Source organism: Gopherus flavomarginatus, chromosome 5, assembly GCF_025201925.1.
Source record: "Gopherus flavomarginatus isolate rGopFla2 chromosome 5, rGopFla2.mat.asm, whole genome shotgun sequence".
Taxonomy (NCBI): domain Eukaryota; kingdom Metazoa; phylum Chordata; order Testudines; family Testudinidae; genus Gopherus; species Gopherus flavomarginatus.
The window spans coordinates 97,106,749-97,391,392 of record NC_066621.1 but is presented as its reverse complement, the minus strand read 5'-3'; the positions used below and the strand labels follow the sequence as shown (position 1 = coordinate 97,391,392).

At 45.0% G+C, this 284,644-nt stretch overlaps 2 protein-coding genes across 8 annotated transcripts; both read left to right on the top strand.

Moving 5' to 3' along the window:
- The first annotated feature begins 15,003 nt into the window (after positions 1 to 15,003).
- MGA (MAX dimerization protein MGA) lies at positions 15,004 to 116,397 on the top strand. Of its 6 annotated transcripts, none has more exons than XM_050954919.1 (26): positions 15,004 to 16,327; positions 33,953 to 35,102; positions 43,828 to 44,755; positions 45,126 to 45,213; positions 45,402 to 45,497; positions 57,360 to 57,491; positions 58,147 to 58,245; positions 59,204 to 59,853; positions 61,878 to 62,238; positions 63,535 to 63,758; positions 64,731 to 64,877; positions 65,319 to 65,391; positions 66,869 to 67,389; positions 69,414 to 69,711; positions 77,700 to 78,335; positions 79,001 to 79,300; positions 80,313 to 82,033; positions 98,146 to 98,223; positions 101,710 to 101,834; positions 103,117 to 103,168; positions 104,452 to 104,634; positions 106,532 to 106,643; positions 108,698 to 108,931; positions 109,424 to 109,603; positions 110,126 to 110,278; positions 111,701 to 116,397. In XM_050954919.1, exons 2-26 carry the CDS (start codon positions 34,039 to 34,041, stop codon positions 113,008 to 113,010), a joined length of 9,765 nt encoding a protein of 3,254 aa, XP_050810876.1. In that variant the 5' UTR covers positions 15,004 to 16,327; positions 33,953 to 34,038; the 3' UTR covers positions 113,011 to 116,397. The 6 variants fall into 6 exon arrangements, with proteins under 6 accessions (XP_050810876.1, XP_050810880.1, XP_050810881.1 ...); XM_050954922.1 differs by lacking the exon at positions 15,004 to 16,327 and adding an exon at positions 16,358 to 16,521; XM_050954921.1 differs by lacking the exon at positions 15,004 to 16,327 and adding an exon at positions 27,858 to 28,116.
- Positions 116,398 to 149,134: 32,737 nt separating this feature from the next.
- On the top strand, positions 149,135 to 282,937 carry MAPKBP1 (mitogen-activated protein kinase binding protein 1). Of its 2 annotated transcripts, XM_050954936.1 has the most exons (32): positions 149,135 to 149,718; positions 152,002 to 152,363; positions 194,307 to 194,398; positions 233,476 to 233,538; positions 234,341 to 234,398; positions 237,741 to 237,911; positions 240,947 to 241,084; positions 241,950 to 242,132; positions 242,890 to 242,907; positions 243,437 to 243,597; positions 246,232 to 246,421; positions 247,109 to 247,255; positions 248,208 to 248,392; positions 248,518 to 248,609; positions 249,019 to 249,144; positions 251,028 to 251,098; positions 251,544 to 251,665; positions 252,630 to 252,705; positions 257,200 to 257,311; positions 257,937 to 258,000; positions 260,131 to 260,256; positions 266,315 to 266,463; positions 267,013 to 267,062; positions 268,163 to 268,399; positions 269,904 to 270,073; positions 271,694 to 271,839; positions 272,336 to 272,515; positions 275,011 to 275,089; positions 276,608 to 276,918; positions 278,000 to 278,878; positions 281,928 to 282,013; positions 282,630 to 282,937. In XM_050954936.1, the coding sequence occupies exons 2-32, from the start codon at positions 152,247 to 152,249 to the stop codon at positions 282,921 to 282,923; spliced, it is 4,893 nt and encodes a 1,630-aa protein (XP_050810893.1). In that variant the 5' UTR covers positions 149,135 to 149,718; positions 152,002 to 152,246; the 3' UTR covers positions 282,924 to 282,937. The 2 variants fall into 2 exon arrangements, with proteins under 2 accessions (XP_050810893.1, XP_050810892.1); XM_050954935.1 differs by lacking the exon at positions 242,890 to 242,907 and having other exon boundaries at positions 278,000 to 279,028.
- Positions 282,938 to 284,644: the final 1,707 nt, after the last annotated feature.

The window sequence follows — 284,644 nt, the reverse complement described above, 5'->3', positions numbered from 1 at the left end:
CTGAGAGAAGAATTTGATTCATTAAGTGAAATATTTTCCAGCTTCAAATATATCTATTGATGAAGTCTACGTGGAACATTACTAAAGTTTCCTGGGACTGTTGCACTGCCAGTGGGCCACGTTTTCTGTTGGCACAAATGGGCAGAACTCCATTTCCACAAGCAGAGAATTTGGTTCAAAGTTTTCTCTTTTTTTCCTAATTAAATATACGTCGGCAAACATTCCTAGTCTGTTGAATTCTGCAATTTTGAAGTCAGTGAGGCTGCATTACTGTAACTGAGGAAAATAATCTGGCCTACAGAGACTTCTCAGGGCGTATGGTACTTGCACTAGAGAATCATTATGTTATTGAAGCATGACTTATATAATAGGATCTTTTACAGCCGGCTGATTCTCCTGTCACACTACTGTAAATAAGGAGTAGCTCCACTGACGTCACAAGCGATACAATGGTGTAAAACCAACATATGTGAGAGGGGAAATCAAGCCCATAATCTACCATTCAAATAGACTTCCGTGAAATCACAATCTGACTTCTCTTGTATGAAGAGACCTGTAAGGATCGAATCAGCCTCATGCTTTTTCACCTAATCAAACTTCATTTAGTATCACTGAGGCCTGATTTTGATATCACATCAGTGTCAATCAGTAGTAATTCCATTCTGTCTCACGTACGCATATTCAGCAGAGCAACATTCTATAGATGCAGTTGCAGGTCCATAAGCCATTTCAAGGCTGCCTCTGTGACACTGATGATATCCTCCCTTTCACCTTTGAATCCTTATTTGGGGCATTACATTATGACGTGTTTGATGATTTGGAAGTTCTCACCGCAGTCACACGAAGGAGAGTCTTTGATTTTCCACTTGTGCACAAAGTAGCCACATGTTCCATGGTTTGTCTGGATGAGGTTCAGTGTGGTCCAAAGTCTACATGGCAGGTTGAAACTTGGAGAGTGGCTTGTTGGGCCTGTGATAATGTGCTTGCTTGGAATCGTGGATGAGGTTCTGATACTTTGCCATTCCCTGGCCAGATCCAGAGACATGAGGTGGTCGCATGGATTCCATAGTGGTTTTCATGATTTTAGGTGTTGTTGGGGTATGTTGTCCATAACCTGCCAATGGGAAGTTCCAGGTAGCCTTTGTTGGTCCCAGGGGCTACTACCCCTGAATGGATCTTTAATGGCTCCCTGTGGAGTAGATTACTGAAAAAGGTCAGCAGTAATTAACTTGCATTGAGTAATTAACTTAATACTGAGAAGGAATTACACAAGCAGTAAAGGGTTACATTAAGCACATAACTCCTATGTTAGACATTAAAGAACTATACATTAAGAGCTATACATTCCTCTTAGTGAGTCTCTCTTTCACAAACAGGTCCTGTCCTAGCCTCACACAGTTCCTGCTTGGCAAACAGAGAAGGTGGTTACCAAGTCTATGGACAACTTCTTCCCTCTGGGTCTGGTCTCCTCAGCCCTCTGGTCTGTCTCGGATTCCCTTGAGGCAAGGCCTTGGCTGCCTGGAAACCCCTCTGGCTCATAGTGCTACTTGAGCCCACAGAGCAGCGTTTTGGTTACTCTGTCTAGCTGCTTCTTCAAGTGTCAATTAAGGAATCTCTCCCTTTTCTCTCTCTGCCAGTAATTTACTTTGCTTGATTTTATACTTTTTTCCTCAAAGGAGTCACATGTCTCAAAAACATGCCCAGTGGGCATGTAGTTATTAACTTTAGCTGATTCGTATTTTGGAAGGGGCTGGGGTGTGGTATTGAACAAAGACCATACCACATTTCCTCACTCATCAATCATTCACTTTGGCTCTCTGCATGGTGTCCTTGCTGTAGGGTCACTATAACCAGGTCAGCCTGTGCTCGGTGCTGGAACTTTATACATGTGTTATAAATGTATTGATAGGTTCAATATCGATTGCACATGCAGGCTTTGCCAGTCTTTTGTCAAATCTGCTTCTGCTTAAAGGGACCCTGCTCCTAGGGTCCTCTGCAGTTCTTCAGCCAGGTTTAAGTCATGTCAAGTTATGCTCACACATTCATTCAGCACAGCCACACCAATTTGGCACCATCCCAACAGTCTTCAGCATGTTTAAGTTCTTGTGCTGTGGCTATAGCTTGATGGATAGCTGGAGACAGTAGAGATGTTGATCTTAAAGTTCCCATGATGATTCGCGTGGTCTGATTCAGCTGTATTGCAGCGTCTCATCCACATTGGTGCACTGTACTCTGCAACTGAGAACACCAGGCCCACGGCCGATGTTTGTAGCAGCAGGGCAATTGATCCCCAGCTTGTTCTCGCTAATTTTTGGATCCTATTGATGCGAGTCTTCGCTTTGGAGGCTGCTTTCTTGAGGTGGTCGTGAAAGGTGAGTGTGTGGTCAAGAATGACACCAAGATATGTTGGCTTTGGGTCATAATGCACAGTTTCAATAATTAGAGTGTTTTATGTGATTCTGTTGTCAATTTGCTCTGATTTTCTTGGATTTGGTCTCAGCTGCCATGTTTAAAAATACTCCTCCATGATCTTAAGGTCAGATGTCAGAGTCATGTCAAGTTCTTTAAAGTTATGGGTGTGAATTGCAAGTGCCAAATTATCAGCATATGCAAACTTCTGCACTATCAGTTATATCACTCATGTAAACACTGCAAAATGTCCAAGTGACTACAGAGCCTTGTGGTTACCCATTATTCAAAAAGAGTGTGGCTTGCTGGTTTGACCTCTGAGGTATGTATGCATTGCTCTGCTGCTAAGCATGATGCTCAGCAGCCAGAGAGTGCACAGGCAGGGGATCACTTTGGCCAGTTTTAGTAGCAATCCATCCAAGCAGACTGTGTTGTAAGCTGCTGACGGATGAAAGTGGTTTAATTCCAGTGAAGTAAATGGAATTACATCACTGTAAAACTGGTGTGAGTTCAAAATCAGACCTTGAATGGGATCCACGAAGGAACTTAGGGCTGCAAGGCTGAGTACCACAGTGCATAGCTTTCATGCACCTAGGAAACCACAGGAGCAACACTGTGATCCACAGAGTGAGTTAGGCACCTAGGCTTCTTATACAATGAATAGGGAGAAGTAGGCACCTAAGAATGTGATTCGTAAAGTCAGAACATTAGGCGGAGAGCAGCCTAAGCTAGCCAGTGGGAGATACCGACCAGAGGTCTGTGTCCTAAGCCCCACCCTTCTCCTAAAGGTAGCCTAAGCCTGGGCTGCACAGAGGCACCTCTGCTCGTGATCCATGAATTGTGGAAGGATGGGCGCTTGACCACCTAAGCCGCATACAGGACCTGAAACAAAAGAGGCAGCAGCAGCACTCCTTTATATTTTTTAGCTTAGTGGCTAACTAGGCTATAGAGTCATTCTAACTCTTTTTTCTGGCTCAGGTAATATTTAAGTTTTCCATTGTTTAATTAAAGTAGAACAACATCAATAGGAGAGATTGAGGGGGCTCTCATATCAGACTATTCCATAGCCTAGTGATGAGAACATTCACCTTAGAGGTGGTAGGGCCTTGTTCAAATCCCTTCTCCTCCTCAGAAGGAGGGGAGACTTGAAGCACATCCTCGATGAGTACCTTATCCACTTGGCTAAAGGTTCTAAGGGTGCTTCTCCCTCCCACAGCTGTTTTGTGTGAACTTGCCTGAGGGGCCCGATTTGGTAGGCATATTCAGAGACTGCCTACTGGGTTGGGCAGCCAAACATCTATCTTTCCCTGTTTGTGACTTGCTTAGGCAAGAGAGGTGTCCAGGAGCCTAGAGCAACGTTGCAGCGTGCATGCACAGAGGAAAACACTAAGGGTATGTCTATGCTACAGTGACACAGCTGCAGCACTGCAGCTGTGCCACTGTAGTGTAGATACTTCCTACATTGATGGAAAGTTTTTTTCTGTTGATGTAGATAATTCAATTCTCTGAGAGAAGCTAGGTTGATGGAAGAATACTTCTGTTGACCTAGTTGGGTCTACACTGCATCTACAGTGTGAGTTTGTCAACCTAACTACATCCCTGGTCTACACCTAAAACTTAAGTCTACCTAGTACATTGCTCAAGGCTATGAAAAATTTCAGACCCTGTGAAATGTAGTTAGATTGACCTAACCCCCATTGTGGACACAGCTAGGTAAATGGAAGAATTTGTCCATCAACCTAGCTACCATCTCTCGGTGAGGCGGATTACCTGCAGCAATGGAAATATCCCATCCATCGATTTAGGAAGTATCTACACTACAGCAGCACAGCTGAAGCACCATAGCTGTGCCGCTGTGGTGTAGACATACCTTTAGACGTCTACAGAATTTGGCAGCAATTGAGCAGGAATTTTGTGGATCACAGTGGTGCCTAAAAAATGGGACTTAGAAGCCTAAATCTCTTCATGGAACCCACCTCTTATGTCTAGCCTGTTGCTAGATTCATTTTTATTGGCATCAGAAAATCTGCACATTGGAGTGTCCCCCACTAACTCAGCTTTCATTTAAAAATACGGTGATGGTTTTTACTCAGTAAACCTCTTGTCAATTATCACAGCAACAAAGCATCACCAGGCACGTGACTTTACTATGAAAAAAGGTGTGTCCTTACCTTGTGGTAGCTAATATGTGGTAACTAACATGAGACATAATCTTGATGAAGACAATGCAGTTTATGAATTTCACATGAGTTAACAGGTAAAAGTAAATCCTTCACGCCCCCCAGAGTCTTTACCTTAACCTGCTAATGTATGAAAGCTACAAACTGCCTTGTCTTCAGTAGTTTACATCCAGTGAGCTAACATGAGGTAAAAACACATCATTTTTTATAGTGAAGATGCACCCAAAGAGTAAACAGCATGATACTAGTTTTATTCCTGAGATGGTTACAGGCACAGTCAATCCTGCTGGGATTTTGAACCCATGGTTACAGAGGTCATAGGGGGTTCAAAACTGAGACTTAAACCTGCTCTGCCATAAACTCTGGCATAACTTTAAAGTATTTATCCACAAAGAACACATACTTACAGTGGCTGAAATTTAATTTTAAAACATTCTGGGCCATATTCTGTCTTTTGTTAGGAACATAGGAATTGTCATAACAGATACTTCAGAGGAGGGTGCAAGAAACCTTGTAATCGACAATTATGGCATAATATGCCCAGAGGGGAAGTTTCCTCCTAATCCCAGGCTGTTAGTGGTTGGTTTATGCCCTGAAGAAAAAGGGTTTATTTAAATGTTTATCCCCTCATAGAATCACAGAATATCAGGGTTGGAAGGACCCTCAGGAGGTCATCTAGCCCAACCCCCTGCTCAAAGGAGGACCAATCCCCAACTAAATCATCCCAGCCAGGGCTTTGCCAAGCCTGACCTTAAAAACCTCTCATATACCTGAAGTCAGTAGGGTGGCACTGATTTCACTGAGAACAGAATTTGGCCTCCAGTTTTCAAATCTTTCACATTTCATTATTTACATTCCTCACAAATATGCCTGTAAAAGAATTCAAATTTAGGCCTTTTAAAAAATAGATGTTAATTTAATGGTCCATAGATATAGAGGCAAAATCTTTCACAACATTTGCCAGAGGTTGTTTTGCTTTTGAACCTGCCTTCAGGCTTGTTTTTGTCCTTCCAGTCTTTCTATCCCTAAAATCCCATTTAATAATTTCTGTGTAATCTGAACACCTTCCCCTGGGCCATGCTCTCCTCTGTTACATAAACTGTAACCCTGTTACTTCAGTGAGGAAGCACCAGTATAAGTGAGGGGAAAAAATGGCTTTCATTGGGCCTTATCCAATGCCTATTAAAGTAAATGGAAAGATTCCCATTGACTTCAGTGGGCTTTCAAATCAGGCCCTTTAAGCTGTTATGATGGGAGGCTGTTCAAGACCAGATGGAGTATTCATCATTGTGACTGATCAAATAACTTTCCCATACTAATCTAATTGTACTGTTTTGTCTATACAGATCGCCCACTTCTTGGTTCAACATAGTAGAGTGCATGCTGTCCAAGCCAGTTTTACCATCTGAATGCTTTAATCTGTATAATAAGTTTGTTTGAGACTAGTAGTAATAACAACACTGTTAACATAGATAGATTTTCACAAGGTTAATTGTGAAGAAGCTGTAATAATCTGTTGTTAGAGAGAAAACCCTGTTCTCCGTATTCATGGCATGTTCAATCAAGGAGATTTCCAATGGCATTAATTTGAATTCTGCTCTCAGTTACTCTATGGCCTTCTATGGAGCTACAGGGTGTAACAGAGAGCAGAATTTGCCATTCTGTTTTGCATTAACTCTTTTGCATGCAAAGCCTAGAGACAGCCATATATAAACTATTAAAGGACTCATTTATATGGTCAGCACCGAAATAGGGAAGCAAAAGCAGTAATTACCAAACACATTCTACAACTGTCACTTTTTATTCTTTGCAGCTTTTGCTGGTTATTTGTCTTTCAGGATGTTTGTAGGTGGATGAGGTAATATCTTTTATTGGACCATCTTCTACTGGTGAAAGAGACAAGTATTCAAACTCCACAGAGCTCTTCTTCAGGTCTTTGTGGTGCTCAAAAATGTGTCTCTTTGACCCCAACAGAGGTTGGCCAAATAAAAGATATTACCTCACTCACCTTGTCTCCTTCCTATCTTGGGACCAACACGGCTACAGCAACACTACAAACATCTGAGCCCCTCACAACTGTTAATTTATCTCCACATCACCCCTGTGGGTATATGATGCAAGGCTCCAGACCTCTTATTATTTTAAAATATGAATATTATAGAATTAAAAATATTTGCTGTAAAATAATTTGTCACAAATCTGAGAAATCAGCACACACAAAAAAAGCATTTACAGCAATTATTTCTAGCAACAAGCCAGCAGTTTTTGACTTCAAGTAGAGGTCATCTAGGAGCCTGAAAATAATATACACTGAAATGTATGTAGGCAATTTTAGTGCAAAAAGAAGCTAACAGATGCAAATATAAATACTTCTATATTATTTTACTGATAGTTCCTTCAAACTAGCTCTCCAGTGTGTCTGCTCATTGCCTTTGGAAGAATAGCAAAGTGTGAGGGAAATATTTACATTTGTGCCTGTTTTGCTGTCCTTAAACAATGAAATGCTGTCTCTGTGCGCCTTTGACAAAGAAAGAGCTCACTGTGAGGGTCAGAAATCTCAGGCTCTGCTGAAATTCTGTTCAACACACATCCCGGCTGCAAACAAAGACTGGTTCATCCAAATGTACCAGTCTGCATAAGGTGCTACAGGAAGCATGTGTCACCAGAGGAATGTTCAAAGAGCCATTCTCTTGGGTTGCTACCAACATGCCAGTAAAGTTAGTTAACTGCCTCCAAGCTTCTATAAATGGACTGCAAAGGTTTTTCTGAAAAATTACGTATACACCAACAAAGAGAGTGCTCAGAGGCAGAAGCAGCCATAGCTGTAAAAAAGAGAAGCTGCCAGCCAGGCACTGTGAATGCCCCCAGTGGCATGCATGTGGTATTTACAACAGCAACGAGAGTTGCTAGTGGGAGAGGCAAAGAGCTGCATGCTGGAAGCCTGCACAATCATTCAAGGCAATTACAATCTAGGACTCAGGAGCCAGGGTTTAAAAAAAAAAAAAATCCCATTTGGAGCCATCCATTTTATGTCAGCATCTTTCATGCATTACAAGACACCACCACATATAATCCTAAACAAATATTCAGATGCTTTTCATGAGTTCCTGAATGGTGGGAGGATGAGGTACAGACCAAAAAATACAGGGCAGCTGAGAAAGAAGATGCCTGTAGGCCAGATATTCACAGACAAAATCTCTCACCGATACCGATGTAATTCTACCCATTTCACTGGAGATGCACTAATATAACTGAGAGGTCACTTTGCCCTTGTAACCGTCCGGCGTTGGGGTTCGGCCCTCTCAGGCGCAGCTGGGAGCCAGGGCGCCTCACTACAGACGGCAAAGTAGGTAAGGGTTCAGACCCCTCAGCAGGGGTAGGGCCAACGAATAGTCTCTAAGCCCAGGCCCTGGGTCTGGGCGGGGCACTAAGCAGTTCAGGGGTCAGCTCCCTCAGCAGGGGGCTGAGCAGCAGTTCAATGAGGAAGTCTATAAAGCCCAAGCCCTTGCTCAGGGCAGGGCAACAAACAGGTACAGGGCTCAGGCCCTTAGGCAGGGGCTGAGCAACAGTTCAAACAGTAAGTCTATAAAGAAGGCCTCCTCAGGCCAGGGAGAGGGGGAGTCTGCCGCCCTTGGAAGGGTGGCAGGGGGAATGCAGGCCCTCCTACTCCATTGCGTTCCAGCCTGGGGCCCTAGCAGCGGCCAAGACTCGCTGGTGTCAGTGGGGATCCTGGCCACAACACACTGACATTGGTTCAGGCTCCTTGGGAGCCAAACCAGAGTCGGCTACCCCGGGCCACTTTCGACCTCCCCCTCTCTGGGTACCTGTGTCTCACTGGCTTCTTCCGGTGGGTCCCAGACCATGGGTTCCTCAGGATACCGAGCACAGGGAAGCTCAGGCAGATCCTCAGGATACCGGGCACGGGGCAAGCTCAGCCAGTCCTCCTCAGGATACCGGACACGGGAAAGCTCAGGCAGCTCCTCAGGATACCGGGCACGGGGCAGGCTCAGGCAGCTCCTCAGGATACCGGGCACGGGAAAGCTCAGGCAGCTCCTCAGGATACCGGGCACGGGGCAGGCTCAGGCAGCTCCTCAGGATACCAGGCACGGAGCAGGCTCAGGCAGCTCCTCAGGATACCGGGCAGGAGCTCGGCCAGCCGTGTCTGGTCTCTTCAGAGGCCAGCCTCCAAGTGAGCGCCAGGGCTGTGCCTTTATACTTCCTGTCCCGCCCCTTGACTTCCGGGGGGCGGGAACGGGTGTCAGTGGCTCCGCTCACGTTGGAGGCTGCAGGAGCTTGGCCCTCTCAGGCGCATCTGGGAGCCAGGGCGCCTCACTACAGCCGTTTCTCTTTTCTCAATAGACAAAGCGGTATATTTGCCCATCTGTTTGTGCGGCACAGTGTGCATAGGAATGTGCACAGCTCTTAGAACAGTGCTTGTCAGGGAACTGCTGGTGGCGGTGTGGTGAAGCCGAGGAAAACTTACATATTGCTTTTTGGAGTGCGTGGTCTATGTATCGAAAATAATGGTAAAGCAATTTTTAAAATACGGCAACAGTGAGGCAGATTTAACTTAAAGGGCATCTGGTGTGAAAGCGGAATGGTTGGCTTGGAATTCCTCCAGACTATGAGGCATTGAAAGTCGTTGCAATATTTTACTGGTTAGGCAATTTTTCATTGATCTCAGATTTAGCCAGTTCTCTCCATGTCACCATGGAATTATAATCTCCCTGCAGGTAACATGCCTGCAAGCAAACATGAATTTTTATAGAGTTGCGTTATTATTTATTTTGATAGGGAAAGAATGTTTCACCCACAAATGTAAGATCCATCATTTATGTTAACTAAAGGGTAGTATGATGGGATATCTGTGGTATATTATCCCTCTCTATTGCTATTCAGACAGCAACAGAATATTTGGCTGATGCCCCTTCTACTGGAAAAAGGACAGGAGATTGGGATTGGAAGGTCCTGTGGAAGTTGGGGAATGTCAGTTGGAGAACAGGGGGAAAACTGATCTGTGGGGGAAAGTGCTAAATGCAACTGAAAAGGGGAAAAGACAAGCCCTATGGAGATGTAAAGCGTCCCTTTGGGAATGGGATGACTGGCAAAAAATAGGGGGCACTGCTTAGAGATTTGTTTTATTGTTGCCTCAGGGAACAGTCAGGTTTAGTCAAATAATAAGGGAGGATTGTGCCTGTTAGGGCAGGGGTGGGGAACCTTTTTTTCTATCTGGGGCCACTGACCCATGGAAAAAATCAGTTGCGGGCCACACAGAGCCCCACAGGGGAGCGGGCATGGAGGGTCGGGGCTTCCCCTAGGCTCTGGGATTGGGGCAGGGGATTGGAGTGTGGGAGGGGGTGAGGACTCTGGCTGGGGATGCAGGCTCTGGAGTGGGGCAGGGGATGAAGGGTTTGGGGTGCAGGAGGGGGCTCTGGGCTGGGGGTTGGGGTGTGGGGTCTGGGAGGGAGTTAGGGTATGGGAGGGGGTTCTGACCGGGGGCCAGGTGTTTGGGGTGCGGGCTCCAGCTGGGCTGCACTTACCTCAGACAGTTCCCAGTCAGTAGTGCTAAGGCAGGCTCCCTCTCTGCCGGGGCTCCGCGCTACTCGCAGAAGCTCTCGCCATGTCCAGCCCCTAGGTGGAGGGGACGGGTGCTGCTGCGTGACGCATGCTGCCTGCACCCACAGGCATCGCCCCCACAGCTCCCATTTGCTACAGTTCCCGACTAATGGGAGCTGCGGACCCAGTGCTGGCAGCGGGGGTAGTGCAGGACTTCCCTGATCGCTCTCGTGCCTAGCGGCTGCAGGGACATACCAGTCATTTCCGGGAGCTGACCTGACTTTTAATGGCCTGGCAACCCTGTGCTCACGGCTCCAGCCCTGCCAGGGGGCACCGACACTCGGAGCTTCCAGCCTGTGGCATGAAGAGTTGCTGGATGAAATGACTCAGTGGGCTGGATCTGGCCTGTGGGCTGTAGGTTCCCCACCCATTAGGGACTCCGACAGCAGGAGTTCTGTTGTGTTATGCCACCACAGAGGGAGTTTCCAGAGGATTTGTGCTTCAGGTAGGCACAGGCCCTCCAGGAACAAGCCAGTACAAAGGGGCAGTGAACCCACTAATCCCCTCCCTCTTGGTAGTGCTACCTGTGGTCCTCTCTGTGGGCAGCCAGCTCCACTTTTGACCAGTGTATGAGGGACCAAGTAGTTCTGTCTCCCCTTCGCCTTCTATAGGGTGGCTAGCACCACAGGGAACACTAGCTGGGGACAATCCCTGTGCTCAGGAGAGTTCAGGAACTGATGTTGTCCCTGACCCCTGTGCTAGGGTTGGGGGAGAGGGTAGTTTGGGCAACCATGCTAGACCACGTGAGTTAATTTCTACAAAAGCAGAAAAAGCTGGAGTTTATATTGGGATCCTCAAGTCAGGCAAAAGAGGATTTGCAATGTCACAGCAATGAGAGACATCTTTCTCACACATCACTAGTGCCTGGGACCATCTCTACCAGCTGGTCAGGGAAACCATAGGATAAAAGAGCATTGACAGCCTTGCGGACTCCCACGGAGAATGCTCTGGGGAACTATGGATTGTTGAGTCTATGTACAACACAACAAAACCCTTTTGTGTGTAAGGTAGGAACCCCAAATAGTTGTTAGAGGGTTCTCATGTTTGATTAATTATGTATTAATTTCTAATGTAGTTTTGTCCTACTTTTCCCTTTACTGTCACATGTGTACAGTTCTTTGTTCAAAAAAGAAGAGAATGGGACACGAGGTCTTCTTTTTTGTCCCATTGTCCTATCAACCTTCCTGGTCCCCCACTAAAACCCTTTCCATGACAACCCCCCTCGTTTCCTAGCACTTTGCTTTGAAAATCTGATCAGCCTATAGAGGGAAGGTTGGTTGTGAGGGACAGGGGTGGGAATGGGCAGTGAAGGGGTTGATGAGGACTGTGGGCTTTGGTACAGGCTTATTTTGGGCATCACTCTCGCTTCAATCTATCTGAAGCTCAAAAGCTTGTCTCTCACCAGCGGAAATATCTTTTATTGGTCCAATAAAAGATATGACCTCATTCACCTTGTCTCTCCAATATCCAGGGACCAACATGGCTCCAACACTGCAAACATCAATTTATCTATAAATTTCTAGAATTGAGGTTCCCAGGACTGAATGCAGTTTTCTAGGAACCTTTTCACCAGAGCAGTATAAAGACCTTCCCTTCTCTGAGATGGGATTCTTCTGCCTTTACAAACCAAAACCATGTTGCCTTCTTTTGCAGCCATATTGTATTGCAAGCTCATTTCTAATATGTTGTCCATGATTGACCCTAATTTCTTTCAGCATTGCTGCTTTCCGAGTGTCTCCTTCTCAATAAATATTTGTGACTTATTTTATTCCCCCTGTATGTCTTAGCTTGCATTTGTCCAGTTGAAATATTTCTGTCCATAATTCTAACCTTTTTAGGTCCCTTTGTATTACTTCTCTTATTTCTGGTGTTTGCAGGTCCTCCCAATTTAGTATCATCTGCAAATTTAATACATATGCTATTTCCTCCATTCTTCTTGATAACTAAAGAATTTGTTAATTAAAATTGGATCTAACATCTCTCTCTTGTGAAACTGAGCCCCATTTACATTACAGATGCAATTGTGTCAAGGAGCTGGTTAAAACATGGTTATCTCTTAACCTGGTTACAAACAAGGTTTCAATTTACAGTGTAGATCTAGTTAAACCCTCTAAAAATTTAGCCTTCAAAACTTTCCAACCAGGCTAAAGCCCACCAAGGAGCCTCCAGGATGGCAGCCTGATTGCAAAAGCCAGTGAAGGTCCAATCTACACTATAACTTTCAACCATGTTTAGAAGTGGTTTATGTGAAAGCTCTGTTGTAGCCACATTCCCTGAAACAGTTGTTTTTCTGGTGTAGACCTAGGGACATTTTTTCTATAATGCCTATGTAATTTAGGAGCCTAAGGCCACATCTATACTGCAAAATGTGGTTGATGCTGTTGCATCAGTGTACAGCTGCTAAAGTTTGTATATCACTTGGGTGTATGCATACTTGGCTGCTTGTGTCAACACTGTGCTAACACTGGGGGTAGGTATGCCAGTGTGCCATGCTACACAATCTGGCACACCTTTTGGGAAATTTTTACAATGTGTTGTAGAATAGAAATTACTTGCCCCAAGATTTCTGGGAGCTAGGGGTCAAGTTCCCAGCATGGAACTTTCTCCATCCCATAATGCCAACCATATCCCACAATTTTTGCACTTTAAAAAAAAATTTCACAAAATCACGTGGCACTTTTTGGTGTCTGACAGAAGCATGGAGCACAAAGAGCTCTGCGTTATTCTCATGAACATGGCAAATACAGGATGCATGAATATCCTGTATTTTCAGACCCACAGGAAGTGCCACAATAGCCAGGGACACGAGAATGTCTTCAAAGACAGTTTACTGAGGGACATAGCAGAAAAAAATGTCAAGGTTGCTGCTGGTGTTAGAGCAGCTGCAGATGGTGGAGCGCCGCCTCTGGTCCTGAGAAATGAGTAGCCGACTTGTCACATGATCACATCATAATGCAGGTTTGGGATGACAAGCAGTGGTTGCAGAACTTTTGGATGCAAAAGGCCACATACCTGGATCTGTGTGCTTGCCTCAGCCCTCCAGCACAGGGACACCAGAATGAGAGCTACATTGACAGCGGAGAAGCAAGTGGTGGTTGCACTGTGGAAACTTGCAATGCTGGTTTGCTACCAGTCAGTGGGAAATCCACAGTGGGGGCTGTTATTATGCAAGTGTGTAGGGCCATTGTCTCCAGCTACACAGGACTGTGACTCAGCTATGTGCAATATATAGTGGATGGATCTGCAGCAATGGGATTTCTGAACTGAGGAGGGGCAACAGACAGCATGCATATCCCTATTGGCACCTGCCCACCCTGCCACCACGTACATCAACAGAGAGGTCTACTTTTCTATGGTTATGCAAGCATTGGGGGATCACTGTAGATGCTTCACCAATATCAGTGTGGGCTGGTCAGGGAAAGTACATGCTGTTTACATCTTTAAGCACATAGTCTTGTTCAGAAAGCTGTAAACTGGGGTATTCTTTTCTGACTGGCAGATTACCATTGGTGATCTTCAAATGGGAGAGCCCACCCCTTGCTCTTTTGGCTCATGAAGCCATACAACGGCTACCTTGACAGCATGAAGAAAAGATTCAACTACTGGCTCAGCTGGTGCAGAATGACAATTGAATGTGCTTTTGGTAGACTGAAGGGATGCTGCCAAGGTTTACTCACAAGATTAGATCTCATTGAGAAAAATATCAAGGCCCTACCAAATTCACGGCCATGAAAAACGTGTCACTAACTGTGAAATCTGGTCTCCCCCTGTGAAATTTAGTCTTTTGTGTGCTTTTACCCATACTATACAGATTTCATGGGGGAGACCAGCGTTTCTCAAATGAGGGTCCTGACCCAGGAAGGAGTTTGCAGGGGGTTATTTTAGGAGGGTCACAGTGTTGCCCCCTTTACTTCTGTGTTGCCTTCAGAGCTAGGCGGCTGGAGAGCGGTGGCTGTTGGCCAAGTGCCCAGCTGTGAAGGCAGCGCCCCACCAGCAGCAGCACAGAAGCGTGACAATACCATACCATGCCATCCTTACTTCTGCACTGCTGCCTTCAGAGCTAGGCAGCCAGAGTGGTGGCTGCTGACTGAAAGTCCAGTTCTGCAGGCAACAGCACAGAAGTAAGGGTGGCAACACCATATCATGCCATCCTTACTTCTGCACTGCTGCTGATGGCAGCTCTGCCTTCAGAGCTGGGCTCCCAGCCAGCAGCCACCGCTCTCCAGCTGCCCAGCTCTGAAGGCAGTTCCACCGCCAGCAGCAGTGCAGAAGTAGGGCTAGCAGTACAGCAACTCCCCTACAATAACTTTGCAACTCCCCCCCACAACTCCTTTTTGGGTCAGAATCCCTACAATTATAACACCTTGAAATTTCAGATTTAAATAGCTGAAATCATGAAATTTATGATTTTTAAAATCCTCTGACCATGAAATTGACCAAACTGGACCATGAATTTGGTAGGGCCCTAGTTATAGCTACATTTTGTGTCCTGCATAATATCTGTGAGGCAAAGTGGGAAAAGCTGCCTCAAAGGTGGATGGCAGAGGTTCAGCAGTTCTCTACTGACTTTAAACAACCAGACACAAGGACCATTACAAGAGCCAGTCTATTTACCTGCTGTGTCGGCAGGTTCGGCCGACCACAGCTTGCCGTCCCAGGCCAATGAGGGTGGCAGGAAGTGGCGTGGGTGAGGGATGTGCTGGCCGCGGCTTCCTGCCACCCCCATTGGCCTGGGATGGCGAACCGTGGCCAGTGGAAGTCACCATCAGCCAAACCTGCCCACATGGCAGGTAAACAAACTGGCCCGGCCCGCCAGGGTGCTTCCCCTGGCGATCCGCATGCCAGAGGTTGCTGACCCCTGGGCTAGACTGTGGTGGAGTTGCAAACAGACCCTACCGAGCTCATGGCATGGCTGGAGTCCCTGCTCATGTCTTCTCCCTCTCTCCTTCTCCTCACAGTTCTTGGCAGAGATCTCTGTCTCAGACTCCTCCAAGGAATCCAGAGGTGTCCATGGGGTGCTGGTTTTAAAAAGTTAAGAGATTCCTCAGAAATATCACATATCTGATAAATGTATGTGAGCTACAACATAAAGCTGTCATTCTCTTGCAAAGCCCCAGCTAGTCTGCTTTGTGGTAGTCTATCCACTACTCAGCAACAGCAGCCTGATTCCTTACTTCCTTAACCTGGTTTCTGCAATTGATAGTGAGGTCCCGGATCAGACTGCAGGTCTTCTGGAATGTTCATCCCCCTATTCTGTAAAGCAGCACCTCGAATTCAGGTGCCATAGATCTTCATGGAAGTGCCAGCCCAGGGGACGTGTCTGAGACACCAGGAGACTCCTCTGTCATCTGCGGCTTTAGCAGGGGTGTCATGCCCATTCCTGGGGTGCAGTGCAGAGGTTGGACTTTTGGGGGTGAGCGGCGCTGGGGCAGATCCAGGGGGCTCACGCTCCAGAGAAGGGCAGAGTGGGTAGTTACTATGCCAGGCACAGGGAGAGGCTGAGAGGGGGATGACTTGAGGCATTCAGGTATCTGGCACATGAGGACACCTGCTCCGCAGGCGGGCTTGGCCCACAGCTTCAGCAGCTCCCTCCCAGCTCCTCTCACACACAGCCTCGACCACGTGACAGGGCTGGGCCATTATTTGGGACAGAGCATGCCGGGGAAGGAGAGAATCACGTGAGAGCTACAGAGAACCAATGAGGAACGAGTTCTGTTTGGCCCACGCGAGAACAGCGTGTTTCCCTCGCGCAGGGGAGGGGCAGGAAGGGCGTGGTCAAGAGAAGGAACGGAAACTACGTGTACTGGTCACACAGCCAATCAGGAGGGCACTTGTGCGGCCGTCGCGAGGCCCGCTTGCTTTGCCTGCTTTCTGGGGGCTGTGTCGCCTTAGTGCGCGCGCCAAACATCGCCTGCTTCCAGGCTGTTGCCTCGCGCCGGAAGGCTCAGGTCCCACGGTGTGGGGGCGGGCCCACCAGGCGAGGGGGGTGATAGCACGTGACAAGGCCGACAGCCAATGAGAGCAGAAGCTGCGCGTGGCACGCGAAGGCCTCAGGAGCTGTGAGCTGGGCTCGTGGGTTGCGGTGTGGCCCTGCGCCGCGTGGAACTGGCGGCGGGAAGCAGGTAGGAACTCGGAACGCGCGATGGGATCCGCCCGGCATTTTCGCCCCCATTTTGAAGTTTTATTCGAGGAGGTGGCGTGAGGTAGGGGTGTCACGTGAGCTGAGCGGCCCAATCACACGGGATCGCTCTGGCCTGCGCCTGCCAGCGGCGGCTCGGCCTCCCATTCTCGGGGGCGCTTTTGAGGCGAGAGCGAGGTGGGCTACTCCCCAGGCAGTGGTAGGGGGCGCGGTGAGGGAGTGGCGGTTCCCGCGCAGGCTGAGCCCCTCCTCAGCCCCCGGGAAACGGCTACGGCGAGCACGCGAACAGCAGGCGCAGGGCGGGCGTGAGAGCGATCACGTGACCGAGCCCCGCTGCTGAGGGGGCGGAAGGGAGTTCGGGGCAGAGTCGAAAGTCAGACCGTAGCCGCACCGCCGGCTGCATCTGGGCACCGGCGCGGGGAGCGCGGCCTGACCTAGTCCCGCTTCGGGAGGCCGCTGCGATTCTCCGCTGGCTGCGCAAGGAGCTATCACCCTTTTAGTGATCCTAAGCGCGGGGGGAGTCTGAAGGGTTTGTGCTGCGGCGAGGCCGGTACCTCGCCAGTTGCCGCCCTGCTGCTGTCGATATCCCCCGTCGAGCAGATGGGACCTCGAGTTTATAGCCTCCCCGAGAAGCGCAGGGCTCCCTGCTCCGCGCGGGCTAGGTGGCTGGGGGAGTGCGAAGCGCTGAGGCTCCACCTCCACGGGGTTCGGGGCTGCGGATGAGAGGGGCAAGTCGAGGATCTAGGGTGCTTCGGGCTTCAAACCAGTCCCTTTGGCTTATCTCGGTCATAGTCTGAGCTATACAGATCTCCTTAGGGCTCCAGCAGCACCGGAGGCCCAACAGGTGAAACCACAGCAGTGTGTCAGTGTGCAGAGCCTCCATGGTCAACAGCGAACGCCCCCCTCGGAAATCTGTCCTGAAGATTACCGTGCTGGCATGCTCCTGCTGCAAACTGAAACCACACGCGCGTCAGGGAGCAAGAACATTTCTAGTCTCAGGCATAACAGGGCCACATCTTCTCTTGTAGGTTGTATGTGTATGTGGCATCTTGTAACCGGGCTCTTCATTAAGATGGTGATTCTTGCTCTTTTCATTTGTGTTAATGAAACACTTTTCTTCTTACATTTATTGTTGAGCTATAGCCACTATTTCCGTCCTTTTGTTGCATGGATTTTTTTTATCTTGCATATTCTATTTAATACTTTGCAGCTCCATGTGTCACACATTCTAGTATATTCTTTGCTCCTTTATTTTCATAGGTTAGGTTATGGCAGCATAAAGTGCAGAATATGTTGATATATTTCAAAAATCTAATTTCACATTGTGAGAGTGCACCCTTGGATGTACAGTCCTGATCAGAGATATTTCTTTAATTTTGTCTCCCTTGGGAATTAAGATATATTTTATTATTGGGGATTATTAGAAGCAATACTTACTAGCAGTGTTACCAGTATTCAATGTATCAGACTCCACAGTTCATGTGAGCCCTACGATGCTTGGGGTGGGGAGGGAGAATGGCAAGGCGATCTAGGTTCTGTAGTTGACAGTGAGGATCCAAAGTTGGTGGAGCATTGTTGGACCTATACTGTGGGATAAAATCCAACAAGGGGGATTTTTCTTTCAGAAGGTGATCAGTGATTGGAATTCTCAGTCTCAGAGGTATTGGCACATTCTTCCTTATTAGGGTTCCTAGAGAAGGTGGATGGGTCTAGATATTAAACCATTGTGACTGTTTAAAAGACATGTTCTGGGTTAAATTGGTAGTCAGATTTGGGGTTGAAGGGTGGGTGGTTTTTTGTTTTTTCGTTGTTATGTGACTGTTAGCAAGAATCTTGTCATGATGATAGGGGTGCTCTTCCATTTTCCAATAAATTGGAAAATTAGAGCGGGACAATTTGCCACAGTCAGATTATGTATCCCAAATACTTATATTCATGTGGATTTTTTTTAAATTGCAGTCCTTTCCATTTTCTTTATTTCTGTGAGTTGAGGAAGGGGTAGCAATGGGATGGGAGTAAGAAGGATGATGGAGGTTTGGGATAAGAAGAAAGTAGCAAGAGTGATAATAGGAGGGAATAATCTGAAAAGGAACAGAGACGAAAAAGAGGATGCAGAAAATCGGGGGTAGATACATGAAAGGGACCTAAATAAAATTGTGTCCACTAGAAAAGTATCATTTGTCCATCACAAGAACCGCTACCTCCAGGAAAGCTCATTTTGGAAATGGGAGGGCTAGAGAAGTAGGGAAAAGATTACTAACCTAATTTGAGTTAAGAATACAACAGAAGGTAGGAGAGCATGCCCCTTATAAAATTGTACTCTTTTTTTTTTTTTTAAATTGATGGAATACTGTCCCACTTTGACACGCTTTTATAGTATTAGTACTTTTTTCCTTCTGTAACTCTTTCCATCCAATGATCTCGAAATGTTTTGCAAACATTACACCTCATTATCTCAAGTTTAAGGTGAGAAAACAGACATGGAAATAAAGTAATTTGCCTACGGTTATGCATAATGAGTCTGTGACAGAGGTGGAAATAGAATCCAGATCTCCTGACTTGGTGCACTAGTCAAAAGATCATCCTTCCCATTTTTCTCACCCATTAAAAAGTCAGGGTAACTCTCCCTCCAGCTAAAAAGTGGTAGCCATAGGGCTTGTCTATTCTGTTTATTTAGTTGGCTCAAGGTGGTTGCTAGACATTAACAACCTGGAGAGAGAATACTTGGTTCTGAATTCAAATGAACCTTCTCCCTTGTCTGTGTCTTATCTCACTTGTTTTTGTTATTGTCTCTTTCACTCCTGGCTTATTCTCTTTTATGCCTCTGGAGGAGTGCCCCCTGCAGAGAACTCCTGCACATAGTACATTTTTGGCATGCTTGTAATAAGAGAGTGAAACTGATGAAACTGCATGGTTCTTGTCTGTTTCATTTTCCATCTGCCACAGTTGCTATGACAGGAAGCACAACATTACCTTTCCCTGCTTTATTCCCCTGTTCTATAACTTTCAGAATGGAGAGGGTGAGGAGTGGTTAAAAATATAGCAGACTTATGGTGACTCCCTGAATAGAGAGTGTACGAATGACTTTGTATTATTTTCAGCAAATATTATCATAAGGATATATCTATTAAAAAATACAATTAAAAGAGCAGTCTATTTATCTATGTACTTAAAAATAATCACCACCATTTTGAGTGAAAACTAACTTCTTACAATTTTTTCCACTTGTTTGTGCACATTGGTTTGTTGTAAGACCTAATCCTGCAATGCCCAGGTAGATACCTGAACTGCTGTGGGGCTTTATGCAGGTATGCTTGCACATTGTAAATTGAAGGACTGGGGCTATAGAGTGGTTTCTTATTTTTAAAGAGAGGACTGAATGGCTCAGAGTACAGAGCCTTGTCACATCTAGGTCAGTATACAGATAATGCCTGAAGTGGTAGAGACTGAAAGATATTACTCATCAGACCACTAAATGGAAGTGAGTGTGGAATAAGTTGGTGAGTTCATTTTAGTCTCCATGAGGCAGGTGTCCACTACTGATCTGTAAGTAGCGGGGAAATATTTAACGAACATGGAGACTACACTACTTTCTTAGAGAGTTGGTCCTTCCATTGTAAGTTTGAGGTAAAATAACAGGGCAGCATGAGAAAGTTTAAATTGCCACTGCCATATTGTAGTTGGTCTGAGGCTACAAAGATGATTTTTCACTTCAGGGCAATTAATCTCATACTTTTAAGTGAATTTAGGACTTGTGAAAAATGACCCTATTCTTTTTTCTTCCCCTGAAGAAATCCCTGTTACTACACAGCAAGAATGAAGGACTTGGGCTTTCTCCTGCAAAACCGACTGACCCTTCCCTCTAAATTGCTTTTCTGTACAGTTGATTGCACAACTATAACTTCTATATAAAATATTTTCTGAAACCTCTTGCTTGCCTAAAAGACTTTCTAGTTAATTTAGATTTAAATTACACCTTTTGCGGTTACATTAATTTGACTGAGTTTATAATCTGGTGATTTCCTGCTCTAATTTCTATACAATAATCAGTTACTTATGCCAGTTTCTGATATGATTCGCCAGATAACAATGATAGGCCAAGATGTGTGCCGAGTTACATCTTTATAACCCAATCAAAGTCCATGTGGCTTTGTGAGCATAACCAAAGGATGAATTTAGATCAGTTTATGTTGCAAATATATCTCCAAACATTAGTGAATAGAATGTGTTACTTACTCCTTTACATAACACAACCATGGGTCACCCAATGAAATTAACAGGCAGCACATTTAAAACAAAAATAAGTACTTCTTTAGACAATGCATAGTTAACCTGTGGAACTCCTTGTCAGGGGATGTTGTGAAGGCCAAAACCATAACAGTCAAAAAAGAACTAGATGAGTTAATAGAGGATAGGTCCATCAATGGCTATTAGCCAAGATGGTCAGGGATGTAACCCCATGCTCTGTGTCCCTGGCCTATGTTTGCCAAAAGTTTCAGTGGGCGACCCGATGGATTGCTTGATGATTGCCTGTTCCATTCATTCCCTTTGAAATACTTGGCATTAGCCACTGTTGGAAGACAGGATACTGCTCTAGATGGGCCATTGGTCTGACCCAGTGTGGCCATTCTTACGATGTTAATATATCTGGATTCCAAAGGTTCCAGAGGTGACAAAATTTACTTGCAATACGTTGTTTGTTGTTACAGGTTCTCCAAAGTGGCAAAAGATTATCTGACTCAAATAGCTACATTAGTTAATTTTTTTTAGTGCTTATATAGGATGGAACACTCTTAGGGTATATCTACACTACGGGATTATTCCGATTTTACATAAACCGGTTTTGTAAAACAGATTATATAAAGTCGAGTGCACGTGGCCACACTAAGTACATTAATTCAGTGATGTGCGTCCATGTACCGAGGCTAGCATCAATTTCTGGAGTGTTGCACTGTGGGTAGCTATCCCATAGTTCCTGCAGTCTCCCCCTCCCATTGGAATTCTGGGTTGAGATCCCAATGCATGATGGTGCAAAAACAGTGTCGCGGGTGATTTTGGGTAAATGTCGTCACTCAATCTTTCCTCCGTGAAAGCAACGGCAGACAATCATTTTGCACCCTTTTTCCCTGGATTGCCCTGGCAGACGCCATAGCATGGCAACCATGGAGCCTGTTTTGCCTTTTGTCATTGTCACCGTATGTGTACTGGATGCTGCTGACAGAGGCGGTACTGCAGTGCTACACAGCAGCATTCATTGGCTTTTGCAAGGTAGCAGAGATGGTTACCATCCCTATTGTACCATCTGCCATCATAAATTGGCGATGAGATGACAGTTATCAATCATTTTGTACTGTCTGCTGCTGTCATGGGTGCTCCTGGCTGGCCTCGCTGAGGACAAAAATGGGAATGACTCCCTGGGTCATTCCCTTCTTTATGTTTTGTCTAAAAATAGTCAGTCGTGCCTAGAATATGGGGCAAATCTGCTAGAGAGCCAGAGAGTACAGCCGCTCCAGGTCAAAGCACCAGAGGTCCCGCAGAAATGATGAGCTGCATGCCCTTCTAGGGGGTGCCCCTGCAACAGCCCCACCCGTTGCTTCCCTCCTCCCACACCCCTCCTGGGCTACCGTGGCAGTGTCCCTCCATTTGTGTGATGAGGTAATAAAGAATGCAGGAATAAGAAACACTGACTTTTTAGCGAGATGATAAAATGAGGGGGAGGCAGCCTCCAGTTGCTATGATAGTCCAAGGAGTACAGAATCTTTTCTTTAGACACGAAAGGGGGGTGGGAGGGAGCTGATGGAGCTCAGGCTCCAGTTGCTATGATGAGGACGGTTACCCAGCATTTTGCACCGTCTGCCGGGAGTGACAGGGAGTCATTCCCATTTTTACCCAGGCGCCCCTGGCCGACCTCACCGAGGCCAGCCAGGAGCACTCACGAGCTGATGACGGTTTTCCACCATTTTGTACTGTCTGCCATTAGGAAAGGAAGGGGAGGAGATGCTGCTGTTCAGCGTTGCAGCACCGCGTCTACCAGCAGCATGCAGTAGACATAGGGTGACATTGAAAAATGGCAAGAAACGATTTTTTTCCCTTTTCTTTCATGGGGGGGAGGGGTGGTAAATTGATGAGATAAACCCTGAACTACCCGGGACAATGTTTTTGACTCTACAGGCACTGGGAGCTCAGCCAAGAATGCAAATGCTTTTCGGAGACTGCGGGGACTGTGGGATAGCTGGAGTCCTCAGTCCGCCCTCCCTCCCTCCATGAGCGTCCATTTGATTCTTTGGCTTTCCGTTACGCTTGTCACGCAGCACTGTGCTGAGTCCCTGCTGTGGCCTCTGTCTGTCATAGCCTGGAGATTTTTTCAAATGCTTTGTCATTTTGTCTTCTGTAACGGAGCTCTGATAGAACAGATTTGTCTCCTCATACAGCGATCGGATCCAGTATCTCCCGTATGGTCAATGCTGGAGCTCTTTTTGGATTTGGGGCTGCATGGCCACCTGTGCTGATCAGAGCTCCTCTCTGGGCAAACAGGAAATGAAATTCAAAAGTTCGCTGGGCTTTTCCTGTTTACCTGGCCAGTACATCCGAGTTCAGATTGCTTTCCAGAGCAGTCACAATGGTGCACTGTTGGATACCGCCCGAAGGCCAATACTGTCGATTTGTGGCCACACTAACCCTAATCCGACATGGCAATACCGATTTCAGTGCTACTCCTCTCGTCGGGGAGGAGTACAGAAACCGGTTTAAAGAGCCCTTTATATCGATATAAAGGGCCTCGTTGTATGGACGGGTGCAGGGTTAAATCGGTTTAACGCTGCTAAATTCGGTATAAACACGTAGTGTAGACCAGGCCTTAGTTCTTGTCTGCATTAAAGAGATCAATATACTGTAATGCACCTCAAATCCACTTTTTGAATTCACACAGGAGTGCTTCATTTGATTATCAGCCAGTATTGCAGTGTGGATTGCCAACTATGGGCTTGTCTACATCAGAAAGTTGCAGCGCTGGTGAGGGAGTTACAGCACTGCAACTTAGGAGGTGTACACATCTGCAGGGCACCACCAGCGCTGCAACTCCCTGTTTGCAGCGCTGGCCGTACTCCCGTTTTGTCTCGGGTGTAGAGGATCTAGCGCTGGTGATCCAGCGCTGGTAATCAAGTATAGACGCTTACCAGCGCTTTTCTTGACCTCCGTGGAATAAGCAGGTATCCCAGCATACCTGAGGAAGCCTCTGGTAATCAAGCTGGTCTCCTTCCCCGGCTTGCTCTCGCGTTCCCCGAACCCCGAGCAAGCAGGTCTCCTTCCCTGAGGTTTGCTGGGTGGTTCCGGGAACGCGAGAGCAAACCGGGAAAGGAGACCAGCTTCCCCGCGGTTTGCTCTCGCGTTCCCCGAACCCCGAGCAAGCAGGTCTCCTTCCCTGAGGTTTGCTGGGTGGTTCCGGGAACGCGAGAGCAAACCGGGGAAGGAGACCAGCTTCGCCGCGGTTTGCTCTCGCGTTCCCGGAACCACCCAGCAAACCGCAGGGAAGGAGACCTGCTTGTTCGGGGAACGCGAGAGCAAACCGCGGCGAAGCTGGTCTCCTTTCCCGGGTTTGCTCTCGCGTTCCCCGAACCACCCAGCAAACCGCAGGGAAGGAGACCTGCTTGTTCGGGGGTTCGGGGAACGAGAGAGCAAACCGGGAAAGGAGACCAGCTTAGCCGCGGTTTGCTCTCGCGTTCCCCGAACCTCCCTTGAAGCCGCCCAACAGCGCTGCAGTGTGGCCACATCTAACACCACTTGCAGCGCTGGTTGCTGTAAGTGTGGCCACTCTGCAGCGCTGGCCCTATACAGCTGTACTAATACAGCTGTAACAACCAGCGCTGCAAAATTTTAGATGTAGACATGGCCTAAGACTCCAGTTCATGCTCTTCTTTTTGCATTAAAGCAGGCCTGCACAACTTGTAAAGCGGTGACGACCATATTACTCCAAAGAAAACAGCTGAGGGCCGAACCTCTGCCCCCCCCCCCCCCCCGGCCCTGCCGATTTCCCCTCCCCCAGTGCCACCAAGCCCCCCCCCCCCCAAACAAACACGCCCCCCAGCGCCACCCAGTGCCCCTGAAATACTCTCCACCTCCCCAGGACCAGCCGCCCCGTAGAAACAAACCCTCCTTCCCCAGCGCTGCCCCACTGAAACAACGGTATTGAACCTTGGTAATATGTTATAGTGGGCCCCTAAGATAGTAAAAGTAAGGTAAAAGAAAAATGTCTTTTTGCTAGAAGTAGAATAAGATCTTCCCCCAACTTTGTAATCAGTTGCCCTGTTGAATGAATGAGGTGTGAATGAGGAAGGTATTGAAGGCAGGCACCTCCAGACAGCTACAACCCTTGGAGAAGGCATGGGAGCCAGACCAGGTCAGCCACTGACTCCTCGCTTGCCTCCTCAGCCCCCCATCGCCCCGCCTCGCCTCCTCACCCCCTGCCACTGCCCGCCTACTCAGCCCCCCCGCCGCTGACTCACCTGCCCCCCCGCCCACTGCCTGCCTGCTCGCCTCCTCAGCCCCCCACCTTCCCTGCCTCTTCAGCCCCCCTCCCTCACCCATCACTTGCCTGTCACCCCATGCGGGCCGCACAATGAGCCCACACGGGCTGCATGCGGCCCCGTGGCCACATGTTGTGCAGGCCTGCATTAAAGTCTTCTTTTCTATATAAAGAAACGTGTTTTTCCTCCAATTCTAACTTTTGAGGTCATGCTTTATAAGTATGGCACAATAGGTCATGTACTGCATTAAAGGCTTGTTTTGTTTAATAAAAATGTATGTAGTGTTTTGTTAATTAAACTTCAATTACCATCTTAATACGGCTTGATACAAATCATGAGCACAAAGTTAATTATCTAGCAAATAAGCAATATATCATTTGCCATTTTTAATATACTAATGCACAATTAATAAGAATCAAAATATTAAAGCTATATAAATTGTTTAAATAGTTGTAAATCAACATATTTAAATAGTTATATTAACCAGTGAGAAGACACCTTTCTTTAGCAGATAACTGAAGAACAAATGGAAAAGTTGATCAAAATCCATGATTTAAATGCATGATTTACAACTGAATATAGCTTTATACTAGATTGGATACATCTTTTTGCTATCTGGGAGGGTACACTATAACTGCATACATTTATTTATGCAAATTATATAGCTTCAAAGAAAACAGAATAAACCCAAGGGAGAAAACAATAAAGAGGAAAATGAGTGAAAAACAAAAGAATGCAAAAGAATTAAAATCAAGAGGAGGCAGTTTTAAACGTATATATGGTTTAAATAAATGTCTTGTACATTAAGGCTACTGGAATACTTGCTTGACTTTCCAGGTTTCCATCCTACTTCCACTTGATATTTGGAAAACAACCACTGATGCATTTCACTGCTTTCTAGATGAAACTAGTCTTCTGTGCAAAGAAGTTCTAGTAACTTCTCAGAATATTGTTTGAAGCCTTTCTAAAGATGGTGGAACCAGATCCATGCTAAATAAATAACAGCAGCCCCTTGTGATTTGCATGATTCTTGTAATGTTAGAAACAAACAAATCCAGCATATTTTTCTGGTGAAGATGTGTTAGTAATTTAGTATTGTAGAACAAGGGAAGCTCCATTTTAGCAGTAGAACCAATATTTCACATTGACTTTTTGCAGTGATATTAGGTACTTAAATGGTTCTTTTGTACAGTAGTGATAGATTTAATCATAGACTGTCAGGGTTGGAAGGGACCTCAGAAGGTCATCTGCTCGGAGCAGGACTAATCCCCAGACAGATTTTTGCCCTAGATCCCTAAATGGCCCCCTCAAGGATTGAACTCACAAGCCTGGGTTTAGCAGGCCAATGCTCAAACCACTGAGTTAATCTTCAGTGTATTGCCTCCTAGTATTTTACTTTCAAGTGTTACTTTACCGTTCCTGGCTTTTTTATCTAAAAGAGCAAAGGGGAAATACTTTGCTCTGGGGAGAATGATAGACTATCCATGTTTTTAAATCTGATGCACATGTGTCTATTGTGCCTGAAAAAATGGCTTGGTTTGTGCAGTTTCTTTATTCTGTGATGATCTTGGAATCAATACTATGAGAGATTATCCCAAATGCATAGGAATAAGCTTCTGTTGCCTAGAAACAGTCATGGGAGGTCTGGCCTTCCCTAATGTTACATTAGGCCTGCTAACTATTGGTATTGAAAATTGGATTTCAGTGGCAAAAGGAAAATAATGCTAACAAAACTGAAATAGATGCTTTGATAACATTACTTATTATGATTAGTCATGTATTCAAGTCAAATTTCTAGGTTGTTGGTGCTTTGGTAGCTTGACATTGAACTATCAGTTAGGTCTTCTTGACTTTTTTTGGCACCTTATAATAAATAACTGTTTCTCTCATGCTACGCGCATAGTGTTTTTAAGGTTAAATGACCAGGTTGATGCTCCTTTTTTTAGGGCTGTTCAAATTATATCTGCAAACCTGCAGAACAAAATATATCAAGGTGTATTTTATTTATCCCAGCTTTTAATGCTAAGAATTTTTTTTCAGACATTAAACAGGTTTTCACCTATTAGAATTCTCCTTTGCTGGGTTTATACTCAGAAGGACTTGGCTTGTTCTTGATCACAAAATTTTATATTGGTTTCTTCTAGCTGCCCAAGCACCTCCTCCCTGGAGGTGGCCTAGGAGAATTTTTAGATACATAATATAAGGAATTGTGACTGGAATTTTAATGCCTACAGTGTGTAATGTGCAATTGTGTGTCCTGCAAATACAAATAAAATACAAAAGTAGCCATTGTGAGAAGCAGTATTTGCCATCAGATTAGAAGTTAATCACTAATGATTTTTAGTTTAAAACGTTTTACAGGATCTTTGTTAGAAAAGGATGCTCTTGGGCACGCAGCCTAGGCTATGCTGGCTCCTTGCCCCTTTTTAAATATAATTTGTAAGAGAAGTGATCCCTAGATGAAATATGTTGTTGGAGGGCTCTACAAAACAGCCTAACACAAATGTGTATTGACCTGTAGAGGAGCAGTGTTTCAGTACACAGGGAAGGGCAGACCTTACAATGCTTGATGGTTGGCTGGTGCATGTTTGCCTGACTTCACAGTAGTTTTGTGGGAGTAAATGCTCAGGAGGCGAGTGGGGCGCCCAGCGGGCTGAGCTCTACAAGGGACACAGTCGGAGTTTGACTGCCCCGGAGGCTTAGAGCCCGTGTACGGAGAGGAGCCAGCGCTCGTGTAAACCTAGCAGAGCCCCGTTTGCAGAGGCAGCCCGTGGGCGCGGCCCCTCGCTGTCGGAGCGCGCCTAGGGGTGGAGGGGGCCGACCTGCGGCCGCTCTCTACTGGGGCGAGCAGCCAGCTCCGGGGCCTCGAGTGAGCGCGATGGCTCCAGCAGCAGGGGCGGCGGACAGTGCCGCTGCGGGGGGACTGGAGCCGGCCGCGGCTTCGATGGCAGCGTTTCCCCGGGGACGGCGCAGCGCGTGCGGGGACCGTACAGGGGCTTCTCTTCGAGAATCTTCCCCTTTTCTCGCCTGTGGGCGGCGTAGGCCCGGGCCCAATGTCGGGGAGGACCCCGACCATGGCACGTGACGGCAAGGCGGCCACGCGGGAGGGAGGGGGGAGTGCGAGCCAGCAGTGCGCCTGCGCGCAGTGCAGCGTCGTTACGTCATGCGGATGCGCACGCACGTTCCCCCCAGCTGGTCGACACACGGTCCGTGTGAAGAGAAGGGAGGGGGGAGCCCTCCCCTGCGCACGGTAACTGCGGGGAACTGGCGGGGGTGGGGGTGCCAGGACCGGGACTGCCGGACCCCGCCTTGGAGGTGGTGCGCGCAGGTCCGCCTGCCCCTCATGCACCTCCTGCTGGCGGCGTCAGCTGCGAAAATTAACACCAGGCACAGCCACGAGGCTGCAGGCCCCGTGCGCGGGCATCTCCCCGAGACCCCAGTAACAGCGCGAAGCGCCGGCCCGGTGCTGTAGCAGGCACGTGGCGCGGCTCCTCGCATCGTATCCTCTTTGGTGCGGGCCGGGCGGGAGGCGGAGGCTGCCAGGCGCGAAGCGCCTTCGAGTGACTGGGGGCGGGCCAGGCCCTGCGCGCCAGCACTGGGGCTGGCCCTAGCAGCTCTCTCGGCCCACTGCTGCGGCCTCAGCTGTAGCGCAGCACGATGCACCTCCCATCCCGTGCCCGCCCGCCCCTCTGTCCCCAGTGGGCAGGGCCTCCAGGCCCGGTGACGGGGTTAATCGACGGCGGCTGTAGGGGTTTGCGCGGGGTGTCCGCCGGGCCCCGCTTGTCTGTTGGGCTCGAGTGAGGCGGAGTCTACGGGGCTTCCCGGTCTCGAAAAAAAACTCGGGCTAGGGCCGCTGCTTCTTCACTGGCCGCGGCGACTCTTGGTAGAAGCCGATGAGCGCCCACCCGCCGGGAAAACCAGCCTTGTCGCCCCGAGGTCTCCCGGCATCCAGTCTCCGCCCCAGAAAGCAGCGTCTGTTCAGCCGGCACCCGGCCGAGAAGCCACCTGCTCCCGCCGAGTTCCGTGCGGGGTCGGCACCTGCTGCGCCAGTCCTGCCAGCCGGGGGCTCGCAGAGCGAGGTGCTGCCGAATGCGCCGGGCTGCGGCGCGGCGCCGCCCGACACAGCCACCTTGCGGCAGCCAGCCACAAGTGTTCCCGCTGACTTCAACAGCAGCGCTCTGCGCGCATCGCCTGCTGTCATTGGGCTCATCTCCCTGGCTCTCATTGGCAGTTGGAGAGAAATACTCTCAGCTCCTGCCATTACTGGGCCTGTGACGTCAGCTCGTAGCCAGTCTCCCACTGTCATTTGCTTTTGTGGACACTGGGAGGGATTTGTGATTGAGCATGCAGATAAAATGCACAGTATTATGAATGTGTTGTGAGAAGTGTCCTAAAATAGTGGCATGGATTGAACATGTGTACAATGTGCATATATAAGGAATTCTGGATCTTAGCACCTGTTGTCTGTTTTGTAGACTAGTAAATTGTTTATTTGGCATGTGAATTTCAAATACTTGGCTTTAAGACTTTGCACTTCTCTAGTATCTTCCGTATAAGAATCTTAGCCCAGTTTACAGTGGCCCCTGTCCTTTTTTGTGTGTTCACAATGTCAGCCTTCACAGATCTTATTGCAGAATTAGGGCCAAATTTTCACAACACAGCTTCTCAAAACTTGAAAAGCAATTTGGTTTTGTGTTCAAGCCCCAGAAAGGATCTGGAAATTTTGTAATACATGTAAAATGCCTATACTATCCATTCTTCACCCCCACAACTTTCAAAAACCCAACATAAAACCACAAGAACTTGAAACTTAAGTATCTGAAAACATACCCAGGATGAAAATGTATCCTCAAACTTAAATGTAACTTTGTTACTGCTGCATGCTAACACACACAAATAAAACAGACTTCTCTTATGAAGAAGAATATGAACAGTTTGGAGTTGACTGTCTTTTTTTTTTCTAGCTCTGCTTTTTCACATTATCAGCATGGGCATGCTGGTGGTGATCTATGAAAAGTCTGGGGACCTTGCAGTTTGGGAAAGTCACCATAGGTGAAATCTCCTGTTTTCATTTAGTAGATTGTGTAGGAGAAATGGAAATTATAGTCCAGTAGTACAGCAATTTAGGTTTTGTGTATATAATTAACTAAATATGTATGGGTGGAGAAGGGGAGATTGCTAAATCAGAAACTGAGAATAGTTTTGAATATTTTCTGATAAATAAGAATAACATATGTTGGAACTAGTACACTTAGTTCTCTCCTTTTTTTAGTGTAGTTGAAACTTATTTTCTTGTAGTTTGTTAATCCTTTTTGAAACACAGGCATAGCCATCCCAATTAATGAGAAATTTCCCATTATATTGCAAATGGACAAGTCTTGCTCCCCCTTGTACAAGTTCATCAGTCTTCAAAAACAGTGGAATTCATTCAGTTTCATGCACTTACTGTGAATTGAGGTCAGCTGCTGGTTATTCTTGCCTGGAGATTGCATCCCTGCATTCATTGGCGTGAGGTTTATTGAAGAGTCAGGACATGCTGAGTTGCTCTGAATTATGAAGTTCCTCTAGCTGAAACACCAGGAGTTGATCTGTTATATGGAATGATATAACTTTTCTGACCTTTGCCACACTTGAAATCAGATCATAAATAACAGTTATCGGTGTTCCACAGTTAAAGAAACTGCTCTTAAATATCTAATTCATATAAAGTATGTTTGGATTTGGGACAAGTATCTGGCAGAGACATCACTTTCCCCAAGTGACCTAGTGCTACTGACCTCAACTCCACTCCCTTATTCTGGTTCCTTCAGACTATGCATGTACATAACGAATGAATTTTGTGTTAGTATTGTATTTTACCACACTGCATTTCTTACATATTTAATATGAGGGTGAAAAACTCTGATATTTAGTGTGGACTATGAAAGTTGCAAATATATGTTCTCCAGAATATGAAAAGCAGATGAGCTGAACTAAAAGTAAAGGAATGACACCATACCAAGATGAAGTTCAGGTTTTGTTCCTTAATAAAGTTTAAAAAACTCCATTGGTATCTACAAAGTGATGATAGGGTGGAATTGACCATACAAATTGACAAGCTCACTTGTGGATTTTCAATTTTTTTAAAAAAATCTTTTTTAAAGTGATACACCATTTGCGTAGTGGGGGAGTAGAAAGACAATGAATATGCAGATAGGGTCTCTTACATATATATAAAACTGTGGGAGTAATTACAGCATGATTGGAGTCCTTATTTTCATTATTTGCATAACTATCTCATAATCTTACAGTGACACTATTATAGGCAGAACTGATAGCACTGCCTTATAGTTGAGGTTGCCTGACACTTGCCACCATAAGACCCCTGTTTTTAGTTGCTTGTAACTTTGCCACTCTTCAGTAGTTTTGGCTGAAAATTTCCGTGCTGGTTGCCTGCTTTGACTGAATTTTTGTGGAAGGTTTCAGCAAAAATGGTTCTGCCATTTCCAAGAATGAGATTGGGGAAAATGTTGGGGTTTTCCATGGTTTTTTTAAATCTTTTATTGAGAAGACCTAGCACCCCATCTCTCTCTGCTTTGGAGCAGAGACTTGAGGTTTGGTCATGGGCTTGCCTTTGTGAAGGAATGTACCTTTTCCTGTTTTTGTGTGGAAAAAATATCCAAATTTGGCAAAGTTATAACCCTTCCCAATCTCAGTTTGCATATACTTAATGGTGTCAGGAAGAAGTTAAAATTTAGCTAGCAGAAAAGACAGAAACTGCTGAGAAGCAAGGACATAGTTTCTGTCAATACATGATAACTTAGTTCAGCTTATCGGTAAGAACAATGCTGACCACCTTCAAGGCCCCTGGATATCTGTAAGCACTCATCCCTACCCCTGCCCACCCCTCACCCCACCTATTTGCCCCAAAAGTAGTCACAAATAATTGATGTAATCACGATGGGTCTAATATGTATGTATTGTTCCTACTGTTATCTTTGTTAAAAGTCCTCTTTTTGTTTGTAACAGTGTCTATCTCTATGTACAAATAAATTAATACAAAAATTATATAATTGGCCACTATGGCACCATATTTTAAAGCTGCTTGTCAATCTTACCGGTACCATAAATAAATCCCTTTCAGTATTGTCTGTGCTTGCCTAATTCTTGGGGAAAATAATATTTTTGCCTCATAGTAGCAACATGTTAGAATTTGGCAGCTAAGTTCTCTGAAGATTCTGTTTACACTAGGTGTACTCCTGGCTGCTGTGGACTTCTGTGGCAATGGGTGCTAAATGAGAGTAGGTAGACTCTCTCATTCTCTCAGTATCCTTTTTGCTGGAACTCAGGCTTTCATCTTGACTTGAAAAGAAGAGGAGGAGTATCTGAACCAGTAGGGCAAAAGGAGTAGATTGAGCTGGGTGTTAGTGAAGAGGAGAGAGTGAGATCAGACAAGGAGCTGAGGAGAGGGAGGCAAAAGGACAGAGCAAGAAGGGGTCAAGTGTGGATGATCAGGGAAGAAGGATTTGTCACCACTAGGCCAAACTCTGCCTCAGAACCTAGAGTGAAACCCAAGATTCCTGTCATTCACCATTCCTCTGTCATTTTCAAATATATGTGCAACACACTGGCAAAGTGTGTCTCATCCCCCTTTAGTGGCTGTTCTACCCAGAGGATGTTAACCTACTGTTATCTATTCACCACTAGTGGCAGAGGTCTGTGTGGTGAATCTAACTGTTCCCAACTGGCTGCTAATCCATGTGTGGGAGTCAGTATGATTCTACATAACGATATTTCTGTTCTGTTGTTTTTTTTGTTTGGTTTTTTAAAATCATAGTTTTTTGTATGTAATTTCCTATATTAAAAGAACATTAATGTTGCAAGATCAAGCACTCAGATTAGGAAATGTCACGTTTAAGGTTGCCTTTGTGACCTTAATTTGCCCCCCTTGTGCATATGCATTATGGTACAATCTTTAGTTACATGAACAAATAGTTTGTTGTTTTTTTTAATAGGATGCCACCTCATTCAGTGCATAAGATAGATGTTGCTCGCCTAATGAGTAGATACCCAATGTTTTGTTTTATCTTTGTCAGTATGTGTATCCATGCTTTATTTATTGCATGCTATTTTAATTCCACAATCTTGAGTCGTCATTCATTCTGACACAACAATGCCTTATTGACTGCACACTTTTCCAACCCTGCTCTGAAGACCAAATTTTTTATTTTGTCATTGGCTTTTCTGTGGCGCTTATCACAGTAGTGTGTGATTTCACAAACACTGAATTTTTTTTCAGAACACTCTCTTGTGAGGTGAGGGATGATATTATCCCCACTTTGCAGATGGAGAATTGAGGCACACAGAGAGTAAGATCTAAAGTGTCTACTAATTTTGGATGGTCAATTTGAGATTATTAGAGCCTGATATTTGAGAATAGTTAGCACTAAAACCACTTTATATAGTCAAAATACTGCTCCCATTGACTTTGGTTGCAGCTGTGAGTGCTCAGCACTTCTGCAAATCCGACAGAACAGGGCCTCACGTTGAGCTCCTAGAAAAGGAGAAACTGACCATCCTTGAAACAGTCTGATTTAAATTACTTGTCTAGCATTACATAGCAACTCCCTTGTAGAGGTCGGTGTAGAATCCCCTTCTCCAGAGTAGCTTTCAACTATCTTTGCCAAGAGACCATTCTTTTTCTTCCTGCAGTTCCCTGCGTCATTCACTCCACATATTTCAACTTCTGCAAGAAACTGAGGCTAGAGTCTTACAGACAACTGTCTCCTTCACTGCATAACCCTGATTAATCCCAGGAGTACAGTCCATCCTGTGCATTGCATGAGACTTTGGGTCCTGTGGAAAAAAATAGTGTAAGATCATGTAATTAACAGCTATACATATGCAAAAGAGAAGCAAATTAGTTTCCCATGCAACATTAATTCTGACATTTAGGTGCTTGACTTTGCAACCTTTACATCCTTTTAATGTAGTTTTATGTGTGTAAATATAAAAAAATGTTTCTGTAGTGACCCAGTTACTTCAAATAAAGGGAGGAGTATATTGCATTTGATTGATGCTAACTGGGTCTACTTGTTTGTTTCCAGGATGGTGAACACAGGGGAAAGGCTGTCAGAACTGTTTCAAATTTGCAGTTAATTTGAAAGAATTTACAGACGTGCCTGTTATCATAATGGAGAAACAACAGATTGTGTTGGGTAACCGGGACAGTGGGACAGTGTCTGGTGCAGCACCTGCTTTTTTTGTCATCTTGAAACAGCAGCAGGGAAATGGTAAAGCTGATCAAGGAATTCTAGTAGCAAACCGGGATGCCTGTACTCTTACCAGTAGTGTGTCAACTCCAGTAAAATCCAAAGTAAAGACTTGCCTTCCAGCTGATTGTACCTCAGGTAGCATCACTGTCACCCTGGACAACAACAGCATGTGGAATGAGTTCTACCATCGCAGCACAGAGATGATTCTGACCAAACAGGGGAGGCGTATGTTCCCATACTGTCGGTACTGGATTACAGGCCTAGATTCCAATCTGAAATACATCCTAGTCATGGATATCTCTCCTGTGGACAATCACCGCTATAAATGGAATGGTCGCTGGTGGGAGCCTAGTGGGAAGGCAGAACCCCATGTTCTGGGACGGGTATTTATTCATCCAGAATCACCCTCCACTGGTCAGTACTGGATGCACCAGCCGGTATCCTTCTACAAACTCAAGCTTACCAACAATACTCTGGACCAAGAAGGTCACATCATATTGCATTCTATGCACCGCTATCTGCCGCGCCTTCACCTGGTACCTGCAGACAAAGCCACAGAGGTTATCCAGCTGAATGGTCCTGATGTACACACCTTCACCTTCCCACAGACAGAGTTCTTTGCAGTGACAGCCTATCAGAACATCCAGATTACCCAGCTAAAGATAGATTACAACCCTTTTGCTAAAGGATTCAGAGATGATGGACTGAACAGTAGACCTCAGCGTGATGTGAAGCAAAATAGTAGCTCAGAGCATGAAGGAGGTAGTGTTTCCAGCTCTCCCAGCAATCGTGGCCGACATACTGAAACCGATGGATTAGAGTCACAGCAGAGAGATCGAGATTCTTCATTTAGTGCTCAGAATCCATCAGACATTGATTTGGAGAAAGAATCCTTTAATGCAGAACGGGACTTCCTGGATTTCCTGGATGCAGACCTGCCTGTTAGTGATATGCCCAGGTTAAAACAAGAGGTATCTGAAAGGTAGGAGTACATTTCAATTTTTGTCTATTGGGGGCTGGGTTGGGCTGGACTCCCAGTAAAATGTCAAATGGTGTGTTTTTTGGCAGTGGGGGTGGGAGGGAAGATGGATTTACAACCAGAGTTTGGTTGAAGTGATGTTTCAGAACACTTTGGGTTTACAGAAGGTCTTTTTTTCTCATACATGGACATCCTTCTGCTGGACTGCTGCAGTCCTGCACTTTGACTCATTTACTGTGACTATTGAGAGAGAAGCTGGGGGATCACTGTTCCCCACAACAAATACATTTAGAGGGTGAAAATTTCATCTCATGAACTGCAAGGAACTTTAAATAGATCTGATTACTGAAAATCTGAGCCTACAGATCTTCCATTTAGGGCAGTTTGAGGCACTTGTGTGCTGAATCTACTCTTCTTCCAACTCCCATAAAGCATGTGTATTCATCGGTCTTACCTAGCGTACCACCCTCTGACACCTTCCACTGGCTTCTCTCAGCAATGTAGCAAAGCAGTTTAGCCCATACTGCCAGATGACCTGTACCAAGTGAATCTCTGTGTTCTTAACAGTTCCCATTATATGTGCGTGTGTTAGTACAGCCTAGTGAAGTACAGCTTTTTGCTGTATCTTTCACTGGTTTCCCTAAGTAATGCAGCAGAACGGTCTACACATACTGTCAGTCTGCCTGTGTCAGCATATTATTGACATAGCTGGCACCTGCAAGATGAAATATACCTGATTTTCTCTCCTCCCAGATTTCTTGGCATATATGCCAGAGGCTGGGCTGCCACCTTACTGGGATTGCTGCCAGTTCTCTGCCTATCAGTGCAGCAGAGAGTAGCTAATAGCTCATATCACTAGTTCACCAGTGAAATTAAATAAAATAACTGTATTTCTATAGTGAAAGATCACTATTAAGGAAAAAATTGTCCCACATGTGGCATAGCTGTAAAGCCACTGCAGCAGCACCTACTACACACAGTGCCTTTTGTAACCAGAAGAGATTCCCAAACATCAGTGCTCCTTCCATAATTTCAGCTTTAGCAGAAGATGTTCCTCAGTCCCTTCAAGGTGGTCGTTGATCTGGGCAGCAACGAATAACTGTAGAAGTGATAGTTTTCTAACCCCATAAGGCCACCTGAACCCTGCAGCAGTAATACCTCATGAGAATGTTGGAATCACGCGAGGACCAAGGGGATTATTACTATCTTTATTTTGCAACTTCTTCTAGCTTTAAGGCAGGACAAATAAGAGTTTCTCCTAAATTTCTCATGTATTCATGAACAGAAGGCAGAAGTCTCCTAAGGAGAACCTCTAGGTCAAGAGACCTGTATCCCAACTAATTCTTTAAAGTAAGAGAACTCTAATTTTTAAAAGCACCTGTGACCAAACTGGGAAGGTGTTGGTCTAATGTGTTCCTTATTGTCATGTTTTTGTTGCTTTATTTTCAATATCACCTTTCAGAAATTCAGATTTTAAAAAAAAATAAACTAATCTTGTGAAAAGTATTCTCAAAAGTGATCCCTCCTCTTTAGCCTGGGCCACTATCAGTCCCAAAAGATTTTGTTTAGAACTTGGAGCAGGTGTCTTTGGAAAAATGTTATAAGTTTATAAGACGCCCCAATCTTGCAGCTGGACACATGTAGGCACAAGGGGCTTTACTGAGTTCTTTCTTTTTTGGGGTTGGAGGAATGTCCTGCATAATTTTAGGGAAAACTACTTTATCTTGTCTAAATGGCTACCCCCAAAAAAAAAAACCTAAGAAATTTAAGGTCCCTAAAACCAACAAGATCTTTCTTATGGTTCTGTCATTCTTGCTCTTTACAACTTGACAAAAATTAGTTAGTGATTTGGAGATATTCTCAAAGGATTTGTTCAAAATGAACAATTTGCTTCCTCAATCGGGGATGATAAAAAAAAAACCTTGTATCAAATGTACAGATGAACAAAAAGCAGTTCTTCCAAATATCTTGTTTTTTGGAGTCAGGAATTTTTTTTTCAGCTCTGTAGGACAAAGATCGACACAGGTACTCCTTCAATGACAGATCATGTAAATTTGTTGACTTAGGACACCTTAACTCTTAAGAGAAAATCAAACACTTTCCTTTCTTTCAGAACAGTTGTCATCTCAGACCCAAAACATACTAAAAATTCCTACAAAAGGGGATACTGTACTAGACTATACAGTGTTTTCCTCTTTTATCCTCTGTGCTAGTACATTTCTATTAAAAACTAAACACGCTATATATATATATAATATTTTTGTAACCATAGTCCTAGTGCTACTCTCAGAACGTTGTCCAGGTATTTTCTTTAAGTTTTAGTATCCACCTTCTACACAGGAATGACAGTCTCCGTTCACTCTCTCACTTCTGGAACCAAAATTTAGAACTAGAAATATTCCATAACTCATTCAAGAAATGGCTCCACTATCTTTTTTTATGCTCTATAGGTATCAAGAATCTTGCATTGCCTTTTCCATTAAATCTGTTCATCATTCTCATGACCTGCAGTTAAGGGGAAACACTGTCTATCAATCACTGTCAATCATTTTTTGTAGTTTATTGTTGGCTGTGCAGAAATGGCATGTGTTATGGCTGTTAGGACTTTGTGTGTGTGTAATAATATATATTCCAAGATGTTGCATTTCTTAAAAGGCATAATTTTAACTCAAACTAATTAATGGATTTCCTTGTAAATTTTCAAAAAATTCCTCAGTACTTAAAAAAGTGAGTGATTTGGGAAGGAAAGGGTATGTATTTTTTTTAATACATAACAGAGGTTGAATATTTTCTTTTAAGTGTGAAATGTAATTCAGTCTTAACTATGGTGCCATGATGAACACCTTCATAATTTCTCTTATTGACTAGACTATAGAAGGAGTATCATATTTTGCTAAATTTAATGGAGTCTTAGTTTCACAATCAAAGAAGTACACTGTAAGGAAGGATCTATTTTACAACATTGTAACTAGCTATTAATTCCACATTTTTTAAAACTTCTTGTTTCTCAGGCCTTGTCTACACGAGAAAGTTGTAGTGACTTAATTAAATCTGCTTAGAAACGGATTCAATTAAATCAGTGCAACACCCCTCTTATGGATGCTCTTATTTTGTTTTAAGAATGCCTTACTGCGATTTAAGTTGTTGATCCCATATCAACATAAGCTAAACCGATATAAGGTATACTTAAACTGATATAGTATACCGCAGGATGTTACCACTGATTTACTTAAATCAGTTTCAAAAGCTTTCTTTCTTGCCACTTCCCTGTTCAAGGTCGGTGACTTTATAGCTTTCTTCCAAAACTCATGATCATATGCCAGGCTGTTGTGCAGATTGGTCTCTCTGAGGTCCGTTGATATCCAGCCCACATACCAAGTCCCTGATCTCCCCCTTGGTTGTCCTCTGTCCACAGTCATTCCAAAAGCCATTTTACTGATATATCTCTCAGGTATCTGCTTCATATGACCATTCTAAGGTAGCCCAGCCTCCCTCAATTGGAGCACCCGCGTTAGGCTCCTTACAACCACTTTTTTTTTTTAAACACATCTTGACCACCTCAACATTTTTGTTTTTGAGGTGGGGAGCATACTGATTTCCTTTTTTGTGGCTAGCCTGGTATCTGTTTTGTATGTTAAGATGGATCTAAATCAGTTTGTAAAGCGATTTAGTATAAATAAGGCTTTGGTTTTCAAATCAGTCTCTCACTGGTGATACATTGTAAAATGTTTTAAGTCTATTCAGATACCATCAGTACACTTTTAACTTTAATTGCTGTGTGATATATTAAAAAAATCACAAGAAGAAAGTATTTGCAGACATTTTTGTTTCTGAGAAGAATTGGAATGCTATTTTAGAAGGTTACCCTAATGAACCATCCTTATGGAGAATTTTGATCATGTTTTTGAAGTTCATTTATTGCTGCATTTCATGTTTGCACAAGAATTCTCTCATTCTTCCAAGGCATTGGGAGTCTCAAATATGTGTCCCGTACATTTCTTTATGTCAATGGTCTCCAAACTATGGGGCATGCCCCCCTAGGGAAGGAATGGAGGAATGTTCAGGCTGGGGGCACATTGCAGCCCAGGCCAGTCCCCACAGGTGGCGGAGAGGGAACACCACCCCGCTGTGCTCTGGCCTCATCCCCAGTTGCAGCCTCTGACCCCTGTGCTCTGTTCCCGACCCTGCTGCCTCCTGGCCCAGCTCTGGTGAGCGGGGGAGCATGGAGAAGGCCGGGAGGTGGGAGTGAGTGACCCTGAAAAGTTTGGGGACCACTGCTTTGATTTGATATTGTATCTATATGATTATAATTTAAATTTATTATAATGAGTAAAAAATTTAGTTATATCAAGGGTGTTTCAGGAAGGAGAATTTTACTCAATTAAAAGTGGTGTATATTCAGATCTCCATGAATGAAGTGCTCAAGACTTGAAAAATAACAGCAACTAACTAAAGTACTAAGCCTATGAGCCCAGATGCCACCATACCTCCCCTTCCCCAAAAAAACCCTCCCCCCAAAATCATGGCCATGAATTTTAAAGAAATAAAGCAATAATGTAGGGGTATTTTACTGTGCATAACTATTGCCAGTCAACTTCTCATCTAACAAACTTCAAAATGTAATTTACTCTGTGTCTTGCGTTTTTGATGTACTGTCTCTCTGCTTTGTGGCTTTACTGCCCTCTGCCATTCCTATTTTGGATTATGTTGTATCTCTTTTTGCATTGTTCAGAAAGTGTGTTTTTGCTTCTCTCTCCTTCCATCCCCTTAAATCTTTTCCTCTGTTTCTCTGCATTTTGGGGTTTTTTTTAATACTTTAGATTTTTCTGACTTTCCTTGTCCACAAATATCTCTCTTTTAAAAAATGTAATCCTTCCATTTTATTCTTTCCTCTCTCTCTCTCCTTCCCTAAAAAGAGAGAGGTTTATCTAATTCAGTTTATGTAACTCATAGTGTTTATGGACAATAGCTACTGCTAAATATATTAAGGAACAGTTGACTATTAATTTTCCTTTTCAGTGGATTTACCATCCCAATTAAAGTTTAGCATTGTGCTCTTTCCCATATTAGTATGGGAAACCTGAAAATCTACTAGACCAGAGGTTCTCAAACTTGGTCCACAAGCTCCATTCAGGTGGTCTGCAGATAGTTCCTTCTAAGGTTTGTGCCTGGGCAGCTGCACATGAAGGAATAAAGGGCTGCCCACCTAATTAGTGGAGCCGGGCAAGCGTGGCTCCTAATTAGGTGCCTGGATCCTGGAGAAGATGCACATGCAAGGGGAGGTGATGGCCTTGGGGAAGATAGGGGGTAGGTGGGAGGGGACAGTGGGATGAGAAGAGTGGATAGGGGGAAATTGGGATGTGCAGGACTGTGGGGGCCAGAGAAAGAGGCGACTTTCTCCATCTCCAGGGCTGTGGCTGACAGGGAGAGAACCCCCTCTTTCCTAGCCCCAGCTTGGGGGCTGCTGCAGCGGGGGAGAAAGGGAGAGACTCCCCCTTCCTAGCCCAGCTCGGCGGCTGCCACGGTTGGGGAGAGGCTACTGATATTAAAATATGAGTTGTGTGCTTTTATTTGTAGAACAAAAAAAGTTAATTATTACGTTTTTATATAGCACTTTTATCCAAAGTGCTTTACAATAGTTAGTAACGGTACCAACAACTTTTTGAAAGATCATTAAGTGGTCCGCCAAGACCCTCAGCAATTTTCAAGTGGTCCTTGGGGGGAAAAAAAAAGTTTAAGAACCACTGTACTAGACTTTAAAATTCCTGGTAAAGTAGCATGTCATGAGGCTCACTTAAAGTGGGACATTGTCTGAATACAGAAAACAATACTGTCTTGTGGTCAGCTGATATATATACACACACACACACCTGGTATTGGATAATCTCAAACTGTTGAGCAAATCTGGAAGCCAGTTTCTCTAGTAGTTCCACAATACTAGTTGCTAGATTGTCAGCAACTGAAGCAGTTTTCTGTGATCCCAAAAAGATGGTAAGAGGGCAAACTTGCATGGTCCAGCTTCTTAACAGAAACCTTTGATTCTTCTGATAGCCATATGTATGTTAGATATTGATTTAATCGATTTTACAAAGTAAGGAACAAATTGAAATTATTTAAATGTTGTAAGAAGTTTATCTTGCTCCACCCTGCTAAATAAAGACTTTTGAGTCATTTGAACTTAAGACAATTGATCATATGCTTATTGCTGGTTTGATGCCTCCACTATAGCAGAGCTCCTCTAATCCTGCTCCAGTTTTCTATGATCCCTGCCCCACAGAGTTTACAATCTAATGACACTCTAGCAAGTAGTATTGTGGAACTACTAGAGAAACTGGCTTCCAGATTCTCCTGATGAAGTGAGGCTGAGTACTTCACTCTTAGTGTTTTCTAGTCAGTTAGCTAAAAAGGGTATGGTTGTGTTTGTTTTGTTCCGTTCCATCTTATATCTAAGAATCTTAACGCAGAAGGTCAGATGAATCCTTTTCTGCCTAGAAAGCCCACAGATTTTTATCTTGTCCTTGATGTTGAGGGGTTATTGGGTGAAACTTTAGGTCACCTACCGATAGATAGGGCCCTACCAAATTCATGGCCATGAAAAACACATCATTGACCATGAAATCTGGTCTTCTCCCATGAAATTCGGTCTTTTGTGTGCTTTTACTCTATACCATACATTTCATAGGGGAGACCAGTGTTTCTCAAATTGGGGGTTCTGACCCAAAAGGGAGTTGCAGGGGAGTCACAATATTATTTTAGGGTGGTTGTGGTATTGCCACCATTACTTCTGCGCTGCCTTCAGAACTCGGCGGCTGGAAAGCGGCAGCTGTTGGCCAGGCGCCCAGCTCTGAAGGAAGCGCCCCGCTAGCAGTAGCGCAGAGTAAGGGTAGCAGTACTATACCATGCCACCCTTTACATTTGCTGGTGAGAGCTCTGCCTTCAGAGCTGGGCTCCTGGCCAGTTGCTGCTGCACTCCAGCTGCCCAGCTTTGAAGGCAGTGCTGCCGCCAGCATCAGTGCAGAAGTAAGAGTGGCAGTACTACAACCCCTCCGCCCCACGGTAACCTTGTGACACACACTCCCAACTCCTTTTTGGGTTAGGACCCCTAAAATTACAACACCATGAAATTTCAGATTTAAATAGCTGAAATCTTGAAATTTATTATTTTAAAAATCCTATGGCCATGAAATTGACCAAAATGGACAGTGAATTTGGTAGGGCCCTACTATATGCTTGCTTCTGAAATTCCAGCTATCATTCTCTGATCTGTAGTGAAGGGGTGGGGAACCCACTTCTATCTCCACATTATATTTTTCAGGTGCATTGCTTCTCCATGGCTGGCTGCCAAATTTTGATAGCGTTAGCAAAACTGAAGGGAAGCAACCAATATTTACCTCCCAGAACAGCCTATTTATAAGAGTGAAATTGCATCTGCAGTTGGAGTTCTCTAATGTCTGGCCAAGTTTTGTTTTCACTGATACCATTTCAACTCCGACTAAGTCAGTTGACATCAGTGGAGTTACTCTGAAATTACACTGGAGTAATTGAGAGCAGAATCTGGCTCAGTGGCTTCCATATGTGTGGGGAGATTTCGTATGGGACATGTTAGAATACCAGTTATTTTTAAATATGATTCTGATATGAGAGAAGAGAGTCCTGCTACCTAAAATAAGAAATCATCATATTCTCTGGAGCCTATATGAGGAAAAAACATGAGATGGCATAATAATGTTTCTTGAATGCAAATTATTACCCTAAAAATGAAAGCTTGTTCTAACTAGCAGCAGTTGCTTTCAAGTCACTGTCAAGCTCAGCTGACCTCAGTGTTGTTCCAAAGTCCCTTCTGAAAGAGGGCTGAGAATTTTATAGGGGGCAATGTCCTGTGTGACAAAGTTCCTCCTCTACCTTGGTGGGTACTGCTCTTATTAGCGGATTTGCTCGCCTCACAGATTTAACCTGTGGGTCAGGAAACAGCACAGAGACCTTCCCCTCTGGTAGAAGCCACAGTGCAGTTCAGTTCCTCCTGTGTTTGATGAGGAGTTGGGAGGTTTGGGGGGAACCTGGACCTGCTCTCTACTCCAAGTTCCAGCCGAGGGCCCTGTGGGCTGCAGCTGTCTAGAGTGCCTCCTGGTACAGTTGCACGACAGCTGTAACTCCCTAGGCTACTTCCCATGGCCTCCTCCCAACACCTTCTTTGGCCTCACTACCAGACCTTCCTCCTGGTGTCTGATAATGCTTGTACTTCTCAGTCCTCCAGCAGTATGCTACTTACTGTCAGCTTCTTGCATGCTTCTTGCTCCCAGTTCCACAAACACACACTTACTTTCTCTCCTCTGTCTCCCTTTGGCCTGACTGGAGTGAGCCCTTTTATAGCATCAGAGGGGCCTTAATTAGAGTCAGGTGCTTAACACCTCACTTGACTCTTAGCAGGTTAATTGGAGTCAGGTGTTGTCATTAGCCTGAAGCAGCCCCTGCTCTGTCAGTCAGGGAACAGAAAACTGCTTATCCAATGGCCAGTATGTCTTCCTTGTACTACTTTGTTATGCCCAACTGTCCTGGGTCTATCACACTTGCTAAAGTAGTATCTTCCTACTGTGATAATCATTTATTGTGCAGTACTGAGGAATCTGTTTTAGGGAAGGAAAATGCAATTGATATGACAAGATATCTTCTGATTTTTGAATTTTGTATCTTTCATCTGTGTGGTAAAGTTCTTCTTTATTTTCTCCAGTCCCATCGCTAGCAGTTATGAAAGCAGCTCCCGGGTAGCATCCCCGTTGGACCCAAATGGACACTTCAATGTAGTCATTAAAGAGGAGCCAATAGATGACTATGATTATGGATCAAGTGTGTGCATCGAAGGAATAACTGTGAAGCAGGAAGACACAGATGAGGAAACAGATGAATATTCCAATAGCGATGATGATCCCATACTAGAGAAACAACTGAGAAAACACAGTGAGATGGACAGAAAAGATGCAGGAATCAGGCCCACCAAACGAATGCTGGCCAACCCTTCAGGTGTTGCCAAAGCCAAAATGTTAAAATTGGATAGTGGGAAGATGCCTGTAGTCTATTTAGAGCCCTGTGCAGTCACCAAGAGCACGGTAAAGATCTCTGAGCTGCCACAGACCATGCTTTCCTCTTGTAAGAAGGATAAATCCCCAGTGAGTGCAATATTGGACTCCTTTCCTGTTTGTTTTGAAAATCATAAGGACTCTTGCTTAGACACAGTCATGGAAACTGAGGAAGTAGCTGTGAAAAAACAGTTATCTGGAAACAAAGTGCCACAGAAGTACTGTTCCATCAAAGAGTCACCATGGACCATATCTAAATCATCTAGTTTCAAGTTTGGGAGCTCTACAGGAGGCCCCTTTTCAGCCAAAGATGTTGCTGGAAGAAAAAAAGCAGGTGTACTAAGGAATCCCATGTCCCAGAAGGGTTCTGGTACTAATCAAAATCCTATGTCATCAGGCCCAAGTAGAAGAGGAAGGCCACGAAAGCTAAAGATCTCCAAGGCTGGACGACCCCCTAAAAACATAGGGAAGAATGTAATGACAAACAAGAATGCCTCCCTGGGATCAGGGAGTATCCTTCCAGATGTTAAGCCAGATCTTGAGGATGTGGATGGAGTCCTCTTTGTGTCCTTTGCATCCAAGGTAAATCACTCTTTCTTCCATGTCCTCAATAAAACTTAATATGCTCAAAAAGAGCAGTGGCTTAACTTAGCTTCTCAGTGGTCACAAGCTGAAAATAATACATTTCTCCTTTGGAATCCCTGAAAAAGTTATTTTAAAAATTTGTAGTTGTAGCACTGTCTGCGTTTGCTGCCTTCATAGCACTCTTGGTTCTCACTGGCTCAGAGAGAATGAGTGATTGGGATCTGGAGTTTGGTGCATAGTTATGTAAAGCATTATTATTAGGCCAGTCTAATAGCCATATCATTAAAACAGGTTATCTAGCTTGTGTCAAGATGAACATTTGAGTTTAAAGCATTTTACATTTATGTGAGGCTCTTTTTGCATGTAGGAAGCTCTTGACATTCACACTGTTGATAGAGTTGGAGGAGAAGAATCACAGAATCTGCAGACTTCCTTACTAGCTACAAGCGATCCAGGTAACACTCAACTTTTTTTTTTTTTTTTTTTTTTAAAAGATGGGTGGAATTTGTGTGGTTTGGCCTTGATAAAAGAAGTTGTAAGGACACAGTGGGAGATAATTATTTAAATAAACAGTGTATCAGAATTTTGCATAGCATGTGCTGTCTCATTGCATACACAATAATACCTTTCATTCTCTGAGCAGGTTGTCGAGCAAGAATACGCTTGTTGGAGAAAGAACTCTTGGAAGATCTGAAGTCCTTGAGGCATAAGCAAGTGATACATCCTAGTCTCCAGGAAGGTATATGTGTAAAGCTCTCTGGAGCAGGAATTGTTTCCTACTGTGTTTTAATACTGTGCCTACCACAGTGGGGACCTGAGTTTGGCTGGTTCTTCAAGTATGTTTCACTGTGGATCCCACTGTAGGTGCCCATGTGAATGGAATCAGAGACTTTTGAACAGAAGTGTCTGATGTGGCCACTGATGCTTCCTTTTGTGTCTGTGTGAGGGCATAAATGGCAGAGGTGCAGCTGCCCTCCTTCAGTTTCCCTTTGCTGCCTGGGGTAGTGAGATTCATTTATTCCAAAACCAGAAGGGAGCAGTCAGTGATGGAGCACTTCAGCCAGAGAACAGTATTCAATTTCCTCAAAGACCACATACTGACACCCTATAGAAAAACATACGGTTACTAGCCCCAGCAGAGACAGAGGACATTATCTTACTCCTAGAGTTAACAGCCAGAGTAATCACAAAGAAAGAGGCCCAAGTGCTCCAGGGGATGCCCATTTCCCAACTCTTTGGCTAACCCACTTCCTTCTTAGAGGCTGTATTACAAGTGGAAAATATTGCCATTCAAACTCTCCATGGCACCAAATATCTTCATGAAGTGTCCAAAGGTAGTAGTAGCACATCTTAGAAGGAAAGACACATCTTAGAAGGAAAGACATTCATGAATACCCTTACCTGGATGATCAGTCGGGATAGGGGTCGGGGGGGGGCGGGGCGCAGATCTCAGCAGGACATGGCAGCAAGCCTGAAATAAGTCGTCTTTATTCTCTCAGCAAGGCCTCTTGGTGAACTACAAAAAATCATCTTATCCCATCACAGACTGAGTTCATAAGAGTATTGAACAACTCGGGTTAGCAAGAGCATACCTTCCAAAGGACAGGTTCCTGTCGATGCAGTTGCTATTACTTAGGTTAGAATTATTCCTGATTGCAATGGTATGGATGTGTCTGGGTCTGCTAGGCCCTATGTAGCAAGCACGTATGTGTTGCTGCTTGCCAGACTTCACCAGTAGTCCCCTCAACTCTGGCTCTGGTGAATCTATTTCCCAGCAATGCACCAGATGAACAAGAAGATTGCAATTTCATCATGTCATCTCGGAACTGAGATAGTGGAAGGAACCCAAAAAAGTGCATGGAAGGGTACTGTTCTTTGCTCCCTCCCTGATCATGACTTTAACCACAGATGTATCAGGGACAGGTTGGAGAGTCCACCTGAGCTGTCTACAAATACAAGGGACCTGATTCCTGAAGACGTGGGACGCTATGTCAGTGTCCTGGAGCTCAGTCCTCAGGCTATCCTGCATGGTCTTCCTATCTCTTCTTCAAAACTATACTGTGCAGATCTTGGCAGATTACATGTATGTGATGCACTGTGTAAACAACCAAGGGAGTGCACATTTGGCCTCCCATCTGTCTGGAAACTGTTAAGCACTGGACAGGGTCACACCAACAAATGATAAACCATTCATTCTTCACCTCTTGGGTGTCATCAACAACCTGGCAGGTAATCTGTTTACCACATGAGTGATCACTGCGGAGGTCTTTTATAGAGCTGATATTCCTTTGTTGGGGGACCCCTATGATAAGCTTGTTTGCCACCAACATCAAGTGCCAGATGATTTGTTCCAGACCAGGCACAAGCCTGGGGTCGCTACTGCATGCTTTCTTTCTGCAGTGATCCCAAGAACTTCTGTATCCCAGGGTAACACTCAAAATCAAACAATACACAGCTATCGTTTTGTTGCCTGTAAAGGTCTGGTGCTGGGGCTCGTCCCTCTCAGGCGCAGCGGGTAGCCAGGGCGCCTCCCTACAGGCAGCAGTCCATGCAGGGCCCAGACCCATCAGCAGGGGCTGAGCTGACACAGGGTCTATAAGCCCGGCCCTGGAGCAGGGGCGGGGCAACAAGCCGTTCAGGCTCAGGGCCCTTCAGCAAGGGCTGAGTAAGTACAGAGTCTATAAGCAGTTCAGGCTCAGACCTTTCAGCAGGGCTGAGCAACACAGTACATAAGCCCAGCCCTTGGGTGGGGCAGGGCAGTAAGCAGGTCACAACTCAGGCCTTCCAGCAGGGCTGAGCGAATACAAAGTCTACAGCCCAGGCCCTTGGGTAGGGCGGGGCAACAAGCAGTTAGGCTCAGGCCTTTCAGCAGGGGCTGAGCAACAAGTTAACAGTATGTAAGCCCAGGCCCTTGGGCAGAGTGGGGCAGCACGCAGTTTAAGCTCAGGCCTTTCAGCAGGGGGCTGAGCAACAAGTGAACGGTAGCAGTCTGTAAAGCCCAAGCCCTGGCTCAGCGGAGCAACAAACCCAGGTAAGGGTCAGACCCTCAAGCAGGGGCTGAACACCGAGTTAAACGGCACAAGAGGCTTCCTCAGGCCAGGGGGAGGGGGAGTCTGCCACCCTTGGAGAGGTGGCAGGGGGGACGCAGGCCCTCCCTCTCCACTGCGTCCCAGCCCGGGGCCCTAGCAGCGGCAAGGGTTCGCTGCAGTCAGTGGGGAATCCTGTCCGCAACACACTGACATTGGTTCAGGGTCCCCTGGAGCCAGACCGGCGTCAGCTTCCCCCGGGCCACTTCCAGTCTCCCCCTCTCTAGGTACCTGTCCTTCGCCGGCGGGTCCCAGACCATGGGTTCCTCAGGATACCGGGCATAGGGAAGGTCAGGCAGCTACTCCGGATACCGAGCGTAGGGAAGCTCAGGCAGCTTCTCCAGATACTGAGCAGGGGGAAGCTCAGGCAGCTCCTCAGGATACCGGGCACGGGGAAGTTCAGGCCAGCGTTCCTCCGGGCATGAAGCAGGTCAGGCCAGCGCTCCTCCAGGTAGTGTGCACGGGGCAGGCTGGGCCCGGCGGGAGCTCGGGCACCAGCGTCTGTCCTCTCTGGCATTCCGGGGGGCGGGGACAGGCTGCGCTGGCTCTGCCCACGGAGGCATCTGTTCTGGCTCGTCCCTCTCAGGCGCGGCGGGGAGCCAGGGCGCCTCCCTACACACACAGCCCCTCAAGACTGGCTCCCAGGCAACGGGGCCAGGCTCGTCCATACCTCCCAGGCGAGAAAGGAAGTCCGCGTTGGCGTGGTCCTTCCCAGCCCTGTGGCAGACGGTGAGGGCATGTGGCTGCAGGGCCAAGTACCACCACTGGAGTTGCATGTTGTGGTCCTTCATGCGGCACAACCATTGAAGGGCGGAGTGGTCAGTGACCAAGGTGAACGGGGCCCCAAGGAGGTAGTAACGCAGGGCGTCACAGGCCCACTTCGCCGCGAGGGCTTCCTTTTTGACCACTGCATAGTTTTTCTCTCTGGGGAACAGCTTCCGGCTGATGTAGAGGACCGGATGCTCCTCCCCATCCACCTCCTGTGAGAGGACAGCTCCAAGTCCTACCTCTGACACGTCTGTCTGCAGGATGAATGGTCGATTGAAGTCAGGGCTAAATAAGACCGGCTTACTGCAGAGGCTTGCCTTAAGTGACTGGAACACCTCGTCACATTCGGGGGTCCAGCGTACTTGTCGCGGGCTGTCCTTGGTGAGGAGTCTCATCACGGGGGCGGCCATCGCTGCGAACGGGGGAATGAACCATCGATGATATCCCACCAGCCCCAAAAACCGGCGGACTTGGCGTTTCGTGGTTGGCGGTGGACAGGCTGCGATGGCCTGAACCTTGTTCACGAGAGGTTTCACTTGCCCATTTCCGATGGTATACCCCAAATAGGTGGTCTCACGCCAGCTGATGCAGCACTTCTTAGGGTTGGCCGTTAACCCGGCCACCCGCAGGGACCTTAGGACTGCGGCGACCTTTTCTAGGTGGGTTTTCCAGTGCCGACTGTAGATGACTACATCATCTAGATAGGCTGCAGCGTAGTCCTGATGCGGTTGGAGGAGGCGGTCCATCAAACGCTGAAACGTGGCGGGTGCCCCATAAAGGCTGAAAGGCATCCGCGTGAATTGGTATAGGCCGGTCGGAGTGGCGAACGCGGTCTTTTCCCTGGAGGCTGGTTCCAGGGGGATCTGCCAATATCCCTTGCTTAAATCCAGGGTGGTGATATAGCAGGCCTCTCCTAACCGGGCCAGCAGCTCATCTATTCGAGGCATGGGATAGGCGTCGACTTGGAGATGGCGTTAATGCGCCTAAAGTCAATACAAAACCATTGGAAGCCATTGGGCTTTGGCACCAGGACGACTGGGCTATGCCACTCGCTTTGCGAAGGTTCGATCTCTCCTAAGTCTAGCATAGCCCGCACTTCCTCGTCAATGATCCACTTCCGGTGATACGGCAGGGGCCTGATCACGGCCCGGATCACCACCACCGGCTCAGTCTGAATTTGATGATATACCAGGGAGGTATATCCCGGCTGGGCCGTAAAGGTATGGGGGAATGCTGGAAGGAGGCAGCGGGTTTGCTCGAGCTGTTCTTCCGTCAGCGTCTCCCCAAGCTGGGGTCCCTCAGGGTCTTCAGTAGGGTTTACCTGGGGCCTGAGATCGGGTTCCGGTGGATAGGGATTGATCAACAGACTTCTTGTTCCCGCCAGGGCTTGAGGAGGTTGACGCGGTACCGCTGGACCTTTTTCCGCCGGTTAGGCTGACGAATCTCATAAGTAACAAGGCCCACCTTTCGAACCACCTAATAAGGGCCCTGCCATCAAGCCAGGATCTTGGACTCACTGGAGGGGAGGAGGAGTAAGACCCGGTCTCCAGGTTGAAAGTCGCGGGTTCGCACATCCCGGTTGTATGTCTGGGCCTGCGTTTCTTGGGCGGCTTTCAAGTTTGCTCGCGCCAGGGTCCCAGCCTGTTTAAGACGTTCCTGGAGCTGGATCACATATTTTAGGAGACCCTAGGTGGGTGATGGGGTTTGCTCCCAGGTTTCCCTCATCAGGTCCAAGAGGCCCCGGGGTCGGCGGCCATACAATAGTTCAAAAGGCGAGAACTTGATTGATGACTGGGGGACCTCTCATACCGCCAAGAGCAAGGGCAAGAGTAGCTGGTCCCATCGGCGGAGGCCCTCCGGGGGGAATTTCCGCAACATGTCCTTCAGGGTTCGATTGAACCTCTCGACCAACCCTTCAGTTTGGAGATGATACACCGATGTCCGCAGCTGCTTGATCCCCAGGAGTCCACACACCTGCTGCAACAGCCGCGAGGTGAAGTTGGTCCCCTAGTCCATGAGGATCTCCTGGAGCAAGCTGACACGGGCGAAGACCTTCACCAGTTCGCCTGCAATGGTGCAGGCGGTGATGTTACAGAGCGGAATCGCTTCGGGGAACCAGGTGGCATAGTCCAGCATCACTAGGATGTACTGGAACCCCGCAACACTCTTGAGGAGGGGTCCCACCAGACCCATGGCCACACGCTCGAAAGGGGTCTCGATTAGTGGCATCGGGACCAGTGGCGCCTTGGGAGTTCTTGCCGGGGCGGTCAACTGGCAATCCGGGCAGGAGTTACAATAGCCCTTTACCTCCCAGTGTATACCCGGCCAAAAGAAGCGTTCCAGTATTCTGGCTAGGGTCTTCTCGGGACCCAGATGCCCGGCAACCAGGACATCATGGGCCAGTTTCATGACCGCCCGTCGATTACATCGGGGCACGAGGAGTTGAGTCCAGGGCTCCCTGGTGTGCGGGTCCCTCTCAACCCGATACAGGTGGTCTTGTCGCAATTCAAAGTGCGGCCACTGGGCTGCCCGACCCGGATCGAGGATGGTCCCATTCACCGCGGCCAGCTGCTCATATGCCCCGCGAAGGGTGGGGTCAGCTCTTTGATCCCGGCAGAAGTCCGTGGGGGCCGAGGGATCCCCCACCTTCCCCGGGAAGCATCCTCCCCATCCTTTATCTCGACGGGAGGGTAAGGTGTTTCCTGCTCGTCCTCTTCAGTTTCTGGGGCCTCCCGCTCATCTTCCCCCGTTTCTGGGCTCTCCCCCTCGAAGGCTGGTACGGGGCCCGGGCCACCTCCAGTATGTTGGCGTAGGAAGGCCGGAAACTCGGGCCAGTCCCAGCGCAGGATCACCAGATATGCCAGCCTGGGTGCGAGCCCTACTACCATCTGTCGGGTAACCCCGTCTATCGTCAGTTGGGCCCGAGCGCTGGGGTAAGGCCGTATGTCGCCGTGGATGCATTGCAGGTGGATTTCCCCCAGGCATGCATCCGCCTGGGGACCTAAGTGTTTGCGGATCAATGTCCGTCCGCAGCCTGAGTTGAGGGCCACGGTTGGGTACCCCTCAGCAACCACGGGCACAGTAATCTTGGCTGTCCGTGGGCGACGAGCACAAGCCTCCCCAGAACAGACTTGGCCAAAGGTGCACTTCAGTCGGGGGCAGTCCCGCTGGAGATGTCCTTCTCGTCACAGGAGAAACCGGGCCCCAGGTCGATTCGTTCCCATTGGGGCCAGGTCCTGGGAGAGTCCCTAGGAGGGCTCCAGCGCATCTTCTGGGGTGCGGGATTCGGGGCTTAGGCCGGCCGCATGGGTGGTGCTGCAGCCTGGGTGGGTATCGTCTTCTTCTCAGGGTTTGGGCGTTCCGTCCCTGGTGGGGTTGCTCGACCAGCTGGGCCCACTGGTGCTTCCGCCGCTAGGAAGTCCTCCATCAGGGTGACAGCGGCGGTCAGTGTTGCCGGTCTATGACGGAGGACCCAGGCCCTTCCTCGCTACGGAAGGATATGGGTGAATTGCTCCAGGATCACCTGCTCTGCTAGCTCCTCTGTCGTTCGATGTTCGGGCTGCAACCACTGCCGGCAGGCCTCCCAGAGTTCCTGGGCCACCATATGAGGCTGGGCCCCGGTGGGGTATGTCAGGCTCCTGAACCGCTGACGGAAAGTCTCCAGACTCACATCGAGGGCGTCCAGGATAGCGGATTTCACATGACTATAGTCCTGGGCGGCCTCGGCAGACAGGCCTCGGTAGACCGCCTGAGCCGTTCCTGTCAGATATGGGGCCAGGATGGAGACCCATTAGTCCGGGCTCCACCCCGCGACGACCGCCACCCACTTGAAGGTGACGAGGAAGGCCTCGAGGTCGTTGCCGGGATCCATCTTTGTCAGCGGGATCGGTGGGCTGGGGCACGGGGCCCCATCGGTGCCTCCCGACTGGGTCCCTCCTTGTGGGGCATGCTCCGCTGCGAGCTGTTGGAGGCATTGCAGCTGGAACTCCTGATGCTGCTTGACCAGGTCCTGGATCAGCTGGTACTGTTGAGTCCCCAGCTGCTTGAGGAGCTGCTGCTGCTGGAGCTGGGCGGCCTGCTGCTCCTCTTGCTGCCGCGACTGAGCCGCTTGCTGCCACTCCTGGTTCTCGGTCAGAAGGGCAACAAGTTGTGACATATCCATCTCGGGGGAGGGAGCTCTCTCTCCCACAGCCCCCCTCTCACCGGAGTTAAGAGTCCATGCCCACATAGTGGGTGGAACTCCCCACTTCTGGTACCACGTGTAAGGGTCCGGTGCTGGGGCTCGTCCCACTCAGGCGCAGCGGGTAGCCAGGGCGCCTCCCTACAGGCAGCAGTCCATGCAGGGCCCAGACCCGTCAGCAGGGGCTGAGCTGACACGGGGTCTATAAGCCCAGCCCTGGAGCAGAGGCGGGGCAACAAGCCGTTCAGGCTTAGGGCCCTTCAGCAAGGGCTGAGTAAGTACAGAGTCTATAAGCAGTTCGGACTCAGACCTTTCAGCAGGGCTGAGCAACACAGTACATAAGCCCAGCCCTTGGGTGGGGCAGGGCAGTAAGCAGCTCACAGCTCAGGCCTTCCAGCAGGGCTGAGCGAATACAAAGTCTACAGCCCAGGCCCTTGGGTAGGGCGGGGCAGCACGCAGTTCAAGCTCAGGCCTTTCAGCAGGGGCTGAGCAACAAGTGAACGGTAGCAGTCTGTAAAGCCCAAGCCCTGGCTCAGCGGGGCAACAAACCCAGGTAAGGGTCAGACCCTCAAGCAGGGGCTGAACACCGAGTTAAACAGCACAAGAGGCTTCCTCAGGCCAGGGGAAGGGGGAGTCTGCCATCCTTGGAGAGGTGGCAGGGGGGACGCAGGCCCTCCCACTCCACTGCGTCCCAGCCCAGGGCCCTAACAGCGGCAAGGGTTCGCTGCAGTCAGTGGGGAATCCTGTCCGCAACACACTGACATTGGTTCAGGGTCCCCTGGAGCCAGACTGGGGTCGGCTTCCCCCGGGCCACTTCCAGTCTCCCCCTTTCTAGGTATCTGTCCTTCGCCGACGTCGTCCGGCGGGTCCCAGACCATGGGTTCCTCAGGATACCAGGCGTAGGGAAGCTCCAGCCGCTCCTCGGGATACCGGACGTAGGGAAGCTCCGGCCACTCCTCGGGATACCGGGCGTAGGGAAGCTCAGGCAGCTCCTCTGGATACCGAGCGTAGGGAAGCTCAGGCAGCTTTTCCGGATACCGGGCACGGGGAAGCTCAGGCAGCTCCTCGGGATACTGGGCACGGGGAAGCTCAGGCCAGCGTTCCTTCGGGTAGTGAGCACGGGGCAGGCGGGAACTCGGGCACCAGCGTCTGTCCTCTCTGGCAGTCTGCGGCCAACTGAGCGCTGAGTCCGGGCTTTTATACTTCCTGTCCCGCCCCTTGACTTCCGGGGGGCGGGGACAGGTGGCGGTGGCTCCGCCCACGGAGGCACCTGTTCTGGCTCGTCCCTCTCAGGCGCGGCTGGGAGCCAGGGCGCCTCAGTACATTGCCCTAATAGCTGAGATGGTTTTGATTGACATACCTCTTACAAATATCCATTCTGTTACCTATCCAGCTCCCAGATTGGCCAGATCTGATCTCACAGCACCATGGCCAGATACTCCATCCAGACCCGAAGTCATTGCATCTGACAGTGTGGTTGTTGCCTGGCTGAGTATTACAGACCAAGGCTGCTCCCTACAGTTACAGGAAATCCTGATATAAAGCAGGAAGAGACTGCCCAGGAAGACTTACTCATCTCAACTGAGGAACCTCTCTGTATGGGCAGCCCAGCATAACCTGGACCTGGTCCAGGCCTCAGTACTAATGATCCTTGACTATCTATTGCACTTAAACAGACTAGCCTTTCATTCAGTTCTGTTAAGATCCACCTTGCATCATTTTCAGCTTGCCATTTACCTGAATTATTTTGCTTGGTCTTTTCTTACTGAACATTATCAAAGTTTTTCAGAAGGCTATTACATACCTACCAACCAGTCTCAGAACCTACTCCTGCCTGGGACTTCAACATAGTCCTCCTTAGATTTATGAAGCCTCTCTTAGACCTCTTCCAGAATGTTCCCTATACTTCCTCACTCCAAAGACAGGCGTCGTAGTGACTATCATTTTGGCTAGAGGAGTGAGTTAGTGCCAGCCACTTATGGCTGAACCTTCCTATACAACATTCCATAGGGATATTGTGGTGCCAAAACTTCACCCAAAATTCATCCCCAAGGTGGTCTTAGAATTTAATCTAAACCAATCTTCTTTCCAAAACCACATTCCACACTGGAAGAAGAGAAGCTGCATATGCTGGATGTGTCCAAACTGTTCGTATGGTCTCCCAGTGTATTTCTGTCAATAGCCAGGCATTCTAAAGGTCAGGCCACCTCTTCACAGAGACTAAGAAATAGATAACACAGTGCAGCTCACTGTGTTACCAGGTGGCTGATGTACTTCTCCCATCCAACATTAAGGCTCCCTCCACCAGATTACAAGCAACATCTTTCTCCTGCTTCAGGAATGTGTTGATATCTGAAATCTGCAAAGCAGCAATGTGGACCCCACACCTTGTCAATCATTTTACTTTGGGCTTAGCAGCGAGGTCTGATGCCAAGCTTGGGAGATCAATTCTTCAGTTACATATATTATTGGATACAGCTGAAATGCCTTATTCCCACCATCCTGAAAGGATATTGCTTGCTGGTCACCTATAGTGGGATCCACTCATACATACTTCAAGATGAGAGAAAGGTTACTTACCCTACTGCAACTGTGGTTCTTTGAGACGTTGTAGTCAGTGTGGATCTCATGACCCATCCTTCATCCCTGCTTTTTGGAATCCTCAGCTGTTACTGGCTTTAGGTTGTGAGGGAACTCAGGGAAGGTGGTGGCCATTGCCTTTTATGCTTTTACACAGGCATGCAACAAGGCACAGGCACACACGTGGCCCTGAAGTACACTGCTATTCAAAGGACTCAGATAGTGTGATTGTGGTACACGTGCAACTGCAGTGGGGTCCACACTTGACTACAACATCTCAAAGAACTATAGTTACTGTAGGGAGAGTAACTCTTCTTTCTCTCGGTATTACCTCAATCCCACCAATGAATAATCTTCAGGATTAATGCAGACTGTCAGTTTCATGAATGTGAGGAAATGAATGTTACACATGAAATAAAGAAAAGATCTTGCTTGGGATTCCTTAATTTGGAGGCTTGAAGAAAACTCTCTGTTCTGTTTTGTTGTTGTTTTTGTTTTTAAATTCATCTCGTCATTTTAATTTTGACATGAATTGATGTATTCTGGGATGAGATGGGGACTTTTCCCCAAACTTGTTCAGTCTGGGGCTTCTCAGAAAAAAAATTCCACAGCACAATATGTACACTTTCAAATTTAAATAATCATGCATATACGAAATATAACTTTTATTACCTAGATCCTAAATTGTTCAGCTGTACGTTTCCAGATGAACCATTTTATTGATCAACTTGTTCACTTAGTATCCCCCTTCTGCTGCTTAAATTGAGAGAGAGGGAATATTATGGTTGGTATACCTTTATTTTATCCCAAACATTGCAAGCTTCCTCAAAGGAAAAGCACATGGGGAATGGAAGGGGATAAGAGTCTAGAAATTCCTTTGTACCTAGTAGCTTGCTCTGTTGACTTATTCTATACAATTGTTACTTCTTTCACTTTGTTTTTCTGCTCAGTTACTAAGGCCTGGTCTACACTGGGGTGGATCGTTATAAGCTACACAGCTTCAGCTACGTGAATAACATAGCTGAAGTTGACGTACATAGATCTACTGCAGTAAGTCGATGGCTGACGCTCTCCCATTGATTCCGCCTGACTCTCCTGCCCTGGTGGAGTACTGGAGTCGACGGGAGAGCACTCAGCAGTCGATTTATCGCATCTAGACTAAATGTGATAAATCAACCCCCGCTGGATTGAGCGCTGCCCCTCGATACAGCGGATAATGTAGACAAGCACTAAGAAAGTTTATTTTTGTACAGTGCTTCTCAAAGTAACAGTATTCCATAATACTTTACAAAAGAATGAGAATTCCATGAATAAGATACTGATTGTGCAGTGACTGAATATGTAAAAACAATAACCATAATCGTTAATTCCATTGTATAGAACTTTTTCTTCCAAAAAACATGTTAGTGTGTGTAAGTAAATTGATATAAAATAAATACGGTATTCAGGAACCACTTCACCCACTACAGCTGTTCAGTGGTGGACAACGACAGTAGGTAACAGTTTTAAAATGAGAAATAAAGAATACTGTGTCCAATTAAAAATTGAGCAATATTTTACACCCAGCTTTTGGATATTAGCACCTGTTTTTGAGATAAGGAAAGTTGCCCAGGAGAACAGAGGTTAACCCTTTCTTCTTTTTCAAAAAGTGCAATGGGATCTTTACATTCTATCCAGGACAGAGAAATGGAAGTGATTTTTCCTTTTTGTCTCATCCCAAGCATATTTTAATAGGGTAGTATGATCTCAGATACTGTAGTATGTAAATTGCATAGGAGTTGAAGTCTGGTGGGAAACTGGAACCCCTGGCCATTCTTTTTTCTGTTTTCAAATCTGTTAAAACACGGAATGAATGCAAACTTTTATACAAGTAATAAAAAATTACTTTAGAAGTTGAGAAATGTATCTTCTTAAAAGATTTGCTGCTTCTTTTTGCTAACATAGTTTGCATGGCTGTGTGATTTTCACTGGTATTTGTTTCTTGCAGTGGGACTGAAGTTGAACTCTGTGGACCCAACAATGAGCATTGACCTGAAATATTTGGGTGTGCAGCTCCCGCTTTCCTACTCAAAAAATTACTCTTTGTGGAACTACCCAAGAGTCGTTCCTGGCTGTTCGGGTAGGTAAACAGTGCTTTCAGAATACATTATTTATTCCTTCAGCATTATTGTTGAGGGTTGGAAGGGGTGGGGTTAGTTGTGTATGTGGAGTAGGTGTTTTAAATAAAGTTGAATATCAGTGACGAGAAGGTAATGCATAGGAATTTTTTGTTTTAATGAGGAATCTTTATATGAAAGCCATGTATCATAAACTTGCTGTTAAATTACTATGTACTTCTTGAACAAGGGGTCTGCTGTGTGACTGTCAGGCTCTGATATTCAGTAATGGCATTGGCATGCAGCTGTACACCTACCTAGTGCACGCACACATGTATGTGTATAAAATTGGGTTTTCCCTAATGGACGCATATAGCCATGAGCGCAAAGAAAATTTCCAGGTTGCATGTATGCGTGGAGTCATTTGTGTATACAGTATTGATGGTATTTCATATAGACCTAACCGCTGAAATTGAGGCCCCAAATGCCCATTCTAAGCCTTTTTTTTCCTGTTACTTTGCTTTAGGGTGCGGTAGTCAGTCAGTTAGACTTCCATGTTATTAGGGGGCTGAGTTAGAAGTGGTGTTGTTCCACGTGTAGAGGATCGTTATTCATTCATGTGTAATGTTGTTTTTGCACCTGGGTTGATAAGGTGAGCCTGGCTTGTTTTCTTTCCAGATTCTGGGTTTCCCTTTGTTTCCAGGACAGGGAAAACGAATGATTTCACCAAGATCAAGGGCTGGCGAGGGAAGTTTCATGGTGCTTCTAGAAATGAAGGTAAGAGGTAGAAAAGAGTGTTTCCTTGTGATGAATGTGGTCCTTTTTCTGTCATAGAAACAGATCCTTTCAGTTTACTTACTGCTTTATTTTAATTATTAGTGAAATTTTTGGAGCAGAAATGGTCATGAGTAAAGAACCCCTGGTTATTGTGATTTCATTGGTACAGATTTCAAAGGTCTGAATGGGATTTTGTGGGAGGGGAGAGATTTTATTTTTCCATTGTTATTTATTCTACTTTAAAATAGGATAGAAGTGTGTTTTTGTTTTTTTTTAATTTTATACAGATGACTGCTGAGAAAAGGCAAAAGCTAACTGAAATAGGTTTGTTATTACTGATCCATTTTGGACTCTATATAAGCAACCCTTGTTTGGAGAAGTGTGGGAACTCTTTATCTTCAGTACTGCTTTAGACTGTCTTTTGGGGGATGAATGGGCAATTTTTTTTAGTATAGTTAAAATTTTAATGGGAGTAGATACTTCATACGTTGAGGGAAACCCAACCTTTGCCTAACAGGAAGCTGCTTTTGGCAACTTGCCAGGATCCAGACAGCTACACTGAATTTAAATAAACTGTAGTTAGACTGCAACCACTTTAATCTTTTTTAATGCAAAGGTGTAGCTTGGGCTACATGTCCTAGTTTGTAGTGCTCCAGATAGGTCTTCATAGTTGCCCATTCAGAGTGAGATGGAACACTGCACCCTGAGACTTGTAACTTCTATGAGCCACCCATCCATATCAAAGATTCCAGTGGCTGCTAGGTGCATTGCTGAACTGAGTGACCATATTTGGCATGCGTGCTGTGCTACGATCACTCATTTCATACCCAAATGTTGTATAGAAGTTTTGGAAAGGTAAAGAAATTACTGTTCTCTGTTGACTCTACTTATTAGGAGAACTGGCTGTGTACTTTCTCTGGAGTTATTTCCTGTGTATTTGGATTCCATATTTATTCAGGTAGTGGTTCAGAGGGCTCTTTGAAGAATCGCTCTGCTTTCTGTAGCGACAAGCTGGATGAATACCTGGAAAATGAAGGGAAGCTGATGGAAACAAGCATGGGATTCTCTTCTAGCACTTCCACTTCTCCTGTGGTTTATCAGCTTCCAACCAAGAGCACTAGCTATGTACGAACACTAGACAGTGTTCTAAAGAAGCAGTCCACCAGCACTCCATCCACCTCTTATACTTTCAAGCCTCTCTCTGTGTCTTCTGCCTCTAGGAAGATGAAAACTCAGAATAAACAGACAGCTTCAAAGACCCGAGTAAAACCATCCTACAAACCCATTCTTCCTTCACCTGTTGTATTAAAGCAGAAACACAGCTTTTCAGTCCCAGGGGAGAAGGTCACTAAGTCTCTGCCAAGTAGCAACATGGCTAATCAGGTGGATAATTTTATGGTGCCAGCTCTAGATGAAAACATGTTGCCAAAGCAGATCAGTCTGCGTCAGGCACACCAGCAACAACAGGCTACTCGCCCACCAGGTTTGTCTAAGTCTCAGGTGAAGTTGATGGACTTAGAGGACTGTGCATTGTGGGATGGAAAACCGCGGACCTACATCACAGAAGAACGAGCAGACATATCCCTGGCAACTCTGCTCACTGCTCAGGTAAGCTACTGTAATTGCCTCTCTTCTTTTCCCTATCATACCTACTACTTCTGCACTCCAGTGCTTCGTAGCAAAGGTTTAACAAAGAGATAACGATACTAATAAAAATATACAGGGTGAGGGATCACTTTTTCTTACCAATTAGATGTATTGCTCTATAGAAAAAGTCAAGAAAATGTTTTCTTAATTTGTCTATCTGTACCAGGGAATTTAGACAGTTGGAAATAATACAGTTGAGCTTCTGACTCTATTCACTGACTTGTACTGTAAAGGAGGAAGGGGTTTGCCATTTCAGAAGAACAGTTACCCAGCAAAAGTGTATAGTTCTATTGGCAGTCCCCACCCTCATCCACACTATTAACTTCTTGTCTTGGCCTCATGTTTCTATTGTAGCAATAGCTATAGTTTGAATTAAAAATTGTTGATACAATATAATTTTCTTAATCAGGACTCCCCAGTGAAGACGCTTTTGTCCTCTTCAAGAAGAATTTCTAACCCAGGGAAGCCATCTCTTTTTGTTAAATAGTATTTCTGCTATTCTGGGACCTACATTGCCAATAATGGTGTTGGATTTGCCAATGGCATTGGCAAGAGGCACTACCCACCTGGGATAGAGTGAAAGCCTACAGTCTGCCCAGTAGAAGTGACAGTTGCAAGACACCTAGCATGGGAAAAGATACATATAAAAGAAAGAAAAGAAGTTAATGTTGCTCTAGGAATCATAACTTTTGTACATCTTGGAATTTTAAGTGTGCAAACAATGTTATATAAACATAGAATTTTGATATGTATTTTAATATAGTCTGTTAATTTTGTTAACCATGAACCATAAAACATACAGGTACATGGTAACTTGGCATTTCCTGATTTTTTTTTTTAACTTTGCACAAAATTGACATTGCTTTAATGTAATTAATTGAAAATAAGTCCTGCTTATGTCAATTCCTAGGTGTATTATTAATAGGGCCCTACCAAGTTCATGGCCATGAAAAATGCTGCATGGACTGTGAAATCTGGTCTCCCGTGAAATCTGGTATTTTGTATTTTTTTATCCTATACTATATAGATTTCATGGGGGAGACTAATGTTTCTCAAATTCGGGGTCATGACCCAAAAGGGATTTGCAGGGGGGTCACAAGTTTATTTGAGAGGGGTCACAGTATTGCCACTCTTACTTCTGCGCTGCTTCCTTCAGAGCTGAGTGGCTAGAGAGTGGTGGTTGCTGACTGAGGGCCCCGCTCTGCAGGTAGCAGTGCAGAAGTAACAGTGGCAATACCATACCATGCCATCCTTACTTCTGTGCTGCTACTGGCAGTGGCTCTGCCTTCAGAGCTGAGCTCCTGGCCAGCAGCCATCGCTCTCCAGCTGCCCAGCTGTGCAGGCCAGATCCACTGCCAGCAGCAGCGCAGAAGTAAGCATAGCAGTACCTCAATCCTCCCTACAATAATCTTGTGACCCTTTCCCCTCCCCCCCACAACTCATTTTTTGGATCAGGACCCCTACAATTACAATACTGTGAAATCTTAGCTTTAAATAGCTGAAATCATGAAATTTATTATTTTTAAAGTCATATGACAGTGAAATTGACCAAAATGGACCATTAATTTGGTAGTGCCCTAATCATTAAGTATGAATCTTAGCTCTTCTGCTTCCCGGATTACCCACTATAGAACATCAGGTCACATGACCTCACAGCAACTTTTAGTGCAGCTGTCCTCTGTCCTGTCATTCAATGTAAATTTCAAATTTTTCTGCGCAGGGCAAGTCTGCAGCTTCCTTACAGTTGGTCTTCTGATGGCAGCTTGCTCAAAGGCAGAACCAGACTTGTCAAACAGGGCGGGATGGGCCCGACCATCTCCTTTAAGACACCATTCTTTGTCCTGTCATTCAGTTTCAAATGCAAATTCTGTACCTCATGTAAATTGTGTGGTGGCATTGATTATGTATGCAGATCATGTATGCATGCATGTTTTTTATCTCAGTAGAATTTCAAATGTATATGTATATATTTTTTTAAACTTTAGGCTTCTCTTAAAAATAAACCAATCCACAAAATAATCAGAAGGCGAGCACCACCTTGCAACAATGATTTCTGCCGTCTGGGTTGTATCTGTGCTAGTCTAGCACTGGAAAAGCGTCAGCCTACCCATTGTCGCAGGCCTGACTGTATGTTTGGCTGCACTTGCTTGAAAAGAAGAGTGTTACTAGTAAAGGGAGGATCCAAACACAAGAAAATCCTGAAGAAAGCTGTGCGTGGAAGCCTTATAGTCTATGGGCCACAAGGGGAAGATCAGCAGGAAGAGGAGGATTTGGAAGAAGAGGGTGATGGGCAGGAAGATGAGCTGAAACAGAAAGATAGGAGGAGGAGAAAGAAGGTGGAATACAGTGAGTATTACTAATGGCAGAGTGATCACTCAAAGCAATTTCAAAGCCATGTGCTTTTTCATGAGATTTTTATGCTGAATTTATAGCAAGCACATTGCTGAATCAAGAAAGTAGGGTGAGTTCTAAGAGATTTCTGTACATGCAACTTCCACGTACTTTGCCAGAAACTAACTAGAAGCAAATCTGGTTTCTTACTTTATTGATATTTTAGAAATCTGCCATTCATTTAACTTCATGGTTGACATTTTTGGAACTTTTTATGTGTTTATGATTTGTAATATAGCCAGGTATCATTCAAGGTACTTGTAAAAAGTCTGTCATTTGATTATCTTCCTAAATCAGTTCAAAGGCCCAGGAGGTGAATCACAACAGGTTGATCATTATGTAATTTGGGACTTCAGTATTATTCACTCCCTTGTTTGCTTTGCCCCATATTTCATTAATCCCTCTCACAACAACTGAACATCTAGGGCCATATCTTCAGCTGATGTTAATTGTCTTAGCTTCATTGAAGTTAGTGGAGCTATGCTGACTTCTATACCAGCTGAGGGGCTGGCCCCTAATGTGTACTCGGGGAAATAAGATGACATCTGTCAGTAATATTTTTTAAAACAGCTTATTTTTGCACTGAAAATGTCTAGTCTAATGCTACAGTAATTACAGAAATATCCAATCAAGTCTAAGCACTCCTACCTAGTTAACCACTCACATTCCCAGGAAATAGCACTAGTTATCTTTCTGGGCTCAAACTCTAGGCAAGAGTGACTGGTGCTTGAAAGAGAGGTTGAAATTGATGTGGACTATACTTTGTTCCTACTCTAAAATATTGATGGCATTCTCTCATCATTTTCCAGTCAGTTTGATTTATAGAATGAATATGATTCTCACACTGCAGAGAAACATCATAAAGTCTTGGGTGTCTTGATTTTATTACACAACACCATAGAAAATTGCACAATGTGTAGAACTACTTCCTTTGTTTTTGTTTAATACTTAAGCAGTGACAGCATTCTTTCCTACTTTTGGCATTTGGTAAATTAAGATGAAGTTTAATGTAATTTTTACCTTGGTTCCTTTCCCCTTCTCCGTGGTGTGGACAAGCACCAGTCACTCTTGCCTAGAGTTTGAGCCCAGAAAGATAACTAGTGCTATTTCCTGGGAATGTGAGTGGTTAACTAGGTAGGCAGTGCTTAGACTTGATTGGATATTTCTGTAATTACTGTAGCATTAGACTAGACATTTTCAGTGCAAAAATAAGCTGTTTTAAAAAACATTTTTTCTTCTTTCATTTTTCAGCTATCTGTGATACAGAGCCAGAGCAGCCTATTAGGAACTGTCCATTGTGGATAAAAGTAGAAGGAGAGATAGATCCAGAACCAATTTACATCCCAACGCCATCTGTCATTGAACCAATGAAACCTTTGGTGCTGCCTACCCCAGAGGTCTTGCCTTCCAGTAAGAACAAATCTTCCAATGGAGTCAAACCAGGGAGAGTGTACACTCCCAAACCCAACCCAGTGGTAAGTGAGGAAAGGAAGATGCTCTATTTTCAAAACCTCTTTTTGTGTTAAGAAAGCAAACCAGCCTTCACCTAAAAATCTGGACGAATCAGTATCTAAAGTAGTTTAATATGAGATTTGAGTCCGTAATTGGATACTTTTGTAAATAGAATTTTGATGAGGTGGGATTGATTTTTTTTTTCTTCCCAATTTTAAAAATCAGTTTCAGTCTTTCATGAACACATTATTGCATCAGTACAAGTATGGATGAAAGGGATTGAGAATTTCTAGCAACCTTTTGTGTAAAATCACAATAATGCATGCTATTTTGCAAAATATAGAACATACCATTTTCTTAAATACTTGAGCTACTCAACATAGCTTATCATAGACTATCAGGGTTGGAAGGGACCTCAGGAGGTTATCTAGTCCAACCCCCTGCTCAAAGCAGGACCAATCCCCAGACAGATTTTTGCCCTAGATCCCTATAATGGCCCCCTCAAGGATTGAACTCATAACCCTGGTTTTAGCAGGCCAATGCTCAAACCACTGAGCTAATGGATTTTTTGTATTAGACCATGAAGACATTTTGATTTCCAGTGCCAAAGCATTGAAAAGTCTGCTTTGTGTTTTAGCCCATGAAAATGTGAAAAGTAAAACCTTCCACAGGGATATTGGTAGAGAAGTATCTGGAGATGTAACCAGAATTCAGCAGGTTGCCTCAAAGCAAAATATCTCTGTTTATCATCTACCAGGTTAAGCAGAATAGTTGTCTTTGCACCTAGATTTTTTACTTAAAACTTAATTCAGAAGTAAAACCTAGATGGAGGTCATCTGGTACTAGGAAGGAAACTGCACCTTCGACAGCAGGAGCGCCTCTTGCTATTTTTTCTGTTTATTGTAGCACTGCTGGAGGTAAAGGATACCAGACTATGTAGCTGTTTCACAGCTCTGATATATATCTTGAGTGAAGTGGTTCTGTTTGAATTGCAGATTCGGGATGAGGACAAGGATCCTGTTTACTTGTACTTTGAGAGGATGATGACTTGTGCCCGGGTCCGAGCGTATGAATGCAAAAGGGAGGAAAAAAAGCAACAGAAGGACCCGTACATCTGTAATTCAAATAATCGTACCGGAAAGGTGAGATGTCATCTTTTGTCCACAAACTCCTCTATTGACCATTTCATGCATTAAGATGTTGAACAATATTTTCATAAACACCTAAGTTGTTTTTGAAGACGGGACTTAGGCTCCTAAGTCACGTAAATGTTTTTGAAAAATTTATCCACACATTCAATATGAAATTGTCTTATCTGAAACCTTCCTGCAGCCAGATGTAGGATTATGTGTAGTGCTTTAAATGTCCATTCATTCATAGTGCCATCATGAGATTGGAACTGTATTTTTGGAAATGCTAGTGGATATGTTTCTTTACTATGTTGAGCTCTGGACACTAGAGTGGTGAACTAGTTTATTTTAAAACATGTTTTAATGTTGAAGAAAACGTGATGTCACATTTAAAGTAAAATTTTTCTCTTTCTTCGCCTCCCCGCCCCAACTTATTCTCTCTTCTTCTCCCAGGAGCATGATCCTGAGCACCAGACCCTTAAAAAAGAACTTTGTGAGATGGAGAAAGACACTGATAAATCAGGAGGTAAGATTTGAGTTTTGAGCTAAACTTAACTGCTTGCTACCTGTGAGTTTCTGGTAAAAAATATTGTAGATATTGATGAAACCAAGGGCAGCCATGCAGGGAGAGTCCAAGAAGGTGATATGCCTAGAACTTTCATAAGGCAATCTGAGACCTATTTAACCAGGTATGGTACCTTTAAATGGTGTACCAAAGTACTCTATTTGTAATTTTCAACACTTCAGGTCTTGTGTTATTACAGTTATTAATAAAATTATCTTATTATGTTTTTGATTCAGTCTTCTGATTTGTCAGGAATTGTGTACAAGTGCAGTGGAAAGCAAAACAGGTTAAATGTCTAGACCAAGTGCTGCTCTAAAATTTAAAATGGCAGTTATGATGATGGCTTGGTTAGTAGTACAAGGCTTTGTTGCACAGTAGATTTGTGTTCACAAGTGACCGTAAGATGCTTGGGGTTTTTTATTACCACACTCTTGTTACAGAAGGCTCTGATACCCACGTTACTCTGTCAGGCTTGTGGAGTCCTTTGTAGAATTTTCCAGCTAGAGTTATATGGGACAAGGGAGTGCCTTCACCATTATGCTTGGCACTGTTTTGCAGTAACCTCCATTAGTTTGAATTGAAAGGTTAAGATAAACTGACTTTTCTCAGTGCATAATATAAAACTGAATTTGACACTTCCAGTCCATAAAGAAATAGATTAAATAAGCGTCTGGAATAATATCTTGCATTTATACGTTATCTTTCAACTCAAGTGTCCCATAGGGTGCTACGAGCTTTAAAAATGTTATACAGTCTAAAGAGAACACATCATCCACCACTGAATAAGCCTCCTTTGACATGAAATCTGGCAACTATTTACAGTTAAGGATGGAAAGTGGAAAAAATACATCCATTTGAAAATGCCAGTGAATTTGGGTAGGCAGAAATTAATTACCAGATTTAAATGTGACCAGGACACAGGGCTCAACATCCTTACCATTTTCAGAAAGTGCCATTGAATCGCTAATGACAGCAAAAGGTCAAGCCTCTGTTTTATGTTTCCTACAAAAGACAACACTGTGCTTGCTCCCTAATGCCATTATGGGACATTGGTTCTTTTCTGACTCTCAGGGGAAAGTACCACCTACTGAATCACCAACACCACTCTCTGCTGCATGTTGGTGTTCCTTGGAGTCCTTGCCTCCCTGTGCTGAACTGACCCAGCCTTGTTTAGCTTGTGAGATGTGATGGGATTGCAATACAAGGTGGTATGGCTGCATGAAATGAACCATAAGGAGGTTGGAGTTGTTAGTTCTCCATTGAGATTTTATCGGTTTTTGTATCACTGTGAAGTAGAGAGTGGTGCTCTGAGCTATTATTTGACTTCTGTTTCCCTGCTGCTAATACAAGGGTGGAGGTGGGGAGAATAAAACTATATTGAATGTCCAGGTATTAAAATTCCATAGTATTGCAGAAACCTATTTCAATTCTTTCTCAGAGGAAAGCTGGTGGTCTTCCCGTAGTGAGGGGGAATCCTCCTCCGCCTCCTATGTTCGTCACACTACTCCAGGTGGGCCAGCCAAACTTATCGAAATTATCTCTGACTGCAACTGGGAGGAGGATCGCAATAAGATCTTAAGCATCCTATCACAACACATCAACAGTAACATGCCACAGTCCCTCAAAGTGGGTAGCTTCATTATTGAGTTGGCTTCAGAGCACAAGTCCCGGGATGAGAAGAACCCTCCCATCTATTCCTCCAGAGTGAAAATCTCAATGCCTTCCTGCCAGGACAAGGGTGAGAAGCCTGAGATGCCTGTCTTGGAGATTCCTGATAGTTCAGTGCCATCATGCAAAATATCAGAAAACATAAAGTTCTTGCGGGCAGATACCTTGGACAAACTACGGGAGACGTTGCAGGGGGAAAAAGGCTTGCCTTTTTATACAGGGCTTTCTCCTGCGGGAAAGTTGGTCGCCTACAAACGCAAAGCTAATTTGAGCCCCTCAGGCTTGATTCAGGTGGGTCCTTCTGCCTTTACTGTGGAGATTAGATTCCATTTCTTCCACTGTTCCTGAACTCCTTCATGGTACAAGAACTTACTGACTGCCTGGCCCTTTGTCTATCAAATAGACTTTCATACTGTTTGGGAGATGTTGCAGTTAAGTCCTCAGTCAGTTACACAGGCTTGTCACTTTCAGGAGTTAGTCAGTAGTAACATTCTGTACGCAGATTAGAAATCTGAAGCATAGTCATTTAGATTGTCCTGTTGCTTGTTCTGGGGGTTGGATAGCCAAGGTGCAAAACTTTATCAGGGTCTTTCTGATTCTGTGTTTGGAAAACTTACAACAGATGCATTTGGATCTGTCTTTAATAAATGGGTGCCCAGAGCCACAGAAGAAACAAACTTAGAGAAAGATGCACGCTGGGGAAGATCTTTAAAAGGAGACTGAACAAACTTAATTGCTTTGTGCTATAACTTATCATCCTTATCTGTCTGCTTATCCCTTTCAGACCAGGTTTTTGATCTTGAAGCGATGTCATAGTCCTGAATCTGAAATCAGTTGGTTTCTTGGAAATTATTAGAATCAGAAATTCAGCATTATGAATTAACTGTAGGATCAAGTAGGAGGGGGTAAACTCTGAAGCCAGGTGAAGCCTCTTGTTAAATACCGATATCTTTGATAGAGAAAGCAGTGAGAACATGTTAGGAAAAGCATGTGAATGAAAAAAGAGCAAACTGTTTGCATGAAGTTATACAAATACAGTGTCAGCATAAGGAGAAGCCGGACAAATATATACATTTTTAACTTGACTAATTAATTCATCAGCAAAAACAGTCTTGGTTTGAGCGTTGGCCTGCTAAACCCGGGGTTGTGAGTTCAATCCTTGAGGGGGCCACTTAGGGATCTGAGGCAAAAATCAGTACTTGGTCCTGCTAGTGAAGTTAGGGGGCTGGACTTGATGACCTTTCAAGGTCCCTTCCAGTTCTATGAGATAGGAATATCTCCAATTATTATTATTATAAGACTTTCAAGAGTGACTAGTGATCTTGGGTACTTCCATTTTTGGGACACCTTAAGTAGGCCTGATTTTCAGAAGATGAATGTTCATCTCTCTGGAAATCAGTCCCCTCTAATGTATCTCAAGTTGAGCATCGAAAATAAGCAGTCCATTTTTTTTTTAAAAATTGACTTTAGTCAGTAGGGTCTCTTTGAGATTTATTGTGGAAGCTTAGAGGGTGCTGTTGACGTCATGAAAATTAGAATAGTTTAATATAGCCAGAAAATAAACAATAAAGCTCTACAGCTTAGAGTTTGACACAGTGCAGTGACCACAGGTGTGTAGTCCATTCTTCTTGAAGATGGAGTAGAACATCTGTCTCCCAAACAACCACTCTTGTAGCCCTTCCTTTTAACTCCTGTGCAATGGGAGGGAGAAGCTGAGTTGGAGCTAGCCCCTTATTCAAATGGGACCAAGTAGTGTCTTACATCCTATTACAATAACAAATAATAGCAAGAGTAATAATGAAAAATATTGCCAAAGTAAATTGTTTTGCAGTCTCTCTTCAAAGACTTGTCTCAATGTGCATGGCACTGTAAGTATTCTTTCTTCTGCGTCTCCGGACAGCCACCAAGGATAATTAGTTTAGTTAAGAGTGATACATTCAAAGCTTCATCCTCACATAGTTTGAATATTCATCTTTAGTCAAGACTGACACACAAGTCGAAATGCAGGAAAGCTATGTGCCAGCTTCATTCTACTTCATTTCAGTATCTTTAGACTCTATGGTTCTTTGTGAATATCCTTCCTCTTAGAGTCTGAATGGCATCCAAAATCTGTGGGTTATAAAGAGATGTGAAATAATTGCTTGGAGTTATCCTGAGCAGAAAGCAGATTAATAATGCCCATTCTGAATTTGCAATGTTACTCTGAAAAGCACTTTTGGAAATCCCATGGAATGAAACACCTTGTTTAAAGGTGGTAAATTAGCAAGTTTTTTTTTTTTTTCCTTCACAGAATTTCCCTTTTCCACTTCTTTCAGGTTAATGGTAAAAGTTATCCTCAGGCCAAACTCCTTTTGGGACTGATGGGGGCATTACATCCAGCCAATCGGCTAGCTGCTTATATCACAGGCAGGCTGCGACCCACAGTACTTGATCTCTCAACCCTCAGTACTGTGATCTCCAAGGTAGCATCCAATGCTAAGGCAGCTGCTTCCGGGACACCATCAGTCCAGGTGCCCACCACATCAACTCCCCAAACTACATCCTCCATCAGCACTACTTCAACCCCCACTGTGACGACTCTGAAAGCTCATGTCCCAGCACAGAGACAGATAGGTAGGTTGGAACTTACTTACTGTATTTTAAGTTGCCTGAAGCATAAAATAGAGAATGAGTGTACAGCATTGCTGTTGATTTCTGTCCAACAGCGCACACTGTCTTTGGCTCTTAAAGTTGCCTACCTAAACTGCCTCTGCAATAAATAACCTCTTTACCTAAAACAGTAAATTTTATCTTAGGTTAGAATTATGTTTGCAAAGATTGAAAATGTGCTGTGGTAGGATTGATTAAATAAAAAAGTCAGGACAAAGGAGATTGAATGGAAAAGCACTAATTGAGTGTTTAAAGTTGGATTTTTGTTCTTACTGGGTGTTTCTGATTTGAACCTTTTTATCTTTATCATCTGCCTTTGTTGGTGAGAATTTCTTAAACCCAGGGGTTAAAAGAATTAGAATGAGTCTAGTCTGTGGTTCTTCACTTGTATTTTTATTTTTCTGTGGTATTACACTTTATTTTTCTGTGGTATTACACTTGAAGTTCAGGTGTCAGGTCAGTGTAATGTATGAAAAGAGCAAAGACACATGAAGAGACACAATGAAAAACAAGATGTTCAAAATCTGGAGTAAGAGAACAAAATGTGAGCAGCCATATCACACTGGTCTCTAATCTCATTAGGTTTCACGAGCTAAGCAGGGTTGGTCCTAGTCAGTTCTTGGATGGGAGACTTTTCAAAGTGTAAACAAAAGTTTCTTCGAGTAGTGTCCCTATGGATGCTCCACTGTGGGTGTGCTTGCCTCCTTGCACTGCTAATCGGAGGATTTCAGTAGCAATCTCCATTAGACCCACACATGTGCAGTCTTTCCTTGTGCCCTGCCATGAGGCTAGCCAGCATGCGTGGGCTATCCTGCCCTGAGTTCCTTCTCAATTGCCCTGGCTAGAGATGGAGCCATTTGTGACCATTAGCTTCTTTAACATTTCTGCAGTTTGTCTCCCCAGTCTTAAGTGTAGTTTTTTTTCCTCTTTATTTTTTCTTCCTGAAAAAAAAATACTTTATTTCCCCCTGTTTTTTGTTGGAGACCCTTACCCCAGCAGGGTATGCCCAGTTCACCGGGCTTCGGGAAGTGCCTCTCCTGCAAAGAAGCCATCCCTGTAGCAGACAAGCACTCCCCGGCGCATATGCTGCCTCTGGGAAGGCCACATTCCACAGAAGTGTGGTGTCTGTCAGACCCGTGTCTCGAATGCTCAGGAAGCTGAGACAAAAGATCATCTTCATGGAGGCAGCCCTCAGACTCCCTCCTCACTCCCCCAGACCCGCACCGAGAGTCACCTGGCATATGTGAGTCTTCCCCACAGCTCTCAACATCCAAGGACTGTGGGTCGAAGAAATCAGCTGCAACCCGCTCTTGTAATTCATCAGAAAAAAAGAGTGAGAAGTCCCCAGAGTAAGCCCCAAAAGGGACGCTAGGTATCATCGATACCATCTCTCCTTAGATAATCCCAGCCTGGTACTCATGGCTCGTGAAGATCTGGAATGGCAGGTACCATTAACATGCTTAAGGCACGGACACTGGGTCAGTGGTATAGACAAAGAAAGGTAGGAGCCAGCACTCCAGTAAGAAGACGCTGCCAGTATATGCTGTACCATTGGCGCTGTCATCAACACCACGTCCAGCACTAACATGGTACAGGCAAGATCCCAGACTCCCTCATTACCACCAGCGGCACCAGTTTGGTCAGAACCACTGGAATTCCGGCATTCGAGAGACCTCCAGTATCTGATGTACCGGTGGGACTGTTCTTAATGTTTCCTCTGAATACTGTGTGGGTGCCTCAGTTTGTGGCCGACACTCCGTCTCCTGGCATGTAATGGCCCGGGCCCTTCCGCTTTGCAAGGGAATTCTAAAGGTGTGGGAGAACAAAGAGGTCAGGTGACCTCCTGGCCCGGGAAAGGAACTCGGCACAGGAGAAGGGGCTGGAGGGGGTTTCATTTTGGAGCTGGCTGGGGACGAGGAGTGAGTGCAGATGTGGGTGTCTGGCTCGCTGCCCCCAGGATGGACCCCACTGAGGGGTCCTTCTCTGTACCTATAAGCTCTGTTTTAGACCATGTTCCTGTCATCTAATAAACGTGTTTTACTGGCTGGCTAAGAGTCACGTCTGACTGCAAAGTGGGGGCGCAGGACCCTTTGGCTTCCCCAGGACGCTGCCTGGGCGGACTCACTGTGGGAAGTGCACAGAGGGTCAGTGGATGCTGAATGCTCCAAGGTCAGACCCAGGAAGATGGAAGCCATGTGAGCTTCTTGCCCTGAAGACAGTCTGCTCACAGAGAGGAGACTTCACCAGAGTCCTGACTGGCTTTTTAGAGAGCAGTTCCAGAGCATCGCCCGGGGACTCTGTAACAACTGGAATCTCTTCTTCTTGGCACTGTGTGATCTTGGCACTGAGTCTTCTCCTAGTCAGGGAGCTTTCACTGCTGCTTGTCACACACTTCTGCTCTCTGGTGTGGACTCAGACAGTGAGCCAGAGAAGACCATTTCCCACTGTTCCTCTCGTGCTCCCTATGGTGCCCACTATCAAGAGGCCCCCTGAGCATACCCCCAGATGGCCCCACCACCACTACCTTGGTACACTAACCATAGGCACTACCACCAGGCTCCATTCCACCTCCTTAGCTGGTGGCTTCCAGCTTTTCCAGGACTTGGCAGAGAAAGTTACAGATTCTCTGCAGATACGCTTGGAGGAAGTCAAGGACACCCGTTACAAACTAGTTGACACACTACACTCATCCTCTAAAATAGCCCACCCCATTAATGAAGCTCTCCTGGACTCTGCAAAAAACGTATGGCAGACCCCAGCATTGGTGATGCCTACTTCTAAGCAGGGTGATAAAAAAATATTATGTCCTGGTTAAGGAGACAGAATTTCTTTTCTCCCACCCTCCCCCCAATTCCATCATCATGGACGCTGTAAACTCTTGGGGCCATCACCACCAATGAGGTCCACTCCCTACGACAAGGATTGGAATGCCTGGACTTCTTTGGGAGGAAAGCCTATTCCTTGGCCACCCTACAGTTTCAAATCGCTCATTATCAAGCCATCCCTGTCAACTATTCGAAACGTAGCAACTTTATCGATCAGCTTCCCAAGTCAGAGAAATTCTGTCTCCCTAACCAGGACGTAATATTTTTTATCAGCCCGCTTACAATCCTATCATCCAGGAGGGACAGGTAGTAACCAAAACAGCACTACAGTCTGCCCTCGATGCATCTGATACAGTGGCCCTGTCCATCTCCATAGCAGTGGTTATGCAACGTGCGTCATGGTTACACCTTTTGGACTTCTCTAAAGAAGTTGCAGTTGAACACCTTCCCTTTGAAGGCACCAAGCTCTTTGCGGTGAAGATGGACTTCTCTCTTCCTACCTTTAAAGATTCTAGGGCCACTCTCTGCTCGTTAGGGATCTACATGCCTGAACAAGAGAGAAAATTCAGTCCACAGCCTCACACAAACCAGGCAACTCCCAGTACACAAGTCAGTGCTATTACAGACCTCAGAGGAAGAAATCTAGGTTCCCCAGGTGTGAACAATCTGGCCCACAGCCTTCCACGTCACAACCATTCACCTCCAAACACCAGTTTTGATGTGTTAGTCAAGGAATCAATGGACCACTTCCCCACAACAGCTGACCAACGTTTTGTACCCATTTGGCTTGTCTTGCAATGTTCTTCAGCACCTGGGAACATGTAACATCGCATAAATGGGTCCTGGAAATTGTTCACGATGGGTATTCCATCTACTTTACCTCCCTCCCTATTCCACAACATCCTACCCTGTGGTCCTTTTCAGCGACCCTTCTCATAAGAGTTAACTGTGATAAGATAGATTGTCTCCTCCGGTTAGGAGACCTAGAAACCAGTACCTCAACGTCTGCAAGCCAAAGGTTTTTACTCTCGCTATTTTCTAATACCCAAGAGGAAGGGAGGTTGGAGACCCATACTAGACCTCAGAGCACTCAACAAGTTTGTCAAAGCTCAAAAATTCAAGATGGTGACTCTAACTATGATTATTCCAGCTGTGGAACAGAGAGACTAGTTTTTGGCCCTTGACCTTCAGGACACCTACTTCCATATTGCAGTCCTACTGTCCCACAGACTGTTACTCAGATTTACCCTGGGACAAGACCCCTAACAGTACAGAGTACTCTTCATTTGGGCTATCACTGGCTAAAGAGTATTCTCCGAGGTCCTCTCAGTAGTGTCCATGCACCTATGCTCCCAAGGGATCACGATTTGCCCCTACCTAGACAATTGTCTCCTCAGAGCCCGGTCCTTCCAAGAGGCTCACCAAGTCACCGAATCCACAATAGACTTGTTCATGGAACTGGGTCTACAGATCAATGACCAGAAGTCAACCCTCACTCCAGTGCAGCGCCTGGAATTCATAGGCACCAACCTCAACTTGTTACAGGCCAGAGTGTCCTGCTTCAACACAGATTCCTCTCTTTGGCCACACTCAGACCATTCAAAACAACCCACAAACATCAGCGAGACGCTGCCTACGACTTTTGGGGCATATGGCAGTGGTCACAGTGGTAATACCACATGCCAGGCTTCGTATGTGATGTCTCCAGATGTGGTTTGACTCGATTTACAGACCAAACGGAGACAGACTAGACAAACCCCTGTCACGACCCACCTGGATCAAAAGTTCCTTGGACTGGTACTTACCTGCAAAAATGTTTGCCAAGAGATCCCCTGTTCACAAACCTCACCCCCATCCCCTGTCGTTCTTCACCATCAATGCTTCCATCATAGGATGGGGTGCACATCTAAATGACCTCACAATACAAGGCAAATGGTCATCCATGGAGATATCCCTCCACATCAACCTCCTTGAGCTCAGGGTGGTCAGGAATGCCTGTGCCCGTTTCCTCCTCCTGTTCAAGGTATCGCACACAGGAATCCTTCCTCCCTGTGGGCAGAAGCAGTAAGAGTATGGAATTGGTGCATCTCCCATGACATTACATTATCAAAGGCTTACCTTCAGGGCACACACAACTCGATAGCGGACAGTCTCAGTTGCATGTGCTCACACGACCACGGATGAGAGAGAAATCCAGCAGTACTCTAAGACCTATTCAGGTGTCGGGGGACACCGACCACAGACCTGTTTGCCATTCACCTGAACAAGAAAATGTTCGTGTTACTGCTCCAGAGTAGGGATAGGCAACACTACCTGGGTGATGCTCTCCTTCCCTGGGACAGGGACCTTCTCTGTGCCTTTCCTCTGTTTCCCTTGCTGTCAAAAGTCCTATTAAAAATAAAAAGAGAAGGAGCACATGTCATACTGATCACTCCCGCTTGGCCAAGATAGACTTGGTACCCTTACCTGTCACAACTCGTGACTGGCTCACTGATCTCTCTCCATGCCACTCCGTACCTCCTCTCACAGAACAGAGGATGCACTCTATATCCCAACCTGGGATTCTTTGCCTCAGGGCATGGCTCCTTTCATGGCTCCAGTGCATAGAGAGCTCCTGCTCGAAGGAGGTACAAGAGGCATTGCTACACAGTAGAAAGTCCTCAACATACCGTACTTACCTGCAAAAATGGTCCAGGATCCAGATTTGGTGTACATCCCAAAAAATCTCCCCAACATCTGCAGCTCTTCCAAAGATCTGAGACTACGTACTGACTCAAAAAATTATTGGGACTATCTCTCAGTTCTCTTCAGGTCCACCTAGTGCAGGAGTGGGCAAACGTTTTGGCCTGAGGGCCATATCAGGGTTCCGAAACTGTATGGAGGGCTGGTGTAGTGTATTAAATTGCTCCCCGTAGGAATGTGCTACTTATGGTATACTTCTTACAGCTGCCAGTCCTGGTGCTCTGAGCTGCATGGTGTGGTGGTTGTGGTGGTGGTGGGTTTGGATAAGGGACAGGAGGTCCCAGGGGCGAGACAGGGAACAGGTGCGGTTGGATAGGCATCGGAGTCCCAGAGGGCCTGTCAGGGGGCAGGGGGGTGGATAGGAGGCAGGCAGTCAGGGGACAGGGGCGGAGGGGTAGTATTCTTTTGGAACCAAGGTTAAGCTCAGGCCAAATACAAAATTCATCCCTAAGGTAACCTTCCAGCGCCACATAAACAAGTTGATTCACCTTCCAATTTTTTACTCCAAGCCTCACTGTGACAACAGGGAGGTTATGTTGCATGCACTAAATATCAGGAGGGCCCTAGCCTTTTACCAGGCTAGGACAGTTATTTGGTTTGCAACATGACCTCTCCAGATAGTATCCACACACACTCCATGAGATCGGTGGTCTTATCTGTTCCCTTCTTCAAGAATGTCTGTATCTCAGAAATATGTAAAGTGGTGAGATGGGCGTCCGTCCATACCTTCGCAGAACACTATGTGATCACTGAGGACTCCACCTCCGATGCCATCTTCGGCTCCACGGGACTGCCATTTTTAACTGACCCAACTCCAAAGTCCCAGCTCTCCAGTAGGAATATTGCTCAAGAGTCACTTACAGTGGAGCACCCGTAGGTACACTACTTGAAGAAGAAGTTACTCACCTTGTGCGGTAACAACGGTTCTTCAAGATGCGTGTCCCTATGGTTGCTCCACAACCCACCCTCCTCCCCTCTACTTCATAATTCTTGTCTATGACTTTGAGGTAGAGAAGGAACTGAGGAGGGTTAATCTGCATGTGGTGGTTAGCCTCGTGGCAGAGCATAAGGATAAGCAATGCATGTGCAGGTCAAATGGACATTGCTACCAAAGTTCTCCGATCAGCAGCACAGGGGGTCAAGCACACCTTCTGTGGAGCACCCATAGCGACACACATCTTGAAGAACGACCGTTACTGCACAAGGTGAGTAACTACTTCTTCTGAAAGATGTGTGTGGCACTCTTTTATCTGAGTCAGTACTGAAATGGAACCCCAGCATGGCATGAAGGGATATTGTGCTGTAAGAAGTGCTATCTTTTGGGTAAGATGTGAAATCTAGGAGCGTGACAACTTGGTCATTAACAGTTCCAAGAAGCTCTGGGCAAGAGAAGGGGGTGTTAATTTGTGTTATGGCAAAATTCCGATTTGTGGTTAGTTGTGTTCTTGCTGCCTAAATACACTGCAGGGTGAACTGGTTGCGCTGTTTTCTCCTTCCTGTAGTAAACATTTGCATTGTATTTCTATGCAGTTTTGAAGAGGTGGCTACATTTCAATGGTGGGTGAAGTAATTTTTCTAATGTGTAAAAACTGTTTTGGCATCCTTCTGGACTAAAGGTGCTACATGCATATAAGATTATGATATTTTTAATTAAGAGTTAGGCTTGCCTTGTGGTAATCCTCTGTGCTGTCACACTAGATGTTCAGATTCTGTTCCCCAACTGATAAGGGTCTTGGTGCTGTGGAGTCAGCATTCTGAGCCTTGGAGAGCAAAGGATGAGGGGAGGGAATGTCTCAATAGTGACTCCCTCTGCTTGCCTGAACATTGTGTCAAAGGGGAGTCCCATCCAGTCGTCAGCTGGAAGGGTGGTGATTGCAAGTGAAGGACATGGCAAACCCTAGCCCAACTTAGAAATAAGTGGCTGGCGTAACAAGTGGATGCAGTGGTAAGGGGATGGAGACCAAGACACAGTGAAAGGAGGAAGACCTCGCAGTGAAGCTTTTATGGGAAGATTTTAAGAATTAGAGAATCCTGTATGAGCCAGTTATTTCCTGTTCCTTTTTTCATGTAATGAAATTGTAATTCTCTATTTGTAGTGTCACAATAAAGATCGTAATGTCATAGAGCCTGGTTCTTTTGCATGGCTAGGAAGAAATGCAACAGACAGTTGTAAATCTTGAATAAAACATAAATTTTTAATAATGTAAAGCCTGTTCATGACAACAATAAAGTGAATGGCCATGTTTTGAAATGTTTCAGTTCATATACAAGATGCTCTTTAACAACATTGAGGCTTTAGTTTTTGTTAAATTGACTATTGCAGCACCTGATGCATGGCAAAGAGGGAACGTGTTGAGATTTTGACCTGCAAGTTTTTATTTGCAGCTGCTCGACCCTCACCTGGTGGTGTGTTCACACAGTTTGTGATGAGTAAAGTTGGAGCTCTGCAGCAGAAGATTCCTGGAGTTAGCACACCCCAACCCCTGACAGGGCCACAGAAGTTCAATGTCAGGCCTACACCTATAATGGTCGTCACTCCAGTGGTTCCTTCAAGGCCATCTCCAGTTTACTGCACTGTCTCTCCTCCCATCACTACAACTACCACCACCTCTCCAGTTGCTTTAGAGAGTGTTACCACTGTGGCATCATCTCCTGTGACCACTACTGGCCATACAAGAGCTAATGAATCTACCCACTCTCCTCCTGGCATTGCCATTACTGGTGCTTCTGAAACATCTGAAACCAGCGCCTGTACTACTATCTCACCCACTACCCCTACAGCCACTGTGAACATAACAAAAGCAAGTGGAATGACTACACCAGTAGCGACCATATCATTTCCTAAATCTGTAGTAACTACAACAACCATTAAGCATCCTGTTCCTACCACCACCTCATCCCCAGTTGTGGTGATAACAACTGCAGTCACATCCATGGTGACCACTCCACCCTCATCTGTTGGTTCTGTTCCTATTATACTCTCTGGAATTAATACAAGTCCATCACTGAATCCAAGACCAGGTAAGGTTCAGGCAGTACTGGCTAATTGTTGCCCGAAACACCGGTTGCATCAGAATTGGAATAAGTCTGCAACTGTACAGTTCCATCAGAGAGAAAATAGTGGGACGAGGCAGCTCAGCGGAGTGGGGTATGGAGCCTTCATTTCTTAAGTTTTTGCTTTGAATTCAGGTCAGGCTGTTAGTAAACAGAAACTGTAGCCATGTGATGATTGTTTGCTGGGTAATATGAAATGAGTTGGTGGTTTCAGTCCTTTTCCTAGCTGATAAACATCTTATCACAAAACCACCACTACAGCAGTTGACTCTGATTGGTATACTCATTGTAATCTTGGTAAAAAGGCCAAGAACTAGGCACGGAAGCAGATAATTACCCTCTCAGTCCATGAGTCTTCCGTGTGGTTGAGGAGATTATTGATAGATTAGAGTGGAGAAGATTGTACTGCTCTGGTCCATGCTATATGTGTTTTGTGGATAAATGGAGGATGTTGAAATTACATATTATAAAATAGTTTTTTAAAGGGATATTGTTAGTTTAAGAATGACACTTCTGTCTGAAAACATCTTAGCTATTTTCGTACAAGTAAAGCCAAATGATTTATGTGATTGTTTCTGTCAAGGAGTATTATGAATCCTATTGTGAATCCTATTTTTGTACTAACTTTTCAGAAGATGGTGGTTCTCAAACTACAACTGCAAGCCCCCAAGGGCTGTCTTCTGGAACAGAGAAGCGTGGGGGACCCCGGTTACTGCTGATTCCAGTGCATCAAGGTTCTCCTGCTTTACGACCCCTCCATAATGTGCAGCTTGCTCAGGGACATAGGATGATCCTGCAGCCTCTCAGGAGCCCCGGTGGGGTAAACCTATTTAGACATCCCAATGGACAGATCATCCAGCTTGTTCCACTGCATCAGCTCCGAGCTGCTGGCACTCAATCCAACATTCAGCCAGTCATGTTCCGCAATCCAGGTACAAAGTCTTGGCCATTCTTTCCTGATTCTTCAGTGTATTGTTTGGGGAGTAAATCTTGTAGCAGATGGACTTTCCTTTGTCATGTGCCCCTTTCTCCACTGAAAGTCAAAGTAATTGCATAGAACTAGTACAGGACACTAGGATTATTTGTGTTTTGAGATTTCACTACCACACTGCCAAGAAAAAAATGCCCATAATGTGTCTTGCTTGTGTAGGTTGGGAGAGGAGAGTATAATCATTCAGATATGATGTGATATAGGATGAAATATCACTTGTCTTAAACTGAAAAAGTGTTGTCAGTACTTCCTTTACCAAAAATGTAGGAATTTTGAGCACTAGCTAAAGACTTTTTTATGTCTAGCAAAGGGTCAATATACTATCTCCAGCATTATATTAAGGAAATCAGATTGATCGCTTTGGTGAGTACAGATCTGACCATTTGCCGCTAGCCAAAATTGTTTTGACAAAGAATGGCTTTTTAGATTAAATGAAAAAAATTGTTAAAAACTAATTTTTCATCAAATTTCAGAACTGTTCATTTTGTTTTGGTGAGGAAAATTACACTATTTTACATTTTAAATAAGAGAAAGAGGGACAAGTAAAGAAAAAAGTGAGTGTTCCCACCACCACCAAAATGAAATGAAATATTTTAAATTTGAATTGTTTTGAAATTTTCTGACAAAATTTGTAAAGGAAAGAAAGTTAGTTTATTTTGAATTGTTTTTATGAAAACTTTTACTCACCAGGTCCAATAACCACCTTTTCAATACATTGATGAAACTTGTGCATTAACTGCCAAAATATGGAAGAACGTGTCATGTGTGGAAATCTTATGGTAGCATACCTCTTATACAGCACTAGTTATTTTATTGAAATTCTGTGGTTTAGTACTTCATTATATTATAATCCTTGGAAAAAGATCTGTCTGCTTCAATTTATATAATATCAAATACTAAAATCTGGAGGAGTGATTCTAGGAAATATTGATTGTGGTTCATCTCTCTCATAGGCTCTGTTGTAGGAATCCGGTTCCCTGGGCCCTCTAAACCTCCTGAGACACCTGTATCACTTATGTCCTCCACTTCTGTTACTTCGGTTTCCCCTGCCAAAAACCCAGCAGTACAAACAGTTGGATACAAGTCTGCACCTACAGCTAATTTGGTCACTCAAGCATCATCCATCCTTCCATCAGTACCCAGTTTTGTGTCACAAGCAGGCACCCTGACTCTGAGGATCTCTCCTCCAGGAGCAAGCAGCATTGTAGGTCAGGCAGGCTCTGAATCTAAAATAATGTGTAACTCAGGTGGTCAACCAACTAATGCTGCCAATCTCATACCCCTTCAGTCTGGCAGTTTTGCCTTGCTTCAGCTCCCAGGGCAGAAGTCTGTCCCAAACTCTATTCTTCATCATGTTGCATCCCTCCAGATAAAGAAAGATTCCCAGAATGTAAGCCAAAAGGATGAGTCTAGTCCTACTAAGCAGCAGGAGCCTGAAAAGGCTTCACATTCAGAAGATGTAGAAGTCATGGAGTCAGAGGTAACAGTGTCAGATAGCAAACAAGAGGAAAATGAGTTGCCATCAGATCAGTCAAATGGTACTGAGGAGTCTGCAGCTGATGTGATCCTATCTGACAGAAACTTCACTGCCTCAGAGATGGCTGAGAAGGATCCAGAGATGCTGGAGGATTATGCAGATGACATTCCCAGCTTCCAGCACGATGTTTCTGCCGATGTCATATCATCAGATCACTCATACATCAGTGAGAAGCCAATCAGTGAGAAAATCAAAGTGATCACTGAAAAGAAAGAGGACTCTGTACATTCTGAAGAAGTATTGGAGGAAGTTTCAGATAACTCAGGGACTATTTCAGAATTACTAGGTCAAGCAGTAGTTGCTCCTGCAAATACTGCATATCCAGAGAGTCCCAGGGAGCAGGAAGAGATGGCACTGTTAAAGAGCCATGTAGAGGAGTACACAAGCACTGTAGAAGCAGAGAGTCCAGATACTGAACGGGAGGGAAATGCACAGCCACAGAAAAAAGAGGAAGAGAAGGTGAATGCTGCACAGTCAAAGAGTCCTCAGGAAAAGCAAGAGATTTATGCACAGCTGGAAGGCAAAGACAAGCAGCAGGAAGGGACTCAACCACTTGAGAACCAAAAAGTGCTCCAGGAGAGCACTGCACAGCCTGATATCAAAAGGAAGGAATGTGAGGATGTTATAGAGACAGAGAACATAATAGAGGAACAGGAAAATAAATCTGATATCATTTATACCAAGGAACATGGTAATAATTCAGGGGAGATGCGTGTGGAAAGTACAGATGAGTGTAAAAAAAATCTAGATATTCAGGAAAAACTTAATACTCCTAACGAAGAACAAGGCACCACTGGTTTTCAGAAAGCAAGTGAAAATGCTAAGGATAACTCAATTCACGTCAGCAGTTCTTGGAACACAATATCTAGTAAGACAACTGATTTAGACAACAAAAGTAACACCGAGAGAGAGAACAAAGTTGAGAAATCTGTTAAAGGTTATTTCCTGACCCCAGAACAGAGATCACAGGAACCCAAACACCACAAAAAGGGTTATACTCCTGCTGTTGATATTACCATTGATGATGTGGAAGAGGAGGAGGAAGATGATGATGAAAAAACTGATGATTCTGCTGATGAGATGCTGGATGGAGCTTCTGATTTCCAGAGTGAAGAGGAAGTGGATGTGGAAAAATTGGTGAGTATCTATCTCTTTTTAAAACTAAAAATTCTCTATTTTTTAAAGATAAATGACTTAAAAATTCAACAAACTACTCATGTGTCCAGGCACAATAGGCGCCTAGAAGGCTTACTGGTAGTTAATGTACTGGTCTTCTGTAACTTCAGAAGACCTGTATACGGGTCTCAGGTGAGAATATTATTGGTTTCATTCTAGTTATGCAAACTCCTGATACAACTTGGCACTATTAGTGGCATTTCTTCTATTTGAAAAATTCACAGGACTGGAAATAGAGTTGTCTGTTTCAAGATAAGGATTGGGATGAATTGGCAGAGCTCTGGTACAAATATTGCTCATTGCTAGGACCCTACCAAATTTTGATCAGTTTCATGGCCAGAGGATTAAAAAATTTGTCAATTTAGCATTTTCAGATGTTTACATCTGAAATTTCACAGTGTTGTAATGACGGGGGGGTCTTGACCCAAAAGGAGGTCATGGGGAGTTGCAATGCTGTTGTGGGGGGGGTCATGGAATTGCCACCCTCTTTCTGTGCTGCTGAAGGCAGCAGCCACGGCACTTCCAGCAGCCAGGGCAGATTCCCAGAGGTGGAGGTGGGTTTGATCTCCCCTGTGCTGCTGGGAGCCTTCAGAGCTGGCAGCAGCCACAGAGCTTCCTACAGCTGGCGGGAGGTACCTGAAGGTGGGTCTGATCTCCCCCCGAGAGCAGCCTTGCAGAGGAAGAGGAAGTCCTGTCCCTCCCCAGCCCAGCAAACTAGCAGCTGGAGCCTGGTGAATGGTCGGAGCCCCTCGCCGGGGCACTTCCAGCCCTTCTCCCAGTCTCTAAAAGCTAGATTTCACAGGGGAGGTCTGATTTTACAGTCCATGTCATGTTTTTCATGTCCAGGAATTTAGTAGGGCCATACTCATTGCCGCCTTGCAGTATATAGGTTCAGGTGAATTCTATTTGTCACCTTACAACAGGGGTCAGCAACCTTTCAGAAGTGGTGTGCAGAGTCTTCATTTATTCACTGTAACTTAAGGATTCATGTGCCAATAATGCATTTTAACATTTTTAGAAGATATCTTTCTGTAAATTTATAATATATAACTAAACTATTATTGTATGTAAAGTAAATAAGGTTTTTAAAATGTTTAAGAAGCTTCATTTAAAATTAAATTAAATGCAAAGTCCCCCGGACCGGTGGCGAGGACCTGGGCAGTGTGAGTGCCACTGAAAATCAGCTCTAGTGCCACCTTCGGTATGCGTGCCATAGGTTGCCTACCCCTGCCTTAGAACATAAGAAATTTTAGTATAGTGAAAAAAACATTTGGCCCAACATGCTTTGAATTCCATTTTAATTTCGTCTTCCTGCCTTTCCACCATATCCCTTGGTCCATTCTAGAAACAAGTATTAGATGTCTTTTGAACTCCTCCTTTAGTGTTGTCTTCCCTAGTATGTTATTTCGTGTCTATGAAAGAGTTCTGCCCAAGTTCCCCAGTTGTTTAGATGGCTTAGTACTTTTGTACTCTTGCTAGGTTATAAATAGTATCTGTCAATTTTATCAAACCTTTTAAAATAATTTTTTGTCTTACTGTGAGAAGAATACAAACTCCTTTTACATCTCTTCATTATTTGATTTGTCACACATATTATCTTTCATTTGTGTTGTCCTACACTAAATCTTGTAATACCCTCCCTGTGGAACAGTGCTCAATACTGCATTATAGTGTTCCTGAGGTGGTCTTACAAGTGCACTATACTGTAACAGCATTCCTCAAACTGTTAATACAGCCTAGTATCCTTTTGTACCGCTGCTGTGCACTGGAATTTGATTTTAGTGATTTGCCAATGGTCTCGTCAATTGACAGTAGAGGACTTTCCTGATTGCTAAACTCAATGGGTGTTTCATTTAGCATGTGTCACCTAAACTATCCAGATTCATTAGAGTTTAATTTTAATTTTTTTCTCCTTTCTCATTTTGCCTCCAAGTTTAGTTTATTGTACAGAGCTGGAGATCTTGTTTTCAGCTTTCATTCATATTACTTGCATATATATTAAAATATCCCTAAAACCAAACCTGACATTGTTTTTCAGAGATGTACTGATATATAAAGTGGGTATGTGGAGGAGTGGGTATTTTTGCTTATTTTGATTTTATTTTTTCTTGTGTTTGGGGGGAAGTTGTGAGGGAATTAAAACCAAAAAAGAGCTAGTATCCGGGTATTTAGCTTCATTGTGATACAGTTGTGCTATATCACTTTCCAAAGTCTTTTTTACTGTTTTGTTATGATGTGACCGCCATCACTCCATAATTGAGGTTACAACTGAGTTTTAAATATAAGCCTGATTTTTGTGTTTTTTTTCCCCAAAGAACACTGCAGCAAAGTAATATCTGCTTCCAGATTTGTGTGTTAGGTCTGGGGGCAATTCTATAAAATTTGGAATGACTTGGGCAGTGAGTTCTTAGATCATGGTACCCAAGACACAGAACTCTTAAACACAGTTTCAGAAGCCTTCCATTAAAAATAACCTTTTTATTATTTAAAAAAAAAAGAGAGAGAGAAATAAAACTGTTTACTGGACTCCCCTAGCTGATATCTGGTAGTCATAACCAGGTTTTAGTCTATTATTGTCAAATTACACAAGCTCTTAACATTTTTCATTAGTTATCTTGCTCGAGACTGTCTGCTCCAGTAAGCTTAGTTTAGCATGGTAAATGCCTGTTGAGAACTAAACTTATTAAACTGTAAATAAATAAATAAATATAAATATCTAACCTTTTTTCTTACTCTGTGAGGTCTACTTCTGTAATCTGGTCACTAGGGAGGAACAAAGGGAATGGTTTCTGTCAAAGGCTGAGAGCAAGTCTACGCTACAGAGCTACATCGGTGCAGCTGTGTCACTGTAGCGCATCTGGTGAAGAAGAGCTATGCCAATGGGAGAGCGCTCTCCTGTCAGTATAATTACTCCACTTCAGCGAGAAACATAAGCTATGTCAGCAGGAGATGCTCTCCCGCCAGCATTGCTCCAGTGCGGATAGCATGAAACTTGCATCGCTTAGGGGGCTTTTTCACACCCGAGCAACATAAGTTAGATCAATTTAACTATTAGTGTAGACCTGCCCTCTCAGAAGGAGTCCAAGAAACCTCATAGGGGTCTTTTGAGGTTTCCTCCTTACTATTGAACTAAGGAGGTGATCAGGAAAATGCCTGTGTGCAAAGCCCATATCCGGTCCTCCCCTCCCTGCAGAACTCTTGAGGACCTCTAGTTAAGTCCACCTATAGTTCATCAATGGGGAACCTTGCTGCTGCAAGCCACAAGAGGTATGCCGGGTGGAGAAGGAAGGGAAGTGTTAGTGCTTCCCCTCTGCTTTCTCATCTTATATATCTAAACTTGCACTGGAGTGCCCACTCTGTATCTGGACCACTGCAACTGACAGCTCCCCATGCTCTTCAGTAAAGTCACTTGCTCCACCATATCTTCGTACACCGTTGCCTTCCAGAGATCCATTCTTCTCCTATGAGCCCCACACCAGGCACCTAGTGGTTTGTAGTTGTGGGAGTGCTCAGGAGTAATTCATAAGGGATTTGCTAGAATTTTCTTCCCTTCACCATCCTAGGAAGACGCTGTAGATCCCAGCAGCGTGATTCCCCTCTGACAGACCGTAGGTTTGGTGAATGAGACAGGGAGGAGAGAGTGTTTTTTTTGCCACATTTTCTTGCACCAGTGAGGTGATCCTGTGTGTTCCCCTTGCCACCCTACATCTCTTTGCTAATAATCGCCCCTCCAGGTATGAATCTCAGGTGAGGATCAAGGAGGAAACAGTTTTCTGGCTAGAATTCATGGGAGGGAGGCCATATGGATATAGAGGAAACGAAAGTTCTTTGAGTGTGTGTTAATGTGGATCCCAACATGGGAGCGCATGTACCTCATGTGCAAAATCAGTGTCTTTTGAATAGTAGTGTCTGTCAGGGCCATGCATGTGCTCTCTGCTTCCTGTGCCCATACAAGTGCATAAAGCATGGAGTGGCTGTGACCCTGCCTCAGTCCTTTCGTGCTATCTATGGCAGCAAAGTGGAACCTGGCTCCCTAGTTTCTTTACTCTGGCTAAAACTCTTAATGCTTTTTTCAGCATCTTCAGAACTCTTCTGATCTACTGATATACAACCACCTTGAACCTCCTCAACTTATCTGGACTGATTACTGATGGTCAGATATCGCCCCCATCCCCATACACCCCTTCAAAAGAGCTCCTCAACATGGCTGATTGAAACTCGCGTGCTTCAAGTCCTGTCTGTCCTGTGATGGACAAATTCCTTTGAAAGATGGACAAAGCAAGTATCTCTTCTGTTTAGAAGAGGCCATTATACCAAGTAAATGTTACGTATGCCTATCTTTCTCTGCAAGAACACATAAGTAATGTAACTCATGGTTGAAGCTTCATCTCTTGGAATGATCTATGAAGGTCTCTTCAGATCCTATGAACGCAGGCTGCAGAGTCCTAGCAGGACAAACTAACTTCATGCTGTACCCTGTCTAATGGGCAGGCTACCCCAAAGACCAACACAGAAGATGGCACTGAGAAAAGATATGGCATTAACACTGACACTCCACTGGCATTGCAAACATGGTGCTAAAGCTAATACTGAAGTTAGACTGTGCCAAACACGGGTAATGAGTCCAGGCGGAACTCTGGCCCTTCACACAGGGACAGACCATGTAAAGCCTCTGAAGACAAATCCACCAAGACCTTCATAGAGAGCTGGTGATATGGAGCAGCCTGTGGTGCAGAGGAAGACTCCTCTAGCACTGACCCCAGATCTGGTATGGCATCCCTCTGTATCATTGCTTCTAGAAGAAGAGCCAGGACTATCTTCAACACTGAGGCACCTACCAGCACCGATACAGACTTCAGTAGTGTCTCTAGGGGAGGTCTTACTCCTCTTCTTCATCACCAGGGCATATGTTCTCACCATCTTAGCAGAAATACTCTCATTTGTGATCAATGTCGTGTAGAGGCCTGCCAGCCCTCCCTACACGATTTGATCACCATCCTTACAGCAACAGCATTGGACTAGTCAATACCATGCTAGCCAGCTGTCTTGCTAAGGCATGTCACTGTGGCCACATGTTGGGCTTACTGGGTCTGTAATCTCAAACTGCTAGGAGCAGCTCTCCCATTTAAGAAATGTCACTTTCCCCATCAGCTTCTCTGGTCAGATCACCTATGCTGGACAGGGAGGACCACCAGGAAGAACCAGACATGGGGGTGAGCCACACCAGCATTCCGCTTCACCACCAAAGGAATTCTCATCATTGTTGGCTGATGAAGCTGTGTACTTGGCACCAATACTGGCACTGGATGACTACAAGTCATTCCAGGAGCTCCTTATGAGAACAACAGAAACTCTGTCATATCTGAGAAATGTCATGAGTTGATCAATATTTTGACAATTGCTGGTCTGTTTAGAATCACTTGTCCCGTAAATCAGAGACTGTTTGGACTCTGTTAAAGCCTCCTGGCAGACATCAACCGCTATGCCACCTATGGTAAAATGAGTAGAAAAATGGTACCCTTGAACTAGCTTTGAGTTCTTCTATGCTCAGCCCAAGTCTGGGCTCCTTGGTTGTGTTGGTAGTACAGGAAAAATCTAAATTGAACAAGAGTACCTCTAAGGACAGGGAACTCAAAAGATTAACCTATTTGGAAGGAAATCTTATTCCTCTGTCTCCCTATAACTTTAAGAGGCAAATTGCCAGGTCCTACTGGCCAAGTATGACTCTTTAACCTGGGAAAGGGTGACATCTTTTTAATTTAAGTTCACACATGACAACAGGGAGGAGTTCAAATACTCATACCTTCTTGTCAACTGTTTGAAATAGGCCACCTTGTTTACATTGGCCTCATTAACATTACAAAAGTGATTTCAACTCCTTCTTGTCAGCTGTTGAGAATTGCTTACTTCCAACTTAAATAGAATTGGCTTGTTAGCACTGACCCCCCCCCCCCCACACACACACACTTGGTAAGGCAACTCCCATCTTTTCATATGTTGTGTAGTTATACCTCCCTACTGTATGTTCCACTCCATGCATCTGATGAAGTGGGTTTTAGCTCATGAAAGCTTATGCCCAAATAAATGTGTTAGTCTTTAAAGTGCCACAAGGACTTCTCATTGTTTTAGAGAAATAATTAAGGATGGTACGTTCGTGGCCAAGATCTTACAGGCGGCAGTGGTTGCCTTTCACACTGCAGCCAGATCCATGACCCACAGCAGTAAACATGCACAGAGTATTATCTTCAAGTATTGGGCATACATAGGGAGTTGATCAAGGACCTAGATTTGAAGGCATGGAGTTAATTGAGCAAGCAAACTGATAGCACTGTGCTCCTTAAAAGAAACTGAAGCCACCCCATGGTCCCTAAAGTTTTACAAGCCAGGCTTGTGCCACAAACTGTACCATCCTTAATCCCAGTCAAGACAAGAGACATCATCCTACCTGCTTTCCTTTTGGGCAGTGACACATACAAACCATTTTTCTAACAAGTCAACAAATTTAACAGGACTGTCATGTAAAATCCAGTCCAGAGAGTATGACCTTTGAAAGTTGCTTCACCCTGTTACACTGAGCTTGGTCTGCCATAACATTGGACAGATGAATGAGATTATTTAGAGATCATCAACCAGGGCTGCTCCATCCGGTTCCACTCTTTACCTCAGTGGTTCTCAAACTTTTGTACTGGTGACCCCTTCTGCATAGAAAGCCTCTGAGTGTGACCCCTCCTTATAAATTAAAAACAGGTTTTTTTATATATATTTAACATCATTATAAATGCTGGAGGCAAAGCGAGGTTTGGGATGGAGGCTGGCAACCTGCGACCCCCCCATGTAAGAACCTTGTGACCTGCTGAGGGGTCCCAACTCTCAGTTTGAGAACCTCTGCTTTACCCCCTACCCAGCTCCCTTCTCCATCCCCCTTCAGGGACTCTTCTGACAAGACCATCTTGCAAGACTGACTTTATTGCTTCATTTAGTAAGCATAGAGGAGTTGCCATCAGACGTCAGGGGAAGGTGCTTCTTTTCCCAGTATTTCCACATCCCGAAGAAACAAAAGGGTCTTCATCCTGTCCTAAGAAGTTTCAACAAATACACACTCCATCTCAGTTTCAGATTACTAACATTTTGCCTCCATCATTCAATTTCTCTAAGTTTGTGGCTCTTACTTAAAGGATGCATGTTTTCGTATAGCTATTCATCCAGCCCTCAGGAGGTACCTCAGATTCATGGTGGGGCCCCCTCATTACCAGTACAGGGTTCTATGCTTCAGTCTCTCCCTAGTACTAAAGCTGTTTACAAAATGCTTGACACTAGTGGCAGCACATTTAAGGAGAAAAGGAATCCGCATCTATCTGTACATGGATGACTAATGAGATTCAGATCCCAGCAGCAGAGTACATCCTCTCCCTGTTCTCCCAACAAAGATTTCTAGTGAATTACAAGAAATCGTCTAACATCATTGCAGAAGATAGAGTTCCTAGGACTCCTGGTCAGTGAGAGCTTACCTGCCAGAGAACAGGTTCTGGTACCTTCAGTTGATAGTAAAGGACCTAAACTCAAATGCAAAAACTGTGCGCACATCTGGGACTACTAAGCCATATGTTGGTATGCACACACTTGATGCTGCTTGCTAGATTTCACCAATGGCTCTATCTTTTCACATCCCACAGTATCCAGATTACTCAGAGTTTTCCTGTATACTTACCTACCTCTTAGAGCTCTGGCTCCTACTTGGGATCAGCATCATTCTCTTTAAATTCATGGAGCCACTGATTGTTTGATAACGTCACTTTAGATGGTTACGATGGTTTTCCTGGTAGCTGTCTCCTCAGCACAGAATATCAGTGAGCTCCAAGCCCTTATGGCCAGACCTCCTCATGCATCTTTTCTTAGGAATAAGATAGTCTTGAGATCACACCTTGACTTTGACTTTAAGGTGATCTCACAGTTATACCTAAATCCAATCAATCAAACCCACCAATGGCGTTCTTGAAACAACACTCAGTGCTGAGAGAGAAGAAACTACCTAGTGTGGACATTTCCAGAGCCTTGCTCTGTTATTGTTCGAATGATAAAATAGGAGCTGGTGCACCTCCTTCCCGCTATCCAGAGTGGACACTGCCTGCTAGTCATTTACAGGGGGACACCCATCCAAACTTATTGGAGAAAGAGAGAACAGTTCCTAGTACAATAATGAGTTCTTTGAGATGATGTCATCAATGCGGATTCCACAATCTGCCCATCATCCCTGCTTTTTTGAGTCCTCTGCTAACATGCATCTTAAATTGTGAAGGAACTGAAGGAGGGTCAGACACCCTGTGCTTTGTGCCTTTGCATGGGAGCACAATGAGGCACAAGGTGCATGCATAGTCCCAGCAGACACTACTATACAAAATACTCCACTCTTGTGCATATGAAGTACTAGTGTCAGTGGGATCCAGATTAATTACAGCATCTCAGAGAACCACAGTTACAATAGGGTATGTAACTGTTCTCTTGCTGGGGGCATGGATGGGCTGCCAGGAGCAGGAGGATCCATGTAATTAGAGTGTGCTTAGTAAAAGGTTTGAAGTGTTTAGAGGGGCAGAGGGAGTACTAATGCTTCCCTCACTTCCTCACCACCTTCCCTTGCAGTTCTGAGCTTCTCTTCTGGTCCTTGCACTCCCTCCTTCCCCCACATATCCTGCCTTTCAAGCTCTGAGGCCTCTCTTTTTTGCGGGGGGGGGGGGGGTGTCCGCTGGGGCGGATGGCGTTAGAAGTATCTTCAACAAGCTCTTTTGAGCCCTTGACAAGACTCACTAAAGGATTGATACGCTTATCCAGATGGAACCCTTCTCTTGTGCAACTCCTAATGCTCACAGATAATAAACTACCCTCCTGAAGTCCTTAGAAGGTGTGCATTAGTGAGGCCTCCTTTCTGCAGATGTCAGGAAAAGGGGAAGGAAGGCCTCCCATCCCCAAGCTTCCTTTGCTGACTAGTTCTCTGGAACGACTATTATTTTTCTTTAAGGAAAGTTTCGTACACAATGTATTGAAGGGAAGTTGAGGTTGCAGGCACATTCACATGAGTGGTTTGCAGGAATATTACCTTTCAAGAATGTTAATAAACCTCAAATACTGGATATCTATGAAATGCAGAGTTAAAGTTGCACTTCATGAACAAGGTACCCGAACTACCTTAACTGTACTCCTATAGCAACATCTTGGAAAAAAATCATATAAATTTACTAGTTTATGTGTGCATAATGAAGACCTTTCATTTTTATCAGAGGCCACAAAAACTAGAATCCCAGTTTAGTTGCATAGTTGTTGGATCAGGGTGGATTTGATTTAAATCAAATTGTTTTAAATTATGATTTAAAGGAAGACTCGATTTAATCATGGATTTCTACATAAAAGTGCATTCTTGTTGGTTGTTGTAACCTCAGTACGTATTCTTCGCAACTTAGAGATGTAGGTTTCATTTTTAGAAAGTACACACTATACATTTTTAAGTGAGTTATTTTTGAAAACTTTTCAGATTAGTTTTACAACTGTATCAGAAAATGAATGATTGTTTTGGTTATTTCATTTACCAAAGGTTATTGAAGCAGATAGTTCACCTCCCAAAGACTTCATAAATATCTCCAATTCAACAGGTTAATCATTAATATTTGGAGGATTTTCTTGCCATGCTGTATTAGGAGGAGAACGTCACCAGACAGACATTTAAATTGTTTTATTTAACTAAAACAACAACGTTACATATTCTGGATTTTTCTTCAACAGCAAATATATAATATTTTAACAAAACAAGCATGTGAATTTTTGAGTTTAGTTAAACAGTCAAGTTTTTTTTAAATCAGGTTTGTTTTTGTTAAAATTGTTTTTAACTAAAATAAATTAAATATTTAAAAAAAATTAAATCAACTACGTCAGCCAGATCAACACGAGAAACTTAAAATATTGGCTTCTGCAGCTAACTCAGTCGTCTTCATCTTCATTTCCCTGTTTGTTCATAATCTGGGAAAGAGAAACAAGCTTTCCTGCCTTTTCAGGTCCCAAACGATTTCTCAGTTTGGAATGAATTAGTCCAGAGAAAGAAAATATTCTTTCTACCCCGGCAGATGTTAAAAGTGAGATTATCATTTCAACAGTCTCTGAATCCAAGTGCTTAAGTGACTTCCACCAGTTCACTGATGTGACTTTCTTTAAAACAGCATCAGCAAACATATATTTCTTGAATGGTTCACCCTTAGCTCTGAAGTTTATTATAGCTAACATTATGGAAGGATGATTGCTGGATGTCCATGTCACAGCCAACTCCTCTTCTTCAACAGTTAAGATTTGACCCTGGTACCGAGTATTGAGAATATTTGCAAGATAATGAGTTAGAGATAGTGCTTGTCCTATTTGGTTTTTTAATGCTTGTAATTTAACTCTGTCATTGCATATTTCTCTTTTTAAGATCTCACTCAGTTCTCCCAAATTTCTACAGCATCAGCAATAAAACAGCTGTTTATCTGCATTTTGTTCAAGGCTACAGAAACAGGCTTCAGGGTACTCAGCATGCATTCAACATTTCTTTTAAGTCCAATGTTGAGAACTTTGGCTGTGACAGTGCCATCTATTTTTTCACAATTTTGTTCACAAACTGTCATCAGATTAGGCTACTTTTTGATATCATGCTCAAAACAGTCCACTACTGAGTTCCATCGCACGTCTTGTGGGAGAGTTAGCTTGGTTCCTCCCACTTTTTTCAGAGCAGCTGCTGCAAAGTGGTTGTTATGGAAGTATTTTTCAATTTCAGCAGCATTAGCCTTTATTTCTGGAACACTGAAGTCTTTGGCTAGGAGGTGCATCAAATGAGCACTGCAACCCTATGTTATTAGCTTGGGACTCTCTCTTCTAAATAATTTCATCTCATCTAGGATACATTTACAGCATTGTCTGTGTCCAAGCTGCGTACTAGACATCTGAATTTTTTCCACAGTTTGTTATAGCTTTTACTGCTAGTTCTTGTATGTATTCTGCTGTGTGAGCATTTCCTGATGTATCAGTTGTTTCTGTAAGGAAGACATTCCCTTCTTCTGTTGTCACACAAGCACATACAACAGGATCATTGTGGACATCGCTCCACCCATCAAGACTCAGGTTAACAATTTTACCTTCTAGACCTTTTGCACACTGCTCAATTTCTATTTCATACACTTTATCCAGCAATTTGCAGCGACATCTGCTCTGTTGGGTGGACTGTATCCTGGTCTTAATGACTGAACCATGTTAATGAAGTGTGGGTTCTCAATCGCGTGGAATGGAGAGTTTGTTGCATAAACAAACCAGGCAATTTTTTTGTTAATTATCTCTTTTTGTAATTTGCTGGTTCTTATCACAAACGTATCTGTGGTTGTTTCTGGATGATGGAGATATTTTTTTCTTTTTGCTACAGGTGATATTACTGTGGCTATGTGACATACATGTTGTGACTGAAACACTATCAATGGCAGATAACTCTGAAACCATAGAAAATTATGGTGATCTTGAAGGTGGATAGTCTTCAGAATCCTGTATGTTGAGGATGGATTCTCCTAAACAAAATAAGTCAATGCAGTTATTTAATAATTATTACCATACTGCTGATTTAGTATAACTCATTGCATTCGCTGACACTCAGTGCTACTTCAAAGGTGAAATTGTAAAAGGAAGATTTGCCTATTTCAGCTATTTATTTTTTATAACAACTGCATCCAAAATCATAGTACCATAGAGTAACAACTATATTTTTTGCTCAAACATGAGAATTCAAGACTAATCCAGAAGGAAGACAGGCAGTCCTTAAGAAAGAAGTATGAAATAAAAAAAGTTTACCAACCTGAAGATCCTGCATGTTCAGACATGTTCCTTTCATCATCTTCAACGCAGCTTCCTCCTGAGAAGGAACACTTCTCATGATGATGTTTCATTTGGGCAACCAGGCCTTGCATTTGTTCGTTGCACTATTTGCATTTTGCATGCATGCCTGTCTTACCTACAGGTAGAGGAACTTCATTAAAATATTCCCAGGCTGGGTCTCTTTTACAGCCTGCTGCCATTCTAGGTTTTCCCTTCTAGCGAGAGAATGGTTTGATGGATCTCAAATCAATGAGAAAAAAGACCTCAAAGCTTCTGGAATATGCTGCTAAAACAGTTTCAGTTTTGTTTCTACTGCCTGTCCCTCCCTTCTCACATTTATCTCCAGTCTTCTTCTCCTTGTCCAGATCTATTCCACCCCCAACAATCTTCTATTCATTGAACTTTTTGAAACTTTGCACTTTTAGAGAGAGGTAAGGGATTGACTCTGTGTTCACAAATTTGCAGCGGGACAATAGGGTTGAGGTCTGTTATTGTTCACCTCTATATATTCTGTGCGAAAGGGGTCACCAGTACAAAAGTTTGAGAACCACTGGAGTAAAGAGTGGAACTGGATGGGATAGCTGTGGGGGATGATCTCTAGATAAGCTCATTCATTTGTCCAAATTCATGGCTCATTTTGGTCAATTTTACGGTCATAGGATTTTAAAAATCGTAAATTTTATGATTTCACCTATTTAAATCTGGAATTTTGTGGTGTTGTAATTGTAGGGGTCCTGACCAAAAACGAGTTGGGGGAGGGGCAGGTTTGCAAGGTTATTGTAGGGGGGTTGTGGTACTGCTACCCCTACTTTTGTGCTACTGCTGGCAGCGGCACTGCCTTCAGAGCTGGGCCGCTGGAGAGTGGCAGCTGCTGGCCAGGAGCCCAGCTTTGAAGGCAGAACCACCACTAGCAGCAGCACAGAAGTGAGGATGGCATGGTATGGTATTGCTACCCTTACTTCTGTGCTGCTGCCTGCAGAGCTGGGCCATCACTGAAAACAGCCTAGCTCCATCCTCTTTGGAACCCCTCTTCAGGTAGTTGAAGGCTGCTGTCAAATCCCCCCTCATTCTTCTGTTCTGCAGAGTAAATAACCCCAGTTCCCTCAGCCTCTCCTCAGTAGTCATGTGCCTCAGCCCCCTAATAATTTTTGTTGCCCTCTGCTGTACTCTCTCCAATTTGTAGTGGGGGGACCAAAACTGGACTCCAGGTATGGCCTCACCAGCAATACTCCAGTGGCCCCACCAGTGCCAAATAGAGGGGAATAATCACTTCTCTCGAGCTACTGGCAGTGTTCCTACTAATACAGCCCAATAGGCCATTGACCTTCTTGGCAACGAGGGCACACTGCTGACTTATATCCATCTTCTCATCCACTGTAATCCCCAGGTCCTTTTCTACAGAACTGCTGCTTAGCCGATCGGATCCCAGCTTGTAGCCATGCATGGGATTCTTCCATCCTAAATGCAGGCCTCTTCACTTATCCCTGTTGAACCTCATTGGATTTCTTTTGGCCCAGTCCTCCAATTTGTCTAGGTCACTCTGGACTCTATCTCTACCCTCCAGCATATCTACCTCTCTCCCCAGCTTAGTGTCATCTGCAAACTTGCTGACGGTGCAATTAATCCCATCATCCAGATCATTGATAAAGATGTTGAACAAAATCAGCCAGCCACAGGACCGACTCCTGGGGCTCTCCGCTTGATGCTGGCTGCCAACTAGACATCAAGCCGCTGATCACTACCCATTGAGCCCAACAATCTAGCTAGCTTTTTATCCACTGTATAGTCCGTTTAGCCAATCCATGCTTTTTTAACTTGCTGGCAAGAATACTGTGAGAGACCATATCAAAAGCTTTGTTAAAGTCAAGATATATCACATCCATCTCTTTCCCCATATCCACAGAGCCAATCAGGTTGAATCAATCAGCAGCTGCCACTCTTTAGCTACCCAGCGTTGAAGGCAGCAGTGGAGAAGTAAAGGTGGCATGGTATGGCATTGCCACCCTTACTTCGGCACTGCCATCAGAGCTGGGCACCCGGCCAACAACTACTGTTCTCTGCCTGCCCAGCTCTGAAGGCAGTGCAGAAGTAAGGATGGCAATACCATGACCCCACCCCCAATAACCATGTGACCTCCCTGCAACTCCCATTTGGGTCAGGACCCCCAATTTGAGAAATGCTGGTCTCCCCCATGAAATCTGTATAGTATAGGATAAAAGCACACAAAAAAACAGATTTCATGGGGGGAGACCAGATTTCACGGCCTGTGGCAAGTTTTTCATGGCCATGAATTTGGTAGGGCCCCATTTATGGCCATGCACACACACGTTACAAATAGCATACTGAAAGCATTCATTTTCCGCTATTCAGTAAAAGCCCAGTCCTGCCAGATGCTGAGTACCCCGCTCCTCATGGAAAGATACTTAGGACTTCATAGAATATGGGCATATTATTTCATGTAGCATCCAGTTATCTAAGTGTCATCAACACAGTGTGTTTCCATATATAAACTTCATATGCTCAGATCAAGCTGTCAGAACACGTACATGAAAAGAGCAAAAGTTATTGATAGATAATCACACATGGTAGGGGAGAATCAGTGTATGGAACCATTGTGTTACATAGTGCATGTTTTTGCAGAGACAAATAGTGCTAAGATGATAAGGAAGGGTAGAATTAAAGTAGTTGAATTCTTTTTAACTTTCTTGAAAAGTAGCATGCAGTCAGCCCACTAGTATGTGTCTACACTCCTCACTCACTTTCATGTTTTATTGGTTGTAGGTTTTCTGTGGGATAGGAGGCGCTACTGTTTTGGATCCTTGCTATAACTTTCACTGTGTCTGTGGGGGAAAAATGCAAAACATAATCAGGGTATTCTGTTTATTTTACTCTGTTCCAACTTGAAAAACTTCAGTCTATGACTACACTTTCTTTTTGTTCTTAGACTGAGTGTACTTGTCTCTTAAAATTCTAAAGTGAGAGGCAAAAGCAGGTAAAACTGGTCTGTTTCCCTCTCTCTCCTCCATACTCTCTCAAGTGTTCTCCCTCAACAATCTAACCCCTCTCTCTACTCTTCTTTTTATTGTCTCCCTCTCAAATGAGAGAGCTGTCGTGTAGTCCTTCCCTATCTCCACCATCAGAACCCTCAACAGTCAGTGGCTCTCAGGGTGCTCCTGTTCTGTTGCTTTTAGTGTGGAGCAGCTTTTAGGCTTCATGCCAGGGAATCTCTGTTCAGCTTCTTCTCCATATGACTCAGGTAGGAGGATGTAGCAGCAAAGTAAGGAGGGCAGAAAATGGGATGAGGGATGGAGGTTCCCATGGTGATGGTGCTATTGTATGCTGTAACTAAGTATACCTAAGAATTCCTATCTGATTGTACTTCCTAGTAGCCACAGAGACTTGTTCTTCTCTGATGCAGTACCCCAGACACTCCTCTTTTTTTTTTTTTTCTCTCTCTCTTTGGGGAAACTGGTCAGTCCTGGTTGTTTAAAACACATTAGAACTGGCCAGTGCTTTGCCTGTTAAACCTGTTTTGTATTCATTTCCCCTCTAATTTCATGATTCTTTACTGTAACCATTAATCTGCCAATGTACATTAATCAGATGATTGTTGAAAAACAGTACATGAGCTGAACTTTCATTATATGTCACCTCATTAATATCTGTTAAGACTGTCATTGAACCATTCTGGCTATCCTTAATCAAACTGCAAATTGAGATTTTCTTGCGCCACATTCTGTAAGATGTATCCCTGCTACAAAGGTTAAGTTTCCTGTTCTGGTTTTCTTGATCCTCGCATCCCTTTTTGAAGACATTTCCCTACAGCATAACAGTTGTGCCTAAATGCATCCTTGCTGCTTCCTTTGGAGAATCCATCTGTCTCCTTGCCATCTAGAATCACAATGATGTTCTTTATGTAGAAATTGGGAAAGCTGTAGAAAATATTTTAGTAGCCAGGAGGGTGGTCAGTTTGGTTTCACCATACATGTCAGGAGAAGGGATGTGGGAGTAGAGTGCCATCTATAGCATTAATTGCAGTTCCATTATAGGAAAAAAGTCCCCCCTCCCCCCTGACTTGTTTATACCTAAATTATTTTAGATCTTTGTTGCATGTGCAAAAAATATCAGTTCACTACCAGTGTATCTTTTAATAACTGTATATGTTAAACAGGGTTAGTTTTCTCTTTTCTTTTCTGCAGCCCAGGGTCTCCCACAGTTCTGTTCCGGATGGGCTGTGCCTCCTCTCTGAAGATACCATAGGTGGTTCAGCACTGTTGGTAAGCTATGGCACTTAACAATATCTTCTTGAGAAGCCCATCAGAAATTCTTTATCTGGCAAGTGGACAAAGTTGGTGGTTCAGTGTCTCCTAACCCCATTTTTTTAACTGTAATGTTTATTCATTTTTCACGCAGTAGTGAGTTCATTTCAATATAAATCTCCTCTCCCTAGCTGAGGAATCACTGGAGTATTGAGGCTCTAACTCTGTGGTCCTCGCAGTTGAGTACTTCTATAAAGGTCACTTTGTGGGCTCCACCAGAGCATCAGAGAAACCCTGCAGGTATTGAGCCAAGTTTAAGGGGGTGACTACAGCTTTTCAAAAGCATCAGAGGCTGCTACCAGCCAACCCTTGTTCTGTCGGGCACAGGGTTTTGATACTGTGGCTCATCTGGAGATTAGCTTTTGACCAGTTGGGTGTCTCCTCCTTCGGTTTCTCGCCCCATTGTCTCGCACTCTGTCTCTGTGGAGTCAGGTTATTCCCTCTGCATGGCTTGAGGTGCTCCTTCTTCACAGCATGGCTCTATGGCCAGGTCACTATAGTTTTCTCCCTCCAGGATATCAAAGTCCCACTGGATGAATTGTCTCAGGCAGTCTTCTGAGCCACTGCCCAAACTGTGTCACTTCCCCAGAGGTTGATGGGGACCCCGGGCCTATCCTCTACTCTGGATTGCAGCCCAGGGGGACCCTATCTCTAGCATCCATAGTCTACCCAGTGTCAGATCATGTTGCTGTTTCCCTGGGCTCCTTCCTACTTTCTTCTCTATTTTCTGGCCTCCCTCTGGGTTACCATTGAAACTTCCTCTGCTCCCTTCAGCTCCTTCACCCTCACCCTGGTTCTTGCCAGAGTCTGTATTCCCAGGCAGGATCCCAGGGTTTACTGTGCCCTAGAACTCCTCCTGGTCTCTTGCCAACTCCCCTCCTCTCTAGGGAGTGACTGCAGAGTTCCTTCCTGCAGCCCTTGTTGCTCTCTGCTTCCTTGTACTAAGTTATGTACTGTTATGAGGTGGACACCCCGTCACAATCTTGTTACATTCATTACATGTTTAGGACCCCAAAATTGCTGCAGGTAAGACAGTAAAATAGTGTGCTGGTTGGTATACTAGGCATTGAGAACATAATCCCAGAGGGAATCCAAGCTCCGTCTACAAGGTTCCTAATGGCATTGTGAGTAGAAAGCAACTGAGAAAATATGCAGAGCACCATCTTAGTCTTCATAGAATATATTTATCAAACTCTATAAAATAGGTTTTCGGTCTTCTGTGGAGGGCATCCATTGGTCGGAGGGTGTTGCATATTGTGATCTTCTGTTCAGATACATTTTGTACTGGAGGGGAGATACGGGGATTCGGTTTCTTCTGGTTGTTTCCCCCCTCCCCCTTCTTTCCTCCCTACTCCAAACTTTGACTACTTGGTGCTTCCCATGTGGGAGAAGCTGGGCTGCAGAAGGGGGAAAAAATTGTTAATAACGTCCTTTCTACCCTCAATGTCTCCTACAGTTCGATCCTCCTTGGTACAATAATGACCCATTGAGAGTTTTTTATTCAACTTTGGGACAACTCTTGTGATGAGACTGCATAAGAGGGCGTGTCCAAGTACCATAACCTAGAAATAGTGCTGAACAGCCTCTGGTGTCTGCAGAAAGGAGGCAAAGCCCATGCATCACAGAACTGTGGGAGATGCTGCTAGTAGAAGGGAAATTATCAGCTAAGAAATCTTTATTTTTCCTTGTATAAATTGAATCACTTTTTAAATCCACATAATCAGAGGTTTCACTGACAAAAATTCTATGATTGACAATTAGAAGTATTACACTGCAAGCATCAAGGGGTGTGTTATTAATAAATGATGATGTGGTTGCTTTCTGCTGCTGCATCTCAAGTTTGCTGATTAAATGCACAGTTTAGCTTCATCCATGGCCAATTGCCAATATCTTGAGATTTAGTACAACATTTTAATGTTCTTTCCTTCCTATTAGTAGCAAGAATTTCTTAAAGCAGATGTATAGCTCTGCATATTCTGATTAATAAGAAGTGAATAATAAGTAGCAAGATGGTGACGTAAAAAGTGAGAACTAATTATTACAGGCCTCGCTTTTCTATTGTAATAAGTGCTCGTTACCTCTTTTATTCCATCTGTGGACTGCTATTTTTTGTGGTTGAATGTCTGCCTTGGTTTCAGGTAAGTATACAGTTCACAGAAGAGAGGAAGCAGCTCAGCATAAAGAAGGAAAGGGCAGACAGAAGGAAAGAGACAGAAGAGAAGAGCAGGAAGAGAGAGTGAGCTAGGGGTGGTTCAGTGCATTTGAGTGAAATAAAATTTAGACTGGAGGCATAATTATAGTTTATCTCATTAAGAGAAAGAGTGTTATAGTGTATAAGTAGACTATTGATCATAAATACAAAAAATAAACACTTTTTTTTTGTATTTTGCAAATTGTTTGTTTTTATATGTCACTAATTACGTGGCTGCCACATCAAACTTCACTATTCCAGCCCTTTAACCATTGGGCCAAAGATTTTCATCTCTGCAGCTGGTGTTCTCAGGTTTTTTTTTTTTAAGATCACTGAGGAAATTTGGAGATGACCATATTATTGAGAGTATTTTTTAAAATCACATCGTCCATGGGGATTGTCATTATTAAAAACAGCTGTAGGAAAACATTTTAAAGTGAACCTAATTGATTTTTCAGTGGGTCTTAATCACCTTAGACACTTAGGTGCTTTGGGAACTTTTATCTACAACATTCTTGGCAGATGAAGGGTGACCTTGCTATGCATTTACTTCCACAGTCCTTCAGTAGTGAGCTTCTCTGTGCCTGACAGCACCATCAGACTTCCATGTCTTTTAATTTTCATCCTAGCACATTTTAAAGGGACACTGGCAATTTGAATTTTTTAAATAGACAAATTTCAAAAAATTCAAGTTTTCTGACAAAGCACCTTTTAAATAGTGTGTTGTTTAAAAACATTATTATGTCTTTTTCTTCTCCTCAGTGTTTGATATTTATTTTGGAGGGTCTTCCAGTATGTACCAGACATAGTTGGAGCCCACCCATATTCCCACCCTCCTTATTTTCTTAATGTGCCTGCTTGCTAACTGTTTGGTTTCATTTTTACTGCCTCTGTCACTGGTTAAACATCCTCTTTCCTGGCATGGAGAAGACCATGGGCACAAGCTGCTTCTGCAGCAGTGTACGAGATTGGTGATAATATGCTAGTGGCATGAGAAAGAGCAGTGGATCATCGATTAGTAAAACTGACTATGCATTAAGTGCTGTTAAATTCACAAAGTAAACAGACTTTTTACTACAGTGTCTCTCTAATCTCTGCCAGTTACAATAATCTTTGGTATTTGCAACAATCTTCAAAACTTTGTTTCCTAATGTTATATTGCAATCTATCTTGAGTTTGGAGTGAAACAAAATGTTTGGCGTGAGCTAAGGTGCAGACTTCATGCTCGCTTTTTAAAAAATTAACTATTTCAGAATGACTGTGAGTACAGTGAGAATGATGAGCCTGTGGACATTGAGACCGTGGAGGAGCTTTCAGAGAAGATTAACATTGCTCGTCTGAAGGCCACAGCTTCCACTATCGGATCTTCCAAACAGAAGTAAGCATCTTTTGTACCAACCAAGAGAACTAAAGTTCTGTTTTACCAGTGAATTGGCATGAAAATGAACTGGTTAAACAAGAGGTTTTAAGAAATTGTGGGACTCCACATTGACTGACTCGGGTCCATTCTGTCAGATCTTATTGAAGAATTGTGGCTTCTCTGTTTGTTTTTCATTTTAATCAATATGGCCATTAGGATATCTGTCTTATGAGCACTTTATCTTAACAGGGCCAATGGTTTGTCTAATTAGTTACTGAAAATAAGCAGAAATGTCTGAGATTGTTAGTTTGTTTTTTTGCAGTCCCCTTTTCTGCTGATCCTCTGCCCTCACTAACAGATATACTGCTGTAGCTGAGGGATTGCCCGTTAGTTTCAGGCTGTGGCATTTTGTTGTCTTAGGCTCCATTCCTATAGAAAGAACAGAGCAAGGCATTGTTGACTTCGTTGACAGACCAGCACCTTAGTGAACAAACTGTTTTATCTACTTTTAAAATCCACCTTGGTTTGTTCATTCTTTGTTGCGGCTGTTACTTTTAAATGCAGGGCACAGACCAAAAAAAGCTCATTTATGGTGTATAAAGGTGGCCTCAGATGTTTTCCTTTATTTCTTCTGGTTTGCTAGATTAGAAATATCAGACCCTGAATTCCCTCTTGTTTGCTGAAAGATTTTGGCAAGATCTTTGAAGAACCTGGATGGTGGTATCACGCATCTCAAAACATTTCCTTTCCTCCTTTGAGAGGTACGGCTTATGTTTCAGCCTCAGACAGTGATGTGACCATTCTCCTAAACATTGCCAAAATCTTTCAGTAAAAACGGGGAAGTGAAGATATGATTTTACTAAATGTGAATATTTCTAATGTTTAAAAAAATCTTAAGAGTAGATATTTGGGGTCTATATTTTTATGTCATAAGATAGTAGTAATAAGCCAGAAATACTGTTTTTTGCTCTATAGGCCACCTGTAGCCTACGCATTACTGAGATTGCTATTGGCAGATTTTATTATCTTTGTTGACACATGGAGAAGTATAAGCTTGCCATTTTGCCCTACAAGGTAATTTTACAGTTTTGAAACAGATTTGTCTAAAGTCTGTAGTGTCCAGAATGGAGCCCACTCTTGGAGCAGCACTGGCAGCAGTATACCACCTCCATCTAGTTGCAAGGAAAATTCATTTCCGGGGATAAGCATGGATAATTCTAAGGCTGTTGAGAATGTAGTTAATGAGAATAGAGTACATGAAATGAGCAACATTGGGAAAAACTTCATGCATCTCTTCCAGGCACCGTATTCATAAACCTTCGGATGAGAAGGTGACAGACAAGTCTGCTAAGGTATATATTTATTCTTCTTTTTCCTCTTAGTGTCAGACTGGGTAGGAGCCTAATTCCAAAGCCCATTCATTTTAAAAGAGAGCCTGCCATTGACTTCAATGACCTTTGGGTCAGGGCTTAAATTTGAACAGTAAGAAATAACTGCCTTCACTGCCAATGCACCTTATTAACTCTTAAGATGTCTTAGATTTCCTGTTTGTGGCACATTGTAATTTGCAGTGAAAATGCATACATGTATCAAATGGAAAATTATGGCTTTTGTGTCTGGGAATGGAGTATAGGGCTTATAAACACAACTGCTGCTTGTCAAAAGGAAACTGGATTGCTAGAAATGATAGCTTAGTTTAAATGGCCTACCCTTGGGCAAAATTGTGATCTCACAAAGATCTTTTGATCCAAAGACCATCGAACTCAAAAAGAGTCTTTTCATAGACTCAAAATCACCTCAAAAATTTAGACTAACTTCCTATTGCTTGAAGAGGCCTGTAAGGAGTACAGTACTGCTTCACAGGTTAAAATAATAGAATACATACTGCACCTGTCAGAGTAACAAAATAACAGACCTACCAGCCTAAAGTGGGGAGAGGAGTAATTCATGCCTGAGCATGATGGATATCTGCCTTTGTGGCAGCTGATTTAATCAGAGACTGCTTTGTGATACATTTTTAATGTAGTTGTAATCATAGAATGAAGTGATTAGTATCTTAAATTTAATTTGCTTATTAACTTCCCACCACAATCTTATCTAAAGTGCCTTCTTGTCCCCTTCCCTCCATATTCACTCACCTAAATATGAATGAAATTGGCTTAACTGTAAGGAAAATTAATGTGTTTTGTTTGACGGTTTTCAAGGTTTACTGTTTTTTTGAGAGGTTAGACAAAGGTTAGGTTTTGGGGAGAGGAGGTTACAAGTGTGTTTTATAATATTAAAGTCAAGCCTTGTACTGCAGTCTGTCTTATGTGAAGATATATAATGTATCCATACATGAAAAGCTGTTATCTTCTGAATGCCTTTGAATGGAAAGGTTGCTGGATCTTCACCTTCATTGGTGACTCTGATATTCTGGCCCTCTATCATTATATTCCACATATCCTGTAGTGTTTTATGCTTTCAAGAATCCAGATTTCATTAAGATCTTGTAGCTAAACATCGGAGTTTTATTCAGTAGTGATGTGACTTACATAGAAATGTGTCTTAATGACTCTGTAAATCAGGCTTGCATTTTTTTTCCTCTTGAGTTAGTTTTTGATTTGAAATAGTCACATGGTTTCTTTTCCAACAGAAACCCCAATTCTGGAACAGAAAACAGAAGAATGAGGCAGAGGCCTTTGCTCATTACCGCCAAACACACACAGCAAATGAACGCCGACGTCGCAATGAAATGAGAGATCTTTTTGAAAAGCTGAAAAGAGCTCTGGGACTGCATAGCCTTCCGAAGGTCTCCAAGTGCTACATCCTCAAACAGGTAGGCATTTTACAGCCCAAGGTCATCTGGAGAAAAATTCCTTTATTGTGGGGCAAAACTGACATCAGGTCTTTGAAAAACGGTATAGTGATATGAAAAATATTTTAGTGGTGAGAGTAGAAATTCTGTTCTCCTGAGTGCAATTATTTCACAATGGGGAGAAATGGGTTAATTCAAGACCAAAATTTTAGGGTTGTGAATTTAACTCTGGAAAGTAACTGGCAGTGTGCCTTGGCAATTTTAAATTGTACAACCAGACAGACAGTTTTGATCTGTAATGAAGATAAATCTCCCTAATGTGAGAAGAGAGAGCCCTTGGTGAAATATTTTATTTCAGCATAGCAATTAGATACAAAACTGTAAAAGAAAGGAAGCAAACCGCACATAATGAAGAGTCATAAATAATTATGCTCATCTGTACATTGCATTCCTTGGGCTGTGTCAGTTACCTGCTAGACATAGATTTATGGAAAATAGATCCTGTCAAACTCACTTGATATTTTTTTTTGATGTTTTGGTTGATAGAGTGTTGTTGTAATATATGTACGCTTCTGTGAAGGCATTTGATTTGGTACTACATGACATTTTGATTAAAAAAAATGAGAGAGATGTAAAATGAACATGGCATACATTAAATGAATTAAAAGCTGGTTAACTGATAGGAATCAAAATGTAATTGTAAGTAGGGACTCATCATCAAATGGCAGTGTTTCTAGGGGGGTCCTGCGGGAATGGGTTCTTAGCCCTGTGTTGTTTAACATTTTTATTAATGATCTGGAAGAAAACACAAAATCATCACTGATGAAGATTGCAGGTAAGACAAAAATTGGGGAGTGGCAAATAATGAAAAGGACATGTCACTGCTACAGAGTGATCTGGATCACTCGGCAAACTGGGCGCAAGCAAACAATATGCAGTATGATAGTGCTAAATGTAAATGTTTACATCTAGTAACAAAGAATGTAGGCCATACTTACAGGATGGGGAACTCTGTCCTGGGAAGCAGTGACTGGAAAAGATTTGGAAGTCATGATAGACAATCTGCTGAACATTAGCTCCCAGCGTGATACTGTGGCCCAAAAAGCTAATGTAATCTTTGGATGCATAAATGGGAAGTCTGAAATAGGGTAGCGAGGTTATTTTACCTCTGTATTTGGCACCAGCAAAAGTGCTGCTGGAATAGTATGTCCAGTTCTGGTGTCCACAGTTCAAGAAGGATGTTGATAAATTGGACAGGGTTCAGAGAGGAGCCAGGAAAATGATTAAAGGGTTAGTAAATGTGCTTTATAATGATAGACTGAAGAAAGCTCAGTCCATTTAATTTAACAAAGGAAGGGTTAAGGAGTGACTTGATGAGTGTAAAGTACCTGCACGGTACAAATATTTAATATTGGGTTCTTCAGTCTAGCAGAGAAATGTATATCATGATCCAATCACTGGAAGGTGGAGTAAAACAAATTCAGACTGGAAATACAGTATAAATTTTAACAGCGAGAGTAATTAAACACTGGAACAATTTACCAAGAAACTTGATGGATTCTCCATCACTGACAATTTTTACATCAAGAGTGGGTGTTTTCTGAAATACATGATCTAGGAATTATTTTGGGGCAGTTCGGTAGCTTTTGTTATACAGGTTAGACTAGATATGACACTAGATGTGCATAAACATGAAGTGGAAGAAACCAAGATTCATCCTATTTCAGTTGCATTCAGAGAAACATTACAACGTGGTGACTGAACTTTCTTCTTTTGTCTCCTGGTTTCTTAAAATAATGATGGAAAATGTCTGTAGGAAGGCTTTCAAAATGCCTTTTTGACTGGGAAAGGAGAACTACTTATTTCTGCCTTGTATGCATTAGCTTGATCTCTAAACTGGTATTCTGACATGCTTTAGGCCTACGAAGAGATCCAGGGGTTGACTGATCAGGCAGATAAACTGATTGGGCAGAAGAACTTACTGACTCGCAAACAAGACATTCTGATCCGTAAAGTATCCACACTTTCAGGTGAGGTAGTTTATGGGGACATAGTGGTTGGAATAGTGAAAGAAAGTACTTGAGGGAGTGGGGTGGCCATTAGTGGATATATACAGAGGTGGTAGAATGTGCGGATATGAGATTTAGGGTCAGCTCCTCAAAGGTACATAGGTGCCTAACTCCCATTAAATACCTTTGAGAATCTGGCCCATAGATTCTAAGAAAGAAGAAGGCTGATTTGGGGACTGGGATGTATTTGTGATAATAAAAGGTACAGTATCATAAACATAGAAAAGGAAATATTTATTTCTTCAAGCAGTAAGGGCCAAAGATTCTAAAGTGGATCTTCAGCTCATATGCAGCTTTGAGGACAGAATTCAAACCTGTCAATCACTGGCTCAGGGAAACAACCCTCCTGCTGAAGAGACCCGCTACTTTTGTTTCACCTCCACAGGTAAAGGAAGTGTGGACGTACCTTCGTGCTGCAGAGCTTTAGGATCTTAGTATCCAGTGCACCGGGGATATCCAGAGAGAAGAATATTTCACTTTCTCCAGAAATAGAGTTTTGTCCAAAGAGCCTTTCTCCTATATCCTCAACAGCAACACAGGGCTTCAACTTTGGACATCAGTCTGGTGCTAATTCCTTTCATGACATCCTTTCAACCTTCCAAAGGATCTGTCTCTATACTGTCACTCTGTCTGCTGGCTTTTATGGTACCAGCTGCATCAGCCAGATGGGATATGGAATTGGCACTATCCTGAGAATACAAGTATTGCATATTCCATGCTGTCAAATTGATTCTCAGGATGATCCTGATTTTCATCTAGGCATGTAAAGTCAACTTCATATTTCATAAGTTATGAGTGATAGGACTAAAGTCTTTCTGTCCCAAACCATTGTGCCTCATGGAAAAGCTGTGGCACATGGGATGCCCACCTAGCACAAAAAAAGTATCTAGACAAATCTAAAACATTAAAGCAGTCAAGCTCAGTATTTGCAGTCTATCTGTTGAGTGTAAGCAGGGAGGAGTGAGTGATTGTTTTTCAGAATCTTACATGTCTAGGTGGATCAGGTGGCATATACTTGAGCCATATGAGGCAAAGAATTTGTCTTTTAGTGAACTGTGGTCACATTCCGTAAATGCAATCCATGCCTCTAGATGGAGACATACTGTTCTTAAGAAGAAATCTGCAAGACAGCCTCCTGGTCCTTTATAATATGCTTCAGAGCTGGGAGGTAAGCCTCCCCTGCTGCTGTAGTTGGAAGAATGGTATTGATTATATAGTACCTCTGTCATTTGGGAAACAGCCTGTGTACAGTTACATGTAGTGTAATTGTAGCTGTGTCGATCTGCTCTGTGTTGCTCAAAAGCATGTGTTTCTCACCAACAGAAGTTGTCCAGTAAAAGATATTTCCTCACCACTTTGTCTTTCTGTGTAGAGTTATGTCAGTTTTGATCATATATTAAGCTAAATTCTCGCCGTACCTACACACTGTTGATAAAATCTCTTTGTACAGTCTGTTGATCTTACTGTCATGAGTAATATTAAAATTTATATGAGCTTACTCTAAAATTTCCTTTCTTTGAATAGTAAGATCTACAGATCTGAACAATTTTGGGTAAGATGAGGGATCCCCATTCATAGCTAAGTAAATAATGTTTTCATGCCCAGCTGTCTGTATATTCATAGTTAAGGACAACACAGTTTTCACTGTAGCTATGAAAGTTCTCAACTGGCAACCTGTCCGTCAGGGAGGGACATATATCCCTGAGCCATTGGTTGTTAGGTCTGAGTTCTGTCTATCAAAGGTGCAGACTGGCTACAGACCTATTTTAAGATCTAATGTTTCTCCTTGAAGAAAGGAAATTTTGGGTAAATATTGATACGTTTTCTTGTTTCTGTGGTGTGCTCTAGACTGTTCTTTGGAGATTGAAGGGGGTTTACTGCCCCTCTCCGCCAAAAAAAAATTTGCATTGGGACTAACCTGCTAGATCTGCATGGTTCCATTCCAGCTCTTAGTCCTGGAAGCAGATAGAATCTGAGGACATGTTGAGACTCTGTCTCTGCTAATCTTTCTGTAGGTAAGACAGAAGAGGTGGTCCTGAAGAAGCTAGAATACATTTATGCCAAACAGAAAGCAGTAGAAGCACAAAAGAAGAAGAAACAAGTTGAGCCGGAGGAGCTTGTTGTGTCCCCCAAGCCCAGTAGACAGCAAGAAGAATCCTCCACTTCCTCCAAAGAGCTGGGACAAATGATTGTGACTAATAGGCGAGGGAAGCCATTAATACTCGCCAGGAAAGGAGGCCAGGCCACTGGTAGGTTAGGAAAGATATCTGTTTGATCTAGTTGCAAAGGAAAAAAATGTATAATTGGACATCTTAGGGGGGAAATAGCAGCCTGCTTTGTGTAGCCATCTTGCTATAAATTTATTAATTTAGTACAAAGTAAAGGTGAAGTATTAAAACAAGAATGTTTGTGGATGTTATGTATATTGTACGTTTTATGGTACAGTCTAAGAAGGTCTGGTGGTTTACAAAAAACACATTAACTTCTTCTGTGATTGGCTATGTGGGGTCTGAGGTCTGCACATGTGGAAATTAAGGTAATCTGAGTTTGCCCGTTACTAGTCAACTGTAGCCAAGAAAATTGTCCAAATTGAACAAAGTGGGCTGAGGACACCAACATTGATATTCACTCAAAAGAGAACTGCTGTCAGCTAGTAAGTTTGTATTGGTTAAAGGCCTTTTTCTGACACTGCGTGCCAATATCACTTACAGTTTATGATTTATATTTGTGTTTTTATACAGTCGAGACCACATCCTCTCCTATTACATTAACTACTGCCAGCCTAGTAATGACTCCACAAGGGCAGTTGCTTACACTGAAGAGCCCCCTGATGCCAGGACAGGTAGCCGCTGTTCCTTCCACACTCCTGCAAGCTGAGCTAAAGCCTCAAGTTGCCAGTAACACAGTGACAACACAGCCAGGTAAAGTCACGTGATAGCAGGTTTATTGGGAGGTAAGAATTGATATTGAATCTGTATCTCTGTTCATTTATGCATTTCTGTTTATAAAATAATAATTTTTCCTGTAAGAAGGTGTGTGCCTCACCAGTAGTGTCCTTTATATAATTCTTTCTGTATTCTCACAACTTCACTGAGTGTGGTGGATTCTTACTGAAATGTACCTGTTATATAACACAGAGATACTTGATTATGCAGTCAAAATGTTAATCAAGTCAATTGAGCTATTTATGGTTTTATCATCAGGTAAATAGACTCTGTTGTTGAATGTTAGTATTTCCAAAGGAAAGAGAGAGGAAAAATATCTGAAATATGTAGGACGGAGAGTATCGGCTGATCTGTATTAGAAATAGAACAATCAGATAACCATTTCTTAAGACTGCTTTCAGATGGTAGTATAGTATCAGATACAGCATGGAGCTAAGTGCTGTATTTTCTGTTTTTGAGCCAGTATCTAAAAAAGAATTGCTTTTCTTCCCAAATAAGGTATTGCATCCGTGATGATTCAGCTACCAGGCTCAACAGTTCCTGTCCAAGTGAAAGGCATCCTCACTAACTCAGCCATTCCCATTACGTTGTCAACCATTGCCAGTAAACCAGTGCCCCCTGCTGTAGGAACAGCTACAGAAGCTGCTTCAGGTAAGTTCTTCATTTACAAATCCTTATGTTTGGGAGTATGAAAAGCTCTCTTTGCAAATATTTAGGTTCAGCTTTTCCTCAGGATAGTAAATAACATTGCATCTCACCTTCACAGTTTTGTAGCTGTCAGTAAAATTATGTGCAGGGATGGAGGGGGCATTTATTTAACCTCCTGTTCAGCAGCACTTAAGGTTTGAGCCATCTTGGAACTCTTATGTCTGATGCTATTAAAGCTGACACATTTGACAGAAGTATTGTGCATGGGGTTTTAGGCAGAAGATAGTGGATGTTTATATTAGTAGAGCTTCCTGATCCAGTGCATAGAACTCCAAGAGGAGGCCACTTACCATCTTACTGGAAATACCTGTATAATAGGGCATATGGAGCTAAGGAGGAAAGGAAAAGGTTAGTTTCAGATGTAGGGCTGGGGAAAATCTGACTACCGTGTTTGGGAACGTTTTGGAATCCAAAGCACATTGCTACCAGTAAGGGAGTATATAGGGTCCCTGAAATATGCAGGATCTTGCTGAGAGACAAAACATGCAGGAAACGTAACTTTCAAGTGTATAATAAATTATTGTGCAAATACAGTGGTATTTCTTGATGGCAATGACCATTACATGGCTTTCACCAATCCACTTTAGAAAATTCCTCTTCTCTGAAGAAGCTCTGGAAAAGGAGAGGCTGATAAATTTAGCTTAGTGAATGATGGAGTAATTCCACTAATAATTAGAATGAACTAATAATTATTCTGAAAAGTAATGTGGAAGTGGCACTTCTGCACAAGCCTGCTCTGTAGTAGTTATATCTACTGACTTCAGGGCAAATAAATAAACGTATTGCTTTTACTTCTGGAGAGCAAGCACAGCTAAGGGACAGTGTGTGAGAATTTTCTGTCTTGTATATCACTAGAAGAATTGTTTGCTAAATTCCAATCAGATTCGCTTGTGTCGATCAACTGAAAGGAGGAATTGCACACATGGCATTGAGGGACATAGCTTGAAGATACAGGGTTACACAGGTGTACCTGAAGGCTGAATTTTGTCTACAGAACTCTTACTACTGGTAGTCAACTGACAGATGGGAAAAGATCCTAAGATGAGTTTGCAAGGGCTGGCCTTAGGGGGGAAAATCTCTATCAAACATGCTCAACTAAAAAACAAAAACAAAAATTCTGCAGACAATAGACATCATGGGATTTCTTGTTATTTATATGACTCACTCTTCACAGTGGATTGACTGTTCAGTTTGTAGGGGGAAAAAAGAAGGTACAAACAGCTCAAGACTGTGTATTTGGGCAGATGCTGTACACTCTTTGTAGGGGTGATTTGTTGGGGGAAAAGATGATGTGGGAGGGGGCAGATTGTCTCCAGCTTCAGTCACCAGTGATACTGATGGGTTTTGCTTTGTTTGGTTTTGCAGAGAGTGAAGATTCATTCATGATGCCAAAGATTGTTAATGTGACATCACTGGCTGCTGAAGGGGGTGTGAATTTAAACCTGAATAGAAACAAGAATTCTCATGTAACCCCAGGTGCTGGTGCCCAGACATCTGAGCCGTCCCTGAAAGCAGGACCTCATGAAAGTAGGCGGAATGAGGACATCCTTTCAGAAGAAAAAAACAAGGCATCTCCTGGAGACAGCTCTGGAGATGGGAGAAGTGCCACAGGGCCCACACAAATTTTCCTTGAAAATAAAGATAACGGCTTTCCACAGATTCGGAATGTACCCGGTGTGAAGGACTCCTCAGAGTCCTTTGCTAAAAAGTCTTGCATTGGAGAGTTTCTTGGAAGCCAGGGGAGGAGGAAAGAGACTGATCAGGGAGGGGAAAGGTTGAAGCCAAAGGATTCTCCATTCCGCAAGCTGCAGGTTAAAGATCTCAAAGACTCCAGGATAGAAATAGAACTGAGGAAGGTAGCCTCTGCAATAGAGGAAGCAGAACTAGACCCAAGTGAGTTACTAGGCAGCATTGAGGAGAGTGATGACACTGATGAAACCCTCACTTCGCTTCTCAATGAAATTGCCTTTCTCAATCAGCAGCTGAATGATGACACTTCTGGCATGTCAGAGCTGCCTGGTACTCTGAGCTCAGAGTTTTCTCCAGAAGACTCTGAAACACGGAGGGGAACTGCCAGTGACCTGACCACTGCAGATGGAGCCTCCTTCCAGTTTGGTCACTTGGGTAGCAGTTTCAAGGGCCTTTCTGAAGTTCGAGAGAGTAGTGGCTCCATAAGCCCCCTCCTGCTTCACCTGGAAGATGATGACCTTACTGATGGTGAGAGGAACTCTGCAGAGCCTTCATCTCAAGCAGATATTTTGAAGATAGTGATAGGCTCTGAAATGAAGGACTCACTTGCCAACCTCTCAGTAACTGGTGGTGTAAGTGGTAAAACCTTAGATCCCCTGGCAGAGACCAGTGTGTCTCCTCCAATCCTGCAGATGAAAACTAATCTGGAAGCTGGTAACACTGACACACTGTGGAGGCCTATGCCCAAACTGGCACCACTTGGGTTAAAAATTGCAAATCTTCCGTTAGACTCAGAAGGGCAGAGTACCAAGGTGATGCCAGTATTGGCACCTGTAGTTGCAAAACTGCCACCCATTGGTTTAAAAACTAAATTACCTTCAACTGAGCTGGAAGGACAGGACAGCAAAATAATGCCCACATTAGCATCTGTGGTTGCAAAATTGAACAGTATTGGGACCTTGCCTTCAAATTCTGCAGACAAATAAATGCTTGGATATTTCAGAGACTGAAAGGAAGATCTGGAGCAATTTGGACTATGAAAGGAGTTGGTATCTTGAGTTTTAACATCTTCCCTTGTCTCCAGACATTTGTTCCTGTATCTCTGTAAAGAAAATATGGTATCAGTGCACTCCTCTGACTGAGGGCAGGCCCCAAGCTGAGAATTCAATGCTATGAAACTTTAATTGTGCTAACATAAATTTTACCTCACTACTGTGTTCTGGATGTTTATCCCCCAGAAAGAAAGATGATGATATATTACCATTGCTGGGCATATGGTATCCTTCCAACAGTGGGTCCTTCACAAATTGTTTATGAAACTAGAGGTCTGATGGACCCAAGCCACTGAGAGATTCATACCCTAACAGAGATGCAGTTATTTCTGGATGAGGAGAAATCAGGAGTGTTAGCATTTTACCAGCCAAATTAACTATCTATGCAGAAGCAAGGGTGTTCACATCTGCAGTTTGTGCACAGCCCACAAAATGTAATGAGCTTGTGTAAATGAGATTGGAGCAAGCTTGTTCAAACTGGGTGCCCTGGGTGGAGGAAAAGGAGATTGAAGATAGATTTCCCAGAATGCTAATGTCAGAAATTTCCATTCTTCAGTGAGTGAGAATTATCTTCCTGCTCCAACTCTCTCTAGTTAGTTTCGACCTACATCATTTCCATATGAAATCTTAAACGCCCATTTTAAGGTGAAGAAGGAAATGTTCATAGTGATAATTGCAACACCCCAGTGTTGTTTTTTTAGTTAGCTAATTTAAAAAAGATAAAACCCTGCAATGTTCTTCCTTGAGCATCCTAGGAATGAGACAGCATCCAGAACGAACAGATTCAGACAGGAGAAATCTATCTGGGTACCAAATTGCTAACTCTTTAAAAGCATCGCTGAGGTAGTTTGAGTGTCATTTGTCTCCATTCTCCTCTCTTTCCTTCCCTGTTTCCTCCCTTCCTCGTGGTTCTTGAAGACATATACATCTCGAATACATTTACAGGAAGTGACCCTTTCAGGATTATTGGGAAATAAAAGTGTGTGTGTGTGTGTGTGTGTGCACGCGCGGGTCCTTCCAAACCATCCATTTCTTAATGAATTCAGGAAAGGTACTCAGAGGTTCTCATTGCATTTATGCAAGATGTGTATAGCAAAAAAAAAACAAAAAATGCTCATTACCAGAGAAATAGGGCAGTATTTGAATCACAAGATGTATTTTTTATTCTCTTCTGCCACCACTTATTCAATAAACTGTAGTTACTCTTCACTGTTAAACTGTTGGAAGTGAAGGGCCTGCAGACTGTAAAGATATTTATATTTTTGTACACAATTTTTGTTTTCTTAGTTTCCTTGAAGAATGAAATTTTCAGCCTAGAAGAGACTATTTGTTAATGAGTGTATAAATGATTTTTTTTCCTATCTAGTTTGTAAATAATAGGAATTATGGTGGATTTCAGGGGCTTCTTAGGTGCTCCTCAAAAGTGAAAATCACTGCTGTGAAAATTGTGTAGAATCTGGGAACAGCGCATTTTGCCTTTCCTGCATAATTGTATTTAGGAATGTAATCCCTGCTCTTAATGCCTCAGCAGCAGCAATTGGGATTCCACATACCCACAGTGCTCGCGCCCCCGCGCCACCCCCTCTTCCCCCCCATGATGCACTATTGCAAGAGCTTTCATCTCTTCCAGCGCCAGGGTTGTGCCGGTGTGTCTCACATTCACATGCATGTGCTGTAAGTGATGTTCTTCCACTCTTCAGTAGAAGTGGCAAACTCTACATTTAGTGCAGAAGTATGTCCTATACAGGAAGCTGCAGCTTCTGGACCTGTGTCTAGAATGGCTGCATCACTGGGTATGTATATCTTGTGTTGTTTCCTTTTCTTTGTTACAATTTTCTATTGGGCTACAAAGCAGAGAGAGTGGTCTTAAGCTGGGTATGCATAAGGTTGCTCCAGACTCTGTGTAATAGAAGTGTATTCACTTTGGGATTCTACAAGGCATATTTGAAAACAGTTGGACAGGTGTGTATCATTTTTACTGCCTTTGCATATTTTACAGTTTAACCTCAGTTTATGTCATAAATGCTAATCTCCTTCCTGCACTAAAGGGTTGAAGAAGAGGGTATGGGTTAGTATGGGAGTCATGCAAAGCCTTGTAGATATCATTCAATGCCTTAGAAAAGGGAACTAGCCTATAGATACATGTTTACACCTACTCCTTAGACATTAGAGGCTAGATCCGAACCTCATTTACATCAGTATTAATCTGGAGTAACTATATTGATCTCAGTTGAGTTATACCAGATTTACACTGATGTACCTGAGAATTTGGCCTTGGGTATTTTAAATTGGCTGAAGTTGCTTATCATTCTGCCCAAGACAATTTGATTTGCCATTAAATTCAACTCCTTGCTGTGTGAAACAGCCATCATCTTTGCACTGATGGTGCCACACACAAAAAACCTACTAAATTTCTTCTCTGTCCCCTATCGCTTCTTGATCCAAAATGGCTGCTGTTCACTTAAGTGTTAAAATTAAGTGTGCATTAATCCATGTCTGTGCATTAAGAAAAATATGCCTTTCACATTTCATAGGGCACAGATAGCATTAAAGTCACTCAAACAGTCTTTTAAAATAACCCTTCCTGCCTTGAGGGGCAAGGTGATGGAAAATGCCTAGCTATATATTTACTATTTGGCAGTGGGCAGTCAGGAATTCCTGCTGTAACAAAAGCATATTGTTGAGATAAAAGCTGACCTGCCTGATGCCAGAAAACTATCAGTAAGTCAGCCAAGAACAGCCCCCAAAGTCAAAAGAACCAATAGAGGCACAGCCAAGAAAGGTGTTTGGCAGGTTCTGCCTAGCAACAAAGCCCCTTTGAAAAGCTCATTAGCCTTTGCTTTTTCTAACCCGCACATGTCATCTTTGCATTTCATTATCATTTTAAATGTCAAATCCCCTCTCACCAACAGCCCCAAAATCAATTGGTTTGGAAAAAACCTTTTGGAAATTATGCCCACTATTTGTAAGAGGCGGTAATGCAAGAATGTGTTACTTTTGTAGCAAGTGGGTTTTGGAATCAGGAGAACAATAGAAACCCCTGCAAGGATCACGTTCTCACTAGACCAAGAGTCCTGGAAATTTTGTTTGTTTTTTTAGACAGGTCTGTAAATAGACAAAATGTTTTTAAGAATATAATGCAATGTCAGATTTAGCTTTTTTCCTTTTATATATTAAAAATATATCTTTCCCTCTTTTCAGCTTTTGAAAAATTGATATTTTTGTAGAAATCTTTAACAGTACAGGACTGACTGTTCAGTGACTGTATGTGAGAAAGAGAAAGTGTAAAACTAAAATAAACCAATCAAGTTCAACCAGGAACTGGCTTTGGAAGCTTTTATTATTGGGAGGGAGGGAGGGATGGAAGGAGAATGGGATGAATAATAAAGTATTAATTGTCTTGGTGGTGGCAGGTGGAATTGCACAATCAAGCAGAACTAGAAATATTTAGTCTTTCTAAATATAGTCTGCACTCTGTATTTATTTTATATGTATTGCGCTAACGCCTGAGAGCGCCAGTCATGGATCAGGCTGTACAAACACAGAACAAAAAGATACTCCCTCTCCCAAAGAGCTTAATCTTAATCTCTCTGCTTCTCCAATAAATCAAAAACAAATATCAGCTTCTCATATAAAAGAGGGGAGTGTTTTTTTGTTAGTAGAGAGTCTTAAAGATTTGATCAGACAGTTTCCAAGGAGGCTTTGCTTCTCTGCTGTTGTGTTTTACTGCAGTGACACAGTTACTGACGTACACATTTGAGCATTTTTTTCCAACAGCATCAAAAACAATTTAAAAACAAATGGTTTGGGGTGAGAGACTGTGAGACTAAAGCAAGAATATAAGCAGGTGGGACGGTGATGCTCTTTTTTAGGGTCCATTTTCAGTTGTTTGGATTGTTTTGTCTTGCTGGCATGGACAGATGCATTAATGGCCGGCTTCTCCGTTGCAGCAGCAAACTTTTGGCAATAATAGTCTGTCCTCAGCAAGGAGTGCCTACATTTTATGGCATTTAAGTGCAGCAAAAGCAGTTTTTCAGAAGCCCAAATACTACTACATTTATATATGCAAGTTAAAAACACACTACTTATCAAACACAAGAAAATGAATAAACTGGAAGATGTACAGTATCTTATTTTTCTCTTTTTCTGTCCTATCAATTTTTACTATTACTTACTGCATTTTATCTCAGTGCTCTTTTCTGTCTCATCTGTTGTTTTCTTGCTTTCGTTTTCTCTCCTTTCTCGTTCTTATGCTCCTTTCTCACCTCAGCCTCAAGTTCAAACTTCTTTTCCTTGCAATTTACTTGCACTGTTGCAGTGTGCTGGAGTCTGTCTGCTGTTTCATTTTGTCTGTTCGTAGCCCTGTAGCTTTCCATATTTACTTCCAGGCCTGAGCATCCTGCAGATGAGGGCATTTTAAGTCACTTTGTACCACGCTTGTACAGACTGCAGAACCATCATGTCTAATTGAGGCTACATTTGGCTGTGCTAACTCTGCCATTCTAATGGGCTGTACTGCGGTGTCTTTAGGGCTCAGAGAGGAACCCTTTTGGAGCAACAGCAGCGTAGAGAAAACTCTAGATTCTTGCTTTCAGGTTCATCCACGACCAGCATAGATTGAAGATTGTATTTAAGGGATCCGTGGCAGGTGGCCCTTGTTAAACTAAGGCTATATATCCTGCTGCCATCTTTTTGAATTGGAGTGAAGAAGTCCAGAAAGCAGCTTCCAAGCCCTATCTAACAAACTTCATGTTTTTATCCCTGGCTAGTCTCATGGAAGCAGGGACACGGGTGTTTCTTCTTCAGGGTCAATTTATGATGTGTGCTCTTAGCCCAGAAGGGTTTTTCCTTGAGACCCGAAGAGCCCATAAAACCCCATCACAGACTCCAGCAAGAAATACTAATTTAATATTAGGTATGACAGCTCACATCTTTGCCAAAGGTTGACACTGGAAGGGATTTGAATGTCCCCAGTCATTTTAATAAGGCTGTGACCATGTAAATGTAAAAACTATGGAGTAGTTCTGAATAAAAAGAAAAAAACAACCCGTTTGACCGTGGAGTAGGATGAATATAAATTATTCAGCAATCCACTAGAATTCATTATTTGTTACTCAGAAGTTAGCTTCACAATTTTCACTTAATTGGAGGAAATAAGTTTCTAGGCCTAAAAAGTCCCATGGAGCTACTGTCCCAAACCATGGGGAGATCAGTCTTCATGCCCTATATTATTATTTACTAGAACTGGTTGCAGAACATGTTTTTCCTTGCAGAGAAAAATTGTTTGGATTGTTTGGGTTTTCTTAGGAAAAAGAATTTTTTAAATGGACGCACTTTTTTTTCCCCTTGCAAAACTTTCTGCTGTGTTGACAAAGCTCTTTTCTGTCAAAAAGCATTGTCATGGCAAACTTCCCATCCTATTCACTTCTATGCCAATGCTCAGGGCTTGACCTTTCAATTGCTGGATTGGCAGTAGGCAGCAGTCCTGCAATGAGCTGTTCTACTCAGGATCCTATCTCTAGCACTTCCTTCTGCAGTCTTTGCTTTAGTTAAAGCAAAGTTATAGTGCTGTGAAACTATAATCATCATCCCTCTCCCCAGCACACTGACTGACACACATCTCCCATGGACCAAGAGCAGTTCCCCATTAGGACTTTGGGCATCTGTCCTGTGACACACTTAGAACCCTTTTTCAAAAGAATCCAGTTCTGGATAGAAGAGGAGATACCAGTCAGAAAACTCCCCAGGGCTAACTGAAGTGAGGTTTAACGTTTTCCCTGGGAGGAGCAGGGCTCAGTGCCCATTGCTGATCCCAAGGAACTGCTGGGAATGGCAAACTCAGCGCTGTGGATCCTGGCATGTTTGCATGGAATGCCGACAGCTCCGATCTAGACTGGTTGACAGCATGGCTTGCTCATGAGCTGTGCTACCATTAGTGGCCCAGCCTTCTCTGTATCCCCATGTAGCAGAATGCACTAAGCAGCATTAATTTCTGGTGAATTTCCATGACAAAGCTGCCAGCTTGGTGGGGGATAGTGTCTAATAACACTTAACACCTCTGTAGCATTTTTTGTTCTTTTTCAAGACTTATCCTAGAGTGCCTGCTCCTCCGTTCCATCTCCCAAGATCATATGGAGTCCAGTCAAGGGCTTCGTGCACAGAGTTTTTGCTTGCTCAGGAATGTGGGGTGAGGAGAATGTCAGCACCACTTCTACACTTACTGGCTACATCTGGCTGGAACTCATGCTCCTTAATCCAAAGAGTAGATGCCATTACCACCAAGGCATTAGGTCAATTAAAAACTACAAGAACGCTTCGAGAGCCTATAGCACTCACAGCTAATGATCTAACTCAAATTCCCACTGCCTGTTGTAGCATTTCTTTATTTCCATTGCTTAGCATTGCTGATGCCTAGCTAGTTCTGCGTTCAGCTGGTTCAGTTTTCTCCTGTCTAATCAGTCTGCTCCCCCTGCCACTTTCCTTCAGCAATGCCACGGTCCATTTTTCCCCACATTAGGCTGACAAGCAACTATCATATCATGAACTTTAGTTTGTGACTGCTAGGTCAACCCAGCAAGTGGCATGAATTTTCACTCAAAACAAAAACACAGTAACAGTCACAATGAAAAGAAGCTTAGCTTAGGGTAAAGGCGCCTAATCCTTTAGGAAGCAGGAAGCCTGGGTTGTATTCCCAGCTCTGCCACTGGCCTGCTGGGAGACCTTGGGTGAGCAATTTTACATCCCTGTGCCTCAGTTACCACATCTGTAAAATGGAGCTATTGATACTCTTGAGTTCTATGAATGAAAAACACTATATAAAAGCTAGATACTACTATATTATTAAACTTTGCCTAATTAAATCCTATATTAGCAGCTAGCTTTCCATCTGGGATGTATGTGTTCTGCATAAAGTGGAGCAGAAAGCTGCTGCTCTCGTCTTCGATCCAGAGATGCAGTCCAAAGAGATTACTGGTTCCAATATGCATCCATCTTCCTTCATGGGAGCAGAAGGATGCCCCTGATTTGAGATGATGCATCGTCACATGCTGGAAGTTTAGTGTCTGCAGGAGAAATCTCTGGAAGTTGAGGGTGGCTGTGAACTGCCTAGTAAACTCCATGGTCGGCACTTTGACAACTGGACTTTAGGAGACTACTTGCAGTATCTATACTACGTATGGAGAAAAAAAACTATAATAGCCAGATGTTACTATGTCTGTAAAGGGAAGGAGGAGGGGACATGGCAACATTTTTAAAGTATTTTTGTATCGGAATAGTGGCATCAAGCTACTGGCTTCCAACGAGTCAGTGTAGTTCCTCCACCCCTGAGCCTCTTGTAGGTGCTCCCTGTTTAACACAGTTGTCCCTGAGTCCTGCTCTGGGGCTTGGCTGACACACTGGGTTCCACTTCACCTGCTCCCACAGACAGGTTGATGGCCAGTCACAACCCAGCGGGGTGAGCGGGAATCTCTGTGAACCACCGAAAGACCCAGTTGAACTAGAGTCTGGGCTGCAGTCTTTGTTACATTCTCCCATTTAAATTCCTGCTGAGGCGGAGCAGCAGAGTCCAAGGTCCACATTCCTGACAGCCCAGGGGGTTTGAATCCTGGGTTTTGCTTTGGCCCATTACAAATGACGGGTCAGGAACAAAGATTCAGAACCTCAGTCTGATCCAAACTCTCCTGACTTTTGAGGGGGCTAGGAGCAGGGTCAGTTTAATCTCTGGAGTCATTGAGAGGCTTGCTACACTGTGATTTAATCAAAAGCGCCCAGCTCCCATTTGGGCACATAAAAAATGGAGTCACCAGAATTTCTAAGGAGCTCAGCACCCAGTAGCTGAGTGCTGTGCACCTTTGAAAATTGGGTCACTTCAGATAGGCGCCTACAGGTCGCTGGGCATTCTGGGGGAGCAACAGAGCCCTGGTACCTTAGCAGTGCTCTATGGCCTAACACCCAGACTAGCAAAGGCTGCGCCATGGTGATGAGTGTGACATGACAACCTAGCTAGCTAGAAAAGGGAGGGGAAAGGAATTGCAGCAGGATTTAGGGAGGCTGGGAAAACAGGTGGGATTAAATCAGGGTTGGGAAAAGGGAAGGGTGGGAGTTCACAGGGTGTGAAATCTCTTGGGGAACAAAGATCAGGGAGATGATTCCACACAGGAGGAGTTTTTAACCTTACCCAGTATATCCCAGAAGCCTGAGTGCTGCTCTCAGTGGGACTGAGGAAAGCAAATCTTTCTGGGTTGCATGAGCACCGCTGCAGATGGCCACCTGGCAGATGAACTATAAGTGGGCTCAGGAAGAAAGCTGAACATATTTTTGTGGTGCTGTAGGTTATGGGAAATAACCATAGCTGAACAGTAGGGAAAATGTTTTAAAATTTGTTTAAGTTTTGTACTGAGCAGGGCAAATTGAGCCTGGAGCAACAACTGCAGCCAAACACGTATGTTTGGCGCAGCTTATTATGTTCACTGGCTGACATTTCACAGGACAAGGCTTTGTGGAGGGGATTTAAAGCATTAAAAGGTCATGTAGTTCTCAACGTCTACCACAAGGGGGCACCCTTAGCAAACTGAAGTTCAAGTTCCTGATTTTGGGTTGGAACCCAGTCAATTAACTATATGGCTATATGGGTTTGTTTAAGGGACACAAGAATTGTACCATTTTTTGTGGCTATCAGACTTTGTTAAAGCCTCACTCCAATGGTTCCTTTTCCTACCCCATTCATGTATGGAGCAGCCACCGTGAATTCCTGTGGGGCCCCTACCCTCGATTCCTTCAACCCCTCTCCGGCACGGGTGGCAGGTTTGTAGAAATTTTGGTGGTGCCCAGAACCTTCCCCTGCCCCAACTTGCCCCCCCAAAACTCCACGCCCCACCTGCCTAAGGCTCTGGAAGGGAGTTTGGGTGGGAGAGGAGGTCTGGGGTGCAGGCGCTGGGATGGAGTTTGGGGATGGGAGGGGGTGTGGAGGGAGGGAGTGCAGGCTCTGGGAGGGAGTTTGAAGGAGGGAGGGGGTGCAGTGGTGGGGCTGGGGATAAGAGGTTTGGGGTGTGGGAGGGGGCTCAGGGCTATGGCAGAGGGTTGGGGTGTGGGGTGAGGGCTGTGGGGTGGGGCTGGGGATGAGAGGTTCATGATGCAGGAGGGGGCTGAGGGGGCTAAGGGCTGGGACAGAGGATTAGGGTGCAGGAGGATGAGGGCTCTGGCTGGGGGCGAGGATAAGGTGTTTGGGGTGTTGGAGGGGCTCAGGGCTAGGGTAGAGGATTGAAGGTGTGGTGGGGCGGGTGAAAGCTCTGACTGGGGGTGTGGGTTCTGGGGTGGGGCAGGGCTGGGGATGAGTTTGGGGTGTAGACAGGCTGCTCCAGGACAGGGGACAGAGAGGACTCCCCTCAGCCCTTTCCCTGCTGGCAGCAGCGAGCGCTGGGGGAGCAGTCCCCCTTTCCTGCCCCCCCAGCAGCACACTCACCCCCCCCCCCCACTGTCACTGCGTGTGCTTCTAGAGCCCCTCTCAGGTCCAGGAATCTCCCTCGCCTCCCCCATGGTGGGTGCCAGGGGGTGCTGCATGCGCCTCCTCCCCTGCTGTTGCTCGTGACTGTAGCCTCACTGGGGGTGAGGGATGGGGCTGCCTCCTTGCCCACCATGGGGCAGGACCGGTGACTGGGGGCGGGTGGGGCTGTGCTGCTGGAGGGTCCTACCGGAAAAGGGAAGGGTCTGGTCTGAGGAGGAAGGGCAGGCTCAGAGTCAGTCTGCCCTGGCAGTGGGGCGGGGGGGGGGGCACTAGGACCCTGTGCAGCAGTTCTGCAGGGAGGCAGAATGGAGCTGCATAGAAGAGGCAGGGATGCTCTGCTCCCTACCAGGGCCGGGGATGTGCACAGGGCCAGCAAGGGGGAGCCGGGGGCCACTCGGGGGAGGAGCGTTGGAGGCAGATGGGGCTGGGGTGGGGAGACCCAGCCCCAAACTTTGGTGGAGCTGGGCCCCTGGGCTCTGAATATTGCTGGTGCCTGGGCACCACATGGGTATATAACTTGCCGCCCATGCTCTCCGGGGATCCTTATTAGGGGTCAGTGATGGCTTGAGGGGAAGATGGGGCTAGTAGAACAAATAACAGAAGTGCACATGTGTTCATAACATACCTAATGGTCACACCCCTCTTCAGACCATAGCGCATCGCTTGTCTCTAGAGCATAAGCTTTCTTGGGCAAGGAACATGCCCTTGTATATGTTTGTCCGGTGCCTGAAACAAAGGGGCCTTAGTCCTGACAGAGACCTCTGGGCATTGCTGTAATATCAATATTAAACAGCATTAATGGATAATATGTGGCATCCTCCTGATCCTTCATATTGCCACACACACTCTGGGAGTGCAGAGCTGCAGAGAAGGTCAGCTGTGGATTTGATGACAAACTATTTTAAACACCCTCTTCAATATTTATTTTAAGAAAGTAAAACCATAATTTGTTTTAAAATAACTACACAAAACTGACAACCTTAATAGGGGGGTTCTGTATTAACTATCACTGTAAAAAGCTAGGTCAGAATTAGGCCATGTCTACACTACAAAACTTTCAACCTAATTTACCCTGGCATATAGCCACTGTGGTTATTACATCGCTTGGGTGTGTGCACACTTAGCTTCTTGTGTCGACCGTATGCGTCCTCACACAGAAACTCTTGGATTGATTGTATTGTGAGTGTGGGGCATTGTGGGACAGCTCCTGAAGGCCAGTAACAGTTGATGTAAGCAATGCAGTGTCTATCCTGACCAAGAAGCGAAGCTTGCTCCTCTGCTCAGGGTGTCACCACTATCCATGCTCTTTCTTTGTAGCCCTGGGTAAACGAGCTTAGTTTGAGGTGTTCTGTTGCAGTGGTTTTCCAGTGAAATGAATGGTGCTTTCTGTCAATGACACTCCTTTCTGCAACTGGCCAGCACCAACTGCGTTGTGCATTCCTGTGTTAGCAATACATTGAGATGACTGCTTTCTGAATGGGACTACATGCATTTTCATCATCTTGCAGAGAGAGACTGGGGTGGATTCCAGGTGGGAAAGTACAGCAAGAGAATTTTCCTAACCCAGCCAACAAGGGAAACCCAGAACAGCAGTAATATGTACCCAGAGGAATCCTCATGATAGCCTCTTTCAATCCACTATCACATAGAGGCATCCTCTGGATACTGGGTGTCCCTGTCCTATTCCAAATGACCTAGTAAAGGCTCCTTATTTATTTGTCCATCTTGTTGCTAATGGATCTTGTTGCACCCATGTACATTTTTCCCAGTTCCCAGCAATGGGAAGAGTCATTTTAGCCTTTCCACAGCAGGGCTCATAGCAGTGCTAGAAACGGTTGTCAACCACAATGAAAACCTTGGGCCCTGACTACATTGAGATTTATAACTTCATTAGCACCTTTCTAGGCACATGGTTCATGCTAGCACAAGGCCATAGGCTGAGAAATGCTGAGCATCTCCTGTGATTCATTTCCCTAGGCTGTGTAGATGTAACTTTAGCGCCCTCGTGGCCAAGATGGAGTCTGCTCTGCAGGCAGCTCTGGCCAAGAGAGAGCGCACACAGGAATGCAGCAGGAAAAATCCCTTCCACCCCAGGGGCACCTGTTCCAAACCCCCCAGAGCGAACATCCCCCTACAGGAGAAGTACAATGGATATAACAAAGGGAGGTATTTATTTACAGAGGGATGAGAGGAGAAAAATAACAAGGGGAAATATAGGGGGAGCAGTAAAACAGGGCTGCATCCGAGCCAAGGCCCCACGGGCCCAGTGGGAGCACAGTCTGGAAGGGCAGACACCGAGCAATGTGTCTGCACACAGAGTTCAGGAGTCCTGAGCAAAGTTCCAGTCCAGTGGGGAGTCTTGGGTGCTCCTGGTCGTCTTCAGCGCCAGTGAACTTTCCCCCAGCAAACCCCTCCAGTGCCCTCTTCTGCTGCTCCCTGCAAAGCTACACAGAGTGACCACCTCCCCACTTAACTAGCTAGCAGCCTCCCTTCTTGTTCCCAGTGCAGTCACAAGCCCCAGTGCTCACAGCCCCATACAGCTCTGGGCAGCAGTGATACTGGGTCCAGCTCTGGCCTGTCCTTCTCAGGCGATTCCTCCCTGGCACAGGGCTCCTCCTGGCTCCTGTCCTGGGCTGTCCCCGATCAGCCGCCCTGGCCTTCCCAGGCTCCAGGCAGGTTCTCTGCTGCTTCCTTTGTAAGGGCCTGCAGGCTGCTGCCTATCTCTCTCTTCCAGCTCCAGAGCCACCCCCCACCCTGAGTTTCCCTCCTTTTTCCTAGGGGGAGGGGGAGAGTGAGGAAAAAAGATTCAAAGGGGCCATGGTCTCTAAACCCCAAAGGGTTTACATAGATGTAAGCAAGGTTTGAATGAGCTTTCCCTTGACAGCTAGCGACAGGGTGACCAGACAGCAAATGTAAAAAATCAGGACAGGGTGGGAGCATAATAGGCACCTATATAAGAAAAAGACCCAAAAGTCAGGACTGTCCTTATAAAATCAGGACATCCAGTCACCCTAGCTAGTGATGAGCTGGGGGTGGGGAAAGCTTCAGGACCAGACTGTATTTACATGAACACACCCACTCTGCCTAGGTATGAGCAGACTGAGCTGTGTTGCCAAAGTAACCAGTTTTGTCTGGTGTTGGGTTACAAACCACTTTTTGAGTGTGGGGGTCATGAAATGTTATCCTTATTGTATGGGTAAAGGGAAGCATAACTGTACATAGCCTGTCCTGATTAAGGGGGTCACCCTTAGCTGAATTGAGCTCGCGAAGCAGGGGACTCAGATGCCAGACGCTTGTGAAAGGTAAGAGGGGGTGGGGATAGGTGTTCTTGCCTGGAGGTGTGGGTTCTGCTTAATGCTATGTCTGCACTAGAGACCTGATAGTGGCACAGCTGTACCCCTGTAAGATCTGTTGTGTAGCCACTTTATGCTCTCCTGCTGGCATAATTAAACCAGCCCCACCAAGTAGCAGTAGCTATGTCAGCAGGAAAAGCTCTTCTGCTGACATAGCGCTGTGCACGCTACCACTTATGCTGGTGAAACTTGCGTTGCTCAGAGGGGCAGAATATTCACACCCCTGAGCCACATACATTTTGCCAACATAAGTAGTAGTGTAGATATGGCCTAAGAGTCCTGCTCCTCCCCACTGTTCAAAGATAGAGATAATTAAGGCTCCATTAGGAATCTTTTTGCTTTAAGTGATCACGAGAGCTGAAATCAACTGCTGTGGGACAGGGTTTCTACCCAGCCTGCGTCAGCAGTGAGGTTCCCCCACAAGAGCTGAAAATCACTGAGAGCTGGGTAGAACTTCAAGAAACCAACCCACTGAGGTCACAGTAGAGCAGCAGGTGGCAGCGGAAGGTGATGATGTGCATTGGTGATGGCCGATGGAGCGGAGAGGCAAGCGGTCAGTGAGGAGGCTGATGTCCAGGTGCTTGTTCTGACAGCAGAGCGAGCAAGGTGCCTTTCCCCCCACCCCACCAGGGTGGGGGGTGAACTCTGAACTCTGGGACTTCACTGACCAAGGACAATAACGGTGAGTGGGGTGTGGTGTAGGGAAAAGGGAGGGGCACATTAAAGGAATTTTTGGTGGTCAAACTCAAGAACCTGAGGCAAAAGACACTGCTCAATGTACTCTGGGGAGGGTGTTTTGCCCATGGTTTTATGGGCATGAATCCTGCTTGTGGTTGTGGTGTTTTCCTGAATTAAGGCCGGGTTACTTCCTTCCTTCTATTAAAAGTCTCTTTTCTGCACTCAGACTCTGTGTTTGTGAGAGGGGCAGCATTGCCTCTTAGAAGTGCCCAGGGGGTGGTGTGTAATTTTCCCAGATCTTGTTTTGAGTCTTCCATTTTGTGTGCCAACTTGCAAGTTTGTATTCTGTGCTGTAAAACCAGCCTGGCCCTGCCAAGACTGTCTATTCCAGACACAGCCCTATCCAGAAGGGGAGTGGGACACCTCAGAGAAGATTTGCAATGAAAGAGCCATTGACCCTGATTGTCTCTCAGCTACCTACTGTTAGGGGGCTTATTCCTTCACCCTCCCACTTCCCTGGTCGTTCTCGTGTGAACAGAGAGCAGCAATACCCGAAGTCCAAAGGCATAAACAATTCAATGTTTATTGGGGTGAACGTCCAGCAAGCATGATTCCAGTTTCCTTCCTCAGTGTCCCCTTCCCAGCTCTGACACCACAGAGCCTTGCCTGTGTCCCTGTTCCTGTTCCCATTTCCCCCTGTCATAACCTAGTCCCAGATTTGGACCTTAGCGTCCAAAATATGGGGGTTAGCATGAAAACCTCCAAGCTTAGTTACCAGCTTGGACCTGGTAAAGCTGCCACCACCCAAAAAATTAGAGTGTTTTGGGGCACTCTGGTCCCCCCAAACCTTCCCTGGGGACCCCAAGACCCAAATCCCTTGAGTCTCACAACAAAGGGAAATAAACCTTTTCCCTTCCCCCCTCCAGGTATTCCTGGAGAGACACACAGAAGCAAGCTCCGTGAATCTAAACAGAGGGATTCCACCCTCCCCGTTTCCAGCCTTGGAAAACAGAAGTACCGAGAGCTAATCTCTCTTCCCCCCTCACCCAGAGGGAATGCAAAGTCAGGCTAGTAAATCTAACACACACAGATTTCCCCCTGACTTCTTCCTCCCACCAATTCCCTGGTGAGCACAGACTCAATTCCCTGGAGTTCCCCACTAAAGAAAAACTACAACAGGTCTTAAAAAGAAAGCTTTATGTAAAAAGAAAGAAAAATACATAAAAAATGGTCTCTCTGTATTAAGGTGACAAATACAGGGTCAATTGCTTAAAAGAAATATGAATAAACAGCCTTATTCAAAAAGAATACAATTCAAAGCACTCCAGCAACTACACACATGTAACTACAAAAAAACAAACCTATCTTTTTGTACTTACAACTGGGAAACAGAAGATTAGAAAGCAGGAAATAGAGAAATCCTTCCCCTAGCCGAGAGGGACAGATACCAGACCAGAACAAAGGACTCACACACAAACTTCCCTCCACCCAGATTTGAAAAAGTCTTGTTTCCTGATTGGTCCTCTGGTCAGGTGTTTCAGGTTACTTCTTTTCAGGTGAAAGAGACATTAACCCTTAGCTATCTGTTTATGACACCCCCTTTAGCAAAACATGATTTTAATTCCCCCATCCCCGGTCCCTGTTCACATTCCCTGCTCCCTCACACTTCCTGATTGACTTCAGACTATATAGCAAATCCTGAGTTTTGCTTAGCTGTTCCTTAACCAATCATTTTACTGAAATTTAACTAACCAATTCTAACATATTGTAACATGGTTATTTAACCAATTATACCCCACCACCTTAATTGGTTTACATTCAACAAAATTAATTATACAGTAGACAGAAACAATTACAGAACCAGACAGAGACCATGCAAATAAACATACAAAACAATACAGAAGTGAGGATTTCACAACTACATATATACAGACATAAGGGTTCTCTAGCTGTGTCTATTGATAAGTGAGTTCTTGCCAGACAGGATGCGATCAAACTAAGTTTCTTTTTACAACTTCTAGGCTCTTCCCTTCCTCTGGAGGTGATAGGAATATCAGGACAGGATTGTATTCCTAATAGCCCAATAGCACCTTATTTCAATGTGTCTAGTTTGGAATGTGAGGATGTGACCATACACTTCCCAGCTTATGGTTGCCTAACTACATCTTAGCTGAAGGCCTTAGCCTGTCACAGTAAGAGAAGGTCATTACACAGACAGTGATCTTTGATTCTTTCTTTTATACCTCTATAACTAGCTAAGTGATAAGAATACACCTACATTCTTAAAGTATAGGCCTTTGCAGACAGGCCTGAATATCTATATCCTAACACCTATGCCAAGGTTCCTTCCCCACTCTGAACTTTAGGGTACAAATGTGGGGACCTGCATGGACACTTCTAAGCTTATTTACTAGCTTAGATCTGGTAACTCTGCCACCATCCAGAAATTTTAGTGTCTGGAGCACTTTCTGTCCCCCCAAAACTCTCCCTTCCCTGGATGGCCTTGAGGGACTTCACCAGTTCCCTAGTGAACAGAGATCCAAACCCCCTTGGATCTTAAAACAAGGAGAAATTAACCATCCCCCCTCCTTTACCCCATCAATCCCTGGTGAGTCCAGATCCAATCCCCTTAGATCTTAAAACAAGGAAAAACCAATCAGGTTCTTAAAAAGAAAGCTTTTAATTAAAGAAGAAAGGTAAAAATCATCTCTGTATCAGGATGGAAAAAATCAAATTCATATAGCCCAGAGGAACCCCCTCTAGCCTTAGGTTCAAAGTTACAGCAAACAGAGGTAAAATCCTCTCAGCAAAAAAAAAAAAAAAAAAAAAGGACATTTACAAGTTGAGAAAACAAAATTAAGACTAACACACCTTGCCTGGCTATACTTACAAGTTTGAAACATGAGAGACTGATTCAGAAAGATTTGGAAAGCCTGGATGGACGTCTGGTCCCTCTTAGTCCCAAGAGCGAACGAACCCAAAACAAAGAGCATAAACAAAGACTTCCCTCCACCAAGATTTGAAAGTATCTTGTCCCCCATTGGTCCTCTGGTCAGGTGTCAGCCAGGTTTACTGAGCTTCTTAACCCTTTACAGGTAAAAGAGACATTAACCCTTAACCATCTGTTTATGACAACCTACCTGCGCACAGAAGAATGAGCTCTGTGCACAGAAGTCTGGCTAGGAGAAGGGGCGGGAGTTTATCTGCCTGGGAACATGGCCAGTGGCGCCGGAAACTAGGTTTAAGGGCGAATGCTCTCTCTGAAGGGAACCCATTCACTGCCACATGCCAGGATAGCAAGTAGGAGAGAGACAAGGCAGGAGAAACTCTGCCTAGCCTGAAATGCTGACCAGATCTCAGACTCATGATTCAGTGAAGGGGGGTTGCCTCTTAGGACTGTTATTTTGCAAAGACCTGTAACTCTGATGATTTCAAGAGTAAAGTGACTGTCGTTAAGGAAGTCCCTGGATAAGCATGTGCTCCTTGCTTGCCTGTCTTCTTGTCCCTGAAGGGGGGGTTAGGCAAGAAGCTCAGAGTGCCCACAGGGAGATGGACTTCTGAGTAAGTGTGTATAAGCAACTAGGGGCTTGGGAGGAGCCAGGCACTGGATCTGGGGATTAAGGTAGCTGGGCTGCAGCACCTCATGTCCCATGGCAGACATGAGATCTGTACTTGGGCGTGTGCCTTAGGGTAGGTCTACATTTGAGCTGGGAGGTGTGATTCCCATCTTGCATAGGCATGCCCATTCTATCTCTGCTGGAGCTAGTATCTAAACATAGCAATGTGTAGGCAGTGGCATGGGTGGCGGCTTGGGCTAGTTGCCTGAATATGTACCCAGGGGGATGGGCAGGATTGTATTTAGGTGGCGGCTAGTCCAAGCAGCAGCCAGTGCTGCTGCAGACACACTGCTATTTTGCTAGTGTGGGCATGTCTATGTGAGCTGGGAATCACTCCTCCCAGCTCAAATGTAGATGTACCCTTAGGGTATGTCTACACAGTACAGAAAAATCTAGCAGCTGGACTCGGGCTTGCAGGACTCAGGCTGTTTCGCTGCTGTGTAGATTTCCAGGCTCGGGTTGCAGCCTGAGCTCTGGGACTCTCCCACCTCGCACAGTTCGATAACCCATGTTCCAGCCTGAGCCTCAAAGTCTACACAGCAATGAAACAGCCCCACAGCCCGAGCCCTCTGAACCCGCACTGGCTGACACGGGCCAGCCATGAGTGTCTAGTTGCTGTGTAGATGTACCCTTAGAGGCCCAGGTCTTGGCACAGTGACATGGCTCTACCTAGACCCAGTTGGCTTAGGATCAAGTGGGATCTAGTGATTGGTTCCACTTACAACTGGTGCTGTCTAGAGATGGGCCCTGGGCCGGGTTGAGACAGGCCAATCTAAGCTTGAATGAGCCGGTGTTGGCACAGTTCAGGAACACAGTTCAAACACAGGTTCATATATATTTATAAGATGATTTAACTGTTTGCAGGGGGAGGGGACCTGCATTCCAAATGGATTCTCTGATGCAGAGTGTTGTAATATAGACAGGATCTAACACTGTTGTAATCTGAGTTCAGAAATAGGCTTTTGCTGCCAGGTATGTAGGATAGGGGTAACATATAGCAAGGGTTGTGCAATAATCATAATAATTAATAATGTATAATACCTATCTTTTATACAATGCTTCCCATCAGTAGATCTCAAAGCACTTTGCAAAGGAGAGCAGTATGCCCGTATTAAGGAAAGCAAAATAACAACTAAAAGCCTCCCTCTCCTCCGCGGGTGATGAGACCGTGCTTTAAAGCTTCTGCTCAACTTGACTGTAACTAGCATAATTCAAATTTTATGGGGGAAAAGGATTAAGGCTTTCTGCTGTACCCAGGCCCTCTAGATTTTGTATATCCCAGCGCTGAGATATGTGCCAATCAATTCCAACCAGTCACTGTTTGCCTTAGTCTACACTAGGGAAGTTTAGATTATAATTCCCACCAGACCAGCTGAGTTAGTGGGAGCACCGGTGGGAATTGTTTTACTCCAGTTCCTTAGTGTAGACATGGCCTCATTGTCTGACTCTGACAGGGAAAACGTCCAACTTCACAAACTTTGCTGACTAAGAGGGACAATAATTACACTGAAAACTACCGTACAATGGGCACATTCATGACGGAAAGAGAAGCTGATTTTCATGCAGCTGGGATGGGCAGAAGGTCAGCAGCAGCAATCAGCGCCCAAAAGCAATAACCTTGGAACAAGCTGTATCACTCGCTGAGGCTACAGTCTGGGGTCAGCATCTTGGCTGTGGAGCACCCGGTGCAGGCTGAAAAGTGTGTGTGTGTGTATGTACAGCTGGTCTCAAGGCATGAGATAGTAGCAGAAATGCAGCTCAGACGGCAGAGGGCTAAGCCTAACTGGGTCACTCATTGCCACAGGAACAATGAGAGACGCACACACTGCACCAGCAATCTGATCAGGCTCCAAGGCTCTTATGCCTAGGAATTCACTAACTGGAGCATTTGCCGTAGCAGCCGCCTGCATCACCACAATGCCATTGGCTGGAGGCATGCCAGGGTCTGTCTACACTGTAGCTGGAAGGAAATTTCCCAGCTGGGTCCACAGATTTCTGCTTAACAGGGCTTAAGCCAGAGCTCTGAAAATAGCTACATAGATGGTGCTTCGATGTCATGGCTTGGGCTGGAGCTTGGGCTCTCAAGCTCACCCCCAGACTTCGGAGCCCCATCCCCATCCCCAACATCTACACAGCTAGTGTGAGTCTGTGCACTAGCCTGGGAGGCTCGCTGTCTGGTGCAGTGTAGTCACACTGTCCGGAGCGGCTCAAGAACTGAGTGCCAAACTCAGGGCACATGGCTACAGATCAGGGCACAAACCCCCAAATGGCTGTGGGCTCTATACTTAGATTTCACCAACACAGTATCAAGTGTGAACTCCTCAAGCACTGTAACAGCCTTGACATAGTGTCACAGACAGTCCACTTGGGCACTCCGGTCTATCTTGCCACCCAAGCAAGCCTGCCTTTGTGATAGAGGGTCCCTTACACCAAAAATCACAATATTCAGGTTATGCCCAGTCCTAAAGGACCAGCCACGTACCCTTGGTCAGTTGTACCCTAGATCTCTCACCAAAGACAAAGCCTGTAGCCAAGCCTGTAATAAACTAACTAAAGATTTATTAACCAGGATAAAGACATGGGAGTTATTTACAAGGTTAAAGCAGAAAAACGCACACACACAAATAAGCTATATCTTATGTTTCAAAAAGTAATAGAAGCCGCTGTAATGAGCAAACACTGTAACTCCTTCAGGGCTAACCCAAGTGAAGCAGCTCGGGGATCCCTTGCATATGCTTAGAAATATTTGCCCTCTCTGAATTCTGAGCAGCACAGTGATACAGTGCCTTCCGGTCAGGGATTTTTATTCCCTTCTCCCAGAGTTCAAACTGGGATGGGATGAGGGTTTGTCCCCGCTTCCTAGGTGTGGGAGGAGCAATCAACAAGATCTTTTGTCCATTAATGTTCCACAATGGCTCATCTGGTGTTTATGGGCGTTCGTTTGTTGGGCAGGAGATGACACCTCGTGTAGTAAGCTAGTGTTTCAGACTTAGTAATGCTTCTCTCCTGACTGGGTGGGTTTCCAGTCTCATAGCAAGCCCTTTCATAGTTACAAAGCAAACACTTAAATAGTACCTTATAACACAGGCTGCAGATATTATAAGTCAAATTAATGCAGGCTGCAACTCACAAGCATTTCCTAAAGTCCAAGTGCTCAACACATTCTTACAAACCTAATGTCTATTTTCACAATGCTAACACATAAGTGAACCAGACTGGTTTCCAGCTATGCAGTTGTCAGTGTTCAGTTAGACCTAGGGGCCTTGGTATGACCTGACACCAGGCCTGGCAGGCTCACAAGCATGTCCAGGGTCCTGCCCTCAAGCCCACAAGTACTTCTTGGTTAGTATGAGAGGGAGTGGCTGCAAGAGGTGCTATAGTTCTCAAAGAATCACTAGCACCAGCAGAATCCAACTCCCTCCCTTTATGCTTCTTACTCTGGCAAATGGCAGCAGCAGACTGTACAGTTCAGAGCTGGGTTAAGTATTCCTGGGGAAGAGATGCACTGTTAGAAGTTGCCTGGTTTCAAACTCAAGCTGGCAGCAGTTTTGTGACATTTCCACAATATTTGAGCTAAATGTTGGCAATGTTTGTGTCATACTTTTTCACTTATTAAAACAAGGGTGCAAACGTTTGAGTTATGTGTTTTAACTTAGAGCTGGGTTGATTGATTGTGATTGGTCACAGAGTATTGGTCCTCATCCTCTGATTGGCTGACCATAGCTCATGTTGTTCTGAGGGTTAATGGAAGCCATTTTGACTGTGTTTCCCTGAGGATGTAGTTCCTCTTCTTTTGCAAGATACTGGAGAAAATTGCAATGGAAAAAAAAAGTAAACAGCAGTGGGAACTAACTGATGATCTCTTTTTTCCATCAAATCTAAAACTGAGTTAGAATATATGAGTCCGCTAAATCTCGCTGGTTTTGTGAGCGTTCCTGTCTGTCGACGTCCTCACTAGCACATTGGCAGTAAGCAGAGATGACGGAAGAAAACAGAATATTTGATTTGAGCGATTATTCCTAGATGTTTATTAATCTATTAGCCGAATTCTAAACCCGTCTCTCTGTGCTCCTTCTTAGGCCACTGTTACCGACCAGCCGGCCTTCCTTATGTCATGTCAACCCTTCCAGTAATAGTCCGGGTGCCTCTCCACTGGCTTTGTTATTTATTTGCTGTGCCCCTTGTTTTTATTTTTCATCTCTTCCATTTGTGTGTATCCTTGTCCCAAGGGCAGCCAGCCTTCCACTTAGATTCTTTGCCTCGCTTCTGAAATGTTAGCAGAGGCCGCTCTGCCTTGCAGAATTCCGTCTTATCAATCTAGTTTTTATGCTCAACACCATGGTGCTTGAGGAGTTCCTCCTCGTGAGCAGAGGATCTGGCTGCAGTGTCCTGACTACCCTTCCTTTGATCAGTCCTCCAGTCGGATGACTACCTGACTACGTTTTCTTGAATTTGGCCTTTATTTGCTGCCTGCCTTGGTCCCAATTCTGGAAAATGTCCTCAGTCCAAACAGCACAGTAGCAATGGCAACAAGCATATGCCTGAAGTTAAGCATGTGCTTGAGTGCGATAGGGATAGACACATGGAAAGTCCTGTCCTGGATCTGACCCTGGGTTTTGTCACCAGACTCACAAAGGGCACTGTCCTGGGGTGTGTGTCTCTGTCCTCGTCTGGAAGGGCACCCACCTGTTCTGACAGGACCATACGGTGTTCCATGTTTCAGTCTTCTCCTGCTTGGATCAGATTTGGTATATTGTGTCCTACTGGCAATTGTTCTCCAAGATCTCTCCTATTCTACTGAAAGGTGGCTGCCAGGGCTAAGCAAAGGTGATGTTTCATGCTGGTAGGGAGTTTTGCAAGCCAGTATAAGATAGGATTGTCTGGGTTTTGAGCATTTTCAAGGAGGAAAAAACAAAAAGGCAGAGGATGAACTGGTGAAAAAATGAGGGTGGGATTTCCCCAGAGGCCTCCAGTAATTAGGTGCTCAGCTCCCACAGAAAGGCAATAGGAGCTGGGCCCTGCCTCCCTTTAAATTCTTTGAAAATCCCAGTCCCACTGCAAAATAACAGTGCTCTTATAGTGACTATCTCCAAGCCTGGCTCAGGTCCTGGTCTCCTCCAGGACAGATTCATGCTTTGCCTCCCTGGAACTCCTTCTCTTTCTTATGGCTCAATGAGGAGCTGGGGCTTTCCTGGAAGCAGCGGGACGAATTTTATCAGCACTGTTGCAGTACACACTTGTCCCGGATGGTACTGAGAGTATGTCTACACTGCAGTTAAACACCCATTGCTGGCCTGGGCTCATGGGCTCAGGCTGCAGGGCTGAAAACTGCAGTGTAGATGTTCAGGCTGGTCTGGAGCCCAAGCTCTGAGACCTCACAAGGGGGATGGATCCCAGAGCCCAGGTTCCAGCCTGAATGTTTACACCACACTTCTACAGCCCTGAAGCCTGCGCCCTATGAGCCCAAGTCAGCTGACATGGGCTAGCCATGGGTGTTTAACTGCAGTGTAGATGTACTGTGAGAGTCTGACTGTGATGCCTGGCTAGAAAGGGTTAAATATCCTGCAAAATAAATAACCCTCAAAAGACGTGTGGGAGATCATGTTTGTGTTTTTGTGTATTTACATATGTATGAGTAGGGTGGACAATGCAATCAGCAGTCCCCTTCTATGCTATATTCTTATAATTCAGAGGTCAAAAGAACATCCTAGCCTTTAAATTAATTGTAAACTCGGGATATCTCTGTATTCATCTCTCTTTGAAATGTATAGCAAATGATCTGTGAATGGTGGAGGAACAAGCAAATTGCTTTATGTTAATTCTAAGGCTAAGCACCAGTGATGGACCTCCTTGAAAGTCATGCTAATTACCTTTTGAACTACAACTTGTCAAAAGACATGAAATTGTATAAAAGATCCTTGGGTCCTGATTCTGTCATCTCTGATCTGCTTAAGCTTCATCAGGGGAAGTTTGAGTCGCAAGACTGAGGTCCCAGTTATGCTGGTACACCCTGAAGATGAGATTTGGACATTGGACTATAACCTATGAACTAAAGGAACTCTTTGCAACCATGAAGCTCATCATCTCTGCTATGAATCTGAACCTCGTGGATTGAACTCATGTCTGTATGTATATTGATCTTTTAACCGTACTCTTTCTCTTTTGTTTTTTAATAAATTTTAGTTTAGTTAATAAGAATTGGCTGTAGCGTGTATTTGGGTAAGATCTGAAACGTTCATTTACCTGCGAGGTAATGTGTGCGATCCTTTGGGATTGGTAGAACCTTCTCTTTTATATGATGAAATAAGATTTTCAGAAATCATCATATTTGACGTGGGTACCTGGATGGAGGCCTGAGGCTGGATCAACTCTAAGGGAACTGTGTTGTTTGGACTTCTGAGTAACCCGTAAGGTAATAAAGAAGCTGTTTTATGCTGGCCTGGTAAATCTAAGTATTGGAATATCCACCAGCTTTATGAGGATTGTCTGCCCCATTCTTTGCAGATCTCCTTAATTGAGTGACCACAGCTGGCCCCCACCAGGACCTCAGTCACGCTGACACTGGCGAATAGTGTGCAGGGAAACAAACAGTCCTTGAACGTTATAAGAACCCATTTGTTCTGTATGGCTTGTCCCCAGTGGGGACGAATGCAATGGGGGCTTGTGACAGGGCTCTGCTTCTGGAGCACATGCACATCTCAGTGCATCTGTTCCAAGGCTGGCCCGTTAAGGATGGTGCCTCGTTTAGCTTCCACTGAGGTAGTGGGAGTGAGACTCAGACGTCTTACAGGGCTACAGATTATAAAGTGCCTGCAGGCTCAGGCAGGTTGCATGAGTTTGGGGGAGTGCAAGCCTGTGGGGAGCAGGCAGCAGCTACCCAGGGTGGATGGGGAAGAGCAGGTGTCCAGGAGGAAAGCCTCAGCTGGGACCCTGTAAGAGCCTCATGCTGGGGTTTGTGACCCAGCAGGAGGCTGGGGGGAAGACCTGTTATATTTACAACTTGATGCCACTAAACCAAACTCTGAAAATGCCATGTGGAGGTTGATTATGTGCAGAAGAAGGGGAAACTGAGGCAGTGGCAGGGTCCAAAGCCAGCTCAGGTAAGCCCTGCTCTAGTGTGATCTAGGAAACATCACAAATATAAGTTGAATGCTTTCAACCATTTGATTTTCAGATGTCTGTGTTGGAGCCGTATTACTGGAGCGTGAGATTCTGATGACATTTGTGGTAATTCAGCAAATCAGCACTCAGCTAACTTTGGCTCCTGTGGCTATTGCAATCCTGGTTAATATGTTGTGAAAACTGATTCGAACAAATGTGCTTCAACTAGTGCAACGTAAACCTCTGATGACACCGCTGTCATGAGCGGTGCCTTGTTTTTGCTTGCCAGCAGTAGGGTTTGTGCAATACTCATTCAAGACATGTTCCAAATGGAGGCAGGGCTGCCGATGGCAATTCAGGTAAGTGAAGTGATAGACAGGCCTTTTATTTTGCTGGCACTAGCTCATAACAACTAAAAGCATTTGGGTGGCTGGAAGCCACGTAACTTTACAGCCTAAGTAACGAGCTCATAGATTGTCAGTGTCGCAGGGCAAGGCTGGAGTCTCACTCTGTGCTGTGTAGCAGTGCGAAGCACACTGCCAGTGCTAAACAACTAAAGAGGAAGACAATCCAGAACTCCAGCAGCCAGTGCATTGTGTAGTTGGGGTTTATAGCAGTTACGTATGTGCCATTGTTCTCCGTAATTACTGTTCCCTAGACCTGGAAAGCACATGATGAAGGGAAATGGAGTAAACACATTTATTAAGGTCAATTACAAAACTATGGGCTAAGTAGGTACTAGAAACATGCATGACTAGACTGCACTCATAGGAAAACAATGTATGCTATGGCCAACATCCTCCCAGCATGGGCTGGCAAGCAAGGGGTGGGGGAAAATGAGCACACACAAGAAAGCATGTGTCCTGTGGGCTATTGTCCCCATGAAAGCAGGCAGCAAACACTGCAGTATCTCTGTCTAAAGCTGGAGTCCCTTGGAGCCCAGTGTGCCCAGACCTGGCAAGGGGAAATTGCCATGGCAATATCTGAAAAGTTCCGGTTTCTGCTACTGCAGGCCCAGCCGCCCCATTCACTGCAAGAAAATATGCATTTGCCAAGATACTTAGTTGTATAGCTGGGTGCAATGCACCTGCTGGCAGGGCAGAGAACTGGCAGAATAGCAGCAATAGGGTTCAAACCCTTTATCTACTATACTCACCAGAGCACAGTTGGCTGCAGTCTGTTCTGACATAGGATATAGTGGGTGTCGTGTTCCGACTACAACCAACACTGAGGGCAAAGGCACATGGTTCAGTGGCTAGCAAGAATGTGGTGGAAGGCAAGAAGGCATAGGTGCTGGTCAAAGGGCTCACAGTGCATGATGGACTGAAATAGCAGCATACTCAGGTGTGAGATGGTATTCCTGTGTGCTGGGTGATGAACAGGCATTATGTGTTACACAGCCAGTCCACTTTACGTACCTCAGCATCAGTCAGAGACCTGCACATCCCCTTCCCTTCAGTTACCATGTGCTGGGGCCAGCCTGTGTGTTTTGAAGCTACCTCTGCCAGCGTGAGGAGCTTTTAAATGCCTGTGCAGCATGCATATAAGTGGGAGAAACACGTCCCGCTGGGCGTTCCTAAGATCTCCACACTTACGGTTCAGCTGCCCACCTCCCAGAGGACTCAAGCGAGGCCACAGCTATGGGCTGGCTTTCTGCACAGGGGTAGTTTCACCTTGTAACACAGCTGCAGCACACCCAGGTTCACAGCCCCTGGAAGAGAGCAGAACCCCACTTTCCACACGGGATATCTTCACTGGGACAAAAATTGCATCGCTTTCCCATTTTTCCTGGGATGGACCAACTGCAGACAAGTGGGACAATGAGTTTGTTTGCAGTTGATGCAACCCAGGAAAAAGGAGGAAAAATAAATGTTATTAAATAGCACTGTTAAGTGGTCCTTATGTGCACCTATGAGAAGTTGTCTCCAACACCTCTCACTTAGGGAACAGCTTCTGGCTCTTGAACCACACTGGTCTCCTTCCCCGGTTTGCTCTCGCGTTCCTGGAACCACCCAGCAAACCTCAGGGAAGGAGACCTGCTTGCTCGGGGTTCGGGGAACGCGAGAGCAAACCGCGGCGAAGCTGGTCTCCTTTCCCGGGTTTGCTCTCGCGTTCCCGGAACCACCCAGCAAACCTCAGGGAAGGAGACCTGCTTGCTCGGGGTTCGGGGAACGCGAGAGCAAACCGGGGAAGGAGACCAGCTTGATTACCAGAGACTTCCTCAGGTATGCTGGGATACCTGCTTATTCCACGGAGGTCAAGAAAAGCGCTGGTAAGTGTCTATATTTGATTACCAGCGCTGGATCACCAGCGCTGGATCCTCTACACCCGAGACAAAACGGGAGTACGGCCAGCGCTGCAAACAGGGAGTTGCAGCGCTGGTGGTGCCCTGCAGATGTGTACACCTCCTAAGTTGCAGCGCTGTAACTCCCTCACCAGCGCTGCAACTTTCTGATGTAGACAAGCCCTGGGTAATTTCCTTTCCTTTCCCCAAAGTGCCTGACAAAGGACAGCTCAGCCATACCCTCCAGCTTGGGGCTGGTATTCAGGAAGCTTCCCTTCTCCCTTACTCAGATGTTATCTCCAGGAGTTCAATTAAACTGCCCTAAAGGCAGTTTTCAGCTCAGGACTCCCCCAGTCGAGCTGGAGACCTTCCCACCCCAGACCCAGCCTTTCTGTGTGCTTTCCAGCCCTGGCCTCCTTGTCAATGAGTCAGTGACCACCTCACCTTAAGCACCACTATTTTGGTCAGTGTCCAATGTCTAAGGTCCCAAATAACCACACTATAAAAACAAATGAGCTTAAGTACGGTTGTAAGTCCTTAGCCCGAATCCTGAGAGCCCAAGTCAGTTGGCACAGGCCGGCTGCAGGTGTCTAATTGCAGTGTAGGCATACCCTTCATAAATATGGATGTAGGAGCCACATTTTGGGCTCCCACTGTTGAAAATCTCGGCCTTATTTTCTTATAGAAAATGTAAATCTTGCCCCACGCTTGATCATTCTTATTTTAATGAGCATCACGCAGCTGGGGGGAAAGGTAGCACCCATTAGAGTAAACAGGAGTTGCTAGTGCTCAGCAACTCTGACAATCACACCACAAGGCTTTCATGAGAAAATAGCCAGGGGGAGCTGTGCTCTCACATCCCTTACATGGTTCATGGTGTGGAGGGGCATTTTGGGTGTGTAAGGGCTGTAAGTTCAAGGACAAAGCTTTCATGTCATCGTATTGATGTGAAGTGTGTATAGACTTAACCCTGTTGGCCTGTGTTCTCTCTTGAATCATGCCTTGATCAGGATATTTCAATGAGAAAAACATGTTTTGCTTAAAATCATTTACAAAACGCCCCTTTGCCTTCAGTCCTCCTGTGAGTTTACTGAATTATTGGCATGATATTGTTTAGTAGAAAAGCAGGGAGGTTGGGGGCCAATTTACTTACCATTTAAAAAATAATCAAGCATTTTGTTTCCATGGCATCTGTTCTTCCGCATTTATGGTTCTCTGCATTAAACATGCCATTAAAACAACCACAGAACCCAAGAATAAAATTGCAGAGAGGAAAGAGAGACTCATCAGAGTGCAATGTCTGATCTGAAAGGGCTGAATCTGTGACCCCATAGCGAAACTGAAAATTCCACTGCCTCTCATAGTTGTTATCATTTGTATTATTCTAGCAGCCAGTGCCCTCAATCAAGATTGGTGACCCATTGTGCTGAGCTCTGGACAAACATATTGTAAAAGAACCAGGCTCTGTCCTGGAGAGTGCACAGCCCAGATAAAAACAAGATGTAGCACATGGGCATAGCATACAATGGGTGGTGTTAGAAGAAGCGGAGGGTAAAAATCATAGGCTCATGTGGTTTCACAAGCTACACATGTTTATAATTTACAGGCTTTTATATAAGAGATAATTAATCAGTCCCCAACACGCCACCTACTTGATCACTGTCATTAGGCAGTTTACTGTAAGCACCATGGCAGAAATGCATCACAAGGAGCAATTTGATTGAGTGGTGGCTTTGCCAACTGATCCTGGTGTTCCAAAAGTATAGACCCATTTCACTTAATATCAAGACAGTTTTGCACAGTTATTGGATGGCAGGATTGTGACATCAGAAGTAATGCTCAGACCCTTGACTTTACTTCTGTTTGTTAAAATGCGTGCAACAGTTCTGCGTTAGTCTTATATTTTCATACTCTCATTTCACAGTTTTTATGTTAGAACCAGGAAATCCGTATGACACACTAGTTGTGAAATACACCTTTCACTTCAGTCCCTTAAAGACTAACAAGAAGTTGGTGATTCTACTTGTTTCCCTGCAGTAATCCAGGAGTAAGGCTGGTATCCCAGCTGTTTGATATGCTGTTATATTACCAAAACCGGGGGTGGGGGGGAGAGAGGGGGAGGAACCCTTTAAAAATTAATTTCAAAATTTCAGCAAAATTCTTGTACTTATGATGAATTGGCAAAACCTTGTTAAATTTCACATTGGCTGTTTGTTTACATTTGGGAAAGATCTGCCTTTTTCGGCAAAATATTTGCAAAGCACATATCAGAAATTTCAGCACTCTCCACTCACCAGTCTCTTTTCAATGGACTTAAAACTCCACTACTATTGGAGAGGCAATTCACCTTTAAAAAAAATCATTTTACAAACACATGCCAGGAGGGTCAATCACAAATTGCATTTTGCATGTGCTCAGCGTTCAAATAAAAGAAGAAAATAGTCTTAATTACATTTGAACAAATTCTCCCAAACAAATATTTCAGCTGTTGCCCATTTTGAAGACATCAGTCAACCTAGTCCCAAACTTGCATATGTTCCACACAAACTGGGCACCCCCACCCCTTTTACTGTTGGAAATTTTTTACATCAGAAATAAAGACTCGTGGAATTGAGGTCCTAGAAAAGCATTATAGTGGTAGATGCAATAGCAGGCTCCAGTCCTGCAAAGATTGATGCACGTTTAATTTTATACTCCCATTGAAATCAGTGGGAGTTGGGTACCTTAATTGCTTTCAGGGTCTGGACCATTGTAAGTAGTCCCATTCACTGCAACAGAACTATTCACAGGGGATAAAGTTAAGCAGATGCATAAATCTTTGCAGGACTGAGGCTTTAACTGGTTGCAGCAGCTCTGGTCTCTATTATTAATCTTTTCCTATCCTGTGCAGTCAGGCACTGTTACTCATACACAGCACAATTATTTACACTAAGGTGAGGAGTTCCACAGCATTTTAAGTTTCCTGCACAAGTCATATTGTGTGTTCCTCATTCTCGATTTTTGTCACATGTTGTGGGCTATGTTTGGGCCTTTGAAAGTTGAAAGGTATGTTCCCTACCTCCCACTGTGGTACTTTTATATGATTAAAAAAATACTGTCCTATTGCTTCCTTAGCTCTCGTCCCTTAATGCCCCCTCTCTACTTGCGTTACATTGGTGACATCTTTATTATCTGGACCCATGGAGAAGCAGCCCATGAGGAATTCCACGGTGATTTCAACAATTTCCATCCCACCATCAGCCTCAGCCTAGACTAATCCACACAAGTGGTCCATTTCCTTGACACTACTGTGCTAATAAGCGATGGTCACATAAACACTACCCTATACCGGAAACCTACTGACCGCTATCCTTACCTACATGCCTCCAGCTTCCATTCAGGACACACCACACAATCCATCGTCTACAGCCAAGCTCTAAGATAAAACCGCATTTGCTCCAATCCCTGAGGCAGAGACAAACACCTACAAGGTCTCTATCAAGCATTCTTAAAACTACAATACCCACCTGCTGAAGTGAAAAAAACATATTGACAGAGCCAGAAGAGTACCCAGAAGTCACCTACTACAAGACAGGCCCAACAAAGAAAATAATGGAACGCCACTAGCCATTACTTTCAGCCCCCAACTAAAACCTCTCCAGCGCATCATCAAAGATCTACAATCTATCCTGAAAGATGATCCCTCACTCTCCCTGATCTTGGGAGACAGACCTGTCCTCGCTTACAGACAGCCCCCTCAACCTGAAGCAAATACTCACCACTAACCACACACCACAGAACAAAAACACTAACCTAGGAACCTATCCTTGCAACAAAGCTCAATGCCAACTCTGTCCACATATCTATTCAAGTGACACCATCATAGGACCTAATCGAATCAGCCACATCATCAGGGGCTCATTCACCTGCACATCTACCAATGTGATATATGCCATCATATGCCAGCAATACCCCTCTGCCATGTACATTGGCCAAAGCGGACAGTCTCTATGCAAAAGAATAAATGGACACAAATCTGACTTCAAGAATCACAACATTCAAAAACCAGTAGGAGAACACTTCAACCTCTCTGGCCATTCAGTAACAGATGTAAAGGTGGCAATCTTGCAACAGAAAAGCTTCAAAAACAGACTCCAGGGATAAACTGCTGAACTTGAATTGATATGCAAACTAGATACTATCAACTTAGGCTTAAATAGAGACTGGGAATGGCTGAGCCATTACACCCATTGAATCTATTTCCCCATGTTAAGTAGCCTCACAGCTTCTTGTCAAACTGTCTTAAATGGGCTATCTTGATTATCACTACAAAAGTTTTTTTTTCTCCTGCTGACAACAGTTCATCTTAATTCATTAGCCTCTTAGAGTTGGTTGGGCAACTCCCACCTTTTCATATTCTCTGTATGTATATATATCTCCTCACTATATGTTCCATTCTATATGTCCAATGAAGTGGGCTGTAGCCCATGAAAGCTTATTCTCAAATAAATTTGTTAGTCTCTAAGGTGCTGCAGAGATATAGGAAGAGGGGGACACACATCAGGGCCCAAATGGGGCTTTGGGTGATCACTACTTCCCACTACCCAGCACAGATGTAATGAAGTTAAGTGGTGTTCTTATAAAGAAATTAAAACTACTGATTATTTTTTAAGATAAGTCTTTAATGACTTACAGCTATAAATGCAACACAGACAGAATAGAAAAAGGAAAATTAAAGACCAGCATTGAATAAGGATTAATATAAATGACAAATTATATTGCAAACAAGCACAAGTACAGGTAATGTTATGCATTAGCTACTTATTATTCTAAAAGCGTGTTTTTAACATTGCCAGTTTTTACTGATGACAGGCACGAGTACATGCAAAGCTATTACTTATTAACTATTAACTTTACTAGTTTTATTTTTGCCCTTAATAATTATAAGTACAAACAAAGATACTATAAATTGATTAACAACTTTTTAGTATTTTTAAACAATTTAACACTAGTATTAAACTTTTACTACTATTTTTAATAGTGCAGCACTAATATAATTTCAGATTAAATTATTTCAACACTATTATTTTTTAATACTATAATGTTAGTACAATTTGAGATTAAGACAGCTTGAGCAACCCAGACTTTTTTACTTTACCTTATTTTGCATGCAACCAGACTATTTTACTTTAAAACCTTACCCTGCCGAGAATACGTTACCCTTTAGTCAACCGCTCTTTGCACTGGCCAGGTACAGATAGTCGGTGTGATTCAGGTTTTCTCGGTTCAGGGGGTGTTTTGAGATGGTCAAAGAGAACAACATCCTAGACCAAGATGCACACAGACACCCACCTGAGGTTCTACACATTCCATTTTATATGTCTGCCATGTTTTGAAGCAGGTTAACCAATTAAGTTAGACCAAATTTAGTGTTATTGCGTTGGCTATATAATTTGTGCTTACTTATTTTTTTGTAGCCAATTATTGTTTTAGTTTATAAGTTATACTTAAGGAGATAGCTTACTTTTAGATAGCCCACTGTCTTGACTGTGTTTTTTTCTTAGTTTTTTAGGTAACTTACCTCTAAAGGGGCTATTGGCTTGATTGTGGGTAAGGTTATCTTGATGACCTATGCCTAAATGACTAGCCCATCAAACCAACATAGGAATCAGTTTTTTGGCTGCCACGTCTTTTAACCACAATTTCCAAAGGTGGTTTTAATAAGCTGTACCCGGGGGCATTACCTATTATACCATATAAGAGTCAACATAAAATGTTGTTTGGTTGTAGGTGTCTTTTGACCACAATTACACCTTAATTTTGCAAAGCTTGTTTTTTTGGTTGTTTGTTTTAAAGATTATTTTGCAAAGCTTACTTTATAAAGCTTCCAGAAGTTTTAGGCCTAACACTGGCAATACTGTTGTTCAGCTTAAACTTGACAACACTTTTGCTTAAATTAATCACAGGTGTCACAAGTACTCCTGTTCTTTTTGTGGATACAGACTAACACGGTTGCTACTCTGAAACCTGCCCAATTGCAGTTACAAAGTTTCATGCCATGGTAGTCTTGTTTCATCTTACAAAATAATGACAATCTATCACGGTTTTGGGGGGAATGAAAATACCGTAGAAGTCTCCCCCCGATTTCAAAGGCAGAGCTCAGATACAGTGCTCGTCTGGCAGTGGTTCACAATCCCCAGTGCACGCACACCTTTACCAGTAGGTCAGGCTGTTATACAAGTGTTCCACCAAAGGAGATGGAAGTAGGGCTGGTTTAAAACTTCCAACTGAATGTGTTTTTCTGGGGAAAATTGTTTTTTTCAACAATTTCCCCCCATAAAGTGACTGCATTCTGTGGAAAATGTAGATTTTTTTTTGTCAAACTGACCACCCCAAAACTGAAATATTTACTCCAAACTCTAAAATATTTAGATTTAGATATGCTGCTGCAGTGCGGCCTGCCCTCACCAAGGGGGGAAACCAAGGTTCATCATGGAAGATGTAGTCTATCCAGGAAACCCGACCTACACGGGCAAATGGGAACATGAGACATCCACAGTATAACTCCAGTGTGGAGCATTCCCCAATGAAAATATTTAATTCTTTAGATATTTATTTATTTATTTCATTGAAAAAAATAAACTTTTACATGAAAACAGACCTCCATTTCCAACCAGCTTTAGCTGGAAGACTATTATGAGCACTTCTTTGGCTCGCTCTGTTTCAGTAGAAATGAATCTTTCATTAAATAAACAGAGTCTAGCTCTTCTGCTTGTGTAGAAAACATCCTGAATGATACAGGAGTGTGTTAGTCTGTAGAGACTGAAGCTGCAGCTCTATGATATATGAAGTTCATGGGCTATTCACACTGAAATCTAATGATGGTTAAAAACTTTGTAACTCTTTTATTTTGTGGGTTTGTTCTCTTCAAGTTCTTATACCACATTCATCACTCTAGAATCTGAGCAACTTCCAGTACTGCATTAAGCAATATGACTACACATCTGTCACCCATTGTTTGTTCTCTCATCCACTTCCTAGGGAGAGAGGAATGTGCAGTGCAGTGTGTTGTATTGGTAGGTTTTAGGGTTTTGTTTTGGTTTAAAATATACCTGTTGCTGTGTTTATATTAGAGAAGACAGATTGAGGAAACATGCCTTGGAGTAGAAGATGAGGTGCCTTGTAATGGTCCAGATTTGCTGGAGGAGTTCATTCCACAGTCTCAAACAGGCTCCCAAGAAAGTTCTGTCTCCTGCACAGTAGAGCTTTACCCATGGGATAGAGCATTCCATTGTGCCAGAAAGGTTTGTTGTTGACCACAGTCTTCATGCCACAGCTTTAGGTGATCTTTTAGCTGTCATAAGCCCAGGCCATGGAACACTTTGAAGTTAAGGACTGAGACCAGGAACTCAATTCAATATTCTATAGGAAGCCAGTGTAGAGAGTGGAGGACAAGTTTGATAATTGTCAAAGTTAGAATCAGGACTCACAATTTGTCAGACCACTCTGTTTTATTAGCACAGCGCTCTGCCAATAACATTCAGAATATGTGAGCGCCCATGCAAGGCTCAAACAGTCTTATTTATACAGATAAAAGAGCGGGAATTAGACAAAGGGACAAAGATACCAAAACAGTAAAATTCACCTGGGGCACAGCATGCATATCCTATTTCCTTACTAACTGTTATTGATCTAAGTCTAATGCTTCACCAATTGCCCTTAAACGGTGCAATTGTTCTATGTTAATGTCTGTATTCCTGACACCAGGTTGCAACATTCCAACATCTTTGCTTAAAGATACAGACAACATTTCTTTAATCCTTTCTATTTTCACAATATAATTCATTCTACTTTCACATGTGTTAAACACAGAAGACACATACGGTCATTATAGCAGAAACTTCCAGCTAATTTGCTTATCCAATGTGGTTGAATATCATAGAAATTAGAGATGGAAAAGATATATTACGTTATTTCACTGGGGTCAATGCAAGACTCTTTCCTAAAGTAGGGATAGAGTTTTGACCAGTCCATCTTTAAGACCCTGATCCTGCAAACACTTTTATACATGCATAACTTTATAAGTGTGAGTAATCCCAGGGACTTCACCAAACTGTCACTATTTTTTTTCAGTGACCAGCTATAATTCCCATTAACACCCAGGGTTGGACAGGAGCCACCAAAGATGGGACAAAGCAGTCATCAAGCAAGAGAAAAGGAAGGCAGCCATCAAAGGAGATGGGGAGGGAGAAGGGTGTGGAGGAGCAGCTCCCAAGAGATACGGTGGGGGTATGGCAGGGGGAGGGGGATAGCCATGGTAAACGGGACATTAGTAGAGTTTTACTTTTCCCCTGCTTTCATCACAGGTAATGTAGGTTCCCATCCCCTCCGTTAGGCCTCTCTTGTGGCTTTTAGCTACAGCCCTGAATTGGGAGCAGTGTGGAGTTGCACAAGCTCTTCTGAGCTCACAGGTGCACAGGAGGAGTGAATCCACTGCTATATCTTAAGTATCACATGCTGCAAAGAGGAGCTGTAGGAGTGCATTAAAGAGCCACTTGCTGCTACTAAGCCTGAGTCTGAGTACGACTGCCCTAGGTCCACCTCCTTTCATTGCCACTCCTGCTGGGCAGTGCTGATGGGAGGGACTACGGCTCTCCTGCCTTCCCACCCACTTTTAGGTGATTAGTGCCCCTAGTGGCACCAGCAAGGACTGGAACTTTGGCCATGCTCCCTTGCGTACCTGTACAACATGGGTGGTGGGTGCAGCCCCTCTTGGAAAGGCTAGCCCCTGGCTCCCTCCCTTCTGACTATGCTGCACAGGCACCAACCACCATCTGGCTCCAGCCCTTATTTTGTGCCGGGCTGAGCCCCGGCACCTCTAGGCTTAGCAGTTCATAACCCCAGCACCTCTAGGCTTGTCACTTCAGTTATGAAAATACAAAACTAGCTTGAGCCCCGGCACCAATTTCATTACAAATGAAGCACTGACTGGTCTAATATTGAGCCTCTTGGCTGCGGCTGGGGCAGCATGATACCCAGTCGGGTGGAATCCCTTCTCTCAGACAACAGCCCAAGCTCCACGGTTAGTTCAGTCCTGCTCAGCTCAATGGGAGGCAGGGAGGAGGCTGGCTGCTGCTGCAAAGGTCAGGGTCTGGGACACTGGAGGTAAATAACCACCAGTGACAGATGCACTGCATAGTGCCCTACTGGAAGGTGCTCAGGTACCCTGGGGGTAAACCTTGGTATAAGACCCTATAGAGAACACAACAGACCAGGTTCACTGGCCTGCAAAGTCATCATCAGGCACCCTCAGGGTGAAGGGCAGATTGCTTCTCCCTTGGAGATGTAACAATCGCTCGCTAATTCCTCCTCTGCCAATCCCAGCCCGCTGCGCCCTCCCCCAGCTCTGCAGCCCGCCAATCTCTGCACCAGAGTTTGCTTTTGCGGGGTTTCCCAGCCCTCCCTCTCTGCAATTTCAACCCACTCATTTTTTTTCGGTCTGTCAGTTTCGCGTTTTGATCTGCCTGCGCCACCATAGCCCAGCGAAGCCGCCTGCTGGGGCTGTGTGTGTGAGCGCTGAGAGTCTGCTGCAGGCACAGCCGGATTCCGCACAGGCTGGGGCTGCCGCGGGGGGCTGCGAGCGGGAGCCAGCCTGGAACTCCGAGAGCGGAAACAGCTGAGCGCGCAGGCAATACACTGTAGCCAGCCGGGGAAGGCGAGCGGACCCGAGGGGGAAGAATACGGAGCAGGGGGTTGGGGGCACTGGTCAGTTTCAGCCCCGTTACAGGCTGCGGGGAAGTTCACCAGCGGAGCCGCAGATCTTTCTCCCCCATCCCCTCCCCTCCCCGCACTTCTCTTCCCGCAATTTTAAAAAGCTCTCCGAAGTGGTGACGAACTCCGGATTCTCGCTGCAGTTCGGGTCTCGCTCCTCCTCTGCCCGGGTACCAGTGCCGATGCCTGCAAAGCTGTGACACCAGGAGGCGGAGGAGGAGAACGCTGACTTCGGAACTGGTTTTTCTTTCAGGGAAGGTTGGCTGGATGGACAGAGAATTGGATAAATCCTTTTTAATCGCACGTCCCTGCTGCCCCCCCGCCCCCTCCAGCAGACACCGCTCCTGCTGCACCAAGGTAATGGAAATCGGCCCGGGCAAGCGCCTGCTTGAAAAGTTCGTTTTATTTTTGGAGTGGAAACGTTCTGATTTAATTAAAACGAACCAAATTACCCGTCCCCAGAATCTCATTTCTGCAAAATGAGTGGGCAATGCTCTGAAAAGGGCTCGCGATCTTGCTGACTCTAGCATTCTTTCCCTTCCTTCCCCCCATCTTGTATGAAAGCGAGGAGGACTTGATTCTCTCCCCCACCCCCTCCAGCTCAGTGGCTTGGGCAAAGGTGTAGAAGGTTTGGCTCGAGATCTCTAATCCTTGCCAGCGGTCACGATTCCTTGCTGATCTCCTTTATAAATAGAGGGGGGTGTGTGTGTAATATTGTATGACTTTATATTTAGATAATGTACAATATATTAAAAAGCAGAGGTAAATTTATGGGAGCTTTAGAAACACCAGCAGTCTGTCTCTTATTTACTCTCTGTACCTTAGTGTGACTTATATTTTGTATTTGTTATTGTTTATTTAAATACCAACAATGTGCTCTGCATCCTGTAAAGCACAGAAAATGAAATGATCCCTGGCCTCTGCACTAGACTGTGGCACTGATTTCGTAATTGGAGCCTGCTGACTGTAATGGGCTCCGTGTGAAAAGCGACAAGGAGTCCTGTGACACCTTACAGACTAACAGAGGTATTGCAGCAAGAGCTTTTGTGGGTGCGTCTGACGAAGTGGGTATTCACCCATGAAAGCTCATGTGCCAATACTTCTGTTAGTCTATATAAGGTGGCACAGGACTCCCTGTTGCTTTTTACAGATCTGCACTAACCCGGCTACCCCTCTGATACTGGCTCCATATGGGTTCCAAAGGGCTGCTTGCCTGGTTCCAACTGCTGGACCAGAGTATCTGTGTTTAAAACTTAAATCCTGAAAATTCTCTCATCAAGCACATCAAAATTATGTCTCTCTAGATTTGTAAATTACTAATAAATACAAAATTGTCATTTGCAACTTTTAAAAAACTTCTTTGCCACCACGATTGAATGATACCCCAGCCATCCAAATCCCAGAAAGATTTAGGGCTTGTCTACATCAGAAAGTTGCAGCGCTGGTGAGGGAGTTACAGCGCTGCAACTTAGGAGGTGTACACATCTGCAGGGCACCACCAGCGCTGCAACTCCCTGTTTGCAGCGCTGGCCGTACTCCCGTTTTGTCTCGGGTGTAGAGGATCCAGCGCTGGTGATCCAGCGCTGGTAATCAAATATAGACACTTACCAGCGCTTTTCTTGACCTCCGTGGAATAAGCAGGTATCCCAGCATACCTGAGGAAGCCTCTGGTAATCAAGCTGGTCTCCTTCCCCGGTTTGCTCTCGCGTTCCCCGAACCCCGAGCAAGCAGGTCTCCTTCCCTGAGGTTTGCTGGGTGGTTCCGGGAACGCGAGAGCAAACCGGGAAAGGAGACCAGCTTCGCCGCGGTTTGCTCTCGCGTTCCCCGAACCCCGAGCAAGCAGGTCTCCTTCCCTGAGGTTTGCTGGGTGGTTCCGGGAACGCGAGAGCAAACCGGGAAAGGAGACCAGCTTCGCCACGGTTTGCTCTCGCGTTTCCCGGAACCACCCTGCAAACCGCAGGGAAGGAGACCTGCTTGTTCGGGGAACGCGAGAGCAAACCGCGGCGAAGCTGGTCTCCTTTCCCGGGTTTGCTCTCGCGTTCCCCGAACCCCGAGCAAGCTGGTCTCCTTCCCTGAGGTTTGCTGGGTGGTTCCGGGAACGCGAGAGCAAACCGGGAAAGGAGACCAGCTTCGCCGCGGTTTGCTCTCGCGTTTCCCGGAACCACCCTGCAAACCGCAGGGAAGGAGACCTGCTTGTTCGGGGAACGCGAGAGCAAACCGCGGCGAAGCTGGTCTCCTTTCCCGGGTTTGCTCTCGCGTTCCCCGAACCACCCAGCAAACCGCAGGGAAGGAGACCTGCTTGTTCGGGGGTTCGGGGAACGAGAGAGCAAACCGGGAAAGGAGACCAGCTTCGCCGCGGTTTGCTCTCGCGTTCCCCGAACCTCCCTTGAAGCCGCCCAACAGCGCTGCAGTGTGGCCACATCTAACACCACTTGCAGCGCTGGTTGCTGTAAGTGTGGCCACTCTGCAGCGCTGGCCCTATACAGCTGTACTAATACAGCTGTAACAACCAGCGCTGCAAAATTTTAGATGTAGACATGGCCTTAGATGGTATCCGTTTTTCACTCTGTATTCCCCAGAAATACAAAGGTACAATCTATTGGGAATGGTTTTTTGACCCATGAATCCTTGTTTTTTTAGATTACAGCTGGTCTGATGCTCTAGCGTCTGCAAAGGAGAAATCTGAAAACGTACTCGAGCACCTTGGCCCAGAAGCCCACAAGTTCTGGTGAAGCAGACTGGGGAGTCCGCAGAAAACGGAGTCAGTGAGAGACATGTGAAGGAGTGTGAGTTGGCCCTGAGCTTGTGGGTGTGCTGGCCACAAAGCTGGGCTGATTTACTGACGTTTGTTTTTGAGTGGGGTGATACCTTGTCTTCACCCAGGTATGATGTCGGTTGAAGGATCTACGATAACAAGCAGGATAAAAAACCTACTTCGCTCCCCATCCATTAAACTGAGGAGGAGCAAGCCTAGAGGCAAGCGAGAGGACATCAGCAGTAAGGTGAGTGAGCAAGGTGTTGGCATCACATTTAACTATGTTTCCTAAGGCCCTGTCTGTGCTAAAAATACAGCCATGTTGGGATGCCTGGCCTACAATGACAGTATCCCCCAGTAGAACTGGAGCATAGCTTTGTTTTGTATTAAACGGGACCTTAACTGTGTCTCTGAACCTCACTGAAGTCCAAGGCAAGCCTCTCCTACAGAAGCACTGTATTTGCACAGCTTAGATGTAACTGATGTAGCAGCTTCACAATAAGTCATGTTACGAATGTTTACTTTGAGGAGAATATTGAATGGGTCCAGTAGTGCCTACACTCTGGTCAATGGGCTCTTGCTGGCCATTCACCGAGAGCTGCCTGGTTGCCATTAGGCTGGCTCCTCCCTTGTTTCATAAATACTGAAAATACCAGGGCTTTGGAGCGGAGCTGGAGCGTGGAGCAGCTCTGGAGCAGTGGAGCTGCAGGTTTTTGCCTGGAGCTGGAGCGGAGCCGGAGCACAGCTCCAAAGCCCTGAAAAATACGCATGGAATTGCTATAGGTGCCATAGCGCTTTATGTGATTGCGAATTGGAGGGGGACAGTTTGTAAGATGACAGATCAGAGAAGAAGTGTCCGTAGAATTATTCTCTACTCAGATGTGATCCACGTGCTAGAGAAGTGTGAGAGCCCTTGAACTAACTCTCCCTACTTTGTGTGGTTTTCATAATTAACAGAAGTGGCAAGAATAGTTTTCAGGGATGTTTTAGCTTATAAACAAGTAGTGGGGGGAAAGGAGTTTTTCCACATGGCCCATCCTCCTCTTGGTGTCAATAAAGTCAGGAGACTGAATTCGTGACAGAAACAAGCATTCCTCTGAAATTGACTGATGTCATTTAAAAGAGGATGATAACTTAATTGCATGGTCAAACAGAAGGCAAAACCAGGCGTGGAGGTATTGCCCAGTGGCTAGAGCAGGGGACTGAGAGTCAGAGGGCTGACATCTATTCCTGACTCTGTCACTGAATGACCTTGGGAAAATCACTTAGGCTTCACATACCTCAGCTTCCCCATCTATGAAATAAGGCCACTTATTCCTCATTATTGTGAGGCATCACTAATAAATGTGAAATTCATTGGATGAAAAGTGTTGTGTTTGTTTAAAAGCAACAACTTCAGAAATGTAGCCACAGAAGTGAAGAAGGCACATACAACTGCAGGTGAAGTAAATTAGTTTAAATGTTTTCTCTCTGTCAAGTTTTTTCCCCAGTTTGAAATCTTGCTCTTAAAAGTGTGGATCAGAGATGGGCTTTCTCTGGGTAGCTGCTGAATACCAATAAGCCCAATTCTGATCTCTCCCCCACCCGATCCCTATAGGATAAACAGTAGTCTTTCCCCCCATCCCTATAGGATAAACAGTAGTCTTCCCCCAAAACACTTTGGAGAAAGTAGAGTCCTCTCTGTTTCTGTATAAGATGCATGTGCTGCATTCAGGACAGCCCAACTGGACTCTGATGCCTGCCAATGATCCACACTTTTTATCTGCTGATGATGAGTTTTTGGTTGGTCTGTGTCCACTGCTAATTTTTCAAACCATAAAAAAGGACACACGTGCTGTACCACATTGGGATTCAGTTTCAGTAAATGGAAAAGGTATCCAGGCTCAGCTGAGCACTGCCTGCTCCTTTTCAGAGCCTGAAGCAGCTGCTAGGTAAACCCCTGGCCACGCCCTTGTACCAGTTCAGCCCTTTCAGAAGAGCTTCATTGTATCTTTCTGAATTGAGTATTGTGAGGTACTTCTGCCAATGCACTTGCACTGCAAGTTCTCTGATCCCTGCAGGGAATGACAGATTCATCCTACACCATTAAATTAGGTTTTCATATCATTAACAAGTGCATCAATGCAGTAGGTCAGTGAGATGCAGAGAAACAACTGTGTGAGGCAGCAGGGGCCTGCTTCTTGTGGCATCTCCTCGATCCGTCCTTGTTCTGGGGAGAACGTGGGTGGAGGCAATTTATTGTCCTGAAATGCTACGTGTTAGTGCTCTGGGAAAATGGCATAGGTGTGTCTGCCCTCTGGTATAATTGAGTTCAAAATCAGATTAATCTCCTTGCCTGACTTCAGTGGGACTGCTGGTACACAGGTAAACAGGATGTGGTCCCTTATCAGAGGTCCAGTAGGAAATGCTTTCCTGTATGTATCACTGGAGATGCCTTCTCTTGCCACATACATGTTCTTATGCCTTCCTGAGGTAACTAGCAGCTTCTATCACCATAAAGCTGTATGAGGCACCTTTCTTCTACTGGAAGGCGCAACTGGCATTGAATGATGGTGCTAAACATGTAACTCCTGAATGGGTTCCTGGTTTGTTCACTGTCCAGTGAGTGCCCCCAGATAACAGGCGAGGTTGATCCCAGGCAATCGTTAACTCTCTGCACTTGTATGTTGTGCAGTCTGGAAAGTGTCAGCATTCAAAGGGTTACATGCCATGTGATCATGTGCTTTGTTGCAAAGCTGTAAGTAGCACCAGAGTATGGTGGCATATGGGCTTTATGGCAGTGATTGGCCATCTCTTTCTGGTGAATGCTGTATGCTTATGTAGGAGGGAGCAGGACTGATATTCTGGACGCATACCTGAAAGGAGAGACCACACCTTGTACGCTAAGTGTAGTATTAGTAGTATCAGGGTGGGTGGGTGGGTGGAGGGCTGCCCTTCTCTGGTAAGAGGGCGGAACCACTGAGCCCACGCTACTAGTGATTTCTGGGGACAACAAAAGAGTGAGGTCAAAGCTTAATAATGTGGGATCCAGAGGGGGACATGGAGCAGAGAACCCCTGACAGCACCCACTGCTCCTCAAAGGCATCCAGGGACTCCATGGATGCTGCCCAGAGGAACTCTGCCTGGAGACATGAATTGACAAGGGAGTGGAAATAGACCCCACGGTCACAGAGCACCCCCCTATCCATCTTACGTCTCCTGGAGTGATGAATGACGAGGAGGTCCCGTGACTTTGGGGGGCCAGGGAGGGATGTGCATAGAGCAGGAAGTGCAGGGAAAAGTGTAGCCAGACCCTCATAAGAGGTTCTGGAGGAGCTGCAAGAGGGGCTGTAAACCGATGCACTCTATGTAGATGTGCGCCAGGGTCTCCCTCTCACCACAAAAGGGACAGGTTCTCAGGGGAGTTTGTGAACCTGCCAGGTACATGCCTGTACTCATAGTCCCGTGAAAGAGCTATCAACCAATATCCCCGAAGGGCCATGGGACCACCATAGTAGGTGTAGGGAAAAAGTGTGATCCCTTCAGCTCCGCATCTCCTCTGCTGAGTCCTTAAAGCCCATGTCACCTCCAGCAGCTCGCTTTAGAATTGGTTAAAAACCTGCAGCAAAGGGCTGCCTTGATATGCAAGTGCTGTGATCTGCCCTATGAGGGGAGGCTGTGCCATCTGCTGAGGATAGCTAGGGCTGTGGGTGAGGCCTCCCAGGCTGGTGTGGGACCTTCTTTGTCTCCAGGGCTTGGGAAGGTGATTAGAGATGCCTGTGCAAGGGGTTTGAATAGGTCAGGGGAGGAGAAGGAGAAGCATTGTGTCAGCTGGCTTCAGTCTGTGGTACAGACTATAATCCTGTGCTGAAAGTGGGCAGGCTATGAGAGGACTGCTCTGCTGAAACCTGTATTGCTCTGAGAGGAGGAGTTGGCGCAAATACATACAAACATTTGCAGGAGGGCTGTGAACAACCTGCAGAGCTCATTGGGAACTGCAAAAAGAAAAAACTGGATTTGTGACCTTGTTTTGTTGCTTTATGAATGCCTGAAAGGTGTGTGTGTGGGTGTTGTGAAAGGTTGTGTGCACTCTTCTTACATTATATGGTTGTCTATGCTGTCTTTTGTGGAAAATTTTATGGACAGCTATCAGAGTAGCAGCCATGTTAGTTTGTATCTGCAAAAAGAACAGGAGTACTTGTGGCACGTTAGAAACCAACAAATTTATTTGAGCATAAGCTTTCGTGGGCCACAGCCCACTTCATTGGGTGCATAGATTGGAACATATAGTAGGGAGAGATGTATACACGTACAGAGAACGTGAAAAGGTGGGAGTTGCCCTACCAACTCTAAGAGGCTAATTAATTAAGATGAGGTATATGTGATGGTACTTCTTATTAGGTTTTATGGGAATCTGACATAACTGGAATATGTTTTGTGCTGCCTGTGCCATGTAACATATCTCTGTAAAGGTTATGGTCTACTATATCTGTTCACCCTATTTGTACACATATCATTTTGTACTTGAGGTTAAGAATATTGGCAGTATACTTGCTTGATTTCTAAGTAAGCTTTGTGAGGCATTTGATCAGCTTCTTTAGGGAGGAATACTTGGGGAACAATGCATCTTGGAATGCTCCAATCCACATAAGAAGTCTTCCTGGAGACATACAAGATACCATGTGAACAATGGCTTCTGCCTGTAAAGACTGAGAGTCATGTGTGGACACGTGACTTGCCCAGATGACTCCAGAACTCCATCTTGGAGTTGAACTTTGCTTAGGAGTGAGGAGAGGAGCCATAATGAAGAATTCCCTAGCTACCACCTGAGCTGGAACAAGAGCTGTACCAGGGGAAAGAATTGTGCCCAGGCCTGGAAAGGGTCCAGTCTGAGAAAAAACATATTGAAGCATCTCTAAGGGTGAGGCTCTTATCTTTGTTCAGTTTGATTACAGAGGGGGAGGGATAGCTCAGTGGTTTGAGCATTGGCCTGCTAAACCCAGGGTTATGAGTTCAGTCCTTGAGGGGGCCACTTAGGGATCTGGGGCAAAATCAGTACTTGGTCCTGCTAGTGAAGGCAGGGGCTGGACTCAATGACCCTTCAGGATCCCTTCTAGTTCTAGGAGATGGGTATATCTCCATTATTATTTATTTATTATAGATTTGCACATTTTTTTTTTTTTTTATTTTGCTTGGTGACTTACTTTGTTCTGTCTGTTACTACTTGGAACCATTTAAATCCTACTTTCTGTATTTTATAAAATCACTTTTTACTTATTAATTAACTCAGAGTATGTATTAATACCTGGGGGAGCAAACAGCTGTACATCTCTCTCTCTCAGTGTTATAGAGGGTGAACAATTTATGAGTTTTCCCTGCATAAGCTTTATACAGGGTAAAACAGATTTATTTGGGTTTAGACCCCATTGGGAGTTGGACATCTGAGTGTTAAAGACAAGCACACTTCTGTGAGCTGCTTTCAGGTAAACCTGCAGCTTTGAGGCAAGTAATTCCAACCCTGGGTCTGTGTTGGAGCAGACAGGAGTGTCTGGCTCAGCAAGACAGGGTGCTGGAGTCCTGAGATGGCAGGGAAAACAGGAGCAGAGGTAGTCTTGGCACATCAGTTGGCCGTTCCCAGGGGGGTTTCTGTGATCCAACCCATCACAGTATTATCGGCAGGAGGAAAAAATCTTTTGTAGAGATAATCAAGATGGCCCATTTCAGACAGTTTGACAAGAAGGTGTGAGGATATTTAACATGGGGAAATAGATTCAATGTGTGTCATGGTTCAGCCATTCCCAGTCTCTATTCAAGCCTAAATTGATGGTATCTAGTTTGCATATTAATTCAAGATCAGCAGTTTCTTGTTGGAGTCTGTTTTTGAAGGTTTTCTGTTGCAGGATTGCCACCTTTAAGTCTGTTACTGAGTGACCAGAGAGGTTGAAGTGTTCTCCTACTGGTTTTTGAATGTTACGATTCCTGATGTCAGATTTGTGTCCATTTATTCTTTTGCGTAGAGACTGTCTGGTTTGGCCAGTGTACATGGTAGAGTGGCATTGCTGGCACATGATGGCATATATCACATTGGTAGATGTGCAGGTGAATGAGCCCCTGATGGCGCGGCTGATGTGATTCGGTCCGATGATGATATCGCTTGAATAGATATGTGGACAGAGTTGGCATTGGCCTTTGTTGCAAGGATAGGTTCCTGGGTTAGCGTTTTTGTTCTGTGGTTGCTGGTGAGTATATTTGCTTCAGGTTGAGGGGGCTGTCTGTAAGCGAGGACAGGTCTGTCTCCCAAGATCTGGGAGAGTGAGGGATCATCTTTCAGAATAGGTTGTAGATCTTTGATGCAGTGGAGAGGTTTTACTTGGGGGCTGTAGGTGACGGCTAGTGGCAGTCTGTTATTTTCTTTGTTGGGCCTGTCCTGTAGTAGGTTACTTCTGGATACTCTTCTGGCTCTGTCAATCTGTTTTTTCACTTCAGCAGGTGGGTATTATAGTTCTATGAATGCTTGATAGAGATCTTATAAGTGTTTGTCTCTGAGGGATTGGAGCAAATGCGATTGTATCTTAGAGCTTGACTGTAGAGAATGGATTGTGTGGTGTGTCCTGAATGGAAGCTGGAGGCATGCAGGTAAGTAGAGCAGTCAGCAGATTTCTGGTATAGGGTGGTGTTTATGTGACCATTGCTTATTAGCACAGTAGTGTCCAGGAAATGGACCGCTTGTGTGGATTAGTCTCAGCTGAGGTTGATGGTGGGATGGAAATTGTTCTGGGGACAACAAAAGAGTGAGGTCAAAGCTTAATAATGTGGGATCCAGAGGGGGACACGGAGCAGAGAACCCCTGACAGCGCCCACCGCTCCTCAAAGGCATCCTTTTCGTGTTCTCTGTGTGTGTGTGTGTGTGTGTGTGTGTGTGTGTGTGTGTGTGTCTGTATATATATATATATACATACTATATGTTCCATACTATGCATCCGATGAAGTGGGCTGTAGTCCATGAAAGCTTGTGCTCAGATAAATTTGTTAGTCTCTAAAGTGCCACAAGTACTCCTGTTCTTTTTATGGACAGCTAGTGAACTATTGGGATTATGACATCACAAGTACCAAGGCAAGCAAAATCTGAGCCGTTGGGAGAGAGGATATTTTTGTCGGAATGTTAATGAAACACGAATAGCTTGATAACTTTTAAAACTCGAGTGCCTGGCAAACAAGTAGGAGAAAAGACTTATTTTTTAAATCTGTAGCTCCCTTGTCTTTTCTGTAAAGAGGAAGTGGTTGTACGCTGGTCCCCCAAGGAGACTTCCCACAGAAACAGAGAAGACTGACTGCTAGTCCTGATACATGTAAGATTAGAAAAATAAAGAGCAACTGTAAAACAACAGAAAACTATTTCAGGCAGAGCTGGTTGAAAAATGGGATGTAGATTTTTTTTTTTCTCTCCAAAACTGTTTGTTTGTAAACAAAACCAGAACAGCAGCAAAAACAAAACACCAAACCCTCATTTGTCAAAATCACGAATTTAACATTTAAAATTTTTTTACTAACTCTACTTTTCCACCTTCTTTCCCATTTCTCCTCCCCTGCTTCCATTTTAGATCCCTTCATTGAGTTCCTTCTTTGAGATTAACAAGCCCAGACCTGGAATATGTAGGATTTCATCTCCAGGTCACTGAGTATAGTAACTGCAAGTCTTTTTATTGCTGGCTGGCTAGTAAGTTATTGGAAATGAGTGCATTGGTCTTACTCCAGTTTCTAGTGGCTGGCTGTCCGCAAAACCTCGCCTGCAGTTGGCACCCTTGTTAGAAATTTCAGCAGAGAGGCTGAGCACTGAATGGGCCTGGGGGTTGAACTCCCACCTGTCTCCACTGATGATCCCTGAGAAAAGCATTGGCAGAGCAGTGAGGAAACCTTTTAGTTGAACAGGATTTCATTTAGGTCTCTAGGGCTGTAAGAACAGAAGTACATTCTGTCTCTGTGCTATAATGCACTGATCACTGTGGTATCTTAGGGCTGGTCTACACAGTTCTTACACCAATGTATGTGTATCTGTTTAGAAACCAATATAATTAAATTTGGTGAAATCCTAAGTGTGGCTGCAGTTAAACCAATGTGTAAAAGTACTTAAATGGATGGGAATAAGCTATACCAGGATAAGCACGTTTATACTGCTATAGTGGTGTCCACCCTGGGCAAGGGGGGAGTTTCATCTTTTGAATTAGAGCTATTTCTAAACTAATATTAGTAAATTGGTACAAAAATTGCATGTAGGCCAGACCTTGGAAAGTGAAATGCTTAAAAATGTAATTCTTTTTTCAATGATTGAAGTTCAGCTAAGTTCTGGTGGGGGTTTATTTGGGGACAGGACTCCTCTTAAATCCTGAGACACAGCCTTGATCCTGCAGCAGCCCACACTGACTTCCCTATTCACAGTATTTTAGAAAGCACATTGGACGTTGGGGTTGGTCTCTAGTGGCTCTGTGGGTGGCATTGTGTCTTGCAACAGAAGAGAGCTTGTTCGAGACAATCCTGAGCTCTTGTTCCTGGCAGGCATCTGGAGTGACACTGAGCCTGGGTCTGTACATAAAATTTAGATCGATCTAGTGATGTTGCTCAGGGCTGTGAAAAATTCACACTCCTGAGTGCCATAGTTAAACCAATCTAACATAACAACAGCCATACTGAGTCAGATCAAAGGTCCATCAAGTCCAGTATCCTGTCCTCTGACAGTGACCAATGGCAGGTGCCCCAAAGGGAATGAACAGACAGATTATCATCAAGTGATCCATGCCCTGTCACCCAGTCCCAGCTTCTGGCAAACAGAGGCTAGGGACACCATCCCTGCCCATCCTGGCTAATAGGTCCATCGATGGCTATCTTCCATGAATCTATCTAGCTCCCTTTTGAACCCCGTTACAGTATTGGCCTTCACAACACCCTCTTGCAAGGAGTTCCAGAGGTTGACAGTGCGTTGTGTGAAAAAATACTTTCTTGTGTCTGTTTTAAATCTGCTACCTATTTTCATTTGGTGGTCCTTTGTTCTTGTATTGTGATAAGGAGTAAATAAAACTTCCTTATTTACTTTCTCTATACCACTCATGATTTTATAGACCTCTATCATATCCCCCCTTAGTCGCCTCTTTTCCAAGCTGAAAAGTCCCAGTCTTATTAATCTCTCCTCATACGGAAGCTGTTCTGTACTCCTAATGATTTTTATTGCCCTTTTTTGAACACTTTCCAATTCCGATATATCTTTTTTGAGATGGGGCTACCACATCTGCACAAAGTATTCGAGGTGTGGGTGTACCATGGATTTATATAGAGGCAATATGATATTTTCTGTCTTATTATCTATCCCTTTCCTGATGATTCCCAACATTCTGTTTGCTTTTTTGACTGCTGCTGCACATTGAGTGGATATTTTCAGAGAACTATCCACAGTGACTCCAAGATCTCTTTCTTGAGTGGTAAAAGCTAACTTAGACTCCATCATTGGAAAATGTAATCCTAACTATACATATACAACGTGCATTACTTTGCATTTATCAACATTAAATTTCATCTGCTGTTTTGTTGCCCAGTCACCCAGTTTTGTGAGATCCTTTTGTAGCTCTTCGCAGTCTGCCTGGGACTTAACTGTCTTGAGTAGTTTTGTATCATCTGCAAATTTTGCTACCTCACTGTCTACCCCTTTTTTCCAGATCTTTTATGAATAAGTTAAATAGGAGTGGGCCCAGGACAGATCCCTGGGGGACACCACTGTTTACCGCTCTCCATTCTGAAAACTGACCATTTATTCCTACCCTTAGTTTCCTATCTTTTAACCAGTTGCCAGTCCATGAGAGGAACTTCCATCTTATCCTATGACAGCTTATGTTGCTTAAGAGCTTTTGTTCCTGGCAGGCATCTGGAGCTTTCTGAAAATCTAAATACACTATGTCCACTGGATCTCCTTCGTTCACATGCTTGTTGATCCCCTCAAAGAATTCTAGTAGATTAGTGAGGCATGATTTCCCTTTACAAAAATCATCTTGACTATTTCCCAACAAATTATGTTAACCCCTAGTATAAATGCAGCTACCTCGACAGAAGAATTCCTCTGACCTAACTACTGCTGCTTGGTGAGCTGGGTTACTTACAGTGATGGATGAGGGTTTTCTGTCAATGTAAGAAGCACCTACACTACAATGCTATAGTGACATAGCTGCAGCTGTGCCACTGTAGTTCCCATGATGTAGACATGCCCTGAGGTCGTGCTTTCAGTTCCTGAAGGAGCTCTTTGCATTGCATTCTGTCATCATCACCAGCTCCTCTTCCCTGCCATTGGCTGTGCAGATGATTCTGGAATGTTGTATGGATGGAATAAGGAGGCCTGGAATGAAGTGGGGGGCTTGGAAATCACCCCCCCCCAACAGTCTTTGCTCCAGGAAGGTGAGGGTAAAGCTTTTGTCGTGATCAGGGCTGGCCAGGGAGGATGTGGGTGAGCCCAAGTTTGGGAGCTCATGCTTGTTGGCTGCGTCCAAATACTATAAAGGACATAGGTGCCTTTTCAAGCGTGTTGCTTGTTCCAAAATAATTTTTTGCATGTGCATGTCATGGTGATGTCTGTACGTAGAAAGGAAGATCCACAAAGCATAGTCAGCTGTTTCTGAAGCCTGGGCCCACAGGAGCGGTGTAAGGAAATGTGTATGTTTGTCTGTCTGTCTGATAAATCTCATCATGGCACGTCTGTAGAACGCCACGCACGGTAGAAAGGTGAGTAGGCGGCGTTGTCCCCTCTTCACTGATGAAGAAACTGAGCTTTGGTGACTTCCCGTGGTTACCGAACGAGTCAACAGAAGAAATGGGAATAGCACCCAGCTTTCCTGGCTCCCAGGCTGGATCTTCATCTGCTGGCCCACGCTGCCTCCTTTAGCTATAACCCATAAATAGGTGTTGCTTGCAATTGACAGACTGTTCATTGTGTTAACATTTTTATATGCACATTTCTCCTCTCCTCCTTTCCCTCTCCATGCTACCTGTTATATACCACCTTGAAATTATCAGCTGGGGTAGAGAGGGTGAAAGCCAAACACAGTTTGTACTTAAAGGGGGAGGGCAAGGTTAATCAATAGCAATGTTTCTTTGCTTGGGAACTCCAGCACCAATCACTTCCTGTTCCTGGAGCAAGGAAGATTTTTTTTTTTCCCGGATGTAAAGTTGTTTATTGAGGCGATCTCTCAAGATGCACATTTCCAGCACCATCTCCTTACATAGGGTTGTGGGGAGGTCTCGGGGCTCGCCCACAGGCCTGAAGCTGGGCTGAGGGGTATGGTCCTTCCCAGGAACGGTTCCTCACTACTTTGCTGTGGATGGCACAGCTGACGCAATAATGCAGCTTCACATACAGCTTGGGCAGCACATACGAATCAAAGATGCTGGCTTCGGAGATGTCTCGAACTGCGGCAGCCTCCACGATGTTCCAGATGACGAACTTCTTGATGGCCTTGTCCTTGTTGAGGCAGCGGGCACAGTTGGTGCAGTGGATGGGCTGGATGTGCCCTTGGCCCTTCTTGGCGCGCCCGTTGTTCCGCCGCCTCTTGATAGAACAAACTTGTGCATTTGTTACAGTTAGAATAAGAGCCTAATTCTAGAGATGCTGAGCATCTGCAACTCCCATTGACTTCAAGTGGAGTTGTAGGATTTCAGCACTTTCAAATGGATTCTGCCTGGATACGGAAAAGATGTTGTCCTTTGGTTCTTGGAAAGTAGCTATGTAGCCCTTCCTATAGGATAGTGATGGTGTTGCTAGGGTACGGCTACACTTCTGTACCAGTCTGGGGACATGCTGTCCATGTTGGGCTTTTCCTGGAATGTCCCATATTTACCTTGGGAGGAAGGTCAGTAAGACCCATTAGAGCCTCTTGCTAGGGGAAGGGAGGGATGGCATGTTAACAAGTGAGGTGCAGAGAGCGTAACATACACAAACAGGGTCATCTGCTGTGTGGATTTTAATGATTGCTGCATGCTCTGGGCGCTCACACACTTCTTGTCTGGATTATCTCTTACAGCACTTAAACCATGTATTGTGTTTGATTGTATATCTCCTTTATGTTTGTCAAATGGCATTTGGAGAGAGTGTGGAACTTGGAAATATAACTTTGCTTGTGAGACAGGTTCTGCTTTGTCTCCATGACCCAGGTGCTGTGTTGGCTGTGGAGCCAGCCAGGTCTTAAATGTCTCTGTGCTATGAAAATGGGTTGTAAAATACAGCCCCTGCCTCCCTCAGTTGTTGTCTCTTTGGAACCTATCCATGCCCCAGTGAGTTCAGCACCTTCAGTTTTGCTAGAGACCTGGTCAAAAAGCGAGATAGTTGCATTCAAGGCCAACTGAAGAAGAGGTGGACTTGGTCATGTTTGACACCCTTTGTCATACATGGCTGTTGGTCATAGGGTAGGCCCACCTATGTTGTATCATGGAGCAGTGTCTGCACTTGAGTGGAATGAGACTACACTAGTTTTGGGCCAAACTGCTTCTGGGAACAAGGGGTTGGAGTTGAGCTGAGTGCACTATCCCTCGTGATATCGATTCTCCAGCTGTTGAAATGTAACCAGTGTTCTTGGTCTTCAAAGCAGGGATTGGCTGTCACCATGTGTTTTACAGTGCTTAGCAGAATGGCACTTTGATTTCAGTACTATTGCAATACTAATCAAACCCCACTGTCATCTGCTTCAAGCTTTCATTGTATCTGATTCATCTGCCTCCTATGTGGCTTATGAAGTCCTCCAGGGTTGCTGCAAAGCACCAGTCACTAGAACTTCACTCCGCTTATGGAGTTCTTTTCCCCAGACATAGCCTGTTCTATGCACTTTGAATGATTAGAACTCCAGTGAGGCTGGCACACTTCCTGGCTCAGCAAATCTCCCACTGTAATGCTGGCATTTGTGAGAACAGCAGTGGGAGCATTTGCAGACAGGGCTTGGAAATTTCATTACCACAAGGCCATATAAACTTGAACACCTCTAGACAGCATAATAGTGAAAATGCTGAAGGCTTGTCTATACACCTGCCATTGGTACAACTGAAGGAGCTGTGCTGTGCACCAGTGAGATATCTCTCCCCCACCTTCCCCTATGCTAGTGTAGACAAAGCTTCATTAATTGCATGCAGTGATGTAGCAGCCATGTTGGTCCCGGGATATTAGCGAAACAAGGTGGATGAGATAATTTTTGTTGTTGTTGTTGTTGTTTTTATTGGACCAACTTTTGTTGGTGAGAGAGACAAGCTTTTGAGCATACACAGCTCTAAAGCTTCATTAATGTTATCATTTGCGTGACAGTAGCAACCCACAGGCCCCAACAGACATCAGGGTCCCATTGTGCTGAGCCTTGTATGGACATATAGTAAAAGATGGTCCCTATCTCAAAGAACTTAATACAGAATTGTTATCTCCACTTTACAGGAGCTAAGACACAGTGATACTAACCTCCATTTCTCTGTGAGATCACAGATGTTTAAAAAAAACAAACCTCAATTTCCCCCTTTGCTAACCCTGATTCACTGATATTAACAATTTGGGAGCCCTAAATGAGATGAGTCTTCAGCAATATCAGGTATATCAAGAAGCATATCAATTAGACTGGAGGGCCAGAGGTAGTCCCAGGGATCTTGTTACTGTAAGCCTTGTAATGTTGCTAAGAATTCCGTGGCAAGGGAAGCTTTTACAGGAAATGGAACTGTAGACGAGGCTCTGGACTGCTCTTGATGCAGTGTTTCCAGGCTAGGAGCTCTAAAAGTCAATCCCACACATTCACCAACATAGTGTGGCATTGGTCAGTGAGGTCAACATGGTTGCTAACTAACATGGAATTTCTAACTCAATGGAGTTTGACGCATGGCATTCCAGCCGCAATAAAGGGTATTACTTTTCCAAGAATGAAAACAATTTTTTATTTAGAAAATAATTATGTTCCTAACAACCTGTTGGATTATCCTGAAACCTCCCCCAAAATTCTCTTCTGGCAGGAGAGGACTCATGAGAAATGTCATCCAGAAAGCCTCTTTCCTCTGGAAGTAAAAGGGTGAAATTTTGGTTTATAATGGAAATCTAGTCACAACATTAACTAATGTCTTGATAACAGACACATATGAGAGTTTCTGATAAAAGAACCACTGGTCAGAATCAGTTCAGTCTGAGAGCAAACTGTTTTCTGAAGCTCTGAGATGAATAAAAGGAGGAACCCATTGGTTTATCCTCTCTTCTTGTATTTGGTTTTGATTATAAGCTGTGGAGAACAATGCCTCCCAACCCTTCCAAAAACTCCTCCCCGCTCTAGAGCCCGAGAAGCAGAGGGCAGCCAGCATTGAAAGTGGTTGTGCTTAAGATTTCCTGTGCATAATAGTGTTAGAATTTAAATGTTCCCGGAAGGCTTTGAAGTTGACACTTGATGAAGATGAATGGCGTAAGGAGCCAAGGCCTCTAAAGGTTTGTTTATAGAAGGGATGTTTTGGTAAAAATTTCCTGTTGGTGGATGGGGCAGTGTTTTTAACACCATTCCCCAAATCCAGTTGGAGCAGGTCTAATTAGCAACCTAGTGGCCGGGAGAGCCATGCCTGTTCCAGCACTCCCGGTGCTGCTACCACCAGTGACTCTGCACACGGGCTAGCAGTGGTCTTTTAAGCCCAGATCCTGCCAGGCTTTACACGTGTGTGACTTTGTGCCTTGTGAGTAATCTGAAGCCAATACAGCTACTTACAGTACATAAAGTACATTATGTGCATGAGGTATTGCAGGGTCAGGGCCTTAGACTGACAGGCCCTTCCCTAGGAACCTTACAGTTAGTGTGTTTTGACAATGCCTAGCATGACTTAACTGAGACCCTTAGGCACTGTCATCATGGAAATGTTAAATAGGATTTTTTTTTTTCCAGAGGGAACAACCTACTGTTAGTCAGGCTTGTCTCCTTATTTGGTGGCAATGACTTGTTCTCAGTATCAAAGCAGGGCATACTTTGTCCTGTGTTTCAGCAGTAATTTTGGAATGCGCCATGCACTGTGATGTAAGCGTGCGATGATGGTACTAAAGTATACAGAGTACATGGATGACGCTGGAAGATGCGGTCTTAGACCTTATCTACGCTAGAGAGGGGTTCCTGGTATAACTCTGCCGGCAAAGACTCCTAGCAGAGATAGAGCTTGTGCTGGCAAAGAAGTGCTTTTTCCAATGTAGTGTATTGGCATGAAATAAACTACTGGCAAAATGACTCTCTTTTGACAATATAACGGTGTCTACACTAGCTGCATCTAAATGTTGTAGCATAGATCAGGTCTAGGGCTTTTGTCAGTTGTGGGTGTGGTTATTTTTCTTTCACTCCGAGCCAAAAGATCTCTGGTGGCAAAACTTTGAAATGCAGCCCAGCCATCAAAATTATAGGACAATGTCCGTTTCTCATATGGTTGTCCTATTATTTCCTTAAAATGCAGGGGGGCCACCTAAGAGTGGGAGAGTTGGTATTATTGTTTTTTGCAAGGATGGATTAAATAGGAGAGTATTGTATTGGTTTAGGTTTCTTTTGTGCTACAACTCTTAACGCAGTCAGGGGACCTAGTTACAATCTGGTTGTCCTACGTTTGCTTACTACATAGTTTTAAAGTTTTACTGTAAATGGGACCTAATCATGTCCCTGAAAACCATAAGCTCAGTCATCACCACCATTTCTAACCAGTTTTAAGAAGTATCCCAAGCATGATTATAGTTGCATTACAGATGGGGTTTCAGGGGCCCTGTCTAAAGTGGGATTTGAATCAAGGGAAGCAGCATAGTCCCATGGATTGAGTATTGATCAGGGAATTGGGAAGTTTGTTTTTTTCCCTCAGATCTGCCATTGGCTTATGCCCCCGTGCTTCAGTTTCCCCACCTGTAAAATAGAGATGGTACTTTACTGCACCTTGCAATATCTTTCAAGGTCTATGGATAAAATGCTATACAAATGCTCAGTATTTTGTTTGATATCCACGTTCTAAATTGGTTTACACCTTGCTCCAGACAAAGTAATTTCAAATATTGTTTGGTTGGCCAACACAGATGAAGCCCAGCTGTTTTCAAATGGGCTGTCAAAAATTGTGATTGAGCCTCAGTTGGGGTCACTCATTTTTGAGCCTATATCTGCTGTCAAACTACACTGGAAACCAGATTAGCTGGAACCATGTTTAAACAGTGTCTAAGCTGCGTTTTCAAAAAATGGTTCAAAGCTCCTTATAGCTGGGGCTGTGGACGCTGTTAGAGATGCTGAGGATAAGGACAAAATAAAATGCTTTTAATACACTATCTTGGCAAATATTTCCTTCTTGTACGTGTGTGCAATTTTGCCACTGGACACAGTTGTTCATGAAACCTTGAGCTTCTTTTGAGAACTGGGAATCCATCTCTTTCCAGCACTGGGAGGATTACCTTCCTAGCTGATAATCCACAGATTGTGCTGCTTGACTCTGCAGTTAAGCTGCTGAGAAGTATTTTATGTGCAATCAGCAGTGTAAATACCTTGCACTCTGGCTGAGAGGGGAGAAGGGTTAAAGGCAGAGCACTTTGGTTATGCTGGGAATGGTTTTCTGGAACTTCTTTATAGCCAACATCTTGACTTGGGTGTGTTGTGAAATGTTCAAGAGACCATGTAAACTTGTACAGGCCTTGGTTTGTTCACTTACCGCCGAATCCCTCTATGAGCAGTTTGACTCTAGTTTAGATCTGAATGATAAGCCTCACTTTGTGCTGCTATATCCCCTCAGACCAAGGATACAAGGTAAATAATTTTCAAACCTATGCAGCAGACTTGTTGCTGACAAATACAGCAAGTGAACAGGTCTATTTGCTAGTGTAGTGTAGTGTAGAGAGCATAGTGTTTGTGAAAGTCTTAGTTGTGACCAGGGCCTATCCAAGGTACTCAAAATGAATGGCTGTACCCAGGAGCATAGGTGTAAACACAACTGTCAACGAAGTGACTTGTGGTCTGATTTATTGTTTTATTTTCCCTGACTACTTGGGACAAATGTGAGGGCTAGTAGCTGACATGGCATTAAAGATCCATGCAGCCTATCCACACTACAGCATATTCGAATGTTAGTAATGCTACGATAACTGCTCCCATGCTACATACCTACTAAATGTGCTTACAGATTTAATTCCTATCTACAGTGCAAGCCCAAGCCCCCTGGGGCACTACTTTATTGTAACTGTGGCCCACACCAGGGTAGCATCTACTGTGCAGATGGGACTATAGGGGAAAGTACTTCCTACTAATTTGTTTTACATGTTGATATTTTTGCAAGTGGTTATTGCAAATGACGTTTCCCAGCTGGTGTTCTCTGGAATACCTGCTATCCCAGAAGCCTTCCTCCCTGCTTCTGCGGTTGCCGCCTCGGCTTATAAATGGAATCATATATAGTCCCTGGATTTGTGCCATTATAATCTGTTGTTGCAGAGACCTTTGTACCCTGACCAGTCTGGGGCTGCGTTGTCTAAATGGGGAGGATCCGGGACTTTAAGGGTGTGTCTATGCTGCATGCTTCTTTCAGTGGTGTCTAGTGCACATACTGTGTAGCCCTCCTAGCATGGGTATAAATAGTAGTGTAGACAGTGAGGCATGTCTTAGGCAAGTAGAGTAAAGAGACGCCTGAAAGGCTCTCTACTCGCCCGAGCCCTGCCTCCCCGTCTACACTGTGATTTTAACAGTGTTGTGTCCAGCTGCTGGAGCCTTGCCCTGGAAAAGACTCAGGCAGCGGGCAAAGGCTCTGGCAGGGGAAAGCAATGAGCAAAGGCTCTGCCAGCTCCCAGCTTCCTGAGCCCTTCCCTGACACTGCTGCCAAGTTGCCTCTGCCAGAACCTTTCTCTAAAACTAGTAGACACACACCGCAGTGTGGACGCAGACTGCTTTTCGCTGCTGCACATGGTTACGCATACCCTACATGCCACTGAATATAGTCTGAATGTGCTTTTTTTTTCCACAGTGGAACCTGGGAGCAGTGCCACAATACTGAGCTGCACAGGCTGGGGGATACATGTACACATGGGGCTGGCGTATTGTGAAGTGATTGTTAACTACCAGACATTAATTGGCAAGTTCGTGAAGTCTAGTCTGTATACTTTCCAGACACTTGTCCCAGGACATACAAGTTTTGTGGTTCACCTTAGCTATCAGTTAATTCCAGGTAAAAAAAAAAATGTTAGTGTAAACAAGCCCATTAATGTGCCCTACTCCCTCTCTTCTTCCCTACTCTCCAGCAGGTTTGGGTGTTGTGTGGCGAGGTGCTCTTCCTGAGAGAGTCTGGCCTAGCTGAAGGTCGCTTGTGAGAGAGAGAGCAAGCATCGTAATACAAGAATGGCTATACTGGGTCAGACCAATGGTCCGTCTAGCCCAGGATCCTGTCTTGCAACAGTGGCCAATGCCAGGTGCTTCAGAGGGAATGAACAGGCCAGATAATCATCAAATGATCCATCCCCTGTTGTCCCTCCCAGCTTCTGGCAAACAGAGGCTAAGGACACCATCCCTGCCCATCCCAGATAATAGCCACTGATGGACCTATCCTCCATGAATACACGTCGGTGCATTCATTTGCGTATACACAATATATTTTAATATATAATGTGTATATAATCTCTACACAATATATTTTAAATCTGTTGACCCCGGCTCTGTACTGAGCAGTGTGGAATGAGAGCCGAGGTGAGCTCAGTGTCGTGATAGACAATGTTATTAAAAAAGCTGTGATGCTCTTGGAAACAAAGGCTAAAGTTGTAGCAAAATCACTTCCCACCCACTGTCTCTGCCGTCCTGACTTGACAGCTGAGTTTCCTCCTCAGTGAAGTAAAATATTAAAGGAAGATATGGGGGATTTGCAATTGAGGCAGGTGGGGTACTCCTGAGGGAAAGTGGGGTTGCAGGGATATTACTTGACCATAGAGAATTCTGGGGCATCTCAATGGGAAGAGAAGGGTTGCTCACTGCAAGGAGACTAGTGGCTTTGCTTATGGTACTGTTTCCAGAAGACTTAAAGGAATCAGAGAAACTCCCCAGTTTGTGCCTCACTTACACCCTAAAGGTCTGCTGGCAGTCATGGGGGAGTTTTTTTTTCTTTTGTGCATGGTTTGTTCTCACACCAGGGTTCCCATCTTACTGGGAGGAGTGGCTCGACACGCCTTAGCCAGCCACCCTCTCAGAGGTGAAGGCAGTATAAACAGTGCTGTAATTCTCCAGGCAGAACAGAGCTGACATTGCTGGCCCAGGCTGTGAGGAGAGGAGCTCTGGGCCTGGAGCCTGTTATCTGTGTAGCATTAAGCATTTGGGGTTATTTGTGCCTGGGAGCTCTCATGCTGGGGAGACGGCAGAACTGTAAATCATCAGCGATCAGTGTAAGCCACAGAAGCAGTTAGGGCAGAAGGAAGAGCTTAGAAGCAAAATCCATTATCAGATGTCCAAGTGGATGATTCTCCTTACTGGGGAGCATGGATTTTCCTGAAACGAGGGGGGTACTGCGCTCAGAATGAGCGCCTTGCCTCTTGGAAGCAGAAAGAATGCTTATTATGATGCAGTCCCTCATCTGGAAGAGGGGATTTATTTCTAGGTCTCCAGGTCTGTCTGCCTGCCTGGGTTCTGCCCATATGCTGCTCCCCAGTGTGATTTAATTTAGATGTCTCTACCCAGTTCCCCAGAAAGGAAAGAGCTGTAAACAGCTGCCAAGCAGGATCCTGGATTGTAAAGGATATTTAAACAGTGTTGCTGTTCTGGGCGTTGGGTGGATGATGGGACCAGAAAAAAAGTATTTATATATAAACTCAGAGGAAGTAGGTCTCTCTCTCTCTCTCGTATTTTAAAATAGACACACAGATGTGCTCTCTCACTCTTACTAACTTGCAGAGTGGCTTATAATATTGTTACATGTATGTAATGTATACAAACTTATTTTGGATGGTGATTATGATCCCAGTTTAAAAAAGAAAAAAAACGAGATGCAAACTGTGGCTCCGGTCCTGCGAACATATTCACATGTGCTTAGCTATGTATGTGAGTAGTCCATTCAAGCTGATGGACATAAGGTTAAGTACGTGCAGAAGTATTTGCAAGATCCGTTCCTGTACAAGATGATAGCTCATTTAATCCACTTTGTGCGTATGTGTCATACATATATATCCATTTTTAATTCTTCATCTTCATGTCATCTTGACTGCTTCATCTGTACCCTGCCTACTGATCCATCTTGCTTGCAACTGTTGCTAACAATCCATGAGCAGTTTGGAACAGCCGCCATTTTAAAAATAAATAAACAAACTGATACCTGGCAAGGGTAGAGATGGGAGATTCATACTCCTGAATAGGGGAGATACGTGGCTTTCTGGTGGGATATGCAGTCCTTGCTTCTAGCCCTGGGAAGTCTGAGGTCTCTGACCTTATGATTGTAACATGGTATAGACAAGATTATTTTAAGGTAATTTTTAGAGATGACCAAAATGTGTTTTCTTTTTCATGCAACTCACCTTCCTTCCTTCCAGCTTCAATAGTGGAATGCTTTCAATATTGAAAGCTCTTCCCCAGCGCCTCCAGAACCTTGGTAATAGCCTTTTGCCTAAACAACCAGGCTGCCAAGTAACCACTTTGTCACCTTTGTGGGCAAAGGGTCCGAAACATGCCCTATGTGAAGTGCTTACTGTAACCTTGTACAGAAGGTTGGCTTTAAACCCTGTCATAAACAGATAGCTAAGGGTTAATGTCTCTTTCACCTTTAAAAGGGTTAACACCAGTAACCTGAAACACCTGACCAGAGGACCAATCAGGAAACAAGACTTTTTCAAATCTGGGTGGAGGGAAGTTTTGGGTGTGAGTTCTTTGTTCTTTGTCTTGGGTCTGACCCTCTCGGCTCCGAGAGTGATTTTTCTATCTCCTGGCTTTCTAATCTTCTGTTTCCAAGTTGTAAGTACAAGGATAGTAAGACAATAGGTTTATATTGTTTTCTTTTGTATTTACATGTGTGTAGTTGCTGGAGTGTTTTGAATTGTATTCTTTTTGGATAAGGCTGTTTATTCATTTTTTCCCTTTAAGCAATTGACCCTGTATATTGCCACCTTGATACAGAGACTATATATTATGTCCTTTTTCACTCTTTTTATATAAAGCTTTCTTTTAAGACCTGTTGGAGTTTTTCTTTAGTGGGGACTCCAGGCAATTGAGTCTGCAGCTCACCAGGGAATTGGTGGGAGGAAGAAGTCAAGGGGAAAATCTCTTTGTGTTAGATTTACTAAGCCTGACTTTGCATACCCTCTGGGTGAGGGGGGAGAGATTAGATCTCTCGCTACTTGTGTTTCCAGGACTGGAAGCAGGGAATCTCCTAGGGTCGTCCAGGGAGGGGAGCCTGGGAGGAAGTACCAAGGAAACAAGGGGAGGGGGTTATTTCCCTTTGTTGTAAGACTCAAGGCATCTGAGTCTGGGGTTCCCCCAGGGAAGATTTTGGGGAGACCACAGTGAGCTAGGCACTGTATAATTCTTAGCTGGTGGCAGCGATACCAGGTCCAAGCTGGTAACTAAACTTGGAGATTTTCATGCTAACACCCATATTTTGGACGCTAAGGTCCAGATCTGGGAAGAAATGTTATAACAAACCCATCTGGAGAAAACCAGCACAAAAGGTGAAAAGCAGGGTCTAGCCTTACCCGAACAACATGGGGTGCGGGTGTGCACACACTTTGAACAGTAACTCTTGCGCTGCTCTGTTCGGCCACTGATTATTGTGCACTGGTCTGGGTGGGCAGCTCACATGCCAATCTCTGGATGTGTGGCCTAATGCCATGATGAGAATCAGACCTGGAATGGTAAAATCAACACCCGGTCAATTGGTGCTCACTCTGCCACATATACCCCTCATCCAGAATCCAGAGAGAGAGACACCCAGATCGTGAGCGCAATTGAACCATGGCTAGCTTGAACTGAGAACTGCCAGCACCTTCCGAAGACATGTCTGAAATCTCATGAGCCTTTTTGGGATCAGGCTACAGCATCCTCATTCCATCCTGAGGCACATTGGAAAGAATTCTGGGATAATGCTAATGTCCCACACAAACACCTGATTGCCAACCCCACAAAAGCACTTCCAGGCTTCAGCCTACCCTGGAAACAGTGGTCCCCATTGAATCATTTTAGAACAGTGCCTGGCAGATGCTGTCATCTTTTATAACTTATGAAGATGAGCAACAACGCACAGTGTGACTGTGGACACCAGTCGCATACTATGGACCACATTGCAAAGCCATGCTTGCTTCAGTCATTTGCCAGTGGCATCTCAGACTTGCATCAAGCCACTCCCAAAGCTACCCACTGGCTCACTAATCTGGATTTGACTATTTGAACATTGCTAATCACCCCTCTTGCCCTACAAAAGAAGAAGGCAACTTTCCTCCTCTTTGGAGTCCTGTACTATTAGACTCATATAAACTGGCTCTTCAGGGAGAGGGATGTGCAAAGTACCGATAAAATCTGTAAATACTTTCCAAAACTCTTCTGAAATATGTTTAATATGCAGAGTACATGATGATCTGGTAAAAGGGCTTTGTTGGCTTCCTTTAGGATGATCTGCATAACAGTGCCACTGATGGCTACTTCACTCCAGCTGTCTGGCAGACAGTTGCCCTGAAGTACGCTGTGCCACCATGGAACTGGGCTAGAACTGGATGTCTGGAACTGGCTCCTCCCTCAGCTGCACCTGGTGGAGTTAATGGGAGCAGACTTAAGCCTATCCTGAGTGCTTCTGAAAAGTCCCAAGGTTTTACTTCTCCTATTAGTGGAAATTTAGAGCTATTGAGCTGAATTTTGGTTCCACTGAAATAATGGTAGTTTTGTCGTTGACTTCAGTAGAATCAGGATTTAGCCTGTAATTAGCTGTGTAAAGCTCCTCATTTCAGTTTGCCTGAGTCTGAAGTGTTTAGGGTTACTTTAAACATTATGCACTGCAAATCTGCCCCTCTGTGGTGTCACAACCTGACCATCCCTGCTTGATCTCTTCTTGGGGGTCTACTCTTGGGGATTAAGCCCCTCCACCTCCTGGAACCGCACCTCTCTGAGCCTTAGCAAGCCTGTTTCTCGCCATGGGCCCCCTCAGGGAGTCCACTCGCTCTGGACCCCCGGGGCCTCCACTCCCAGAGGGAATAATTCAACCATGTTCTCTAGACTGGAGCGACTCTCAGCCAGCATAAAACAGGAGGGTTTATTGAGCTTTTGAACACAGCATAGGTAACTCTCAGGGCCCTCAGGCCTGGCCTCCCTCAGCACAGCACATCCAAGTCTCCCCTGCATCCAGGTGGGCTCTGCCTGCTTTCCCTCTCCAGTCCCAAACCCCCCTGCTTCCCAGCTGGGCATCTGATATCACTGGCCCCAAGCTCCGCCTCTGTCCATTGTCTTATATCCAGGTAAACAGGGTCATCTGGACTACCTCTCCTCTCTTCTGTTCTCAGGTCACCAGGGTCCTCTCTTCACAGCCCATTGTCCTACCACTAGCCAGAACCAGCTGTGACTCCTGAGCTGGGCCTCCTAGTCGCTGGGGTATCCATTCTCCAGGCCATTGGCTGGGGTCCCAAGTTCTGTCATCAGTCCTCTGTAACAACAAACTTCCTCTACCATCACTTTGTTAAACCAGTAACACCCAGGGAAACTGAGTCCCACCCCCTCTGCATGCAAGCCATTGTGGGGGGTAAAAAGGAAAAACCAAGAAAACTCCCCACTTCATCACTCTTGGCAATCAGAACTTGGTTACAAATGACAAGAACTGACTTAACTTCTATGTTGTGAAACCATTGGGGCTGGAGTAGAAATCTGTCATTGCTGTTCAGGCAAGTGACTTATTTAGCTTCTTGGTCCAGTTCTACGCTAAAAAGTTAGGTTGACCTAGCTATGTTGCTCAGGGTGTGAAAAATCCACACCCCATAGTGATGTAGTCAAAGTGACCTAGCCCCTGGTGTAGACAGTGCTAGGCTGACAGAAGAATTCATCTGTTGACCTAGCTACTGCTTCTTCGGGATGTAGATTAACTCCATTGATGGGAGAACCACTTCTGTCACTGCAGTGTCTACGCTGAAGCGCTGCAGTGATTTAAGTGTAGATAGAGACTTGGACATGTTGTTTTCTAACACAGCTTATATTTCTGCAAGGATAGTAATCGTACCAGTCGTAATAGGACTGCAGAGTAACAGCCTTTATGTGACATTCTTTCCAGTCACTGTGTTCGAAACATATGTACACCAGCATTGGGTTACTTCTGGCTGGAAATAAACCATGGAGCCTTTTTTATATACTATAGAACCGTTGCAATAAAATTGTTAGTATAAATAGTTCTGGCTCCTTTGCTTCCTTTCACTGGGATGCATGGAGGGATGGAAAAGCCCCCAACTCAGTGTGTTTGGGATTGGGGGAGTAAGAGAGGGGGTAGTACCAATATAGTAGACTTCCCTTGCCAGGTGTATGAAGTCCCTCTGGAGTCAACTCCACTTGCTGTCTTGTGGGGGAGGGGGAGAAAGTGTTGTCAATAGCAACCCAGTTCTTTGGAATACCATGGTGCCAGGCTGAGGCCTCAGAGAGCAGCATAAAGGGTAGGCTCTCTGGGGCAAGAGCTTCTGTTCCCTGTGGAGAAATGTGAAGATGCACAAACCCTTTTCCCCTAAGGGAGAGGGAACTTTGTCAGGAATCTCATGAGGTTCACTGTAGAGTTTTGTATCCCACAACCTGCAGTCTGTGCTTTGCATGGCTCTCCTGGGGCTCTCTCATTCTAACCTTGCAAATGAATTATTTTTGAATTCCTCCTCACAGTAGCCTGAGATATTTTCCCATTGCAACCAGAGGAATCGCTAGACCACTAAATAGCTCAGTGGTTAACGTGCTCACCTGAGATGTGGGAGACTCAAGTTCCTAACTGTCCCAAAGACGGTGTGTGGGGGTTGTGGAATACGCATGACACAATTGAGGTGATCTCTAAAATTGGAGTGGCTGGCCTCCTAGAGCTTCTAATGTCATCTAGTGTGTCATGCTAAATGATGCAGTAGAAATGTCTGCCTACATAACCGTCCGTGTGGCAGCCACCCTAGAGGATACCAGCTAAGCTTGCTGTCATATGCTCCTGTGGTCTCTTGTACTGCGTATAACAGAGCAAAACTCAAAGATAAATATCTTGCTGCCAAAGGAAACATTGGAAATGGCCTCCACAGAGACAGCAGCAGAGACAGTTAATGCATAAAACTAGGGCTGCTCTTCGCACCTGGCACATACTTACCTAAGCCTCAAGGCGCAGAAACTTGTCCACCATTGACTAACTTGCTAATGAGTGTTTCCAAAGTTCAGTCTGGCAAAGTGTTTTGTCTATAGCTTCTTCTTATCGTGCTTCAACACTTACAATAAATGCAATATATAATTTGCACTTTTTAAATTTATTCTGACAAATAATAAGCCATATTCCATCCTATAGCTGTTCCCTGGATAATCAGCTGAGCTACAGAATTTATGGAGGAGCTACCTTTGCGCCCTCTCTTGTCTCCTCATTCATGAACCAGTACAAATAAAACCAGTATCCCACCATTTACTGTTGTCTAGGCATTAAGGTACAGTGATAAATATAGAAACCTGGACAGAAGATCTATATGCAACATGATTCTAGAAATTGTGAAATACAGCATAAATATGATCACGAGAGCAATTAATAGGTACAGCTTCCAAAAGATTGACATGTTTTAACTACAAGCATTGTTTAGATGTCACAACCCAGATTTACAATGTGTTCTTTGAATATCTTTGCCAGCGCTAATGGTCCTTATTTTAAACAGGCAAAACAGCCCTGTGACCAGTAGGAAAAGTATTTACAAATATGTATATTGACCAGAGCATACCGTTTGGAAACCCAGATTCCCTGACAAATAAATGTCACTATGGAAATGTGTATCTAAAATATTTATAAGAAAATGATGCTTCAGGAATGTAAGATGCTTTTAGGATTGCATCTCCTGACTCTGCCTCTTTCTACCTTCTGAGCAGAATAATTTGGCTGAGAATTAAAAACTGAAAGCAAAAATAGTGATCTGCCAAGGAGAGATGGAAATTGGGCACGTGCCCATTTTTTTCCCCCCTTTCAGCTGTATAAAGAAGGCCTGAAAATAATGGGGTTTTTCCTAACCATAGAAATATCAGGAATTGGATGTTAAAAACAAACAAGTTTTTGAAAAAGTTTAAATAAAAATCACTTCCTCTGGGTCAGGTTTCACTTCCTCAGTATTTGTGCTTCATAATCCTACTATTTGTCTAGTGATCCATAGTCTGGATTCCTGGGTAGACAAGACCTGTGTTTATGGTGTTAAAAATACTACATAAAGCAAACAAGTGGAGTGAAGAGGAAGCCTTTTCAGGCTACCTTAATACATCAGTGAGATGGGGACTAGTGCATTTTTTTCCCTTTGTAGGTCACCTTTTAAGTCATTGTGTAAACTGGCTTGCTTGAACTATTGTGCCTGTCATTTACTTACTCATTTTCATTAAAGAGAACAAACTCAAACACATTTGCAAGAAGTCGTAGGAGGAATTAATCTAATGCAAAGCATGTGGGGTGAAGTGGAATAAACAAGCTATTCAGCAAGTCGAGAATGACCATTTGCAATTGATTTGTGGTTATCTCTCTCTAACTTTGTCTCCCTTTTGTTGTGTATTCTCTGTTCATATTTGCCTATCTGTTGGCATTTGAACAGATGATTTATTTCTGCTGATTTGTAAGGAACCATTTTGAGATGATGGATTCATTTGCCCAGCAAAAATTTAGACTATTCAGCAAGATCCACACCAAATCGAGAGTTCCAGATCGCTGCTTTGTGAGTAATGGCTGCCTTTTGTTTAGGGCAAGTTTAAGCCTTTGAACAAGAGAGAAGGCTGTGTAGCATGTGGTATAAACAGAATATTCTATGAAGCAGAGATTCACCCAGGTGGTTCTCGATTCAGCAGCTGTGCCTGTGTACCTGCTAAGTTTCCAGCTGTATTCTTCCCTGGTCTTGAAAATTATATTGTCCAGCATGCCTGGAAGAAAGTACACAATTTTTAGATGGGGCAATGAAACAAAACCTAAACCATCTGATTCTGGATTTAAAAAAAAAAAAGAGATTTCCCACTTGTTCTTGGGTTCTGATCCAAAGCCTCATTGAAGTCAACGAGATGATTTCTATTGATTTCAACAGACATTGGATCAGGGCCTGCCTGTTAGACATGTACGGTTTTTGGAAGAACAAAATATCACATACTATTTGTGCCTGGTTTGGCACGTTGCGATTTTGTGGAATTTTCTACACCTGGTAGGGGAGCCCTCAGGCTAGAGCAATCTGGGCATTGTGCTTCAGGTGAGGAATTTGGAAAGCACTGCTGGGGATGGTGGTGAGGGACCAATGGAAGTCAGTGCTTGCTCCATTCTTCTAAAGACATTTTCTGTATCTCTAGTAATGCTTTTCCTGTAGCACACAATCTCCTTCCCAGCTGACAGGAGAGAGCTCTGTAGTGCTCAGTGTGCATGTTGATTGAAAGACAGGAAGAGCTCCTTAATTCTTGGACGTACAAAGGGCACTTTATTATAAGTTCTCCTCTGTAAGGAGCTTATTCTGCAGGGTAAAGGGCAGAGAATGAAGGAGGGGATTGCACAGAGCCAGGCAAAGTAGGTGGAGGCAAAGCTGATGAGGGTGGCGGGTCCCCTTGAATATTCCAGGAGGCAGAATGTAATACTAAGTGGTGGTATTTGTCCAGGACACTGACCAAGATTTTTCAAACCAACTACATTCTTGGGTATCTAAATAAATGGCCTGGTTTTTCAAAAGTGCTTAACATCTTTTAAAGTCAGTGGGAGCTGCCGAGGGCTCCGCACTTTTGAAAACCATTTGTTTAAGTACTTTCAGTGAACTTAAGTGTCTAACTTTAGGCATACAGGTTTGAAAAGAATGGCCCATGGGTACTTGGGGCTTCTTCACCACACATCTGAAAGATGCATGGAAAAGTGAGTGGAATTGAACTCTCTCCTATTTTCCTTTTGATTTTTGCTTGGAAGCATTTTTCTTATACTTGTCTTGGGCCTGGTTTTTGGCTGAAGGCAGGGGAAGAAGTGGTGTATGTAAGACATAGGGGGTAATTGTCCCGCTCTACCCAATGCTGATGAAGCCTTCATTGGCATATGTGTCCAGTTCCAAGCAGCATACTTTAAGAAAGATGTGGACAAACTGGAGAGAGCCCAGGGCAGAGCAACAACGATGATAAAAGGTTTAGAAAACCTGCCCTATAAGGAAAAGTTTAAAAAAACAAACCCAAAACTGGGTGTGTTTAGCCTTGAGAAAAGAAGCCTGAAGGGGTCCTGGTAACAGTCTTCAAATATATTGAGGGCTGTTATAAAGAGAATGATGATCAATTGTTCTCCGTGCCCACTGAAGGTAAGGCAAGAAGTAATGGGTTTAATCTGCAGCAAGAGAGATTTTGGCTAGAGAGTATGTAACCGGGTCTCTTCCTCTGCCCCCCTTGCTGCAGCTCCCTGCTGTCTCAAAAAGCACTCTGAGGGCTTGGCTACACTGGCACTTTACAGCGCTGCAACTTTCGCGCTCAGGGGTGTGAAAAAACACCCCCTGAGCGCTGCAAGATACAGCGCTGTAAAGCCTCAGTGTAATCAGTGCCGCAGCGCTGGGAGCGCGGCATCCAGCGCTGCAAGCTACACCCGTAAGGGATGTGGTTTACGTGCAGCGCTGGGAGAGCTCTCTCCCAGTGCTGGCGCTCCGACCACACACTCACTTCTTTGAAATTTCAAGTGTAGCCATACCCTGAGCCTCCTGGATGCAGCACCCGTGGCTTTTTATTTACACACAGTTCCCACTACCAGTGATTCTATTTACAGGTGTTACTCTCCTCCTCCTCCTCCTCCTCCTTTATGGGGAGTCTACCCCAGCCTGGAGACTGCTGTGCCTCTGGCTGTTCTCTTCCCCCCTTCCTCTGGCTGCCAGCCAGCCTTTAAGGCCCTTGAGCCTGCAGGCCCACAGGTGCAGCCCGTTCAGAGGCCAGGCACCAGGCTTCTCCCCAGCCCCAATCAATTTCACCTGACGGGCTGGCTGAGCAGGGGCTAATTAGCTTCCTCTGCAGCAGCACCCTGCTACAGAGTACGAAAACCTTTCTAACTAAAAGGGTAGTTAAGCTCTCGAACAGGCTTCCTAGGGAGGTTGTGGAATCCCCATTGCTGGAGGTTTTTAAGAACAGGTTGGACAAACGCTGTCAGGTGGCATAGGTTTACTTGGTCCTGTCTCAGTGCAGGAGACTGGACTAGGTGACCTCTCAAGGTCTCTTCCAGCCCTACATTTCTGTGATTCTAAGTGCTGGAGATGAGCAACTTGGCCCAACAAATGGAGCGCCAAATTGGGACTCAAGAGTCCTGGACTCTATTCCCAACTCTGCCACTGGCCTGCTGGGTGACCTTGGGCAAGTTACTGCAGCTCTTCTTATATTTCTGCTTCCCCCTCATCTGCTCTTTTTCTTGTCTACTTGAATTTCAAGCTCTTCAGGGCAGGGGCTGTTCTTTACTACGTGTGTCTATAGTGCCTCACGCAGTGACCTTAATGGGAAACATCTAAGTGCTACTGTAATACAAATAGTAACTAATAATTGTGCACACTGTCTTTATGGCAAGATTCAGGGCTAACTGGAAACAAATGCCCCTTCCCCCCTTGTGGTGCTATCCGTGTGATAAATGGCCTTCTCCGCACATCTTCGATTGCCTCACCTGAACTCTGACCACTGATCTTGGTATTTTTATTCCAGCTTTCCCAACCCCTGAGAAACTTTAAGCTGCGGTCACTCTTTTATTTAAGTTAACCTGGTACATAAAATGCCTCTAATTCTCCCCTTCCAGATATGGATACAGATGTAAATTTCCTTCCCCAAATCGCACTGGACTGAGGTGTAGTGCAGGTGACAGTCAGTCCAGGACCAGTTTAATTGTTGTATCAGTGAATGAAGGCGAGCTCTCAGCTTTCCACTGGGGACAGAGAACTTGCCTCTGTTCCTGGAAGGTCCTGAGATATCGGGTTTTAAATCTGTGAGGTTTTTGTGTATAGTAAAACTGTTAAGTTGCTTTTAGAGATTTCTTAAATGGATTCCTTACAGCTCTCCTCTTCTCTGCAAGACCTGATCAGTTGGCCTCATGGCAGTTAAAGCACCTGGCTTGATAGGATAGATACAGTTGTTCCACTTTTTTATTTTTATTTTTTTTTAAATCTCGTGTGTCTCAGAGTTTTCATATACCACACGTGATAGATGAGAACACATGGTGAGTGTCGTTGTATGCTACCGGTATAGTGCTCTGCTCCGTTCAATGTTGATATCAGTTGGCTGCATGCATGTGTTCCCTCTGTGTGCTGCCCCAGCTCTGCGCAGATAGCTGACACAGCAGACCTCGAGAGAACCCCCAGTGACCACAAACTCTAGTAAGGTACAAAGGCAGATCGGCCAGGTTTATTGTCAAACGAAGCACAGTAATAGTTCCCACTAGACTTTATTCTACAGGACATACTACGAATATGTGTCCCCTGGTAATGGACTCCGCTCAGTCAGTGGCCGGGACTTTCCACTGCCCCCTAGGCTGGACAAAGACATCCACTCAGAGGTGCATTCTTATACAGAGGTACAAGCAAGTTACACATCACTCCTGACGTACTGACGTGCAACCCCTTTACGTAGCAAGATACAACCCCTCTACGCAGTAAGGTGCCGCCTCTCACCTTGTACATGTTGGTTTGAACAAACCAACTCTATCCATCATATTACCCTTTTGGCCCTGTCATTGGGATGGGTCAGCTTGTTCCTTGTTATCTGTGTGGCGTGTACAAGTATGCCCATGTTTTGATATCTGGTGTCCAGTACCTTTTAGGTATGTCTCTTTTTGCAGCAGCAGCCCTTTCCTTGCCAGCTTCTGTGAGCAGGGCCTGCCTCTGGCTCACAGCTTAACTTTGCTTTGTGTTAGCAAAGTCTTGACCATTACTTTAGTTCAGGCCTTAGGCCTCATACTGGGCCTCTGATACCAAGGTTTATATCTTAGGGCCTCATCTTACTACAGTGAGGTGTGCGGGCTTGATTGGCATGGAGTTGGGATGGCAGCATTATTCATTAATAGGGAAGCCAGAAATTAGTTATGCAGGTCATCCTAAGTGAGTGCCAATAGCGCCTTTTTGAATCACCCCATCTGCTGCAGTCATGTATCTTCTCGTTCTCCCTCGTCCTTGTGCCCACAAAGTTCCAACAGTCAATTACATCCCACCAAAAAATTGGTTCATAGCAAATAGTGCCCTGGTTCTTTAATAGCTAAAATAAATGTGGGGAGGTAAGGAGGAGCCCTGGGGAAAGCCCTGGGGAAAGCATAGTTTTGAATCTCAGTCTGGCTCTTTTTTCCAGGGCTGGGACTTTGTTCTCTTTTTCTGATTTCACTCTGGAGTATCTCAGCTCCTTTCAGTCTCCTTGAGCCTATGCAGGTTGTTTCTTACTGGTGTGGGATGGACTTTTTGGACAGTGTACTGAGTCAGTAGTAATGAAGGCTTTCTGAGCACCCCTCAGTGTGTCCTCATAGTCGTTCTGTTTGGGAATCTGCATGTGTATGGAGTTTGACGTGTCATCTTCTGGAATTGAGCCTTGATTCATAGACTTTAAGGTCAGAAGGGACTATTATGATCATCTAGTCTGACCTCCTGCACAATGCAGGACACAGAATCTCACCCACCCACTCCTGTAACAAACCCCTAACCTATGTCTGAGTTATTGAAGTCCTCACATTGTGTTTGCCTCATCAAGGTAGCATGAGGAGTAGATGCCAGTAGTCTTTTCCTTTGTAGAGGCCTGTGTTTTAAAATCTCTTTATCACAAGTGAAATGAGTTGCTTCTCATTGTGGCCTGCAGTTGATGTCTGTCTCCATAACAAACTTTTAACTATCGTTCCTCTCTGTTTAGGAGTAGGCCCAGGGCTGGGATTGGGATGGGGGATGGTGCATTTGCAGAACTGTGGGTTGATAGAGCCTTGTGCAGCCTTTGCTTAAATTCTTCCTGGCTGTTTTGTGTCCTCTTTTCCTCACTTCTTGTGATGACTAATGTTTATATGAAACAGAGGAAAATGATTGTGGAAAGAGCCTTTCCTTCCTGTGAAGTGATGATTAATGATGATAAACTGTGCCTCCTTACACTTTCAGACCTGTTTGTTGCTGAATGAATCCAAATCCCTTTCAGTAATTGAAACATTGCCCTTAGGAATCATGGTTACTTCCATTTTGTTCTCTCTCCAAAACCACTTTCTCTGCCTATCTCTGATCTTAGTAGTTGAATTTGGAGCAGACTGGTGGTTAGCAGCCCTGACCTACTTTCAGCAGGAAGTGGTTCCAGGCATATAAGCTGCTAGAATGTGGACAGTCAGGGGGACACTGGAAGTACTCAGTTGCACTTTGCCCTCCTGGAAATGGTTTGCCAAACTTCAGACTGATGGAGGGCTGGATCCGTTCCTTTACTGGCTCCACGGATAGACCAGACATCAGTGGCAAAGAAGCACTATTGCACTGTGGTGGCTAGCTCAGATGAATGGATGAGTGCCCACCATACTGCTTTACAGCCAGAAATTGAAAAGCCTGAAACCTAGATCTGTCCCCGTCCCCTTTCTCCACCATATGACAAATAACATAAAAGGAGCTGGGGTTTTTGTTTGTTTTTTAATTGGGGAAATAAAATATTCCTGACATTAAGTGACTCTGGAACCATGGGTCCCAAGAGTTTAAGAACTGTCTTTTTTGTAGACTGCCTAAGTCAGTTCTACCGCTCTCTCTCCTTCCGCTTAGGACTTGTCCATCCCTGATTAACTCCATGTGTGGACACATTTATTCCAGAATAAGGGAGCCTTGTTCCAATTTATCTTAACCCACTGAATAGGTGTTCCAGAGTAACCATGTGTAGATAAGTCCTTAGTCTGGTCAGTGTTGCTTTTTCAGCTTCAGCTCTGAAAGTCCTGAGATTCAAGAGGCCAGTTTGAGGGCCTGACAAATCCCACAGAAGCTTGAGACTCAGGCCCCAGGCCTGCAGTTAGGCAGATAAGGACTCTAGCTGAGTGGGAGGAGCAGAGAGAGAACCTGGAGCTCGCCACGTTTTTTCAGGAGCATAAAGGCTGCAGGAATGAGGCAGGACACTTCTATTTAAAGGGAAATTAAACCCCGGGCATTAGTGTGAGGGTGGGGAGTGGAGAAAGATGGAGATTTCAGCTTTGTGATAAATGGAGAAACTCGGATTTGTGGGCAGCAATTTAATGGCAGCTACACTGTGCTTCAGAAGCCAGTAGGGAGCTGACCCTCATGTATCCTCTTTCTCAGAGCAATGGGAGACAGCTGCTTGCTGCTACCTGTTCTGAATGCCCTATCAGGTTCCTGACACAGGTGCTTTGAATGGATTCTCCCTGTTGCCTCCCCTTCCCAAGGGCTGGGAGACTCTGTTTATGGGATTGTTTTAATTCAGGTGCCTCTTGGGAAGGGAAGTGCAGATTCAGCAGTGGAGCCCCAGACAGCTGGGGCTGGTGGGTCAGGAATGTGATCCTAACAGCTGGATTGGGACTGAAACCGCTAATGTGGTGTTTGGGGAGAGAGACTGGGAGGGCGCTTGTAGAAAGAAAATCCATAGGGAGCTAACTTGTTCACATTTCCTGCCCTCCGCCTCCCTCTCTCTGCTGTTCTCCGTTCTATAGCCTGCATGTATTCTGTATAACACACGCCCACACGCACACGTTGTCTTGGCACCTGGCAGAGCCATTAAAGTGAGACTCTGTCAGCGCTTCCATTAGAAGCCAATCTCCACCCCCACCCCCTGCTTTTTTGCAGGATTTATTATAATATGGCTTTATGCATTATAATGATTCAAGCCTCCAGGCAACTTCCCTGCAGCCCCTGCCTCGGTGGTTCCAAGGTGCGTCAGGCATGTAATTAGACTGTGGGAGCGTGTTCCCTGCGGTTTTAAAAACAAAAAGAGCATTGTGGCTATTTTGGTAACCAAACAAATTGACCTTGCAAATCGCCATTGCTGATTGCAGGTGTCAGTGTCCTGTCTGCTTTGAACCTTGCAGAATTATTATTCTTGCTTGGTAAGGAAACAGAAGGTGGAGACTGACTCAGTGGCTTGGAAGTGGGGATAAGAAGCTTTTCATCTCATGAATGCTGCTCAAACAGAGCAGAGGTTGGAAGTGTCCAGTATTTTGCAGCAGGTCGGCATGGTGGCCTGCGTGAAACAAGTTTGATGGTTCCAGTGCGACTCCTAGAGGCTCTGTGTTCACAAGAAGTCCAGCAGAACAAACAACAACAATGACAAATGACCAAGGTTTGAATGGGCTGTGGAGACTGGTCCACCCTGGGAAGGGCTGAGATATATTAGTAAGGCGGGTGTGTGGGAACTTGCCCTGCTGTTCAGCCTTTCAAGCTGGCACATTTCACCAACACTGAACTCTGAGAGGGAAAAACAAGTTAAATTGTAGTCGGGGAAGAGGAGGGAGAAGGCAAAAGATCCTCTAGCTTTATAGAGGTAAGTATGTTTAAAATGGCTCTAAGATGAAGCTGTTAAAGTTAGAGCACATCAACAAAGGGGGTGGCTGGGAGAGGAGGAAATCAAGTGGAGCAGTGTGGGTTTTTGTTGTTTTGCATTCTGATAACTTGGAAACCACTCCCTCCTTAAATCTCCCCCCAAAACAAACAAAACAAAAAAAACCCTTGAGACCAAAAACAGAAACCTCAACCCCCCAACAGCAAACAAACGGACAATCCTGGTCTGCAGCCAAACCTTTGCACGTCAAGCTTCAGCCCAAAGACAATATTTCACAGCTGTGCTGTAAACCCCTGAAATGATGGCTTTGCAGTGGAAATGCTGATGACCCCTTAAGCAGAACAACGCACTGTAATTAGTGTTCCATGTTTAATGTGCCAAACGAAGCACAGCGGAGGTAAATGGAATACCTCGAGCCTTTGTTGTTTTGCAGCAGTAATAGGAGATCAGAACATGTGTTCAGACAGTAGATCAGAGGCTGTGTGGTATGCACCAGTCCCGGATGGTTACGCACACTTGTAGTTTTGCATTGTTTGGTGGGCTGGCGAGAAAGCTGGTGGTCTGAGAGCTGGGCTAGCTTTTGGGGCTTGGGACTCGCCATTTGAATGTCGCCTGTGTAGCCCACTCCTGCCTGTGCATCCTCACCTCTCAATTGTCCATGCATGGCCAAGATGCATCTTCACATATGTCATTACACCCCTGAAGTCAACAGCTTCATGTCACATTGCTGTGTTGCAACATTCCAAATAAATTCAGGACCGTAATGGTGCTGAAAGCTACAGTGGCAGAATCCAGGAGGAACAGTTATGTCAACTGGGGCTGTCATGAAATCTAGCCTTGATCTTTTGTAAGGGGGGAAAAAAATCATTCTATATTGACTCTTCAGACAAAACAGTTACTAGTTATTGACAACTGCTGCACTGTTGGTGAAGATGCTCTAGTCTTTCCAAAATGCAATGACCAAGTTCCGTCACTGCTTTCTTAACACTGGGTTTTCTATGTCCGCTTCTCTCATGAAGCATGTGGCTAAGTGCATTATGTGAGCATGTGATTTATTGATGGGGAGGGATATCGTCTTGTCTTGCTCGCTTGATGTTGTTAGCTAATGAAATGGACTAAAACATTAATCGTATTACTGTATATCTCTTGGCCTACGTGAGGCTTTTAACTAAGGACTTGTCTACGCTTGAAAGCTGACAGAAATAGCTCTTCTGGAATGGAATAACTATTCCAGAATAACTTGTTGCAGAAGAATTACTCTGGAATGGCCCTTTCAGTTAATTTCCAGGTATAGACAAACCCTTAGAGCAGTTGTAATTCTTACCCATTGTTTATCTTTGGGCTGCCCTCTCAGAATGGCTGAGGTATGTGATGGACTCTGTCATACCTGGGAATGGCCTTTCTAAGTTACTGTCTCCTATAAGCTGCTGGTTGATGTTGCTTTAGGAATTCGTTGTTGGTGTGTTAGCTGTGCCTGCGTGGTTGTGCTGATTTCATGATGTTCCTCTCTTGGGAGCCGTTTTCAAGTACTGAGGTGTTGGACAGAGTTCCTCTCCCTCCTCTTAAATTCTCCTAGCTATTTATTTCTGCACTAGAATAACTCTGCTCTCGTGGGGAATGTGTAGCTCCCTGGGCTTCCGAAGATGTGGATGGCACTGAAAGGCTAGAAATGGGGCTAGCCTGGTGGGCTAACAGTTAAGAGTTCCATTTGGTGTTTGGGGGGATGGAGATGGGGAGAAAAAATTGCACTTGGACTCCTCCTCAGTTCCCTGCTTCTGTGTTGGGATGAGTGATGTGACACGCACCAGCTGTGTTGCTTCCAGACTGGATAGAAATATTACAGCAACATCAAGGCATTGTCCAACCTACAGTTGAAACTGTTTGCTCAGAGTGTCCCTTATTACAGATGGTTTCCCTGACCAGGGTTCTGTTTCCCTGAGAACTGTGGCTGTCAAGCTGTGCTGTGGAACCTTCCCATTGGGTGGACCGCAGTGTGATCCTAACGCAGCTCTTGCCATCCTGTGACCTAAGAGGGGCAAGGAAGGAGGTAGGGATTCAATAGCATGGCTTGACTTATATGGTTCTCGGGGTGAGGGGGAGGAGTCTCTGCTCACAATAGAGAGGAAATCTCTCTGCAAGCCCCAGCTCAGAAACAGCCCTCTCAAGTTCAGCCATAGTATTGGCTGCTTTGGATCTACACAACAGTGCGTACTGTGGTGGAGGAGTGTGTTATAACGGTAGGGTCGCAGTCAGAGCCTGTAACACCGGCTGATGCCCTCTATAGAAGCAAGAGCACACGTTGTGCCTCTCCCACCTCTGGCCATAGATGTTGCTATGTACACAAGCCCAAAGGGAGTATGCCAGGCTCTTCCAGGCTGGCACGACACAGCGTGTGGGAGAGTGGGGTGGCTGGGGGTATTCTTAGGGCTTAACAATTTTGTTCTAGCCCTTTCATGCAGCAACAACTGCCGGTGGTAAGTCGACCTACATTACGCAACCCCAGCTACGTGAATAACATAGCTGGAGTCGACATACCTTAGGTTGAGTTACCACGGGAGGTTGATGGGAGAAACTCCCCTGTCGACTTACCTTACTTTTCTTGTCGGGGGTAGAGTGCAGGGGTCGACTGGAGAGTGATCTGCTGTCGATTTGACTGCTAAATCGACCGCCGATGGCTCTTTCTCAGAGCTTTGATCCGTGTGGTGGTGTAGACCTGACCTTGGCTTCCCCAAACTAGCACAGAGCCTGAGCCGGTGGTAAAATCCCTCACTGGGAGCTGTCAGTTGCACTTCTTGTCTGTGATTGTTCTTCCTGTTTGAGGCAGCCGTTAGATCAGTCTTTCTGAGAGGTTTGTCAGAAATTGAGCAGGGGGGTCTAGAGACCACTTGGTCACATACCTGAGTGTCTTATTGCAGTGTTTGTCTGGTTCTCCTTGGTCAGGAGAACTGGGAAAGCTCTGGCTGCTCTCTGCAGTGCCCTGAGAGTGCCAGCTATGGCAGGACAGCAATGGGAGCTTCCTCTCCTGGACGTCCTGCTCGTGTTGAATAGGGTTCCGGCAGGTGGAACTTCCTTGCAGCAGTGCCATATTAGCACTGAGATGACCGCAGTGCTGGCCTGCTTACATTACTACTTTTCCGGCTCGTATAGCTATGTGAGCTAACCAGTCATAGGGCCTGAGGATTCAGCAGAGACAAAGGATGAATGTGTGGCCTGAAGCACAGGATTGGCAGATGGGAGATCTGGGTTCTGCCACAGGCCTGCTCTGTGACCCCGGGGCAAGCCACTGAGGCAAACTTTTTCAAACTTGGGTGCCTGAAATTTTGGCACCTGAAAAAGTGGGCCAACTTCTGATGTACTGAGCACCTGCAACTCCCCAATGAAGTGAGAGGTGCTCAGTACATCCGACAATCTGGCCACTGTTTTAGGTATCTGCCATCCATCTCCATCAGAGGATGGAGATGGATGGCAGGAGAGAGATCACTTGATCATTGCCTGTTAGCTTCACTCCCTCTGGGGCACCTGGCATTGGCCACTGTCGGTAGACAGGTACTGGGCTAGGTGGACCTTAGGTCTGACCCGGTACGGCCGATGTTATGTTCTTATGTGTAGATTTAAGTGCCTAGTTTTAGGCATCCACACTTGAAAAAAATGGACTTAAGGAAACCTCTCGGTCTCTGCAACGTGGGTGCAATCTAACCTGAACTCCATAAGAGTGTTGCATGTGGCTAAATTCAATAACACTTTTAAAGCACTTTGTGATCCTTGGATGGAAATGCCCGGTATTACTAGAACTCCACAGTATGATGTAATGACTGCAAAGGGCCAGACTTCAAAAGTTCAGCCTCTCCTCTGGGCCTGTAGTTTTGAGGGCACAAATTATTGCAGGCACAGCTTTGCAACTCAGTCTTGTAATTATCTGCACGTATTAGTTAGGTGTCCACTACCTGATACGCAGGTACCAACAGGGGACTGATGCGTCTAAATGAGAAGTGTGGATGCAAAAAAGGAGGTCAACTTGAGGACCCATGGAAAAACTACACCCCAAGTTTCAAACACTGAATGCAAACTCTGCGCCTCCTTAACCCCCCACTCTTCTATCTTAGGTTCACCTCACTTCCACTTTCAGTCTGATTGGGACTTGGAGACAGGTGATTACAGGCTTCTTTTTGTCTGAGGGCTGGTCCACACTAGGGGGGGGAAATCGATCTTAGATACGCAACTTCAGCTACGTGAATAACGTAGCTGAAGTCGAATATCTAAGATCGGATTACTCACCCGTCCAGACTGTGCGGGATCGATGTTCGCGATCGATATAAGCACGCTCAGGGTTCGATATATCGCGTCTAGATTAGATGCGATATATCGATCCCCGAGCAATCGATTTTAACCCGCCGATACGGCGGGTAGTCTGGACGTACCCTGAGGGATAGTGGAGTGTTGCAATAAGTGAAGCTGAACAAGGAAAGGTTAAGGCTGAGTAGAATCTATAAGATTCTGCTTGTTAAATGAGTTTGTGAATTCTTGCCTTGCAAGTCATAGTCATGGCAGCAGGCTTCCTACTTGCAAAGGCTTTGGATCTGAGATGAGAGGTGAGGTGAGAGGAGTCAGTTTTTAAAAATAAGAGTTAATTGTGGAGCTTTGAAAATTGGGCTCATGCTTCACGGGATGCTCCTCTTGTAGCACTAGGTCTAAATACAATGATAAAAAGACCAACTATCTCCCCTCAGCAACAGTTCTGCCTTTATAAAGGAAGGAGCAGAGTTGGGTGTGTGATCAGCTAGAGGGGAGAAGATGCTTTCCAGCAGGAAAATAATTTCCTGGGCGCATGTGGACTGGGCGTCCCCTTTGGGCCTGAATCGTGCTACAAGCTGCAGGACAAAGTGGGCATTTGTTCCCTGCAAGCATTTTCAAGCCTTCCTTATGTTACACAGCTGCCTGGGGTGTCTGCAACACTCCATGTGGGAGAGAAGACCCAAGGAAGTGCAGTGTGATGCTACAGGGCTGTGTGGGAGTGAGAGTTGTGGGGGGGTGGGGAAGGAGAGTGAGAACTAAAGGTGGCCGAACAGATCCGTTAAGTAACACTTTCTCCTGTTCATTTTTTCCTTAAAAGCTGGGAGTGGGAAGAGTCTTCCAACTCCATGCTCCTCAGCCTGTGAAGCTGAGTGTAGTTTCTTGAAGAGCCGATCGACGTACTGCTCAGAAACCTTGTCTACTTTGGGAAAATTACCCATTGCTGACAACATGTCCTGCAGCAGGTACTGCTGAAGTGCAAGCATGGCGTCGGACAAATAGTGTGTCTGCTTACTTTTTGGAAACCGTGGTTAAAAGCAGCCTGGGCTGCACCTGGCACTAAGCTGTATTGCACAGTTGATGTCCATTATCAGCAATGGGTAATTTTCATAATGAGACAAGGCTGGAGTGTTGGCCAGATGGGATCACTTGAGAGAGATGTAAATTGCTTTCCGTTCACCATCTCTGGGGCTGAGAATGCTCTACTTAGGGATCTCAACCCCTGTTAGTTGGAGGGGCAGAGAGCTGGGGATCTGTGCTTCAGTGGTGTGTGTGTGTGTAATTACTTTCCAAACAGAATTTTTAAAAAACATTTTGCCGTGTATTTTGAAGCCACTGTAACACACCTGAACAAAGCACAAGTACCTTTTTTTTTTTTTTAAAAGAAGATAGAATTGGAGCTAAGCTATTTTCTTGCGTTGCTAGTGGATTTATAGATGTATTTTTAATAGTCTGCTCTTATTTAATAACCATATTGAGTTACAGTTTTTTGTAAAAGCCACATTTCCAAAGAGAGACTCATTTTGCAAGAATGAGGATAGAATGACTATGGGGATTGGGATATGAAATCTTCCATCTCTAGGTCACCAGCTTGAATACAGGGAAAGCCATGAGTTACTGAACCGCTGCCTTTTGGTGGCTTGTGTGAAATGAAGTGATGAGGTCTCAGTCCAGTTCCTTGTGAAAGGTGTAGCTATATATCAAAACCCACCATTACTATTGGCACTCTCTCTAGCAACCTGAGCAGAGAACTCAAGGATAATGATGCCATACATCTCCACCATATAGGTAATTCCTTGAGTTCTGTGTTGGGGCACATTGGCACTGGAAAACTTGTCCTACCTGTCTATTGTGCACCCTGCTGTCTGGATGAACACAAGACATCAATCTCCTGGGAAGCTACTGATGATCATAGTAATCGTTGCAATAATAACTTCTTACGTGGCACCCATGCCTGAAGGCTTCTGGATATTTAACAAAATATAACTCAAACTATGTTAATCAAAACCAGAAGACAACATGATCCAACAAAATCAAGAATTAGCAGGGATAGTGGTGCGGGGGAAAACACATGCATATAACATGCAATAAATAAAACCATACTGCATGAACTGTAAATGAAAGAGAACAATTTTGTGCCTCCATCAAGAGAACACCAGGGAGGACCGCAGGCTTAAGTTTAGCTGAAGTGTTTTCTAGAGTCCTCTCTGGCCTTTAGCTGAGAAGGCCCAGCCTTCAGCATTGTGTCACTTTGTCTTCACAAGCATGAAATTCACTTTTGAAAAGATTTCTAAAAAGGAAACCAGTTTTAGATCTAATATGCCATATTTCTCAACTGAAGGGTCATGACTCCCCAGGGAGGGGGGTTACCAAAAGCAGTTGGGAGGGTGGGGGGTTGTGAGGTATTGAAAACTTTATTACAGTTCTATAGCAAAGAAAATCAAATGTCCAGGTTGACTCTGGGGTGATCAAAACCTTCATAGTTTGCGATGTCAGATGAAGTAGTTGAAGTCAAAGAAGTTTTATATTTTATATAATATTTATCATTATCATCATGGATACATCTTCTATAAAAGAGTAAGAAATGTAAGAGAAGGTCATATGAATTTGATTTCAAATAAGGGGTTGCCACCCTGAGAAAGTTGAGAAATACTTTTCTAACGGTTAGAACACAGGAGTGAGAGCCAGTTGGATCTTGGGTTCTGTTCTGCATGATCCCCTTATGACCTTGGGCAAGTCGCCTTGTGCCTCAGGTGAAAGCAGAACCTCAGTGAAGCGAATCCCAGAGTTTGATTGTCTGCTCAGGAACTTCTCGAGCCTGCACCACCTGGGTTGGAGACTTTTTTGCCAGCTTTTGTTTTAGTACCAGTGGGAACCTGCAGTACAAATGATTAGAGGAGGGGGCGGATGGGGAGGGGCAGTAAGGGAAAGCTCTCTAAATGCTTCAGAACCTCAAAGAGGGAGGTTCTGCAAAAGGACAAAGGCTTAGTGGGTTTTTAAAGCCTTCAAGCATCTGTTTCTTTCCTTTCCAAACCCAATCTCCTTGTCTGGAAAAAGCAGATATTTCAAGCAATTTATAGAGTGGGACATTTGCATTTGCAAACCCATTTATGCTAGCTACGGATCTCCCTTGGGATCCCTGAAAGTGGCAGTACTCTTCCACTGGATGTTGCCTCAGCGACTTTTGATGTTCTCTTCATTGTCCTCTGGGAACCATGTTTCTGAATGCCAGTATGAGGTAATCCATTGGCACCCATGTATGGACCTATCTGTGAGTGCCGCTCATGACTCTTTCTGTTTTCCTTTTGCACTAGGTGACCTTGGAGAAAGTGTTAGGAATAACTGTGTCGGGAGGCAGAGGATTAGCCTGCGACCCCAGGACCGGCCTTGTCGCATATCCAGCAGGGTGAGTCACTGCACACCTCATGAAAGGCCTTAGCTTAACCCGAGCTGATACATCAGTGTAAAGATACAGTATTTATCAGATACAGTCTTTGGTGGGGAGGCTGTTAATTTTCAGTAAGTAGCCTCCTAACATGTGAGGATGACTCCTCTCAACAGCATTGGTTTAATAGCTTGTTAAAGGGACTGCATTTTTGCTGTCATCTTTTAATTAGATTCTTTTCAACTCTTCCTCCTTGTGCTTTCAGTTAAGAGTTGAATGCCTTGCATTTTTAATTCGATTCTCTGATGTTCTGAACGTGCACATAACTCAATGGATGTTCAACTCTGTGTTCCTAATAGTGATGCTCTCTAAGAGATGGCAACTGTAGCACGGAATAACCCTCTTGCATGTGTTCTGTGATGTCTGGCATTGTGCTTTTCACCCAGACATGGAGAGAGAAATCCAGTCTGACTACACTGGTAGTTTCAGTCCAGGCATCCTCTGGAATACACTCCCCCATCCTTTTTCCCTAACCGCTCCCCACCCCACGATATTACCCTGAAAAGGAGGTTAGGTCTCTCAGGAGCCTACAAATGCTGCTCTGAAGGTTGGTCACAGTAGGTTGCTCAAGAATAATTAGACATTTTCTTCCTCTGCACCTGGGGATTGCGTATTCTGCCTTCACATCATCACATCTCCTGCGAAACTGAGCTCAGATCCCCTGGGAAGCACACTGCCCCCGAACACTGGGTTGGCCTTTTTTGTTTATGAATATTTACCCAATAAAGCAGCTTTTATCTTGTCTTGTTGGCCACAAGAGGATCAGTAAATTTAAATGAAATATGGTTATTGTTGCTGGGACCGAGGGATCAGGATGGTTACGTTCTGACTCCTAGCATTAGTTATATCGATCTTATCCATTTTATAATGGCTGTACTCTGGAGTAGACCAATGGCAGACACAATTAGCAGAGGATTTCCCTGAATGTTATGATCTGGAAACACAGAATACTTAGTATTTTCTAATTGGAGTGGTTACTCTGTTGTAAAGGTGACCCATCAAGACAAAGCTCTAGTTACCAAATCCCTGTCTCTGTTGAAATTTTAGCCCATATTTTGATAACCATCCCACACATTTCTAATACCTCTAACCTCCATTTGCCAGAGTTCTACATTAGCTGCAGATTAGTTGTGTTTTGTGTGAAGATGTAGATGACCTCTGACATGCCCAACTAGCCTTCTTTGTTAGGCAACTGCCTATTTGGCTTGCTGAGATAGCAGTATTTAGAAACTTGTGCCTCAGAAATAGAAAAAGAACCTGATGTGGATGGAGTCATGAAAGCCAAGTGAGGAAAACATTTCAAGGAGGACATAATGAACATTGTCAAATGTAACAGAAGTACCAAAGAGGATGAGGCCTGAGATTTAGCCAGGAAGTTGCAACTGGAGACTTTAGTGAGAGCAATTTGTGTGGAGAGAAGAGTGTCTAAGTCAGATGAGGGGACCCAGAGTGGAGCTGGAAGGAGGAACTTGGGACAGCAGTTGTAGGTGGCATGTAGGAGCATGCAAGACACAAGTCAATAAAATTTAAGAGTCCTCTCTCTGTCACTGTTGCTTAAAATAATAGATGGAGGCAATGTATCTGACCCGAAATTTTGCGCTCTCCTATTCTTGCCTTCTCACAAGAGTTTTCTGTGTGCCATTGGCAAGCGCATTTTTAATTTTGGGTATGGGTGAGTAGAAGTGTAATTTGTATGATACATAAAAATCTGAACTCCTACTATAAATATATTGTATTGACCCTTCAAGAGCTAGGTGTGCTGGGGAATCGGTCTCTGCTAGATAAGATCTATCTGTTCCACTGAAGCCTCCTCCTGGCTGTGATAACCACTACTGCTCCATTTGTTCTGTGCCGTACTGTCATTCATGCCCTTTAAGGCTGGGAGCCCTTGGGGACTGGGATTCCATTCTGTATTTAGTGCTTATTATCTTTTGTAAAACACCTTGTAAATGTATGCTGCTATATAAATAATAAGGCAAAAGAGCTTTCATAGGAGCTTCGCTTGGGTATGAGAGAGGCAGGCCTGAGGGCACACGCAGATGAGTAAACATAAATTGCCTGCCTTCTCATGCTGTGAAGGCCATCTTGTGATGCAGAAGTCCTGGGGTTGCTCTGGAACCTGTTCAATTCTTGTGATGTCTCCTCTTCACTTGATTTAAAAAAATGCTTTTGTTTTAACTGACTGCAGTTTGCGATCTACATCCAAGTACAGATCTGTGTCCTTCACCTTTAAACCCACAGAACCCAGGCAAATCGATTCCAGTATATATTCTCTCCCCCTAATGTCTTCTAACACTGGATACATTGGCATTAAAAGAGGGCGGGGGGAGAGAGAGAGAGAGAGAGGGAGGAAGCTTAGGTTTTTTTGGCTCTTCTCCAGCTTCAAATAAACTGATTTTGTTACTAGTGCTCTCCTGTGAGAAGCTCATGCATGCCAAGAATCAGCCTACTCAGTGCTATCAGACATGTAAGGACACGTGGGGATTATTCTGGGTAGTTAAAAGGTTATTCAGTTCTTTAGACCTTTGCATGGGACTCCTTGTTCTTACTATGGTAACACCATAGGTCCTTAGCAAGAAACGCCTGGCCTATGTCAGCTGTGTGTTTAGCAACGTGAATGGTTTATTTGCATCGCTGTTTGTATGCCATGGCTTGGCTGTTTTGTGATGCTGATGTGATTTGGGGCTGTCAAGACAATCTTTTGTGTTTAGTTTGCCCTAGTGCTTGTTCCAGGTTCAAAACACACAAGAGGGCTAGTCTGCAGACCTAACTGGACTGCGAGTTTAGTTTGTTTTGTTACTACTTTCCATTCTCATTCCCAGTGGATTTTTCCTTTCTGGGCGGTTTGCAGAGAGCCTGGCATCACTATCTTGATCTTATTTTTATTTGTTTTGAATTTGTCACGTTACTGCTTTGCAAATTGACATTGAGCTCACTAGCTAGAGCCATGCATAAGGCAGCTGGTTTGCACCTCCAGTATGCACTCACCTGCACTCCAGATATTTCAGTGGTGTACTCAACACTGTACAAATGTGCTGCTGTATCCCAGGCCTGAGATGCAAATCCCCTGCTCTTCCAATGTGGCCTACCCAAAGGGACCAATTATGTAGCAGCTTTGTGCTTTCACTAGGGAACACATTGGAAGCACCACACTTATTCCAATTCTGACCAGAACAGGGTGCTGAATCCTTGAGGAAGCCTAACCCACCCCACCAGGTCTGCTGCATCGGTCAGTTGTGTTCTGCCCTGCCATTTGCTCCCCTTCCTTTGCCTGCCTGCAGGTCCTTCTCACTGTGGAATCTGAATCCTTGGCCTTTTGTCTTAACCCATCCCAGACCCTACTGAGCCTCCTTAACTCACCACTGAGCCTTCTAGCTCGTAGTGCTCATGTTTGATTTCTTTCTGATCTGGCTCTTGTTAGGTAGGATGTTTTCACTCCATTCCAGAGGCTGGCCTGTGTGTAGGGGCTAAATGCACTGAAGGTGGCAGATATTCTAGGACAGCCCTTTGGTAATGGTCTGGCTTGGGGAGGCATGAATATAAGATGGAGGATGTACTTATCTTGTTTCTTGGAAGGTCTCTCATCTGCCACCCTTGTCTTCCTGTTCTTGTGCTGACAACAGTGTGAGTGAAATAAGCCCGGACTAGTTTAATTTGACCAATGTCTGTGTGGTTTGTCGTGCGGTGAGTGGCACTGTCAGCTTAAAGGGAAAAACTTGTTGGATTTTTTTTTTTTTTTTTTTTTGGCAGGTAAGACCCCGTTTTTTGGTCCTCCTTTTGGTTTGTCAGTTTCCTCTGCTCTTTTTCATTCTGGCTTCTCTTTTCGCAGTAGCTTGCTGTGGTTCTGTCTCCTGGAAACAAGAAGGGAAACAAAGCTAAGAAAATCCTCTGAGATTACTGATTGCTAGTGTAAAAAAAAATGTTTTGAAAAGGGGAAAATATATCTGTCCATTTGAATTCCAAGCCAGATGCTCCGATGACTTGAGTCAGCTTGTTGGTGTTTATTTTCAAAAGCTTGTAGGGCAGCGTGACTGAGTGACTCGTTTTACTGCTCCTTTTTTAAAATTCTCTTTTGAACCCTCTTCTTGGTTCACTCAGTCATGAACCTCTGCTCCAATGAGACAACTCAGTTACCTGCTCCAGGGAGCAGCCACGCTGCCAGGGAGCGTGCACAGCACTCTGGTAGGCTTGTGTTTTGCCCAGGGTAGCTTGTGGCAGAGGTTAGTAAAGTGCTGTGCTGTTCAAATCGCTGTGGCTTTTAAACACTGTCTCCTGATAAGTAAGAAGCACTGCTCTGATCTAATCTTTCCTATTACCAACTAGCTGCTGCTGTGATAGAGGTGAGTGGCACATGGGTTAACACATTACACTCTCTCTTTGGGGAAGCTGAGTTCAAAGCTGTATTGAGTAACAAGTGTAATGAGTTAGCGGGTCTCAACTTGGACATGTTATCACATCTACCATCCTCCTGATCCAAACGAGTAAAAAAACAGCCACCACCAACAAACAGGGTAGTTCTATATGCTTGACAGCTTCTGTTCAAGAAAAGATGCAGGACTGGAACAGTGAATTACTATCAAGATGTATTGAATGAGTTACCCTGGGAGCTTTCACAGAATCTGTCTTAGCTAATGCAGACATAGACTCTTGGTCTGTGAGATGCACATGCACTAAATTCACTAAACAAATGATCCAGAAATCTCATTTGGAAGCTGTGCAGATGCTGAATTACCCAGGTTCCTCCGCGCCCAGTGGCGGGAGCAGCAGGGAGACTAATGGCGTTTGCCAGCAGAGAAAGGCAGGGAGATAGGGTTTTAGCTTACAGATACTCTGCAAGGATGAACGTGTAGTGGGAGGGAAATGAAACATTGCCAACAGCACTGCTTGTTCTTCCTCTGCCTGCACTGGTGGGACCCTGGCCAAACAGGGATCCTGCCCCTGGAGGCTTCTACCTGGTCTTGACTTGCTGGGAATGTGGCCTGCATGTCTCTGCTGAAGAAAGCCAAGTAGGTGTAGCCACCTGGTGTGGGAGGTGCTGTAAGTGGAATCCCTTGTGAAGCAGGTGAGAGAGCTGCAGGAGGAGGTGGCTCTTTGGTGTAGCATCTGCGAGTGTGAGGACTTCATTGACAGGATGCACATGAAGATGTCCGGGATGGAGGATGCTAACCAACTATGGCAGCACCAGGAGGAAGGAGAACTGGCTGATCTGTGTGCAGGAGACTGGTTGCTGCCTGAGGTGGTTACTAGACAATGATTCACACACCCTCCCAGGTCCCCTGTCCATCAAGTTCAAGAACCAGTATGTTGTACTAGCAACAAGAGGTGCGGAACCCCAGTGGCTGAGGAAGAGGAGGCACCTGCCTGCAAGGCTGGGAGACTCACAGCCTGCACACCCAAAAGAAGGAGACATAGGGTGATGATGGTGGTGGTCGGGGCTCCCTCTGAGGAGGACAGAGACATTCATCTGCTGACCTAACCTGATGTCCTGGGAGGTGTTACCTGACTGGAACCCGCATCCAAGGCATTTCAGAAATATCGTCGGGGCTCATTTGTCCCTTTGTCCACTACTCCATGTGTCTCATCCCCATGGGCATTAATGACACTGCCAGGTATGACCCTGAGCATATTGGTAGTGACTGCAGGGCTCTGGGAGAGAGGCTGAAGGCATCAGAGGTGTAGGTGGTGGTCTCGTCCATCCTCTCAACTGAGGGAAGGGGCGCAAGCAGCGATGGACAAATCCTGGAGATGAATGCATGGCTGCACAGATGGCATTGACAGGAAACCTTTGGTTTCCTCCACCATGGGATGCTATTCCAGGAAGGAGGCCTGCTGGGGAGAGAGATGGTCCACTTGAGCAGGAAAGAGGAAGCCTAACTTACATCTCTGGAAAGATACTGGAACAAATTATCAGTCAATCAGTTTGTAAGCTCCTAGAGGACAATAGATTTATAAGGAATAGCTAACATGGATTTGTCAAGAACAAATCATGCCAGACCAATCTAATTTCCTTCTTTGACAGAGTTACTGGCCTAGGGATAATGAGGAAGCAGTAGACATGATACATGATTTTTAGTAAGGTTTTTGACACAGTCCCACATGACACTGTCATAAGCAAACTAGGATTATGTGGTCTAGATGAAATTACTATAAGGTGGGTGCACAGCTGGTTGAAAAATGATGCTCAGAGTAGTTATCAGTGGTTCCTTGTTGAACTGGGAGGACTTGTCTAGTTGGGTCCTGCATAGGTCTGTCCTGGGTCCAACACTAGTCAATATTTTCCTTAACGACTTGGATAATGGAGTGGAGCGTATGCTTATGAAATTTGTGTATGACACCAAGCTGGGAGGAGTTGCAATCAGTTTGGAGGACAGGATTGGAATTCAAAATGATCTTGATAAATTGCAGAATTGGTCTGAAATCAAAGTAAAATTCAATAAAGACACATACAAAATACTACACTTAAGAAGGAAAAATCAAATGCACAACTAGAAATTGGAGAATGACTGGATAGGCAGTCAGTTGGTGAAAAGGATCTAGAGATTATAGTGGATCACAAATTGAATATGAGCAGCAATGTGATGCAATTGCAATTAACAGAAATGTTTTATGTCTGACATGGGAGTTAATTGACCTGCTCTGGTCGGCATTGGTGAGGTGTCAGCTGAAGTACTATGTCCGGTTTTGAGTACCACACTTCAGGAAAAAGATGTGGGGAAACTGAAGAGCGTCCAAGGAAGAACAACAAAAATGTTATAAGGTTTAGAAAACCTGACCTAGGAGGAAAGGTTAAAAAAAAATTGGGCATATTTAGTCTCGAGAAAAGAAGACTGAGCGGGGAATCTGATAAGTCTTCAAATATGTTAAAGGCTGTCACAAAGAGGACAGTGATCAGCTATTCTCCGTGTCCACTGAAAGTAGGACAAGAAACAATGGGCTTAACCTGCAGCAAGGAAGATTTTAAATTGGATGTTAAGACACACTTTCTAACTATAAGGATAGTTAAGCACAGAAACAGGCTACTGTGGGAGGTTGTGGAATCCCATCATTGGAGGTTTTCCAGAACAGATTAGACAAACACCTCACAGGGATGGTCCTGCCTCTGTGCAGAGGGTCTTGAGGTCCATTCTAGACCTACATTTCCATGATTCTGTGTTCACAGATGGGAAGGGATAAATGAGGGTGTCATGTGATCAAAGATTTAAGATAAGAGGAAAATTTTAAGACTTCTCTGCTGCTGCTTTTTGGCAAAAGCTGTTTGGATAGGAGCAAAGTTGCTTTTGCTTCAGCTTTTTCACCTTAGAATTATATTGCATGACAATTACTTCTTAGAGGTGGGAGCTGGTGTCCCATAGTTAGCAATGGACTGCCATGTGCTCTCCTGGGTCAAATTTCATTTTGTCACTGCTGCTCCAGGCACATCGGACTCTGATGGTGCAGGATTTTCTAGCTAGATAAACTCACATGCCAGACTGGGCTGTGCAAGGAATGAGGTGGGCAAAATCTCTCTCCTCCTTGCTTGGCATGGATTACTCTGTGCAAACCTCCTGAACCTGGACAACCCTCCTGGGTCATGGCCATGCAAGTTCTGCTTCCCACTAATTCAGGGAGGTGACTGACAGTCTATAAACCAACAGGAAGATGACAGCAGTCTGTGTCACAGCTAAGGGGAGGGAGGGTGAGTGAATCAGCCACAGTCAGCGTTTCTCCAGCCAGAAATCTGCTCAGCACGTGTGGAGCTGTCTCAGATGACTGAGTGGTAAATCCCACTGGAAGCTAAAAGGGTGAAGTGTGTTTGGTTTTTTTTGTTTTTTTTTCCAGCAGTGGTTATTGGTTTGCTCCCAAATTCCTGTAAGGCTGAGCAGTTCCCAGTGATCCCCATCTGGAAACCCTTGGAATAGTTTAACCATGATTTTCCCTGGTATATAGATAATTGTACAACAAGCAACACATAGTAGAGAATCAGTCATACAGGAAAAAATGCCCTTTAACCAAATCAAAGGTAACTATTGCATAACCTTGATGGGGACTCTGGCATTGCCAGTACAGGGATTTTTGGAGAGGAAATGGATGGAGTGACAGTAGAACACTAGCAAGATGTAATCCAGACAAGGCAGATCCATCACTGATTGGTGATTGGCTAGGGAGACTTCATTCCCCCACTTCAAATTTGGTCCAGGTTTGTCATGATAGCTGTACAGGGGTCTGAGTAGAGTTGATGGCTTCCAATGTGCACAATGCACACTGCCATCACAGTTGGCGTTAATCGGTAAACTTGTTAGCAGTTAATCCTTGGCCTGTCTGCTTAAATGGGTTTGGAGACTGAAGTATCCTTATCCTCTCTCTCGAGGGGTGCTCCAGGAAGATCAGACTTGAGGCATCTCTGTATTTCTGAATATACGCCCCCGTTCACCCAAATCAACTAGCAATAAGGCCAGACACACTGGGGCATGTGTCATAACCCATAGCTATTTCTGATATCCCAACATTTTGTTATATCTTCTCCCCAGTTTGGAAGCGTAGTCTGGAAACAGACCATTTAAACTCTAAACTATGAGGTGACCATCCTTCCGCTTGCGGATAGGTTCCTTCAACAGTGCTTGATTGCTGAGCTTAGACAACACCCTGAGAGGAGCCTTAGAAATACCTTAGGCACAAACAAGGGGGCTGAATCTCTCTAGCCCTGCACCTTGTGTAATCATTTACACACGTGCAGAATGCCACCATTCTGATGTGGGAGCATTTTGCACTGGTGGCAATGACAGCACAAAGTGCACGGCAAGGGATAATCGGGCTCAAGGTCTCAAAGAGAACTGGGGCTGCCCTCAAAGATGCAGGAATTCTCCTGATATGTGGCCTGTGTGCTGCCAGCAGTGCTTCAGGGGCTGACCTCTCCAGTTGTTCTGTGCCCAAGCTCCTGAGGCAGGCGGTGCTTGGCCTTAGGTTTTAAGATTACAAGCCACCATGTTCTGCTCAGAAAGTAAAGACCTGAGTAGGAATGCATTCCAAGATGGCAACAGCCCCGCCCTCCAATATTCAAGGGAACGCCAATCACAGTAGAGACAGGCTTCATCCTCTTCCCTTGAAGAGTATTGACTTCTCTGGAGAGGTTAGACCCACCTGCAGGGACTCTGGTCTGCTGTGAAATAACTCCCTGCATTGGGATGCTGTGCTCTTAGACACCATCTGAAGAGACTCAGCTGGCATGATGGAGGGGTTGGGCTAATAGATGAGGAGGCCCCTTTTGTTCAGACAACTAACGCAGTTTGAAACAAAGAGTTGTTTCTGCAGCTGGGCTTGGGGTTCACCTTTGTTTTTTTTTCTGTGCCAAGAAGCTACAACCCAAGGTTTCATAGTCTGATTCTTGGCAAGAAGATGATGAAAAATGGCCAACAGCCCCTCCTCCCCCCCGGAAAAATAGATCTGTTGGAATGAAGCTGGAACATTTGTTTTCCACCTCCTCAGTTCCCCTCCCCCACCCATTTTAGACAGACAGTGGAGAAAGGGGAGTGAATTCATGCTGAAGGAAAAGGAACTCACAGTAAATTGCCTTGGTCTGCTTTCCTGTCCTCTACCCTGCCCAGGGGTGGGGGTAGTACTATCTCTAGTTCTGCCCACTAGCCAAGCTTGACCCCCTTGGGATACCAGAATGGGTCTCAACTCACAATGGATCTTTATAATATGATCATTCCAGAGAAATAATTAAGAATCTTGACATTTTAAATTGCCATCATTAGACTTCTGAGTGGTGACCTTGTTATGGGGCGTGCACCCCACATCAGTCTTGGTAGGATTAATGAGGGTCTGAGAGGCCAGTTAGGTCACCTGGCATCACCTGAGAGGAGGAGAACCAGGGGTAACTGAGAGTGAAGCCCAGCTTGGGAAGGGCTGGGCCAGTATTATAAAGCCAAGAAGCTGAGAGCAGAAAGAGGTTACAGGGAAGGCTGCAGGCAGTCCCTGGTATGAGGGAGGCCATTAAGGACAAGTCCAGGGGGAGTGTAAGCCCTAGATCCTGCCCTGGAGCAAGGAGTTTGGTAAGAGGGTAGGAGGGGCAAAGTAGCCACGGGGAGTAGACTTGGGTTGCTGGTTATAGGGTGCCTAGGCTGGAACTTGGTGTAGTGGGGGCCCTGGGTTCCCTTGCCAGCCCTGGGGATAATGGCACAGAGCCCAAGCTGGGGCTTAAAACCATCTGGAGATGGCATTTGGACAGTTGTCTTGATGAACATTGTGATCCCAGAAGGGGTGGACTAAATGGTGATCTGGCCAGAGGGTCAAGGACCAGAAGAAAGGTTATTGGAGAGCAAGGAAGGAGTAAGGGGGCACCTGACCTAGGCACAAGGAGACATGCTAGTAGTGAGTGGTTGCGTCCTTAGATCCCTTTGAACCAACCAGGGATAGTTTCACACTTCTCTGAGCTATTGTTTCAGCCTGTTGGCAGATGTTTCTGCCTGGGTTTGTGCTTTGTTCTTATTTTTATCATTTCACAGCCTGAGTTACTACACTCATTTTATTTTTAAAATGGAAGCTTAGCTTCTGTATCACCGTAAGTTAGCCCTCCAGAAAGAAGTACTGCTTTGCTGACCCACTGTGAATTGATCCACTTCAACTGTTGTCTCATTCAGTGCGGAGTTTAAGAAGCGCAGATGTGAAAGAAGCAATGAGATTCACCACTTAATGCTGCTGGAAGAACTCATCACTTTGCCTGCCAGTAGGAGAATGGATTCCAGTCAGGGCCGGCTCTAGCCATTTTGCTGCCCCAAGCACGGTGGTACGCCGCAGGGGACGATCTGCCGCTTGCCGGTCCACCAGAGCTGCCTGCCGCCCTCCTGGCAACCGGCAGAGCGCCACCCGCGGCATGCTGCCCCAAGCACGCGCTTGGCGCGCTGGGGCCTGGAGCCGGCCCTGATTCCAGTCTTTAGAATCAGATTCTGTTTTTCCATCAATTTCCTATTGTTGGGTGTTCCTTTTTCACTTCTGGAGGGCTGCTTTATTTTAAAAATGTATAGTTAAGCCAAGCACCTGGGTGCCTTAAATTGATAAACACTAAATTACAAAAGAATGGGGTATCATCTTTACAATTTAAAGGCCAGAACAACACCCCTACCGCACAACAGAAAACGGGGGGGGGAGGGGTTCAAACCACTTAGTAAACTAAACAGACAGTCAGAGCTTGACCAAAGAGGTTGTTCTTTGCACTGTACACTGAAGCTTCTTGAACCTGGGTGCTGTCACGCTGCTGGAGGGAGCATGTTCTAGGGGCATGAACTCTTCACTGAGAATTCACTGCTACTGGCTGTATGGAGACATTTACCCTAGGAAGAGCAAGTATGGGCAATGGCATGGAATGTGACTGCTATGGTGGGACAAAGGTGAATCTCGTGGGTGAGTGGGTTTCAGAGCATGTAGGGCTTTACGCCTGGAACTGCATACAAAAGTGAAAAGCTGGTCAAGGTAGAGTTTAGATCACTAGTATTTGGAACTCCCGGTTCCCCACCTCACTTGACAAGCTGCTGTATTCTGTGCTGCCTGGAGCTTCTGGATACTTTTTCAAAGGTAGCAATGCAGTAATCCAGCCTGAGGTTATAAAGGCGTGGATCGCTGTTGTGAGGCCTTCATCAAAGAGGGACTATTGCAGCCTCAGGCCAAACATAGATGAAAAAAGGCACTACGTCCCATGGTTACTGTCTGAGAATCCAGCAGAAGCAATAGTTCTAATGTGGCTCCTTCCCCGAAACTGCATGGCGTGTGGCACGCTTGAATCCCCCTCCACCACTCCAAGTAGAAGGCATGTTGTGCCAGCATACTTTAAAAAAAACCAAACACTTCCTCTGCCTCACTTCTGTCGTACCTGGAGTGAGCCTTTGCAGGTTCACTTCCATCCTCCTCCTCATCTCTATTAGGCACTGGGAAAGCATAGGCATTCCCACATCTAGATGCAATAACTTGGAGTGTCCTCTGCATAGTAGGCAACAATATAACACTGCCAAGGAGGCCATGTTCACACTACACACTTCAGTATAACTACGTTGCTGATGGTACCTGAGGGCACATTACACTTAAGTGCCTTTCTCTTCTTTCAGTTCAGCTAATTCCTATCACTTTAATTGAAACTATGGATAAAAACTATTCAGGATGCAGTCAAAAGTTAGGAAATGCCAGAGTTACAGTTTCCGGTACAATCTTTGTTTGCCCTCCTGGTGTATCCATCCTATGTGGTGAAGGAGGCAGGGGTCTTGTGGAAAAAATCAAGTGATCAAGTAAAGACAGTCAGAATGTATACGCACCAGGAGTCCAAATCAAGGCTGTACAGGCAACTTGAATTCTGCATTTCCCGAGTGCTTGACTTTGTACCCTAAACAATATTCTTTAAATATAGGGGGTTTTGTATGTAATTTCCTGGTTCTTTTTAAAGTAAAAAGGTAAAGGCGTGTAATTGTAATAAACTCCTCCATGCCACATCATGCATCATTGAACCTTCAGAACTGCAGTATCAGAGGGGTAGCCATGTTAGTCTGGACCTTTTAGTAAAAGCAGCAAAGAGTCCTGTGGCACCTTATAGATTAACAGATGTTTTGGAGCATGAGCTTTTGTGGGTGAATACCCACTTCGTCGGATGCATTTAGTGGAAATATCCAGGGGCAGGTAGGTAGGGGTGTGTGTATATATATATATATATAATATATATATATATATAAAAAATATAATATTATGTATGTATATATGTGTATGTATGCAAGCAAGAAGCAGGCTAGAGATAACAAGGTTAGCTCAATCAGGGAGGATGAGGCCCTCTTCTAGCTGTTGAAGTGTGAAAACCAAGGGAGGAGAAACTGCTTTTGTAGTTGGCTAGCCATTCACAGTCTTTGTTTAATCCTGAGCTGATGGTGTCAAATTTGCAGATGAACTGGAGCTCAACAGTTTCTCTTTGAAGTCTGGTCCTAAAGTTTTTTTGCTGCAGGATGGCCACCTTAAGATCTGCTATTGTGTGTCCAGGGAGGTTGAAGTGTTCTCCTACAGGTTTTTGTATATTGCCATTCCTAATATCAGAACCACAGCACAACTGGTCGAGCAACAGGACTAACTAGTTAGCTGGTAACTGAAGTAGGTTGTTATCTCAGAGGGGGATGAGTTGCTGGTGACATGTTCTGGGTCTAGGGGTAGTGATTGCAGGAAGCCTGGTCTGGTGCACTCTCTCTGTCATTTCCACCGCTGGTGGGGAGGGAAACTCATGCCCAATGTAGTGCTGCCAGAGGTGGGGGTGAGCCACACATTGGGTCTGGAAGGGTAGTTGGGAAGAGTCCAGTTTGGCTTCCTCTGTTCCCTGTTACAGCTATTCTGGCAATGGCCAGACATTCCCAGTACAGTTGTTGGCGGTGTGAATCTGACACTCTAGAATTGTTTATTTGGGCATAAGCTTTCGTGGGTAAAAAAACTCACTTGCATCTGAAGAAGTGAGGTTTTTTTACCCACAAAAGCTTATGCCCAAATAAATCTGTTAGTCTTTAAGGTGCCACTAGACTCCATGCTGTATTGGTGGATACAGACTAACATGGCTACCCTCTGATTCTAGAATGTTTGTGTTTAATTATAATTCTTGGGTGCTGGCTGGTGACTCTTGCCCACATGCTCAGGGTTTAGCTGATCGCCATATTTGAGGTCGGGAAGGAATTTTCCTCCAGGGCGGATTGGCAGGTGCCCTGGAGGTTTTTCGCCTTCCCCTGCAGCGTGGGGCACGGGTCGCTTGCTGGTGGTTTCCCTGCAGCTTGAGGTCTTCAAACCATTTTTGAGGATTTCAATAACTCGGTCCTGGGATAGGGGTTGTTATAAAATTGGATGGGTGGGGTTCTGTGGCCTGCCTTGTGCAGGAGGTCAGACTAGATGATCAGATTGGTCCCTTCTGACCTATGAGTCTATGAGTCTATAATTTTGTTCTGCTGCCAAAATGTGGCAGAGGAACACAAGTGAGAGAAAGCAAATGGGGATTTTTCAATTTCATGAGACAAAGAAAAGGTACTTCTTAAGCCTGAGGGCTTTCCCCTTGCCACATTTCAAAGGCCTGTTGCAAACAGCAGAGGAGTTAGAGCTTCTAAAATTAACAGTAAAAACAACGAGTAGTCCTTGTGGCACCTTAGAGACTAACACATTCATTTGTGCATAGGTTTTCGTGGGCTATAACCCACTTCATCAGATGCATGGAGTTGAAAATACAGTAGGCAGGTATAAATTATACAGCACATGAAAAGATGGGAGTTGTCTTACCAAGTGTGTGGTGGGGGATGTCAGTGCTAACAAGGCCAATTCAATCATGGCGGATGTGGCCATTCCCAACAGTTAAAAAGAAGGGTTGAATATCAACAGAGGGAAAATTACTTTTTGTAGTGACCCAGCCACTCCCAGTCTTTATTCAGGCCTAATTTGATGGTGTCAAGTTTGCAAATTAATTCCAGTTCTGCAGTTTCTCATTATAGTCTGTTTTTGAAGGTTTTTTTGTTGAAGAATGGTGACTTTTAAGTCTGTTATTGAGTGTCCAGGGAGGTTGAAGTGTTCTCCAACAGGTTTTTGAATGTTGCAGTTCTTGATGTCTGATTTGTGTGCATTTATTCTTTTGCATAGAGACTGGCTGTTTTGACTAGTGTACATGGCAGAGGGGCATTGATGGCACATGATGGCATATATCACATTGGGGGAAGTGCAGGTGAACGAGCCCCTGATGGTGTGGCTGATGTGATTAGGTCCTATGATGGTGTCCCTTGAATAGATATGCAGACAGAGCTGGCAACGGGGTTTGTTGCAGGGGTTGGTTCCTGGGTTAGTGTTTCTGTTGTGTGGTGTGTAGTTGCAAGTGAGTATTTGCTTCTAGTTGGGGAGGTTGTTTGTAAGCAAGGACTGGCCTGTTTCCCAAGGTTTGTGAGAGTGAGGGATCGTCCTTCAGGATAGGGTGTAGATCCTTGATGCGCTGGAGAGGTTTTAGTTGGGGGCTGTAGATGATGGCTAGTGGTGTTCTGTAACTTTCTTTGTTGGGCCTGTCCTGTAGTAGGTGACTTCTGGGTACCCTTCTGGTTCTGTCAGTCTGTTTCTTCACTTCCCCTGGTGGGTATTGTGGTTTTAAGGATGCTTGATAGAGAGCCTGTAGGTGTTTTGTCTCTGTCTGAGGGATTGGAGCAAATGTGTTTAACTATGAAGTGGCTAGTTCACTACAAAAAATAATTTCCCCTCTGTTGATACTCACACCTTCTTGTCAACTGTTGGGAATGGGCCACATCCACCCTAATTTAACTGGCCTTGTTAGCACTGACCACCACACTTGGTAAGGCAACTCCCATCTTTTCATGTGCTGTATATTTATACCTGCTTACTGTATTTTCAACTCCATGCATCTGATGAAGTAACGGGTTATAGTCTACGAAAGCTTATGCCCAAATAAATTTGTTAGACTCTAAGGTGCCACAAGGACGCCTCCTTGTTTTTACTGATACAGACTAACACGGCTACCCCTCTAAAATAAACAGAAGTCACAAGAATCTTCTATAGTGATAAGTGACAGACAACCCAAATATAGAGATTGCTACTTGCTCCCCCATGAACATTTGATATTGTTTCCATTTGACCAGCTGGGTAAGTATCCTAGTTCACACAGCATGTGGTCTTGTATATTATGCCAATCAGTGTCAGAATTTGCACAGTTTTTATTGTAGTCTTTTTTAATTATCACTTGGGTCATTCCTAAACTCCTATTATATTCCCCCCCCCCCCCCCCCGGCTCCAAATTTGTCATTAAGTAAATAGGAATAGAGACTGTCCACTCACATCTGCTTCCAGTGATTGAAACTGATTAAGAAAATTTGGTGAGAAGTTATATTACTTTTAACACACATAATTTATTACCTGAGGCTTTGACCCAATTAGTGAATGAATGAACTAAATGGAAGGTTCTATATACCATCCTCCTGCCCACCCCCACTAACAACCTGTATTGTTTTGCTGTGTTTGCGTATCTGTACAAATGGATGGCAGCGCAAGAACAAGCATAGCTGTTTTGTTTAATGAGGATACTAGACTCTCTGGAGTGAAGCAGTGCAGGTAGGAAGCCTTGGCAGATTTGGAAAGCTATTGCAAGCCCGTGTGCATATCCTTCCTCTGGCTGGAAGAGCAGCATTTGCAAAGCTTGGACTGTCTCAGCTATTTTGGAACAAGAAGCCGTTTCTCAGCAAGGCAGCTGATGCTCTGCAGTCCCCGAGGGTTTTTTAGCTGCTTGTGAAAGGAAAGGTGAGCGGGGGTGGAGTTGAATAGGAATGTCTTAAACTGCCCGCTTACAAGTAGCGGCCCGCTTTCTCCCCACCTGGGAAGAATTTGGCATCTTGTGGGTATTTATGCCTCCTAGCAACCAGTGCCTGGTGCAGCAACGTGACTTGCTTTTGAGCCAAGTTCTAAGCTTGCATAAGACTGAAGAGAGAGAACCTGACCAAGTCCTAGATAAAACTCGGAGATGCCAACTGCCTGAGCTGAGCTGCCACGCTCCCTCGAACCCCGTAACAAGCCCCATGTCTCATTGCAACATTCACATAGATGGCAGGCTTTTAATGTAATGCATAAAGCCCAAATCAAGGATCCCCCCACCATGTGTGAACAATAGAGTCTCTCTCTTTTTCTTGGAAGATCTGGCACTGAAGCTGGTAGTGGGCTTTCCCTTGCTGCCACAAGGGGATGTCTGTTAACAGGATGTTTTGGGAAGCCCCAGTTGCTAACAGACGTGCTAAGAAGTTGTGCAATTTATTTATACTCTGTCATAAGCGTGCCTGCATGTGACAGGTACGTATATGCTACAAGGCAAAGCTGGTGTCTTGGATAGCGGAGCTTCTGACAAAGCTCATCCCATAATACAGAAAGGTATCGCTGCATCGGGGCTGCTTTCTGATCCTCCTCTTCCTCAGAAGTCATGGGCTGTTCTTAGCCAGTGGCTCTATGCTTTTGAGGAAGCAGATCCTCTCTGCCTTTGATGCTGGGGCACAACTCCTGCAGGAATAATGCTCACGGAGGCTTTCAGGGGGAAGGGCTGCTCTGGTTTCTTTGCTGCAGTGGGGCATTCGTTGTCTGCCTCAGAGTGTGGACTGAAGAGCAAAGGAGGGTGATTGGATCCTGGAGGGGACTACCAACATACATTCATTACTCTGCCAGTGAAGGTTCTTGGAGGGGAGGAGGGAGACTGATGAAGGGGACTCCACGCCAGGCCTCCCTCCCTAGCCATTTCCCTGCATGGGTTAATTAGATTAAATTAGGGAGAGAATTAAATTGTACTCCTCTTTGTAAGTCGTCTTTTGTTTGATGCCAGTTTAATATTGACTGCACTGCTTGCCAGTGGTAAAATGATTATGGCCGGAGACACCTGCAATGAGATGTCCCCTCCCCCACACCCCGGTTGATCTTTTTTGCATAGAAACCTTCTCCCTTGTGTCCCCATGCTGATAAATCACAATGCCTTGGCCATGCCTGCTGTTGGAGCAGGAGAGGCATAGGGTCGCTATTCACAATTGGGATGTTTTCCTTCGGGATTTCAGTGCAGGGAAAACTCTAGCTTGCAGATCTGTGCAGATTGATAAGAAACCCACCCTGTCCTGTTCTATAAGGGAGGAGCAGCGCTGACCAGAAACCCAAAGCCAGATGTGCAAAATGGGAGCCTCCTCTGTGCCTCCCTTCAGAGGGGTGGCTGGGACTCCATGTGGTTCCCTTTGGGGAAAGGTCACTCTGTCTCCCAGGGAACTCTGAATTTGGTTGCAGCCTGGTGGTAGATTTTGTTTTGTAATTTTTTTTTTTTACATGGGTTTATTCATAACCTCCACCTCCTTGCCACTGTCTCCCCTCTACCCCAATTTTAGTCTTTCCTTTTGCTTTTTTCCCCTCTTCCACCACATCATCCACCCTAGTTCTGCTCACTTTCTCCTTCCTTCCCCTGGGCACTGCCACCTTTGGAGCGTCTCTCTCCCTGAAACTGCATTTCCAGTAGTTCTGCTAAGAGCATAAATTCTGACGATCATCTGCTCACTGCACTATAGCTGTGAAAGATGTGGTGGGAGTGGGAGCCAAGAGATCTTTCGAGGGCCCTGAAGTGGATATCTTGGTACGTCTGCAAAGGCTGAGGCTTGTTAACCTTGTGTGTGATGCGTGTATTATAATTTCAACTCTGGGTGAAATGGTCAGTGAATTGAGGCAAGCAGGTTTCCAAGTGATCCGAAAACACAATGCTCTATCCAACCCACAGCCCTTAGAATTTCTATATGAACCCTCCTAGAAAGGGCAGAGTGTGGGAGTCTTGGCACCGAGCTCATCAGTGCTTTGCTTTCAGTCACATCCTTGCTGTTTGTTCCTACTGGAGCTTTCTTCCTTCTCAACAGCACCTGAATCGGTACGGGTCTGCATGAGACTCCCTTTCTTACCCTCTCAGTTCTCTCTTCTATAAGCAAGTTGCTCAGTCTCCCAACAGAACACTTGGGTGGTCCTCCTTGCCTTGACGCTTGCTGTCTTTTGGTTGTCCATCACTGTGGCTCCCAACAGTGGCCCTTCCTTGCAATGGCCCCATGAGTGGGTATTCTGAAGTAGTACTTCAAGTGGGGAGGGAGTAAGTGTTGCACAAAGTTTTGAAAACACTTTTTTGCAAATTTTATTGTTGATCTTTTCCCTTCACCTCTGGGCAGGAGAGTGTGTGTGTTTTTATGTGCACGTGCATGTGTAGGATCATTGTCCTGTGTCCTCTGGAATTATGCAGCCACAAAAATTGCCACGTAATTCCATATTTAGGTTTATGTAACTCCTACCATTTCACTGTCTCCATGTCTGCTTCGTGTGGTTTAACAGTTCCACAGGGCAGGTGGCTATTTGAGAGTTATGTGCTGCTGGATTCTGGGGGAGCAGGCAGTGATTTCAGAGGTGGGGTATTCTGCAAGCAGTATGAGGTGGCCTGCTCCAAGCTCCACCAGGGAAGCATTTTATTCTGCAGATGGAGGTCTGCAGGAGATGGGGCTAGGACTGGGAGAAAGAACAGCAGTGGGACTTCTGAAGGGAGAAGAGGCGGTTTGAGGGGTGCCCTGGTGGAGGCGTTCAGATTGAAGTGATTAGGCTGCCAAGAACCATTATAATTAAAACCGGGTGGTTTTCCGTGTTGAAAACTTTATACACACAAAGTTTTCAGCTTGGTGTGAATTGTAATGGCAGTCAGCTGCTAAGCTGCTTTAAATTTCAGTGCCTTCCCCAAGCTCCTTTCTCTCTTTGCTCCTCTGGTCCCCACCACTCCTTATCCATATCCCACACAACCCCAACCTGGTACAGACCTCTGCCTTCTGGAGAAGGCGCCTATCTATCTTGGAGCCAGGGCCGGTGCAACCATTTAGGCGAACTAGGCGGTTGCCTAGGGTGCCGAGATTTGGGGGCGCCAAAAAGCACCCCCAAATTTTTTTTTTAAATGGTTGACTGGCCGCTGCTGCCGGCGGCAGCCCACAGCCCAGGGGGTCCCCCGGTCAGTGCGCCGCCGCGGCAGCCCACAGCCCAGGGGGTCCCCCGGTCAGTGCGCCGCCGCGGCAGCCCACAGCCCAGGGGGTCCCCCGGTCAGTGCGCCGCCGCGGCAGCCGGCAGCCCAGGGGATCCCCTGGCCCAGGGAAATCCTGGGCTGCCGGCTGCCGCAGAGGCGCACTGACCCTGGGTCAGTGTGCACCGCCGCAGCAGCTGGCATCCCAGGGCCCCCCCGGGTCAGGGCGCCACCATGGCAGCCCGCAGCCCAGGGGGTCCCCCGGGTTAGGGCGCCGCCGCGGCAGCCGGCAGCCCAGGGAGTCCCCTGGGTCAGGGCGCCTCTGCGACTGCCCAGAGGTTCAGGCTGCCGCGGCGCGCTGACCCAGGGGAATCCCTGGGCTGCTAGCAGAGGCTCAGAAATCAGAATCCCTCTCCCTCCCAGAGCAGGGGCTTCAGCCTATGCAATTTTTCTCATGGGGGGGGCGGCCTGGGCAGAGCTGCGCAGCTTTGCTTAGCGCATGTGGTAGGAGCCCTGCGATGGTGCGACACAAGGGCTTCTGGAGGAAAGCAGGGGCTGCCCCCTGGCTCAGCCTCCACATCAGCCCCAGCGAGGGGCAGGAGAAGAAAAGAGCCTCAGCAGTGATCTGGTGGAGTGGAGGAAGAAAGAAGACTCTGACGCTCATGTGCTGGGCAAGGTAAGCAAGTGCTTCCCCACAGCTCGGCCTCAGGCGCCTGTGCTCCTGCCCCCTTGTTCCTTGGCTGGTCCCTGCTCCTGCTCCCCTTGTATGTGGGCTGCTCCAGAGAACAGCAGCCTGCAGAGCTGAGCTGCCCCAGTGCCCCCAGGCACCCCCCCTTGACCCCATCCCCCCCACAGCCCTGACCCCCAGCTCCGAGTCCAGCCCCTCTGAGCTGGACACCACCCTGACCCCATCTCCCCACATCCCTGAGCCCAGCCCCTGTGAACTGGACACCCCTGAACCCAGAGCCCAGCTCCCTACCCAGCCCTGGGCAACAACAGCACCACCCCCAGGCAGCGACAGCCCATTGGTACCAACCATCACAATCACCCATCATCTGCCCATTATGTAATTGCAAATGTATACAGACCATTACAGCTTTTAATGTTTTTAAATAATGTATTTAGTGTATTTTCAAATTATTACAAGTTAATTTTTGAATGTATTTCACTAGTTATTTTTTACATTTCCTAATACATGTTACTATAGTATTGCAAATGTTTTATGGAAGGGGCCCCCAATTTTGCTTTGCCCAAGGCCCCCTGAATCCTCTGGGCAGCCCTGTCTGAGTTTTAAGCCCTGCTGCTGTGTTTTTGCGTGCAACAGGCAGGCCTAAGCCTGTGAGTGACCCCCATAGCAGCTGTCTGAAGAAGTGCTTGGGAGAATCATGCAGAAGGAGCGTGATATTTTTTTGAGTTCTCTCCTCATGGAGGCTGTGCTCCACTTGGTGCAGGACAGCAGTCTCAGCAGGACTCTAGGCCCAGCACCTTGCCTTCAGTTTGTGGACTTGTACTGCACTCATCACCGGGCTCAGTCTGGCACCGTTACCCCTCACCAGTGCCCAAGAAGCAGTCAAAAAAGTTGGATGGACTGGTTAGGTTAGTTGTCGTGCTGTTGCTTGGCCAGTGTAGAGACCACTGAATGCATAATATTCCTCTGTGATGTTCTGTCCTGAGCACAATTGGCATGTGTCATAACCTATTCCCAGATTTGGACCTTAGCGTCCAAAATATGGGGGTTAGCATGAAAACCTCCAAGCTTAGTTACCAGCTTGGACCTGGTAAAGCTGCCACCACCCAAAAAATTAGAGTGTTTTGGGGCACTCTGGTCCCCCCAAAAACCTTCCCTGGGGACCCCAAGACCCAAATTCCTTGAGTCTCACAACAAAGGGGAATAAACCATTTCCCTTCCCCCCTCCAGGTGTTCCCTCCCTGGGTTCCTGGAGAGATACACAGAAGCAAGCTCCGTGAATCTAAACAGAGGGACTCCACCCTCTCCTATTTCCAGTCCTGGAAACACAAGTACTTCCCTCTTCACCCAGAGGGAATACAAAGTCAGGCTAGTAAATCTAACACACACAGATTTCCCCCTGACTTCTTCCTCCCACCAATTCCCTGATGAGCTACAGACTCAATTCCCTGGAGTTCCCCACTAAAGAAAAACTCCAACAGGTCTTAAAAAGAAAGCGTTATGTAAAAAGAAAGAAAAATACATAAAAATGGTCTCTCTGTATTAAGGTGACAAATACAGGGTCAATTGCTTAAAAGAATATTGAATAAACAGCCTTATTCAAAAAGAATACAATTCAAAGCACTCCAGCAACTACACACATGTAAATACAAAAAAAAACAAACCTATTTTTGTACTTACAACTTGGAAACAGAAGATTAGAAAGCAGGAGATAGAAAAATCCTTCCCATAGCCGAGAGGGACAGACACAAGACAAAAAACAAAGAAACTCACACACAAACTTCCCTCCACCCAGATTTGAAAAAGTCTTGTTTCCTGATTGGTCCTCTGGTCAGGTGTTTCAGGTTACTCCTTTTCAGGTAAAAGAACAATAACCCTTAGCTCTCTGTTTATGACAGCATGTTATGAGGTAATGCCTGTGAGGGACAGGTGTCTGTTTATGTCATCCAGCCATCATGTCTTAGGTCTTCTGGGGGGGGAGCTTTTCCATCCTGCTTTCATTGGATCAAAGTCAAAGATTATTTTCACAGGGAAGTTAGTAGGCATTTAGAGCAGATGAACATACCACCACAGAGCGCACTTGGCAACCATTTGAGTGTGTGTGACCTATTTAGTTAGAAAATGGAATTTTTCATTCAAATTGAGTTTGTACCATTTTGATGTTTTTAATCATTTGGAGGTGCATGGCTAGTTAGGCAGAATGGGTTCCACAGCACTCCCAGTCAGATTTTGATATGAAGGAAGGATGTATACGTGACTAAAAAAGGTGTATTTCTGATTACAATCAACATTGCTTAATTTTAAGGGAAAGTCATCTTGATCTCTTAATCAATATTTAAGTCAAACACTTGATGAAATTCAAATAGTTAATTATAGTAAGTGACATGCATTCTCTATCCTTTACTTTTAATAGTGAACAAGAAAAAGGACTGATAGGAATAAAATTTCATTTTTTTTCGTTTACAGTTGATGCAGCCTCATGGCAGATTAAAAAAAAAAAAAGGTCTGGGGCACAATTTCATGACTGTGTGTTGTGTATAATGTATGTGATTTTTTGGTGGGGGGGGGGGGGCGCAAGATGGAAGTTTCGCCTAGGGCGCAAAATATCCTTGCACTGGCCCTGCTTGGAGCTCTGCTAGAGAGGCAATTTCTGGTACAAGCCTCCCCCTCACTAGTTTCATGCCAAACAGGTACAATGGACCATACAGGACACAGGGCCTTGCAACTGTCTAGCCTCGATTTCTTTCGTGCATCTGGGTGATTGCTATGAAAGGGCTAGTCTACACTGGCAATGCTAAAGTGCTGGCGCTGGTCTTCAGGTCTGGGGCACTATTTACACGGGCGCTTTTCAGCGCTGAAACTTGCTGCGCTCAGGGGGGTGTTTTTTCACCCTCCGAGCGAGAAAGTTGCAGCACTGTTAATTGCCAGAGTAGACAAGCCCAAACTCTCACAACCACTTGGCATTATTATCTTACAGCTCTGTTACTACAACAGCATTTGTTTATAATAGGGCTGGAAGGGAGACTCTCTCACGTCTGAATATCCATTACCTGTTGGTTGTGGCCCAGAGGTCAGAGGCGGAGCTGCATGTACTTAGAGCCTCTGATGGATGCATTTCATTAGGGACTGCTAAGAACTGTCAGTGGAATCCGTTTGCAGTGCACAAAGGGAAGGTTTATTGGTCCTGCAAAACCCAGGAACTATGTTACATATTCTTGAACACCATCTTCTAGGACCTTATCTATGGCTAGCTATTTACTTGTGTACAGATTTTAAACACTCCAGCAACAGGGGCAATAGTAATTTTGATGGCCCTCTCCATGGGGAGTATAGCTCTCAGCTTGACTGAACTTTGCAGAAACACCCAGGCGTCTTTCATTTTTTCAGCCTCCTGGCTTTCCTGAGGGAAACAGTTGTTGTATTGCATGGTGCCTTTATTCTGGCTCAAATTGCTTGGCAGATGAGGGAAAACAGAGCAATTTCTATTCCATTCGCCCTGCCTAAATTGGAGAGAGTCAGCAGAGTGCCATCCTGTGGTCTGGCGGAGCAAGGAACATTTCATCAATGGGCAGGGATGGCATTTCAGATGGGGGGTGAGGAGGGGACAACTTTAACTATGATTCCAGGGGCTACTTAAGTACCTGAAAACTAGTGGTGGGTTTTTTGTTTTGTTTTGTTTTTTTTTGCAGATAACTTAGAGATTAGCTGATAAGAGCACTGTATCTAATTCCTATATTTTTTAAAATAGAGAATTAAATAAATATTAAACCCACTCAGCTCTAATACTAACATGTTCTCACATCTTGTGTCAAATCACTTAAGGGACTCTGGTTAGGTTTAAAACTTAAATGGATATTCTTACTTCGTTACTAACTCTTGAATACAACAATTGTAGAAAAATCTATATTATTTTCTCTCACTTTTTGCAGTTCACCACGCTTGGAATAGATCATTTAACTTGGGAAACATCCTACGAGGCCAAGGCCCTGTGAGTTTATACTGCACTTGCCTGGGATTCCATGGGTGTTACCTCACTACAAATAAACCAGACACTGACCTTTAAATAGGAGTGAAATTGACACTTTCAGGTCACTTTCACAGTATTGCCAATTCCAAATGTTCAAAAATCATGAATCAGTCTCGCCAAAAATCATGAGAATGGCTTTAAAATCATGAGATTATGTAAAAATAATAGATCTGGTGTTCTTTTTATTTGCCTTCTGCCTTTTGAGCCTTTCGGGTGTACTGGGGTCACATTTTGAAGCTTTGTCCACAGCCAAAAAGGCTAGAGCAGGGGTCAGCAACCTTTCAGAAGTGGTGTGCCAAGTCTTCATTTATTCATTCCTAGTTAAGGTTTCATGTGCCAGTAATATATTTTAATGTTTTTAGAAGGGCTCTTTCTGTAAGTCTATAATATATAACTAAACTATTGTTGTATGTAAAGTAAATAAGGTTTTTAAAATGTTTAAGAAGCTTCATTTAAAATTTAAATTAAAATGCAGAGCCCCCCCCCCCCCCCCCCCCCCCCGGACAGGTGGCCAGGACCCAGGCAGTGTGAGTGCCACTGAAAATCAGCTCTGCATTCCACCTTTGGCACGTGTGCCATAGGTTGCCTACCCCAGGCTAGAAACTTCATTTTTCTTTAAGAATGAAGGCTGAAATCATTACATAGCCACTTGACTCCAGGAACTGGGGCTTTAATGAAAACCATAATTATCATGAGACTCACGACAGTTGGCAACACTGTTTTTACTTCTATTTAAAGGCTAGTTACTTTCCAGAAGGCTCTTAGACACAACGCTAAGTGATTGAGTTGCATTTCTCACAGGAGAATATTCAAAACCAAATACCAAGAAAATTCCACATTTTAAAATTGAGAAAAAAAGACTTCTGAGGTATATCAGGGTCACTGCAGCTAGGAAAGGAAAATAAACAGGTACAGGAGCTCTGGGCAGCTCTTCCTCCTGAAAGAAAGTTGGAGGGTCAAATCTTCTAGTCCTTAATCCAGTAAAACTTCTATTGCCGTCATTGCCTCCAGTCACAGATATAAACGTGCTTAACTATACACTTTATACTTAAATAACTGAGCCATCTTATCCAGGGCATTGGCTCAGGGACTATATTTTCTGGCATATTCTGAACAGCGCTGAGCACACAGATGGTAGCCAGTGAATAATACAAATCGTGACAATAATTGTCAACTTTATGGGCTCTGTGGATGCAGTTTCTGTTCTTTGTTCTGGAATTGGCCTGGATACTGCTGAAACTCTAAGAATGTGAGGCATAATCACATCTGATACATATGACACTTTTCTGATTCCTTCCTTTTCTTGAACTCAGAACAAAAAATGACATGATGTAAAATGGTTTTCCGTTAAAATGTAAAATTGCACAGCAGTGACTGCTCTACAACACAGCATGGGGCAGAGCCTGTCGCCCCTTGGGAGTTAAGTGGTCTCCTCTCATCTGACTCTCATTCTCCATCCTTCCTGATCTCTGTGCTGCTTTTCGTTCTGTCAACCATGACATCCATCCCAATCTCCTGAGACCGTTTGCTGTAGTCTCAGAGAATTCGCCACCTTGGTTTTGCTCCCATCTACCAGAGTCCTCTTTTTTGCCACATGCAGCCGAGAGATAGGCTGGCCTGCTGGTTAGGGAGATAGCTCTGAGAGACCTGGGTTCTATTCCCCTGCCATGGACTTCCTGTATGACCTCAGGCCAGTGCCTTAAGGGCAGAGTTTCAAAACCTTTTAGGCACCCAAAGGTGCAGCTAGGCATTTAGTGGGGGTTACAAAACACCTAATCTAGGCACTTTTGAAAATCCCACTAGATGCCTAAATACCTATGAAAATCTGGCCTTTAGTATGTGTGTGCCTCAGTGCCCCATCTGTACAATGGGGATAACAACATTGCTCTACCTCACCGAGGGGCTGGGGAGAGAAATAGGTTAGACCTTGTGAGGCGCTCAGATACTACGGTAGGGCCACATAAGTACCACAAGTGCAGTGGTACAGAGAAGTTCCCACTGCTATCCCTTCCCTTGGTTTTGGGCCCTTCTTTTCACCTGTGCCCCCAAATCTCCACCTTTTCTGAAGGTAACCTTAGCTCAGAGGGCTTGGCTGTATTTTTTTTCTGAGTCTGGTGTGTTAGCTCTAAAACAACCGCTCCTCCCTCCCAACCACCCACTTCCCCAGGGATTCCTGTTTTACAGGCGAAACTTCCAGATCCTTAATTCAATCACCAGCCCTTTCTTATCTTAATCACCCTGCCTCTGTTTGTAAACAAAATACTGGGGACCATCTCTGCAGAACTTACATTTCACACTATGGCTATGTCTACACCAGGGGTTCTCAACTTTTTTCTTTCTGAGGCCCCTCATGCTATAAAAACTCCATGGCCCACCTGTGCCACAACAGCTGTTTTTCTGTGTATAAAAGCCAGGGCAGACATTAGGGGGTAGGAAGCAGAGCGATTGCCTGGAGCCCCACACCACAGGGTACCTCGTGAAGCTAAGCTGCTCAGGCTTCACCTTCAGGCCTGGGTGGTGGGGCTCAGGGCGGCTGGGCTTTGGCTTTTTGCCCTGAGCCCTAGTGAGTCTAATGCCAGCCCTGTTCCACAGACTCCCTGAAATGTGCTTCTGGCCCCCCAGGAGGCCTCGGACTTCTGGTTGAGAACTGCTGGTCTGCACTACGCAGCTTTTAGTGACATGGCTGTGTCGCCACAGCTGTGCCGCTGAAAGGCGTGTAGTGCAGCCGCTGTTTGTCCACCTCCAACGAGCGACGTTAGTGTTGTTGGCAGGAGAGAGAGCGCCTACTGACAAAGCGCTGTTCACACTGGCGCTTGTCATTGGCAAAACTTCTGTCTTTTGGGGGGAGGGGGGTAATTTTTTAACACCTCTGAAAGACAAACTCTTTGTTGTTCAGTTGTCAGTGTAGACAATGCCTAATACAGTGCTGTAGTTAAAGCTCCACCTGGGAGCTTGCACACCTCCTGTATGAAACTCGGGGGCAGGAGGGTGTCCTGCTTCCCCCCTCAAATGGTGCCCCTGCCAGTGTGGGTGAAGAGAGAGAGAGACCATGTAGAGTCCTCCTATTCCTCCATTACCCCCTTGCTGGAAACATCTGAACTCACAGGGAGAGGGGATGAGCTATACAGATTCTGCAGAGGTAGGGAGGGCGAAAAGAGGAGAGACAGCCCTTAGCTTTGCAGGGATTATCCCTGCAAGGCCTGTAAATCAGCTCTGCTCTGTCTTCCCCTGGAACTAGTTTATAGAGTGTGCTTTTTTCTTCTAGCTTTCCTTTTACCATAGAGACTGGAAGCACTGCTGAGAGAAGCTCTTTGTAGTGGCAGGGCTGGTGAAGGAAGGGCGGTGTACATGTGTGGGCATTGCTCAGGAGGGTCCCTGCAAGGCTGGAGCAGCCCAGAGGAGAAGGGAAGGGGGTTCCCAGGGCTGCTTCTAAAAAGAAAGTGTTTTATGCAACTTTAAAAAGTCATGTCACCCAATGGGGCACATCTCCTGTGTTTGGTCACGTATTGCCTGGTTATGATGTTGGGGAATGATGGGATGGTGGGCTTGCCACCTTCAGTTGGATGTATATTGTGGTGATACATAGTGAAGTTCTGATTGCAATCCTTCCGCCTGGTGGACCCAAGTTGTTTGGGCCAAGAATGGCTGATATGGGTGGACTCTCCCTTTCCCTTTCCAGGTAGGAATGGTGGGGCTTTCATTATGCTTGGTCATGAGGAGTAGTCTGCAGACCAGTTGACTGCAGCGACAGTGGATGGTGCTGCTCTGTGGTTGCACGGCTCTTCTCTGAGCATTCTCAAAGGGAGTTGTGGGGCAACTGTCCCTCTTCCCCAATGGCATTCTTATGTGGAGTTCCACAGCTTTCCATCTTGGTTTCCCTTCCTGCCAACGTGTCGAAGGCACTGTCAGGAGAGTTAGTGAGGAGAGTTCGAGCTTTGGTGCTGTCAGTGTGCTGAAGACTCCCAGCTCTAGATTGCTACCTCACCTGCCTTAGTCCAGTGTCTGACGGAGACTGGGGCATGGATGGGAGCCAGCTGCCTGAAGCTCAGTGCAGGCAAGGCTGAGATGATACTGGCGGATTAAGAGAAGCAACCAGAAGATATGGCGAAGATGAAGCAGGGCCTGCCCTTTGATGTTCTCTGGCTCTTTGTCCTGCACATTTTGGTGTGCCAGCCAGGCTTTTAAAACAGGGTGGATCTGATTTAAATCAGGAAGACATGATTTAATCATGGATTTCTACACAGAAGTGCATTCTTGTTGGTTGTTATAAGCTTAATAGACATTCTTCACAACTCAGAGATAGATGTAGGTTTCATTTTTAGAAGGTACACGCTATACATTTTTAAACAGTGATTTATTTTGAAAACTTTTCAGGTTAGTTTTACAGCTATATCAGAAAATGAATGATTGTTTGATTATTTCATTTACCAGAGGTAATTGAAGCAGATATTTATGAAGTCCTTGGGAGATGAACTATCTCCAATTCAACAGGTTGATCATCAATATTTGGAGGTGTCATAAACAGATAAGTAAGAGTTAATAAAATAGAAGTACTTCATACCTCTTTTGCCTGTAAAAGGTAAACAAGATCAGTGAGCCTGGCTGTCACCTAACCAGAGGACCAATCAGGGGACAGGATACTTTCAAATCTTGAGGAAGGGAAGTTTTTGTGTGTGCTGTTTAGAATTTGGTGGTTGTTCTCTCTGGGTTCTGAGAGCGACCAGACGTGCAACCAGGTTTCTCTCCAATCTCTCTGATACAGTCAGTCTCTTATACGTCCAGAATAGTAAGTACTAGGTAGATAGGGTGAGTTAGGCTTATGTTTCTTTTCTTTATTTGCAAATGTGTATTTGGCTGGAAGGAGTTCAAATTTGTATTTTGCTGAAAGGATTTTACTTTGTACTTGTATACTTAGGCTGGGAGGGTATTCCCAATATCTATAGCTGAAAGACCCTGTAATATATTCCATCTTAAATTTACAAAGATAATTTTTACTGTTTTTTTTTCTTTCTTTAAGTAAAAGCTTTTCTTGTTTAAGAACCTGATTGTTTTTTTTTTTTGTTTTTTAATTCTGGTGAGACCCCAGGGGACTGGGTCTGGATCCACCAGGGAATTTGTAGGGAGAAAGGAGGGAAGGGGGAGAGAGAGGTTAATTTTCTCTCTGTGTTAGGATTACTTTCTCTCTCAGGGAGAGTCTGGGAGGTGGAGAGAGAAGGAGGGGGGGAAGGTGAATTTTCCTCTCTGTTTTAAGATTCAAGGAGTTTAAATCACGGTGATCTTCCAGGGTAACCCAGGGAGGGGAAGTCTGGGAGAGGCAATGGTGAGGAAAAGGGTTTACTTTCCTTGTGTTAAGATCCAGAGGGACTGGGTCTTGGGGGTCCCCGGGCAAGGTTTTGGGGGGACCAGAGTGTACCAGGCACTGGAATTCCTGGTTGGTGGCAGCGCTACAAGTACTAAGCTGGTAATTGAGCTTAGAGGAATTCATGCTGGTATCCTATCTTTTGGACGTTAAGGTTCAGAGTGGGGGTTTATACCATGACAGGAGGATTTTCTTGCCATGCTGTATTAGGAGGAGAACATCACCAGACAGACATTTAAACTGTTTTATTTAACTAAAACAACAATGTTAAGTATTCTGGATTTTTCTTCAACAGCAAATATACAATATTTTAACAAAATAAGCATATGTTCCTTACTTCTCCCATTTATCTGCAGACTTCTCCTTGTCCAGATCTATTCTGCCCCCAACAATCTTCTATTCATTGAACTTTTTGAAACTTTGCACTTTTAGAGAGAGGTAAGGGATTGACTCTACGTACACAAATTTGCAGAAGGACAATAGGGTTGAGATCTGTTAGTTCTCACCTCTATATATTGTTTATTTATTCAAAAACATTTTTGCTGTTAACAAGCATGTTACCCCTGGAGATACAAATCCACAGTTGGAGAACTGCAAAACTAAGCATCTCTGATGGTATCTTCTAGACTGAGCACTGAGTCCCATTGGGTAGATAGAAAGATTAACCTAAATAATCTGTACAGAAGCCCCTGGAACCCCATAAAATTGAGTCCCTAATCCGTGAAGTATTGGAACTCCTTTACAAAACTTTTCTTAAACATTACATGAATATATTGTCTCATACTATAGAAACAGAATTTATAATCCCTATTCCATGATGGGAGATCTTTGAGCTATAATGTATCTTAATTAAAACTATCTTTAAATAGGTTTTTTCCTCAAAAAGCATTTTATCAAAAAAATCTGATTTAAAAAAAATCCGTGTTTTTGTTTTTTGTTTTTTAAATCATTGGTTTTTATCCACCCTGTTATAAAACAATAAATTCCCACTGGGAGCCTTACTGCCCTAGGTTACACAGTGCTCATGCTTAATAACATGTAATCTCCAATTTATGAGTTTAGCAACTTTTAAAATACAATTAATCCCTTTGTTTTGTGCTGGGCTTCTTATTTAGCTGTTGTTTCCTGCTAATCTATTTTGGTCTCTCTGAAGTGTGCAGCATGAATCTAACTGTAGCCCTTCTGTGGCTGCAACCATCCTGGTGGTATTCTCCAGCAAATCTCCCTGGCTGCGGTATGATGCCATGAGCTCCAGGGCTCATGGTGCTCATGCTTTGACACCCATGTCTTAATCTCTCCATAGATCTGCCCTTCTCATCCAAATCCATTTCATTGACATAGATGAATAAGTATTTCACATGTGAGGTGCATGCACATCCTCCCCACTGACGTGTCCCATCACAGCTAACCCCCGCACAGCATTGGCTGTGAATTAAAGAAACTTGTTGGCAGGGAATGTTGCCACATGGAAAATTATCACCAGCTTTTACTGACACCATCTTAATCTGATCAAGATTCCCCTGACAACTAGCACTGGGTGAAAAGGTTTGGTTCTCATCAAGGCTTGGGGATGTGTTTTGTGAATTGGGAAACTATTCTGCTTTGTTGGGGTGAGGGAAGATGGGCATGACTGGAAGAGTGGTGAATGAGCAAGAAGTCATGGAAGTGACCAGTGAGAAGTTGACGGGGCCACTTGTTCTCTTCATTTACTCTTGCAGGAATGTGCAAGGGCCCAAGGGGGATAATATTCAGAAAGAGGAGCCAGGATGAGCCAGGGTTTGAATGGTGTCCGAATAGAGCTTGTTTTCTTCTCTGCCACCTCAGTTTATGGTCCAAATTTAGAGGGTCTGGAGAGGAACTTGTCCCATGAACTCTGCCTCTAGTCATTTGTCCTGTGAGATAAAGCAAGGCAGAGTTGATGAATCGCTTTGGAAAGAAATACATAATTGTCTCTTAATCTTTTCATACCCCGTAGGGAGGGTGGGGGTGGGCAGGAAGGGAGGAGGAAGAAAACAGACTTCTTACAAAATCTGCTTTTTATTAGCTTACTGGGGAAGGAGGGGAGAGTTCGGGGAAGGAGCAGCAGAGACTAGAGAGATGGGTCAGGGGAACAGATGTGAGAATAATGAGAGGGAAAGTGAAATACCAAGGGAGACAGGGATTTGGAAAGAAGAGCAAGAAGTGGCACTGGTATGAGCAGAGGAAGAAGAAAGAGTGTGTGTGTGAGAGAGAGAGAGAGCGTGTGTGTGTGGGGGGGGGGGAGGAGGGGAGTGCTGGTGACTTAGTGAGTCAGATGCTGTGTGTAAATGTGATATTGATGTCTGATTCCTTTCCATTCCACTCCTAAATTTAGCCTAGGGAAACTGCCTCCTTGTTTTTTCCCTTTGCCAGAGGTGCTTGCTTCTTTGTAGGTTTCCTGCTAACCCTCCTTGCTCTGATCCCCAGCACACATGGAGTGTGCACAGTGCTAAGGGGCCTGTCTGCCACATGCTGATGGAAAACTCTCCAAAGTGTCTCTCACTTACACACCCGCTACTCCAAAGTGGCTCCCTGCCATCCCTGCTGGAGAAAGTTCAACTTCTCTGCAAGAGCCTTGGAGGAGGGTCTGATGGTAACACAGATGTATTGCCTCCCCTTTGCATCAAGAATCAGTTACTACTCTGCACGTGGGCTCCTTTGGAATAAAACAAGGCACCTACATAACGCCTTTTGTCTGAAGGTCTCCAAGTGCTTCACAAAGAAACACTAGATCCATCAGAGATTCTAAAGCCAACTTCTAATTTCTTTCTTTTTTTTTTTTAAAGCCACAGTTCATGATACATGTTGCCACTGGGATGGTCTAATGCAGGATTGAGGATAAGGCACAGTAGCCCTAGAAATAAGATCTTTACAAGAGCATGTTGTTGCCAATAACTTCAGTATGCAAAGGAGCTAAATACTAGATCAGCTAGGACATCACTTAGGCAGCAATAATCCTATCACTCAGCAGTGAATAGTTTCATAAACGTCTTTGACAGCAAAACAGAGTTCAGACTGGGAGGAAAATATGACGTCGTTAATCTATGTGAGCCTTGCCCACAATCCCATAGTGGCTGGATACTTCTGCTAAAATGATCAGCGGTGAACTAGTTAATAATGTTGACCTTTTAAACTCTCATCAGACACCGGAGCAAGTACTCTAGTGCATGGAAACAGTGCAAGCCCCTTTCGGAACTATTGATTGTTTTGTCTGTATTTGTAAGCTGTCATTGGGACACACCTAGAAAGTTTTCTTCAGAAATATTATTGGTTGGGATTTTTTTTTTATTTAAATTTCAAGGCTTAATTTCTGTAAAAACCGATGGGAGCTCTAGAAAAAGAGGTGATTTGATGTACTTGGCCCAACTGAATTGGGCTCAAAATGTGAAAATATCGGCACTATTTTTTCTACCCACTGGTAGCACAACACTGAACAAACAGAACCTTACAAAAACTAAACGTGCAGAAGGCTAGATGGATGCTTTTCTGTATTTAGTAATAAAAAGTGTTCATGTAAAGCTTGTTGTGAACTGTTGACAGAGTAAAATTCACTCAGGCAAACTTGAAGGATATATCTCAGGATTCATGATGTCCATGTAGTCTTGTATGGGTTAGAAACAAGATAGTGCACTAGGTGAACCAGTGATCTGTCACAGTATAGCAGTTTCTATTTTCCTATATTGACTTGAGCAATATATTTTACTAATACATTGCACAATCCCACAGTACCTTCTAGGCTCTCCCACAAACCCTGCTTTGGGAAGCTGTTTCAGACACTGTTGAATGTGGACCTCTGCAAAACTGTAATGCACTGCACTCCAAGGGTTGGCAGGACTGCAGTGTGGACGCAGACTGAATTGGGTAGCAGAAACTAGGAGGGTAAATGTGGCCACAGCGAACAGTTAAACTTTGCTAGCACAATTATTCTTTTAACTATAAAAAGAACAGGAGTACTTGTGGCACCTTAGAGACTAACATTTATTTGAGCATAAGCTTTCGTGGGCTACAGCCCACTTCATTGGATGCATGGACTGGAACATATAGTAAGAAATATATATATATGTACAGAGAACATGAAAAGGTGGAAGTAGCCATACCAACTGTAAGAGGCTAATTAATTAAGATAAGCTATTATCAGCAGGAGAGAAAAAAACCTTTTGTAGTACCCTTTGAACGGATGCAGCAATCTAGCACTGAGAGGGCTAGAGAAGTTCCCAAGAGAGATTCAGAATGAGAGCCAGATTAGAATTCAGGAGTTCCTGGCTCCTGCTCTTGTGTTTGTAGCATGCATCATATAATTAACTTTAGTTTATTTGCATACTGCAATCCTATTGGTTAAAACAACCTAAAATTTGGGTAGAGTCTTTATAAAACTAGAACAGTGTGACAAGATTGCCATGAAACGTAACTTCTGTGAAATTCAGCCCTCTGGCGGTGTAGCAATGGGTTATGTTTTGTTCCTTGTTAACTGGCAGTGGTGCTTTTGTGTGGGTGGAAGGGTGTGGCATGTATTCATATATTTTCATGGATTACATTTAAGAGTTATTTTTAAAAAATCTGCTTGTGACTGGCAGTCAGGTGTTACACCCTTGTGTGAAGGTCCGGAACTATTTGTCTGACTCCCCCTGGCAGGCTGACATGGTGGTGGGACTTATTAACTTCAGCACAGGAGTTTGAGCCTCTTTAATGAGGGAAAAGAGCTAGAAGGAGTGACAGGAAGTCCTGCAGAAAGAAGCCCTGGGAATAGCCAACTCTGGAGGTGTAAGGCCTAAGTTTGTTTGTAAATAACTGTGGGCTCAGTTGTTTAAGGTAAGAATACCGGCAAAACCCAGGATCCTACCCATTTGCTGAGCTATTCTAGGAAATGCTTTATTTATGGATTTGCCTGCTTGGTTTGAAGACCATTACGTCTTCTTTCATGTCTTTAATTTTTAGATTTTCTTTGAGAAAATAGCACAAAGGGCTGGTCTACACTGGTAATGTACATCAGCATAGCTGCATCTCTCAGGGGCACACCACTGAGAGACATAGCTATGCCGACCAAACCTATGGTGTAGAAAGTGCTATCTTCTGTCAGCCTAGCTACCACATCTCAGGGAGGTGGAATACCTGTGCAAATGGGAGAACCCCTCCTGTTGGCATATAGGTAGTGTCTATGCTGAAGTGCTATAGCCACTGTAGTGATTGAAGTGTGGACCTACACAAAGGTCCTGTTTTCATGCAAATTTCCCTAGTCATAAAACACAGAGGAACTTAATATTAAAAAACCCGCTGTACAGAAATGATTCTACCTGGATATCGCATCTACCCTCAATTCTCCGTACTGTTTTTTCTGAAGATTTAATGGACCAAAATTCTCCCGGTTGTAATTCTTCTAAGTTGCACGAGGGACGACTTTGGTCCATTAAGCCTACCTTGCTTCATATAGTGGGATTTCTCTTTGTTTTTCTGATTGCCTGGAAGCTAAGGATTACACAGATTTTCCCATCTGCTAATGTACTATTTCATAGCTCATGATTTGAGGGGCTTAACCTTCCCTGAATTGTTAATGGATCACAGACCACCTGCCTCTTTACATGAAGCCTTCAGAGGTAAAATAGAGTAGATCAGACCTGAAACTGGAGTGACTGGTCATGCTAAATTAGATCCTTCTGTGTTTTTTACTCTTAAAAACACTTACACTGCTGGATAACCAGGTTACCTGTACCATTAGAACTAGCATACTGGTAAATGTTGTTGAATGCCTGTATGTTCAGCACAGCAGATGTATTTTACCTGGGCATGGGTAGAACATTTAGCAGGCACACAGCCTACCTTTGGGGAAAACATTGAGGGGAAACTTGTGCTAGTTCTAACGAAGGAAGCTGGTTTTTGTAAGCTGGTGAACTGGAGGTTAAAACTTCAGTGCCCTATGGTGGTATCTGCTAAGATGCAGTGATGTTAACTGAGTGTGACAGCATCAGTCAGCAGTATTGGGCCTGAGGTGTTGGAGTGTCTGCACCTCTTTATGGTGTCTATTCCATTTCATAACTTGTATTGTTCCTGGCGGGCAACCCTGTCAGACCAAGTGAGAGGCAATGGTGTGAGTCGGACAAGAGTTTGTTACAACATGTCAGTGCCTGGAGAAATGTTGTGGCTACAGGCTTTTCCAGTTGGCGCCAAGCTCATGGCAGGGGATTTCTTACCGCTGCTGAGGAAACTGAAAAGAGAACAGATTGGAGGGACACCCCTGTAAAGTTCTTCTTGTGTGAGCGCAATAGTGTGACAGTGAGGCTTGATTATGACAATTACTTCTGTTTAAAAGCTCATATGTGAGAACTTCTGCCTTTTCTTTTGGATGAGGCTCTTGGTGAGATTTGTAGCATGTAGGCTTCATAATGAAACAGCAATATCTCTTCAGCATTTGGTACTGTGCTCCCTACTCCAATTTGTAGGCCTTATCTACCCCAGGGATTTCCCCCAGTGACAGACATGGATGGCTGGTCATGTGCTAGTGCAAACCCCTGTTATCGGCAGGATATAAGCTGTGATTTGCACTAGTGTAGTCAGCTCTGTCTGAAGGCCTTGTCTCTACCAGGGATTTTCTGAACCTCAGAGTCCTGTATTGCCCAACATCTTAATGGCACAGCAGTGGAGGGGGGAGCTATAGGGTGTGGCACAGCTAAGTAGCAGCACTGCAAAACTGGTGAAGCTTTTGAGGTGTTCCCTGCATGTCTGTGGGGAGGGGGACTCTCTCTTCATGCTGTGATGCATCCTCAAATACTAGAGAGGAGCCGCAGTCATACCTAGCTATTGTAGAGGATGCCAACTTTCCCCAAGTGTTTCCCTCTTCTACAGCTGCCACTGCTTGTGCTTTTGCCCAGAGACAGTAGGAGCGATATATTTCCGTGTCAGAAGTCAATGTCACTCCTCTCTTTTTAAGACAAAGGATGTCACAAGTGCTCTTTTAGCCATCTCCAGTAAGTCCCTATAGCCCTTGAACTGGGTCTCCCTCATGTTGCAGCCCTATGTGAGGAGTATTCATATGGGGAAGAGAGAAATGCAGTTATGAGGAGCTGCCCTGCTGAGCCTGAGTTCTTTGAATCATAGAAGATAGAGTTGGAAGAGACATCAGGAGGTCATCTAGTCCAATCCTCTGCTCAAAGCAGGACTAATACCAACTAAAGCATCCCAGCCAGGGCTTTGTCAAGTCAGGCCTTAAAAACCTCCTAAGGATGGAGATTCCACCTCCTCCCTAGTTAACCCATTCCAGTGCTTCATCACCCTTCAAGTGAAATAGTTTTTCTTAATATCCAACCTAGACCTCCCCACACTGCAACTTGAGATCTCCTTATTCTGTCATCTGCCACCACTGAGCACAGCCTAGCTCCATCCTCTTTGGAACCCCCCTTCAGATAGTTGAAGGCTGCTATCAAATGCCCCCTCACTCTTCTCTGCTGCAGGGTAAATAAGCCCAGTTCCCTCAAACTCTCGTTGTAAGACGTGCCCCAGCCCCCTAATTATTTTGAAGGCATTGATGGTACAGTACCTGCAAGAAATGAATTTGCTTACCAGGTGGGAGGGAGGATCATCTTGTCGCTGAGAATTTGTTGTCTTTCCTGGGCAGGGGCATGTCCTTCCACTTCTGAGACTGAGTTTTCACAGGGTTGGTTCCTTTGCCCCTGTGTTGTGTTATGTGATGGGGCCCTGGCAGAGATGCATTCTCTTCTGCCCTGTATTGAAAATGACCCATAGGGTTTTCACTGATGGAGGGTGGGGAAGGGGAGAGACTGTGTTCTGGATCATACGCAGACTTGTGTGGCAGCAGAGTCATTGCGGCATGCTAAGAGTGAGACTTCTGGCTTTGTCAGTAATTTTGGGGGAATCTCGCCTTTCCTGCTCCTCCAGAATGGTGGACCATAAGTTTTGTGGTGGAGGTGATTATATTGATTACCATGGGGAGGTGGTCACAACTGTTTGTTTCTAGCAGGGGTGGGCAAACTCCAGCCTGGGGGCCACATCGGGTCCTTCAGATGTTTTAATCTGGCCGCCGAGCTCCTGCCAAGGAGCGGGGTCCAGGGCTTGCCCCATTCTGCACGTGCTGTAGTTCTGCGCAGCTCCCAGAAATAGCAGCATGTCCCCCCTCCAGTTCCTATGCATAGGGGCAGCTGGGAGCTCTGCACACTGCCCCCACCCAAAGTGCCGTCCCCACAGCTCCTATTGGCCGGGAACCATGGCCAATGTGAGCTGCAGAGGCAGTACCTGCAGAGGGGTCAGTGTGCCGAGCGACCTGGCTGCACCTCCGCGTAGGAGCCTCAGGGAGTGACATGCCGCTGCTTGAGGTAAGTGCACCCTGGAGCCTGACCCCCTCCCCCACCCTGACCCCCCCCTTGGTCCCAGCCCAGAGCACCCTCCTGACCCCCCAACCCCTCATCCCTAGCCCCACCCCAGAGTCCGTATCCCCAGAGTCCTCCCCCGCACCCAAACCCATTGCCCCACCCCTCCCCTCCCACACCCTGAACTCCTCATTTCTGGCCCCACCCCAGAGCCCACACACCCAGCCGGAGCCCTCACCCCCTATCGCACCCAACCCCCAATTTCATGAGCATTCATGGCCTGCCATACAATCTTCACACCCAGATGTGGCCCTTGGGCCAAAAAGTTTGCCCGCCCTGGTTTCTAGAGTTCCTCCTCAGGCTGATTTCTAGACAACCCCAGAGGAAGCTATTTATTTTTTCATTTGTCTCCAAAGCGAATGGGCTCTTGCACTGTGCCTCTTGTTTTCTGACTGGCTAATGACCTCTTGGCCCAAACTGAGGCCTTTTCTGTCCTGTCTGTGCTAGAGGCAAGAGCCATACCACACAAAAGATAATTCCTGTCTGGGTCCATGCTGAGGTAGTCCCAGTCATTGTCCTGACATTCAGGGCCTGGCTGAAGGTGCAGGGGTAAGAGGAGGGCAGAATCTCAACTGTTGATGGCAGTGCCTGGCAGGATACGATTGATGGAAAGCTATACTGAAAGTCACTGGAGAGGAGATGCCCAGCTCTTTTCTCGGAGAGTTACTCCTCTTTCCTGGCTCCCTACCTTCCCACTCAGGTCTAGACATCCTGTTTTGGTGCCCAGAATGTAGGGTCATTCTTACGTCTGGGGAGAGGGGACAGAATCGTGGGGCTGTCACACAGACTTTCTTAACTCACCTTTCTTTCTGTCTAGCTTGTGAGTGGTAAGAGATTCAGGGCTAACAGCCCTTGGAAAGATGATTATTTATGGCACTCCACAAGGGAGTGATTTGTGATTATCCCCCAACCTCCCTTTGCATTTTCCAGCTAGCTGGGTAGGGGTGGGACAGATGTGCCAGGCTGTCATTCATTCTTCTGCCAAGGACAAGGGGATAGAGCATGTTATGATACTCACAGGCTGTTCTGTCAACTTCTTTTTGTTCTTGTTCTTCTAGGTGTGTTGTCGTGCTCTTCAACCCTAGGAAAAATAAGCAGCACCATATTCTAAACAGCTCCAGGTGAGTGAAACTCAGAGATACACAGACAGCTGGCCTCGTATTACTTGGGAGGTGAATTTAGAGTCTTCTTTCTGGCTCTAGCAAACTATAAGAGTTGCTGGGGATAATGGTGCCCAAAGCTAGTGAGTCCTAAACTCACTTCTGTGGGACTAGTGGCTGTGGGGAGAAGTTGCCTGCTAATTTAACCCTAGCTCCTCCTTAATATGAGTTACTGTGGGGAAAGTTGTAGCAATGATGACTAGGAAAAAGCTCATAAATACTACATTCCCACGTGGAACTGCTGTAAGGAATGAGGATGTTTTACTTGAACTCCGTGGGACTTGCATTATTCTTTCCCTGAGGTTGTAGCCTTGGTTTAGAGCAGGACCGACTGACACTTGGTCCTCTAGTTGGCAGGCAGGGGCCAGAGGACCATAACCCCATAGCTGTGAAACCCTTTCTGTGCCTCAGACACACTGTAAGGGGCTTGGGCTACAGGGAATCCATGTGTTCAGCCTGTGGGGAAACAAAGCGATTGTCAAGTTATTACATGTGTTGTGGGCCTCTTTCCAGTCACACCCTCCTCCTCCTCCTCTCCCTCCTCCTCCCTCCCCCCCACCTTCGGGTGATCAGATAGCAAGTGTGAAAAATTGGGACGGGGCAGGGGGTAGTAGGGTCCTATATAAGACAAATCCCCTAATATTGGGACTGTCTCGATAATATCAGGACATCTGCTCACCCTCTCCATTCTCCAGTCATGACAGACTGAACTGAAACCAGATACCAGGCACCACCTCACAGTGTCCTCCTGTCTCTGTTTTAGGAAGACAATTACAGCTCTTGCTTTCTCCCCTGATGGAAAGTACCTGGTTACTGGAGAGGTAAGTGCTGAAAATTGTTTAAAACAGGTACATGTCTGCAGGCCATCCCACTGCAGGCCAGGAAGAAGTGTGGCTGCTGTAAAACGGGAAATGGGCAAGTAGGGGGAGGTAGGGGGGACTTGAGGTTTTTAATTAAATCCTGTATCCTTTTTAACAGGGTTTTGGCCCATAGAATATCCAAAGAGAGACCCTAACTGTGCCTCTCCACTGCCCTTATATGGGGAAATGTGGTTTTTGCCCTCACCCACTGATTCATCTTAGCATCAGCCAGCCTTGTTACTGGTTATCTCCTTAAGCTCATATTGAAAGGATTTTCCAAACGTTCTGTCTGCCCAGATCGAGGCAGATGAATCTCCTGGGACAGGCTCCGTTTGCCAATGGCAGGGTGGAGATTAGCTGAAGATATTGGGCGCTGCTCTACCTATTAACATAGGGGAAGGAGTGAGGGATGGAAACTGGAAGTTTCTAGTGGCTGGGTTGAATTTAGGGTTGCATCCCTTAGGATTTCAGGGAGTAAGGCAAGACGTAACAATATAGGGGAGAGTGAAAAGTGCCTATGGAATGGAGCTTCCAGAGTAGTGATAAAGGGACCAGTGCCTGTGGGTTTGGCAGTGCATGCTTCATTACTGGCGACATGCTTTCTCCTTTCAAAGGTGCTTAAAGGGAGAACAAGGCTGGCTGTATTGTGAGGTCTGTGCTGCGTTAGAAGTGCAAGGTGCATACTGTACATGTAATGAATTTGTAATGAAACACACACAAATGTCTCCCTGTTTCCTTTTGGTCATGCTCAGCTTGCTGTCATGTGTCTCTAATGACTACTTGTCATCCAACTCCAGTATGTTGTAACTTATTAGTGAATGTGTATGTCACCAGTCTCTCTCTCTCACTCTCTCTGCCCAGTACTTGGAGGATATGAGTAGAAGTTGGCAAAAAAAAATTCAGCTAACAATTTATTTGATGGAAAAATTCATGTTCGGGTCAAATTCAGCTTATAGTTTCAGACCAAAAAAGAGGGGAAAATTCTGAAAAAGTCAAAACATTTTGATTCTTTGCTTCAAAATGACATTTCATTTTGAAATGTACCTAATTAAAATTATACCACAAAAGGGTGAAATGCCCTGTTATGAAATGTTTCATTTCAGGTTGAATTAAATATTTTGACTTGAAATGATTCCTTCCCCCTGCCCCTGAGAATTTTTGAGGGTTTTTGTTGATTCAGTTTGGTTTAGCCATCAAACTGAAAAATCAATTATTTACCCAGCTCTAAATACAAGTCTGTTGCACCCTCTGTTGCACCCTCAACTAGAGCTCTCTGGCTTGAGCTGTAGCAACTCATACTTTAAGCTCTGTATGACCCTGGTTCAATCCCCAGTGTGTTGACCAAGCTGGTGAAGTTAGCTTGTTAGGCTGTGACAGGCTTCTCCCTTTATGCATCAGGCACAGAGGAGGACCTGTAAGAGACACTTACCAGTGGGTTATACCTACAGAGAAGAGCTGGCTGAAAATTATCCTTATGGGTTTGTTTTTTGACCAAAAGAATGTTTGTTTTGGTTGAAGTTTCATTTTTCAATTAAAAATTTCAAAATGAAAATTGAGATTTGTTTTGAAAAGTTTTTTTTTATTTTTATTTTGGTGGAGAAAACACCATTTTCACTCCTTCCCTCCCTCACCATTCAGGGGTGCAGTGGCAGAATAAAAACGTTAGTGGTTATTTTCCCACTGATACAACACACAACTTTTTGTTTAGAAACTTTTGTGCTGCAAAACTACAACAGAACTGGAAAATTCAGAATGAAATGGCAAATTTTCATTTCATTTGAGGAGTTTTGCACCATATAACTTACCTTTTTTGACCAGCTCTACAGCCATTTCTGTGGGTTCTCTCAAAAGCATTAATTTTGAGTGTTCATCTTGTCATGTAGTGCCCCCTGCTGATGGCAACAGTTAATCTTTTCTTAGTACTGCTGCTGAAGTTCTGCAGTTAGTATAGACTGGTAATAGCTGACTAAAGAGTGATCAGCTTGTGAAGTCTGAATCTTGCAGGCTCAGTGTACCAGTTCCGCCTAGTGACATTAAATTGGTGCATGGCTGGATTTTTTTCAGTGAGAGCACGGAGGCTGACCCTCATCCCTCCATATGTATTAGCTCTGGTCTGAGTATCTCAAATGCTGAGGAGATGGCGGCTTTCCATATAGGAATAAATTGCTTGTCCCATGGGAGTTGATAGACCTCACTGGTGGTAGCGTCTGTTCAATTATTTAAAGTGTATTGAATTTGTTAAAGTCTCCAGGGGCTGAAGATTTAGAGGTTGGTTTCTTAACTAGTGTAAGTGCTTTGCAAAGTAGCTGTACTGACTTTTGTACCATCTTGACTGTACCTTGAGAACTGAACTCTGTCAGTCGGGGTGAAAGCTGAGCTGAGTAAATTAAAATCTGAGCACTGTGCTTTCCCAGGCCAATCACATTCTAGGTAAAGCTGCAAAGCAAGACAATTAAATGTCTTGCATTCTGTGTTTCTGAGGTTTTGATTTTCAGTCAAGCATGCCACCCCTTCAGATGAGCAAGTGACTTGCTTTACCCTGACTGGCAAAGACACCATTTTGCCTTGTTGCCATGGAGATCTTATCTTGCAGGCTACTTTCTGACAGGTTTCCAGGTGAAATCTTGAGGAAGCTGTTGAGTAGAGTTTCTCCGTTAATCATATACTTGGCAAGGATTTTGGCTGGTCTTGTAAAATAAAGAGTACTTTTAAATAACTGAATAAATGATTTTTCAGGGAGACTTAGTGCTGGCAAAAGGTGCTGCATTGACATCAGTAGAGACTGTTTATCCACAGAACAAGTGCAGCAAGAAGGGGAGTGCATTTCACCCCCAACACTGCCCTATCTATGTGCCTTAAATGTAGCATGGAGTGATTACCTTTGGAATGAGAAGATTGGTAATTTCCAAAGAAATTGCCATTGAGTGTGACAGTGTAAGTTTTTGTGTTGTGAACACCTGGCCATTGGGACCTGTATTGAGAGCTCTAAAGGTCACCATGTGTTACTGGTTTCCATTACAGAGAATAGAGATGTGTGCAAAATGTTGATCCACTTTCTTGTTTTTTGGACTTTTTATTATTGTCCCTTTCAGTTATCTGCTGAAATCAGCAAATTCATTAAACTTCTGACTCCGCTGTAAATGGCCATAGAATGCCTGTGGGTTGAGCTGTGATCTAGTCCTGGATTGACTTCCAAGTTGGGTGTGCTTGGAAAAATGTGTGGGGATGTTGCATATCTGAATCCATCGCCGCTAGCCTTACGAGTTATGTTCACTGCTCTCTGTCTCCGAATCACCCCTTCAGAGTGGGCACATGCCAGCCGTTCGAGTGTGGGACGTGGCTGAACGGACCCAGGTGGCTGAGATCCAAGAACACAAGTATGGCGTGGCCTGTGTGGCATTCTCCCCCAGCTCCAAGTACATTGTCTCAGTGGGGTACCAGCACGACATGATTGTCAACGTGTGGTCATGGAAGGTAAGTGTGCAAGAAGATCAGCTTAATGGTAGGAAAAGCCACATTGTGAAAGGCCAAAGATGGTCTGGGGATAAATTGGGTTATAGCTCTTTCATTCTCTGCTCCTTTTGACATTCATACAATCAGACAAGTTAGAGATGGATGGAGATTGGATCATCTAGTCCATCGTCAAAGAACCAGTGCAAGATTGTTCTCAAGAATATGTGATATCTTCCTGGCCAGTCAGAAGGCTGCTAGGCTTTGTCATACTCTTTGTGTTTTTTCCAGAGGACTGTTGAAAACTGATTCAAACTAAGATTGTGAAGTGGGAATGGGAACTCTCACAAACCAGGAATCTGTTTTACTTTGGTTGAGGGATCCATGTTACAAACGCTGGAGAACAATTTGCTTTTGTTGTGTTTGAGATGGAAACATCATAAACCGAGGCAAGGAGGGGGAGACTAGATACTCACCCAAAAAGTACCATGAGTGCGGTTGTATGGAGGTGATTAATTATGACTGTGACAGTGGCCATAATAGTACTTGAGAGGCAATGTTTATGTTCAGGGGCGGCTCTAGACATTTCGCGCCCCAAGCACGGCGGCATGCTGTGGGGGCGCTCTGCTGGTCGCTGGTCCCTCGGCTCCGGTGGACCTCCAGCAGGTGTGCCTGCGGAGGGTCCACTGGTCCCGCAGCTCCACCGAAGCTGCGGGATCAGCGGACCCTCTGCAGGCACGCCGCCGAAGGTGGCCTGCCTGCCGCCCTCCTGGCGACTGGCAGAGCGCCCCCCACGGCATGCTGCCCCAAGCACGCGCTTGGCGTGCTGGGGCCTGGAGCTGCCCCTGGTTATGTTGGAATAAAGGCCGTGCTTTAAAGCACTGTGTGAATTTACAGCATTAGATAAATATTCGATGATGACAATGATAAACATGTATCTGCTAAGGGGACCTCCGTGTTAGTAATAGAACTGGACAGTCACATTCTCACAAATTTGAGTCAGCTTCCTGTACCTCTGCAGGTAACCAGTCCTCTCTGGGAGCCATCTTACATTTATTTTTTATATCCATACCTGTTAATCTCATGTTATGCAGCTGTAAGTCAATGTTCCCTTGAAATATTGTTAACCATTCCATCCCCTTTCTCATTCTACAGTTCAGATTCTGTCTTTTCATGATCATCTCCTATATCAGCTAGTGTTTTTGTCCTGCTTCTAATCTTGTAGACAAGTAACTTAACATTAAAACATTGGTGTCCTTGTGGTCATTGAAAATCCAGTGTTCAGTCTTCAAGTTCTTTTTAGTGAGGCACACAGAAATAATGATTTGAAGATGGATGTAATGTAGAGTAAGGCTGGGATTTAATGCTGTACCTCAACAATCAAGATTCTTATGGTCTCTGCTCTCCTACTATTATTTATGTTACAGTAGTGCCTAGAGAGTCCCCCAGACAGCAAGGTCCCATTGTGCCAGGCGCTGTACAAAAAACAGTTAGTGCCTGCAACAAAGAGCTTACAGTTTAAATGGGCAAGACAGATGGGACAGAAGAAGGGAAGTAGTGTTATCCCCATTTTACAGATGGGAAACTGAGAGATTTTTCATAAGATTCATAGTTTAAGGCCTGAAGGGACCACTAGATCATCTAGTCTGACCTGTCTATCACAGGCCATTAAATTTCCACTGTTACGTTTTTATTGAGCCCAATGCCTTGTTTGACTAAAGCCTAACTTGTGTTTGACTAAAGTGTATCTTCCAGAACCCTTGCCCAAAGTCACAGGGGAAATCAGTGGCGGAATCAGGAACTGATCCCAGATCTCCCAAGTCCCAGTGCAGTGCCTTAACCATAAGATCATCATTCCTGAGGCATAGGGTCATAGGAACGGCTGCTGTGATATCCCCGTCTTCCAGTCTGGGAGACTGACCCAGATGTTTGGTCAAGCTGAAGCAAAGAAGTTTTGTCTGATGTGTTCCCTAGTTTCCAAATGGGGAAAGGCCACAGCAGCCACCCTGATGGTGAGGACGGGGAGGGCTCTGGGTGCATTTGCTGTTTGGCGGAGCTGTGCAAGAGGCCCTGGAGTCTGGGCCCAAGAATGCTGCTTTGCTGCTGGTGGCAGAGTCTAGCCTTCTTTACTCCTCTACCCCTCTGAGAGTGCTCTGGTGCTGACCTCCAACAAGCCCTCTGGAATGAGACAGCTTCTGAGCCGAATGAGATGACTTCTGAGCTGAGGGCGGGCTAGTTTGGAGGGCTGCTAGTGGAAGGAAGGGGGAAGTGGGGCTTATGACTTTCTGGGGGAGGAATGGGAAATTGAAATGTTGATCAGAGTGAGTGTCTGGTTGACCACTGAGTACTGCAGGAAATAGATCAAGAATTTAAACCCACGAGGGAGAGAGGCAAGATCTTTGAATCCACTCTCTGCTATTAATCCTTGGAAATACCATTCCTGCACCCCCTCTTCCCTCGGTTATTTGATGTGCATGAAGGGGAGATTCACCACAGGTGTAGCTGCTCTGTTTCTTTTCCCTAGGGCTGGACAGAAGCAGCATGTTCACCTGTCCTCTTGCCCTATGACTTCTCTTCCACTCCCCAGGTGGAGAGATTTATGGTATTTCCCTGTGGAAAATACCTACTGCCCATCCTGAGCAGTGCCCCCCCTTGCTGCCCTGGTGCTAAAAAAAAAAAAAAAAAAAAAAACTCCAGCCAATATTGGCCTGCATGTGCTTTCACTGTTTAGAAAAGGAAGTATGTTTTGTTCTGAGTGTCCTGTGATTATCAAATAGGCAAGGTGCAGATGACCATGTTACTATAGGCACTAGTGACCTGAGAACCATTATGTGGCTGAGATAATGTAGTAGCAGGACTAAATGTAAAAGTGTGACATCCAAACGGCCAGAGCACCATAAGTAGTGGAAGGTTTGGCAGATGACTCACCCTCCCAGCCTGTGTTCAGATAGATGTTGAATCTGTGCCTGCCATACATAATGCCTGTAGCTGAAATGAGCCTTCTTATACACAGGCTATTGAACAAGACATCTGAGCTATTGAAACAATTGTCTTTCCAGAAAAACATTGTGGTGGCGGCCAACAAGGTGTCCAGCAAAGTGACAGCAGTGTCATTTTCAGAGGACTGCAGTTACTTCGTCACAGCTGGCAACCGACACATCAAGTTCTGGTACCTGGATGACAGCAAAACCTCCAAGGTGAGAGGTGGGGACAGAAGAAGTATAAAGAAGCAGCAGTGAGTGGGGGCCTTTGTGGCTTCTATAATGGCATAAGCTAGTTCCACAGCCTGTGGGGAACAGGAGCTTCCGGTTCAGAATTGATCTTTGATTTCCTGTGTGAAGAGGCTTTAGTCTTTGACTGGCTCTCAAGATGTAACCTCCACTGTCTCATTATCCAGTGCCTGCTGTGTCTGGCACCCAAACCCAGGTTTCCTGTATGCCAGTGTAGGTGGTTCATGGATTCTGTGCATGGCAGCCAAATCAGGTTCTGTTGTACCCTGGCACTGGTGCTATTCAACGGCACGTCCATTTCTTCATGGCAATGGTTCTTCGCATATGTGGCTGCCATCTCTGGGCCCCTCATACTGCAGGGACTTGGGGCTCTTTGATTTGGATGTGTGTGACTTGAGATATTGAGGGGCATGTTTCAAAGTGTCATGTAGTGGCTTCTGTTGCTGTTGTTGGGAGGCCAAATCCCCATGTGCTAGTTTGCCTGTCTGTATTGCAAAGGTGCATCCACTCAAGGATAGCCTTTCACATTTCGCACCATGGATCTTCCATTGACGCTGATATGTCAGTGCAAGTCAGATCTGTTTTGATCATCAGGGAAAACCAGACGTCACTATCCCCAAAGTTTCTTCCTGCGATTGGCTAACTGGCCTGTGTCAGCCAATGACAGACACATAAGTAGTTCTGTCTCATTGATTTGCTGCTGTTGATGGTCCTGATACATTTTACAAGCAGTGGAGTTGCAGCAAGTGACCCCATCACAGCCTGTCTCTTTAGATCACTCATAACTCCAGTATGGAGTTCTCTTTCCCTAACAGGTTATTTCTTTTGGTAGGTAAATGCCACAGTCCCCTTGCTAGGGCGCTCCGGTTTGCTGGGGGAGCTGAGGAACAACTTCTTCACGGATGTGGCCTGCGGAAGGGGTAAAAAAGCAGACAGCACTTTCTGCATCACCTCCTCCGGCCTCCTCTGTGAATTCAATGAAAAGAGGCTGCTCGACAAGTGGGTGGAGCTGAGGGTGAGTTCCAGGTCTGCTCTCCATGTACATCAGTGCCCACTGACCGGGGGGAGGAGGGGGAGGAAGGGGTGGGGACATCCTGAGGTCACAAGCTGCTGCCAACAGTGAGAGCTGCGGCATGTGCCAGCAGTGAGAGCTGGAGGCGTCTGCTTCTTTATGATTTTTAATGTTTTCCGTTAAAGCATGGCACAAAGCAGTGGTGTGCGCTAGGGAAAGCAGAGCCTGGGGGTAGAAATGGAGTCATTTGCTTAAAGGCCAGTTGGGGGAAGGGATTTTATGTAGGAGATCCTCTAATTCCTGAAAAGCTTCTGTTCTCAAGGCTCAACATTGTGATGTGTCCTTGTGGCTGTGGGACGGCGGGATGTGGCTTCCTTTGGGAACCCATGAATGTCACTCCTGAGTTGTACAGGAGGGGGGAGGGGGTAGCAGCAGAGTGTGGGAGGCACTCCATCCCCTCAGGGGTTGCGCAAGCTGCTTCTCCAGTGCCCCTGCCCTCCTAGAAGCAAAAGTCTCTGGCAGAGTCTCAAGTTCAGCTCTCCCCCTCAGGGTAGTGTATTGTGCTGCTGCAAGACCACCAGCCTGGTCTGTTGGCAAAAATTTTAATATTCAATTAAAGGGAGAAAACCCAAACTGTAAAGCAAAATGGATCCAGGGTATTTACACCAGGGCAAAATCTTTCCATGCTTGCCCAAGTGAAATGTGTCTTTTTTCTTCTTTCCTTTCTGCGCTAAAATCTGCCTTTTTCACTCCTGCTCAGAACACAGACAGCTTCACAGTAAGTTAGAATGAAGTGTTTGCCTTGACCTCACCCCATTTCTCCATCATTTTCTGCCATTTGTACAAATCTCAGCACTGAGCAGAACAATTCCATTTCTCCCACCGTTGCCCCCTCTGTACCAGGAAGCATGCTGATGCACTTGTATGGGGCTAGTTGCAGTGTCCCACTCATGATGCTGAACATCTCCCCTCAAGGGTACAAGGTAATCAATGTTCAGGGCCAGATCCCCAGCTGATGTAGATCCATATAGCTCCCATGAAATCTATCGAGCTGCGTGAATTTGCACCAGTGAGTGAAACGGGCCCTCGGCGCTGTTTCCTGACTCTGACTGAGCGGACCCTACAGCAGACCTTGGCTTGGATGCTCCTCAGAAAGGAAATCCAGATTTCAGGCTTTTCCTTAAACTGCGTGGCTTCATTTCACCTCACTTCATTTCTTTCTGATCTTGAGCGCTTCGTGCTCTGTCCTTTACATGGCTTCGGAGAGAGAGACCCACTCGTCTTGGTTGATTTTGTGTCCTTCTCAGACTACTGTGGCGAACTGCATCTCTGTGAACCATGACTACATCTTCTGTGGCTGCGCTGATGGCACGGTGCGGATTTTTAACCCTTTGAACCTTCACTTCGTCACTACGTTGCCAAAGCCGCACTTCTTGGGAATGGACGTTGCCAGCGTCACTGAAGCCAGGTACCATAGGAAGGGTGGTAGGAGATTGGAGAAGCTTGGATGGGCAGAGCAGGTGTAGTAACAATGTATGATTTGTGATCCTGCCCTTGCCTTGCACCCTAGGGTTCTTCCTCCAGCATACTTTCCTCTTTACTGTAAAGTGGCATTGATAAGAGATACATAGGCTTTCATGGGATGTTTTGTTTTCCACCAATGTCCTTGGGTGCTCAACTCTCCTGCCTGTCCCTCTAGTCTTTCTTCCCTCTGTCTTGTGCATTCTGTTTTCTCCTGTCCCCGTTGCTCCCCCATCTCCCTCCGGCTGTAAAACTGGCTAAAAGGAGTATCACTTTTTGAAGTGCAGATGTTGGCCTTTGAGTGGACCCTTCCTAGGTAAATCATTTTATTCATGATTATCACTTAGTCTGTGGAGGCTGAAATTGGAGAGAGCCCTTCACTCTTCCCTGCTTGCAAATGCTTGAGCACAACCAAATCTTCTGTTGCACTCCTACAGTGCTGCTCTGAAACAAACATCCGCTGGGATCCACCCCAAGGAAAGGGACGTTTCCACAGCCCGTACGCTTTTCTTTTCTAGATAGATTAGGCACGTCAGCGACTGGCTGTCTAATGAACCACTCTGATGCACAGTGGAAGGGGTTCATACTGGACATGTAGATGTCAGAATGAATTGTTCCTTTGATGGTGTGCGCCTTTAATTGAAATGTGATTCGCTGCTCATACACTCCCTCTTGGTCTGAAAGCAGATATGTTTCTGTAATTGGGGATATCAGTTAATGACATATTGCTGCTTGTGCTCTAGGGAGCGCCTGAGGTGTTGGGGTAGCCCCACTTTATTTTGAGGTCATTGTTTTACATGGATTTTTCCCTACACAGTTGTGCCATTTCCCCTCTCGTCAAGACTGGCATGGTCGTGTTCTCTCCTGCGGGCTCTCATTAACCCTCCTTCCTGGGGGGTCCAGCGGGGACACATGTCTGTTTGTGGTGGAGTTTTTGACTCAAACATGCATTTCAATGGAAAGCTGCCTATTACTTCCATTGGCTGGGCAGTTTGATCAAGTGGTTAGTCAAACTTTCTGGACTCCAATCCTAGCTCTGCCAGTGACTTCTGGCCTTGGCTAAATCACTTTAATCTGTCTGTCCCTCACCTTTTCCACTTGTAAAGATAGGATGGTAGGTGCCCACCTTTATAAAAATGTCTGCAGCCTCCACACACTGTGCAAAAACTCTTCACAACACCTCTGTGAGAGCAGTATGGGTGAGCTCCATTTTACAGATGGGGAGAATGAGGCACAGATAGCAGAAGCGACTTGCCCAAGGCCAGATAGCAATTCTGTGGTCATACTCAGAATAAAACCCAGATCGCTTAACTCCCTGTCTGCTGCTCTAACCACAACATGACAATTAATGCATTTAAAGGGCATCTCTCTGGTCTCTCCAGCCTTAAGTCTGCACTGGGCTCTGGTTTTTAATTAGATTGATGGTAGGTGAGGTTAATCTTATCCTCACCTGGGTTTTAGAGCTGAAACTGAGTGGAATCTTTTACTTGAGGTTTTGCAATATTTACATTTTTTTTTTTTAAATAATTTTTCCAAACTTCAGGCTAAGAGCTAAGTGAGCCTGTTTTCATGTGACTTCCAGCCCAATTTTGCAGAGCAAAGAGCCTTGTAAAATAACCAAACCGCTGCCATCTTGTCTGATGTCAACCATTTGAGGTTCTCTCCTCATTAGCTGGCACCCTAACCCTGCAATCCAGCTCCTTCAGTTCCCACAACATGGCCCTGGTCTCACAGAAACATGAATACATAGCACGGGAAGGGACCTCCTGGGTTCTCAAGTCCAGTCTCCTGCTGTCACAGGCAACCCAGTGAAATAATCCTGTTCATAAACTCACCAATCTCCATTTTAGAACTAGCGAGGCTGGTTGCCCCTGCTCCTCCTATGGAAGGTGGTTTCAGAACGTCACTGAAACAGGAAGTCTCCCTGGTGCTATAATCTCAGATTATTTTGCATGGCAATGTGATGCACCAGGACTCCTCCATCAGGAATTTTACTCCATTTAATTTCAGCTTTTATTTTTCCCTCCAGCAGCTGGGAGACTAGAATATAAGTAGGAGTTCTTGCTGCCTACACTGCTACCTCTAACTCCAGCTGTTTGTGCTTGAGACCTTTCGCTGCCAGCAATACCGTTCTCTCCCTTCCTTGCTCCCAGGTGTCTGCACTGGGAAGGACTAGGAGTCCAAAGATCTGATGGCTCTCTTGTCTTGTCTACTTCTCAGCATGCTGCGGAGCGAGAGTCTGAAATGAGCTGTGAATGGAATAGCTGGAGAGTGAAGTAAAGGAACTCAAGCCTTGCAGTCAGTCCTACTGGCCCCTCCACTGTAGGAAGTTCAGGCCCCTCTTGGGACTTTTATTTTTTATGTAGAAAGAGGCTGCTATCCTGGCACAACAGTCAGATTCTCCACCTCACAGACTGTGGTTACCTCCCCAACTACTCACTGTACTCCCACACCATTGTATACTCCTTCCTCTGGCTAGCACCAAACTCTTCCCTCCTAGAGGATTTTAGCTTCAAGTTTTGTATCCACACTCTCACCCCAGTGCTACAGAAATTAACCCGACTGTTCTGTCATTGCACAGCCGTCTCTTCTCTGGCATGGTGGATGCCAAGTATCCAGATACAATTGCCTTGACCTTTGACCCTACCAACCAGTGGCTATCATGCGTTTACAATGACCACAGCCTGTATGTGTGGGATGTCAAGGACCCGAAGAAAGTGGGCAAGGTTTACTCTGCCTTGTACCACTCTTCCTGCGTGTGGAGTGTTGAGGTAAGGACAGACTAGGAATGGTGCCCACGTACTGGGGTGAGGGGCAGCGTAAGATAGGGGCTGCCTGTATTTCCCAGTAAGGGACTCTGCCTCCAGCTCGTGTAGTTAGGGGGGTGTTTGTGACGGGGAGGTAGGAAACTTTATGGAGTTACTTACATCAAGCAAGTGCATATGTCTCTTATGCCTGGTCAAAAATGGAGGGAAGACGATATGAAAAGGGAACAGGCAGGGGCTTTTCCTCTGCATTTTGTATATCTTATTTTTAACCTCTCCTCATGGATCAAATCTTGAGATAACTCCAGCCATGTTCCAGTATCAAATGATTGTGGCAACAGTCCAGTGCTGCCCTCTTATGCTCTGTGTTTGAACTCTGTTAAGTGATGAGGGTTTCTGGCTCTCTCCCCTTCCATTGGGCTAGAAAAAAGCAGAGGGTCTTATTCAAGGGACCGTCTATGTCCAGGTAACTCCACTCAGCATTTATTTGGAATGAACATGAAGCTGTGATTTGCCAGCCAGTCTGTGACTGAATTGATTCTAGGTATGCTGAGTTCCTGTTGTCCTCAGCTGCCTCCTCTGTATCAAATAAGTGGAAATCTGGTTTGCCCTTGTTTTGGAACTTGCTTCTGGTAACTAGATTACGAGGCACAATGATGTCTCACTTACGGTTTGTTTGTTATGTGCCTCTAGGTGTATCCTGAAGTGAAGGACAGCAATCAGTCTTGCCTGCCCCCAAGTTCATTCATCACCTGCTCTTCTGATAATACCATCCGTCTGTGGAATACAGAGAGTTCCAACATCCATGGCACAGCTCTGCACCGGAACATCCTCAGCAATGTAAGACCCCAGACTCTGCAGTGGCCTTTGGTTCCCTTCTTCCTCTTACACACGAGTGTCCTCTTTAGGGCCCACAGTATACATAAGGGGCAATGTGTGTCTGGGAAGTTACTCAGACTTGGGGAAATGTAGGGGCAGACCAACTGCAAAGATAAATAGTAGCATTTTGTAAGAGTCTTAGGACTTAATATTCCAGAACAGATCAATGTTTCACCAGTGCTGGTCTCTTCCAGAGGGTCTCATCCCAGATGCTTCAGAAGACAGTGTAACTGTTTCTCTCTGCAGTCCCAACTCTGTAATGCTTCTAATTGTTGGGGTTGATAAAAGGGTGTTCTGTGGAAATCGGGCATGTGGATTCAGAACCATTTGACTCTCATTTCCTCACTATGTATAAAGAGTGACGTTAAAGTAGAGGAATCTCATGCAGTACAATGGTTGGTTCAAGCAATTTGCTTCTGTACCAGTTATGTAACCTAAGGGAGCTGCTACACCAGCCAACTCTCCAGCTCCCTTTCTGAGCAATCTGCACTCCATGTAACAGACTCCTGCCTATTTTGCAATAGCGATTCCTGATGACTTGGCTTATCTCATGTTATCACTAAAGAACACCTGAAGTCATTTCCACCACACCCCATTCTAGTACTGTCTAGCTCTCAGGTGTCTATCAGTGGCACAGGAAATGCAGCTTGTTCCCAGCACCAAGGTTGCTTGCTTTGTCCAACTCCTATTGTAGAAGGGCCATAGTATGACATTGCTGTGCTGACTCCCCTTCCACTTATCTCTCCTCCCTCATTACTGAGTGGCTTGCTGCTGTGGGCTTCACTCCCAGATGGGACACATTGCCTATTACTGCCACTGAAAGTAATACATTGGCTATTGCTCCAGTTTCATGAGGAGTATGCCTGCCGCTGCTTCACTTGGATACTTCACTGGCCCCTTCTCTCTTTCCAAGGACCTGATGAAAATCATCTATGTGGATGACAACACTCAGGCCCTGCTGGACACTGATTACAACTCTGGCGGGAGCGCAGACAAGGCTGACATCCAGGCCTTGGACACGAAGGTGGGGATTCGTACAGTGTGTGTGAGCCCCAGTGGAGAGCACCTGGCCTCGGGTGACAGGATAGGCACTCTCAGGTAACCCTAGGGCTTCTGGAGAAGTTAGGATGGGGTGGGGATGGGCATAAAGACTAGTTTGTGTCTCTCATTTTTCACTCTGTGGTTCCACTTTCACACTGAAATCCATCTGTGTCCTGTTTCAGGATCCATGAGTTGCAGTCCCTAAGGGAAATGCTGAAGGTGGAAGCCCATGACTCGGAGATCCTCTGCCTGGAGTACTCCAAATCTGACACAGGTAAGATAGGGCAGAGCCTTTATTCCCATTGATTATTTGTGCACCCCTTATGATGTACTGGCTCGTGTATGTGTTGCTAAATGACTCCATTCTGACCACCATGTGTAACAACCCTCTACTGATGACCTGCTCTGTTAGCTCGCAGAGTAGAAGCCTGTCGCATTGCAAAAAAGGTCTTAAGTTTGAAGCAGACTTCCTCATCTTGCTGTTGTATGGACGCAGGTAGACACAGATCATTACTTCCCCTATCACAGTTGGAAAGCCCGGGGACATTTCCTTGTGCACATCTGTTTACTTGCACTAATCTATGATGATCTTCTGTAGCCTAAGTTGAGAGGATGTTTAAAACTATGACCAAAGGAGCAAATTACTTCTCAGTGGTTTCACCCTCTTGTAAAATCTTTGGTAGGGTTGAAGCTCCTGGCATCAGCCAGTCGGGACAGACTGATCCACATCTTGGATGCTGGGAAGGAGTACAGCCTGCAGCAGACACTAGATGAGCATTCATCTTCCATCACAGCTGTGAAGTTTGCAGGTAAGAGATCCAGTACTCCCTTCTGTACTGGCGGGAGTGAGATCCCAAGAACAGCAGCAGGAATACTGCTCCTCTCATATCACAGCTGTGAAGTTCGCAGGTAGATAAGTTTAATCTTTTAATCACATGGACAGATCAGGCTACCTTTTTCCTCCCCTTCCATAACTAGAAAGGTCAAAATCACCTTATCCTTTCCCTCCATATTTCTTGGAGAGTCACATTCTCTAATGATCTTATTTTTATTTTATTTTTTTTTAAACCCATCTCAAATGCCTACAACCCACTCCTGTTCTCCTGGCTGAGAGAGACTGGGTTGAGGCTCTGTTCAAAATATAGCAGTGCCAGCATTAATTGGCCTAGAATGTAGGGCAGGTGGTCACTGTGGGGGAATGGAGTACCTTGCGCTGCTCAGCAGCACAGCGTTGTGCCTTCACAACTCTCTTAGTTACTGATGGCTGGAGGAGTGGCAGGCAGGGACTGAAAAGTGTACTTGAGTCTCTCAGATGGCAGGGCAGCGCAGTGCACTAACCGATGACCACCATGTCAGCCCTGTGGCCAGGTTCAACTCTGGTGCATGTGGGTACAATTTCATTGACGCTGAAGTTATGTCCATTTTCTACCAGGACTGAATGTGGCCCCTTTAACTAAATTTGGAAAGATTGTCATTTTCTTCACACTGAGCAGAAAGCAAATTCTAGGCTCTACAGTTGGTTTCTAAGGAGGTTATTTTTTGGCAGTGCAGGAAAGTCTGGTCTTTCAAAGGCAAAAATGGAAGTGGCAATAAGAGAGACACCGTAAATAGGATTGTCAGTTAATGCAGCATATGTTTATGGCAGGGGATGGACAAACTTTTTTTGGCTTGAGGGCCACATCAGGTTCCCAAACTGTATGGCGGTCTGGGTAGGGAAGGCTGTGCATCCCCAAAGAGCCTGGCCTGAGCCCCCTATCCGCCCCCTCCCACTTCCCGCTCCCTGACTGCCCCCCTCAGAACTGCTGACCCATCCAACCACCTCCTTCCGGGACCCCTCACCCCTAACTGCCCTTCCTGAGACCCCACCCCCTATCCAATCCCCCTGTTCCCTGACTGCCCCCTTAACCCGTATCCTCACCCCTGCCCCCTGACAGGCCTCCCGGGACTCCCATGCCTATCCAGCCGCCCCTATTCCCTGACTGCCCCCCATCCCCAAGAACCTCTGCCCCATCCAACTTGCTCTCTGTCCCCTGACTGCCCCCTGGGACCCTCTGCCCCTTATCCAACCCCCTGCTTCCTGCCCCCTTACTATGCTGCTCAGAGCCCGGCTGGAGCCAGCCCCACTGCCGTGGTGCCTGACAGGAGCTCACAGCCCCACTGCCCAGAGCACTAGTGGTATGGCTAGCTGAGGCTGCGGGGTGGGGGGGACAGCAGGGGAGGGGTCAGGGGCTAGCCTCCCCAGCTGGGAGCTGAAGGGCCGGGCAGGATGGTCCCACAGGCCATAGTTTGCCCACCTCTGGTTTGTGGGCTGTTCTCAGCTCCTCAGCAGCACAGAGCTACATTTTCCACCCATATCGGAAGGGAGTGCTGTAGCATCCAGAGAATAAGGGCACTACAATGATGCTGAAGTGTTGAGGGACATTGCAGAATCAAATATCTACCTGCTGTGTGATGGATCTGCTTGCTCACTGAGGCCTATGTGGAATTCATTGTGGGTGCCTCTGGGCTCGTGGTGGTGGAGACTGTTCCTTCTCTAGGAAAGAGAAGGCTTCTGCAGTTCTGTGCCTGTCCTGCAGGGCTGATGTACAGGAACAGAGGGCAGGTATAGGCAAGTAGGAATGGGGTAAATAGAACATAATCTCCTCCGTTGCTTGTTGGGTTCCTGTTCATTTGTTTTTTTTCTCTCTTCTAGCCAACGATGGGAAGGTGCGAATGATCAGCTGTGGAGCGGATAAGAGTGTCTATTTCCGCACTGCACAGAAGGTAACTTAGTTATAGTCATCATATGCTTCTCTATAACCGCTGCACTGAGGAGCTCCTTCAAGGAATGGTGTGGGAGCAGTGTTTGTTGCTATTCCAGTCCCAGTCTCTCCTAATGTGACAATGTAGGCGATTGTTAAATGTGCTAACCACAAGGAAGTGCACAGCTGCTCCAGTCCCAGCTTCTCCTAGCAGCAGTCACTGTAAGGAATGGTTAGGGAACCCATTCCTCTTCCCAGCAGAAGTCATTGTAGGAAATGGTGCAAGAGCATTGGATGTGGGAAGAACTTCATTGCACCTCCAATCATCGCCTCTCCCAGCAGGAGTCACCATCGGGTGTGGTTTGCTTGTGCGGGCTAGCTGCTTGGGAGGAAGTCATGCACATTTAAAAGATCGTTATGACTGGTTCACTACTTGGCTTTCACTAATTTTTAACCCCTGTGCTCAGACGGGCGACGGGGTCCGATTTACCCGGACACACCACGTTGTTAGGAAGACTACTTTGTATGACATGGATGTTGACCCCAGCTGGAAATATGCTGCTATTGGCTGTCAAGACCGTAACATCAGGTTGGTTCATATGTGGTTGGATTTTGGTGTGCTCCTAGAATTTGGGCAGTGATAGGTGGTCTGGGTTGCACTGCTGCTTAAATGGAAGCTCTGCTCTCCTACCCCTAAATATAACCTGCCTTTTAATGAATGGGCCACAGCCATAGGTACTGGAACTAGGAGTGCTGGGAGTGCTGCTGCACCCCTGGCTTGAAGTGGTTTCCATCATATACTACAGGGTTTACAGTTTGGTTCAATAGCTCTCAGCACGCCCCTCCTTGTACAAATTGTTCCAGCATCCCTAGTCACAGCTGTCTTACTGCTGGGACAGCTGAGTAGAGTTTCGTTAGTGCCACTCGTAATATATGGCCAATAGCTCTCATTAAGTGCTGGAAGGTTCATTTCCCTCTCTTCTGATTGCTCCAGGCTCTTCACTTTACCAGTATGAGAATCAAGAAAGAGTGTTAATTCAAACCCAGGTCTTTGACTTGGTACTGAATAATGTGATCTTTGGGCCACCGTCCTAGCTCCCAGGCTGTTTCTTTAACCACTTAATTCATGTATCAGAGGGGTAGCCGTGTTAGTCTGGATCTGTAAAAGCAGCAAAGAATCCTGTGGCACCTTATAGACTAACAGACGTTTTGGAGCATGAGCTATCGTGGGTGAATACCCACTTCCTCAGATGCAACAGGAGATGCCTGCATCTGAGGAAGTGGGTATTCACCCACGATAGCTCATGCTCCAAAACGTCTGTTAGTCTATAAGGTGCCACAGGATTCTTTGCCACTTAATTCATAAAGCTCATAATCATTGATGGCCAACATAGTGCTTCCCTTGAAGTGGCCACCTGCCCTACATACTGCCGCTCCATTCCATACAGTGACTGTGCAGGGAGGCCTGTCATGGAGAGGGGGAAGGGAGGTTTGTGAGAAGAAACCGAGAACCATGCATGGATGTGATGAGTTCTGGCTTGTGTCACCTTCAGGATTTTCAACATAAGCAGTGGGAAGCAGAAGAAGCTGTACAAGGGATCCCAAGGTGAAGATGGCACCCTCATTAAAGTAAGAGCTCCAGAAATTCAAGCATAACACCCCTCCATCCCCGTGAGTCGTCCCCTCCACCCCCCCACATACACTTGTTCTCTTTCTTTTCCTGGCTCTTCGGAGCTGAATCTAGTACTCCGGAAAGTGACGGATGGATGCAGAATATTTTGGTGTGAACTTTTTCCCTCTAAAGTGCTAATGTGGACTATAGATAGCATTTATTAATGAATTTCTTGCTGTTTGATATCTAGTACCTATTAAAAACTGCCTATCCTAGTCTCTGGCTACCTAAGACATTCATTTACAAATTCATCTGTGTCCAAGACAAATACTCAGGCAGCAGCTACTCCTCACCCCATGTGCATAAAACAATTAGCTAATGGTGAAATCCAATTCAAAGATCCTTCCCAGCACCTACCCACCAATACTAGCTCTTATCATGCCCCACCCACAGTCTGGGTAAATACAGATGGTCTAATTCAGTCCAAAGTGGGGATAAATGAATATATGTTTGTTTAATCTCTCTCATTGTATTTCAAGTGATACACTGGGCCAAATTCTCTGCAGATCTAAATTAACCACACTCCATTGAATTCAATGCACCTGCACCAATATACATCAGAAGAGAATTTGGCCTATGTGGTGCTTCTTACAAGAACCAAAGGCATTTGCTCCTGTTGGCTCTGGAGGCACTTGCCAGCAGTGTCATACTACATACAAGGCAGTCTTTGGACTCCTGCCTTGGCTCTGTTTTTCCTTGCAGTCCTTGGCCATTGCTGAGACTTCTGGATGCAACTGCTTTTTCCCCAAGCTCCATTTGGAACGAGCTCATTCCAGCCCTTGTGTTTATTTGCTTTACGATTACATGCTGCAGCTGCTGGCATTCAAGGTTTATGAGAAATTTGTGAAACCAAGGAAATGAGAGGGTGCTGCCAAGGAAGAGATCTTCAGACAAATGGGAGGCTTAGGGATAGATTAAACCCAGCCATGCTCCTGCTGAAACACCCTGCTATCCTGAGGGACTTGGAACGCCTCTAGAGTCCAGTGCTGTGTAGGCAGGTTCTGTGCATGCTGGTCTGTGCACCTCCACCCAATACACCTCCACCTTGGGATACCATGCCCACTTGTTTCCTAGCCCTGTGCCTCTCCTGACAAATGGGGTGCCTCCATATTCACCTTTTTCTGCTTTTGTTCACATAGGTAATTACACTTTATCTGCAATTACTCTAGTTTCCCCTTCCCTACTACACTTACAAACCAAGGCATCAATAATGAAAAATGGCTGCTCTGTCTTATTAGGTGCTCAATTCTTTGCAACCCCAAACAATGAAATATTACTGATGTTGGGTTTTTGTTTCTTTGTTCGTGTTTAAATATGCAGCATGTATTTGCTTTGGCTGACCTGGAGGGAGCACTGTACTACTGAGCACTAGTAGAGTATAGCAGCATAAGGAGTTTTCCGTTTTTCAGCCCGTTCTGTACTTTTTAGAGGGTAACTGAGTAACCAGGCAGTTGTGCTTGGCTCTGGAATTTAAACATGTTTGATGTCTGAGATCATATATAGATTGGAATTTTAAAAGAGAACCCCATGAAAAATACATCGACCAAACCAGAATAACCAAAATCATTACCAGTAGTTAAAAAAACACAACCTCCCCCAAACCAAGACTTTTGTACTTTTGCTTCTCTAAAGTTTGTCAAAGCATGCATGTAGTAACAGCTCCAGAACCGAGAATGCAGAGAGGGTAACATAGCAAATGGAGAAGTACAGCAGTTGACATATTGAAAGTCATTTGAGGTATTTTTATCACATTGCTTTTTATCAGGCAATATGGAATTGTGGAAACTGGAGGTTTGATGGTGATATCAGCTAGCACAAGTTGCCAACAGCACTAAACTTATGGCTCGTTTCCATATTGAAGGCTTGGATCTTGGGTGTTGGAGAGATTTGGTATTTTATGTAACTTTCCTAACTATAATTTCTGGGCCTGGGATAGGCTTAAACCTTAAAGGAACCAGGATCAACCAAAAATAGTGGATCCCAATTCCAGTAATTAAAGGAGGTTGGTGGTGGGGGCCTTCAGAGACAATCAACTTTAGTCTTAGATTGAGTTTGGGGTGTTGTGGGGGATTTTGGCATTTGGGAAGTAGGCTAGATGTAATTCTTGGGAGAGTTTTGACAATTGGTTGATCACAGGATGACTATGAGCCACCAATGTGATATGGCTGTGAAAAAAGGTAACGTGGTTTTAGGATGCATCAGGCAAGGTATTTCCAGCAAAGATAAGGAGGTGTTAGTACCGTTATACAAGGCACTGGTGAGACCTCATCTGGAATACTGTGTGCAGTTCTGGTCTCCCATGTTTAAGAAGGATGAATTCAAACTGGAACAAGTACAGAGAAGGGCTACTAGGATGATCCGAGGAATGGAAAACCTGTCATATGAAAGGAGACTCAAAGAGCTTGGCTTGTTTAGCCTAACCAAAAGAAGGTTGAGGGGGGATGTGATTGCTCTTTATAAATCTATCAGAGGGATAAATATTAGGGAGGGAGAGGAATTATTTAAGCTTAGTACCAATGTGGACACAAGATCAAATGGATATAAACTGGACACTAGGAAGTTTAGACTTGAAATTAGACGAAGGTTTCTAACCATTAAAGGAGTGAAATTCTGGAACAGCCTTCCAAGGGGAGTAGTAGGGGCAAAAGACATATCTGGCTTTAAGACTAAATTTATGGAGGTACGATGGGATAGCCTAATTTTGGCAATTAATTTGGCAACTGATCTTTGATTATCAGCAGGTAAGTATGCCGAGTGGTCTGTGATGGGATGTTAGATGGGGTGGGATCTGAGTTACGACAGAGAATTCTTTCCTGGGTGCTGGCTGGTGAGTCTTGCCCACATGCTCAGGGTTTAACTGATCGCCATATTTGGGGTCGGGAAGGAATTTTCCTCCAGGGCAAATTGGCAGAGGCCCTGGAGGTTTTTCGCCTTCCTCTGCAGCATGGGGCACGGGTTACTTGCTGGAGGATTCTCTGCAGCTTGAGGTCTTCAAACCACAATTTGAGGACTTCAGTAACTCAGACATAGGTTAGGGGTTTGTTGCAGGAGTGGATGGGTGAGATTCTGTGGCCTGCATTGTGCAGGAGGTCAGACTAGATGATTATAATGGTCCCTTCTGACCTTAAAGTCTATGAGTCTAAGTGGGTTGGGTTGGGGGCTTGTCATACGGTGGCTGGATGGTTTAGTGGCTGAGTAGGGGCATGGGTGAGAGTCATGTTATCTATAATTACTATAATGTTGGTGTATAACTGGTTAAAAGACTACGCAAAGAGTGGTTATCAATGGTTTGCTGTCAAAGTGAAAGGAAGTATTTAGTGGGGTCCCATGGGGATCTGTCCTGGGTCTGATATTATTGAATATTTTTAATGATGACTTGGATAATGGAGTGGAGACTATACTTACAAAATTGCAGTTGACTCCAATCTGGGAGGTATTGCAAGCACTTTGGAGAACAGGATTAGAATTCAAAATGATGACCAATTGGAGAATTGGTCTGAAATCAGTGAGATAAAAAACAAAGAGAGTAAAAACAAGTGTAAATTACTAAAGATAGGAAAGAGAAATCAAATGCACATTGCAAAATGGGGAATAACTGGCTTGATGGTAGTACTGCTGAAAAGGATCTGGGCATTATAGTGGATCACATATTGAATATGAATCAACAATGTGATACAGTTGTGGAAAAAGGCAAATATTCTGGGGTGTGTTAACAGGAGTGTGGTATGTGAGAAGTGGGAGGTATTGTCCTGCTGTATTTGGCATTGGTGAGTCCTCACCTGGAGTACCGTGACCACTTCTGGATGCCACACTTTCAGAAAGATGTGAATAGATTGGAGAGAGTCCAGGGGAGAGCAACAAAAATGTTACAAGGTTTAGAAAACCTGACCTGTGAGAAATGGTTTAAAAAAACTGGGCATGTTTAGTCTTGAGAAAAGAAGATTGAGGGAAGACCTGATAAGTCTTCAAATATGTTAAGTGCTGTTAATGAGAGCATGATGATCAATTGTTCTCTGTGTCCACTGAAGGTAGGCGAAGAAATAATGGGCTTAATCTGTGGCAGGGGAGATTTAGGTTAGATATTAAGAGAAACTTTCTATCTCTGTGGATAGTTAAGTGCTGGAATAGGCTTCCAAGTGAGGTTGTGGAATCCGTGGTGTTGGAGGTTTTAAATAACATGTTTGCTAGCATCTGTCTAGTTTTACTTGGCCTACCTCAGCTCAGGGAACTAGATGAAAACCATTTCAAGATAGTGGGTGCAGCAGGACCGCCAGCACCCCTAGTTCCAGCACCTATGCTGATGCCCTTTTGGAGTACAGGGCTTAAAGTGACTCTAAACCTTTCTTTCTGTGGTGGGTGTGCCCCTCTTTCTGGCATTCTGGGCGTTTCTTGTGCATCTGTCTAAGGTACTTTCTCACCAGCCCTTTCTGCCTCCTGTACTCCTCAACCAGGTGCAGACTGATCCCTCGGGTCTCTACATTGCAACTAGCTGCTCTGACAAGAACCTCTCCATCTTTGATTTCTACTCCGGCGAGTGTGTGGCCACAATGTATGGGCACTCAGGTGAGTTACAGAAGCTTCAGCAAGTGCCTTTTTAGCTGCAGGTTATACTGTGGCATGTAGTGCTGGTCAACATTTTTTCTGACGTTTGAATGAAACTTTTAATTGGTGATGCAATTTTCAATTAAAACACAAACCAAAAAGCCCACCTTGGAAATGTTTGGGTTCTTTTGACCAGGAGTAGAGCTGGCTGAAATTTTGACAATCAAAAATATTTATTGAAATTTCAACTTTTATTTAAAAAATCTCATAAAAATTCTGTAAAACATTTTACTGTTTATCAGCCACTTCAAGTGGACTATAAACCAGCCACTCCTTTTCCAGGGAATCATAAGCCTCTCTATAATGCATCTCAACAGTACCCCGAAAGATCGCTTTCCAAGGTGGGCAGATTGCTCATTCTTCATGTTCATTCAGGTGTGGGCTTTCTCACATTATTATACATCAATAAATTTTAATTCTGACCTAGAGGGACCACCTAGATGTGTATCTCTGCTCCATGCAAACATGCTGGATCTGATCATTATTTGAGTACAGAGCTGAGTCCAGTTAATCTATTTTGCCAATGATCTGTGCTGCGCAGTGGCATGTTTCAAGAGGCGCTGTTCTTCTGTTCTGTTTTACACAGAGATTGTAACTGGGATGAAGTTCAGTAACGACTGCAAACACCTGATCTCTGTCTCTGGTGACAGGTAAGCCCGGGGTTTGCTGTTGGGATATTAACTCCCTCTCCTCCTTCAGTAGAGTGTCAGTCTGTGGTTTTGTGCCATTTCATGCAGGAGTTAAACGACCTCTGCAAAGCAGGCGGAGCACACACGTTCATGGCATCGCAATTTGTGATGGGTGTGTTGTGATGTCCAAAACAATCTCTGTGCTTCCTGGATCCCAAATAGGTGCTGCACAATCCAGGAAGTCTTAGCAGGTAGAGCTGTGGAGAAGATTGGAGCTGAGTAGCTGGCAGGGCAGGATTATGCAGAGCTTTGTGTCCCTAAAGTCTGTGATGTTGCCCATGAGTTATCTAAACGTTTGACCTGCCCTGATACTTCATGAACAGGCTGGGTCTGCTTTCTCAGTTGTAATTCATGCTGTTGATGTCACATCCAGGAATTATAACAGTTGTTACTGTGTGTGAGAGAGAGAGCTGCCCTGTGAAGAGATGCAGCTGGCCAGCCCAAGGGTGCCTTAGCTTCTGGCTGCAGCATCTCACAACTTTGACTCTGCTGTTTAAAAAACTAGCTAGGGAGTTGCCATTGTTCAGGAGAAGTCTGTGTAAATGTGTATGGTTTCAATAACTGGGAACAATGTTCCTGAATCTAGTCACCAGTAGGGCTGGCCACAAAACTTCTCCATTTTGCAAAACATTCTGAGGTTTTGAAATTTGTTTTCATTCTCCTGTGGAACCAAAATGAAATATTTTTTTGATTTTTTTTTTTCCATGGAAAAAATTTGAGTGAGTGAGTCAGACAGACACAAATGCCCACCCCAACTCCAGAATAGGGCACTTCCCTGGGAGATGCAGGTTCAAGTTCCCAGTCCAAATCTGGTAGAGCAAGGACTTGAACCTGAGTCTCCCACATCTCAGGTGAGAGTCCCAACTACCAGAAATTCCACTGAGGATCTGAGAAACTTTCCTAATGAAATTTTTGTTGAAACCAATATGTTTCTATGGGGAAAAGTTTTGTCAACATTTTTTCAACCTAATCACTAGTACATAGAAGTACCAAGATTATTTTATAGGATTGTGTTACCCTAATGGTGTCTACATGAGGCTACACTCAAGGACAATTTGGAAACTTCAGGTTGTGTAGAATGGGGCTCCCCTCTTAGCAGTGTTTCTTGCATCTTTCTTGCTTGTTACATCTATGCTCCGTAGACTGTACTGGCTTCAGTTCATTTTCAGGTGCATCTTAATGTGTGTTTGGATCCTGTGTAAACTTTGGGGAAATTTTAAACTAGATCCAAACTTCGTAGGCTGGGCTCCTCTCTACAGAGCTTGTACTAGATCATAACCGTACATAACTAAGTGTAACATATAGTGCTGTCACTTTAAAACTATGTCCAACTTGTGCCTCCAGAAAAATCATGGGGCTCCAGTGCTTGCAGTGGTGGTTGCAAGCTCCTCTGATTTGAAATACCAAGAAAAGGATTTTTTAAAAAAAAGTCATAGTTGAACAGTTCAAAGCAAATGCCTTTGTAGCCTGGAAGAGGAGGCTGCAACCACCACCTTGGAATACCAGTTTGCTGGCATTTGATGAGGTTTAGGAACCCTACTAAATCCTGTTTGGGGCCAAAAGGAGTGCAGCCCTTTGGTAATGACAGTACCATTACTTCCCTGTTTCTACCTCGGTATGATTAGACCCAGTGGATTAGTTGGGGACAGGCGGGGAAGGAAATCATTCAGCACTGAGAAGAGGTTGAACATCAGTGGACATGCCGTGAGGATAGGATGCTCCCCAACCTGAGGAGCTCTGTAGTTTTTTGTGTTTTTAAAGGTGTTTTTTTTAGCACTTACGGCCATAACAAAATTTAGCAAATAAACAAAATCTATGTCCCCAGAAGAGGGGCTTCAAAGCATCTTTTGTCAATAGAAAAGTCTCTCCAGCCAGAGAGCCTGCATGTGGTCAGGCCTGTGGTGGGATAAGAGATTCCCTAAATGTCTGTCTCCAAAGTACCATGCATTCTAGTTGTGCCCACTGGGCTCTCTTTTCCCTTTAGGTTGGCTCCCAAAACCAGAAAAGAAATTCTTAGCCTCACTGATGGAGAATATTAATAACTCTGGACTGACAGGAAACTTAACTTGTTCACTCTTTCCCCACTTCCAGCTGTATCTTCATTTGGCGCCTGAGTTCTGAGATGACCATCAGCATGCGACAACGGCTAGCTGACATGAAGCAAAGAGGGAAGCAGGTGGAGAAATCACCACCACACAAGACAGCTGGACTTATCAGGTAAGAGGTGAGGGGTGCAAAGAGGGAGAACAGTTGGTGGGGCTAGATATTAGTTTGTGTGGGCCATTTAAAGGTGGACTTGGGTTAACTGCAGGAGGTTGTTATCCCTCATCAAGAGTGTTTTTTCAGCTTCTCTTCCTTTTGTTGTTTGTTGGCTTTGCACTGGTTTCTTTTGCTGCTTGTTCTGCATCTCTGCATTTTTGGATTTAAAACCTGTCTCTATGATCTAATGGCAGGGTACATCCAGCATCGCTTCATTCTGTGTTGTAATCTGTACTGAATGTCACAGCTCTTTAATTAATGCTGAACATGGTGTCAGAAATCTACTTTTCAAAGCAATACTGAGACAGGAACATAACATCCTGTCAAGGAGAACTTGGTAATTTATGGCTAGAGATCTCTGGGTCTATGTTAAAAATCCACCCTGTCAAAAACTGGCAGCTAGATTTATGCGAAGTATGCACTGAAAAATACCTGCCATTTATATGTTTTTTGCAGTGTTGATTTTTTTTTTTTTTTTGTGTGAAAAGCACTGGCAGGTCCCAACAATGAACACAGCAGATCTTTAACTTAGTCCCAGGAGTGGAGGTTTCAGAGAAGGTCACTTTTTAAAAAAAATATAATTCCAAGGGAATGACTTTTGCTGGCTAGTCAGATTTTTTTGTTGCTCTTACAGTAAACAAAACATGTCTAAAAATAAACCGCACAAACTGGAAACTCTGGAATAGATCTAAATTTATCCAGTGATCCTCCTCTGAACAATGGTACTCAAGTACTGAGCTCTGAGTTTCAAACAGAACAAACTCAGCTGGGAGGACTGGCTGGGCTTTTAGGGCCGTGGATCAGTTCAGTGTAAAATATGTGGCTTTATATGCTGACATTAATTTGGGAGAGGGGGGTGGAGGAGGGAAATATCTGCAGCCCTGAGCAGGCTCACATGGTATCAAAATGAGAACTGGATCCATAAATATTTTTCGGTTTTCCCTCCTTTTCCTCCTCAAATGACTTTTGAGTTAAAATCTGGATGTAAAAGTGCCAAAGTGATGAAGGTCTTGCCAGACTGGTGGTTTGAAAGAATTACAAGAACCTTCCCCTCCCTTTGGGGAGCAGAGTCTGCAGGAGGAAAGTCTGTGTGCATAGTTTCACTGTGCATGGACTAAGGTTTCCTTTCCTTGAAGTATCTCCTGTCCGATATGCATGCAATAATTATTCTGGGATGCCTCAATATTGAGCCATGAAGCAGCCTTTTCTAGCCAAAATGCTAGAGCTGTAAAGCAATGTGCTTTTTATAGCAGACTCTCCATCATTCCAGCAGCTGCAACTTTGCCTTATTGAGGCGCAGTCTGTGACGGACGCTCCCAGTTTCATTTGGCACTAGGTGAGACTTGTCTCTGTCACATTCTCTTGCTGGAGGCTTGAATGGGTGCCACACCAGCACAAGCAATTTGGAAAACTTGTTTGGTGACCTCTTTGCTAGTCTGGAACACTTTAGGTTGGTCAGCTTAAAGCTTGTTTTCAGTTTCGACCTGTCACTGTGGTCACTGGATGTCGGCAGACAGTTCCAGAGCATTTTGGATTGCTGGCTGAATTTGAAGGAATAGCCGATTTGGTCTGGAGCAGAAGAACTGAGGATCTTGAGTAAGAGTCCATGTTTTATAGATGTGTAATATCTGCTTTTGTTTTGCCTTCAGAATCTGTGCATAAGCCGCTCTATAGAATTGGGTTGCTTCTTGAGGTGTAAGAGTATTATATTGTGAGTGGTCTAGGTATAAGGTCCACAGAAGCATTAAGATGCTCCATCCCCAGAAATATGTATTTATTTTGTGAGGCTCCTTTCAGAGCTGTATTGTTTACAGTTTCAGTAGGAAGCAAGGGAGGTGATCTGCTTCACCAGCTAATTGGTGCAATGCCTTCATGTTCTGAGTGTGTCCCAAGGTGGATGAGCAAAAAAAGAGAGCTTCAGAAAGTTGGAGAAGCGAGAGCACTGATTAGGCAGTGGGGAACTGAAGATTTATAATCCAAAATAATGCCGTGTCTATCCAGCTGTGACTGTCAGTGTGTGGACTGGCCTCACTGACTATTGTCCTGGAATCTTATTGTTCTGCACCCCACCTTATGTAATAATGAATTCCTTTGAGCCATTTTATTTTTATGCTGCTGCTGTTTTCTCCAGTGCATGCAATATCTCTCTGGGTTCTGCTTCTAGGCATGAGAATTGCTGATGTGTTCTCTCCATTTAACTTGAGCTGTTTGTTTGTTTGGGAGAATGTAGCACGTGCTCATTTCATATCGCTGGTGCATTATGGGCTTTTCTGAGATATTTTTGTTTTTCATACTAGGAGTTGCATAGAGGTTTATAATATAATTTTGATTGTTGGTGCGAACACACTGTTTTATTGTTTGGAAAGCACTTGGTTCCAAGTTATTTCGAAGAGAGGTTTCACACTGATCTCACTGTGGAAAGTTTCAGGGACTATAGATGCATGGGTTAGCAGAGTGTATTTTTAAATCCCCTTTTTGTATGATTTTATTGAAGCTCTATCTTTAATAGCAGGAGATAAACTTGATTTAATTTTGGCTAGTGCTTCTAAAAGCAGTGTAAAGAGTTTGTATGTGCTCTAGAGAAGCACTGTTTGTCCTTGGATTTATTCTAAATTGATGACCCCTTGTCAAATGTTTGATGAGGCAGTGGTCCATTCCAGGAAAGCTGGGTATTTCCTGTGGCTGGGAATGTGACTGGCATTTGATGTAAAATGAAGACTGGGGCCTGATTCACTACTGTTACTCCAGTTTTACACCAGTACAACTCCATTTCAATCATTACCATTGTGATAATTACAAAGGCGTGTGCTTTCAACCCACAGACCTTTTGAGAGAGGAAGTATAGAACTGCCAGTATGTTCTGCATCCATCACCTCTTAGAGTGTTATAACAGGATTAATATGTCCTTGAGCTCTGAGGGGGCAAGCAGCACAGGTGCAGTGTTAGAACATTTGTAAATGTGTCTGTTATAAGAACACTGACTGTTCTTAGATTCCCTCCCCCACATCCTTTAAGTATGAATTAACTTCAGAACACAAAATGGCATAGTTACAATGATGTATTAATTATATGGCATTTTGCAGACCAAAGACTATGTCTCTACCCAAGGGAGCTTATAATTGAAGCCCCAATCCTGTAACTAGCCCTGAGTTGGTGGATTTCTACAGCTGCAGGGAGCCCCATTAACATCAGTGGGACTTCAGATGGGCACAGGGCCACCCCCAGGGAAGGAGTTGATGCATGATCAGGACTAGGGTGATCAGATGTCCCGATTTTATAGGGACAGTCCTGATTTTTGGGTCTTTTTCTTATATAGGCTCCTGTACCCCCATCTCCTGTCCCGATTTTTCACACTTGCTGTCTGGTCACTCTAATCAGGACCCAAGATCAGGTGATAATTTGAGAGAAGGTAAATGCTGATTTGAGGGGAGCAAGGGAGCAGAGCAAGAGTTGAAGACAATAAAATAATGTGGTGATTTAAGTGAGTAACACATGTATCTTGAGATTTGTTTTTACTGTTACTTAGCAAGGAAAACTAGGGTTCATATAGGGCTGCTGGAAGAAGAGTGGGAGGAGGATCAGGAAGAGGGTTCCAAGTTCATGGAAGAAGGCATGGAGAGCAAAATGGGTGAAGGAAATAAAGGTTGTGATTCGGTGTGTGGTTTGGACAAGTAAAATAGACATTACAGGGTATAATTTTTCCAAAGCACTCAAATGACTTGGGAGCCTATGTCTTGTTTTAAAAGCACCTAAACTTCAAGTCAGTGAGACCTGGGTGCTTTAGAAAATATTACTTACAGTGACCAGGCATAGGAGTATATTTTGAAGAACACACGTGGCCACATAAAGGTGGGCACAGAGAAGGGTGTCCAGAGTGAGGTTTATTGTGATAATGTGGGACCAAGACCTAAAGTTGCATTAGACAGAGCCAAACTGATAAAGTGTTTGATAGCTTGTGTGCAGTTTGCATTGACCTCTCTCATGGTCCTAAAATTTTGTTTACATCCCACTATTCAGTTCTTCTGAAAAGGCTTGAATATGTCCTTTCTTTCCCTACTAATTTTGTCAGTCCATATTTGTCAAATGGAGACCTTCTTTTGCTGTACCTTTCTGTGTGTAAATTGCATCCATTCTGGTTGATCTGCTAGCCCTTCCCCACTCCCACCAGCTCCAGTATGCCCAAGAATCTCCCAAAAGGTAGTTGTGACTTGACACACAGTATAATCAATGAAGTTTGAAATATCTGACTAGTAATGTTATTAAAAAACCTGATTAAACAAAATAATACCAACAAAACCCTTGATGGACCAAACAGAAAAACCACCATCAAACTTACCAGTGCATCAAAGGTAGCATTGTTTCCTGTGGTTTATACCAAAATACACAATTTTTTAAATATACAGGATAGCCAATTGGGATATGTCTACACTGCAGCTGGGAGCAGGTCTCCAGCCTGTCTGGACAGACTCCTGCTGGTGAGGCGTGAGCTAGCATGCTAAAACTAGCAATGTGGATGTTCTGGCTCAGGCTGGAGCTTGGACTCTTAAGCCCACCCAACCCACTAGCCTTCAGAGCCCAGACTCCCAGCCAGAACATCCACACTGCTCTTTTTAGTGCACTATGTTGAGCCCCGCTGGTGCTAGTCTCTCTCTACTCAGGCTGGGAGACTGGTGCCCAGCTGCAGTTTGGACATACACAAAAGGTGTTATAATGCATGAGTCCTGGCAGGATTTCACTGCTTAGGCACAAGAGGCACAAAGCCTTGAGAAGGACAGACTGGAGAGACATGGAGACCAATAGGAAAGATGCAGAGACTGACCAGCACAGATGGATAAATCAGAGAAGGGCAATCTGCAATTGTACCATTTTGCTGGAAGACTCTACTAAGAAAACTTTCAGTTCTATTCTGTACCCTACTCTTAAAATATTGAAAGTCATCTGAAAAGGTATGGGTAAGATCCCTCTACACTTCCATATAAAATAGAACTTAAAAGTGCCATTGTAGTACAGAGGATCCTATTTTAGTACTGCCTGAAATTTGTAAATTGCAGGAGAATTTGGTCCCTAGCCAGATGCTTCTGTATTTGATAGATGAGTTATTTTTGTCTCCTGAATGTCTTGCACTTGACACCCACCCACAGCCCTCTGTAAAGGTTGCTAATGTTACACTGGGTTCTCTTGCCCAAGGTCACAGCATGGGTGCTGTGCTAACTGATTTGTCAAAGGCTTTTAATTTATTTAATTGCACTTTTACTTCAGCCGATTTGGTTCAGCTCTAATTTGACTGAGTGGGGAAAATGTCTCTTGTGCTCATAAGTCCTTTGTTGATGGAAATTTATGCTTGGGGTGCCTCTGGGATCCATGCCAGAAATGCCTCTCTTATCCATTTTGATTAAAGATCTATCCAAGGTATGTTTGACATCCTTTAGTGTGCCCCAAGGCTGACACCACCGCATGGTGATGTTATGGTGCATGGGCCGTGCACGCGAGGTCACTGGGGTATAATAGGTTTGCATCCAGGAATCAAACTGGTCTTTCTTACAACAGTGGCCATCTGTTTCTCAAATGTCAAACTGCCATCAAAAGGAACATCTTGTGATGTTTATGTTGCAATAGAATGCTCCAACAAAGGAAATTGTTTCTCTCTCTTAAATAGGTCCTGACAATCTTGACCTTAAATTTGGCTATCTACAGTATTACTGTTGAATATTGGTTTAAATTGAAAGATGAAACTACAGTTGTATTTCGCTCAGCTCTAGTGAATGCAGTTCTATTCATGATTCTCTAACTCTTCCTAACACATGAACATGCTGGACTGCCGCTGGTCTGGTCTATTTCTTTGCACCTTTGAACGGTGGCTCAAAGTCAGGTTTTGCAGGAGGATCAGGGAAATGTTTGGAGAAATTGGTACACATTGCTAATTGTGCTGTATGATGGGTATAAAGTGGGAGTACGGGGGGTTCTTATGATATACTGTAATGTTGTCCAAATGTTCCTTCTGATTTCTTCATTCCAGGCACGAATCCACCTCTGTTCTATCGCCAGTGCCAGTGCTTTCATCAGATAGTGACAAAGATGGTGAAGATGAAGGAAATGATGAAGACGAGTTAAATGGGCTACAGTCTTTCCAAATTCAATCCCGCTGCAACCCTGAGAGAGACTCAGGTATAAATGGGAAAGGATAGGGGCATGGACTGAGAAAAGGGAAGGGGACTTGAGCCTCGGCAGACTTGTGAGGCTGTATGGGGCAGGGAAGGGACATGGGAATAGCAGAGGTGCAATCAAGTGCAGGCAGGAAGGGAAATACCAAGAGAATATTTTGGGGATGGGAGCAGAGGGGAGACCAACAGCCATACTTACCTATGCTGAGCTGGAGAGAGGCCAATTCTGACTTCCCTAATGAGAATTTTCAACAGGTTCTTACTGATTCTGGTTGGCCAAAGAGATTTCAATCAGAGCTATGGGGGCTATTAGTCTAGTGACTCCTCGGGCTTCTGATTCTTGAATAAAAAGCCACAGAGGTCAGTGGAAGCCTGAAGAAACCAGATCCAGGCTTCTAATGGTGTCTGCCATACCTGCTTCTAGGAGTTCTCATTACTGGGGACAGGTCAAGTGAAAATGCAGTAGCCATGAGGCTTTAGAGGAAAGAAAGGGGGATAAAATAGCCTTACTGGCCAGGATGCCAACTAGATATAGTTTTGTCTCTTTTTTCAGATCCAGGCCTTTCCCTCTCAAGAAGCCTCTCCCATTGGGAAATGAGGAGGGTGAGTCACTAATTCTTTAAAATTTTTCTTCTCGTCATAAGGAAGAGTATCTATGGAGACCAGAAACTACTAATCCTGGTTGATGGTAGGAATACTGCAGTGAGAAATCTCCCCGTGCAGGAATCCCATTGCTGTGGCCAGTCTATGAGGAAGCATTCAATTTGGGAGGAAGTGTCCAGTACTACCATGTGCTGATTGTGGCTAGAGGATAAGAACAGCCATGCTGAGTCAGACCAATGGTCCGTCTAGCCCAGTATCCTATCTTCCAACAGCGGCCAATGCTGGATGAGTCAGAGGAAAAGAACAAAGAACAGGGCAGCTATCGAGTGATCTATCCCCTGTCATCCAGTCCCAGCATCTGGCAGTTAGAGGCTTATGATTTTGTAGAACATGATCATCATAAAAATTAACCCTGGAATAGATCTAACTGTACTGGATCATCTAGTCAGTCAGTCTCATTGTTGGTGGAGGATAGGATGTGAGAGAGAGTTTTGTTTTTTTTTAAATGTTAAAAGGATCTGGCTGGAAATCCTAGACAATATAATAAAACCACCTCTTTACCCATTGTTACTATTGAGTGCAGCAGAGTCTTGGTGTCTCAGTTTATGCTAACAGCATGAGACCCAGCACTCATGGGCTTTCACACTGCTTTACACAAATACATCTAGTAGCTATATTGCAGAGTCTTGGGGTTTCTCAGCATCTCACACAGGCTGGATATTCTTCCATATATATTTAGGACCCTTTGGGGCAATTCTTTACCTCTGATATCCTGCTCCTTCACTTCAGTCCTGAATAATGAGCCTTTATGAGGATACGTTGCTTGAGGTTGAAATTTAACTGAACCACTTTGTCTTGACATGAAAACTTTTGAATTGGTTTCTTTGGTTAATTAAATTTAGTTACAATGAGGGTGCACTTGGATCATCTTCACATTATGAGGCTCTTATAACTAAAGCTTTCTGTATGACTGAGGGTTTTTGGGTTTAGGAAGATGCATAGATGACTATTTTGACTTGATCCTAGGTTTTCTCTTCTATTTCTCCATAAGCAGAATTTTATCTCCAATACTCTTATCTTTTTCTTTCAACTTCCTCCAGGCAAAAGAGATTGCAGAGATCCAGCGTTCAGAGACTGCAATGAATAAGATTCCCCGGCAGCGGGGCCGTTGGTCCCAGCCAACCAGTAACATAGAGATGACGGTTAAATCCATGCTGGACTTGCGCCAGCTGGAGTCTTTCTCAGTCTCTCGATCCCCCAGTCGAGACTCGCTGTCCCAGACCAGCAATGGAGATGACAGAGAAGAGCATGCTGATCTCTCTCTGCACGTCAACAAGGTAACAATGGCTGTGGATTCAACATATAGGCAATAGGAAACCCAAGGCTTTCCACAGAAGGCTTCCTGGAGCTCTTTGACCGCTGCTGGCCAATGAGAATTGAGCCTGACACAGTAAATGCCTGGTTGATTTCCTGCACTTTATTTCACTTGAATCTATTACTGGTAGCCAGGTGACCTCTGTCTAGAACACTCCTCCTCATTGAGCCATGGTTCCTCAGTTCCAGGAATGGCTGACCTGCATGTTGTCTGAGGCCCACAGAGTTCTAGTGCAGCCTGTGATTGAGTTTATCTTTAACACGGTGCTGTGGCCTGTGAAGACTACTTAGCTCAAGATGGATCATTCTGTGCTGATACTAACTTCTGTGGAGTGACTCCTGCTTTATGTTGGTATAAGTGGACACACTAAGCTGAGGGGAGAGGTAGATATGCTGGAGGGTAGGGATAGGGTCCAGAGTGACCTAGACAGATTGGAGGATTGTGCCAAAAGAAATCTGATGAGGTTCAACAAGGACAACTGCAGGTCCTGCATTTAGGATGGAAGAATCCCATGCATTGCTATAGACTGGGGACCGACTGGCTAAGTGGTAGTTCTGCAGAAAAGGACCTGGGATTACAGTGGACAAGAAGCTGGATATGAGTCAACAGTGTGCCCTTGTTGCCAAGAAGGCTAACGGCATATTGGGCTGCATTAGTAGGAGTATTGCCAGCAGATCAAGGGAAGTGATTATTAACCTCTATTCAGCACTGGTGAGGCCACATCTGGAGTAGTGTATCCAGTTCCGCCCCCCTCCCCCCGCTATAGAAAGGATGTGGACAAATTAGAGAGAGTCCAGTGGAGGGCAATGAAAATGATTAGGGGGCTGGGGAACATGACTTATGAGGAGAGGCTCAGGGAACTGGGATTATTTAGTCTGCAGAAGAGAAGAGTGAGGGGGGATTTGATAGCAGCCTTCAACTACCTGAAGGAGGGTTCCAAAGAGGATGGAGCTCAGCTGTTCTCAGTGGTGGCAGATGACAGAACAAGAAGCAATGGTCTCAAGTTGCAGTGAGGGAGGTCTAGGCTGGATATTAGGAAACACTATTTCACTAGGAGGGTGGTGAAGCACTGGAATGGTTACCTGGGGAGGTGGTGGAATCTCCATCCTTGGAGGTTTTTAAGGCCGGCTTGACAAAGCCCTGGTTGGGATGATTTAGTTGGGGTTGGCCCTGCTTTGAGTAGGGTGTTGGACTATATTATCTCCTGAGGTCTCTTCCAACTCTAATCTTCTATGATTCTAAGTGAGAGGAGAATTAGGGTCAGTGTGTGTAATAGCTGGTTGACCTTGTCAGATGGGGGGGTGTATGTCTGTGTGTGGGAGGGGAGATGGGACAGGGCCAATGCAAAAAGTGCTATTTTCTAATTGCACCCCTTGCTGTAGTGGGCACTATATAACTCCCACACTGCCCTGCTGAAGTCAAGGAAATGCACTAGTAACCTATACTATTTCTGTATTTCTGCACAGGTTGGAGACTCCATAGCTCCTCAGGACAGCCGGCCTTGCGTCCGACCTCAAATGATTCGGCTTGTGTCATGTGAAGAGGGGGTTTTCACTCAGGAACTGGAGCCCTTTGAGAGTGAGGAATGTGTAATCTACCCTGAACAAGATGAGATCCACCCCACCAACAGTAGCAGGTTAAAAAAGCCAAACAATCTCTTCTGTGTATGGCTAAGCCACTGCTGCATCGTTTTCCTTGTCTGCAGGTGTGGTAACTTGGGTGAGGTGATTTACTCTCAGCTCAATGCTGGACATATTTAGTTAAGGACTTTACTAATGCACTCCTGATTCTAAAGGGAGCTAAACCTAGGGTTCAGTAAAACAGTCTCTGCTTGTGAGCAAGTCATGCATGTCGGCAAACTCCTCCAATTTCTCCTTGAAATAGACAACATGGAAGAACCTCTCTTTTTCTTCCTCCTTCATATGAGTTGAATTTAAGTAATGGAAAATCTTATGCTGGAAACCCTCCTGACGGTGGAGGTGTATTTGGCTGTGGAATGGCTACCCTAGGGATGTGGTGGAAACCTGCTTGTTTGGGACATTTTAAAATTAGGCTGGATGAAGCTAATGAACATGCATGCGATGACTGCATCAGCTAAATGGAATCAGAGAGACTGAGAAGACCTTTTGTCTTCCATTTTCTCTTCTTCATTTCTATTTTAGACCATTTCACTTTACACCTTCACTTCCCCCTATTTCCTTTTCTGAATAACACTCCCTCTCCTTCCACTTAGAGCTGTTTAATTCCCCCACCCCCCATTCCAGTACAGAGTACCGGTTGTGAGTTTTAGGTGAGCTCTCATAGAATAGTGCATGCCAACTTTATGTAGCTGAAACTTCTAACCTCCTCCATTTCCCCGCTCCCCCGCAACCCAGTTTCTCTTTATTTATGTTTTTAATTTTATAGTAATAATATTTAGACAGAGCAGGCCCATGTGCAGTTCCAGCATGTTAGAAAGGAGGGGGCCTTTGGTGGTGTTGGATACAGATTGGACATGGTACAAAGCACACACAGTTTGCAAGCTGTCAGGGCTAATCTCCCTCCAGTTATCTTACAGTAAATATCTGTCATAGTGACTTTCATGTTCCAAGTCAAATCTTAGTGTCTGAATCCGAAGTATTCCATGAAGTGGAACACTGTAAACTTCACAAATAAGGCGAAAGGATACCGTTGGCATTGCTCTTTGATGTGGAGCTGGGACAAGAGCAAGGATTCAGATCTTCTAATGCTGACTTCCATGCAGTATTCACTAACGAAAATCAGTCTTCCTGTCCTCAGAATTTGCTTTATTTCACAACACTAAGACCCTCAGAGAAACAGGATATGAGTGTGGAAAGACCCTGGCTTAGGCCTCAACTTGTGGAAAAATTGAGTTTACAAAATCTGCGACTAGGAATGTTTTATGGAAAATACTTTTTTTTTTTTTTTTTTTTTTTTTTCCTCTAAATGGACTAGTGCATTCATTTTCTTGCAGTATTGGAAATCCAACCACAGCAGCTCTGTTAGTGCCTGAGAATCAAAATGTGAAACTGAGTATAATCAGAAAGAGAAACAGACCAGTTCGATTTTCCTGTCCAAGCTTAATGAAATGCAAAAATAAACTGTATAAATGGTAAAAGAAATAAACTTAATTTTTAATAACTTTGTTTTTAAATAATCAAAGGTGTTACTAACACAGGTAAGGACTCTACAAATTATAATCTTAAACTGGACAAAGCATCTCTTCTAGTTTGTACTCTTCCTGTCTCTCTTGTAGTGAGTTCCAGGTAAAAGCACTGCCCCATGGGAAGCTAGTTAGAGGTTACCACAGCAACGGATGCCCTGATAAGCACAGTCCTGACAGTGCTTGCTCTGTAGATTACAGTAGCAGTCGCCTCTCCAGCCCAGACCATCCAAACGAAGGTGAGATGTGAATACGTGTTATGAGCCCATTTTCACACCACATGGAACACTGCAGAAACTTACTGAGATCGTTCGCTGCCAGGCTTGGTGGCAAACTGGACTCAAAGATGTGATGTGATTTTTGGGGAGCTGGGATGACGCTACTTTCCTATTAAAGTAAAACTCACCTTGGTATTACCATAAAGATCCAGATACTTCTGAATATGCACTTTCCTGAGTACATTTGAGAGGGGTTAGAGGGTGGATTGCTGCCTGCTCCCTCAACTACCTGCACAGTCAGACCACTCTATGCTGTTGTCCTTGTGGGCTGTGCTGCCTGTGTAATATTGTACATCTGGGAATTGCATCCTAATGGCAGTAATGCTGATTTGCCGGTGCTCTGACCTTAGTCCTTAACGTGACACCTTCATGAGGAGCTTCTTCTATGAATGATGTTCAGTTGTGGCCAGGATGTAGACATTATTGTGACTGTACATTATTTTCCACATGCTTCCAGATTCTGAGAGCACAGAGCCTCTCAGTGTGGATGGCGTCTCAGACCTGGAGGAACAAGTGGATGGAGAGGACGAGGAGGATGCGGGCACTAGCATGCTGGAGGGAGAGGTCCCCAAGACTCCAGATCAGGAGAAGTTCCTCAAGCAGCATTTTGAGACTCTGGTCAATGGTGGTGAAAAAGGTACACCTTCAAACCCAGTGGAAGAACTTTCTCCCTGGTGAGATTTTTATAGCTCCAGACCCATCTGCTTTATAAAACCAAGTAGACCCCAAAAGATTCTGTCTTGCTGTGGCTCACACTTTACAGCTGAACCTTGCCTGTGTGTGGTGGGGAGGTGGTAGAGGTGAAGCAAAGCAGAAAGGCCTAAAGAAAAGGGTGTCTGATAACTCCCACAATGTGCAAATGAGAATGTGTATAAGGAAATGTGGCTATAAAAAGGAATCCTTGTTTCTTGGGTTACTGCAGTGTCTTTCAACCTGGGGGTTGTGCCCTCCAGGCGGGTCGCGGGATGAGTTTAGGGGGATTCTGGGCTCGGGCTCTCAGCCCCAGGCCCAGGCAGCAGAGCTGGGGCTCAGTAGTTTCAGTCCCCTACCTTTTCAAGTCTTAGAGGGGTGGAGAGTCAAGATTTTTTTCAAGTCCAAAGGGGTCACCAGCACAAAAAGGTTGAGAAACACTGGGTTAGTGAAACTGTTCTTGTTGACCTGGTGAAGTGCTGTTCTTGGAATCTGGGAGTCGCATTCTCTTGTCCCATCTCTAGCTTCGCAGTGTAAATTAATTACAGTGTGTCCATCTGTATCAGGGGTTGGCAACCTTTCAGAAGTGGTGTGCCAAGTTCACTGTAATTTAAGGTTTCGCGTGCCGGTAATACATTTTAACGTTTGTAGGTCTTTCTCTATGTCTATATTATATAAATAAACTATTGTTGTATTTAAAGTAAATAAGGTTTTTAAAATAGTTACGCTTAATTTAAAATAATATTAAAACGCAAATCTTATCAGTTTAGTGTGATCCTTGCCTGGGGTTCCAGCCACCAGCCCCGCTTAGCCCCTGCCTGGGGTCCAGCCACTCAGCTGGCAGCAGGCTGAGCGGGCCAGCGGGAGGCTGAGCAGGGTCAGCAGGGGGCTGAGTGGCTCAGTCCGCTGTGTCTGGGGTGCCGGCACCACTCAGCCTGTTGCCGGTCTGGGGTTCCAGCTGCTGGCCCCGCACAGCCTCCTGCCAGCCTGGGTGAGCAGAACCCCAGGCTGGTAGTGGGCTGAGGGGGGCTGGCGGCCAGGATCCTGGCTGGCAGGAGCTGACGGACGGAGCCCCAGATTAGCAACGGGCTGAACTGCTCAGCCTGCTCCCGGTATGGGGTCCCAGCCCCTCTCAGCCCGCTGCCAGACTGGCAGAATGGAACCCCAGGCTGGCAGGAGGCTGAGTGGTGCCAGTGGCTGGGACCTCAGACTGGCAGCAGACTGAGCTGCTCAGCCTGCTGCTAGTCTGAGGTCCCGGCTACTGGCCCCACTCAGCCAGCTGAGTGAATGGAACCCCAGACTGGCAGCAGGCTGAGCAGGGCCAGCAGCTGGACCCCAGACCGGCAGTGGGTTGAGCGGGGCTGGTGGCTGGAACCCCAAACAAGGATCCCAGGCCCTGCTCAGCCCGCTGCCTGTCTGGGCTGAGTGAGTCCGGTGGCTGGGACCCCAGACCAGGAGCCAGCTGAGCTGCTCAGCCCGCTGCCGGTCTGGGGTTCTGTCCGCCGGCTCTTGCCAGCTGGGATCCTGGCCACCGGCCCCCCTCAGCCCGCTACCAGCCTGGAGTTCTGTTCACCCAGGCCAACAGGAGGCTGAGCAAGGCCGGCACCCCAGACTGGCAGCGGACTGAGCCACTCAGCTTGCTGCCGCCCCCAGTCAGCCTGCCACTGGCTGAGTGAATGGAACCCAAGGCTGGCAGCAGGCTGAGCAGCTCAGCCTGCCGCCACTCTGGAGTTCCATCCACCGGCTCCTGCCAGCCGGGGTCTCAGCCGCCAGCCTGCTCAGTCTGCTGACAGCCCGGGATACCGCTGGCAAAAGGGCACAGCCAGAACCCTAGAGAGGTGGTGGGCTGAACCTCTCAGCCTGCCGCTGCGTGCCATCAAAAATTGGCTTGCATGCCACCTGTGGCACGCATGCTGTAGTTTGCCAACCCCTGATCTATATAATAAGATGGGGTGACCTCTAGTGGTGCATATTTGCATAGCAAACATCACAAAAGACAGATGAGAAGTGGGGCAGAGGGAGAGAATGAGGACATCAAATTGGAAAGAGAGATATTTAGTTTGTATCAGTCATTTCAGGGATCAGTGTGTCTTGCTAGTCATGAGAATGATTGTACCTAGCATTGTTCCTGCATGCTGTCTTATTTTTCTCCCACAAGCCTAGATACAGGATAATAATCTATGGGGAAAGGAAGAGGAATATCCTTAGGGAAACCCTTCTTTCTTTTAATACAGTTTGAGGCTGGGGAATTGTGATGTGCTGAGTCGAACAGAAAAGGGCAGCAGGAGATAAAATTATTCTGTGTTGTCTTATTGCCTCAAGCATTTCTTACATCTCCTCTGACATGGAGTAGTGCCTGCTAGAATTCATCTGAAGAAACTTCATTTGTCCTAATGTTTGCATCTTGTTATATAATTTACATATTTCCCCCTGAATTCATAGGTGGATCATGTAGGACCCTAGAGAGAACTGAAAATATCAGCATTTCTTCTCGCTTTCTCTCCCAGTCCCCAGCTCTCAGGTACAGCTCTGCCTTTTTTTTAGTAATGTGAATAGATTTATTCCTGGACACTGGTCTAAAACATGCCAGCAGCCTTCTGGGTTTGACATATTTTGGCACAGTGGTCTCTTGGATGGGGACCTGACAGGCTGGCTGCAAACTGTCACAGATCAGATTGTCCATTCTGTATCATCCTAGCTGCTCTACATCGGCCTAAAGTGACACTGCTTCTTATCTAATTTGCTTTTCACCATTTACGCTCAGTTTTATTTTCTGCATTTCATTCAGCTTGGACAATGAAAATGTGCTAGTCAGTTTTGTTTTTGTTTATGGTCAGTTCTTAATCAGCTTCATTTCTGGTTTCTATTCAGTGTCTAGGTTATAAACACTGCAGGGGAATTTATTTCCTCTAAAATTAACTGTTTCCATTGAAATTAAAATGAAACAAAAATAATGAAAACGCTTCTACTGATAGGTTTTATAAAAGCTTTATTAAACACAACATCTAAACTTTGGGTTCAAATTGACTTGACAGCATCGTTTTAAACTGAGCAAGGTTCACCTTTAGCATTCACAAGTTGTGTCCACATTAAGGGTTTTAGAGAAACTTGCTGCCATTGCTTTAGTGGCAGTGCAGGTTCCACTCCAGAGATAGTGCAGACTGCCTGCTAGTGTTTTTGCCACTGTGTTGTGTACTCTTGCTCATCACGGGTTAGTCACCATCTACTGGCATTTTGCCACTGTGGTTGATACTAGCACTTCTACTGTTACGAGCTTTAGGAGAACTGCAGTGATGCCACAGCAAAACTGGGAGATTTCCAGAAAAGTCCAGCTTAAAGCAGCTGTAGGGTAAGCTGCACACACGCATGAATATGTGATAGAATTTTTATCTGCCCAACTGCCAATCCAGCCAGGTGGAGCAGAGACTGTTCGGGTGTTGGGAGGTAATCCTACTTTCCTCTGCCTTAGAAGAAAAATGAAAATGATGGTACTTCTAGTGCCTTTTACTTAAGGAGAGCAAAAGATTTTCCAAACATGCAGCCCGTAAGATACTGACCAGTTTGATTTGTGTTATGTCAGGACTGACCAATTGCCAAATGTGCTGGGGGATGCTCTGGGGAGCAGTCTAGTGGAAGGAGAGAGGGTTTTTGGTGTTGACAAACTGAGCTAGGAGGGACCAGTCCTGACCTGACCCAAACCAACCTATTCCTCCCCTGACAGAATCTCTCCTTTTCTCCTGGCTTGCCTTCCTGCTAAGTCCCTCCATGAAACACATGACCCAAGGCTATTGGTGGTACTTAGTGCTCATCCTACCACCCAAGATAGGATGGTTTGAGACCAATGCTGCCTTAGGGAAAAATAGAACCAGTGTGGTGACAGCAAAGGTTGATTTGACATGACAATCTCCATTTGCTGAGATCTTTGCCCCTGAGAAGCTGGCTTAATAATTTTGTACTTCTTCTTTACCCAACACCATCTATTTATTTGTGATTCATTTATTGCAGCCTTGAGAGTCTTATCTCTGCCTTATCTCTGCAGGCATTTGTCACGCTCCTCATCAAATCTGATACTGGATCAAAAGCCCAATGAGGCTTCAGCCCAGTCAAAGCAGGTTTCTGTTGACCTGCTGAAAAATGGGAACAGCCATCATAATGCTGCCTTGGAGAATGACAGCCTTCTGGATGGTGTAAATTCCTACCGGTCCATTTACACCCAAAGAAAACGGAAGTCAGCAGTGGAGACCAATAGACTTGCTGTGGGACCTGGAAGAGTTATTGCACCCTTTCCAGAGGGTACTGGGAATGCGGGGATGAGGAAGTCCCAGTCAGTTCATGACCTCCTTCATGACAGTAAGGATGTGGATGGGACTGCAGTGTAACTCCAAGAGTAAATGGGGGTGGGGGGGACTGAGTTTGAGTAGAGATGTAAATTAATCATAGTTCTTGTGGTAGGTGAGCTACTGGCTCTGGGATCCTTAACTCTTAGTCTGCCAAGGAAAATATTCTTAATTACACAGCAGACTACTCGGTGGCTCCCACCAACTGTTGGCTCTGGCTAGGAATCATTGGCTTAGCTGGCCTTCCAAATGAGTGGGAGGAATAGAGGAGGTGATGAGGATAGAGTTCAACTTTGATTTTGCCTCTGAAATACTGGAAGCAAAAAAACCCAACCAAACAAAAAAAGTCAATGTTTGCCATCGTTGTTGCATTCTGTCAAGGGGTACCCTGTGGCAGTGAACTGGAAATGCTGAACTAACGACTTTGTGGGTTGGCCAAGCTGCAGTAGCAAAAGCTGGACGTCCTGAAATTGCTATACTCTGTGTCCAGTGTGAAGTGAGTCAGCATTCTTGGCCAAGCCCTCAGTCCTCAGCATGTGGCTGCCATCCTCATTACTAGCACTCTCTGACAGTCTCAGCAGGGAGGCCAAGGATGGAATGGGCCGTGAACAAAGAACTCTCTGGTCAGCGGTGGTTGCAGTAGGTCAGGATTGGTCAGGAGGAGGTCATGATTGAGGCACATTGGCTGGGCAACATCATGGCCCTTTCACCAGCACTAAATTCACTATTTTTTGTTAAAACCATACTGCTCTATGTAAATGAGTAGGCTGAGGAGAGATGAGAAATGAGGACTTTCACCTGCTTCCTCTGGTTTCCTCTTTCACTTAAAAATCCTAGTTTCTAAGGTCTTCTAGCCTTAGACCTTATGCGAGTGTCTTCTTAAGGTAAGCAACAATGCCTCTGGGGAATGAAGGAGGGGCAGGAGCTCATCTTTGAGATCTGTCAACATTAATACTGTTGCAGTTATTCTAAATGCCTCTGTTCCAGAAGCTGAGCTGAAGTTAACAGGTTGGCGCAGTTGTGGTTCTTTCTGATTGGACAGTTCACTGCAGCCTTTATCTAGTTTTGTACATTTGTCTATTTAATTTTTGCAGATAAGAATCCAGGAGTGATATCCTCTACCAAGCAGCGTCCTCAGACACTAGTGGTGGTTGAGAAGGATCCAAAACCTAATCATTGCAGGCCATTGTCTGCAAGCCTGCTGAAGATGGATGGGTCCAGCTCCCTGCTGGTCAAAGACAGTAAGATTGTAAAATCAAAGTCCTACATGAATCCCACAACCAGCTTCATGGCCAAGATGTCACGCAGCATCTCTGTAGGGGAAAATCTATGCCTTGGTGACTCTGTCGAAACACTGACTGAGGAGAGGACCAGCCTACAGGGGCCTGAGAAGACACAGATAACTCCCCCAGCAGAGACTGAGAAGAACAAGCCACCTACAAAAGAGAATGTCCCAGGAAAGCCAGCCCTTCAGCAAGTTGTAAACTGCTCATCACCTAAGTCCTTCCACAGCAAGTTGGCATCATCAAACCGAGCACACTTGATCCTTGACATCCCCAAACCCTTGCCTGACAGACCCACCTTAGCTTCTTTCTCTCCCACTGCCAAATCCAAAACTTCACTTGAACTGGAGTCTCCTCAGTCACCTGCTGGGGTCTGTAAAAAGAAATCTCTTCTTGAGGGATGGGCCTTTAAGAGGGAGAGCCCAACTGCTGTGTCTGTTGCTAAAGAGAGCCCAGTGGAGAATCCAGCACTGAGGATAGATCGTCAGGATGATCCAGGGGTCACTAATCCAAAACTGAAAGAGTTTTCAGAAGGCTTTCACCCAAGGTCTCCTGAAAGCACAGTGCCCAGATGCAGAGAGAGGTTCTCCAGCATTGGCTGTGTGCTAGACAAACCACTTGGACTTTGCCCACTAGACCCCATCAGGCCAAGGTCTCCCACAACAGTGTCTGCCTCGGCACAGAACTCAGGTGTGCACGGATACCCATCTCTAATCTTCTCCCTTCTGTCTCCTGTCTTTGTGAACCGCTTCACGATTCCATCACATTTCTTTACGTCCAGCTTCTGGCCTGTCTCGTCTTGTCTGCACCTGTCTCGTTCCATAAGTCACCCCCTCAATGGTGAGACATTTCAGTCTAACATCTTTTATTCTGACTTGAATTTCTGTTTCCTTTCTGTCTTGTGTCTTACATCATGTTTAGTCAGATAGCAGGCAAATGTTCTGCAGATTTTGTAGCATCCAAGTTTCCCTAAAGGGAATGGCAGGTGGAATGCAATACACACGTATAGACACCATGAGGATTCTTAGCTTGCTAGCTTTTGAGGTTGAAGAAAAAGGTGTGGTGTTAATATACTATAACTTCTGCATTATTTATAAATGGGAGGGTGTCAGCTGGAGGGTTACTCTCCAGCCCAAGAAAGAACTAGTGCCATGCCCTAGTCTGTTTCCGGCCTTTCCCTCAGGGCACAATCTGTTGATTCAATAGAAAACTCGTGGGTAACATCAAAACAAAGGATTTCCGTGCTCCACAGGGCTGCAGTCCCCAGTGACTTTTCCCTTGCCTCTCTGTTATTCTCCAGAAAGAAGGGATACTCTTCCCTTGAATCCATTGCTATGTCATGTGACAGGTGGGGTAGTCCTTAACCTTTCCCTGGCCGTTTTAACTTGTCATCGGGGCCAGTGTATAGGGCATTGGACTGTTTGAAAGGTCAGACAAACTCATCTTCTTTCCCAGTATTGTCAACCAAGTTGTGTAGGGAAATAAGTCACCTTTTATTATCTTCTGCTTGTCAGAGTCCTTCAGTAATACTATCTTCCTCTCTACAGTGGTGAACTGTGAGGTTACAAACAATGGGTTGTGACCCCTCTGATTGAAGCAGTGGATTGTAAAAGGAAAGCTTCATTTCTCATACACACACACGGAGCTTGGCAAGCAAAGAAAAATGCAGAAAAAGTGTGTCCACTGAAAGCTTCTGAAGAAAGGTTTTTATCTAGATGTGGGGTTTTTTTGTATTTTAGTAGTGCCTAGATGCCCTGATCTAGATTGAAGTCCCTTGTTGTACTAGGCACACTACACACATCTACAGTAAGACACATGGTCCTAGGCCTGAAGAGCTTGCAGTTTAATACTACACAGTAGTTAAGTTTCAGAACAATGAGTGTATCTGGGCTTTTCAAGAGCTAGCACCTTCTTGGAGCTATGGAATCTGATTCTACAATCATAATGTCACAGACCAGCTGTTTTCACTGTTTTTCCCTTAGATTTGAGAGTCAGAGCAAAAGTCACATGACTTTTGGAGTCAGTTCACAGGAAGTTTCAGCCCAAGATCTGTAAAAGAGACACAGATCTGCAGCTAGAAATCCACCATCACCACCAGGAAATGATAAAAGGTTCATGCAGCCACATTTTTAAAATTTATATGTAATATACAGTAAGCACTTTGTAAAAGCACGTTAATACAGCAGGGTAGTTTGATCTAATCAATAGGGAATTAGAATGAGGGTTAGAGACCTGAAGTTTCTATCCTTATTCTGCTACTGACTCACTGTGACATTGGGGAAGTGACTTGACTTCTCTGTCTCTCAAGTTACCCTTCTGTAAATAGAATCTATACAATGTGGGGATAAAGATATTTACCTTTGCAAAGTACTGTGAGATCTAGAGATAGAAAGTGTTACAGACGTACTAAATATTATTGTCATTACTGTGTTAACTGACCTATGTCTGTTTTTGAAGAGGTACTGTCTCCACCTCTGAGCGCCTGTAGCTGAAAATACCCATTCATCCAGGTATTTTTACAGCCTCTCTGTGCTGGTGGTTCACAGAGCAGGACAGCATAAGTTGAAGATCATGGGAGAAATCCAGAAATGGTGCTGAACAGAAAAGGTTTTGCTGTGTTTCTAATTTAGTAAGGATCATTGACAAGAAAATTGAAGCCACTGTGTTCAGACTATTGGTGATTCAGGAGGTGAAGATTGCACGGATCTGAGATGCTGTCTGAGAGCATAAGCATATGCCACTGGCTCATCTGTTCTTCGTGTATATTTGTTTTTTTTTATCTTGATGCTTGGGGCTAGGTTCCCCTTCAGCCTATCAAAGGACGGCATCTCTAGTCAGAAGTGCAGAATTACAATGTTCTTATGACCACTTTTTATTTTCCAGGTAACTAAAGGAGTTTGACTAGTACTGTCCAGTGCCTTTCAGAGAAGGAGATAATAGCTGCAATTATGCCTGTGTGTCTGTCTATTTGTGTTGTGTTTAAAGACTGCCCACCTTCAGCTGTTAGACTCCTGGGTTAATAGGGATATTAAGTGTATAGCTGAAGTTGTGCTTTTCTGATTTTTTTATTTTTTTTTAATAATTCTGATGTAATGGCAGTAAACATCATGTATTGTTGAAAAGTACAGTTCCCATTCTCATGGGTGCTGTTTGACAGCTCTACTTTAGTCTCCAACTGCAATACATTTTGATGGTTTAAAACCATCTTCATTGTAATTCATCTTCATAACACATTAGATGCTTGTCTCATCCTGAAGATGGTGTAGAGAGAAGTGCATGGAGTTATAGAGGAGTTGGGGGCTGCTTAGTGGCACTTGAGGTTAGTAATGCCTTTTACCTTTGGACACCTTGTCTTGGGTCACAAGTGAGAGATGGTCTCAGCTTATCCAGAGTTACAAAACCACACTGAGTGACAGAAATCAGGGCAGTTGTTAGTCTCTGCTTAGCAGAGGCTGAAGACCAGAAAAGTGCGAGTGTGGAGTGAGGACCATCTCCAGAGAGGTATGTGAGGGACGCTGGTGTAGCTCTTGCTTACACAATGCATGGTTCAAGCCATTCTGGTTAGCCTCTTGTTTAAAAGTTGAGTGAAACACACGCGCGACCTTTAAAATAAGTATTAGCAGCTGTATTGGAGAAGTGGTTATTCTACAGATGGATTTCCTAACAAATGTGCGGGGGCGGTCTAGGACATTGGGATATGTTCATGGCTTAGTTCTTCTTGTTTATTCTTCCTCTTCAGAACGTCACATCAGTATTGAGCAGTGTGAACATGTTGTATCTGAGCTCCAGGACAGCATGCGCAAGGCCATTCACCTTTACCACATGGTGAGTGACCTAAAACATTGGTCTGCCAGTCAGCTTGTCTCTAGATCTCAAGAGTTAAGTACACACATAGACACTGGATGGACTGAGGCATTCTTCTGATCGAGTTCTAGTGACAGAGGCAGCGTGGTCTAGTGGGCTGCATCTGAGTTTGGGGCTGGGAGTCAGAAACTCCTGGATTCTAATTCTGGCTTATCCAATGGCTTGCCGTATTGCCTTGGGCAAATCATTTAATCTTTATACCTGACTGTCCCTTTGGTAACCTGAGGGTAACAATTAACTCACTCACAGGGGTATAGAAAGGATTAGTTAATAATTTATACAGGGCTTCAAATATAAAGCACAATTGAAATATTATATTTTATTATCTTCTGATTTTTCTCTTAAATCCTTTAATGCCCAGGGAAAGGATTAGCAAATATGATATACAGTGGGAGCTGGGTTTTTTATGTGAGCACACATGCACCCTCCAATACCTCTTTAAGGCAGATCCTATACCTAAAGCAGTGTATTGTACCCTTTGCTTAGACACATTTGTGGCTTGCAATGGCCCTAAAGGGTTGAAAACACCTTCTTTCTGTCTTGTTTAAATATTAACTGCTTTTTTTAAAATTATCAGGTATCAATGGACATGGAGTCTTCCACTGACAAAGATAAGATTGCTGGCCTCCTAACGGACACGTTCTCCGTGATGAAGAAAGAACTGGACTCCCTGAAGGAAGGAGAAGAGCTCCAAAGGGCCAAGAAGGTGCTGGTGAAGCCACAAGATGCCATTAGGTCGCTGAATGAGGGAAGTGATGCCACCCTGTCCAGTCCTAGACGTTTTGGGGATGAGCAGACTCTGGCTTTGCTGGAACAGTACTCGGAGCTGTTACTACAAGCTGTAGAACGGCGCATGGACAAAAAACTGTGAAGGGGCGGTGGTCGGAAAAAACATGTTTTGAGTAAAACTGATAGCTCCCTAGAAATAATCCCAGGAAGACCACCACAGTGGAAGCCTCAGAGAAGTGCTGTTGCCACCCTGATCTATGGAGGGAGAGACCATTTCAAACTGATCTCCTCAGCCCCATAGAACAGGTGTTCTCCTAGTTTTTAGCAATGTGCTGGCCACGGTTTTAATCACTTCCCCAGTACTCTTCTGCATCCAGTTTGTGAACACAGCCTGGAAAAAGGCTGTAGAGAAGTTGCTTGGAAATCTCTCCATGGCCAGATGTTTGGCATCTCCTGTAAGAACAAAAAATAAATTCAGTTTGCCCAAGAAGCTCTGAACTGTTAACAAAAGGGGCCTGGATGAAGCCAATCACTCCCTCCCAGGGCTTCATCTGAATCCAAAGGCAGACTTTTAAATGTTCTATTTATTAATTTATTTTTCCGACGTTTGCTCTAACTGTTTCCTGAGTATTTGGTGGCCATTTCGTTCCCTTTTCAAACAAACCATTTTTTCTCCTTTGCCATATCCCAGCGAGAGACAATCTCTGTACTATAGTAAACCCTAACAGCAGAGGCAGGCTGGAGTGTCTGTGCAATTACCAAACTGGTCTTATCTGTTGCAACCTATCTTGCTGATCTTCCTTTCCCCATCCCTGGCTTGTTTCCTGCAGTAATCCTGCTGTTGTGATGACGACCCTGTTGGCTTTTCCTTTTGTTTCAAAGACCGTCTGAGATATAATGTATCTCCACTGTCCTCTGACGGGGGAGGATTTGCTACCCCTTGGATCAAGTTGTGAGGATTAGGTAACAAGAACATCATGGCTTTTTAAATGAGCTTTGGCATTTTTTCTGTGCTCAAATACTTGAGATTGGGTTTTCATCAGACATTAAAAAGAAAAGGGTTGAAATAATGTAGGAAAATGAAAAGGCAGCTGCGACGTTCCTTTTAGCCATGTTCTGAGAGTGGAATTGGATACTGATCTCTTGATGCTAATGAGAGTGTGGTGAAGAGGGTAGGTTGGAGGTGAGTGATTTTATTGGGAGAAATTAAGTGGGAGGCAAGGCCTCCATCTCTTTTAGTGAAGCCCTTGTTCAGAGTGATCACCCATGCAACAGCTGTTCCCTCTCAGTTTGATGCTTTCATTGTCCTGGTAGGAAAGACAGTCAATAGGTTCCACTTTCTCTACATGGAAAACAGAATATTCTTCTTCTTCCAGGGGAGCAGAGAATAACTTACCTGTTCTAACGAACTACAGAAAATGATCTCCTGGGAGTGCTGAGCAGCCAGTATCAGATATTGTGGGATGTAATTATCACCATCCTTCCCCTACACCTTCATGGGTCTCTTAATGGAGAAATAGAAAACCTCGCCCCTGTGAAATTGTGTGTGCAATAGCCTTCTTGCCTTATCAGACTTCTCCAAGCTGGCAATAATGTCTTTATTGTCATGGCTTACAAGTATCCAGTGTTGCTATTGGTCAGTATCAGTAAGCTAGTAAAATAGGATGCAGTGTAGGTGGATCCATATTAAAGGAGTTGGCTACCCAGGGAGATTACTTCATTTTCTTTCTCTGCCTTCAGTCTTCCTCTTAAAAAAACAGAGCAGTACAGTCCCAGCTTGTGAAACTCTAGTATCCAGCCTAGCCCTGGATATAAATGTTGGCTGGTATCAGCAAAAGCCCTTTAAAGCTCGCCAGCCTCCAA

Bases quoted from the DNA above. Each gene is read 5' to 3' on its own strand.
- MGA (XM_050954919.1), top strand. From the start codon at position 34,039: ATGGAGAAACAACAGATTGTGTTGGGTAACCGGGACAGTGGGACAGTG. The intron at 67,390-69,413 runs GTGGGTCCTTCT...CACTTCTTTCAG, and splicing joins GCCCCTCAGGCTTGATTCAG to GTTAATGGTAAAAGTTATCC. The intron at 108,932-109,423 runs GTAGGTTAGGAA...GTTTTTATACAG, and splicing joins GAAAGGAGGCCAGGCCACTG to TCGAGACCACATCCTCTCCT.
- MAPKBP1 (XM_050954935.1), top strand. From the start codon at position 152,247: ATGATGTCGGTTGAAGGATCTACGATAACAAGCAGGATAAAAAACCTA. The intron at 267,063-268,162 runs GTGAGTCACTAA...AACTTCCTCCAG, and splicing joins CCCATTGGGAAATGAGGAGG to GCAAAAGAGATTGCAGAGAT. The intron at 276,919-277,999 runs GTAAGGATGTGG...TAATTTTTGCAG, and splicing joins TCATGACCTCCTTCATGACA to ATAAGAATCCAGGAGTGATA.